At 35.6% G+C, this 288,358-nt stretch overlaps 6 protein-coding genes across 11 annotated transcripts in view; 5 read left to right on the top strand and 1 right to left on the bottom strand.

Annotated features, from left to right (window-relative positions):
* The first annotated feature begins 9,357 nt into the window (after nt 1-9,357).
* LOC136027035 (uncharacterized) lies at nt 9,358-52,953 on the top strand. 5 transcript variants are annotated; one of them, XM_065703955.1, is made up of 4 exons: nt 9,358-9,473; nt 16,469-16,694; nt 18,865-19,075; nt 51,943-52,953. In XM_065703955.1, the coding sequence occupies exons 2-4, from the start codon at nt 16,504-16,506 to the stop codon at nt 51,958-51,960; spliced, it is 420 nt and encodes a 139-aa protein (XP_065560027.1). In that variant the 5' UTR covers nt 9,358-9,473; nt 16,469-16,503; the 3' UTR covers nt 51,961-52,953. The 5 variants fall into 5 exon arrangements, 4 of the variants coding, with proteins under 4 accessions (XP_065560027.1, XP_065560024.1, XP_065560026.1 ...); XR_010617474.1 differs by lacking the exon at nt 51,943-52,953 and having other exon boundaries at nt 18,865-20,383; XM_065703952.1 differs by lacking the exon at nt 18,865-19,075.
* LOC136026791 (threonine--tRNA ligase 1, cytoplasmic-like) lies at nt 36,062-49,394 on the bottom strand. Its single transcript, XM_065703490.1, has 2 exons — nt 49,334-49,394; nt 36,062-38,184 (listed from the first exon to the last, which is right to left on the bottom strand). The coding sequence occupies exons 1-2, from the start codon at nt 49,392-49,394 to the stop codon at nt 36,185-36,187; spliced, it is 2,061 nt and encodes a 686-aa protein (XP_065559562.1). The 3' UTR covers nt 36,062-36,184.
* Nucleotides 52,954-57,305: 4,352 nt separating the features above from the next.
* LOC136027037 (protein SHQ1 homolog) lies at nt 57,306-94,330 on the top strand. Its single transcript, XM_065703956.1, has 7 exons — nt 57,306-57,486; nt 72,496-72,683; nt 75,872-76,023; nt 86,493-86,676; nt 89,824-90,035; nt 91,606-91,890; nt 94,005-94,330. The coding sequence occupies exons 1-7, from the start codon at nt 57,344-57,346 to the stop codon at nt 94,281-94,283; spliced, it is 1,443 nt and encodes a 480-aa protein (XP_065560028.1). The 5' UTR covers nt 57,306-57,343; the 3' UTR covers nt 94,284-94,330.
* A 6,151-nt stretch (nt 94,331-100,481) lies between these two features.
* On the top strand, nt 100,482-197,996 carry LOC136027038 (myeloid differentiation primary response protein MyD88-B-like). Of its 2 annotated transcripts, XM_065703957.1 has the most exons (8): nt 100,482-100,595; nt 131,689-131,857; nt 152,576-152,763; nt 181,639-181,719; nt 188,773-188,906; nt 191,755-191,923; nt 194,223-194,620; nt 197,778-197,996. In XM_065703957.1, the coding sequence occupies exons 2-8, from the start codon at nt 131,727-131,729 to the stop codon at nt 197,901-197,903; spliced, it is 1,227 nt and encodes a 408-aa protein (XP_065560029.1). In that variant the 5' UTR covers nt 100,482-100,595; nt 131,689-131,726; the 3' UTR covers nt 197,904-197,996. The 2 variants fall into 2 exon arrangements, with proteins under 2 accessions (XP_065560029.1, XP_065560030.1); XM_065703958.1 differs by lacking the exons at nt 100,482-100,595; nt 131,689-131,857; nt 152,576-152,763 and adding an exon at nt 171,247-171,355.
* LOC136027689 (putative transferase CAF17 homolog, mitochondrial) lies at nt 114,007-114,870 on the top strand. Its single transcript, XM_065705137.1, has one exon. It carries the CDS (start codon nt 114,007-114,009, stop codon nt 114,868-114,870), a length of 864 nt encoding a protein of 287 aa, XP_065561209.1.
* Nucleotides 197,997-207,173: 9,177 nt separating the features above from the next.
* Nucleotides 207,174-288,358, top strand: part of LOC136027039 (bumetanide-sensitive sodium-(potassium)-chloride cotransporter-like) — a 201,629-nt gene continuing 120,444 nt past the window's right edge. Inside the window, exons 1-6 of the mRNA XM_065703960.1 lie at nt 207,174-207,192; nt 231,505-231,631; nt 242,114-242,398; nt 266,695-266,848; nt 272,853-272,948; nt 285,866-286,119. Of these exons, the coding sequence (XP_065560032.1) occupies nt 231,587-231,631; nt 242,114-242,398; nt 266,695-266,848; nt 272,853-272,948; nt 285,866-286,119 (834 nt within the window). The 5' untranslated portion in view covers nt 207,174-207,192; nt 231,505-231,586. The remainder of the gene's footprint in view (nt 207,193-231,504; nt 231,632-242,113; nt 242,399-266,694; nt 266,849-272,852; nt 272,949-285,865; nt 286,120-288,358) is intronic.

Below are 288,358 nucleotides of genomic sequence, written 5' to 3' on the forward strand. Positions count from 1 at the left end.
TCCAAAGATGCATAAGCCAAATCTCCCATTACGACCAATTGTTGCGAGTAACAAGTCACCAACAAGTGCTCTGAGTAAGTGGCTAGTGTCATTGTGTAAACCACTCACGTCTACACAAATTTCTTACATTAAGAATTCGTCGGAACTTGTAAAAAAACTAAGAGAAGTTGAGATTTCTTCAAATTCTATAATTTCAAGTTTCGACATAGTGTCAATGTATACGAGTATTGATGTAAAAGCCGCGGAAATTCTTCTTGAGAGAAAGATACTAAGAAATTTGGGCTTTAACAGTAGAAGCTCTTACTAGGCTAACATCTTTAATTAAGATGGGGTTTCTATGTAAAGATGTTTCTATTGAAGAGATAATTTCTTCTACTTGGACTCTATTAGTTTTAAAACAAAATTTTGGACCTTTTTCTAATGCGGACTTTTCTTGTAACGTTAAGGTCCTTGATGAAAAATTAATTACACCTGGTCCAAGAGTTGACGAAGGTATTACGGCTTTATTTTCATATAATTTTGAAAACTTTTTAAGTAATCTTTCTCTGGAAAGGTGAAAGTCATGATTGAAATGATTTCTTGCTGTTTATTGAATAAAGCAAAAATCACTTGCACTCACCTTTTTTGATATAATATTTTCCTGGAAAAGTTTATCTTTCACTAATAAAGCTCTTTTTCTCCTTTTATCTTTAATCAGATGATTTAAAGTCTTGAATTGTAGAGGGAATTTTTGGGGAGGGGATTGAAAATTTACAATAGAATTAGAAGAGGATAATAAACTTCCTTTTCTGGATGTCCTTCTTTTAAAAAATGAAAATAGTCTGGATTTTAAGATTTACAGAAAACCTACTAACAATAACAGATTTTTGTCATTTTTCTCCGGTCATGCCCGCCAAGTAAAAATTGGTTTAATCATATCTTTAACTGACCGCATTTTTAGAATTTGTTCTCCAAAATTCATTGAGGAGGAATTATTATTGCTAAAAGACATTTTAATAAGTAACCATTATCCGGGTTGGTTAGTTGACCAGACTTTTTCGAAAAGAAGGAAAAAAATTTCTAGAATGTTCTGACGATATTCTGGAAACAACAGAAAAGAAAGATATCTTTTGTTCTCTACCATATGTTCCAGGTTTGAGTGAAAAACTTAAAGAATTTTACAAAATAATGGTTTAAAGGTAGCTTTAAGAGGTAGTAATACTTTGGTAAGTTTTTTAAATTATGGAAAGGATCGGACTTCCGTAGAGCAACAAAGTGGGGTTTATAAAATTCCATGTACTTGTGGAAGCTCTTATGTGGGACGTACTAACCAGAATTTAAGAACGAGATTGCTACAACATCATAATTCCATTTCATCGTCTTTAAAGCAAAATACCAAACCTGAAGATTTCACGTCGGCCCTCGCAGAGCATATCTTTAATTTTCCAAATCATTTTATTTTGTTTGAAAATGTTTCTTTGATTTCTAGGGACCAAGGTTTAAAGCAAACTTTCAGGGAAACAATCGAAATTAAAAAAAATCTATTCAAGAATAATTCCATAAACAGAGATACAGGTGAATTTGGATTGAACTCAATTTATGATAATTTACTGAGGTCAAATAAAGTAAATATCACTTCACCTAAGAGCTATGACCTCTGTCCACGTAATACGTCAGTTAAATCTACGTCGGTTTATACGTCAGTTATACGTGTAATACGTCAGTTAAATATACGTCGGTTTATTAGGTATAAATTCTGTTTAATTTTATTCATGTCTTTTAGTTTTACTGCTGATGATGAACACTGTATATGGGTGTGTTCCAGCTGATGGTTTTTCAGTAACTGCAGTTACTGCGCGGTAACTGCCCATTTCTAACTGCAGTAGAGCCAGTGGGAACGGCACAGTAATCTGACTAGCAGAAGCGTCATTTTCGAATTAAATGCACGTGTTTAAATTTTACGGACCGTTTAATGCTGATTAGTATAATTTTTTTATTCCTTCTGTTTCAGAGCATTTAGAGAGGTTCAAAGCCAACCATGGGCATTTGGCTCTCACAAATGATTTTGCTCAAATGAGCTGGTGAAAATTAAACAGAACATATACATTTTATCTTTTTTTAGTATTTCAAGACCAGAATATCACAAAACTAAGCATTCACATAGCTTGATTGTATCTTAAAGAAATACAATCCCTGATGGAGTTTTGTTGATTCCTGTCTTAAATTGATTTGTCTAAATAAAATGGGCCTATAGCATTTACAGGATAGTAGTGGGACAACTATAACAAGTTTTTTTTCAATTTTCTACTTTTTTTCAAACAATTATTGTTCTCTGTTCAAATTTGTGTTCCTTGCTAGGTGGTAGGCGCTCTGGGTTGGAATGCTTTGTCCAAGGGGTACAGGTTTAATTCCTGGCATTGTCAGTTTATTTGGTTTTGGATAGGGGTTGGTGATATGACTAACCTCAGCTAGAATTGGCCTAACTTTAAATGAGTACAGATGGAAATCTAGGGACAGTAAGAAGGAAGAGCATGCAAGAGCATAGGCTGGCTGGTCCCTAGCTTCCTATTGCACTACCTGGCTAAAGGACCACCAGGTCCTTTACTGGCCTACTGACTTAGCCATAGAAACTTTCTTTCAAACCCATTAAATATAAGTAGAAATGAAGAATACCAGTATGATAGTCCTTCTATTTCCCTGAAATGTGGATGTATTGACAAGAGTGTGGGCCATGAGAGATAGCTTGTGAATGTAATTGGGATGAATATTCTGCGAGATTTAAAAAATTTATGACTGTTACTCAGGTTGGCAACTGAACACAGAAGTATAATTTTGTTATTTGTTTTTCTTTGTGACTATCATGCTTATTTAATGTCCAGTATTTTAAAGTTAATCTTCTTTAATTTGTCTTTAATTACCATAGCCCTAGGGCTTAAATACAATAAAACCTACTCATATCTATTGATTTTCTTTAAATAGATAGTAGCTCTATGTTTCCTAGCTTCAGTAAATTTAAATGTAATTGTGAGACCAGGGATTACAAAGTATGTGAAAACTTGCAAATGAACCTCTGGTATAACTAAAAATTTGTAAGAAATGGATATCAATTTAAAGATTAAAAAACTGTTAGAAAACAAATAAGACAAATGAATAAACAAGAGTACCCCTTTACAACCATTTAATTAATTGTCACAAATATAGGTCACCCTTAAGATTGAAATGAACAAAGCTTCAATTATGAATCCATTTTCCTTTAAACACACTGAAGGGGCAAACCTCCAAGCTTTGACAAATTCAATCTCACTTTTGGGCATTCTCACCTTTCCTTTTTAAAGGAAACTTTCTTTGGATGTTTCCCATCCAACTAAAAACAACACGGACAGCATCAGGTTCAAGTGACCTACTACTTAGCCTAAATACCAAAGGGAAAAGCTTGCATCTCTATACTATAATTTACCTCCAACCTGCCTAATGTGCAAATATATAGCCAAAATTATGTAGTTCCAATGTATTCTGTCACCTGTTATTTTTTCCCCCATTCTTGCTTTGTTACAGTTGCTTCAATTAACAGGGAGTTAAAGGTTGAGGGATAGATTGGCAGAATCAATGGGAAACATGTAACTTCAACTATATATATTTTTGAAGGTCATCAAAGATCAGGGCCCTCTAGAGCAAGAATGAGTAGAGATGTGTACTTTGAAATACCTTCCCAGGACATACTTTAGCCTGTAGACCCATTCCTGAAAGTTTCATTTTCCTAACCTAACCCCTTTCAGTAATAGCAAGAAGTCAATCAACTAGAATTTTACTGGATAAAATTACCATCGTTTGGAATAGACTCTGAATAGTCTACCCTAGTCTACTTCTTCAATAGGATTAAAGACAGTCTCAGAATAATGATTTGGCAGCCCATAAATCCTCAACTTATCTGTAATATTTCACCTAGGCCTGTTTACAGAGCCCAAAAGGAGTTAATGCTTAAAATGCTACCATGTAGCAATTTAATGGAGCCTCAATGTTACCTGGAAGAAGTCAATCCTTAGAATGATTCCAAATGGCAATTTAAGGTAATAATTATGCCCGGATATGCCAGAAAACATGGAAATCTTTAAATTAGATAATATGTTTTTCATTGATTTAACCTACTTGCTAATAGATAGCCTACTACTCAGGGTGTCCTTTAATGTTGATCCCAAAATATGGATATTTACTAACCTGGCTCAGATCCCTCTTTCTTTTGCTTCATTCTTGTCCATATTTATTTTTTGTTGAATGAGACTTTTGTTGAGGAAGGTGAATTATGTACTTACTGCGCTAACCATTCTTTTGAGCACGGTAAGAAAATCACTTAATGCGGTTACTGCCGGCAGTAACTATTCTCGTTCCCAGCGGGTTGGGCAGTAACCATTTTCCCGCTAGGAACGGAAATAGTAACCATTCGGTTACTACAGTAAGTCCCTGGAACACACCCTATGGGTGCGTTTGTTTACTTGTCCAATGGGATTTTTACTAATCGAGGTTTAACCCCTAAAAGATAGCAACAAATACTTGTCTGGCCACGTGTCACTTAAAACGGCAAGATTAATTGCGAATAATAACAACATTGGTCACGTGTAATTATTGTTTTAATGCTATGTGAAGTTTTGACAAGGAAGAGGCTAGGACTTTGGGCCTGTTTCAAATTTTACAGGCAAATACAGCTTCAGCAATTATTTCAGAGCTGGGTAGCCTAATACAATTTGTGTGGCCAGAAGTTTAATTGTAAGATTTCAAATTGTGGTTGTCATTTGCCTTTTAAGTCATTCCATTCAAAATGCTTTGGATATTTTTTATTGTGATAAATTTTCTTAATGCTCTGAAAAGGGACAATTATTTCAATTGCATAGGATAGGAAAATTTTGGTAGGGTAATTAATTCAAAGTCCTAAATTAGCCAGGGAAGTGTTTTTTTTTTTTCACTAAAAAATCACCACGTTCTTTGAACTCCAATTATATAGCCCTGTTTTTGGCCCCCTTGATCCAGTTCCTGATTGTCATTTACACTAAATTTCACTTTTTCTGTTACCTATTTATGTTTGCACCAGTTTTACCATTGGGTAAAACTGGTACAAACAGTATTACTGGCTTTCATATAAAGTGAATATACCACTTGATGCCTTTTGTAATGCTGTTTACAAATATAATAATTGCTTCTACCGTAAGTTCAGATTTAAGCACTTTTTGACCTCTTAAAAATGACCTATATATGGGGTCATTACAAATCTGTAATAGTTTAGAAACAAATTTGGGCTATATATTTGTACATCAGGGGGTGGGGGTAAAGTGTAGCATATATTAAATATGTAAACTAACCATTGCTTGAATTTTTTATGTGTGTGCTGTTGCACTGGTGATTTCTCTTTTCATTAAAATTTGACATGCACAAACACATTAAAAAAAAAACAGCAATGGTTAGTTTACGTATATAATATATGCTATGCTTTACCCCCCCCCCCCCCCTGATGTGCAAATATATAGCCCAAATTTGTTTCTAAACTATTACAGATTTGTAATGACTCCATTTATAGGTCATTTTTAAGAGGTCAAGAGATGAAAAAGTGCTTAAATCTGAATTTGCTGTAGAAGAAATTATTATATTTGTAAAGAGCATATAAGAAGGCATCAAGCGGTATATTCACTTTATATGAAAGCCAGTAATACTGTTTGCACCAGTTTTACCCTTGTTTCTTGTTAATATTACTAAGGGGTCATAGTTAAGCACTAGAGAAGTTATTGTTAAATAACATGTGCTTATGTATATATAGCTTTTTGCTACTTATTCTTCTTTGGTTATATAATGCTTGATGTGGTATAAGCCAAGAGAAGGACCTGTAGACCTATAGAAGAAAACCTGTTAAAAAAAGATGATTCTTTGTAATTTACATAATAATTATAGCTTTTTACATGCAGCCCTGCTCTACTTTAGCCCCAACCCTCCTAATATGGAAATCTATAGCTGAAATTACATATTTTCTATTGATTCTGCCAATCTATCCCTCAACCCTTATACCTGTTAATTGAGGCAACTGTGGCAAAACAAGAACTGGAAAAACAAGTAACAGGTGGCAGAAAACATTGGAAACATATAATTTGGGCTATATGTTTGCAAATTAGGCATGTTAGAGGTGAATTTCTTGTTGTTCATATTTTGATTTACAAATAAAGTGAATATACCACTTGATGCCTTTTAGTATGTTCTTTACAAATATAATAATTGCTTATTTTGCTAGTTCAAGTTTAAGCACTTTTTGACCTTACTCAACCTAACAAATTTTGGCAGTGAAAAACATACATTATTTTGTCAAAAATGACCAAAAACACGTACCTTAATTGAAAATTTGGCATCAAAGAAGAAGAAATACAGCATAATATTGTAAAATTTATTAATCCAACTTAATTGTGGAAAATCAGTGCTCATAGATTATACAACATGTAAAAAATGGATTAATAATGAAACAGTAAGTTTGAGACCAATGTTTTAAGCTTTCTTATACCCAAAAACTATTTGAGTATACTTTGGTCATTTTCAAGAGCTCAAAAACTTGTACTCGAAGCACTTATTATGTTTGTAAAAAATAAAAAAGGGCATCAAGGAGTATGTTCACTTTATTTGTAAATCAAATATATGAACAACAAAAAATTTACCAATTATTAGTAAAGCTGCACAATTTTCCCCTGGGTATGTAGGCTTAGTGGAAGGTCACTTATACCTGATCACGTCCCTACTGTTTTTACTTGGTTGAAAAAAAAATCCAAAGAAAGTTCCTATTGAAAAGGAAAGAGATCAAAAGTGAGATTGAATTTGTCATAGCTCGGAGGTTTGTCCCTTCAGTCTGTTTAAAGAAAACAGATTCATAATTGAAGCTTTGTTCATTTCAATCTTAGGGATAATCTACATTTGTTACACTTAATTAAATGGTTGTGAAGGGATACTTTTATTTATTTGTCTTGTTTGTTTTCTACATAATTTTTTAATCTTTAAATTGATGTACATTTCTTACAAATTAATTAGTCATGTCATAGTTCCACTTGCAAGTTTTGACCTACTTTGTAACCCTGGTCTCAAAATTGCATATAAATTCATTGAAGCTAGGAAACATAGAACTCCTCTCGGTTCAAAAGAAAATGGATGGACATAGGTAGGTTTTAATACACTAAAGTCCTAGGGCCATGGAAATTAAAAAAAAAACAATGAAGATTAACTTGAAAATCCTGGACATGACATAAATATAACATTCACAAAGAAAAACCATTCACAAAATTTTACTTTTGTGCTCAGTTGCCAACCTGAGCAATTGCCCTAAATTTTTAAACCTTGCAAAACATTCACCAGCCAATTCTTATGACCTACACTGTTGTCTGTACATCAAAAAATCATTGAAAAGGAAGGACCACCTTACTGACATTTCTTCCTTTGTACTTATATTTAATGGGTTTAAAAGAAAGCTCCTATGGCTAAGTCAGAAGCCTAGTAAAGGACCAGGTAATCCTTTAAACAGGAAGTGCAATAGGAAGCTAGGGGCCAGTCATCCTATGCTTTTGCATGTCCTTCCTGCTTACTGACCCTAGATTTCTCTAGGTAACCTGTTAAGTTTGGGCCAATTCTGGCTGAACTTACAGTTACATCACTGACCTTCGTCCCAAACCAAATAAACTGCTAATGCCAGAAATTAAACATGTGCCCTTTGGATAAAGGATTCTCAACCTAGAGTGCCAGCCACTTAGGAAGGAACACAAATGTCACCAGAGAACAAAAATTATTTGGAAAAAAGAAAATATTGAAAAAAAAAAATAACTCAAGTCATAGTTGCTCATTGCTGTCCCACAAACAATATGTATTTCATTAAGACAAATAAATTTTTAAACAGGTAACAACAAAACTCCATCAGGGATTGTATTTACTTAAGGTACAATCAGCAATATTAATGCTTAGTTTTGTGATATTCTGGTTTTGAAATAATAAAAAAAGAGAAATTATATGTTCTACTTGTTTTCCACAAGCCCATTTGAGAAAAATCATTTGAAAAAAATCATTTGTAACAACAATATACCCATGGTTGGCTCAGAATCTCTCTAAAATTCTTTAAACAGAAGGAATTTAAAAAAAAATTATACTCATTAGCAAGAAAAATATTAACATAACTCTCTAAACTTGGCACTTTTTAAGACAATTTTTAGCAAAGCAAATGCAAAACTTTAATGGTGTCCTATGTCATTTAAAAAAAAAAAACATTAAAATGTGTCAAATGAATTTTGATGTAAGATGCCTCAAATACTTTCAGTTGAATCTGTGAAATGAAGGGCCAGGTATTCCTTTACATTTTATACAATATATAAAAAGAAAAACAGTTCAAATTTTTTCACAAAAGAAGAAGCTTGATGTAAAAAAATAAATGTATTTTTAACAGAAAGCAACTGACATCAATGAAATCAAATAAAACAAAAATTCATGGAGAATAAATAATATAAGCCATATATTTAACCTATAATGAGGTGGCATAAAAGATTATTTCTAGAATTAGAAAAAAGCAGTGTTATGGCTTAAAGTTCTGCTCAATCAACAGGAGTTGTCTAAGGCCAGAATAATTAAGAACTAAGGCCAGAGAAAAAGAAACTGATAACCAAAAAATAAGGCACCCAAAAATTTCAGGACCCTTTAGAGGGAAAAGAAGTAGAAGTAGGTACTTCAAAATACATTCCTGGGACATACTTTAGCCTGTAGACACATCCCTGAAAGTTTCATTTTCCTAGCCTAACCTCTTTCAAAGATAGCCAAAAGTAGCTAAAGTAAAATTTTACCCCTACTGTATCTTAAGAATCCAGCTTAAATAGCAATCTCAACAAATATAGACTGTATAAAAGGCTTGGCCTAATCAAAAAGGTATTGGCCTAATCATTCTAAATTTTTTCCAACTAATAATTATAGGCTGGTTTAGAAACTAGGCCTGTTTGATATAATAACATTTGACTAACTCACCAATGTGATAGCTGCCTCCCTAAGGATCAACCTTTTTAATAACAAAAAAACTTTTCTTCTGACTCCTTATGAAGCTTAGCCTATGCAAGACAGGCCTAGAACACCAAAAACCCTTTAGATACTAAGGAATATGCATAATATTACTTACAGGTCACTGAAAAGCTAAGATTATTTCTATTATTTACAGTTTCCTTGTCTTTTCTCTAGACTTAACGATTTCACATGTTTATCCATTTAAAAAAATATAGCATTGACGTCACAATCCTCAAATAATCTTTTTATTTGGGGGTTATAAAGTGCCAGCCCATGGACAAGTAATCCTGAGCGTTTGTGGGGATAATCCGACTAACCTCTGACGTCATATGTGTCTCAAAAAATGCTTGGATTAATCAGATTAGTAGTCGGACAAGTAAACAAACGCACCCTATGTGTTCGAAATATCCAGTTAAATAATTTTATATTTCACTGTCAATAAAAAGGTATCATCCCTATTTTGAACTGTTTTACTTTCGTCATGGAAAGGCAGTGTGGTCTTCGAAGTTATCTACCTGAGTAGTAGGCTATCTATTAGCAAGTAGGTTAAATCAATGAAAAACGTATTATTTAATTTCAAGATTTCCATGTTTTCTGGCATATCCAGGCATTATTATTACCTTAAATTGCCATTTGGAATCAGTTCAATGACTTCCATCAAGTCATTTCTCAGTGAGACCCAAAAACATATGACCCCTTCAAGTGTCCAAAGGTGCCCCTACCATGGGACAACTCCAGACACATGCAGGGCATTTCTGGACATCTATTAGCTTATGATTCAAACAGTTTATTCAGATAATATAAAAGTAGCAGAGTTAACTGGATTATCAAAAGAACTCTAAAGGTATTTTCATTATTTTATGGTATAGCAAGACAAGTCACACCCAAATAAAAGCCCTTTGACTGCTTGCTTTGTACCTCCTAAAGCAAAAAGAGTAGGCAGCTTCATAATTATATCATCAAAATCATTTTCTGCACAATCAGGATATTCTTGGAAGATGAACTTTCCACTAGATTTGTGGAGATAGTTTATTTTGGCTAATCTGTCACTCACTGTTAATCTAACCAACTTAGTAAACAGCAGAGTTTGGTCTCTTTCCCACCATAATATGAAAAAAACTTCGTTTTCTTAAAGAGTTAAAGAGGCTGCGTCCCAAAGTCGAACCTTAAAACGTACAGGAATTAGAAGAGGCAGTTGGGGGGCTGCCGCCCCCAAACCCCCAGCTTTTAAAGACTCTTTTGTACAGGTTTTTTTTGTGGGGGGACTTCATTGTTACTAATTACTAGTTTCGGCGCAATGGTTCTCCTGTCCTATTGTGTTTAACATTTTTCGAAGTTATTCCATTATTCATTCATTTCAATTTTTTGTTAATTAAAAGAGGGCCTTTCCGAAGCCAAGAGCTGGGGGTTAGCAAAAAAACAAAAAACCTGTACAAAAGAGTCTTTAAAAGCTGGGGGTTTGGGGGGCGGCAGCCCCCCAACTGCCTCTTCTAATTCCTGTACGTTTTAAGGTTCGACTTTGGGACGCAGCCTCTTTAACTCTTTAAGAAAACGAAGTTTTTTTCATATTATTTCTGTACGTTTTTCTACAATCCATGGTGGATGTAATTTAATAATTCCTGTACTCCTCGTACAGGAATTAGGAGAGGAACTTGGGTGGCTGCCGCCCCCCCCCGCTTTTAAATCATTGTATAAAATAGAAAAAAAATAGATAGAATGACCGAAATGTTTCTTTTGCTCATAAGAAGCTAATATTCTATTATCTCTCAAATGATAAGCTGTCCAGGTGTTATCAAAATTTTTTTGATGTTGTGAAAAAAAACCGCCCGTATTAGGACTATAAGAAGACTATTAGGAGAGGCAAACCCCCCGCTTTTAAAGACTCTTTTGTACAGGTTTAATTTTTTTTCCTATTAATTCTGTACGTTTTTTACAATCCATGGTGGATGTAATTTAATAATTCCTGTACTCCTCGTACAGGAATTAGGAGAGGACCCCCCCCCCCGCTTTTAAATCATTGTATAAAATAGAAAAAAAATTAGATAGAATGACCGAAATGTTTCTTTTGCTCATAAGAAGCTAATATTCTGTTATCTCTCAAATGATAAGCTGTCCAGGTGTTATAAAAATTTTTTTGATGTTGTGAAAAAAAACCGCCCGTAAGGGACTTGAACCCTTGACCCGAGGATTAAAAGTCTCACGCTCTACCAACTGAGCTAATAACTTGCATGTGTGTAAATATAACTTCTCAATAGCTTTTAAAAATTTCAAATTAACATGGGCTCTTATGGAGAGAAATCCGTTAATTAAATAGCTAATGGGTGGTTTCTGGAAAACAGGGAAGGAGTTATCGGATCAAGCTGAAATTTCGCGGATAAGCTTCTGGGCCCTAGGGGACCTTAACTTGTGAATTTCAGCCCGATCGGACAACGTTAAAGGGGGGCTTGGGTTGACAGGTCGAAACTTTCGGCCAGATTTTCCCCATGAAGAAAAAGTTGGAGGGGATGAAATTTTGCAGGTTTCTTAGTTGGAGCTCGGGCTACGAAATGCATCCCTCCCCATCCTTCTGCGACCACTGGAACCGAAGATCGCTTAACATTGTCGTGAGTCGCCTCTTTATAGAGGCACGAGTGTGCCTCCTTGATAAACCTCACTTCATCAGTCTCAAGTTCATTTACCCTTCCAATGTGTAAAGACTCATCATCTGAATCATCTTTGAGTTGCATATCTTTGTCTTAAATGATATCTTCAGCCTCCTCTTCAATGGATAAAACCTTAGACCTCTTCAATGACTCCAAGTTCAAGGACTTTGATCTTAGGGACTTAACTGTTTTACACTTAGGGGCCCAATTTTTAGTTTTCTTGTCAAGTTTTGCCTGAGCCTTTGCTTCAAGGAATTGTTTCTCAAGTATCTGTCAAAATCCCGATTGCATTCTTGCTTTAAGATATAGTCTTATGTTTTTGGGAGTTCTAGGCAGGTTTGGTGTTGCCTTTGGTTGATAACCCAAGACAGGAGCAGAAGCATGAACTGAACCAGGGTGAGGATCATCCATAGTAGAATCTGGGTGATTCTGCTCTGCTGGGTCAGAGGGGTTTATCCTCTTTGCTGGGTTTAACTTTTTTCTGAAAGTGCTGCATTGAACAAAGGAAATTCCCCAAGGTCATTCATCCACTGCAATGGGCTAAGCCAATGCATCTTGGTGGTCCATCTTGACACATTCTCTTGGGAGCCTTAACTCTTGGAAAAACAAACACTGGTGGAACAGTATGACCAGTTGCAGACACAAAGCACAGCATTGTGGTATTTTCCCTTTTCTGCAAACATGACCTGTGCCACCTGTTTAGTCCCCTTCAATCACCTTTGGAGCCCAAACAACTGTGGGCACTCCTGTTTTGTTGCAGTTCTAAATCCTACCAGGAGGAAAGTAGAACTTGCTATACAATCCCCGAAGATTACAAATGAAGGCACCAATTACAATGGCATTGAAACCAGCAGCACAAGCCCTACTTGTATTTTCAGGTTTTCTAATGGATGAACTGGCATTTTTGCTTCATAAATCATTTAATCCGGTTGACTTCTGCTCTTTCATTCAGCTCCCAACTTGGTGAGAATTTGAGCTTCAGAGTTTTGGCCCATTGGTAGGCTAACCTTCTTGTTGCATTTCGAGCTAATCTGTAGTTCAACATTTGGAGCAAATTGAGCACTTTTTGAGGTATATAGCAAGTTATTTCTCTTGTTTGGAAGTAAAAACAAACTTAGAACTCTCCTGAACACAATCATTATCATTGTTTGTATTTGAGGTACCCTGCTCAAGATCTTGTGTTTTACTTTTGTAGCATTTCATGGCATTCACATGGGTAAACTTCTTCAAAAAAAATTCTTCTGTGGTTGTTAGGAAAGATGAATTCTCATTACAACTTATCTCACAGCACACTTCAGTAATTCTTGATCTGGGGGACCACCCCCCTTTTGAATATAGGTGTAAACTATCTGTAAAAGAAAAAATATAAAACGTTAAGAATGGAGAGAAGCCTATATGTTGTTAATGATGAAATTGAAATACTTAGTAAATTTTTTACCACTAGCTACTTTCAATTCCAGGCTTGGGAATACTTCTATCAGCATGGGGTGAAACCGGACACCTCAAAATGTGTCCAGAGTTCCCCCCCAAAAAAATTTGTCTGGAGTCACCCTTATTGACACAATTTTGAAAATTTACCTTATTGTAGAAACAGCCAGACTTTTATTAATGAAAATTACCAGAAAAGTACTGCTTATGATCCTCCTAACTTACAACCCTATAGCTACAATAACTTGGAAAACATTTGACAAGGACTACAGCTGTCAAAATTTCCAGAGAGTATATAAAAACTTCTTTACCTCTTATCTCAATTGTCTTTGGCATCAGACATTCAAAACTTTTGCCAAATGTCCACTACATAAATAGCATCTAGTAGCGATTTTCTGAATGAATTAGTTCAAAGACTTTGGCCAATAGGTCCAATGTACAGTTTTGCTCCTGTGTGGTTCCCCCCCCCCTCTTTCTTAAGTCAGTTATATGAACTGTCATAAATTTACCAAGCTGTCGTTTCTAGACTTTTATCCCCCATATCTTTTCTAAACATGTAAAATACCCTTCATTCCTGATCTTGAAAATTATTTGGTAACATTTTTGCAGTTCATCTAATTGACTTACCAATAAAGCGAACATACCACTTGATGCCTTTTTCTATGTTCTTTATGAATATAATAATTGCTTCTACCACAAAGTCTAATTTAAATGCTGTTTGAGCTCTTAAAAATGATGAATTTTCAATGAAAGAATGAGTTGTTGATTGTTTTCAACAAAATAATACTACATTTTCTCAGCACTGTATTCTTGGTCCTTTTTGACAAAATAATACTACATTTTTTAGTGCCACAATTATTTAAAATAAGGTTAGGTTGGGTCAAAAATTGCTTCTTATTATATTTGTAAATAACAAAAAAAGGCATCAAGTGGTATGTTCACTTTATTAGTAAGTCAATCATATGAGCAGCAAAAAATACCAATTATTTGTATAGGTTTAGATTGTTGACACTGGCTGAAGTTAGACTACAATCTATTAACTCAAGTTATATACAAACTATTGGCAGACTATAAGCTTGGAAAACCTATGGTTTACAACGTTTAAGTTTGGACAAAAGTTTCCCTAGAGCTTAGTTTATTCACCTTAATCACTTTAATTAGCGCTACAGAATAAATTAAGATACATCTTGATCTTTGAATTACTCCATACTTGATGATGTGAATGATTCAACATCAAATGCATCCCACTGGTAATTCCAGGGAACAGTATCCCATTAAATTTCCAATAACTTCTGGAAAGCTTTATTATTGGATGCTGACAGTTTTATTTAAGAGACTATTCCAGTAGTTAACTACATAGCAGGAGAAAAGCTGTTGTCAGTTTTGAGTTTTGACAGATAGCTTGAACAGCTTCTTTGAATCCCCTCTCCTGTCAGTCCCAATACTTTGGGAATTTGACAAATGAATCAGTTGAGTTTCATGTGAAGTAAGCTTATATGCCATGAGTATATCAGCTCTTTGTTATCTGCAAACCAGTGTAGATAATTTCAACTCCTTCAAATACTAAGGCTTGTCTTTCATCTTTGTAGCTCTCCTTTGCATCCCTTTCAGAAGCTGTACATCACTCCTGTATCCTGGTGATGATATGTACATTCTAAAATGAAGCACTAGTCCAACAAGGGTCTTGTACAACCTCACAAAAATACATGCAGACTTACTGGATTTTTTTTTTTTTTTTAAGAGTATTAAGACAGGCTTCTTGCAATTTGAATAGATTTTACCCTGGTGGTCAATAATGATTCTAAGATCCCTTTGCTCATCCACACTTTTAGATACAATTATATTTTTTTTCAACACTTGTCTTTCCAGATCTGTCTAAAATTGACCCTGTTTAGGATTTTGCTACTTTGTTCTAACTTTAAGATCCTATATCCTTTGGGATATGGTAGACTGTATGGCTGTTACCCTTACTCACTGGCTGTTGACTGTCTGGCTGTTGCCCTTACTCACTGGCTGTTGACTGTCTGGCTGTTTCGTTGGTGATTTGGTTGATGGAGGAGGATTTGTTAGATATGTTCTAGAAGAGTTGTCTATGGACTCTTTTGGGTACCTGTCTGACGGATTGTATTTCAAACAGTAATTTTTACTAAAGATGTGGTTCTATTACGATTTTTAGGGCTATGATGAGAGAAAGGTTGAGATGGCTAGAGCACTTTCCAGATAAAGGATGAACATTGTTAAAGATCTTCTGTTTTGGCCATTGATTTGAACCTTGAATGGGTTGAGAGTAGATCGCAAGAAAGGATTTAGATGCATTTGGAACTTCCTGTAAGGCTTTAATGAGAGAATTTTTAAAAAGATTGGATTTGAGAATGAGCGTGTGCAGCTATGTTGGCCTTAAGTGGCTTGGTCCTGCAGTGAGTTATTAGTAATAGTAGTAGTGTAAGGTTTTCTAGCTAAAAGAAGAGCTAAAAAAAATAATAACGACTAAAATATTTAAACTTGAATTGGGAGTAGAATTTATTTTTAAGTGATTTAGCCTGTGATTAAATACTTAAAATAAATGATGTGTTTTATCATTCAATGCCAAACAGGCTAACTTTCCATTCCTGAATTGCAGTGCCAAGAGGATTAAAGTCAGATTAATTAGTATATGATACCAGGATTAAAAATGATTTTTTTTGTCTAAATTAGAATGAGTTGCTTCAATTCATAATTATGGAAATGAGATTTGAAAGCTAGAGTGAAGCCACCTTGAAAATAGAAGATGAGCAGAAAAGAATATAAAAGCTATTTAGATTAGAAATTTGATTTGAAGAGCAGAATTTTATGATCAATAGTTTGATGCAAGACATGAATTCTGCATTCCTTGCTTCTCATAGTAGTTTCTTAATTAAAAGTATTTTATGTTAGCAAATTCTTCACAAATTCATCCCTTAGAATAAGTTTATTATTGAAATCATTAATATTATTATTCAAAATTATGTATCACTAGTCAAGATGAATATTATAAAATTATTACTAACATTATTAAAATTGTAAAAAAAAATTATCTTATGATTGCAAATTCATCCTGTAGATTAATGTTATTATTAAAAATTGTTAATACTATTGCGTAAAATTATGTATTGTTACTTAAAATTAATATCATAAAATTATTATTAGCATTGTCTATTCTTTTTAGAAATCTTATCTTATGATGGTAATTTCTTCCCATAGAATAAACTTACTATTAAAATTATTATATAAAATTATATATTATTGATAGAAATTAATATTATAAATCTATTATCAATGTTATCAAATTGTAAAAGAAAATCTCATCTTGTGATGAAAAATTCCTCCAGTAGAATAATTTTTTTTTTTTGTAGACTGATGTAGCCAGTTCACATCAAAACTTGAAGGGATGTTTAAGGATATGTCCATATCAGGCACACTTCAAGATGATATCCGTTGCCATACAGTCAATGCAAGCCTATTCTTATCCGGAGTAGATTTACCAGTAAAAGTTCTTACTACAGGCTATTGGCTGACCACTCCTGGTGTGAAGGTTAACTTGCCAACTGTTGCAGTTCAAGCCTTTGAGGCTTATAAGCGGTAAGCAATCTGAATCTTGTTTTAGCTGTTAGCTAATTGAGTATAAATTAATTTATTAATCATTTAATTTATATAACATCCTTGATTAGTAATCAGCTATTCGAATTTTTGTACAGTGTCTAAATACGAATTACTTTCATATTCAAATTTTGTGACATTCCACTCCTATGCCTAGAAGTCAAGAAAATAACTTGGGTAATCAGTATTTTAGGCCATGGTCGCACATATTTCTTGTGTTGGTATTTTTTGGTCGTTTTCGAGTTATCTATGTTTTTCTTTTTTTGTTTTTTTGTTGTTGTCTTGGGGTCACGCAAGGGAGTGTATTGTTTATGTTTTTTTTGTTTTGTTTTTTTGTTGATTTTGGTATATAGTTTCATTCTCAATATTGTCTCTTTATTTTTTTGAATTTTCACAGCCTCGCAAGCTTCGCTTATGTTGTGCTATTGATTAACAAATGTTTATTTCTAATAAAATTGTTCTACTACTACTACTACTATCACAGAAATAGCCAAAAAGGGTTGATTTTCAGATTTTTGGCTATGCCTTTGTCGTATTGCCTCCTTTTACTTGGGTCTTTGACCTTCACACATCAGCTGTCATGATATCATATAAATATCGCTCAAACAATTTTTCCCCTTCGGACAGCAGGGTTTATAATAACTGAAAAAAAGAAATGTGTTTTGAAAAAAAACAAAAAAACTATTAGCTAATGAAAGGATTGCTGATCAGGTATTGTATTTAGTTTTTTTTTAGGAATGGTGTTTACTTTAGTTAAGGATTTTTTTTAGTTACAGGTCGACCGGAATGTCATAGTCAAAAAGTTCTTTGAGATTTTAATACTTAATTGGGATTTAGGAAAGCTACCAGACTCATAATGCTTTTCCTAGCTTTTTTGTGGTATGAATTATTTCTATGGTTTTACTTCTAAGGAGTTTCAGTTCTCTTCATAGATGGAATGGTGTATGTAGCCTAGTTAAGCAATCTTTAATCTTGTTCCAAAGAAATTCCTAGAGCATTTTTGAAAGATTTATTCATCTAGTACAATTATTGGTAAAATCATAGTCTAGCTACTTTTCACTATCTTGGAAAGGGGTTAGGTTAGGAAAAATGAAACTTTCAGGGATGAGTCTACAGACTAAAATATGTCCCAGGAAGGTATTTTGAAGTACCTACCTCTACTCCCTCTCCCTATAGAGGGCAGTGACCTTTGATGATCTTCAAAATCTTAGTGACATGAAAATGAAACTTTGCAAAACAAATCTTCTGTTTTAATGAAGTACAAGAAAATTGTCTTCAGCCTCACAACAAAATTCTACCCAAATAATAGGAATTGGATTTTCAGAACTAAAACCAGAGAAAAAGAAACTAATAACTGAATATTAAGGTAAAATGTTGTTCTGTCGAAATTTCAAAAGGTGTAGACCAGTCAAGAAGGCAAATCTCTAAGCCATAGAAATCAGAAGAGTGTTAATATAGTAGCTTGGCAATATCTTCCAAGAGTATGTTTTGACCCAGTATTCATTATTAAAACTCTTATTTTACTAACCTAACCCCTTTCCTAGATAGTGAAAAGTACTAAAATAGAATTTTAACTTGATTTTTTGGCAGGATTACAACAAGCTTCACTTATTTACATTCCTAGTAGAGTCAACAAGTAGACCCATAGATACTAGCCTAGCTGAACTTTCTGTCAAACTAGATCAAATTGCGTCTTTTATATTGCCATAACATTTCTTTGCTTCTTGAGAAAGTTTCTTCAGCTCTGTCTGCAAGCTTTCAAGTAGCTTAACGGCTACTTTTTAACTTGCATTTCATTGGTTTCACTTTAATTTATAAACAGTGGTTTAAATAAGGTGATTTCCAATTTTTTGTTCTATGGGTCAACAAACAATGCACAGTTGCTATGTATTTAAATTTATACTTTTACTTAGGTAATAGATTTGAGAATATTGTGGGAGTTGAATTTATCAAAAGGGAAAGGTTTTAGGATAAAAAGACAGCTAAGATTGGACAGAAGAAACTAATCTAAAATTAGACTTCAATCCTCCTGCTTTTTTTTAATAGCGAGTTCGAGCATTCCAAGATTACTTATCCAACAAGTTTCAGTCTTCATCTAGCATCCAACGTGTGAGGATCTAGTGTTGTTAACTGTTGAACCAATTTTTTTCAGCCGGACCATTAACCTCTTAAAAACAATGGTCAGACAAAGACTAGTTTGTCCCGAATGTAGGCTTAGAGTCTTTTCAAACTCTGTGAAGTGTGGAGGGTGCAATTGCTCGTTTCACGCAGGAGCGGAAAAATGTGCCAGAATTGATACAGCTAATTGGAGTGAGAGCTGGTGTTGTCCTGACTGCTCCTCTAAGAAAATGCCAATCAATAAGGTAAATTCTTTAAATTCACCTGTTTTACCTTCACCTCGCACCCCTCGTTCTCCAAATTCAAGAGCTAAGATGCTTAATATCTTAAAAGAGCTCAAATCGCCGGTGCTCCCCCCTTCGCAGAAGTCGACTCTAGCCTCTCCCTATTTACAACATGAAGTGACGCCCCCCTCTTGAAGTTTCTTGTCAGACGGAGTGCCAGACCTTTTCTTCCGTCGACCCATCCTGTACTCTGAACACCACCATTGGAAAATTACGAACCTGCTCACGTGAGGTATCAGTTCAGACCGATCCTTACTCATATGTTACCAGAGAAAATTTAACGTATCCAAATCCCTGTGTTAAAGATTTTGCTTGCCAGACAAATCTTGATACTCTTAAACCATTAAAAGACAGACTAGAAGAGTTATTAAGCTACATTTCGACCGTAATTTCGGAACCCCTATCTGTAACTCAAAACAGTGATATAACAAAGAATAATGAAGTCAATCAAGTGAAATTAAAAAATTCAGAAAATGCTATATTTCCCTTCGTAAATTCATTTGAGACGTCAAGGGCGTTTGAACCAGTGACAAACCAGGTGATTAGCAATGACATTGACCGGAACGGTCAAGTTAATAATGTTGAAATGAAATCAATTATTCATGAACGTAATCCCACTGTATCCGAATACAGGAATAACTTAACGGTTTCCGGTTGTATGCTGAATTTGAAAGAGGATAATGACACCTTTGTTTTAAAGACTAATAAGGCTACTACGAAATCCGATGCAGATATTGAAATTGTTTATGAGAAACTTGTGGCATATGAAAGTGAAGGAAACGGAAGAATTAGCTGGAAAAAAAATGGTGATCAGCGTGTAATTGAAAATAAAGAAAAAACGAAATCAGTTTGCAAGGATTTTTTACGTGCAAAATGTAACCACGGAAAAAGATGTAATCGGCTCCATATTTGCAAATATTTTCTGACGGGTTCTTGCAATAAAAGTTCGTGCTTGTTTGACCATGTTTCAATTTGTTCTGTTTTTATGTCGGGTCGTTGTTTCGGTTGTGACAAGTATCATGTTTTTATACCAAAGTCGTTTAGTAGGTTATTCTCTAAGCCACAAGCTATACCTTCGCATGTGCACGATGCTAGTTCTAAGAATTTGACAAAAAACGGAGATGGATTTCGGAGGGAGGCCCCGCCCTTTTTAGGCCAGCGTCGAAAGCACTCACGACCCCATCCTCCCCTTGGTCAGGTTCCTGTCGACACTCATTCTTATCCCCCTGCATTTTCAGCCCAACAATTAATAAACCCTTCCTGATTACATACTCCGTATACAGAAGTCCTATTTCCTTCCCCCTTCGACAGGGCCTGTTGCTGTCTGTCAAAAATTTTGACAAGGCTGCCGCAAGATATTCTAAAAAAATGAATCTCATAATAGAAGCCAATATCTACATTTGAATTCAGCTGAAAGAACATTTTAGTCCGTTTTGTATTCCACTACATCAGACTAGAATTTTCAACACATAGATCATAGTTTCATCAATATAATATTAGCTGCCATTTTAACTTAATTTTATCAAGAAATAACCAATATTGCTACATTTTAGAAAAGATCAGGTATACATTGATGCATTGGTGCTGATCACAGCTTTTTTTTGCCAAAAAATAACTAAGTAATGACTATTTGACCATTACATTGCTAAAAAATTGTTGGGAACTCATTTTGTATTGAAAATAGGAAACTGATTGAATCGAATATTCTTTTCTTATCTTGGTTCATTGGATATAGTACACATTTTGTGAATTGTCAAAATATAACAAAGGCCTCAATGGATGGTGTTCCAAGTCATAACTAAGCAGAGTTGTCCTGTTTTGAAGGAAAATTTTGACAGTGGTTCCAAAATTGCAGTGTTGAATCATTGGTGCCTTTACCCTGTACAACTTGGATCCGCCAAAAATCGGCCAGCCTTGTGTTACGGGGGGGGGGTTCTTATTATGTCTGGTTGAGGGGATGTGCAAATTTGAACATGGGAGCAGGGTAGTTAAGGGGTATAGATTTAGAGGGCTCTATAGACAAATCCTTATAACCATGGAGACAGAATCATTATCATGATGGTCAGGTCTCCCGAGTTGTGCAGATTCCCTTGGGAACGATCCAACAGACAATAGGAACTGTACCTGATACCTTGACTCATAGACAAATACAATTATTGACAATAACTTTATTTCTTACTTCATATACAACTTCAGACAAAATGACTTCAATATACGTTAGCTGTATGTTGTGCATCAAAGACAAAACTTTACTGAATACTCTCCTGCCTTCCAGGTCTACCTTATATATCCAGAATCAACCCGGATTTCTAAACTGGGTAGATTGACCTCAGAAATGTTGCAATACAACTGTTCTTTTTAATATCCAACATATGGTCTAACCTCCTTGCAAAAGATTTATTTTTACAACAAGGATTTTCACCTCTAGTTCGTTGACCAAACCAGTTATAGAAATCTGGTTTCTAATTGGCTTTATTCAAAAGTTACATTTTTGAATCTAATTTTGATAGTTTAAAAAGTATCAGTTTTTGCTTGCTGTAAAACCTGTGCCAAAAGCACGAATCCTTTGGGATGATGAATTTAAACTTTAAAATCTTTAGACGTTTAAAATATTCTTATTTTGAAACTTTCTAAAGTGAACAAATGAGGAATTTGGTTGTGAGTTTTGTAGGGGGGAGGGGGGTTGCTGGTCCATATGTTACAAATCCCCTTTCCCATTGTAGATTGACGCCCCCGTCAATCAGATCATCCCCTTTCCTTAAATTTTTCCTTTCTTAAAATTCTTTATTATCAAATAAATATTTTTATTTTAATTCTTTCACCTCAAAATGATTATTTAACGAAAATGTATATATTCCTACACTTTGTATTGATCCTACGCCTTACATTTGAATTACATTAATACATCACTTGACATGAACCAGGTTTACACGTGAATACCTGATTCCAATTGTTTGTTTTTATTTGAATTTTTATCTATTGTATTTAGTTTTCAATTGATCCCAGGTATTCTAACATTAAGGCATACAAATACATTAAAATTATATGATAAAGATTACACTGACACATTTACATAATTCAAATTTTACTATAATATTAGCATTTTCTTGTATTGTTCATCACTTATTGTTAGACTTAAATTTATTTTAATTTTAAATTTCACTTTAATATTGACATTTTCTTGTATTGTTCATCACCTATTGTTAGAAGGTTAGTTTTACGCATAATCACAATTTTTCTATTTGTGCCCATTTCACTAAATGAACTGATGTCTAAGGATAATGTCATTTTTCAGTCTTTCACCTCAAATCATATTTACTGCTTGAGACTTTAGCAATTGTTGAAGTTTATTTTAATTTTACTTTTTCTGACAAAATGGGAAGTGCGGGACCCGGGACACCTATCCCTTAGCAATTTAAGTACAATAGTACAGCTGGTACTACGGCTCTTCTGTTCCGTTCCCGCTCTCTTCTGCATTTGTATTGTTCTTAAAGCGTTTGTTGATTGTTTTATGAGTCAAGAGTTAAGGTAATTCTCAAGACCTTACTTGGCAGTTGTTGCACAAGTTATAAAATTAGGATAAGTTGTTTTCTTCCAAATCTTCATCTGTGTTTGTGATGTTGCTAAAGTTGGGTTTCAAGTTGGTGCAGGCTGTACGTCGTGATGTCTTCGGGAGCGTGTGGTGGGAGTACCTTCTCGGCTGGATATTGTGTCTGCTCAGGTCTCTATGATTCAGTTAGAGGGGTGAAGATGATTGCAGGACAGTAGCTGTAGCTTGTTGAAGCAGTCTTACTTTGGGTGATAGCTGTTCGGTTCAGTCAGATTTGTGATTTGGGCAATTTTTGGCGGTTGATAAAACATGATTAGGTGTTTCTTAATTTTGACCATGCCGTATCGTCGGCCAATGCCAGAGCATGCCAATTTCTATAATTTTCTAGGCAGAATCATATGGTTATTAAACACATAATTATAAAAGCATTGTTATAAAATATTTTTGAGTCACATGATCATCGATTAACATTAATTATTGTGACATTTAATTGCACTTGTTTCAAGGATGATTAAGCATATGATAAATGTGGCAACTTATTAATGTATTGTTATGTTAATAAGAAGCACTGTTCAAAAGCAACGGTTAAGCGCATGATTAATTTAGAGGTTTTATTTTCTTTCTTATATATTTATAATTCTTTATATTCCCAATGCATGACTTTGTAGAAAAGAAACGTCAATTTATAGCGTCATAGCCTTTCCACTGTTATGTATTAGGAATATTTCGTCTTAGGAAAAAAAGATCGAAAATTACAAGAGACAACCTCTATTCTCTTGTATATATTAAGAAATGGACAAGTGATTTGTACTTGTCAGAGGTCTGGACTTTACATAAAATTTGTCTGCCAAATATTTATTTATTTATGATGTAATTCCGCTAAAAAGAAATACAATACATTGCATCATAGCCTTTTAGCTAACTTACATCAACAATATTTCTTAAGGTAGGGACGGGATATATGAATATACAGGAAAAGACCTCGATTTTCCTGTACTGTTATATCCTCTCATCATAATGGCTTAAATATCATCAGGAGCCGTAGGGTTTAATAAATGCATTTCCTGTGCATCAATTATATAGTTTATTGTCCTTTTTCATCTCAAGAGCTTTCCATAGTTTACTGTGAGTAGCGCTCTTATTGTTAGAGATATAAGAAATACCATAAATATGGTGATTATGATATTGTACCACGAATTTGGTGAGAATAATCCGTATTGGCTTTCCACGTACTTTAATCTTTGATCTTCGGTCGTGAACAACGGTATTTGTAGATCTAATGCCTATTTTATTTTTGCTAACTGCATAGTACCCTTAATCTTTTCCACCTTGGGCCATATTGATATTTTTGATTCTTCGTTGTTCATGTTCGGTATTGTAAAAGACAAGTTTATTCCTTGGAAGTTTATTATTTTTGGGCTCATAACATTTGTGCTAGTTGTGCTCAAAGGTGTTTGTACAGTTATTTCCTTTGTCACGAGTCTGCAACCTTGTTTTATTGTTATCGTTCCGACGTCCTGTAACAGTATTTCAGTTTGATAACTGGGGTCAATCTTTTCTGTATTGTTGTAGCAGGATAGAGTTCCTACTGTCTTTTTAGGTACTGTAAATAGCCATAAGTCATTTCGTAAATTAATGAAGATTTCTCTTTTTGTGCTTCCTACTAAAGCAACCCATGAGTTAGGAATATCTTGTTGTTGTGATTCCTTTAGGAAGAGATCTAGCATGCATGATCCTATTTTTACATTATATATAGGTAGCGTTAGTTGGCAGACTAAATTTTTAAATGACACGCATTCTTTTAAATCCTGGGCATTAGCTAGTCCGTATTTTCTTCTATCTTGGTCAATCAGCATATATTCTGCTTCAGGCTTAATACTCATGAAGGAGTTTGTTTCTTTAATATTAATGGGAAAAGTAGATATTTTGTATAGATCATTTATGGACTGTTGATTAATTAGTGGGATTGTAACTACTGCAAAACGTTGTTCATTAATTTCGGTTATATGTACTTTTAGTTTAGTATAATATAAGAATAGATTAGCAATTTCTGGTTCTACTGGTAAATGGAGGCCAAATGTTAAGTGTGTTTTTATTTCGTTTAGGATGGTTTTTAGGTCTGAGAGGCCTACTAAGTCATAGGAAAGGGATTCTCCTGTTAATTCAAATAACGCGAACTCAAGTTTACTGACATCTGTGGCTAAATTCAATAATGTCATTATAATAATGTCAAGTGAAACTGTTGCTAAGCTAGAATCAGAAATTACTCTGCCGACCTCATTTTTTAAATAATTCATTGTGTTGACTGTTCTTGAGATTTTTTTGGATATGGTTTCAATTTTATCCTTTTGATAGTTGGCTATACGCACTTGTATTTATTGTACATGTAGTGTCGTATTTATTGCAGTATTTAATCTTTTAACATTATCTCTTAATATATTTAAATCTTCTTCAGTAGACAAACCGAATAAACGAGAAGCAAGTTCCCCAATTATTGGGATTAGGCTAGTTGATCTTTTATATTTTGTTTTACGGAAAAATACTTCAAATATTCGTGTCGTACTTGGTTTAAGTTTGTGTATTTCTGCCTTAAAAAGTTCGAATAGTGCTTCCAACCTTTGTCTGTATAATATCAGGAAGGTTTGATGAGTGGGCATTTTTTAAGCATTTTCTATAGTTAATTCTGGGAGGAGTTCCAACTCATTTGCTGTGGGCTCATCAGCCATTGCCAGTCGTGCACAAGTTTTTTTTTACCGTCTATAGTCCTACATTCTCTCCAGTGATTTTCATCTTGGCATTTTTTGTATCCATCCATACATTGTGTTCTACCATAGTCGACGTCAACAAAAGGAATTTGCCATCTAACTTGTGTTCTTCCTTTTTTTGTAGAAGTCCATATCCAACTATTGGACCTGGTTGTCCCACTGTTATCAAGATTTTGTCGTTGTTATCTGGTATTAATATGTTAGGGATATTTTCCGTTGTAATTTCTTTTATTGAGGGATCTAATTCCATTGGTTGCGGGTCAATAGTCGTGGTTATAGTTGTGGGGAATGTTTTTCCAATTTCCGTTCCTGTAGTATATTCAGTTTCGGATGTAGTTTCTTCGTTTTGAGTATTGGATTCCCAGAAGGTAGTAGTTTCATATTTTTTCGATGTTCATTTTGAGGTTTCTGCGACTTTGTTAGTAGTCGTCTCTATATTATTATCGTTTGTAATATTTGGAAGGCGGGAGGTTTCGTTGTTCCTTGTAGTTTCTGTTGTAACATTTATTATCCTGCAGAAGCACTGGCATTTAAATTTATATTTTGGTTTAGCTTTACTGTTGGTGGTATTAGACGTTACTTCTATGTCATCTATACCCTTTATTGTCTCTGGTATTTTTTTGTTTCGTGTTACAAGGTTGGACTCAATTACATCTGTTTGGACTTCTGTTGGAACGATTTCTTGTGTAATTTGTGGAATTCCTGCAATGGGTTCGGGTTGGACCTCAGTTGGTTTTATTTCAGACAAATTTATTTCTTTTTTTATTGATTGCTTGTCGATCGTATTAGATGACTTTGATCTGTTCCACAACTCTTTAAAGAAATTCCATACTGTGGGTAACTCATTTAAAAGTGCATATTGCCCATCATAAAATTTTCTTTCTCTTAATTTGGTTTTAATTGGGCTGTTTATGCCTGGGTTTTCTGTGTCGTTTGTATCTGGGTTTTGGTTTTCGTTAGTCGATCTTTTTCTCCTTTTTTCTATGGCTTTCCCAAGTCCTATGGCTTTATCAATTTTGGCCATTTTTACATCGAAATCATCTATTAATTTCTTTGTCTTGAGTTTTGGGTAAGTAGGGGTTGGCGAATCTTTCTTCTCCTTATGGATACTTTTGCTTGCATGTAGTCCCTTGTCCGATTTTAGGAATTGAAAAATTGATTCCTTTAGGTCATAGGTATTTTTCTCTAGTCTTATTACTTGTTGGAATAAAGTTTCGAATGGTTTAGGATCTAGTTTCAAAAATATTTTCCACGCGTTGTTACTGGTTAGAAGGGAATTTTCAGGTTTGAAAATTACTCCATGTTTTATGATGTCTTGTGTGTTGGAATGGGTACACAGGGTCATCAGTATTGTTATCAACTTCATTTTTTCTAGAAAAGTTATTTCAGTGATTTGTATAAATAAGATTTTTTTATGGGGGGGGGGGTTCAACTGTGTTGGAGCTACACCACTTTTTTTTCAATACTACCACCAAGATTAGATGTTAATAGCATTAGTATATAAAACAAACTGGTATAAAGTAAATTTAATTTCCTGTTCTCCAAAGAATCATGTTACTTTTTTTTTTAGTTAGAACTTAAAGTATAAGTTTTTCTACAGATTTCTTATTAGTTTTGTAATATTGATGATAGGTCCTTTCTCGTTAATTTTTTTAAATTCTGATTTTAAAGAATCACAATTTTTAAAGTTCATTTCTAATATTTGGTCGCTGTTTTCGATGTTAATATACATTAGATAATCTACCAGACATTTTAGTATTTTGAAACTTTCTAATGTATAGTTTATGTTCATTCTTTGCATGATCGTCCGTATTTTTTCTCTACATAGTCCTTTTAAATTCGATTGATCAGTTTTAGTGCGAATTATATTATATTTTAATAACTTATAATAATATATAGATGAAGGATTGACACACTCTACAATGGTTTCAGATACGATGATGTCTGTTTCCGGAAAAACCTCTGACCAAAAGTTTTGTTTATTTTCGTATAAGTTTACTGTTATTTTTTTTAGTGCATCGTAATCTTCCTTATGTAAAATGGGACATCCTTCTAAAATGTCATTTTCTTAATTATTACTAATATATTTGTCGTAAAGTGAGAGAATTAAGTTTGATTTTATTGACAATTTGAAGTCTTTTTCTGCTAGTATTAATATAAGATGTAGAGGCCAGATAATTGTAAAACCATCTACGTCACACGTAATACCTAGACTTTCGCTAATGAGGTCTGCTATCAGGGGGTAAGCCCTCTTGGTGACCTTATTAAGTAGTGCTTCAAAAGTGATTGATGAAAGTTTTCTTATATACTCAAAACCCTCCCTGATTACTTCTTGTGAAAATCGACAATATAATATTAATATATTCATTATCTCTCTTATTAAATTACTTTTAATAATGACGGGGATTCTCAAAAATTTGTAATCCAGATTTATTACTGCTTTTCTGATCAAGCTATCCATAATTATTTCATTAAATTCATAATTGAATCTCCACAAATTGGGTAAACTAAGGTATTCTTCAGCAGAACCCGGTTTTAAGCGGTCTAGGAGGTTGTATTCTGGTTCATCGTTTTTAAGATTTGGGTTATTGACCGTTTTCCTTACATGCATTTTGTTAGTTTTTTTTTATTCAAAGCAGGATATAATCTATATTTACCTGTTATCGTGGGATTAGCTTGAGGATTATCTAGAAATATTATTATATTAATTCTTTTAGGTTAAAAGAATTTAAGTTATTTTAGATTCAATGCGATGCATTATTATTATTATTGTTTTATCTGTATATACAGCGAATTAAGTATTTTTTATGCAGCACATTAAGTTTATCATGCGGCGGTAGGCTTGCTTAGCCAGTAAAAAAAAATACTTTAGTATATAATAGTAATTCATTAAAATTTGAAACAAGGATAGGTAAAAAGATGGCGTGTTTATTTCTTATTAGTACATTCTTTTTTTCTCTTTTTATGGCACTTGGTATTAACCAAGTGACATATAGCAGTCGCCAATTCTGTCGGTCTGTCGGTCTGTCTGTCTGTCGGTCCCGGTTTTGCTACTTTAGGCACTTCCAGGTAAGCTAGGACGATGAAATTGGGCAAGCGTATCAGGGACCGGACCAGATTAAATTAGAAATAGTCGTTTTCCCGATTTGACCATCTGGGGGGGAGTGGGGGCCCGGTTAATTCACAAAAAATAGAAAAAATGAAGTATTTTTAACTTATCAGCGGGTATTTGGATCTTAATGAAATTTGATGTTTGGAATGATATTGTGTCTTAGAGCTCTTATTTTAAATCCCGACCGGATCTGATGACATTGGGGGGAGTTGGAGGGGAAAAACCTAAAGTCCCGGTTTTGCTACTTTAGGCACTTCCAGGTAAGCTAGGGCGATGAAATTTGGCAAGCTTATCAGGGACTGGACCAGATTAAATTAGAAGAAGTCGTTTTCCTGATTTGACCATCTTGGGGGGGGGAGTAGGGGCCGGTTAATTCGGAAAAATAGAAAAAATGAAGTATTTTTAACTTATGAGCGGGTGATTGGATCTTAATGAAATTTGATGTTTGGAATGATATTGTGTCTCAGAGCTCTTATTTTAAATCCCGACTGGGTCTGATGACATTGGGGGAGTTGGAGGGGGGAAACCTAAAATCTTGGAAAACACTTAGAGTAGAGGGATCGGGATGAAACTTGATGGGAAAAATAAGCGCAAGTCCCAGATACATGATTGACACAATCGGAACTTATTTGCTCTCTTTGGGGTAGTTGGGGGGGGGGAGTAAGTCTTAAAAATTAGAAAAATGAGGTATTTTCAACTTACGAACGGGTGATCGGATCTCAATGAAATTTGATGTTTAGAAGGATATCGTGTCTTAGAGCTCTTATTTTAAATCCCGACCGGATCTGGTGATGGGGGCGGGGAGTTGGGAGGGGGAAACCTAAAACTTGGAAAACACTTAGAGTGGAGGGATCGGGATGAAACATGGTGGGAAAAACCGAGATCCGTTGATTTTTGAATTTAAAAAAGAGGGAATAGTTGTGGGAAAAGTGGAAGTCATGGCCAATTGTAGAAAAAAGCCAAGACAGATTGTTGAATTAAGTGGGCAGCCCAGTCAAGGGTTAATTTTATCCCTTTGATTGCCGTTGTTACTGTCTGCCATTTATGCTACACCTTTCCGTGCATGTGTGTCCCTTCACAAATGCCAAACTAGAGTCGTACCTGTTGGAGGTTCTCGCTGGGGAACACACGCAGGTTGACTACGGGTTAAATTACTTGAAAATTTTCCTCTCATGGCTATCAGTCGACCGCTGAACTAGAGTCAACCCTCTCATGCTAATTCACGGTGGGTTGGGTTCAACCTGTTGGAGGTTCTCTCTCAGGTTAATTCACGGTCGCAGAAAGGGGGAAGCAGCATATTGACAAATTTGGCAATCTATTTACATCCTTCCCTTCGTTCTGACCTTCTCACAAGTGCCAAATGAGCTCTTGGCTCTTGGCTCTTCCGACCTCGTACCATATGAGCTCTCGGCTTTTCCGACCTCGTCACAAGCGCCATATGAGCTCTTAGCTCTTGTTTTTTACAAGTTATTAACAAGTGTTTCTGATATTCAACATTTAAACACAAATATGTATACCAACATATAATAAGTCCTTATTTAATAATTTTTTTTATCGTAATTCCAACGAAATTTTGCTTCAAGGTGATAGTGGTCTGATCCATTTTGACTATTAGGCAATGGGCCTATTTTTAGGCAGTCCTTATTTGTTGGGAGACGAAGCCTTTCTAATAGTATTAGTTCTCGTTTTTCTTGTTTAGCTAATTTTTAGTCATTTTCACTGTGGAGAATATAGTCGAATTCAAGCGAGCTTTTGGAAATTTATCTGAATTATAAACACTTTGAAGGCAAATTTATGTGTTAATGTACCGGATGAAAAGATTGCTTTTTCAATGCAATTCCTTTGTTCTAGTGCTTCTAAGTGTTGACAAGAATCAGAAATATATAACTCCTTTGGAAGAAAGGTCTTCCCTATTTTCTTTGAACCATAATTAGTTAGTTTTTTTTATATCTAAATGTTCATATTTAAGCCTCCCTTGGCTTGGTATTGCTTGAAGTGGTCAAATTTAAATCACTACAAAGAATAACTGGAAAGTAGGTAGTATTTTTGTAAGCAACGCGATTAATATCTGCAAGAAGTATTTGGAGCTGGGCTAAACGTATATCCTCTCTTTTACGATTGTATAACAAATGCGTGTTTACAATACATATTTTTTTTTTTATCAGGGTTCTTAAATGGGGTGAGAATAGAAATAAGTGCAATGTTATCTCTATTAAGGATATTTATTCCATTTTTTTGCATTTCTAAGGAATGATCTTCTTTTAGGCTAAATTTACATTTCTTAAAAAAAGTAGCACATCTATCAACCTTTTCTTGGGTTTTTTGTTTAAAGACACCAGAATATCTCTGAGGTTGAAAGTAAGATAGATAAGTATTATAATAATAGTCGGCTTCCACTTCCTATTAGCTCAGAGTATCTGCGTTTGACACTTTAAATTGGTTTAAAAGCCTTTGTTTTTAACTGGCCATTTCAAATTTTCTTCGATACACTTATAGTACAAATAAAGCATTGTTTTAAGATATTTTTGAGCTAGCACATTATATGACATAATCTTAAAATCTAAAGATTGACTTTCTTGGTTTTCTTTTGGCCTTTGACAATTGCTTGCATTTTCCCACTTTCTGATTTCCGTCAGATTCATTTTCTTAAAATTTTTTATTTTTTTTTAATTTTGAAGTGTTAGTACCAATTTGTCTTCTGACTCACTTCTCCAGTAGTTAAACTGGATTGATCAAACAATGGTTCGAACAAAAAAAGGATAGCATTAATGCTCAGTATTGCCCGGCACAATCAAATCGTTCCTTGCAACACTGATTACCAATATTGAATTTTGTTTTTGAATTATTTTATTATTTTAATTTGGACCGCTTTATGTTCTCTATAAGGGCATGTTGTTAATCGGTGTTACTATCAAGCAGGATGTAAGTCTAAGATTACCTGTTTGGCTTGGGATTCGTTCGAGGATCATCTGGAAATATTATGGTATTAATTTTTTTAGGTCAAAAAGAATTTAAGTTATTTTATTTCCATGTGCATTGCTTTTCTTATCCAAGTACGGTAAGGAAGAAAAAATTTATTTTTATGCGGCGCAAAAATCCCCTTGAAAACGTCTCTACACTTCCCAATAACCATTACTATATGTAAAGACTGGTCAAAGTTTGTAACTTGCAGCCCCTCCTCCAGGGATTGTGGGGGAGCAATTCATCCCCAAAGACATAGTTATTATGGTTTTCGACTATGCTGAACAAAATGGCTATCTCAAAATTTTGATCCGTTGACTTTGGGAAAAAATGAGCGTGGGAGAGGGCCTAGATGCCCTCCAATTTTTTTGGTCACTTAAAAAGGGCACTAGAACTTTTCATTTCCGTTAGAATGAGCCCTCTTGCGACATTCTAGGACCAATTGGTCGATACGATGACCCCTGGAAAAAAAATAAAAAAAAATAAAACAACAACAAATGAACACGCACCCGTGATTTGTCAACCCTTTTTATACCAAAGAGTCTTAGAAAGAGATTATCAATATTAAAGGTCTAAAAAAGGCTCAAAACTGAATTCACAAGAAAAGCAATTATTATATTCAGAAAGGTTCACTCTATTTGTTGGTCAATAATATGAACTGCTCAGCACTATAGGCTCTGGCTCAAGGACAAGCAAAAACCATCCTTTTTGACCTAAGGCAAGAGTTGTACGAAGCTTTCCAAAATGCGAAGTCATATTCATCAATCCGGCCTAAGGTCAACACTTTCCGTAAAAACCTTAGAGGTTAGACCCTCGCCACTTTCTAGGAATAAGCAGAAATCGGTGTACTAGGAACAAAAAAAGACAGAAAACACAACAGAAACACGACGAAACCAAAGCGTTGCTCTCGCAACACGATAATACAAATGTTACTCCTTTCCGAGTTTTCCAATGATCTCGTTTAGCTGCTTCTGTTTTCTTTTCTTTTTTCATTCTTTAAGCTACTTAGAATCAGGAAAGGAAATTCTGTTGACTCTCTGAAGAGATTCTGCATCTCAATTTTCCTCAGGCCGGAAAATTGAATTGTTGGTAATAAAAGGCTGAATTGTTGGTAATATTAAAATGCTGTAATTTTTCTCGTGTGCCTCACACGGGGGCCTGTCCATAGATAGATGAGGGGGCCACATTCATTGACAGTTGTGGTTGAAGACTTGATTTTGTTGCGAGAGCAAAACTTTGGTTTTATCCCTTTTTTTTTTTTTTTTTTTTTTTTTTTTTTTTTTTTTTTTTTTTTTTCTTCCTATGCCGCCGATCTAGGCTTATTCCTGAAAACTGGTAAGGGTCTAACCAGTGCGGTTTTTACGGAAAGTGTGGACCTCAGGCCGGATTGATAAATAAGACATTACATTTTGGAAAGCTCCGCACAACTCTTGCCTGGGGCCAAAAAGAATGGTTTTTGCTTGTCCACGACCCAGAGCCTATTGTGTGCGAAGTGAAGTGGAGTTATATAACAAACGTCAGAGAGGAGTATCTGAAGTTGTGCAGCCAAGCTTTCGTTTCATCAAGCCATGTTTCTGCTTTCGAGTGGAAAGCCCTGTTCTAGCAGGCAAGCAGGCAGGCACTACTTTCAAATTGAAGATGGACTAGTATTAAATATATGCGGCAGTTACCCGGCGCCACAGCCAATATATCTTCTTTGAGTGATAAATATAAAAATTTACAGAAGCAAAAAAGCGGCATTTTCCCGGGGATCCGAAAGTGCTGCCATGATTTCGGCTGGGTTTATCATTTGTTTTTTCGGACATGGGATTGAGGTAGAGAAATGTTTCAGATGCATCTCTTAAATTTTAAAAGTTCTGTCATTGCTTAAAAAATTGGAGCTTATCGAGAGCAACATAATAAGAAAATGAATCAGAAAATGAATAAGACATTACATTTTGGAAAGCTCCGCACAACTCTTGCATGGGGCCAAAAAGGATGGTTTTTGCTTGTCCACGAGCCAGAGCCTATGGTGTGCAAAGTGAAGTGGAGTTATATAGCAAACCTCCGAGAGGAGTATCTGAAGTTGTGCAGCCAAGCTTTCGTTTCATCAAACCATGTTTCTGCTTTCGAGTGGAAAGCTCCGTTCTAGCAGGCAAGCAGGCAGGCACCAGTTTCAAATTGAAGATGGACTAAAATCTGTTAGTGTTAAATATATGCGGCAGTTACCCGGCGCCACAGCCAATATATCTTCTTTGAGTGATAAATAGAAAAATTTACAGAAGCAAAAAAGCGGCATTTTCCCGCGGATCCGAAAGTGCTGCCGTGATTTCGGCTTGGTTTATAATTTGTTTTTTCGGACTTGGGATTGAGGTAGAGAAATGTTTCAGATGCATCTCTTAAATTTTAAAAGTTCTGTCATTGCTTAAAAAATTTGAGCTTATCCTTTGCTAATTTCTAAGTGGTGACGTTAAAAAGTTGGCCTACGGCAAAAAAAAATTAACTTTTGAACTAAGACAGATAGAATTTTTTTTCGACGGCAATCGATAGCTCTTGATGAGCTGATCAAAGTATATGTCATCCATTTTTTGGCACAAAAATTCCTTCATGAGGTGCACTAGTTTGAAAGTTTCAAGGGGTTGACAATTTCAATAGTAGGGTACACACTGAAATCAAAAATAGGCCGATACCAATTGTGAGACAAGTAGAGGACTTGTAAGCATCAGTCGGCTGTTAGATCATAATCATCTTCGGCAATAAGGGGTTTGCAACTTTGGCTAGTTGGTGTACCTATTATTTGTTTCCCTTGTATTTGATGGTAAGACCAATTTGGTTCCAGTGGTAAGACATGCAGGGAACTTGTAAGTAATAATCGTCTGTTAAGGCTACAATGATCTTTACTGACTCTTGAACATGCAACATATAATTGTTCATGGGAAAAACAATCCGTATTCAGATCTATACCTCATTATTCTAATGATGTGTCCCTGTGTCCGGGAAGTCATTTATATTCCCTGTGTCCTGGTCGTCTTTTGTGTACCGGTGTCCCAGTTTGTAATTTCGCTTTGAGTGTCCCGGTCGTCATTTATATTCCCTGTGTCCCGGTCGTCATATGTGTCCTGGTGTCCCGGTCTGTAATATCTATTCGAACAATTCCTGTGTCCCGGTCGTCATTTATATTCCCTGTGTCCCGGTTGTGATTTGTGTCCGGGTGTCCCAGTCTGTAATTTCTCTTTGAGGTTCCCGTTCGTCATTTATATTCCCTGTGTCCCGGTCGTCATTTTTGTCCCGGTATGTAATCTCATCAGTTGACAAACATGACGTCAGTCGACAAACAACTTCATGACGCATACAGCTCAATCCTTATAATGACGTCAGTCGACAAACATGACGTCAGTCGACACACAAACATGACGTCACTCGACACACACACACAGACAACTTATATATATATATATAGATATATACTAGCTGTTGGGGTGGCGCTTCGCGCCACCCCAACACCTAGTTGGTGGGGCGCTTCGCGCCCCCCCCAAGCCCCCCCGCGCACGTAAGTCGTTACGCGCCATATTAGTTACGCGCCATTGTAGTTGTGTCCCTGTGTCCCACCTGTGAATAGAGATAGATATAAATATATGTTTTTAACTACGTAAAACATGCGAATATACAACATTCTTCGCTGTCCCATTGTCTGTGCATATAAATAGATTGTCAGGTTTACTGACTCTTGAAAATGCAACATATAATTGTCCATGGGAAAAACAATCCGTATTCAGATCTATACCTCATTATTCTAATGATGTGTCCCTGTGTCCCGGTCGTCATTTATATTCCCTGTGTCCCGGTCGTCATTTGTGTCCCGGTGTCCCAGTTTGTAATTTCTCTTTGAGTGTCCCGGTCGTCATTTATATTCCCTGTGTCCCGGTCGTCATTTGTGTCCCGGTGTCCCGGTCTGTAATTTCTATTCGAACAATCCCTGTGTCCCGGTCGTCATTTATATATCCCGCCTGTGCCCCCGGCGTCCCCGTTATAGTTGTGTCCCTGTGTCCCGGTCGTCATTTATATTCCCTGTGTCCCGGTCGTGATTTGTGTCCGGGTGTCCCAGTCTGTAATTTCTCTTTGAGGTTCCCGGTCGTCACTTATATTCCCTCTGTCTCGGTCTAATGACGTCACCGTCATAGCAAAAATGACGACAACTAATTTCATGACGTCAGTCAACACAGAAACATGACGTCACCTGATCCATCCACAGACAGACAGACAGACAACTTATTTTTATATATATATATAGAAGATATACTAGCTGTTCGGGTGGCGCTTCGCGCCACCCCAACACCTAGTTGGTGGGAGCGCTTCGCGCCCCCCCCCAAGCCCCCCCGCGCGCGTAAGTCGTTACGCGCCATATTAGTTACGCGCCATTGTAGTTGTGTCCCTGTGTCCCACCTGTGAATATAGATATATATATATATATATATATATATATATATATATATATATATATATATATATATATATATATATATATATATATATATATATATATATATATATGTGTGTGTTTTAACTACGTAAAACTTGCGAATATACAACATTCTTTGCTGTCCCATTGTCTTTGCATATAAATAGAATGTCAGGTTTAACGACTCTTGAACATGCAACATATAATGGTCCATGAGAAAACAATCCGTATTCAGATCTATACCTCATGATTCTAATGATTGCCCGAAGAGTCTGAAGAGAAAACACATTTTTTTCAGTGTGTAGGAAACAACGTCTCTAATTTTTTTACGACGATCAACTTTTTTTATGAGAATTTCGCTGTCGAGAAGTCTCTCTTGTGCTAATTTATGAAATAAACTTAGCACTTCATCGACAGACTGCTCACCATGAACAGTCGAGTCACGGGTACGAATGTTGACAGTCCCAAAAGACTTTTCCTTTTTTCCGACTACAAGTTGGAAGTTATGGTGTCGTGCTTGCCTCAATTTTTTTTTCATGTGATCGGTCCTGGTGTCCGGGTGACACCGAAAACCGGCACTTTTTATCTTTCTTGCAACGTCCACAGCGTAATCGTTAAAAATTGGGTCAACAGGTATAACGACACACTGTCTTGGAGAGAGCCAAAAGGGCCATTTGCCCGCATATGACTCAATTAACACAGCGATTATTCTTTCAACAGAACCAAGAATCGCTCTGTGAATAATCACTGGTGGCATTTCGTGACCATTTTTTGTAGTATATTTTAGGTCGAACCTAAGAGGCAGTTCGAAATCAAGCTGAATAGTGGCACACTGGTGTGGCCTTTCCAATGCATCCATAATCGTAATATCGATTTTTGGACCGTAGAAAGCACCATTACCTGAATCTTCCTCCCAAGATTCTCCAAACTCATCCAGACTTTCGGCAAGTTTTTTCTCAGCATAATTCCATGTCTCTATCGAGCCTAAAAACTTCTCTGGCCTAGTGGACAGACGGAGCTTATATGTGAAACCTAACGTAGAGTAGACATACTTAATGAATTCTAGAGCACCCTTAATCTCACTGTGAATCTGATCCATAGTGCAGAAAATGTGGGCATCATCCTGCTGGAATCGTCTAACACGTAAGAGACCTGTAAGGGCACCAGAAAGCTCATTTCTATGGAGCACGCCAAAATCTGCAAGGCGTAGGGGCAAATCACTCCAGCTTCTGACTGAGTTTTTAAAAATTAGAGTAGCTGCTGGACAGTTCATTGGTTTCAGGGCATAAGTTTCATTTTCTATATTAATTGGGAACATATTTTCAGAATAATGATTCCAATGCCCTGATTTTTTCCAAAGTTTGTTGCTGAAAATATTCGGGGTTATCACTTCTTCAAACCCTCGTTTTTCATACTCGCTTCTGATAAATTGAATCAGTTTACGGTAAATGTAAGCTCCGTTAGGCAGAAAAAAGCAAGAGCCTGGACTCAGATCATGAAAAAAGAACAAGTCTTGCTCTTGACCCAGTTTCCTGTGGTCGCGTGATGCTGCTTTTTCTTGTTTTTTTTCCCATTCTTTCAGCTGCTTGGAATCAGGAAAAGAAATTCCATACACTCTTTGAAGAGATTCTGCATTTCGATTTCCTCCCCAATAAGAGGCTGAATTTCTGGTCAGCTTAAAAAATTTTATTTCTCCCGTGTGCCTTACATGGGGTCCCATACATAGATCGATCAGGGGGCCACAACGATAGACAGTTGTGGTTGGGGACTTGATTTTTTCACTTATGATACGGACTTTGAACTGGTTGTGTTTAAATAGTTCTAAAAGATCTTCTTTTTTCATTTCAAGCCGCTCAAAAGGCTGATGGTCTTCAACTATTTTTGACATCACTCTTTCAATTTCAGTGAAATCATTTTTGGAAATTGAAGTCTTTGGTAGATAAATTTCATAGAAATATTCCCTACAATCAATTGCAGAACAATTACACAATTGTCCTCCATAGATTTGTTCAAGACTCTGTCCAAGGATGTGAGCGGTTGAGTGCCAAAACACTTTCTGGGCTTCCTCTTCGTCAAATTGAAGGAGTTTAAGGGAACAGTCAGTCTCTAAGGGACGATCCAAGTCCCATAGAGATCCATTGACCTTTGATACAATGGTTTTGTCAGCTAAGTCTTGGCTGATTGTACACCTGGCTCCTGGTGTGAAGGTTAACTTGCCAACTGTTGCAGTGCAAGCCTTTGAGGCTTATAAGCGGTAAGCAATCTGAATCTTGTTTTAGCTGTTAGCTAATTGAGTATAAATTAATTTATTAATCATTTAATTTATATAACATCCTTGATTAGTAATCAGCTATTCGAATTTTTGTACAGTGTCTAAATACGAATTACTTTCATATTCAAATTTTGTAACATTCCACTCCTATGCCTAGAAGTCAAGAAAATAACTTCAGGTAATCAGTATTTTAGGCCGTGATCGCACCTACTTCTTATGTTGGTATTTTTCGGTTGTTTTCGAGTTATCTATGTTTTTCTATCACAGAAATAGCCAAAAAGGGTTGATTTTCAGATTTTTGGCTATGCCTTTGTCGTATTACCTCCTTTTACTTGGGCCTTTGACCTTCACACATCAGCTGTCATAGTATCATATAAATATCGCTCAAACAACTTTATCCCTTCGGGCAGCAGAGTTTATAAAAACTGAAAAATAGAAATGTGTTTTGAAAAAAAAAAAACAAAAAAAAAACTATTAGCTAATGAAAGAATTGCTGATCAAGTATTGTATTTAGTTTTTTTAGGAATGGTGTTTAGTTTAGTTAAGGATTTTTTTTTTAGTAACAGTCCACCGGAATGTCATAGTCAAAAAGTTTTTTGAGATTTTAATACTTAATTGGGATTTAGGAAAGCTACCGGACTCATAATGCTTTCCCTAGTTTTGTTTGCGGTATGAATTAATTCTATGGTCTTACTTCTAAGGAGTTTCAGTTCTCTTTAAAGATGGAACGGTGACTGTAGCCTAGTTAGGCAATGTTTAGTCCAGTTACAAAGAAATCCCCAGAGCATTGGGCTCATTTAAGCTCAGGATCTATTCTTGAAAGATTTATTCATCTAGCACAGTTATTGGTAAAATCATAGTCAAGCTACTTTTCATTAACTTGGAAAGGGGTTAGGTTAGGAATAATGAAACTGTCAGGGATGGGTCTACAGACTAAAATAAGTCCCAGGAAGGTATTTTGAAGTACCTACCTCTACTCCCTCTCCCTATAGAGGGCAGTGACCTTTGATGATCTTCAAAATCTTAGTGACATGAAAATGAAACCTTGCAAAACAAATCTTCTGTTTTAATGAAGTACAAGAAAATTGTTTTCAGCCTCACAACTTTGCTCAATCCTAATTTATGAGGTTTCAAAGATCAGCAAATACATTTTCCAAATTTAGAAAAGAACTCTTTGATATGGTGTAAAATTCTACCCAAATAATAGGAATTGCATTTTCAGAACTAAAACCCGAGAAAAAGAAACTAATAACTGAATATTAAGGTAAAATGTTGTTTTGTCGAAATTTCAAAAGGTGTAGGCCAGTCAAGAAGGCAAATCTCTAAGACATAGAAATCAGAAGTGTTAATATAGTAGCTTGGCAATATCTTCCAAGAGTATGTTTTGACCCAGGATTCATTATTATAACTCTTATTTTACTAACCTAACCCCTTTCCTAGATAGTGAAAAGTACTAAACTAGAATTTTAACTTAATTATTTGGCAGAATTACAACAAGCTTCACTTATTTACATTCCTAGTAGAGTCAACAAGTAGACCTATAGATACTAGCCTAGCTGAACTTTCTGTCAAACTAGATCAAATTGCATCTTTTATATTGCCATAACGTTTCTTTGCTTCTTGAGAAAGGTTCTTCAGCTCTGTCTGCAAGCTTTCAAGTAGCTTAACTGCTACTATCATGCATATCAATGGTTTTACTTTAATTTATAAACAGTAGTTTAAATAAGGTGATTTCCATTTTTTTTTTTTTTTTTTATGCGTCAACAAACTATTCACAGTTGCCATGTATTTAAATTTATACTTTTACTCAGGTAATAGATTTGAGAATATGGTGGGTGTTGAATTTATCAAAAGGGAAAGGTTTTAGGATAAAAAGACAGCTTAGATTGGACAGAAGAAACTAATCTGAAATTAGACTTCAATCTTCCTACTTTTTTTAATAGCGAGTTCGAGCATCCCAAGATTACTTATCCAACAAGCCCGATTACGCGTCCTTAGTGTTTCATAAGACATAAATGATTGAACGGGTGTCCAACAATTTGATCCATAGACCACTATCTAAGACATGAAAACCACCTGGTCCCAAAGTTTGTTATTAAGGCACAGCCGCTTGGAAATTGAAACGTTGCCGTAGAGGCGAGAAGAAAAATCAGTGGTAGAAAATGACGTAGAGTCGCTTGGAGGCTTGCACCCCTTGGGTCGGCTCTCGGACAGATATTAGCTCTACCAATTCGAAGCCATTTCGCATGACCATGCCTCATGGAAGACCTCTTTTTTGTGAAATTATGGATACCAGCAGATGGGGCAACGTTTAGTTTCCTTCAAAAATATGTAAAGAAAGGATACCAAACCTTGGTAGGATTAATGCTTGAAACAATGGGATTTGTTGTTGGATAAACTGCAACTGTTAACCCTGCAAAAACACCGAACAGCTAAGAATAGATGACGTCATATGTAAGACAATCTTTTCAAAAATAGAAAAAATGTGTGAAATTATGTGCAAAAAACAAAGATCTGTTTTACATTCAGTTAAGTTTTGACAGAGTCACCTATATTTTCGACAAGGCCTGTTGCTGTCTGTCAAAAATTTTGACAAGGCTACCACAAGATATTCTAAAAAAAAATGAATCTCATAATAGAAGCCAATATCTACATTTGAATTCAGCTGAAGGAACATTTTAGTCAGTTTTGTATTCCACTACCTCAGACTAGAATTTTCAACACATAGAACATAGTTTCATCAATATAATATTAGCTGCCATTTTAACTTAATTTGATCAAGAAATAACCAAGATTGCTACATTTTAGAAAAGATCAGGTTTATATTGATGCATTGGTGCTGATCCCAGCTTTTTTTGCCAAAAAATAACCAAGTAATGACTGTTTGACCATTACATAGCTAAAACATTGTTGGGAACTCATTTTGTATTGAAAATAGGAAACTGATTGAATCGAATATTTTTTTTCTTATCTGGGTGCATTGGATATAGTACCCATTTTGTGGATTGTCAAAATATAACAAAGGCTTCAAGGGATGGTGTTCCAAGTCATAACTAAGCAGAGTTATCCTGTTTTGAAGTAAAAATTTTGACAGTGGTTCCAAAATTGCAGTGTTGAATATTTGGTGCCTTTACCCCGTACAACTTGGATCCGCCAAAAACCTGCCCGCCTTGATCAAATTATAGCTAAGACATAGTTACTTTTAGAATCAGAATTTCATCCTGAATCTGAACATAACATTTATTTATCTTGCAAATACTTTTGCCCATGGACCTGAATAAAATATAATTTTTTATTTTTTTCTATATCTTTCTTAACCCATAATAGTATTAATTACTTAATTTGCACTTTAGAATAATGAAGCTCCATGCTGGATCTTTTCATATTGATGATGATTAATATACAAATTATAATTGTCACTATGCCAAAGATCCAGTGACATGCAGATAAAATCCATCAGATATTAGTTGGGCTGGTTGGGAAATGTCACTATTATTTCCATGGTATTTTATTGTATTCAAAATCCAATGTTACTTTGAATAATGTTGCAGTTAGAAGTTACTGTATCTTCACTGGGTCTATTCCAATCATTAACTACTTATTCAGTAAAAAGGTTTTGTGTATGCTGGCATTTGCAGCATTTCTATAAAGCTTTTAGGATACTTTTCTGTTTGCTGGGTAGAAATACTTGCTTTAAAAAGATTATTACTTAGTTGGCTTATATATTGGTAGGTCAAACATTGCTTTTCAGTACCATAAAAATACTAAAGTCGGCATTTGTAAAGACTTTTGGCTAACAGTTTGAAATGAGGTATTTAAGTTGACCAACAGTAGAAAAGGCAGTTTATACCCCAAGCTACCAGTGCTGATGTAATTTTTATTGTTCATCAATGCAAAACTCATTGATCGGTTTCATCCAGACTGATTTCCAATAGATTTGTGAGTCTTACTGGAAGCTAAACATAGTGTATAAATGATAAGGATTACTATTACCAAAGCCAAGGACTGTATAGTTAAATTTCAGCTGCTGGTCTGCAGCCCACGTTTGAATTTTGGATAAATCTGATTGTATGGTAAGCAGTTACTAGGTCCAAAAATTTTAGAATTTTCAATATGACAACACTGGCTAAATTTGTTGGATGAGAGTTATTGAAAGAGATAATAATTTCCCAGTTTGAAAAAGCCTAGAGCTAGAAGAAATTCGGATACAAGACATACTGCATCTTGATGATAACGGGGGGTCATTTTAATACCCCCAGGCCTGTAAGTCTTCGTTTTTGACAATTTTGAGTATATATTCCATATAATAAATTTCATCACACTCCATTGGTGGAATAGCAGTGGCAAATTTAGACATATATTGAAAAAATAAATCGGAATATCCAGTAGCTTCGACTCCTGCTATTGTAAATAGTTCAAAGTCTATTACTATTATAAAGTGTTGTTATTGATGTAAGTTTATTTAGTTATTCATCTTGTGTCTCTCCGGCTGATAGTGGTGTGTTATCTGAATTAAGTTGCTCTTACCACGCTGCAGTATTCAGTGCGGCGAGGTAATAAGTAATCCAGGAAGAAATACAAGATTTTTGAAAGTAATGCATTCAAATATGGACTGTATTACAAATAAACTAACAGAGGTAAAGATGGTATTAGCTAATCAGCATATTGTTATTGTTTGTGCTACAGAAATTTGCCCCAATCACTGGTGAATCAATTAATTGTGTTGCTAGAACAACATTTTGGTTTTTTCTTTTTTTTTTCTATGCTGTCTATGTCGGCTTATTCCTGGAAACTGGTAAGGGTATAACCTCTGCGGTTTTTACGGAAAGTATTGACCTCAGGCCGGATTGATGAATAGATGGTTTTTGCTTGTCCATGAGCCAGAGTCTATGGTGTGCGAAGTGAAGTGGAGTTATGTAGCCTATGTCAGAGAGGAGTATCTGAAGTTGTGCAGCCGAGCTTTCGTTTCATCAAACCATTTTTCTGGTTTGGAGGGGAAAGCTCCGTTCAAGCAGGCAATCACGCAGGCACCACTTTCAAATTGAAGATGGACTAAAATCTACAAGTGTTAAATTTATGCGGCAGTTACCTGGCCCCACGGCCAATATATCTTCTTTGAGTGATAAATCGGAAAATTTACAGAAGCAAAAGTGGTATTTTCCCACGGGTCTATAAGTGCAGCCGTGATTTTCGCTGGGTTTATCATTTGTTTTTTCGGACTTGGGATGTCCGGATGTACCTCTGGAATGTACCTCTTAAACTTCAAAGGTTCTGTCATTGCTAAAAAAATTGGAACTTATCCTTTGCTCCTTTCTAAGTGGTGACGTTAGAAAGTTGGCCTACGGCAAAAAAAAGAATCAACTTTTGTACTAAGACAGATAGAATTTTTTTTTTCGAAGGCAATCGATAGCTCTTGATGAGCTGATCAAAGTATATGTCATCCAATTTTTTGATACAAAAATTCCTTCATGAGATATACTTGTTTGAAAGTTTCAAGGGGTTGACAACATCAGTAGTAGGGTACATACTGAAACCAAAAATAAGCCGATACCAATTGTGAGAAATGTAAGGGACTTGTAAGGAAAGGTCAGTTGTTAGCTCATAATCATCTTCGACAGTGAGGGGTTTTCAAATTTTCCTATTTGGTGTACCTATTCTGTGTTTCCAGTGTATTTGATGATAAGACCGAGTTGGTTCCAGTGGTAAGACACGTAGGGGACTTCTAAATAATAATCGTCTGTTAGGCTACAATCATCTTTAGTGAAGAGGGCTTTGTAACTTTTGCTAGTTGGTGTAGCCTACCCATACTCACTGTAACCTAGAATTAAGTGTTTACACAACGGGTACAAACGATAACGTAAAACAACGAGGCAGTTTCGTAATAATGTATAGTGTCATCTATGGTATTTTAATCCTGAAAACTTACGGATAGCATTATAATACCAACTAGATTATATAAGACATTGTTCCAAGTCCTGATCCGTCACGATGTCTACGATTGAAAAGGATAAAGTCATCTGGCTGCAAAGTTGATTTAGTCCCTTCTTTCGATATTCTTTTGTTATTGTTGTTTTTCAACGCTGAGGGATAGCCTTTGATCATGTGATTACTGATCGCGTTCTTCTTTGAACACAACGTTTTAAAAGCTTCGATAGGCTGACAAATTCAGCGTTTAAGCGATAGCAAAGAAACAAAACCAAAGTGTTGCTCTCGCAACACTTTATTTTGCGAAGCCGGACAAAGGTGGCCGCAACACTTCACGTTGCTCAGGCAACGTAGGTCTAGTTTCTAAACCCTGTATAACCCTGTAGGTCTAAAACCCTGTATACGGACCTTGTTGCAGCTACTTTTTGCTATAATAATTGAATAGCTACGTCGTTGTAATGTATTGATATGTATAATTGCTGCGGTCCCTAATGGAGACAAACTTTCTTACCCTCAGATATATCGGAAACAGGAAATGGATATAAATTTTTTTATTTGTCTTAGCCTAAAATGTATATCCAAGTTTCCTGATTATATGGCTATAGATAGACACTTGAAATGAAAGGAAGGTGCAGTAGTCAAGAGAAGTTAACTCTTTAATATCACTACTTAGAGAAGATCAAATGGAGAGCTCCATTTAAGTCCACATTTTATCTGTAACTTGGTCCTGTTTGGTAGTACAGAGCTTTCCAGTCGAAATCAGAAACATGGCTCGATGAAATGAAAGCTCGGCTGCATAAATTGAGATGGTCCTTTTTGACATAGACTTTGAAACTCCACATCAAATCACACAATTACTAGGCTCTGGCTCAAATACTAGCAAAAATCATCCGTTTTGAACACAGGCAAGAAGCACATGCAGCAATCTAAAAAGCAAAGTTATTTTGTCGAATCTGGCTCGAAGTACACACTTTCGATAAAAATCATGGAGCTTGAAATAAAAGAAAAGACGGAACTCCAGTGTTGCTCCCACAAAAAGTTATATAATAGCATTTAGTTTATTGAACCAGATGGATTGGACAGCTGTTGTTATGTTTACATAACAAACGCTAGAAAATTTGTTGCGTATTAGTCCGCGTATGAAGAGGCTGCCCGTCCTTAACCCCTCTCTATTTACGCTAAGGTTTAATTTTATGTCCTGATTCTTTAAAAACTGACTGCTGAAACACAAAGGCCGTTGAATTGGAATAACAAGATTTTTTAGAACGCAAAAAAACTTCGGTGTAAAGAGCGAAGGATTGATGAGGGGACACCCTCCCCTTCCCTCATTTAATGAATACTTTCTCTTATTTTCAAGTTTTAATGTTGCTCCTTATCTTCAGTTGAAAAAAGTATTAATTTATTTAATTTCTGATCGTTTTCCCAACCATGTCGAGAAATCGCCCCCCTCCCCTTCCCATCTCCTTGAAAAATTTTACATTCGAAAAAATTCGTCCTAAATAAGATTCCTCCCTGGAATTCTCCCATTGTTTTGGATGTGCTCCTTAGAAAAAAAGTCCATCAAAATGGCCACAAATGAGAATAGAAAGCAAATTCTACTCAACTCCTAATTTGATAAAGAAACAAAAAAAGCTACTAACCTCATTTCTTAACTTAATGAGAAACTGTCATAGAAGACAGGTGTAAATCTGTCCTTGCCTCAGAAAGATTGTGTTTCTCCTTAATTTTTTATTAGGTCTCCTTTTCTTTGAAAAAAAAAAATGGTTTCAGTTGAGGTTAAAGCTATACAACATTTTTCTTCCAACTTAATATGACATGGGCATTTCACTACGATTGGTTTTATGATAGGAAATGTTTACAAAAGTAAAATTGGTATTGTCTAATCCTTATTGCAAAATGACACCTTATTTATAATGTAAACATACCCTGGAATGGGTAACTTAAGAAAATGGAAAAATAGCAGTGATTTTCTTTAATTTGTTTGTTAAGTCTCCTTTTCTCAGAAGAAAATAATTGTTGTAGTTTGAGTTTAAGGTTATACAGTTTTTTTTGTTTTTTTTCAATTCAATATGACGTGCATTTGGCTAAAATTGGTTTTATAATAGGATATGTTGACAAAAATAAAATTGGTATTATCTATAGTATTTATTACAAAATGACACTTTATTTATAAAGCAAACATACCCTCAAACAGGTAACTTAAGGAAATGAAAATATACCACTGATAAGCTTTCATACCTTTAGATCATTAAGAAGATTTAAACCCGATGTATTTTCGATTTTTAGGAAGTGCTAGGATGAAAAAAATTATATTAAGTTTAGCTCTACAAACTAAGAATATGCATCTACCATCCTATGTAAATAAGTCAAGGTTAGCATATTCATGGTTTTTTGGTATTCTTGTGTTGCTTCTTTTTGGATGCAAAGATCTCATCAAATTCCTGAATTTATGAAATATATTACATAGCATTTTGCTTTAAATGCTGCTTGCATGATCTTCAGGGTAAGCAATGTCAAAGTCTGAGGCAGAACAGATCTTACAAATCCTGTAAAATCATGAAATTGAGCTTGTGATTGAAACACACTTTTGTCATATTATTTAGTTTCTAAGCCAAAAGGGGTCTTGAAGTGAGATCTTTTGTCTAAAATACAAGACTATCAAGACCCCTAGTTAGGGTTATTGTGTTGCGAGAGCAACACTTTGGTTTTGTCGTGTTTTTTTTTGTTCCTAGCACCCCGATTTCAGCTTATTCCTAGAAAGTGGTAAGGGTCTAACCTCTGCGGTTTTTACGGAAAGTGTGGACCTTAGGCCGGATTGATGAATATGACTTTACATTTTGGAAAGCTTCGTAGAACTCTTGCCTGGGGCCAAAAAGGATGGTTTTTGCTTGTCCTTGAGCCAGAGCCTATAGTGTGTGAAGTGAAGAGGAGTTGTATAGCCTATGTCAGAGAGGACTATCTGAAGTTATGCAGCCAAGCTTTCGTTTCATCAAACCATGTTTCTGCTTTCGAGTGGAAAGCTCCATTCTAGCAGGCAAGCAGGCAGGCACCAGTTTCAAATTGAAGATGGACTAAAATCTATAAGTGTTAAATATATGCGACAGTTACCCTGCCCCACAGCCAATATATCTTCTTTGAGTGATAAATAGAAAAATTTAGAGAAGCAAAAAAGCGGCATTTTCCCACGGGTCCGAAAGTGCTGCCATCTATTGTTTCAACCCATTTCTGTTCGTGATTTCAGCTGAGTTTATCATTCGGTTTTTCGCACTTGGGATTGCGGTAGAGAAATGGTATCAGATGTGCCTCTTAAACTTTAAAAGTTCTCTCATTGCTAAAGAAATTAGAGTTTATCCTTTGCTCCTTTCTAAGTGATGACGTTAGAAAGTTGGCCTACGGCAAAAAAGTCAACTTTTGAACTAAGACAGATAGATTTTTTTTCGACGGCAGTCGATAGCTTTTGATGAGCTGATCAAAGTATATGTCATCCATTTTTTTGTACAAAAATTCCTTCATGAGATATACCAGTTTGAAAGTTTAAAGGGGTTGACAACTTCAGTAGTAAGGTAGACATTGAAACCAAAAATAGGCCGATACCAATTGTGAGACATATAGGGGAGTTGTAAGCAACAGTCGGCTGTTAGCTCATAATCATCCTCGGCAATGAGGGGTTCGCAACTCTTACTAGTTGGTGTACCTATTTTTTGTTTCCGTTGTATTTGATGGTAAGACCAATTTGGTTCCAGTGGTAAGACATGTAGGGGACTTGTAAGTAATAATCGACTGTAAGGCTACAATCATCTTTAGCAATGAGGAGTTTGCAACTTTTGCGAGTTGGTGTACCTAGTATGTATTTTAGCATCCTTACAGATTAACAACTTCAGCGTTTAGTCGCAGCGAGGAAACAAAACCAAAGTGTTGCTCTGCCGCAACACCTCACGTTGCCCATGCAATGTAGATCTAGTTGAATTCACATTCTTCTCAATCCTTGTGAAACTTGGAATGTTATTTTTGAACCTACTGAAAACATGCTACCGTTGTTGCATGATTTTATACAATAAAATTGCAATATCTCCTTTCTTCTGTCCCCTTCATCTATGTTTAATAATTCCTTATTTATGCTACCTTTCTCATTGATAATATGAAGAAAACTTCGTTTTCTTAAAGAGTTAAAGAGGCTGCGTCCCAAAGTCGAACCTTAAAACGTACAGGAATTAGAAGAGGCAGTTGGGGGGCTGCCGCCCCCCAAACCCCCGCTTTTAAAGACTCTTTTGTACAGGTTTTTTGTTTTTTTTGCTAACCCCCCGCTCTTGGCTTCGGAAAGGCCCTCTTTTAATTAACAAAAAATTGAAATGAATGAATAATGGAATAACTTCAAAAAATGTTAAACACAAGAGGACAGGAGAACCATTGGCCGAAACTAGTAATTAGTAACAATGAAGTCCCCCCACAAAAAAAACCTGTACAAAAGAGTCTTTAAAAGCGGGGAGTTTGGGGGGCGGCAGCCCCCCAACTGCCTCTTCTAATTCCTGTACGTTTTAAGGTTCGACTTTGGGACGCAGCCTCTTTAACTCTTTAAGAAAACGAAGTTTTCTTCATATTATTTCTGTACGTTTCTCTACAATCCATGGTGGATGTAATTTAATAATTCCTGTACTCCTCGTAGAGGAATTAGGAGAGGAAGTTGGGTGGCTGCCACCCCCCAACCCCCCCGCTTTTAAATCATTGTATAAAATAGAAAAAAAAATAGATAGAATGACCGAAATGTTTCTTTTGGTCATAAGAAGCTAATATTCTGTTATCTCTCAAATGATAAGCAGTCCAGGTGTTAACAAAAGTATACACTTTTATTTTGATCGCTACGTCCAAAAGCCTATAATAAAGAATTTATTCTAAAAATGCCGTCTCATATAGGAAACATCTTTAGGTAATTATAGTAAATTATATATTATTTATCTTATTTAGCAACTATTTATGTAAAATAAGTAAATATCCACGTTTCATTAAATCGAGAAAAACTTAAACTTCTTCAAAACATTTGAAAATTCACCTAAAAATTGGTAATGAGCACTTAAAGGCTATAAAATATATACTTAAAGCACATTTATATCACACTTATTTCGGACATCGCTGAGGATTGCCCCAGTTGCAAAGTCCCCAACAGGGTCAAAAGTCAGTTCTTTTGGACATGTATCTTACAGCTCCAGTCAACTCGTGCATTTCTGGAATGGAGCTGGATTTTTATGATGCTTGCAGTCATTCTCGCCGCGCCGAGCTGATTATTTTGATGTACTTGAATGTTGATATTCGTAACTTTTAAGAATTTCAAAAATTAACATGGGACTATTAGACTATTAGGACTATAAGAAGACTATTAGGAGAGGCAAACCCCACGCTTTTAAAGACTCTTTTGTACAGGTTTAATTTTTTTTCATATTAATTCTGTACGTTTTTCTACAACCCATGGTGGATGTAATTTAATAATTCCTGTACTCCTCGTACAGGAATTAGGAGAGGAACCCCCCCCCCCGCTTTTAAATCACTGTATAAAATAGAAAAAAAAATAGATAGAATGACCGAAATGTTTCTTTTGCTCATAAGAAGCTAATATTCTGTTATCTCTCAAATGATAAGCTGTCCAGGTGTTATCAAAATTTTTTTGATGTTGTGAAAAAAAACCGCCCATAAGGGACTTGAACCCTTGACCCAAGGATTAAAAGTCCCACGCTCTACCGACTGAGCTAATCACTTGCATGTGTCTAAATATAACTTCTCAATAACTTTTAAAAATTTCAAATTAACATGGGCTCTTATGGAGAGAAATGCGTTAATTAAGTAGCTAATGCGTGGTTTCTGGAAAACAGGGAAGGAGTTATCGGATCGAGCTGAAATTTCGCGGATAAGCTCCTGGGCCGTAGGGGACCTTAACTTGTGAATTTCAGCCCGATCGGACAACGTTAAAAGGGCGGGGGTGGGGTTGGGGGGTCGAAACTTTCGGGGGGTTAAGATTTTCCTACGAAACTTTCCAGGAAAATTACTCGGAGAATTCCGCATCGAATGAGTCTTCGTACACCCAGATCCGATGTCGGATGTGACCTGTAGGCGTCTAGAAAAAAAAGAAAATGAATTTTAAGTGGCTATGGGTGGTTTCTGGAAAACAGGGAAGGAGTTATCGGATCGAGCTGAAATTTCGCGGATAAGCTCCTGGGCCCTAGGGGACCTTAACTTGTGAATTTCAGCCCGATCGGACAACTTTAAAAGGGGGCTGGGGTTGACGGGTCGAAACTTTCGGCCAGATTTTCCCCATGAAGGAAAAGTTGGAGGGGGATGAAATTTTGCAGGTTTCTTAGTTGGAGCTCGGGCTACGAAATGCATTCCTCCCCATCCCTCTGCGACCACTGGAACCGAAGATTGCTTAACATTGTCGTGGGTCGCCTCTTTATAGAGGCACAAGTGTGCCTCCTTGATTTTTTAGTGGAATGGTGTAAATCCACTTGGACCTACCTGCGGAATCAGTTTATGAAAAGACTGAATGCAAACAATTTCAAAAGAAGTGAAGATGGTGGGGACAATCTTGATTTTCAGAAATGGCCTCATTTCAGAGCAATGCTGTTTCTAAGAAAGTATCATAATCCTCGAAAGTAAGTTTTCCATTTTGTTGGTATTTTCGCAGCATATTTTGTCTTATTTATAATTTAATGTAACATCTTTATTCTTATTTTTTATTCTTTGCTATATGAATGATGGAAGGGATTCTAGTTTCCCTCTGGTGATTTTGTAATACCCCCTCAACATGTCCTGAAGGTTTCATCTTACCAACCTGAGTTGTTCTTAAGATATATTGGATATGCCTTTTAGTCTCAAGTCTCTTTCAACTTGTTTTTTTTTGGGGGGGGGATGTCAACCCCACAGGTATAGTTATTTGATGTTTGGACTATTTTTAATAAAAAGGTTATCTAAAATTTGATACATGTTTAATAAAGAAAGGGAATAAAAGGGGTACTGGTTGCCTTCCAATCATGTTTAAATCTTAAAAAGAGCACAACTATTTTTTTTGTATTTCCAAGTGAATGAACCCCCTCAAAAGTTTGTGATCACCTCTTCTGTATGAATTGACTATGAAATAAAAAATGGCTTAGGATTGCTTCTTATAAATGCATCACCTATTTAGTGTATGTATGATTTGTTCAACCCCAGTAAAATATTACCAGAATTAGACAGAATTTGGCTAATCCAATTCAAGAAGATCAAGAGGTAAAACTTAAGCTTAATGCTTCAAAGTTAGACATCATATTTTTCAACCAAGTTCTGGTTCTCAAAGTATTTTAGTTTAGTCTTGATGGCTTATAAGAAAAGAGCAATATGTAAAATTAGTGACGTAAAACAGCTAGAAAGCTCCTAGTATGTAAGTTTCAGTGTAATGTTTAATAGCTGTAGCAGTATAGTATCTAATAAACTTAATTTTCATCCCCAAATACTAGCTAAACTGTGCAATGCCAGGTCAATTCCAAGGTTTTCCTGCCACATTCTGGCATACTTTCTTGGTAAAAGGAAATAAGCAACTCCTAAAAATTGAATTCTAGATTACAGATTATCTTCTCAGTGAACAATTTTTGAGTCATAGCAGTCAGCTAATTATGAGTGCAAAAAAATTAATAATTCATTGCACTAGTAATACATTTCCTTGATAAAAAAGGGTATTTCTATAATGATGCAACATTCCTTAAACATATACTGTATGAACAAATTAAATGATCCTCATCCAGCTGTACATTCTTCACAAAGTTTTCACAAGTTTTACTTTGCAGGACATCAGAAAATTTTGACAATGAAGAAGATACTATTACCATTCAGCTATCTGATGGTGATTTTACTTCAAGCCAGCCTGATGTGAAGTTTGATGAAACTAATTTCGGATCATCTTCTACCTCCTCCTCTCTTATTGCATCAACAGCATCAAATACCTACTTTTTTCAGAACAATTTAACTACTTCAAACACTTTCACAGTATTTGAAGGCAACTTCACTGCTAACTTCCCTCATAAGAAAAATCATATACTTACACCAGATTCTGAATCTTCCACTTCCAACTTTCCTAGTGCTCTTACTACATCAAAGTCCAATTCTATCATTATTCAACCAAAAAATCCTTTTGCCAACACAATCTTACACAAAGTTCCTCAGCAACCATGCAATACCCTGTTGCACCATTAACTTTTGTGCAACCTGAGTCACCTCCAAATCCCTTGTGTTCTACATCCACTATACAAAACAAACATGCTTCTGGTAAATCTTCAAAATTGTCCAGCCATAACCTTTCACACCCTATCCGCTCCAGCCTCCACACACCAGTCACAACACCAGAACACTTCAAAACTTGATATTTTTGAACCCTCGAATTCACCATCAGTAGCTCCTACAACTCCTCTCTCTTCTGGTCCAAAAAAAAAAAATAAGAAAAGAGTGCACCCAGTTCCATCAACAGAGACACCAGTAGAGGATACCATAAAAGTATTCTTGGAGGATAGAATGAAGAGAAAGATTAATTTGGAGAATTCATGTAATTATGGGTTTTGCTGCACCTTAGCCCAAAATTTTGATCAATTACCTATTTTCAATCAAGTTCGTATTCAGAAAGAAATTTTAGAATTATTAGAAAAAGAATTTTCTTCTGTTGATACAACCCAGTGAATATACGTTTCTTTGATTCAAATGCATCAATATTGGATTTATTTTGATTCAATATTCATTATCAAACTTGTGCCTCATCTTTGGTTTACAATTTTGTCTAGTTTGTTTGTATTAAACATTTTATCTGATCTCTAGTCTCCAATTTTGTTTATTTTTATTACTTGAGGAGAATTGAAGGTGCAGATAATTTTCTTCCTGTGCTGTTTGGATTAAAAAGAATAGAAAATAGATAACCATATATATTAAACTGATACTGAATATAAATATGTTAATGCAAATTAATTGAAGTACCAAGGCCACTAAAGCCAAATGTAATTTTTTAAACTTGCAGAAAGTTACAAAACCATACACTTCTTAAAATATTAGCAAAAACCAGCAATTAAATTTTTGAAATCATACAAAATCCTGGTTTTAAGGAATGAATACACCTAAAATTGAGTCAGGTTGCAAAAATGTTTTTGTTTTGACGTTTTTGGTGCTTCAACAGTTTTCAAATGTTAAGGTTAAGAAAATTGATAGTTAAATACACTGTAACTTAAATTTTCATAGAGATAATAAACATTGTAGGACCTCTTAGAATGAAGAATATTTAATCATCTTTATTAGATGGATAATGTGATGTTTGATGTAGTAGCACAATTATTAACTAGAAGAAGATTAAAAAGTGTGTTAATCAAATTGAATACAGAAATAATCTTATTAAAGTTTTTAATAGTTAATATAATTATAAAATAAAACAGTCCTTTCAAAAAGCAGCTGAAAACTGGAGGATATTTAAAAAATATTTTCTGAAATACTTATGTGTGAAAAAGACTATCTTAATTCAAGAAAATAAAACAATTTAAATAAATGTCATTATTAACTTTACCATATAATTAAACTAAAGTTTAGGAACTGCTAAAAAATACACATCAAGTCAAAGTGTAAGCAGATATGATTTAAGTAAACTTGGAGCCAATTATTCTATTCTGATTGAGTCTATATTTAAAAATAAACTCCAATTTTAGTTTTAGATGAAGTTTTTAAGTATGCTGAAGGAAATTTAAAAATTCAAAGAAAAAGACTTGACAATATTAAATTCTCTTGCATCTAGTTTTGGTTCAGCTAAATTCTAAATTAGACCAATTATCCCAAAAGTGATCAAGATTAGTTAAAAAAAAAATTAAAAAAGAACGATTTTTATTTCATTTAACCATTTTTATTTCATTACTAAAAAAGACCATTTTGTACTGAAAGACTTTGCCATGGAACTGCTCCTGGACCAGAAAAATATTCCATGAACATATTACACACTTGGATAGCATTTGGGCTAGCAGCATTTCCTGATAAATTTCCTGATGGTTGTAAAGAAGAGCTGTTACGCCAAGTTCCAGGAATAATATTTCCATCTACTTCTCGGTCAACAACTATTGACAGAAAGTATCTGGATGAATTTGTAGTTATCAGAAAATTGTGCAACACAAGTAAAGCACTTTTTGACCTAGCCTAACCTTATTATCAATAATCTTAGCACTGAGAAAATGTAGCATTATTTTGTCAAAAATGACCAAGAAAACAGTACTATTTTGTCAAAAACAAGGAATTGCTCATACTTTAATTAAAAATTTGTCATTTTTAAGAGCTCAAAGTGCTTAAGTCTGAATTTGCAGTAGGCTAGTAGCAATTATTACATTCATAAAGAGCATAGAAAAAGCATTGAGTGGTATTTTCACTTTATTGGTAAGTCAGCTATATGAACTGTCATAATTTTACCCCAATACCTTCCCAGAATATGTTTTTGAAACTGGATTCAATACTGAATTTTATTTTCCTAGCCTAACCCCTTTCCAAGATAGAAAAATGTAGCTAACCAAAAATTTTTATCTATCATTCAATTATGTAATGAAGAAAGTAACATCTAAACACGGATGGTTTGTGATAGCCTAGGAACATCCTTTAAGTTAGGACTTGGTTACCTAATGATCTTACCGTAAAAAGTATGGACTAGCCACATCTAAAATCACTTTCATTTGAAAAGTATTCCACTTCTTTAAGGTTCGTGTAAGGAGCATGTATAAATAAATACACATGATCGTTATCTTGTGAGACTCTGAAATGCGGAGTTATCATTTTTAAATTTTTAAAAGTTCGCCTGAAAAATTTACCGGTGCCGGTAACTTCCTAAAATTTCGCAAATGATTTGACAGCTTACGCTGGCGGTATTTTCTGACGGCCAATTGTGAACAAACAAATTTTGCTAGAAAGGCGGAAAAAAAATTATTAGCTAACAAAACTGTTAGCTAAGAATTCACAGAAAGCATTAATTAGGTGTAAAACTCAAGAAAAACAAATTCGAAAACTGGACTTGCAAAAATTACAGGAGTTCTTATGGACTAAGACGACCTCAAGTCAGAAGAAATAATTGACAAACACATTGATCTTATCGGAATAATCACAAAATTTTGTTTTCAATAGCCCAAAATATTTTGCTTTCAATTTTTTGTACAAGTTCTTTCAATTTTTGCAAGAGTTATATAAAGAAATATTATTAGCAATCTTGAATTTCCTATTGATGTTATAAGCATAAAACAATTTATTATGCTTTGCTGAATAACAATTTTCGTTATTATGCAACTATTAAAAAGTATATTTCAAGTAACTTGAGCCAGAAAGCTAATTATCGTACAGTTCCAAATAAACCAGTTCAGCACATCTGGCCCGGTTAAAAACATTTGGGCTTGTAACGTTTCTCTCATAGGGCCTTCGTAACATTCCTTAGAATATGTTTGATCATATTAATTTTGTTAGAAGTTTAGGTTCCAGTCTTGAGGAAAAATATGCCTTCATATCTAAAACGACATCCTATAGTTAAAAATTAAGTTTCAAGTAATTTGAATCAGGAAACTGAATTATCTCTTATTTCCAAAAAACCGTTCAAGCACATTTGAACCAGTCACATTATTTTAGCTTGTATCAGCTCTCTCATAGGGCCGTCAAAACATCACTTAAAATATACTCAATTTTTAAATATTGTTGGAAGTCTAGGCTTCAGTCTGGAGAAAAAATCTTATCTTCCTATCTGAAACGACACCCTATAGTTAAAAAATACATTTTTCACGACGACTCTATGAGAGAGATGATGCTAGCCTAAACGTTTTTAACTGGTCCAAATGTACTGAATTGGTTTATTTAGAACTCTGAGACATCTATTTTAACTCTTACTTGTGCCAAACCGGTTTATTTTGAAATATGAGATAACTAGTTTCCCTATTCATGTTCCTTGAAATACGTTTTTTACTATAAAATGTTGTTTGAGCTGCGAAGGTGAATTTTTCTCAAAAATTAAACTCGAGCTTCAAACAAATTGGTAAATTGATTTTTTGACTAATGTTACGGCCCCTTCCTCCACCGCCATGAAACTGATGATACAAGCCTAAGAGTTTTTAACTCGTCCAATTGTGCTTATTTTGAATTGTGAAATTTTAACTGGTCCAATTGTGATTAACTAGGTTTATTTAAAGTGTAAGGTAAATAGTTTCCTTATTTAAATTATGTCAAATGTATTTTTTAACTATAGGTTGTCGTTTCAGATAGGAAGATAAGATTTTTTCTCCAGACTGAAGCTTAGACTTCCAACGATATTTATAAAACTGATTATATATTAAGTGATGTTTTGATGGCCCTATGAGAGAGCTGATACAAGCTAAAATAATTTGACTGGTTCAAATGTGCTTGAACGGTTTTTTGGAAATAAGAGATAATTCAGTTTCCTGATTCAAATTACTTGAAACTTAATTTTTAACTATAGGATGTCGTTTTAGATATGAAGGCATATTTTTTCTCAAGACTGGAACCTAAACTTCTAACAAAATTAATATGATCAAACATATTCTAAGGAATGTTACAAAGGCCCTATGAGAGAAACGTTACAAGCCCAAATGTTTTTAACCGGGCCAGATGTGCTGAACTGGTTTATTTGGAACTGTACGATAATTAGCTTTCTGGCTCAAGTTACTTGAAATATACTTTTTAATAGTTGCATAATAACGAAAATTGTTATTCAGCAAAGCATAATAAATTGTTTTATGCTTAAAACATCAATAGGAAATTCAAGATTGCTAATAATAGTTCTTTGTATAACTTTTGCTAAAATTGAAAGAACTTGTACAAAAAATTGAAAGCAAAATATTTTGGGCTATTGAAATCAAAATTTTGTGATTATTCCGATAAGATCAATGTGTTTGTCAATTATTTCTTCTGACTTGAGGTCGTCTTAGTCCATAAAAACTCCTCTAATTTTGCAAGTCCAGTTTTCGAATTTGTTTTTCTTGAGTTTTACACCTAATTAATGCTTTCTGTGAATTCTTAGGTAACAGTTTTGTTAGCTAATAATTTTTTTCCGCCTTTCTAGCAAAATTTGTTTGTTCACAATTGGCCGTCAGAAAATACCGCCAGCGTAAGCTGTCAAATCATGTGCGAAATTTTAGGAAGTTACCGGCACCGGTAAATTTTTCAGGCAGAACTTTTAAAAATTTAGAAATGATAACTCCGCATTTCAGAGTCTCACAAGATAACGATCATGTGTATTTATTTATACATGCTCCTTACACGAACCTTAAAGAAGTGGAATACTTTTCAAATGAAAGTGATTTTAGATTTGTGGCTAGTCCATACTTTTTACGGTAAGATCATTAGGTAACCAAGTCCTAACTGAAAGGATGTTCCTAGGCTATCACAAACCATCCATGTTTAGATGTTACTTTCTTCATTACATAATTGAATGATAGATAAAAATTTTTGGTTAGCTACATTTTTCTATCTTGGAAAGGGGTTAGGCTAGGAAAATGAAATTCAGTATTGAATCCAGTTTCAAAAACATATTCTGGGTAGGTATTGGGGTAAAATTATGACAGTTCGTATAGCTGACTTACCAATAAAGTGAAAATACCACTCAATGCTTTTTCTATGCTCTTTATGAATGTAATAATTGCTACTAGCCTACTGCAAATTCAGATTTAAGCACTTTGAGCTCTTAAAAATGACAAATGTTTAATTAAAGTATGAGCAATTTCTTGTTTTTGACAAAATAGTACTATTTTCTTGGTCATTTTTGACAAAATAATGCTACATTTTCTCAGTGCTAAGATTATTGATAATAAGGTTAGGTTAGGCTAGGTCAAAAAGTGCTTAAATTTGGATTTGTGGTAAAATTGACTATTATACTCATAAAGAACATAAAAAAGGGCATTGAGTGGTATGTTCACTTTATTGGTAAGTCAGTTAGCCTATTGGCTATGAACTGTCATAAATTTACCAGTATTGGCAAGCTTCCATATTAACACTCTTCTGACTTTTAAATTTGTAAATTTGACAGGTCTATCCCTATGCTATTAAAATTTTGACAAAACAAAAATCTACATTAATTTTCAATTAGCCTACTGTTTCTTTTTCTCTGGTTTTAGTTCTGAAAATGCAATTCCTGTTTTTAGAATAGAATTTTATGCCATATCAATAGGTTTTTTTTAGATTTGGGAAATTTATTTGTAGATTTTTGAAACCTTATTGTTTTTTAAGGTTTCACTTTTTTGATATCACAAAGATTTTGAAAGGTCATCAATGGTCACTGCCCTCTAGATAGAGCAGGAGCAAAGGTGGGTACTTGACAAATAGCTTCCTGGGACATAATTTAGTATGTAGACTATCTCTCAAAGTTTCATTTTCCTAACCTAACCCTTTTCCAAAATAGCAAAAGAAGCTAAACTACAATTTTACCAAATGGCAGATTTGGAATAGAAGGGTTTTCATTATCTTAACATGTGACTGAGTTGAGTGAATAAAACTCAAATGAATGAGTCAGGGCCAAAAAGGGGTTTTTCCACTGTCCAAAAAACAAACTTTAGCTAACACTTTTTCAAACAGTGTGTTTCTGCTGTTCAACTAAAAACTGTTTATTAACATTGTTAGAGAATATCTTAAACATGTCACATGCTTCTTAGAGAATTCATTTCTGTTAGAAAACAATTCTGTTTCCACTCTTCAAACAAATACCTGATAGCAAACATTGTTAGGAAACAATTGGGTGGTAGAAAAACCACTAAAATATACTAGGCTTGTGAGAAGGAGTTTTAAAACAGTGGATCTATTTCCCAGTGTTTTACTTTTGTAAAACCAAAGGTTATAAATGTTCATTTAAGGTCTGTGCCTTATTTTCTTTTTTTCTTGTTATCCTTTTATACTTTTTATTATCTTTTTTTGCTCAAGGTGGGGAGCGGGTATACCCTCCCTGGTTGCATCCATGTATCTTAATTAGTATATCCTAAAACATCACTCTTTAGACATGATTGAATTCTCAATACAATTGAATTTGTGTTTGAGGTAGAAGAATGATTATAAACTAGGCTAAATCAAAGATGTAAAATTTTATCTTCAACCAGACATTTTTTGTAATGCATCTGGTAAGGTGGTTGAATGTAAACTTCAAGATTGTACAGTTACCAGAAAACTGTGTTTCAAGTATTACACTAAAAATCTTTAATTTTTAAAATTAAAGGGCTGTATGTACATATATTCACTGTGTGTACATTCATGATTTGCACATTTTTGTACATACATGGTTTATTATTAGGAAAGAGAGAATATTTAGTCTGGAATGTGTCCAAAAAAGCTGAGGGTGACAAGTTGACACTTCAGGGAATCTGTGTGTGGGGAGGAATACTGAACTAAGCCTAAAGAAACTGCTTGTATTAAGGCTATCAAAAGATAAATCAGCAGCATCCTAAGAATGGCTAAGGGTATTGATTTTCAGGGCCACTTATGAATACAACAACTTGTGACTGAGATAACAACTACTTTGCAACTGTGATGGAAACTGCTTGGCACTTCAACTGCTTCTACTTGTAATTAGTTTCAGAAAACATTGAGCAGAATGTTGAACAAAATCTAAATGCATTATTTATATGCTGGTTGTCAAAAGAATATTGGACAAACAACTAAGAGTATTACATTGATACTTTATGGCAATGTTCAAAAGTACTTGGAAGTCAAATGTCCCCTTTTTCCTTTTTATATGCCCTCTGCCCCTCAACACTGATCCATACTTTTAAACTACTACTTTGTACAAAAAAATCAAAAGGTCTACTGACTATGCCTCCAGGGATACCATGCCACCCTCAGCCTCCAGGGAAAGGGTTGTGAATTATGCAACTGGCCAATTGTTTAAATACATTATTTATCATTGAGCTATGCTAAGGGTATTAATGTGAACTTCAGGGAATGGTGAGGGGGATATTAAACTCTATCAAAAGACAGTACTCATGTTATCAAAAGGCACCCATGTTATCAAAAGGGCATGTCTACAATAAGTTAGGAGTGGCCAATGGTATCAACATGAAACTTTCAGGACCACTACAGTACTACTACTGCAATTTTGTTCACTTGTGACTACTTAAAAGTTTAACTATTCATGACTGCAACCACTCCTGGCTGGACCTTTGACCACTTGTGACTGCAACTGTTTGAAATAGCTGCTGCAACTACTTGTGACCACTGGTGACTTTGACTACTTGTTACTGCAAATACTTTGTAACCACAACTATTAGTTTCTGTAAATGGTTGTGACTGTGACTGATTCTATTTGTGACTGCAACAACATGTAGTTCTGACTACTACTTGTGATCTATTAATAAGAAGTGCACAACCAACTTCACCAGGAAAACTAATATTAATTTCAGGACAAGTTTTTCAACTATTATATGATGGCTAACAAAATCAAATATTCTTTTTTGGAGATCAATAAAAATTAAGTTTAGCTAAGTATTATGTTTTCAAGAGTTTTTCCTATGGTGTTGAGATGAACAAGATATTGGGAAGTTGAAGTGGACTTAAGGTTCTAGATTGCCCCAGGACAGTTGGAGCTGTTCCTTTATCCAGTCTACAAGGAATCTGTCGAACAATTTTGAGAAAATAGGAGTGAGAGAAATAGGGAGCACTTTCAAAACTAGGCTTTCTATCACTCTTGTTTAAGGAGCTATGAAAGCCATTGTGTATATTTTTGTAAGTTGCCTGGACTTGGTAATCAGAGGCAATGCTATAGCATTGCCTATAGTAATGGCCATGTGGCTCCAATTTTTGTTGTTTTTTTTTCCCAGAGGCTCTTAATGTGGAAGGGGTTGTTTTACAAACTTCAGAGGAAGGTCATTCAATTGGAAATTGAAAGTTCTAGTGCCCTTTTTAAGAGTCAAAAGTAATCATAAGGTAACTAGCCCTCCCCTGTGTCCTTTTTTTCCCAAATGCATCTAATAAAAATTTTGAGATAGCCATTTTGTTAAAAATAGTTCAAAGATTGTATAACAAAAATTCTTTAGAAGCCATTTTTTTAGAAATGGTTCGAAGATCATATCACAAAAACTCCAGGGTCAGCACAGACCCCAAGGGCCTAGGAGCAGGCATTGTAAGTTGTGCCCTGGGTGTGTATATGATTCTCATGGAAGGGATGCTTGTATCAACTTCAGAGAGGGTTTATTTGATTGAAAATTGAAAGTTCTAGTTCAGTTTTTGAGAGTCAAAAGAGATTTGAGGCCAACTAGCCCCCTTCCCCCCTTTCCTTGCTCCTTTTCCCTAAACTGTATCAGATAAAAATTCTGAAACTTCAGAGAGGGCTTGTTTGATCAAAAATCGAAAGTTTTTGTTCACTTTTTAAGAGTCAAAAGAGATCCAAGGGCAACAAGCCATCCCCCATGCCTTTTTTCCCCAAACCCCTCCACTAAAAATTTTGAGATAGCCATTTTATTAAGAATAGTTCAAAGGTTAGATAAGAAAAACTCCAGTGTTAATACAACCCCCCAGGGCTCAGGGCAGGCATTCTAAGTTATGGCCTGGGGGGCATATATTGTTCCTATGGAAGGGATGCTTGTATAAACTTCAGAGAGGGTTCATTTGATTATAAAATAAAAGTTCTAGTTCATTTTTTAAAAAGTCACAATTGGAAGACACTGAGCCCCCAGGCTCTCTTTTCCCCAAACCCATCCAACACAAATTGTGGGATAACCATTTCTTAAAACTCTGGTATCAACACAACCTCCCAGGGCCTGGGGGCAGGCATTGCAGGTTGTGTTTTGGGGGTGTATATGATTCTTATGGAAGGGATGCTCATATAAACTTCAGATAGGGCTCATTTGATTAGAAATTGAAAGTTTTAGTTCACTTTTTAAGAGTCAAAAGAGATCTGGGAGCAACTATTCCCCCCCCCCACGCCTTTTATCCCTAAGCCCATTTGATAAAATGTTGAAATAGCCATTTTGTTACAAATAGTTCAAAGGTCAGATAAGAAAAACCCCTGTGTCAACACATCCCTCCAGGGCCAAGGGGCAGGCATTGTAAGTTGGCTCTGGGGTATATATGGTTCTTATGGAAGGGACACTCGTATAAACCTTGGAGATGGCTCACTTGATTGAAGATTGAAAGTTCTAGTCCAGTTTTTAAGGGTCAAAATAGAGATTGGAGGACAACTAGCCCTCATATCCTCCACACCCCACTGCCCTCAAACCCTTCTGATAAGAACTTTGAGATTGCCATTTTTTTAAAATAGTTTGAAGATCATATAACGAAAGTTCTGAGGTCAACACAATCCCTCAAGGCCCAGGGACAGACTCTTTTAAGTCATGCTGTTGGGAGATATATGGTTGTTGTTGAAGGGATGCTTGCATAAACTTGAGATAGGGCTCATTTGATGGGAAATTGGAAGTTCTAGTTCAGTTTTTAAGAGTCAAAAGACATCAGAGGGCAACTAGCCCCCTCCCCCATGCCATTTTCCCCAAATACATCCATAAAAAATTGGAGATAGCAGTTTTGTTAAAATAGTTCATAGGTCAGATAACAAAAACTCCAGTGTTGACACAGCCCCCCAGGGCCTTGGGACAGGCGTTGTAAGTTATGCCCTGGGGCATATATTGTCCTTATGGAAGGAATGCTCATATAGACTTCAGAAAGGGATTATTTGATTGGAAATTAAAGTTCTAGCTCACTCTTTAAGAGTCAGATGAGATCTGATGTCAACTTCCCCCCCATGCCCTATTTCCCTAACCCATTCAATAAAAGTTTTGAGTGTCTTCACTACAAACAAGAGTATGGCTACTGCTTGTTTCCCTAACGGTAAAAGTATCATTCTGTTACTTAAATAAACAATTTTCATCTTTAGATTTATCATTCTCTTCCTAAAGTGGCTATAAAGTTATGCAAGTTAGTTTACCTTCTTGTGATTATAATAATTGGGGGAGCAGAGTTCAAAGACAAGTGAGAATTGGACTAAGGATTGGTTGTTAGACCATGGTCATCTTCAGCGAGTAGGGTTATGCACTTCTAAAGAATGGTATCATCATTACAAACAAGAGTATGGGTACTGCCCATTTCCCTAATGGTAAAAGTATCATTTTCTTACTTAAATAAACAATTTTCATGCTTAGGATTATCATTCTCTTACTTAAGTGGCTACAAAGCTATGAAAAGTTAGTTTACCTTCTTGTGATTATAATAATTGGGGGAGCAGAGTTCAAAGACAAGTGAGAATTGGACTAAGGATTGGTTGTTAGACCATGGTCATCTTCAGGGAGTAGGGCTATGCACTTCTAAAGAATGGTGTTGTCATTACAAACAAGAGTATGGCTACTGCCCAATTCCCTATTGGTAAATATTCTCTTACTTAAATAAACAATTTTCATGCTTAGGATTATCATTCTCTTACTTAAGTGGCTACAAAGTTATGCAAAGTTAGTTTACCTTCTTGTGATTATAATAATTGGGGGAGCAGAGTTAAAAGACAAGTGAGAATTGGACTAAGGATTGGTGGTTAGACCATGGTCATTTCCAGGGAGTATGGTTATGCACTTCTAAAGAATGGTGTCATCATTACAAACAAGAGTAATAATAATAATAATAATAATAATAATAATCTTTATTCTTTCCCTTTATCACAATGCAATGACATGGGTATCATCAAACAAACAAAAAGAAAATAGAAAAACGCAAAAAGATGCAACATAAAGAACACACATGATGAGCTATAACTTCGATTTGAGGATATTGTCGTTGTAGTGAGATAGCCATTTTATTAAGAATAGTTCAAAGGTTAGATAAGAAAAACTCCAGTGTCAATACAACCCCCCAGTGCTCAGGGCAAGCATTCTAAGTTATGACCTGGGGGGCATATATTGTTCCTATGGAAGGGATCCTTGTATAAACTTCAGAGAGGGTTCATTTGATTATAAAATGAAAGTTCTAGTTCATTTTTTAAAAAGTCACAATTGGAAGACACTGAGCCCCCATGCTCTCTTTTCCCCAGACCCATCCAACACAAATTGTGGGATAACCATTTCTTAAAACTCTGGTATCAACACAACCTCCCAGGGCCTGGGGGCAGGCATTGCAGGTTGTGTTTTGGGGGTGTATATGGTTCTTATGGAAGGGATGCTCATATAAACTTCTGATAGGGCTCATTTGATTAGAAATTGAAAGTTTTTGTTCACTTTTTAAGAGTCAAAAGAGATCTGGGAGCAACTATTCCCCCCTCCACACCCCACTGCTCTCAAACTCTTCTGATAAGAACTTTGAGATTGCCATTTTTTAAAAATAGTTTGAAGATCATATAACGAAAGTTCTGAGGTCAACACAATCCCTCAAGGCCCAGGGACAGACTCTTTTAAGTCATGCTGTTGGGAGATATATGGTTGTTATTGAAGGGATGCTTGCATAAACTTGAGATAGGGCTCATTTGATGGGAAATTGGAAGTTCTAGTTCAGTTTTTAAGAGTCAAAAGACATCAGAGGGCAACTAGCCCCCTCCCCCATGCCATTTTCCCCAAATACATCCATAAAAAATTGGAGATAGCAGTTTTTTTAAAATAGTTCATAGGTCAGATAACAAAAACTCCAGTGTTGACACAGCCCCCCAGGGCCTTGGGACAGGCGTTTTTAAGTTATGCCCTGGGGCATATATTGTTCTTATAGAAGGAATGCTCATATAGACTTCAGAAAGGGATTATTTGATTGGAAATTAAAGTTCTAGCTCACTCTTTAAGAGTCAAATGAGATCTGATGTCAACTTGCCCCCCCCCCATGCCCTATTTCCCTAACCCATTCAATAAAAGTTTTGAGTGTCTTCACTACAAACAAGAGTATGGCTACTGCTTGTTTCCCTAACGGTAAAAGTATCATTCTGTTACTTAAATAAACAATTTTCATCCTTAGATTTATCATTCTCTTCCTTAAGTGGCTATAAAGTTATGCAAGTTAGTTTACCTTCTTGTGATTATAATAATTGGGAGAGCAGATATCAAAGACAAGTGAGAATTGGACTAAGGATTGGTTGTTAGACCATGGCCATCTTCAGGGAGTAGGGTTATGCACTTCTAAAGAATGGTGTCATCATTACAAACAAGAGTATGGGTACTGCCCATTTCCCTAATGGTAAAAGTATCATTTTCTTACTTAAATAAACAATTTTCATGCTTAGGATTATCATTCTCTTACTTAAGTGGCTACAAAGCTATGCAAAGTTAGTTTAACTTCTTGTGATTATAATAATTGGGGGAGCAGAGCTCAAAGACAAGTGAGAATTGGACTAAGGATTGGTTGTTAGACCTTGGTCATCTTCAGAGAGTAGGGCTATGCACTTCTAAAGAATGGTGTCATTACAAACAAGAGTATGGCTACTGCCCAATTCCCTAATGGTAAATATTCTCTTACTTAAATAAACAATTTTCATGCTTAGGATTATCATTCTCTTACTTAAGTGGCTACAAAGTTATGCAAAGTTAGTATACCTTCTTGTGATTATAATAATTGGGGGAGCAGAGTTAAAAGACAAGTGAGAATTGGACTAAGGATTGTTGGTTAGACCATGGTCATTTTCAGGGAGTATGGTTATGCACTTCTAAAGACTGGTGTCATCATTACAAACAAGAGTATGGCTTCTGCCCAATTCCCTAATGGTAAATATTCTCTTACTTAGATAAACAATTTTCATGCTTAGGATTATCATTCTCTTACTTAAGTGGCTACAAAGTTATGCAAAGTTAGTTTACCTTCTTGTGATTATAATAATTTGGGGAGCAGAGTTAAAAGACAAGTGAGAATTGGACTAAGGATTGGTGGTTAGACCATGGTCATTTTCAGGGAGTATGGTTATGCACTTCTAAAGAATGGTGTCATCATTACAAACAAGAGTAATAATAATAATAATAATAATAATCTTTATTCTTTCCCTTTATCACAATGCAATAACATGGGTATCGTCAAACAAACAAAAAGAAAATAGAAAAACGCAAAAAGACGCAACATAAAGAACACACATGATGAGCTATAACTTCGATTTGAGGATATTGTCGTTGTAGTGCTTCACGTAGTATGGAACGAAGGAGTTTAAAAATCTTGTCGTTGAGTGTGTAGGCGGGCAATCTAACAGTTCTTTTCCCTCTTTAAAAGTTGCCACCCTCGTCTTGTGTGCGTGAGTCACTGAAGTAAACTGAGGCAGGATATTTCGGTGCGTTGGGGACTTCAGGATGTCAGCTCCAAACTTCATCAGTGTTTCGTGCCTCCTTTCATCCAGGGTTGGGAGCCTGAGTTCGCTCAGGCTTTCTTCGTAGTTTCTTCGAGTATGGCTACTGCCCATTTCTCTAACGTTAAAAGTGTCATTCTCTTACTTAAATAAACAATTTTCATGCTTAGGATTATCATTCTCTTACTTAAGTGGCTACAAAGTTATGCAAAGTTAGTTTACCTTCTTGTGATTATGATAATTGGGGGAGCAAAGTTGAAAGACAAGTGAGAATTGGACTAAGGATTGGTTGTTAGACCATGGTCATCTTCAGGGAGTAGGGTTATGCACTTCTAAAGAATGATGTTGTCATTACAAACAAGAGTATGGCTACTGCCCTTTTCCCTACCGGTAAAAGTATCATTATCTTACTTAAATAAACAATTTTCATGCTTAGGATTATCATTCTCTTACTTTAGTGACTACAAAAATTAGCTTAACTTTTTTAGATTATAATAAGCTACAAAGTTATGCAAAGTTAGTGTAGCTTCTTGTGATTATAATAATTGGGGGAGCAGAGTTCAAAGACAAGTGAGAATTGGACTAAGGATTGGTTGTTAGACCGTGGTCATCTTCAGGAAGTAGGGCTATGTACTTCTAATGAATAGTGTCTTCACTAAAGACAAGAGTATGGTTACTCCCCAATTCCCTAACGGTAAAATTATCATTCTCTTACTTAATAACCAATTTCCATGCTTAGGATTATCATTCTCTTACTTTAGTGACTACAAAAATTAGCTTAACTTTTTTAGATTATAATAATTGGGGGAGCAGAATTCAAAGACAGGTGAGAATTGGACAAAGGATTGGTTGTTAGACAATGGTCATCTTTAGGGAGTAGGGTTATGTACTTCTAATGAATGGTGTCTTCACTACAAACAAGAGTATGGCTACTATGGCTAATAATCTGAGAAAGTTCCTGAAGAGAAAATTGAGAAAAGCAGCTTCTTAGTATTACAATAGTAAAGTTAAGTATATGTATTCTAACAAGCCCAAACAATGGGACAAGAAAATTAAAGAGATTTGTGGAAAAACCCTGTTGAAGTTATTTTTCATCTCCCTGAGCCCCCTTACAAGATAGCCAACGATTTGAACCTGCATCTTGCGTCCATAGTACAAAGTCTCCCTCTTTCACTGGCTCAACTATTCCTCCCTCCAGCTCTTTCCCCCAAATTTCTCCCTCTGTTGTTATAAATAAAATCCAAAAGCTCAAAAAATCAAGTACTTTCCCATTAGACATCCCAATTGACTTGATTAAAGCCTTTTCAGACACAATTGCTGGACCTTTATCTGATATTTTTAACCAAATTACAAAATCTGGTAAATTCCCAAGTTACTGGAAACTAGGTTTTATAACACCCATCAATCTTCCAGTCTGACTATAACCAACATGCGTCCTATTACTCTCACTCCAGTTTTTTCTAAGCTTTATGAAGGGTTCCTTTGTGACTGGCTTAAAATGAAAATTATACCACGCATTGACATCCGACAGTTTGGTAATTTAAGAAAAACCTCCACCACCCATTACCTTGTACACTTGATTCACACCATCCTAAGTGAATTAGAGAAACCAAATGTTTGGCTAAACCTGGTTTTAGTCGATTTCCAAAAAGTGTTTGACTTAGTTGACCATAATATCAAATCCGTTTACTACAGGTTTACTTTGAAATTGACTCACTATTAGTAAATATTGTTATATCATTCCTTTCAAACAGATCACAAGTTGTAAAATACAAAAATACTTATTCTAACCCCCTCCCTAGGTACTGTGGAATACCTCAAGGAACCTTATTGGGACCACTCTTTCTTGTCATGACTAACGAAATTGGCAAGGAATTCTCCCAAAGATGGAAATATGGGGATGGCTTGTTGATCCTTGAAGTATTGTCATAGGAATATTAAAAGTGACCCCATTGAAATCCTAACCTAATATTTGGATGAATCTAAGAATTTAAATATGACAGTAAATCCCACTAAATCACATATAATGACGGTCAACTTCTTGAAATCTACTCCTGATTTTTGCGACCTGATCCCACGCGAAATGCTAGTGAAACATGTTAAGATCCTTGGTGTCACAATTTCTAATGATCTTAAGTGGGACACGCATGATTCCAACATTGTTAAACAAGCAAATGTTTCACTATCCATGTTTAAGCTGCTAAACAAATTTAATTGTCCTAAGATGCATTCCCTCCATGTTTACTTATCCTTTGTCAGGCCGTTATTGGAATATGCATGTCTGGTCTGGCATTTGCAACTTTCAAATGAACTTAGTGACAAAATTGAGTCGGTCCAAAAGCGTTCGCTCAGGATCATTTACAAAAAAGGCGAAATTCCATACTCCTTCCTCCTTAAAGCTGCATGTATTACCACCTTAAAAGAAAGAAGGGAAAAAATGTGCCTGCTTTTCGCTAAACCAGTCATTTCCAATTCCCGTACTGAGGACTTACTCCCTGATTTTCACAATCCCATTAGACTCCAACTCCCCCGACCAGCCTCCTTAGCAATCCCAACTTACTCTCCGATCCATGATGTTACAGAAATGTTTCGTAAAAGTGTTATCCCCTTTATTCTGGAACACCATAATAATAATAATAATTCGTGATTATGTACTTGCCAAATTCCCCTTTTCCTCTATTACTGTTTTTATTTTTGATTTACTGTAATATTTTTGTAATTTAATTGTAAAGTTTACTGATTTGCCCTTTATCTTTGATGATTTTGCCTTTTTAATTTCTTTTTAATTTTAAGTGTTTGGCTTAATGTACTGATTTGAACTTTTTTTTTTTAACTTTTACTGACATATAAAGCAAATTCGGCTCTATAGAGCTTGTGCTAGTCTTTTGAAAATAAATAATATTTTATCTTTTCTTATTGCCAGTTTCCCTAACGGTAAAAGTATCATTCTATTACTTAAATAACCAATTTTCATGCTTAGGATTATCATTCTCTTGCTTATGTGGCTACAAAGTTATGTAAAAATTAGTTTACCTTTTTTTGATTATAATAATTGGGGAAGTAGAATTCAAAGACAAGTGAGAATCGGACTAAGAATTGGTTGTTAGACCGTGGTCATCTTCAGGGAGTAGGGCTATGTACTTTTAATGGATGGTGTCTTCACTACAAACAAGAGTGTGGTTACTCAAACGGTAAATTTATAAGGCCTACTGCGTATTTGGCGCTTTACTAAATTATAGTACAAATATTTTCTTTTGTTCATACTACAACATTGAAAATAAAAAGAAAATTATATGCTTTGTTTGTGATTTTGTTTAGCAAACGAAGATTCTTGGGGAACTGGAAGTATGGGGAAAATGATTTATTTATTCAAAAAGCGCTCTTCTTTCTAAACTACTCTATTTTAATGAAGAAACAATATTAAGTATAGTTGTCTTAGATAGAGCATGAGGTTACTACTTTGAAAATAAAAGGCACTAAAATATTATACTTGACATAACATGTTTGGTGCTTGTTTGTATTAAATAGAAAAAAAACAAGTTTTTTAACTGAAAGTGAAGAGCGATATAAAACGAACAGAAATTACTCCGTATATGAAAGGGACTGTTCCCTCCTCAACACCCAGCTCTTTACGCTAAAGTTTGACTCTTTGTCTCGACTCTACTTTTTAAAACAGTAAAATACTTTAGCGTAAAGAGCGGGGCGTTGAAGAGGGAACAGTCCCTTTCATATACAGAGTAATTTCTGTTCGTTTTAAGTTTTAATATCGTTCCTTACTTTCAGTTAAAAAAAAACTTGTTTGTTTTTTTATTTAATTTCTGAACGTTTTTGAATTAATTTATTTTTTATTTTGGCTCTCTGCACATGAATAACTAAAACGTAATTTACATATTAATTTTTTTTTTTTTGGCTAAATGGCTTCCTCATAGTTTTGATCGGACGATTTTTGGAAAAAAAGGAGTGGGGAGTAGGCCTAGTTGCCCTCCAATTTTTTGGTTATTTTAAAAGGCAACTAGAACTTTTAATTTTTTACGAACGTTTTTATTAGTAAAAATATACGTAACTTACAAATTAACTTACATAACGAACTTCTATATTCGTATGTTTTTATTACCTATATGAGGGGGTTAATCCCCTCGTCAATATCTCGCTCTTTACACTAAAGCTTAAATTTTGTCCCAATCCCTTAAGAATGACCGCTGAATCACAAAGGCCGTAGAATAAATAGTTGAAATTAATAAAATTACTTTAACGTAAAGAGCGAGATATTAGGAGGAGGGTAACTCCTCATATACATAATAATTTCTCTTCATTTTAATGTTTAATGCTGCTCCTTACTTTCAGTTGAAAAAACTTTTTCATATTCTATTTTTCATTGTTCTTAAAAAAAAATGCTACAAAATCCTGCGCCCCCTTCATGGAAATTTTTTTCACCCTTGACAAATTCCTCCATGGAAAGTTCCCCCCATGTAACCCCGTCCCCTCAATCCCTCCCCCAACCAAAAAAATTCCCCCTAAAAGCGTATGTACACTTCCCAATAACCATTACTATGTGGAAACACTGGTCAAAGTTTGTAACTTGTAGCCCCTTCCACGGGGACTGTCGGGGAGTAATTCGTCCCCAAAGAAATAGTTATTAGGTTTTTCGACTATGTTGAATAAAATGGCTATATCAGAATTTTGATCCGGTAACTTTGAGAAAAAGATGAGTGTGGGAGCTGGGAGGTGCCCTCCAGTTTTTTTGGTGACTTAAAAAGGGTACTAGAACTTTTAATTTCCGTTAGAATGAAACTTGTATATTTAAAATCAGCATTAAAATGCGATTCTTTTGATGTAGCTATTGTTATAAAAATTCCGTTTTTTAGAGTTTCGGTTACTATTGAGCCGGGTCGCTCCTTACTACAGTTAGTTGCCACAAACTGTTTGATTATAGTTTATTCATAAAAATATCATTTTAGCTAGTATTTCATAGAAGATAACAACAATGTTAGATGTAAGGTACCATATAATATTTCATTACAAATTAGTAGATTATTATTAAGTGAACAATTAAGTATAACTTCCGGAAAGAATTGAGTTGATTATTTGGTTTCCATAAAATGTTTTTTTTTATTGCTGAATCTTGATTTAAAGTACCAAGCATATTAAACATGAAATCTGATTCTTTAAATTGGTTAAGTGACAACTCACACTACTATATGCATCTTCAAAAATTGAGAATCTCGAAACTCAATTTTTAATGAAAAAACCTCCATATTCAGTTAGGTAGTTTTACACTTAGTGGGTGTCAAGTTTTAAAATAAGAAACGTATATGAAAAATCGGCTGAAAATTAACAAAATAAATATACCATGGATCTTAAGAAACTTTCCTGGTTATTGTTGTTTTATTAAATGAAAAACACTTCCATAAATTTAAACTGTGCATTAATATGAGTATTATTGCCATTATTCAAGATTAACCTCAGACTATTAGTGAATTGACTTGCATACAAAAATATCTTTTTAGAAAGAATAATTATGCTGTCTTATTCTGGTATACTTAGCCATTTATTTTAATATTGACATACCAATAGTCTTTATTTTCTTCTGATTTAAAAAGTACCACTTTTATTGCTTAGTTTGTAATATTACCCCTAGCCTTTATTTGTTCAATAGCCCAACTAAACATAACTTTTTGGCCGGCCTATTTGTTGTTGCATTGCTCCACGATCCACTGCAGATAAATTTAGTTATAGCTGTTTGATTGGGCTTTTTTTTAAGCAAGAATAAAGTTTCCGCTTGCTTCTTCTCACGATTCGAGTGTGGCAACATAGGAGAGTCTTTACGCAACGAAAAAATATCAAGTAATGTAACAACAATAATAACATAACAATAACATAACAACATAACAGCAACAATAATAACATGTAAAAACAATAATAACAAAAGAACGAACCTAGACAATCTTAGTTTGTAGGCATGAATAGATTGAAGATGGAGTTGGGGTAGGGGGCAAAATAATATTTTCATTTTGATGTTCTTGGCATGTAAAGAATAATCTAAAGCAATTTGTTTGCCCCATAAAATGATCAAGATAAACGTTCCTGAATCCACATGCTGTCAAGCTCAGATATATTATGCTTTTTTACTTGTCTATTGCAGATTGAACCTACCAGGACTTGTAGAAGAGTCAGAAGGAAGCGATGTACATTACGACTTAGAAAAAGGGGATTTCACTGTTAAACTTCAAAAGAAAATCCCTGGGGAGAATTTTAAAGACTTAGACCTTCTGTCAGTTCTCTTGGCACCCAATCCCCAAAAGACGTTGCAACCTAAAATAACTTTAGAAGGTAACTTAACTGCTAACTTTTTACTGTATGTCAAGGGAGATGGTGGTGATTTCGGAGACGTGATCTTGTTATATTAGGGCTTTTTTTCTGAAAGTTTCTCCAGAGAGTTTCTTTTTTCTTGGGTGGGGTTTCCCTATATTTTTTGTATTTTCACATAATTTGCTTATTTTTTGCATATGTTTCTAAGTTGGAAACTTGAATTTAAATTAGGCTTAGCATAAAGATTGGTACACAATAGAGTTGTTTGGCCATCTTAGAGAGAGAGAGAGAATCCAAAATAGAAAAGTGTCAATAAGAAAGTCCCCTTTTCAATGGTTTATTTTTGGTTTATTATATTCCCTTGTCTCACTATACTCCCTAGTCCAATAGTTTAAAATCTGTCAAAGAGACACAATTGTATCTATCCTGGCAATCCTGGACTTGTCAAAACAGGTTGCTGGAAACCTACTACGATTACAACTAACAACTCAGTCTGTAGTACCAAACCACCTAAGGTCAACACAACCAGGTGTCTGTTCCTCTTCTTTCCCAATCTGTTCAAAGCTTCACTCTTTAATCTATCCCTTGGATTCATGGTTTCCTTTAAATAAATGGCGTCCTCCTATCCTATTTAGGTACGACTATTATCTATGCTTATTCGTAGCATCAAAAATTCGTTAATTTCCAATTTGCTTTGTCAGAAGCGGCAAAAGCAAAAACTATTATCGTATGGGAAGTTACATATTCTAAAAAAGGATGCGATGTTGATGAGAATCATGCAATAAAATTCGAAATATTTGGGAACCCTTGAGTCATGCATGCATGATCTTTTTTTGGTGGTGCAGAGGGATAAAAACTGTTGTTACAAATTATCTACAGAGGGCTGCATTGAAAAAAAATATATATGTAAGATAACGTTTGCAAAAAAAAGAAGAAATATTATGCTGCGGTGAAGTGTCAAATTTTTCGGATGGGGGGGGGGGTCCCTCAAAAACAGAAATGGCTGTCCAAGTAAGGCCGACATGATACTGAGAATTTTTTTAAGTACTGTTTAAAAGAATCTATGTCCTCGTAGTAAGATGATAAAATAAGATATTTGTTTCAGAGAATTACTATCATAAGCTCTGAAAGGCTAAATTCAAATTCTGGAGGAAAATACCATAAAAAAAAGGGGTTCTGAAACCACATTGGTATGCAGTATAATTCTCCTAAGTAAACATACTAGCAGTCTGTACCAATTGAACATTTATTATAGACAGTTTATCTTATAATTACTGTGCCATTTAACCAGACACTTGGAAAACTATAGGTTCTATAACTATCTTAGTTCTATGACTATCTACCTTAGTTCTTCTGCCCTAGGAATGATGCATGGACGGATGGTAGATAGATTTATCTATTATCAAATGAACTAACATCATTTTTATACAATTCTAATCAGGTGCCTAATGCCAGATTTGCCTCTCACTCAGTCGGACTATATGTCTTCGCTTTTTCTACAATTAGCCATGGCTTGATGCCCGCAACTACTTGATTTTAATTCAACGAGGCCGATGCCAAAGGCCTCGACCGATTCCGTTGATTTTGAATTAAAATCAAGCAGTTGCGGGCATCAAGTCATGGTTAATTGTAGAAAAAGCCAAGATAGATAGTCCGATTGATTAAGAGGCAAACCTGGCATTAACCCCCTTATTAGCATTGTATAAAAATGATGTCAGTTCATTTGTTAATAGTTAAGTCTGTCAATCAAAAACCGTTGTATTATTTGAACTAGTCCAAAGAGTGTGGGTTACTTTTAAGAGTTGAAACTGGCGCTAATGTCGACAAAAAAAAACTGCCAATAGCGTCTGTGAACACTTGACATTTTTTTCAAGCTCTGTAATCATTTATATGTCAGGAACTGAGATCAGAAACTTATTGCTACCCTAATTTTTCCAATTACTCTTATTAAATCAATTAGTCTTATTATTACACTGAAAAATGCCAAGTGCCACTAAACGCTAGATGGCAGGTGGATGTCTAAAGATTCTTTTGATAGGGCAGGGAAGGTACCAAAAGAATTCAAAAACGTGTGTTGAAACTCACAGCTTCCAACTTTTCATGGGAGGTTCTACATATAGATTTGAGGGAGGTTTATATGAATTTGAATATAACATCTTGCTTCCCTTCGTTGAGACGAATAGATAATTATATATGTATGGATGAATACAGATCAAACCTGCAGTATTATTTTGAGGGGTGAAAGCTCCTCTCTTGTAGTCAGAACAAAGTTTATTTAGAAAAATTCCTTGTATATTCTAAAGCAAATACACTAAATAAGCCTTATTCCTCAAAGGGCTTTTCCGCAAAATTTAGGCCTTATTTTCCTCTGAATAATCCTCCCAGCTACTAAATACCGCCATGACTTCCACTCCCAATCATGCTTATCAGCCGTTCTTCAACATATCTCACATACCTAAAGGTATTGTTTTTTAAATCTTTCTTTGTCTCAAGATAACACATAAAATGAAACAAAGTTTAATACATACACATCTTTGTGTCCAATTACATTTTTTTTATTTTATTTTAGGTTATCATTTCCAAAATATTCTTTTTCTTTCTCAGAAAGACAAACAATCAACCCATGATAGAATAGCCTTAAATCGACCTTCTAGTCCTGGCTGATAGCCCACCTTAAAATCGTCCTTCTAAACTTGGGTTCAAATCAGTAGGTTCTTCACAATTCTCTTTGACGTGGTAACATACCTTCAATGATTCTGCTGCTCCCTTTTTGCTGGACAATATAGACAGAATCAGTTTGACTCCTTTAATAACAATAATTATAATTTATTTATACCCTCTATGCATACATGAATTTATAGAGAGGAGTATAGGAAATTAGTGAAAAGAAAACTGAAAATTACACTTCTGACGAAAAGGACGACACTAAATTGCTCATAATACTCGCAATAACTCATGAATATATAATAAATAGCTTATAATAGCTCGATAGTACATAACACTAAACACTTATAATACATAACACATAAACACTGATAATAAATAGTGCAGTTTTATTAAAGCTACGGCGACAAAACTATTAATCCTTTAAACAAGACAGTTAAAGGGACGATTGATTCTATTTTCTCTGGATCATCTGATAAATCGATTGTATTGCTGATCCATTTTGACAAGTGAATTGAGGATTTTTAACGAAAGACTTGTTGCAGGCGAAAGCACAGTGGCTGAATCTGAAGGGGAGGATTCAAGTGATGAATGGTTTCTTGAACAAACAGTCTCTGATAATAAGGCCAAAGAAGCAGTCTCGTGTTATGGCTATGGTTTCGCAAATAAAGCAACAGACTTGTTTAGGAGTCATGAGGTTTGTTTTCCTCCTTTTTTCTTTGACTGCTCAATCTTCGCTATAAGGGGACAAATGATTAATAACAGTGAATTGAGGTGTATATTTTGCCTGGGCCAAGGTGTTCATGGTAAAGTGAGGGGGGCATGGGTTGGCAAGCAATGGCTTGTGGAACAAATTTGACTGGCCAAGCCACATTATGTGGCACGTAGGTTTTTCTGGAACGTACGCAGGTTTTCTTATGGGGGGTGAATAGTGAGGGAGAAATAATTTTGTGATTTGAATATGAAGTGTCTAAAAATTAGCAACTTTTTAGGATATCGGTAAGGTGCCTGGAAGCCTCCCCCCTCCCCTCTATTGGCACACAATTTTATGTTTTCATATTATTCATATTTTGTTTTTAAGGTTTAATTGAAGTATATATAGTAAGTGCACAACCCGTTATCAATAAAGTTTACAATATGCCCTTTAAGGTAACTTTTGCTCACTCCCGGACTAATGAAATCCATTAATCTGTGTTCTTTCAGCTAATCAAGTCTAAAAAGTAATTATATGAGCCCTTTCTATTCATCATATGCTACTTTTTTATACCTTACTTTTTTTTAGTTTTTTGGCCCTCATGATTATGATACGGTTTGGAGAAGAGGTGTCAAAACTAATTTGACTTTATTAGATGTCAATAAAGTTTCAGGCATGGATCTATGGCTGTAGTTAGGGCTGCTAGTAATTTTTTCAGTATTCATAGAACGTCTCAAGTCTTAGATGTAGGGAAGGGATGAGGCCTGTGGCAACAATTCATGTAAAACAGCGGAGGGCGATTGTATTATGCGACGGAGGGCTGTTGTATTCCAATTTGTTCTATGAAAGTACACAAAAGAGCCATTTTCAATTAGAATACCGGAAAGTAGGGGGCATGTTGGGGGGTCAGGGCCACCCACCTCTGCCCCTCTTCCCAATTGCCGCCACCGGGTGGGGTTACTACTTTCCTCCTGTGTTATAGTTCAGTCCGTAGATCCATTTGTAAATGCTCTGACTTCATAAAAAATCACTACTCTGAATTGAATGAATTTATGAGATTTATAAACCTCCCTGTTTTTAACTCAGACAAAGGCCCATTCTTTAAAATTTCGATTACAAAATACGGCAATTTTCCCAGTTTGCTGGAGGTCACTCTGCTGGGATAAAGATGTTGGATCACAATCTCAAAATATTCTAATGGGATCTATTTTGAGTGGAAATCTGTCCCCAAAAGTTATTTTAGTCTTAAATAACCGGAATGTGACCTTTTTAGAACCCCCCCCCCCCCCCTCCCCGTCCTTAGTTTACTATTGTCCTGCTTTGTTTCTTAGCATAGTTGTTTGTATAACTATAGAGGTCAGGTGTTATTTGACTCTTATAGAGATTGAAACGATATTTTCGAGACCAGAGAATAACAATTTTACATCTCTTCTAGGTTTCCAGCAAATATTTCTAAAAAGGTCAACTATGGCATCCTATATTTCAATTTTTGGAATCTTCAATTTTCTTGTATTCAATTACGATTAAATTTCCTGAAGTTTTGCAGATATGCTAAACTTGGGTTCAAAAATAGACTGACACAACTTCAACTACGATCAGCCTCTAGATGAAAGGAAGGGAAAGGGTTTTCTGGAATCATTTTGTTTCTGTGTCTAATAGAACGAGTGTCAGATTTCTACCAAGCTACATGAAAAGTAAAAACTTGTGTTTTGGTTGTGCCCATGGAACACTGGACGCAATCTAATCTCTATGTGGGGACGAGTAAGGTATCCCAAAAATGATGTCAGTAGGGCATCTACCAGAACCCTATACGACATCGTTGGGGATAAGACAGGGTAGGACCCCTAAATTCTTTTCATCAGGACGTCTAATAGAAGATGCTATCTGGTCTCAACCAAAGTGGGCATAAAATAAAAGCTATTGTCCAAATTACGCTTTTTGGGGACCTCTACCCGATTTTCCTTCTTTGTGTATGAAAAGGGGGTCACGTCTTTAGAACACATATTAATAGCGGTTCCTATGTCTCAAGAAAACTTGGTGGGGGGTAAGAGTAAGTGACGTAGTTGTGTCCTTTGGTGTCCAGACACAACCAGACTTCAGTGAAGAGTGGAGAGGAAGGCTCCAAATTTCTTGTCATCAGGACTTGTATTAATGAATCTTTAGGATCGGAATAATATTTTGTGCTACTGTCCTAGTTATTCCTTTCGAGGATATGGGTTCTAACCAACTGTTTTGGAGATGAAGAAGGGGGGTTCCCAAGTTCCTTTCATCAGCACATCTAGCAGAATTGGCAAATGGATTTCAACCAAACTTGAACGAGAGCAAGAATAGATATTGCAACTGCGTTTTTGGGGCACTTAACCCTTCTGATCTCTGTGAGAGTAGTGGGTCTAAAAAAAAAAGTTTTCTGGATATTTGTTACAGCAGATTGTCGGATCTCAATCAAATTTTGTGAGAAGTAAGAGCAGGTATTCTAGTTATGTCTTTTGAAAGTTCATATCTGGTTTGACTTATGATTTTAATCTAAGTAGAAAGTGGATTGAAAGTAGAATTAAGTGCCCTAGTTGGGCTTTTTGGAGGTCTTTACTTTTTTTTCTGACCTCTGGTGGGGGTCTCTAAATTTTTGTTATCGCGACAACAAGCAGAAAGGACTTCTGGATTTGAATCGACGTTGGTCGGAAGTAAGGCTATTTATTACACTTTTCATTTTTTGGGAATCTGTATTAAATCTAATTTCTCAGGGGGAGGGGGGTTTTGAACTTCTTGTGATCGCTACATGTCCCAGAACAAATTGTTGCTTCGCAGCCAAACTTGGTTGCAAATAAGAATAAGGGGTCTAATAATACGTTTTGGGAGCTCTGTCTTGATCTGACCTATGGGATCCGGTTTTCAGCTAAACCTCGTTGGAATTAATAGTAAGTGTCCTAATTGTACGTTTTGGGATCTAACCCCAATCTAGGTAAGTGAATACATAAGTTTTGTCATCAGGTTACTTAGCAAAGCTGTTGTCAAATCTCAACCAAACTTGGTCGCACGGAAGAGTGTGTCATATGTATGCTTTTTGGAGATCCATGCTGATTTTGACCTTTGTGATCCGAAGTTTTTGCTATTGCGATATCTAACAGCACAGGTTGTCAAACATCAATCTAATTTAGCCAAAATAAGAGCTAACGCCTTAGTTCTAATGTATACGATCTTGGTCCGATCGTGCTTCTGTATGAAACAGGAGGAGGACCTAAACTTTTGAAATCAGAACCTCTCCAAAAACTGTCGGTCATTTCATTAATGCTTGATGAAAAGTGAGAACTAGTTATTCATATTGTACCCATGCATGCTCTGCACGAAGTAAGACTTCTATCAGAAGGGGGTGTTGGATCTCCGTAAAGCTTGATAATAAGTAGTAACTAAGGTCCTTCTTAGATCTAATCCAGGGTTGAAGACCAATCTTACCTCTGAGTGGAGAGGGCTCCCAAAGTAAAGGCTTTTCTGAACATCTCGTAATAGTGCAGTTGGTTCTCCATTAGACTTAGTGAGGAATAACAGTCGATATCCATGTTATGGCCTTTAGGAATCTGATCTTGATTTGACTTCTGTGAGGACAGAGGAATGTGGGCTCCCAAATCTTTGTCATAAGAATTTATACCAGAAGAGAATTTTGGATCCCGACTATACTTGGTGGGAAGTGAGAGCATGGCTTATCATTTTGCCTTTGTAAGATCTGTGACTGATCAGCCTCTGTTAGGTAAAGAGGTAGGGCTTTCAAAATCTCTTTTAGAGCTTTCATAGCTCTTCATATGTTGAAAAATATGCTTAGTTCTTCATATGCTAGAACATCGTATGAGCTATTAGATCTTGTTATTTTGTTAAGATGTTTCTTCACGTTCGTAAATCAGCCGGCTTATGGATGGCCCATAGCCGCAGTAGATCCTTCAAGTCTGTCACATAAATGATCAAAATAGGAGTTTTGCAAATAGAGAGGTCTTTAAAGGAATCTTCACTGCAACTCTTGGATCATTTCTTCTTGCATAGACAACACACAAGCTTATATCGGGAGACGTAGTTGCAAGTGTAACTCCGTAGCTGTGACCCATGGATCACAATCAATGCTACATTTCGCTTGGCATTGGTGCTGTACGTTCAGTTAATGCGTTATGTTACTACTGTGTTGTACTCTACAGTTTTTGTCCTTCAAATTGGGCTGAGGCAAAGCAATAACTAAGAAAAATCCGAAATTCAGATGCAACTGGAAAAGGAAAAATTTTGCTGTTTTGCATATATGGTGTCTTATGTTTAGAATCTCTGAATTATTTTCAATTAGTACAAACCACGACAGTCTACAGCATTGCTTCAGAATAGAAGTAGGTATGCATGTGGTATAATATAGATGTATTACCAAAATGAATACGTATAAATGAGAAATGTATTAAACATTTGCGGTTAAAGCCGTTAAGTTAACGAGCATAAACATGTATTAAATATGTGGTGCTGTCTTTTTTTATATCTGTCATCATAATTGTCAAAAGACAAATTAGCAAAATTCAAATTCATTCAAATTCATTTTATTTAAAAAACATTCGACAGACAGAGCCGATTATTAGTTTTTATTGTCATACACACACAAAAATTCGTCGACAAGTCAAAATTAACATTCACAAAATTATAATATATACAATTAACAATAATAATTGTCACATACACACGAAAATAAGTCAACAAGTATACACAAAATTATAATATATACAATTAACAACAATAATCCGGATTAAAAAGTCGACCCAGCATTAAACAACTTAACAAACGAGGGCACAAAACTAAGCTCATAACGAGCATGTGACACAGTCACAGGTTGAAGTTTTGGTACAGGCTCTGCAACGGCCCTGAGTGGCCTTACCCGTGCCGGTTGATGTTGGGGAGGAAGGATATTTCGGTGTATAGGGCTGGACAAAATTTTATTACCAAAGGATAGGGCTAGTTTTAAACGACGAGATTGAAGGGTTTGAAGTTGAAACTGATTAAGGAGGGATCTGTACGGTATTTTTGGGGCTTTTGAGATTACTAGGAGGGCACGGTATTGCACCCTCTCAACCCGGTCCGACTGTTCCCTAGTAAGCCCGAAATGCCATGCAGGGCAACAGTATTCAAGTGTGGAACGTATAAAAGAGAAATAGATGCGTAGGAGGTGTGGTGCAGGGATTCCATGGCGAGCCAACAACTTCAGAGACCTGGTGGCCAAATTAGCTCTTTTTAACATGCCATCAACATGTTTATTCCACTTCAGATCTGAAGTGATATGAACGCCGAGCAGTTTAATTTCGGTCACGTGACTGGCGCTGGGAATAGGTGGATTAAAAACTGGCGCAGATTTTAAAAAAGAAAATTTTAAAATTACAGATTTATCAAAGTTGACAGTCATTTTGTCCACCTTTGCCTCTTGACATATATCTTTCATTAATGAACCTGCTCTGCTTGGTAGGTTTTTTCGACAACATTCAATGAGCGACAGATCGTCGACATACTTCCAGCGATCATCCAGTGTTGTTGCCAAATCATTTATTATGACAAGAAACAAAAGTGGTCCCAAGAGGGTACCTTGGGGAACTCCACAAAAAATGGGCAGTGGGTCGGAGTAGGTGGACTTATATTTTGTCCGTTGACATCTACCAGAAAGAAAACTAGCAATTAAACGTACAAGGAATGAATCTACACCTAGTCCAAGAAGTTTTTTTTACAAGAATATTGTGGCAAATTAAATCAAAAGCTTTTCTTAGATCTATTGCAATAAGATTAATCCAAGAATCTGGTTCATCGAGTTTTTGCAAAATACTGTCAATTATACTTACTAAGTAATGAGATGTAGATGTGTTTGGCATATTTCCAAACTGCCTTGGATCAATTTTGTCAAGAATACGGTCTTTCAGCCATGCTGCAACAAAACTTTCATACACTTTGCTAAAAATGGGTGTCATAGTGATCGGTCGGACACCCGAAAAATCATTGGGCGCATCTTTTTTTGGTATTGGTGTAATGAACCCATTTTTCCAAATTGATGGATACTCACCTGTTTTTGTCACCTGATTAAAAAGGAGTGTTAGGGGGCCACTAAGATAATCTGGAAATGCTTTGATGAGATCAATGGGAATATCTACAGGGGTAATACTTGTTCTTTTAAGCCTTTTTAATTTGAAAAACACCTGGGACTCTGATATCAAAGGGAGATCAAAAGACTCAGGAGGAGGGGTGGGTATTCCCACGCTCCGCAAAGGCGGGAGGGATTGCACAATGTTACCCAGATGTTTATTAAGGGAGTTGGCTGTTAGACGTCATTTTCATCAATGCCAAAATCGACTCCTTTTTCCACCTTGCCCGTCATCCTTTTGATTCGGTTGTACCACTGGATTGGTTTGGACTCGAACAGATGATTAACTTTACGTTCTACATATTTGTTCGCGTGTTTTCGAGTGACTTTTCTTAGTTTGTTTTTCAACCTGTTAGCTTGTTGGGTATTACCATGACGGAAAAGCCATCTCTTTTCCATTACCATTTTCTTAACTTCTTATGTAATATATGGTCGATCTGACGAGAAACGTTTTGTTGACTTCTCAGGAAAACAGGCCTTGTAATTATGAAGCAAAGCTTCTTGGAAAATAGTAGCTTTCTCGTTGCTACTTTTAGCATCTTGGAATTTTTCCCATTTCTCGCAGCTTAACCATTGGCCAAAAGTCAGAAGTCCCTCACTTGTGATTGGTCGACTGATAGTTACAGTTGTAGTGTAATCGATTTTAATGGAACAGGTGGGGTTAAGTTCAAGAGAAAAGTGGTAACTTCCTCCAATTGGAGCCCCGGTCGTAGGTATGTTGTAAAATTCGTGCATATTTGTGGAAATTCGGTCAAGGGAGGTGCCACCTTTGGTTGTGGGAAAATTGACGAGCTGCTTCAGGCCGATTCCGGCGTCCAGGTGATGGAGCTTTAATTCATTGGCATCGCCCATCATGAAAATTCCTCATGATGGGTATTTGCCCAAAACAAAATCTGAACTGAGTTGTAGCTTTTCTACGAATGCTTGGCGGTATTCACTCGTCTGACCCGGCAAGTAATAATACACGCAGAGAGCAATACTAGTGAATTTCCGGGGGAGACGTCGTGGTTTCAGAATGACCCACATTATTTCGTCGTACTCAGTTAAAAAAGGGATATCAAGTCTAGCTGCTTTAAAAATTTCATGGGCATAAATAAGAACTCCGCCACCTTTTTTCCCCAGTGGATGGTCATCAGGTCGTATTTTTATAAACTCATCAAAACCACCTATTTTCAGGAGTTCTGGGTTTTGTCGATGAACTTCAGAAACCATTAGGACAGATGCCTTTGTTGCCTGAGCTAGACTTTCTAACTCAGCCACTTTATCAAAATTTAAACTTTCAGCATTTGCGTAAATAAACCTAGGGAAGGAAAAAACATCAGAATTATAATACTTTACCTTAGTGGTGTTTGATGTTCTTGTTGTAGGTCTTTGTAAGAATATGTTATTTCCCTGGTGGGCGGGGCTGTCATCAGGATTACCCACACCAACCAGGGGCTCAAATTTATTCAGTACTGGAATTTCGGCTGAAACGAAAGAAATTGTGTCCTCGCCATTGGGGGCTGTGAGGGTGGACAGGAGGGGGGAGGTACGGGAATTTGAAACACTGTCGGGGGGCTCGGGGACGTTATCTTTTGTGGGGGATAGAAAAGTTGATGTTGCTGAGGTAGCGGATCCGGGAAAAACATTCCGACCGACCGAGAAGGCGCAACACACGCTTGGTTGGGGGTATGTTGATGTACGGGAGGGATTGTTGGTAAGGGGGGCCACGCAGGTCCGCAAAAGGTGTAATCGCGATGTTTTTGAATTCGTAACCCCCGTCCAATTAAGTTTTTTGATGCCGGGTTTGGATCCAGAAAAGTATTTTCCTGTCGATTGGTGTGACTGGAGCTACGTCTTTTTGATGTACCGCAACACGCATGCGCGAAAACACATTCTTTTTCCGTACATGATAAAACACAACATAAATCAACGTGGTCAAAATTACACTCATTATTACTGCAAGTTTTCGAAATAAAACGCGGACATATATGTAAAAAACGACACTTTTTTCTGTGCTTACAGAAACCACTTTCATTAAAATACCGACATATCTTGTTAAATTTGGGAGCCTCTTTCACAAAAAACCTGCATATAATATTACATCCTTTACTGGTTAAGGGCTTGCGCTTAACTTTTTGTTGAACTATTTTCTCGAAAACAATTAACGGTTCATCTTCAGTCGGTTGAATGTTACGAAACTTATTCTCGTCAGTTAACCTTACGTCAGCTAATTTAACACTTTCCTGAATCTCGTTATCGAGGATCATTCTCACACTGCATGCACTTCTTACGTCACTTAATGAGTTACAAATCTGATTGCTCGGGCCTTGTATAGAATTATTCATTTCAGAGCTAAGGGGAGACGAACGTAATTTCACGGGTGGCATGGGTGAAAGGATTCCCAACTGATTTAACTGCATCATTAGGGTGTCAATAATTGTTGTTTTTTCGTCAGTTAAGTTCTGAAGGTTACGTAAATCAGATTGGAGTGATTCGTGGGCATTTCTTAAGGGTAATAGTTCATTTTGAATAGCTGAGAGTTGATTCTCAAGAACGGAACATCTGTTAGTTAAAGCTGAGACTTCATTAACGTATTCAGAACAATTCGTGCATGGGGTTTTATCCTCACTGCTGGGCCTAGTTACTGTCTTAGTTTTGGGATTAGAATTCCTTGGTGTGACTATGGGTGTGTTTTTGACAAAGGATCTAGGTCTAGGGCTCGCTTGTGGCGTAACTTTGCGCGGAATTTTCATACCGCTAGTAAATGAAGGTGAAGTGGGGAAGTCACAATTTAAGCACAACCATTCCAGTTGTTTCTCTCTTGCTCCAAGCGTGATCCTTGCACACTTAGGATGCCACCATTGACTGCATTTGGTGCACTGAACTATCCCACTAGTTGCTGGGTTTCTACACTCAGGGCAGTAATATTTAGTCATAATTAACTTGGAAAAAACTAGGTGCTGTGTACTAGGCTGATTGGGAGGAGGACTACCTCGAACCCGACCAACTCGTCTTCACCCGTGGTAAAAACCACAGAAATTCTCTACCTGCTTTGCGGAGATTCAATATCCAAAATAATCCTCAAGTTCATATTTTTAAAACGAAAATCATAGATTAGATACACAAATGAAAGTTACAGGAGTGTAACTAGAGATTTTTGTTGGGGGTGCCACCTTCCTCCCTTCCAAGAAGAAAAAATAGGGAGACATCGGTTAAATATGGATCTTTGATCATATGATGCTTTGCAGAAGCAAATCAACCTACTTTGACATGCTTCTCTCAAATCGTTAAGTTTCATGCAATCGTTAAGTTAGCGAGCATAAACATGTATTAAATATGTGGTGCTGTCTTTTTCTTATATCTGTCATCATAATTGTCAAAAGACAAATTAGCAAAATATTCTTTAAGGAGTGTAATTAGAAATTTATTTGGGATGCCACCTTCCTCCCTTCCAAGAAGAAAAAATAGGGTGACATCGGTTAAATATGGATCTTTGATCATATGATGTTTTGCAGAAACAAATCAACCTACTTTGACATGCTTCCCTCCCCAAATTGTTGCGGGTCTCATAGAAATGAGGTTCTGGTTATGTTTTTATATGAGGACCCATCGAATATCGTTTACTGTTTTTTATTTTTAAACAACTCCTCACAGGACTAGTCCCATGAGCTCAATATAGAAGCCCTTGTAAGAGATGCATACTGCTTTTTCACTGCCACAATGCCCATTTGTCTTTACGACATGATTTGAATGGCATAATGTAATAAGGACCATTACTAGAACCTTTCCGTATGCAGTGACCTTCTTGGACGCAATTTGGTTGAATCCCTCACCTTTTCGCCCAAATCAGCTGTACTGATTTCGGCTTCTTGTAATTTTCCCCAACGGTCAGGACTCTCTAATTGACCGCATCAAGATTCCTTACTCTTCCTTGTTTCTATTCATTTTAAAGAGGCATTTCTGAGATATTTAATACTTTCTTATCATGTTAAATGGATTTTGACTAAAACAACAGAAACCTATTTTAATCAGTTCCTTGCTTTTCCAGTTTGGACTTACAAGCCAAAGAGAGGAGGAGTCAAACAGAGCAGATATATTGTTAAATAGTGGCTTAAATGGTAAAATGGTGTCTATAGAGGCGGTATTAGTAAGGAAACCTTTTTAGATAGATCTTTTGATGACAAGAATTTAGGTTACTCCCTATTAGGTTGGATTGTACCTGGATATCGAAAGTACAACTATTAACAAATAGTAGGTTGAAGTTTAATTTATACCTAACAACGCTCAGGTAGATGTTTTGAAAAAAGAAGTTTGGGTGGAGGGATGCGTTATTTTTTATTATTTTTCTTATTAGGCTGAAATGATGGAAATTGTAGACATCAGAAATGCAGATCTAAAAGATCAAGAGCAAAGACGTCGTGAGCGGGAGGTGAAAGAATTGGAAGATTTTAATGAAGACCATTATCTAGCTGATTTGATGGACCCACTTTCTTTGTTGTTGAATGCTTTGAAGATGGCGCCACCTTATTTAGATTCAGGTAATATCTTTATTAGGATATTTTGATTTTTCAGAATTCCTAAATTATGAGCCAATAATTACAAGGATACTTGCATGCAGGTAAAGTGAATCACTTTTTAAAGTGATTTCTTGGTCAAGATTATCAATTTGTATTATTTCGGCGTAAGTGTCATCGGTTTCGAGATACTTAAGCACTTGATCAATTAATCAGATCATATAACATGCAATGCGATAGCGTCTAGACCCGGGATTCCCGACGTGTGGTGCAGGCCCCACCGGTAGGGCATAGCAATATTTTGACGGGCCATGGGCAGGACCTACCACCTTCTGCTGACTATGCTTTAGAGCCTTAATTTCAAAAAAACATTTTTATACATGTAGGTATTACAATCACGTTAAACTTTTTGTGAAAGGTGTTGTATTCAGACAGTATTTTTCATTAGAATAGAATGTGCTAGAGGACGACCAAAAAAAACTTCAAGTTAATGGCCTTTTAAGCTTCCTTCAGGTGAATACACGTAAAATTTGAATATTGCAAGGGGGAACAGGAATTTACAAATGTCTAGGTGGGGCAGGGCCCAAAATCGGTTGGGAACCACTGGTCTATCCGGAAACAGAACTGGCTCAATATTAGGCTCAACTAGACCTACGTTGCCTGGGCAATGTGAAGTGTTGCTGCAACCTTTGTCCGGCTTCGCCGACTAAAGTGTTGCGAGAGCAACACTTTGGTTTTGTTTCTTCGCTATCGATCAGTTATCACATGATCAAAGGCTACTCCTCAGCGTTGGAAAAACAAACTACAAAATAATATCGAAAGAAGGGACTAAATTGACTTTGCAGCCAGTTGAACTTTATCGTTTTCAATCGTAGACATCGTGACGGATGAAAACTTGGAATAATATCTTATATAATCTATTTGGCATTATAAAGATATCCGTAACTTTTCAGGATTAAAATACCATGGGTGACTCTAATTATTACGAAATTACCTCATCGTTTTACGTTATCGTTTGTACCCATTGCGTAAACACTTAATTCTGTCAGATTTAAAGAGATCGAATACAATGTGCACCAATTTGCACAAATTTCTAGCCCAAAGTGAACAGATTCTTGCTTACAAGTCCCTCTCCCGTGATAGACATCAAGTTCACCGGAAACAAATAAATGGGTACACCAACTAGCAAAAGTTACAAAACCCTCATCACTGAAGATCATTGTAGCCCAAAAGCCGATTATTACTTACAAGTCCCCTACATGTCTTACCACTGGAACCAAATTGGTTTAACCATCAAATACACCGGAAACAAATAATAGGTACACCAACTAGCAAAAGTGGCAAACCCCTCGTTGCCGAAGATGATTATGAGCTAACAGCCGTTTCTCGCCCAAAGTGAACCGATTCTTACTTATTAAGTCCCTCTCCCGTGATAGGCATCAAGTTCACCGGAAACAAATAAATGGGTACACCAACTAGCATAGTTGCAAATCTCTCATCGCTGAATTTGACTGTAGCCTAACAGCAGATTATTACTTACAATTCACCTACATGTTTTACCACTGGAACCAAATTGGTTTTACCATCAAATACACTGGAAACAAATAATAGATACACCAACTAGCAAAAGTTGCTAACCCCTCATTGCCGAAGGTGATTATTACCTAACAGCTGACTATTGCTTACAAGTCCTCTATATTTCTCACAATTTGTATCGGCCTAGATTTCGTTTCAGTGTGTACCTTACTACTGAAGTTGTCAACCCCTTGAAAATTTCAAACTGGTATACCTCATGAAGGAATTTTTGTACCAAAAAATGGATGTCATATACTTTGATCAGCTCATCAAGAGCTATTGATTGCCGTCGAAAAAAAAATTCTATCTGTCTTAGTTCAAAAGTTGAATTTTATTTTGGCTGTAGGTCAACTTTCCAACGTCATCACTTAGAAAGGAGCAAAGGATAAGCTCCAATTTCTTTAGCATTGAGAGAACTTTTAAAGTTTATTGGGCACATCTGATACCATTTCTCTACCGCAATTCCAAGTCCGAAAAACCGAATGATAAACTCAGCTGAAATCACAAACAGAAATGGGTAGAAACGATAGATGGCAGCACTTTCGGACCCGAGGGAAAATGCCACATTTTTGCTTGTGTAAATTTTTCTATTTATCACTCAAAGAAGATATACTGGCTGTGGGGCCGGGTAACTGCCGCATATATTTAACACTTATAGATTTTAGTCCATCTTCAATTTGAAAGTGGTGCCTGCCTGCTTGCCTGCTAGAACGGAGCTTTCCACTCGAAAGCAGAAACATGGTTTGATGAAACGAAAGCTTAGCTGCATAGCTTCAGATACTCTTCTCTGACATAGGCTATATAACTCCACTTCACTTCGCACACCATAGGCTCTGGCTCGTGGACAAGCAAAAACCATCCTTTTTGGCTCCAGGTAAGAGTTCTGCGGAGCTTTCCAAAATGTAATGTCATATTCATCAATCCGATCTGAGATCCACACTTTCCGTAAAAACCGCACAGGTTAGACCCTTACCAGTTTCCAGAAATAGGCTGAGATTGGCAGCATAGAAAAAAAAAACGGGACAAAACCAAAGTGTTGCTCTCGCAATACAATATTCACCAACGTAAACTCTAGTAAAACTTTCTAAAACTTTTGACAATATAGACGTTTTTGAAATTGGTTAGGCGCTATTGACCCGTACTTTTAACCAGATTCAAATATAAGACGGGCTTCTTAACAGATAAAATAAGCATGGTTTATTCCTATTTCAGCAAGTGAATTTGACTGATACTCTAGCAGTATTGCTTAAATTTTATTAGTTTTGTGTTTAAAAGTATGTAATTCCAAACAAAATTTAATTTTTACCTAAAAACCTTGTCAAAAACCTCTCTTTGCTATCATTTTCTCTTCAAATGACGTTTATTACATTCGATGAAATTCCAATGTTTTATACTGAATTTACAAAGTTAATTCAACTAGCTTACTGCTATTACTAGCATTATCCAGTTACAGCTGATTAAATTCTCTGAATAATTTTTATTTTAAAACCTTTAAATAATTTTGTGAAAATGAATTTACTATTTCTCCTCTTTGATTTCATTTCTTTCAAAACTTTTGAAAACGTCAGCTGGCAATTTTTAGTATATATTTTCCAGATATTAACCTGACAACTGAAGAAGAAGATTATATAATCAGTTTACCGAAGAAGTCCTATTTGGTTTCAAAGGTGCAAAAGAAGATCTTGTCGCTCACAGTTGTTGGACTTGTCTATTCCTGGGCTTATGATAGAAGGGTAACAGAAGGAGATCATTGCATCGAAAGTGGATGGGCAATAGCAAAAGTTTGCCCAGTTTTGTCATATTTTGAGGTATTTCCCAAAGAGTGTGGAAAACAGATAGAGAGAAAAGTCAAGTCTGTATATGAAATAATAAAAGAACGCAATCTAGTTTATCCAGTAAAATCCCAAAGCTAACTGTAAAGACGTGAATAAAGTGTTTTTTTCTATTTTAGTTAATGAGTCTTTTATTTTTGTTTTAAATTTGGCAAGAGATATGAGACTTTTTGAGAAATTTTTTACCTGTTTAATTTTTTATGTATATATATATATATATATATATATATATATATATATATATATATATATATACATTTTCTTCTTGGATTTTTGTATTTGGCTTTCTTTGGCTCTCCTCTTTGCCTTTGTTTTCTTGGATTTAAAACTTAAATTTTAATAAATCAAAATTAAACTCAATCGAAGTCTATTTTGAAGCTTTTTATATTCTTCTGGGTGGCAAAACATTGTCAGTTCCATTATAAATTTTCTCCTACTGTGTCCATGTCTAACCGAGAAATTCACTTTAATTTTATAAATTAGATTATTTTCTTTATAAAAAATGACTTGACAGCTTCTATATAAATGAATTTGAATTTTAAATTAAGTATTACAGAGGGCCAACTTGATTTTTTAGCGTATTCAAAGTACCGATACCCCAACATAGCTGAAAGTTAACATTTCAGAAGAGATAAAATGCATGATTAAAATTGTTTCTATTCTGTGTACTGGCTGACATACTTCTGTCCTTTTCAAAGTGCTCTTGAAATATCTTGTATCCTTTTGTAGCATTTGAATTATTTGATTATTAAAATACCACAGAAAGAACAATACTGCGGTTTCTACTAGATTAATATACTCAATTCTACATCTAGGCACAAGCAAATTTCATATGTTTGGTGTTTTAACGAATTGTACATTATTGCGCATATCCTAATTTTAATTAGATAGGGTGTGGGGGCTATAAAAGCTAAAATTTTAATCTCAATCTAAAGTATTGTTCTTTATCCTTTCTTGTGCGTAGGGACAAGAAGTATTTGTATTACTTAAGTTTAAAGAGTGCTTTTCAAACCAGTTATAGTAAACTTTCTGTTGGATTGGTATTAATGTTTTTGCATTATTATTAAACAAATATTTGCAACATATATAACATCTTAATGCTCTTCAGGAATGTCCAAGAGACTGAATCACGGCTGTCCAAATGCGGACTTTAGTAACTTTGAGAATCAAATATACCCTCATCCAAAATTCTTTTAAATCCAAATTTGACTAATCGACATATCAAGTAACAGTTATTACTATTTATTATTATTACTATACTATTATTTATTATGTTATTATTTATTATTATTGATTATATTATTATTATTGTATTACTATTAAATTTATAATTATATTTATTATTGTATATACTATTTATTATTACTACTATATACAGTTATTACTTTTTACTATACTATATTATTACTAACATATTATTAAATTTGTAATTATATTATCAGCATCAAAAGAGATAAAGGAACTTACGGTTATCAACCCGATTTGTTGCTTTTAAAATTATGTTAGTTTCTAAACAACTAATATCATTATTCTTATTTAAACGTAGGACTTCGAAGATCTCCGATTTCTCCTAGTTGCATGTGTTCGTCGATCTATAACATATCCCATGTTAAGGAGCTGGGATCTATCTTTATTGACTATCAAGGATACTTCGAGTATTTTCAGAAAAGGCAAGCTGGCCATTCTCAAATGTTTACTTAAGGTCAGAAAATTGTTTATGGAAAGTGATCCCAGGTATATCCTTAATCAGCTTTATTTAGATGACTTGTGTGTATGGATTCAGTTTGTCAAAGAAGAAAAGATTAAGCTGCTGGCTGACGCTATTGAAAAGGTACATAGTATTTCTATATTAACCAATTCAGTTGCTGTACCAGAGCATGGACAAATTTACATCGAGGGCAAAGGGGAGGGTTGATGCCCGAAATGCGGAGTGGCCTTGATACTATGTCTTTAGTTTCAACTTGATTTTTATTAGAAGAATTATAGAGGTAGGATATACTCGGACTTGAATGACTCATCCCTCTTTTTGTCCCTGTAGCCGAATAAGACCTTGATAATCATTATATAATGGCTTATAATAATAGAGTTGGAAAACTAATCCTCGTTCTATGACTCGTAGCAAAATTGCTTTCTCGTGGGAGGATCTTTCCATGGAGGAATTTATCATGAGGGAAGAGAATTTCCATCAAGGGGGCACAGGATTTTCTAGCATTATTAAAAAAAAACAATGAGAAAATAAATAAAAAAAAGTTTTTCTCAACTTGAACAAAGGAGCAGCATTAAAACTTAAAATGAACAGAAAATATTACGTATATAAAGGGGTTAAAAATTAATAATAATAAAAACAAAAGAGGGTAAAAAAATAATATGCAAATTTCCCACTCTTTACCCTAAAGTTTTTTATTGTTTTAAAAAGTAGAACTGTGACAAAGAGTCAAACGTTAGCGTAAAGAGAGAGGCATTGAGGAGGGAACAACCCCTTTCATATACGGAATCATTTCTGTTCGTTTTAAATTTTAATGTCGCTCCTTACTTGCAGTTAAAAAAACTTGTTTTATTTAATTTAAAGGAGGGGTCACTTTTCAGTCTTCCAGCTCTACGCTTAAGTTGTATAGGGTTTTAAAAATACTTATTATTTAATAATACTTAATAAATACTTTAATATTAATATTGAATACTTTAATAAATGCTTAATAATGCTTTAATAAATACTTATTATTTAAAAATACTTATTATAAATCCATGCTAAAGTTTTGAAATACTTATTATTTTAATTCAATGGCCCTTGCTTTTCAGTGGTCGTTCTTAAAGACTCGGGACAAAATGTCAAACTTTAGCGCAAAAAGGAGGGTTAAGGGGGCAGTCTTTCTCATATATGGAATAGTTTTTTTTTGTTTAAAGTTTTAATTTCAATCTTTACTTTCATATAAAAACTTGTTTTTATTTAATTTCTGACTGTTTTTAGTGTCATCCCAAGGGCTACCGTAAATGGGATATGGGCCATCGCTCCTTCAAACTCCACTGTTCAAATCAAGATTTAATTTTTCTACTGCTTCGAGAGCAAGAGCTCATTTAGTCTTTTTACTTTTCGAAACGAAGTATACCTATCCATAACGAACTCAAATCGCTTTAAATATATATATTATTATTGAAAAAAAAATCTGTGGTTCAAATATTCCGAACAATATCTAGCTTCTATTCTCAATACTGTCTGTATTTCCCTTAAAATGTTAAAAAAAAAGTTGATTAGAAAAGTCCTTTAGCTCTCTTCTGTTTTTATTCGTTTGCGAGTTACAATCCGCCTGGAAAAAGAATATGCCATTTAATGCAACCTGTTCTTTTAAATATGACGGTGACAGTAAGCCAAGAAGTGGCAAATCGCCAGTGGCAATTGACTGTATCCCCTTTTAATGCACGAGTTACCTTTTTTTCTAAAGATTTTTCCCTGAAATTCCTGTATCTACTTATCACTCTAACCCTTTCAGTGGCGAATTTTGCCTTGATTTTCACCTTTTTATTTGAAATTTGTATCTCTTTTTGAATAGTTAATTATAGTACTGTAGATAATGACTATCCAAATGCATAAAGTCAAAAAACGCGCTAGTGGCCTTGATATTGAAGAGAAAAGGAGTGAATGTAGCTACTGTCCACTGCACAAACTTGGTAACTAAGAGGGTTAAAATTGATAAATTTGCCTATTTAGTATCAGAGAATTCTACTGCTGTTTTTGATGGGTATTCCTAAGCTTCTTTTATTTGGTATTATGTTTTATTGTTTAATGTTTCAAGTTTTTTGTTTCGTTTCATTTTTTATTGTTTTTTATTTGTTAAAGCCTTAAAATAATCTTTGTGTTTTTGTGTTTTAAACTTTTATCATTTATTTAAAGTAAATGCTAGCAAACCAAAAGCAAATAATTTGTTACTTACATATAACTTTTGTTTTCAGTGCGAAATAAAAAAGTCAGACATGAACTTAAACCTTGATGAATTAGAATATGCCGCTAAGCTTGTTGCCGAAGAAGAAAGAGAAATCGGAGAGATGAGCAAAAATTTGATTAAGATAAAGATGGAAGACAGTGATGACATTGATCCAGAAGACATTTACTTAAACCTTGATGAATTAGAATATGCCGCTAATCTTGTTGCCGAAGGAGAAAAAAGAGAAATTGATCCAGAAGACTCTTCTTTAAGCTCATTTTATTCTACGGATTCTGAAAGTGATTGAACGATCTGTTACCCATCTGATATTGAATAAAGTGAAATAGAGTGCAATTTATATTATAAACACCAAAAAGTACGAAAAACTGATAAGAGAAGAACTCAAGTTCGTCTCTAAGAAAGCCAAATCATTAAGACGATTAGAACAGCCCGTTAAAATCTTATTTGCATTTAATGGGCTGAACAGACAAACAATGAACTTAACAACACCTAGCTTACATTGTGCAAACGGCAAACGGCAAAACGGCAAACGGCTATATTAGTTATCGTGGCTATATTAGTTCTTTGGACAGTGGCTCAGAGCCGTTTGCCGTTAGCCGTTTGCACAATGTAAGCTAGGTGTTGTTAAGTTCATTGTTTGTCTGTTCAGGCGATTCATCCAGAAGAAAATCAAGGCTCTTGCACAAACGACCCCCTATTTCTTTCACTTTGTTAAACCATTGCTGAGGTTTGCTCTGTTAATAAGCAATTTAATTTATTCTTACCATAACAAGAAGCTGCATGGCTTATTTCGTTTTTTATTTGTTTACGTAGGGTTAAATGTTTCTTTCCAAGGCGAAGAAGTTATATTTTTTTTTTTTTATTAATGTAAGGTTTATCTGAGGAACTTGCCTTCTTGGTAACCTCTGGGAAAAATATTTAGTAATTTGTCATTGATTCTGTTTGAAACAAACTAACCCTTGAATTAAGATTAACACAATCCACAACATCATCCCAACTCTCAGACGTAATCCAACATCCAAAATCAAAAATATTTTGAGTTGTTATTGGCCGGTACGAAAATTCAGAAACTGAGTAATTTGTTTTAAAAACTAGCTGTGGTTTCAATTGTAGCATAAAATGCTAGTTATGGGAGGGGGAGTCCGGTATTGTTAAAGGTTTGAGGTTGGTGCAAATAACATCCAAACCGGTTCCAAGTCCAAATTGAGTAAAATGATTTGGGGCGGTTGAGTTGACTGGAAACGCGTTAGTACCTGGAGCAGAGGACTTTTTCGAGGGATGGATTCCTGGGGTATGCTGCTCTTCATGGGGTAACAGGGGGATAAGGCTGAAAGTCGAATGGAACACGAGCTAGGGAAGTTAAACCTACCCACACCCCTGATGATACATGAGCAAAATTACACGACATATCAATAAAGATAAAAAAGAACAAAGGTCAACATGATCTAAAATACACTTGTCAGACACACATATCTCGAAATAAAATGACGACAAATATGTAAAAACTTGCATTGCTTGCGAAACTTGCAGAAACCATGATTAAAATGATTACGGATCATATTTTCTTTTCTGCTTATTCTTACATTTCTTTTCCTTTTATCGTTCTCTTTCATAATTTTCTGAAAATCAATAACGATATCATCGTCTGATAATGATTTATCGATAATCTTGCTATTCCTTGTATTTGTTTCATTATCACCTGGTAATTTCTGGATCATTCATGAACTCAAGAGCTTGAACTCTCGTGAGATATTTTACAGAGTAATGCTGGAGTTACTGAACTCTGATAGTTGATCCCCTAGAGTAGTAAAAATTTCCTCCTTGTTTTTAAGTCCTCTTCTAATTTGGTGATTTTTGATCTTAGGGTCACTTCTTTTCTTTTTCTTTTTTTTAGAGTTAAAAGATTATCTTCCATAACAAGGCGATGCAACTTATAGGAGTAGATATCTTCACTTAGTTTTTTAGTTTCCAGATCATGTTCGTGGAGTATATCGATACTATTTTTTTGGTCATTCATAAATACGTCAACTTGTTTTTTTTTTTTTTTTTTTTTTTTTTTTTTTTTTTTTTTTTTTTTTTTTTTTTCAAATCTTCAATGGCTACTTCATAGTTTAAATTCTTCTCAAATTGGGAATTGTATTTAACTCGGAGAGCTGCAAGTGTTTGATATGTTTAACAAAGCCAACGCAAGGGTGGACTTGGGAAGCTTAGTTCTTGAAACTGATTGTGGGGTTGTTAATTTTGTGACAGACTTGGGCGTACTGCGTGGTTTAGAGCCAGGGGGTAGAGAAAGTGGTGTTAAACATGGTTCAGGATCATCATTCAGAGAACGGGTGAACTTGCAGTTTAAACCCCACATATGAAGAGACTTTTCAAAAATGAAAGCGTAAAACGTCATGCTGATTTTCAAAGATAGATCTTGGAAATAAGCATTTATTTTTTGCCTTCTTCAAAGCTTTGCAGAACCTGGCTATTTTACCGATATAATGGCAGATAACATCATAAAATCTAATGTTCTAGGTCAAATAGCAGCATTTATTTACTGCCATTTAAGGAGGAAATCAGTAAGCCTAGTGGAAGGATGGACCCAAAATAAAGGTCTTTTGTTTGTATTTTGAAATCAAAATTTAGAGATACAATTCCTTAATCAGCTCTAAATGGCGAATCTTCCTCAATTGACAGTTTTTTCCCAAACATCTTTCGATTACTATGGGCTGGACCTCTTTCTTCGGCTGCTGCTGCAACCATAATTACTTTTTCCTATTTTATGCATTTTAAGCGATCTACTTTATTATAATATTAGAAATTTATTAATCCGATAGAAAAGAAGTTTTTTGGTATCCGTAAAAACATATAAAATTATAAAAAAAAAACAAAATCTGTGGTTAGTTTATACTCTGTTTAAGCCAGCAATTGTGTATGTATTTATCTATTGTTTTTTTTTTTTCTTGAAACTGCTCCGGGTTTTTTTTTTTTTTTTTTTTTTTTTTTTTTTTTTTTTTTTTTTTTTTTTTTTTTACAGGCGCACTGAAATTTTCTGATCTGAAAAACTATCTAGATAGATCACGATTTAGGTTAACTTCATTTATACTCTTATTATTTTTTTTTTACTTTTCTTATACATGACCTTACATTCATCTATCTTCATATTTCCAACTAGCTGTTGGTGTGGCGCTGCGCGCCACACCATATTATTATTATTATATAATTATTATTAGTATATTATTATTAACTTGATGAAGTTTGATATTTAGTAAGATATTGTGTCTCAGAGCTCTTATTTTAAATTCCAACCGGATCCGGTGACAATTGGGGATTTGGAAGAGGGACCTAAAATCTTGGAAAACGTTTAGAGTGGAGGGATCGGGATGAAACTTGGTGGAAAAAATAAGCACAGGTTCTCGATACGTAATTGACATAACCGGAACGGATTTGCTATCTTTGGGGGGGAGAGTTAATTCTGAAAAATTAGAAATAATGAGGTATTTTAAACTTACGAAGGAGTTATCAGATCTTTATAAAATTTCATATCCAGAAGGAAATCGTAACTCAGATCTCTTATTTTAAGTCCCGACCGGATTCAATGTCACTGGGTGGGGGGGGGGCGGAAATCTTGGAAAACGCTTAGAGTGTTGAGATGAGGATGAAACTTGGTGGGAAGAATAATTCCTCCACCAAGAAAATTGGTGGGAAGGAATAATGATTGACATAACTGGACTGAATCCACTCTCTTTGGTGGAGTTGGAGAAGGTGTTAATTCGAAAAAATTTAGGTTTTTTTGAACTTACGAACGGGTGATCGGATCTAAATGAAATTTGATATTCAGAAGGATATCGTGTCTCAGGACTCATATTTAAAATCCCAACCAGATCCGGTGACATTGGGGGGAGTTGGAGGGGGGAGCCTAAAATCTTGGAAAACGCTTGGAGTGAGGGATCTGGATGAAACTTGGTGGGAAAATGAGCACAAAGTCCTAGATACATGATTGACATAACCAGAAAGGGTTCGCTCTATTGGGGGGAGGTTTTATTCTGAAAAATTGGAAAAAATGAGGTATTTTCGACTTACGAAGGTGTGATCGGATCCTAATGAAATTTCATATTTATAAGGACCTCGTAACTCAGATCTCTTATTTAAAATCCTGACCGGATCCTGTGTCATTGGGGAAAGTTGGGGGGACATGAAATCTTGGAAAACGCTTAAAGTGGAGAGATCAGGATGAAAATTGGTAGGGAGAATAAGCACAAGTCCTAGATACGTGATTGACATAACTGGATTGAATTCATCCTCTTTGGAGGAGTATTAATTCGGAAAAATTGAGGTACTTTTAACTTAAGAATGGGTGACCAATCGTGAGGTATTTTTAAATTTGATATTTAGAAGGAACTCGTGTCTCAGAGCTCCTATTTTAAATCCCGACGAGATCTGAGGGGGACATTGGGGTGGAGTTGGAGGGGGAAACCAGAAATCTTGGAAAACGCTTAGAGTGGAGCGATCGGGATGACACTTGGTGGGGAAAATAAGCAATTGTCGTAAATACGTGATTGATGTAACCGGAATGGATCCACTCTCTCTGGGAGAGTTAGGAGGTCCAGGGCTTTGGCGAGTTCGGTTGTTCTGGACGTGCTAGGACGATGAAATTGGTAGGTGTGTCAGGGGCATATTGACTTGATAACTCGTTTTCTCCGATTCGACGATCGGAGGGGGGGCTGAAGGGAGAGGAAACATTAGAAAAAATGAGGCATTTTTAACTTACGAGTGGTTGATCGGATCTTAATGAATTTTGATATGTAGAAGGACCTCATTTCTCAGAGCTCTTATTTTAAATCCCGACCGGTATTAAGCCTCTGATTTTTCTTTTAAATTAATATATTGATTCTTAGAATTTTGTGTGTGTTAGAATTTTACGTGTGTGTGAACGCACGCACACATACATATTTTCCATATTTTTGAACAATCCTTTGAGAACGAGTATCACATCTTAAAAAGTACATCCCCCAATCGATTGTCAAAGGAAGGAGGGGAGTGGTGCTCTCAGATTCCCAACTAACACAATGCTAAAAGCAGTCGTGACGAGTGGTGGGAAATGCTGGTCTCAGACCTCCCTAAAATCACAAAAACTTTAGACTTCTGGAGAAAGATTTCCGATTAATGCTCCTACTGGAAGGCTAAGGTTTGCAAACGTCTTGATTATAATTAGGTATTTACTTTTGCTACCATTCTAAAACACCGTCGTTGAACATTCCTTTTGTGTCTAAAAACCACGAAAAATTGATTCTGGGAATCATTCCTCATCCATCTCACTAAAGACTGCGATGTAATCGAAGTTAGGGATGGGAAGGATTAACGTTCACTCCAAATCGATTATCCTGGACCGAAGGCTGATTAAAAGAAATTTGTTAGTCAAAGCAAATCGTGACGGTTGAAGAGTGTCAACGTGAAGCTCTTGTTTCTGGAGCTGATGCCGTCGCCGACATGTAGTGGTAGCTGATTTCCATTGTATCCCAGTACCCTAGAAAATGGTTGTTGGTTTTTTTTATACAGTATTATATATTATAGTTAATTGATATCCGTTCTAGTCACTAAGCGTGTAATTTCTCAAAATTTAGAGGCTTTCAAAGGAGCTAGCTTCCGAGTTATTGGCCTTCATGAGTTCTGATAGATCTACCGTGCATAAATATCAAATTCGTCGAGATCTATTAGCCCAAAGTAACTGCAGATTGTGGTCTATCACGATAAAAGGACAGTCTTAACTGAGTTGGCTTAGTTGCCTAATTATTCAGACAAAGGGTTAATTTTTTTACACCACTTAACAGAATATTGTATGTTTGAGCTGTACGATCAGATAGAAAGTCTAGTGTAGAGAATTAAAAACGAGTGTCTCGAGATATACTCTAGTCCAACTCAAGCAGAAGCGTCACTGACACACTTGGTTTCATGAAGTTGTATTCTTTTTCACAATGAGATAGTTGCGGAATTCATTTAGGAATTTACAGGTAACGAGATACTCGGCGACATTCTGGACTATATGAAAAATATCCATGAACTGTTAAATATCGGTCTTACAACTCTTTTGGTATCTTCTTGGGGGGGGGGTCATTAATTACATTAAAAATACAAAAAGGGAGAAACGAGACGTGAACTCGGAAGAGTTCTCATCTCTCTCGCTTACAAAACCTTTTTCAAGGGGTGAATAAATGAAATGTTTAGCTTTTTTTTTTCGTTTGACTGCCCACGGATCTAGCGGAATCTTTTTTGAGGGCAGCATTGAACTCCAGAAACTGCTTCAACAGAGCACACTGTTCTGCTTGTAGCAACTGCTTACCACAAGAGTTCTATTTGAACAGGTTTTGCTATGAATTTTTAGGATTTTTAACGGAAAATTTGACGGATTTTTCGTTCTTAGTCGTCCGAATTTAAGGATTTTCGGTCTATCAGAACGGAAATCTTGCCATTATGAAGCGGAAATACTGCTTTGGAAGAAGATCTGCCCCAATGACGAGATACCAGAAGAAGTAAGAGAAAATACCAGAAGAAATAAAAAAAAAAAAAAAGTTTTACATTAATCTCTTAAGATATTGGATTAGCTTGTTTGAAAGTAAGTTGACTTCTGATCTTTTTTTTTTAGAAAATCGACTCACAATTCTAACAATTGGGCTGTTATGTCTATTTTTCGCGCTTGGGGCTTCACTTTAGACTTGCCTGTCTTGTAAAGCTGTTGCAAATGGCCTAAGGGTATGGGTTAATCCTATTGAGATGGCAAAGTCTTATGCATTAACTCTTCGAAAAGAAACATATGGTAAAATTCTAGTTAATTGACTTCTTCCTATCTCAGAAAGGGTTTAGGTTAGGAAAATGAAACTTTCAGGGATGAATCTACAGGCTAAAGTATGTCCCGGGAAGGTATTTTGAAGCAACTACCTCCACTCCTTCTCCCTCTAGAGGGCCCTGACCTTTGAAAATATGTGTGTTATAAAAGTGAAACCTTGCAAAATAGATCTTCTGCTTATTTGAAGTACAACAAAATTGTTTTCAGCTTCATAACTTTGCTCAACTCCATTTTATAAGGTTTTAAAGATATGCAAATACATTTCCTAAATTTGGAAAAAAACATTGATATGGCTCAAAATTCTACTCAAATAACTGGAATTGCATTTTGAGAACTAAAGGCAGAGAAAAGGCAACTAGTCAGTGAAAATTAAGGTAAAATGTTGTTTTGTCAAAATTTCAATAGGTATAGACCTGTCATGTAGGCAAATTTCAGGGCCCTCTAGAGGGAGAAGGAGTGGAGGTGGGTACTTTAAATACCTTCTTGGGACATACTTTAGCCTGTAGACCCATCCCTGAAAGTTTCATTTTCCTAACCTAAACCCTTTTTGAGATAGCAAGAAGTCAATTAACTATAATTTTATCAAAACATACTAATGAAACCAAATGTAAATTTATAAATATTCACTTAATATAGCTAGGAAGGAAGTGAGTACATTAGCCTATTTGATGCCTTTGTTATGACTTTGGACTCCTGCTCTTGATATGTGCTGTTCAGAGATTGCTCCTCCAGGTTGACCAACCTGCTGCTATAAGGGAGGGTTGACAGTAGCAATATCAGTCATGTTGAAGAATTTCTGAAGGCTGTCCTTCAATTTTGTCAAAGGTCAACCCCTTGGGCATAACCAGCCATGAGATGCAGGGTAAAAGTTCTATATATTTCTAGCAGGAGTATAAGAGTAGGATTTTACCAGTAAATAAGGAAACATGTTGAGAAAACAATTCCTACTTCACAATATACAGAATAATCCTAGGCTAGTTAAGATATTTTTCATGGGGAGAACCCTTGTCTTCACTATTTTCCTTGTATTTCCAGTTTTTCTTACATGTTTTTAAATATTTGTGTCTATTCTTAAGTCTTAAAATTGTTTATAAACAAACATACAATTGCCATCTAACTAATCAAACCTAACTGAACCTAATTTACCAATATTTTATATTAAATCTTTTTTGAGAACTATTAGATGGCACTGTTGTTGTTTAATTACATATATAGAAAATTTGAAAACAGAAAAATACAGTTGATATCCATGTTTTCTTTCAGAATAAAAAAAAAATCTACAACAGTGAAAGAAGTGAAGAGGTTCTTCCCCCACAAATTGTGTTAACTACAATTCTACTGCTAAAGGAGTGTCTTAGCTCTACCTTGAGTTAAGATAAAATAGATATGTACAATTGCCTTGATTGAACAAAGCTACACCAGTTGATGTTTGTATTTGCTTTGATTGACACCAAATTAAATGATGAGTAATAGTGAGATAGTGATTAGATTATTGGACAGTTTAGTTGATGAAGATTATAATTAAGAGAGGTATGGAAGGCAATATAAAGTTCACTTGCATTTCAGAATACTCTTAAGTGAGGTTGATTATGATCAAAAAACAAATATTGGCTCTCAGAGCCCAAAGTTTTAAACTTGTACTCAGTATGGCTCTCAGAGCCCTGAAATTAGTTCTAGGGACAAAAAATCTAGCTCTCAGAGCCCACAAATAGGTTCTAGAACCATAAGAACTGGCTCTGTAAGCCCTATAAGAATCCATGACAGGCAACAGAAGGCTTCTCCAGAAAAGCACAAAGGTAAAATATTAAAAGAACACATTAAATGATGCTCTATTCAAAAAGATTCCTGAAGAATATTCTGGCACCAAAGAGGGTCCTAAGATCCATAAGAAACTTGCCAAAGTTGCAAATAAAGCTTTCTCTGCACCTTTGGAAATAGGGAGGCTAAAAAATTTATTTGAGCATCACCCTAGGCCTGCAAATACTGATAAAATCATTGTTCCCCAGATGAATAGTGAAATTTGGGCTATTCCATCATCCAGGGCTAAACAGAGGTATGCTAAGGCTCTTGAAATACAGTAGACAATTGTTCACTAAACCTTCAGTGTTTTAGAGGCAGTAAATAAGATTCTTGAGCTTAAAAATGAATATATCACAGAAAAGGCTGTTAAAACCTAACAAATACAGCTCACATGCTTGGCCTCGCCAATTATGAGTTAAGTCTAAAAAGACTTCATGCAATGAAATTTGAAGTGAGCCCAGATCCCATGGTAGCATTGGCTTTATGTGCTGCTAAAGTCAAAGTCATGGAGTTTCTTTTTGCAAAGGTGTTGCCAAAACAACATCTAAAGGTAAATCCATGGCAGCTTTGAAAAAATCTTTTGGAAGGCCAAGAAATGTTCAAAGGGGTAGCACCTACCATTATTGCTGAGCAAGGCCTCCATCCAAGTCATTGCAGAAGGCAGGGTCAGGACCATCAGGAGAAGACCAAATTCCAGAATTTTCAGAAAAGGGATTGCAAATAGCTGGTATATACTATTTAATGTATGGTACCTCACCCTTGATTTTTATGATTTTGTTATGAATTTCAATAGGCAGTCACAACATTTGGCTGATAATTTTAAAGTGGGGAGAATTGCTAATTGAAAATCTTGGCCTTCTAAAAATTCTAGGCTGTGAATAACAAGATTATTCCTTCTTGAGTAGAGTTCAGAGCAAAGAGCAGTTGTTTTCACTTCAACAAGCTTGGATTTAAGCAGCCTATTTTCCAACCTAAAAAGCTTGCTTTCCTGCTGGAGCTTTGCAATTGTCTGTAAGAGTTCATTCATATGGTCATTGAAATGTTGTTTTGTGAATGACATAATTATCAACTATAATGCTGCTATGCTATTAATTTATTCTTAAAAAATCATAGAATGAGACTTATTCATAGGAACATTTGTAGTCCATCCAAGAACAAGGGAAGCAGAGGAACCCACTCACATATTTCCTGTAATTAAGGATAACTAAACACTGACAGGATTTATCAATCACAAACTCATATTCTAATTGGCTTAAAAATAAGTCTGTTGTAAATGGACTGGCATTACCCCTCATAGGAACTCCAACAATTTCCTTATACAGATTACCATTAAGCTTTATAAAAGTATTAAATCCAGCAAAAGTTTAGTAAATCATTAGTCATGTCCATGCTATACCATCTTGAACTAGTAGTACTGTTAAAGAAGTTAGTCCATTGATCCTTCTTATTATAAGTGTCAATTTAAAAAAAATAGACAAAAGGAAAGCTTTCTTATTAATTTTTTTTTAATTTCCAAATACTAAATTAAGTGGTAAGTTTTTACCTTAAATACCTTAAATCACAGCTCGGAGTGAAATAAGGACTTTCAATCCTGTTGAATCACTCCTTGTGATGACAGTTGTATACATGGTTGATTAGATTCTGGTGGATCCCAGTCAAATCTCCATGGTTTGTCACTCCACTCAGCATCCAGACAGCATTTGAATACATCTGTTGATTCAGCAGAAACAGTGTTCTCCTTGAGGCTGTTCCAGAGTTTCACCATCCAATTCAAGAAGAAGCTGCTTCTTGCTCCAGTCCTTGCATGAAGTTTGTGGATTCATTTTGGGTGTCCTCGTGTTATGTGGGAGGGGTCAATCTCCAGGAGCTCATTTTCTTGATTGGTAGAGAGGAGTTTATGCGCCTGGATCATATCCCCACGTTTCCGCCTATAGACTAAAGAGGAGAGGTTGTGTTCCCTCAGCTCTTCACTGTAGGGCTTATTTTCCATACCAGCAATCATCTTAGTGGCCCTTTGTTGGATTTGCACAAGAACTACCTAGTCTTTTTTGAATCAAGGGGTGGCCAGGATGGTCCCCACCTCCAAACATTGTCTTACCAGTCCTTTGTAGAGCTTGATGATTACATGTCTACTTCTGCTGGTAATGCTGTGTTTAATGATGCCTGGGGTTCTGCTAGCATTGGCTGAGATCTTCTGTGAGTGGGAGCTGAATTTCAGCTGGGAGTCTACAACAACTCCAAGGTCTCTCTCTTCCTGAACATGCTCCAGTATGTGGTGACTCCCAGGGTTTTGGGTCATAAGTTACTGTTGGTTGGGGTTGTTGTGTCCAAAGTGTATGACCTTGCATTTTTTTAGTGTTGAATTCCAACAACCATCTTTTAACCCAGGAGCACATGTGATTGAGATCAGTTTGGAGGGATTGGAGGGCAGAAGGGGTATTGGCAGGACCTATGAGTTTTGAATCATCTGCATAAAGAGTGGATTTGTTTCTGGTGATAAGGGCTAACTCATTTACATATATATTGAACAGGGTAGGGCCCAGAACACTGCCCTAGGGGACCCCACTGGTGACTTTGACTTCATCAGAGAGTGCGTGACTGTTTGGTCCTGTGGTCACTTTTGCTTGCTGTGTTCTCTCCCTCAGAAAATCCTTGATCCAACTGATCACTCTTGGACTAAGAGACAGGGTGCATAGCCTGTGAATGAGATAGCTGTGACAAACTTTGTTGAAAGCTTTGGCTAAATCCAGCAGGATTATATCCACTGGTACTCCTTTCTCTAGTTGGTCACAAGACTGTAAGACTCAAGAAGGGTTTGTATCCACCAATCTCTTAGAACAAAACCATGCTGGCTGCTGCTGATGAGTGAGTTAGCCTCAAGATGGTTAATGATGCGTTTGTTGACAATTATCTCCATGACCTTGCATGCCACACAGGTAAGGCTGATAGGTCTATAATTTAGTAGGTTTTTTTTAGGGTTAGCCATGAAGCTTCCACATCATCTGAGATCAGAGTTTCCAGATTGGCATCTATCAGCTCTTCCACCATCATCTTGTAATTAGTAAAGGATTGCTTAGTATATTTTGATGGTTTGGAGTTGAGTTGTATAGATGAGAGGATGGCATGTGGTCACTTGAGCCACTCGGACTGAGAGTCTGTGTCCTGATCACCTTTTCTAGGTCATTGGTTATGACTAGGTTGGGTGTTGAAGGATTTTGTCCCGGACGCATTCTCGTGGGCACGGTTACTGTTTGGTACAGGAAATTATCAGCAAGGACTTGAACTAGTGGGTTTTGTTCAAGGCTTAACCTGGTCATACCTTGGCCATCTATCTAGAACACGCTTGGGAGGTCGAAGTCCCCTGTCATGAGCAAAGTTACGAAAATACAATGTATACAATGTAGTGAAATCAAATGAGTCCACTCTTTTGGATGAAACTTTAGCCAGAGAATCTGTAACTGGCAATGAGTTATTGACACTCCAATATGGATTAAAATTAGGAAATGTTTTGATTACCAAGCAATATGCCTTAAATTTGTTTCTAATTGCCCCCAAAATACACATCAGGTTAGTTGCTGCAATTCTGGTTGGGCATTTGGCAGCACCAGCAATAAAGCATGGTTTAGGGGGACTTATGAGATTTTGTCATCTAATCTGAGAAAGGAAAATTTTATCATTATCAATAACTTTAATATATAATTTTTTTTTTTTAGTGTATCTTTGTATTTTTTCCATTAAACTCTTGAATCTCTTCTCTTTCTTTTCTATTCTCTTCTTGAATCTTTTCATATGCATTTATTGTTCATAGCTCCTTTGATAAAACATCACAATAGAGTCTGTGACAAATTATTGCAAAATTATTATTAGCTTTATCAACAAGTACAATTACAAAATCATTCTGTATATTAGCAATTGCTTGTTTTATCTTAGCACTATAAAATGTTGCCTCATTATTAAGATTGTTTGCATTATTATATATCTTATTTCTAACTCTAGTTATAGTGAAATTTTTCCAATTCTCAAAAAAATATCTTTATTAATTTTCTCTTTTTGCACCACTTATCAATAACCAAATCAAAATCATTACCTAACCAACTAAGAACATTTGAAGGTTTTAGATGATTAGAAAGACAGAATTTAGCCCCATTTCCATTATGCTCTGAAGATCAAGTTGTTTTATTATTTCCAAATCACCTGTTATAATATGTTTGTAAGTTGAATTTACAAATGATAAAAATTGCTCACAATTGCAAACTGGTTTCCAATTACCATCCTTGTCAAATTTCTTAAGTATTAAGTTATAATTAAATTTCATTTGCCCTAACGTTTTTGAAAACTTATATGTTATAATTGGATTATTCTTATTATTCAAATTACCTGGAAGGGAATGTTTCAAATCCCACTGGTTTAATATTCCTGGTAAATTTTTATCAATAGCAGTTGTTCATAATGCCAAAAAAACAGCAAACTTTTGCTTATGACCTGAGATTATATGAAGCATTAGGTTTGAGAACACTGTAACTTGTAATATTTATTTGTTTTCTTAGCATCACTAGTGAAGTATCAGTGAATGAAAATGCTTGTATACTATACTTATCTGATCAAAATGATGCAAACTGTGCGTGTGTGTGTGTGACTTCATTTCTGAAGATGCTATGAAGTATCAGTGAATGAAAATGCTTGTATATTATACTTATCTGATCAAAATGATGCAAACTGTGTGTGTGTGACTTCATTTCTGAAGATGCTCTGAATATAAATGTATGATAAATTTACATCCTGGTGCTTAAATGACTGTTCATAAAACCTGAAAATTTGCTATCTCAGAGAGAAACAGATTGCTTATGAGCAAGTTGATTTTTAAATGTATAATTTGAAATAATATTACTTTTAACCAAAAGTACTAGAAGTAGTACTTCGGTATTACTTGTGATAATCTTGCACTGGTGGTAGTAGAAATTTTAATTTGGGTTTGACAACGCATTGACATTAAACAAAAAATTCGAATTTGTAGCAGAATTTTCTGGTGAATTGAGGTGAATATGAAATTTTGAATATGGAAACCTTGGAGAAAATTATTCCCTTGGAGAAAATTATGTGGGATTGTCTTTTCCTTTGTGCATGGTATTCTTGTTAATTGTAGCAAAACACTGGTATTGGATCTGTACCAGTTTAAGATTAGATTATCTTGTTTTAAAGCTTTCAAAGGTGGATATTCATACACCCTTTGCATCTGCAAATGGGACAGCAGGGGTTTGCAACTGTCACTAAGATCACTTTTTGTCATTTTCACCTGTCACTTTTTGTCACTTTTCTTTTTAAATCGTCACTTCAGTCACTTTTGCCATTTCAAAATTCGATTTAGTCAGTGCTCCTTTCAGTGGGCTAGAAAGGTAATGTAAAAACATATTGGACAACAAGCTGTTGCCTGTTGGAAATTAGTATTGGTAATATGACAAAGGAGTATGAAAAAAAGAAATAAATTTGAAACCCAAAATTTCCAGGTTTTTGTCCATGGGTCATAAGTTTTATTGTTTTTGAATTGGACCCATTTTCAAGGTATTTCAGGCTGTTTTTCGAAAAACCTGAAAGCTTATTTTAACTTCTAGACACTGTTTTTTTTAATGTGGCTAACAGTTTTGAATCAAGCACTCTTAAATTGGATTCTATTCTAAATAATATTTGATTTTACTCAGAAAAAAGAGTTTGTTTTTAGCAAATTTTTACTCTTGGTTATTATGGGCCAGGATTTGCCCTTTACCAGGTAACTATGACGTGGGAGGTTGTTGGTTCATAGAATGAATGATAAGAAGAAAACAACAATTGAATGAAATATTAGGATTTCACTCTCCTCATCCACCACCAAACTGGAGGAATCTTGGAGGTAAAATATAAGAAAAAAGTAGTGACTAGGACTTGAGCTGTCCCTGTGCGTCTGTTCTGCATTCCTCCAAACAGAAGCTTTTTGCCACTTTTTCTGAATGAAAAAGTGGCGCATATGTTGGAATATATTCCATGAATTTTGAAAATTACCTTTTTTGTGTCTTAATAAAAAAAACATTAAAATTGTTGCCTTCGTTCATTTTCGTGAATCGGTGCCCCTGGAAACTCTTAAAATTATCAACAGGGGGACTTACCTGTTATACCTACTCAGCTGGGCAACAAACAACCATCAAAGCCTCACCATGGCCATTATATTGCTCTATCACATCAATGATGTGATAGCTTCTTAAAGCTAAAATAAAAAAAAACAAGTTTTTTGAAATGAAAGTAAGGAGCAACATTAAAACTTAAAACGAGCAGAAATTACTCCGTATATGAAAGGGGCTTTTCCTCCTCGACACCCCGCTCTTTACGCTAAAGTTTTTTATTGTTTTAAAAAGTAGAGTTGCGAGAAAGAATCAAACTTTAGCGCAAGGAGCGGGGTGTCGAGGAGGAAAAGCCCCTTTCATATACGGAGTAATTTCTGTTCGTTTTAAGTTTTAATGTCGCTCCTTACTTTCATTTCAAAAAATTTGTTTGTTTTTTTATTTAATTTCTCAACTAATGCATGTCAAAAACTTTTTGAATTAATGCAAAAAGTTTTTGAATTAATGCATGTCTGATTTTGGCTCTCCGTACATAAATTATTAAAATGAAATTTGCATATTAATTCTTTTTTTGGCTAAATGGCTTTCTCTTAGTTTTGATCAGACGATTTTGAGAAATAAGGGGTGGGGAAGGAGGCCTAGTTGCCCTAACACGCACCCGTGATTTGTCTTATGGCAAAAAATACGAAATTCGTCATTTTTGTAGATTGGACCTTGAAATTTTTTCTATAGGGCTCTCTGATACGCTTAATGCGATGGTGTGATTTTCGTTAAGATCCTATGACTTTTAGGGGGTGTTACCCCCTATTTTTCAAAATATGGCAAATTTTCTCAGGCTCGTAACTTTTGATGACAAAGACTAAATTCGATGAAACTTATATACTTAAAATCAGCATAAAAATCCGATTCTTTTGATATATATTTTAGCATCGAAATTCCATTTTTTAGAGTTTTGTTTACTATTGAGCCGGGTCGCTCCTTACTACAGTTTGTTACCACGAACTGTTTGATCACAATTAAAAAATGAACCCTTAAACCAAAAAGGAGGAAAAGGCCAGAGGTTTCTAAAAAGTAAGTAACTGTGCTTGATAAAAACCCTCAGCAATTGAAACGCTGAATTAGTTCTTTTTCGGGAAGTTTTTCTTTGTAATTTCCCAGGGTTACTTGCCCTGTCTTGCCCCCCTCCTAGATCGGGCCCTGGAGTCAAAATGAACCGGCCTTGGTGCATACTTAAAAGTTTTGATCAAAACTTTGAGATAATGCTTTTGTTCAAAGTAGTCGGAAGGTCTAGTAAATATGCTTCTGGGGTTGACTTTACCCTTAAAAACTTTAGGATATGAGCCATAAATCATTGTTGCAGCAATAGCTATGATTTTTAAAAGAGCAAATCACGATTCATTGTAACCATAAGTTTAAACGCGTTTTAACAAAAAAACCTTGTCTTGTAAAAAAAAATATAAAGGAGAAACTATAAGACTAATTTATAAAGCTATGAAATTAAAATCTTTTAAAACTCAAGCAAGCTTAGTTTCAGTAAAAGCTTTTTTTTTTTAATTCAACAAACATAGGGGAATTTCATAAATCCACTAAAATATTTTCCCAATTACTTGTACTTTGTTACCCCATTGGATTAAAATAATTGATTATGCTGCTTAGTTGCACACTATACTACCTATATGCAGTTATCTATAATATGATAGCTTATGAATCATTCCTTTCGTAAATTAAATAAAAAAAACAAATTTTTTTAGCTGAAAGTAAGGAGCGACATTAAAACTTAAAACGAACAGAAATTACTCCGTATATGAAATCGGTTGTCCCCTCCGCAATCCCTCGCTCTTTACGCTAAAGCTTTTATTTGTTTTAAAAAGTAGAATTGTGGCAAAAAGTCAAACTTTAGCGTAAAGAGCGAGGGATTGCGGAGGGGACAACCGATTTCATATACGGAGTAATTTCTGTTCGTTTTAAGTTTTAATGTCGCTCCTTACTTTCAGCTAAAAAAATTTGTTTTTTTTATTTAATTTCTGAACGTTTTTGAATTAATGCATGTTTGGTTTTGGCTCTCCGCACATAAATTATTAAAATGAAATTTGTATATTAATTCTTTTTTTTTGGATAAATGGCTTTCTCTTAGTTTTGATCAGACGATTTTGAGAAATAAGGGGTGGAGAAGGAGGCCTAGTTGCCCTCCAATTTTTCGGTTACTTAAAAAGGCAACTAGAACTTTTAATTTTTAACGAACGTTTTTATTAGTAAAAAATATACGTAACTTAAGAATTAACTTTCAAACTTTCATAACCTTATTTTTTTATTATGTATACGAGGGGGTTTGTACCCTCGTTAATACCTCGCTCTTTTCATTAAATCGTAAGTTTTGTCCCAATTCTTTAAGAATGACCCCTGAATCAGAAAGGCCGTAGAATAAATAGTTGAAATTACTAAAAATACTTTAGCATAAAGAGCAAGGTATTTATCTTCTCCTAAATACCTCGCTCTTTATGCTAAAGTATTTTTAGAACCCCTCATATGCGTAATAATCTCTGTTCGTTTTAAGTTTCAATGCTACTTCTTCCTTTCATTTGAAAAAACGTTTTCATGTTTATTTTTCATTGTTTTCTTATAGTAATGCTAGAGAATCCTGCGCCCTTTTCATTGAATTTTTCTTCCCCCATGACAGATTCCTCCAAGGAAAGATCCTCCAACATAGCCCCCTCTCCTCAGCCCCACCCCCAAACAAAATAAAATCCCCCTGAAAACGTCTGTACACTTCCCAAGAACCATTACTATATGTAAACACTGGTCAAAGTTTGTAACTTGCAGCCCCTCCCCCAGGGATTGTGGGGGAGTAAGTCATCCCCAAAGACATAGTTATTATGATTTTCGACTATGCTGAACAAAATGGCTATCTCAAAATTTTGATCCGTTGAATTTGGGAAAAAATGAGCGTGGGAGGGGGCCTAGATGCCCTCCAATTTTTTTGGTCACTTAAAAAGGGCACTAGAACTTTTCATTTCCGTTAGAATGAGCCCTCTTGCGACATTCTAGGACCACTTGGTCGATACGATGACCCCTGGGAAAAACAAAAAAAAAACAAATAAACACGCACCCGTGATTTGTCTTCTGGCAAAAAACACAAAATTCCACATTTTTGTAGATAGGAGCTTGAAACTTCTACAGTAGGGTTCTCTGATACGCTGAATCTGATGGTGTCATTTTCGTTAAGATCCTACGACTTTTAGGGGGTGTTTCCCCCCATTTTCCTAAATAAGCCAAATTTTCTCAGGCTCGTAACTTTTGATGGGTAAGACTAAACTTGATGAAAATTATATATTTAAAATCAGCATCAAAATGCGATTCTTTTGATGTAGCTATTGATATCAAAATTCAATTTTTTAGAGTTTTGGTTACTATTGAGCCGGGTCGCTCCTTACTACAGTTCGTTAACACGAACTGTTTGATGAAATGAATAATAAGGCTAAAAGAAAAACCTCTGGCAGTCTTTACGCAGTTTCTAGAGCCCCAAATTAGTTTCCAAACTCATGGTTTGCGTTATATTTCAAGTAAATGCGGAGGGTAGGGAAAGCAGCTGTACATATGAGCTATTGTGCATTAGTGCTGGGGAGGACGTGGTAACACGTGACTTATGTTGTCATTAAAGTATGTAAGTAGTCAAGTATGCAATCTTGGTAACATTTAAGCATTGCTGCTAGTTCCAAATTAAGTTTTGGTTCATTCTGGCTTTTTTACATAGTTGATATTGATAATTTTTGGCTTGGAACATTTTATCCTTCAGTTTGTTGTGCAAAACTGGTATCCATGGTTTGTAGAATCAAGGCACATAAAACAGGTTCTTTCAAAATGTTCCTTGCACAGCTTATGGATAAAAATAGAAGCTCCTATCTCATAAACTATAAAAGGCAAGCCAGTTGTGATTGATCTTCAACCTTTTGGAGGAAACTTTAAGAAACTCTCTTGCCAACAGATTTTTGACTTGCCAAGTAATCTTGAGCATGTTCTAGAACTTAAATGCAACAACTTTAACAATCATCCTGGTTCACTGCATTAGCACAGGTCCCCTGTAGCTTCTGAAACCTGATGCAAAGTTTGTAAATTTCAAAGGCTTTATTAGCATCAGTTTTATTGGCCCCTAGACTAGCAAACGATATGTTTCAGGAATAAGCTATAAAGATTTTAAAATGGTGTAGTGAGAAATGAGGCATAAGTAGTTTATTTAGTGAGCAAAGCATCATATTGCAGTGCAAAATGATATTATAATCCTGGTCAAAGTAAACTTTGTCATCAAAAGTATAAAGCTGGTTACTTTTAACTTTTAAGTGCCCCTATAATTTTTCAAATTTCAAGAATATATTTGAGTCAGTCCTTAATTTGTGTCACTGGTTTGTCATTATTCTTAGCAATTGTAAGATCGTATATTGAAATTAGCTGCTCGAATGAATGAAATAAAAAACAACACAAAAATCAGTGCAGCTTATGTGTATTCTATTATATTCATCCAGTTCTTGTATGATTTTGGCTTAGAAAGGCAAAAAAGAAAGATGAAAAATCTTTCAAAAGTCTTTTGATGCCAAACTGCATCTTACCCACACGGAAGGTGTGGAAAATTTAGCACGTCAAGTTTGGCCTGAGGAAAACTGGTAAAAATTTGAGTCTAAAAGAGTAGTTTTGTGATAATGACTAAAATACATTTATCATTCATAGATTTAACTGTATACTCCTATGAGTGGCAGCATATGGAGGGCTCTTTATACAAGTTTAAAAAAAATAACTTTTGAGCTACATGTTTCAAAAGTTATATGTTTAAAATTGAACTGATTTTCTTATTAAAGACAAGGTAACAGTCACCCAACTGTTTGCTATGAAAAGTGACTCAATTCGTGTCTATGTTAAAAGAGGGACTAACATGTCTGTTTTTATATTATTCGTATTAGTTTTTATAGCAAAAATTACTTTTAATTGTTTGAATTAAATTTTGTAAACTAACCGCGTGATTAATCTGTGTAACCGCTGCAAAACGCAAGCCGAATCTATTGGTTGGGTGATTTCTGTAACATACTTCAAAGTATTGCATTCAATGTCAAGCAAAATACACTTTAAATATTAAGAATATTTTGTCTCGACATTCGTCATTGAGTATTCGTCTCACTTATTTTGCTTTTTTCAATATTTCTAAATGGAAGTGCAAGGCTTTTGTCTTGTAGGTGATGATGCTCCGAAAGATCTCCAAACTGTGGCACTCTCAAATAAAACCAATAACATTTAAACATTGCCACATGCACACGTGGACTGAGACACCGCCAAACCGAGGTCTTGTAAGAGTTTCAGGCGTGGATAGTGCTCCCTTTCTTCAAGGCTTAATAACAAATGATATTAACCACTTAGAGAAGCAGCCAAGTATGTATACAATGTTTTTGAATCGACAAGGACGTGTTCTTTTTGATGTTGTAGTCTTCCGTGAAAATAACCACGATTATCTTCTCGATTGTGATTCACGATGCATTAACTCTTTGGTAAAACATATGAAAATGTTCAGGCTTAGGAAAAAAATAGAAGTAAATCCTGTTGATAATCTTGCCATTGTTGTCACGTCCGATTTGAATTTCTTTAGAGGTCTTTTTTGGCATGACCCGCGTACAGAAATGCTTGGTACCAGGGCTGTTATTGATGCAAACCTTGTCGAAAAACTTGTTTCTAAAACTACTTTTTATTCTCTGCAGAGATTTGAACTTGGTATCCCTGAAGGTATTGAAGATCTACCACCTGGAGAATGTTTTCCACTTGAATCCAATTGTGACTACTTGCATGGAGTGAGCTTCACCAAAGGCTGTTATATTGGACAAGAACTGACAGCTAGGACTTACCACACAGGAGTTACTAGAAAGCGTTTGATGCCTTTAGTTTTTGAGAAAGAGGTTTCAGAAAGCCTAGCTGGCAGTGATATATTAAATGACAAAAAAGCAAAACTAGGAAAGCTACGGTCTGTTTTTCAAAATCTTGGTATTGGGTTGATTCGAGTAGAAAATGCATTGAAAGCAAATCAAGTATTGATTGAGAAAGTGAAAGTTACAATCAAAAGACCAAAATGGTGGCCTGTTGAGCTGCCTAAAGATATTCCCCATGGAAGAGAAAGTGTTTAAGTGTTTTCTTTGTGGATTAGAAGAAAAATTTGAGTTTTATGGCAAAAGGGTGGAATTTGCGAAAAATGTTGGATTTAAGGAAGATACTTATGTGATGAGAGATCCGTTTTCTCCGCGGCATGAAGGGTTGTTTCTTTCCCTGGGTTCCAATTGTAGTAAGTGTGAAAAGACTGTCTGCAATGACTTGTCCTGTAGTGTCTTCTGGAAGAAACGATATTGCAAAGATTGTGCTAAATCCTATGCAAGAGAACTACCAGATGATTTATCACGTAGACTAAGTGCTTCAAATGTGAAATAACTGGATTTTTATATTAAAATCCTGAAGTAAAATTTCAGTTTCTGGTCTTTTGACTAGGGTATGAGGGAGACTTAATAGGAGGCTATCTGAAATAATAATAGAGAGCATTTAGACCATTATTCTGTAGATCCGGTGGTATAGGGAAATCTTATGGACCAAAGTTTGGGGGAGGAGAGAATTACGCCTGTGTGCAATTAGGATTATATGCATTATTGATGCCAAAAGATTAAAGAATGCTAATCATTCTTTGATATTCCATGTCATACATGTTGATAATGTTTTTTAGTGGTAAACATTTTTCAAAGTTACTTAGGTACTTGCTAATTAAACGAAACACACCCGAGAAGTGAAGGTAGCTTAGTCCTAATGAAATATAACCTTCATATAACCTTTAGTTTATATAATTATATAATTTGGGTTATATATTTGCATATTACGGGTTGGGGGTAAATTATGTGGACAGCGCCCCTAACCTTACCTCAAACACTCCCCCTAATGTGCAAATATATAGCCCAAATTTTATTAAGTCTAATGCTTTGTATCACCCGGCACTTGTCCTAGTGGCTATGAAAATGGTTTTCTGAGATACCTAAGCGTAATTTTTGAATTTTTTTTGTCTAATTTACAAATGCTGTTAAGTAAGTTGAATCTGTTTGTTTAAAACTTTCTAGGGAATTTCTTCTCATTTAATTTTTATTGATTGTAACTTACTAATACCTGTAGGTCACTGGCTGTTTTGCTCGCAGAAGTTACTAGAACATCTTCTGTCATTGACTTCAATCTTCAATTTGCTTTGGAGAATAATTTTCTTGTTCGTGTAGAAGGTTCTGTCTTAGAGGACGAAATAAGGCTTTCAGCCGAACTGTGGACTTTTGAAACTTCAACTTACATTCAAATTCAGCAAAAAAAAAGTACTCAAATGGCATATTTTAACTCTTCAATTTGAAATTGGTCGGGTGCTGTGTAAGGTTGTAGCTACCTTTTAGCATTACCCAGTGCGTGTGTGAATGTATGTATTTATACTCTGAATAGGCAGTTAGAATATTCCATCTAGAAATGTAAAACTTTAAGACAAAAAATAATCTTGGAACCATGGAAGCAGATATGAGTTGGCTCTATAAACTCAAAAACAATTTTTTTTTAAAGAATAAGAAAAACCTGAAAAGAACGTCATGCGAGGGCCTAAGCTGGAATTGCCTAATGGAGTAATAATAATAATAAATAAAGGATACGGCATTAGACTTTACAGTCCGTACCGGCGGTGCTGATCTCCGTTTCTTGGCTCTTCAGCCAGGAAGTGCAATGGGGGGTTGGGGGCCAGCCATCCTGTGCTTTCGCACACCCTTCCTGTTTACCTTCCCCAGATTTCTCCAGGTACCCATTTAGAGCTGGGTCAACTCTGGCTAAGCTTACAGAGTCACGCCACTGACCCCCGTCCCAAACTGAAGAATTGGGTACACTGGGATTCGAACCCGCGTCCTCTCAGACAAGGGATCCCGAATCCAGCGCACCAACTCAATAATACGCCTAATGGAGTAAGGAACAAAAAGCCTGTGAATTAGTTTTTTTGGATGACAAAAGAAATGGTGAATCCTGCTAAACTTTTATTGTCTCACGGCGAGCAAAAAGTTGGCCCCTGAGCCAGTGCAAATTACTTACTTCTTCCGACTCATATAATTTCGATCCTCGTCTTATTATTTCGAATTTGTGTCAAATAGAACAACATTTCTACGAAGAAGCCAAAAAAAACTTTTTGAGGGAGGAGCGCTTTTTCAAACAAAACTGAAAATACAAATTGTTCGGAAGATATTAGAAACTGTTGGAAAAATCGTAATGTTCTTGAGATTCTAGAGTACAGCACAGACTCGAAACCCCCTTTCTCTGTCTATGGGCCTGATAGCCACAGGTGTCTGAATAAGATTTAGTGATTATCATTAAAGCATACAAGCGAAAAAGACTCGTCCCGGAATCAAAACTGGCTTTCTTGAAGAATAAATTAAGAATAGGAGTAACATGAAAAGAAATATCTACTGTGATAGGAGCAGGAATAAATCCAAACACTAAATTGTTCCCGGCAATGTAAGTCATAAGACTATCAAATATTCAGAAAAAAGCCTATCTCTTTGTTGAAAACGCTGGATTTTGAAGAGGCACAGTAATATATATTAATAAATAACTCCATTGCCTAAATTTCTTATGATAAAAATAATTGAAAAAAACGAATTATGTGCGAATGGGGGAATATAAAGGTTTGAACGAAAATCCTGAGATTGTTGGGGGTATGGGCCCGAAGCCTCGTAGTTTTGTAGGCATTCTAAAGCAAGCTAGATTTTTTCGAGTAAGTGCCATACGTTTTTCTTCTGTAGACGCTTGATTAAAGCAGTAATAGGTAGAGGCGTGGTGAGAATAAGGACGTTCGTACAGGATTTATGAGAAAACTGAAGTCCCGTCATAGTTGGTGTAAAAAGGGTCATAGAGACTACGCCATCGGAAGCTTGTAAACAAATTTGCTCTGGGTAGCTTTCGTCTGGTCTTATCTCATGTACATGACGAGATGATTAAGGAGATCTCGCCTTCTTTTGCTGGTCTAGTCTGGTCATCAGTGGGTATTCACTTACCTGGATAGTACTAATAGTTAAAAATGTGAATGTATTGAAGATGTAAAAAGCTACAATAGCCGAATCGTATGGTGGTGTTTTGCATTGGAAAAAAGTGTGGAGGAATAGGGAGGTAATTCTTCATACTAAGATTGAAGCCACGGTAATACGGGAGTCAAAAATGGCTTTGAAACACGAGGGCTTTGAAAACTGAGAAGAATATATTAGAAAGTATCTTGAAGAATTGTTTAAGGAGAATTTTAAGTGCTTGTTCGACCGATTGTATTTCAATCCATAAATGTACGAAAAATTTAGTTGAAGGATTATATTGCATGGATGAAGGATTATATATTGTCAAGGATAGAGCTTTTTGGTCATCCATTGGGTAAAACGAAAAGCAGGTCACCCTCGATTGGGGTAAGAATAGTTTTGAGGAAAGATTTAAAGAAAACTGTAACTCATAGGATGGGTAAGGAGTGAACAGATTAGAGGAGCCTGTGCAAATATGATAACCTTTTGTTGACTTGGTGCTGTAATAATTTGTTAGTTGCAGTGGCAGAAGATGATTAGAAGAACCATGTTTTTTTCGGAACTAGTAGTCATTCTGGACCTGCTTATCTGGCACTGCTTCAATATCAAAAGGAACCGAAAAATATGATTATATTCTACTCTAGCGCTATTCGTCTTATCCACACTATTGCCCAAAAATGAAGAATCATTATTGCTGTTATTTGCCACTTGAGCCAAGTCACTATGTTTATTGAGACAAGGCTTAATGTGCATATAAAGTAAAATGTTTACAATATTCAGATCAATTGTGACAACATTTCGCTGAGCGATATCTTTATACCCCTCGAAACATTTCCGTGAGTACATTTGGTAGAACATATTGCAAGAAAAAGGGAGGGAAAAAAAGTGATGATTTCAAACAACTCGAGGAATTCCTGATTATTGTTTTTGGTTGGTTTCTCCCATTATGCAATACCTATCATTTAAATTATTTTCGGCAAACAAAGATATGAATGAGACAGGAGCTGCATAACTAAGAAACTATAGATAGAAATTTAATTTCGGGATTACTTTCAAGATAGACAGAGAAGTGGCCCATTGAAGGATAAATTCTTTGTGAATGTGATTAACAAAGTGTCCAAAATTGTTTTCCGAGTTATTTTAATAAATCAAAACCTCAATTAGAGTAATTACAACACTGTGAATTCACAAGGAAAGCATGGAAGAACCTTCAAGCCATTATGTTTAGTTTTAAAGGGTTAATCTTTAGATTGGAGAGAGGGTCATTGAAAGGTAAATGCTCATTGAGTTGCTTTTAAAATGCCTTCGTAGGTTTCTAGCATCGTCAGCATGCTCATGTCTGGTAAATTATTGGCATATGTGGAAGCTATGGCTTAGTTTGACACGAGCAATATTATTTCCTTATATACATAGAGATTCGACTTTTGTTTGGATTCTCCTAAGAAGCCACCATTTAACACGGAACACAAAAAGATCATTTTATGTGATGTCTAAGGTCAAAATGCAAAATGGGATAAAATTTTCCTATAATAAATGCTAAATCACCTCCTTCTGTATGCTTATACTAAATCCTGTGATGGTATACGATCTAATAAAGAATATAGTTTGCTAAGATGGAATGAAAACATCTTTTTCAATTGCGCTTGAAATTTTGAAAGCTAGTTGAACTGATGATTTTAGGTGACAGCCAACGTCAAAGAGCAAATTTTAGCAAATTTCTCATGCTGACAAACTCGAATTTATTGGTGAACAGTTCCGGAAAAGATTATTTGCATGCAGAAAAACGGCCAGGATTGAACAGTAAACACTTAAAAACGGATCTAGGAAAAAATTAGCAAAATGAGAGGAAACAATTTAAATAGAATTATATGGTTAAAGTAGCTATTTGTGTCTTACTCAGGACATTTAAAAACGGTATTTGTATTGCTTATCAGATGGTCCAATGATTCAGAATTCAAACAAAAGTTACTTTAAGTGACTATACTAGCCATATTATGAGTATAAACTCCAGGCAATGTGGGATCTTTTTTGGGGGTTTGGGGTGGGAATGATAAAACCTCTTCTGCTTGATGATTTAAATAGGTAATGCCCTGATATTCGGAAACAGTTGGGATAGCTAAGGGGAGCAAGCCCCGAGGCTCTCGTCCCCCCACGTGTTTCTTTGATCGTCTAAGTTCATTTAGTATGCATGTTCTAAACCAATTGACGAAATTCAATCAAATAAAGGTATAGTTCCCTATTATGGAATTTGACTTGATTTTGGGTGACAGTTTGCGTTAAAATACAAATTTTGACAAAATCCAGCCAATACAAGAAATCAAATTACCTCATTTTGTTTACCTAGCTTCAATCCTCTGATAAAATTCGATCAAGTAAAATGTATAGCTTCCTAAGATGGAATGAAACTATCCTGTCTCTTGGTAGTGTTCGGTTGAAACTATCTGACTTCTAGACGCACTACCTTTCAGTTGAGTCATTGGTATTTCTAAAAAAAACAGTGTTTAACATATTTAAAAAAAACAACAATTATTTTGTATAACATCTATATTCGAAGTGCAAGTTAAAAAAAAATCTAACCGTATTATAAAGGCCAACTCACCTCCTCCTATGAGTCCTCTATCAATTTTCCTATGAAATTTGATCAAACAGTTCGTGGTAACGAACTGTAGTAAGGAGCGACCCGGCTCAATAGTAACCAAAACTCTAAAAAATGGAATTTTGATACCAATACCCATGTCTAAAGAATCGCATTTTAATATAGATTTTAAATATATAAGTTTCATCAAGTTTAGTCTTACCCATCAAAAGTTACGAGCCTGAGAAAATTTCCGTTATTTTAGAAAATAGGGGGAAACGCCCCCTAGAAGTTATAGAATCTTAACGAAAATCACACCATCAGATTCAGAGTATCAGAGAACCATGCTGTAGAAGTTTCAAGCTCCTATCTACAAAAATGTGGAATTTTATATTTTTTGACAGAAGGCAGATCACGGATGCGTGTTTATTTGTTTATTTGTTTTTTCGTTTTTTTTTCCCAGGGGTGATCGTATCGACCCAGTTGTCCTAGAACGTTGCAAGAGGGCTCATTCTAACGGAAATGAGAAGTTCTAGTGCCCTTTTTAAGTGACCAAAAAATTGGAGGGCACCTAGGCCCCCTCCCACGCTAATTATTTTACCAAAGTCAACGGATCAAAATTCTGAGATAGCCATTTTATTCAGCGTAGTCGAAAAACCTTATAACTATGTCTTTGGGGACGAATTACTCCCCCACAGTCCCCGTGGGAGGGGCAACAAGTTACAAACTTTGACCTGTGCTTACATATAGTAATGGTTATTGGGAAGTGTACAGGTGTTTTCAGGAAGATTTTTTGGGTTGGGGGGAGGGGTTTAGAAGAGGGGGATATGCTGGGGGAACTTTCCATCGATTATTTGTCATGGGGGAAGAAAATCTCCATGAAGGGAGCGCAGGATTTACTAGCATTATTTAAAAAAAAACAATGAAAAAATAAATATGAAAAAGTTCTTTCAGCTGGAAGTAAGGAACAGCATTAAAACTTGAAACAAACAGAAATTATTACCCATATGAGGGGCTCAACTCCTCCTAATACCTCGCTCTTTACGCTAAAGTATTTTTAGTAATTTCAACTATTTATTCTACGGCTTTTGTGATTCTGGGGTCATTCTTAATGAATTGGGACAAAATTTATGCTTTAGTGTAAAGAGCGAGGATCTGACAAAGGGGCGAACCCCCTCATATATGTAATAAAAATATGAGAATACAAAAGTTCTTTACGTAAGCTAATTTATAAGTTACGTAAATCTTTTACTAGTAAAAATATTCGTAAAAAATTAAAAGTTCTAGTTGCCTTTTTAATTAACCAAACAATCGGAGGGCAACTAGGCTTCCTATCCCGCTCTTTTTTTCTCAAAATCATTCGATCAAAATTATGAGAAAGCCATTTAGCCAAAAAAATAAAAAAATGCAAATTTCGTTTTAATTATTCCTCTGCGGAGAGCCAAAATCAAAACATGCATTGATTCAAAAACGTTCAGAAATTAAATAAAAAAAACAAGTTTTTTTAACTGAAAGTAAGGAGCGATATTAAAACTTAAAACGAACAGAAATTACTTCGTATATAAAAGAGGCTGCTTCCTCATCAACGCCCCGCTCTTTACGCTAAAGCTTTTTTACTGTTTTAAAAAGAAGAATTGAGAGAAAGAGTCAAACTTTAGCGTAAAGAGCGGGGCGTTGATGAGGAAGCAGCCTCTTTCATATACGAAGTAATTTCTGTTCGTTTTAAGTTTTAATGTCGCTCCTTACTTTCAGTTAAAAAAACTTGTTTTTTTTTATTTAGTCTAATAAAGGGTTTAGTTTGCTAAGATAAGAATGCACCATCACTTTCAGCTGAGTCATTGAAATTTTCGGAAAATCCAGTAGCTTACATAGAGTAAAAAGAACTAGTATTTTAAGTGACATAAATTGTCAGAGTGTAAATTGTAATAAAACTTAGTCGTATTATAAGTTTTATCTCATCTTGCTTTGTGCACTTGGCTTAAATCCTCGAACGGAATTCGATCAAGTAAATGATATTGTTTCCTAAGATGGAGTGAAACCATCCTGTTTCTAGATGGGGTTCGATTGAAACTCTCTGACTTCCAGAACTACTACTTTTCAATTGAGACATTGATATTTTCGAAGAACCCAGCGTCTAAGATATGGTAGAAAATGGGCCAACATAGGGCAAAATCTAACGTCAAAATGCAAATTTTAATAAAATCCAAACTATTATAAATGTTAAACCACCTCCTCTTGTACACTGAGACTAAATCTTGAAATAAAATTCGATCCAGTAAAGGATATAGTTTGATAAGATGGAATGAAACAACTATTTATCAATTAAGTCATTTGAAATTTTCAAAAGCTAATTGAGCTGAATATTTTAGGTGATAGCATACGTCAAAGTGCTAATTTTAGTTGAATCTAGCCCCCTTTTTTTAATATTAACTCAAACTCACCTCGTTTTCTGTACCTAGCATAAATCCTCTAGCGAAATTTGGTTACTTTTCAAGCGAGCGATTACAAGTTCTGGAAAAAGTAGTGTCTAACAAAGGGTGGTTTTGATTGACATCTAGTGTCGATGTGCCATCTCTAGCAGAATTTGTTTGAGCACAAGATTTTACACACCCGATAGCCCATAATCTTGTTTTGCCACTTATTGTTCTCGTAGTTTTGATCCGGAGTTAAAAATTCTTCTGGTACAAAATACGGAATTTCACATTGTTTTAGGCAAAACATTGAAACCTCAGAGGTATGGTTCTCTGTATGCTGAAACTGATGATGTGACTTTTATTCAGATTGCTTCACTTTTTAATGGTGTTCCCCTCTACTTCAAAATTCCAGCAAATTTTTCAGGCACTTAGCTTTTGTAGGGTAATATTAAACTTGATTAATTTTATCTATTTTGTTTATGTATTTATTGTTATCGAAGTTTTTTTTATTAGAGTTTCGGTTACTATTGGGCCGAGTTGTTTTATACTTACAATTTGTGAGCACAAACTAATTAATAGTTTCATTCCAATATGCCTAGTGGATCTATTTTTCGTGACAGCATTTGCCCTAGATGCACCTATTAAACTGGTGTTCACCTTGAAGTTCGTGCTATGTTGTTTTTTTTTGTTCATGCTTCATGGTAGTTCATATGGCGCTACCACTTCTTCAGAACTATTCAGCATCTTGGGATTTCAATCTCGAGACTGGGACTTTGAGAAAAGTATGTTAAAGATTAGACATTATTATTTAATGTCTAATTTATTGTATTATTTAATATTTTAAATAAGATATTGGGAAATAAGAAAAAATCATTTTCTCACTAATAATCATATAAACAAGAATGTTTTGACTCCACTTCCCGAAGCCTTTATCAACTGAAAAAAAAACTAGACTAAATCATGCAAAGCATATAAAGAAAAAAAAACACAAATGTTAAAAACTGACATTTAATAATGTTGAATACGATAATGACCATCATGCAATAGCAAGAAATCAAACAAAATTGGATAAATTAGATAGTAGTTATCCTATATTTTCGTTCCGTTTTATTTGCAAATAGTAAGGTAGTGTGAACATGTAAATTATTTCAAACCTCAGGATTTTTCAGGTGTATTTGGGGTTATTGTTAAACTCTGAGCGGCAACCCTTGTTGCATAATAATACAAAAAGAAGCATTAATATTTGGTTTGTTATAACTGTGCTTGAAAAGTGAATCCCAGTAGAAATCTTAGAATAAAAAGGGAATCTATATGAAAGACTTGGTGCTCCTTTCTCTGTTTGATGCATGACTCCAAAAATAAAAGTTAATATTCGTGTCTCTTTTATGAACAAGTTCTAAACTAGGTGAATTGCGTTTCTCTTCCTCCTTGATACCCTTTTATTTTAGTTCTCACTTCATTCTTACAAACCAAAAATATAGTAAAGAACAAACCAATTATATTGTAAAGAACAAACCAAGGACACTTGGGGCTAGTTTTTCTATTTGAGATGTGACTGCAAAAGTAAAAGTTAATATTTGTGTCTCTTTAATGCACAAGTTCCAAACTAGGTAAATTGCGTTTCTCTTCCTCCTTGATACCCTTTTATTTTAGTTCTCGCTTCATTCTTACAAACCAAAAATATAGTAAAGAACAAACCAAGAATATTGTAAAGAACAAACCAAGGACACTTGGGGCTAGTTTTTCTATTTGAGATGTGACTGCAAAAGTAAAAGTTAATATTTGTGTCTCTTTTATGCACAAGTTCCAAACTAGGTGAATTGTGTTTCTCTTCCTCCTTGATACCCTTTTATTTTAGTTCTCGCTTCATTCTTATAAACCAAAAATATAGTAAAGAAGAAACCAAGAATAATGTAAAGAACAAACCAAGGACACTTGGGGCTAGTTTTTCTATTTGAGATGTGACTGCAAAAGTAAAAGTTAATATTTGTGTCTCTTTTATGCACAAGTTCCAAACTAGGTGAATTGCGTTTCTCTTCCTCCTTGATACCTTTTTATTTTAGTTCTCGCTTCATTCTTACAAACCAAAAATATAGTAAAGAAGAAACCAAGAATATTGTAAAGAACAAACCAAGGACACTTGGGGCTAGTTTTTCTATTTGAGATGTGACTGCAAAAGTAAAAGTTAATATTTGTGTCTCTTTTATGCAGATGTTCCAAACTAGGTGAATTGCGTTTCTCTTCCTCCTTGATACCCTTTTATTTTAGTTCTCGCTTCATTCTTACAAACCAAAAATATAGTAAAGAAGAAACCAAGAATATTGTAAAGAACAAACCAAGGACACTTGGGGCTAGTTTTTCTATTTGAGATGTGACTGCAAAAGTAAAAGTTAATATTTGTGTATTTTATGCACAAGTTCCAAACTAGGTGAATTGCGTTTCTCTTCCTCCTTGATACCCTTTTATTTTAGTTCTCACTTCATTCTTACAAACCAAAAATATAGTAAAGAACTAACCAAGAATATTGTAAAGAACAAACCAAGGACACTAGGGGCTAGTTTTTCTATTTGAGATGTGACTGCAAAAGTAAAAGTTAATATTTGTGTCTTTTTTACGCACAAGTTCCAACTAGGTGAATTGCGTTTCTCTTCCTCCTTGATACCCTTTTATTTTAGTTCTCGCTTCATTCTTACAAACCAAAAATATAGTAAAGAACAAACCAAGAATATTGTAAAGAACAAACCAAGGACACTTGGGGCTAGTTTTTCTATTTGAGGTGTGACTGCAAAAGTAAAAGTTAATATTTGTGTCTCTTTAATGCACAAGTTCCAAACTAGGTGAATTGCGTTTCTCTTCTTCCTTGATACCCTTTTATTTTAGTTCTCGCTTCATTCTTACAAACCAAAAATATAGTAAAAAAGAAACCAAGAATATTGTAAAGAACAAACCAAGGACACTTGGGCTAGTTTTTCTATTTAAGATGTGACTGCAAAAGTAAAAGTTAATATTTATGTCTCTTTAATGCACAAGTTCCAAACTCTAGGTTAATTGCGTTTCTCCTCATTCTTGATACCCTTTTTTTAGTTCTCGCTTCATTCTTACAAAACAAAAATATCGTAAAGAAGAAACCAAGAATATTGTAAAGAACAAACCAAGGACACTTGGTGCTACTTTTTCTATTTGAGACGTGACTGCAAAAGTAAAAGTTAATATTTGTGTCTCTTTAATGCACAAGTTCCAAACTCTAGGTGAATTGCGTTTCTCCTCATTCTTGATACCCTTTTATTTTAGTTCTCACTTCATTCTTACAAACCAAAAATATAGTAAAGAACAAACCAAGAATATTGTAAAGAACAAACCAAGGACACTTGGGGCTAGTTTTTCTATTTGAGATGTGACTGCAAAAGTAAAAGTTAATGTTTGTGTCTCTTTAATGCACAAGTTCCAAACTCTAGGTTAATTGCGTTTCTCCTCATTCTCGATACCTTTTTTTAGTACTCGCTTCATTCTTACAAACCAAAAATATAGTAAAGAAGAAACCAAGAATATTGTAAAGAACAAACCAAGGACACTTGGGGCTAGTTTTTCTATTTGAGATGTGACTGCAGAAGTAAAAGTTAATATTTGTGTCTCTTTAATGCACAAGTTCCAAACTAGGTAAATTGCGTTTCTATTCCTCCTTGATACCCTTTTATTTTAGTTCTCGCTTCATTCTTACAAAACAAAAATATAGTAAAGAAGAAACCAAGAATATTGTAAAGAACAAACCAAGGACACTTGGGGCTAGTTTTTCTATTTGAGATGTGACTGCAAAAGTAAAAGTTAATATTTGTGTATTTTATGCACAAGTTCCAAACTAGGTGAATTGCGTTTCTCTTCCTCCTTGATACCCTTTTATTTTAGTTCTCGCTTCATTCTTACAAATCAAAAATATAGTAAAGAACAAACCAAGAATATTGTAAAGAACAAACCAAGGACACTTGGTGCTACTTTTTCTATTTGAGACGTGACTGCAAAAGTAAAAGTTAATATTTGTGTCTCTTTAATGCACAAGTTCCAAACTCTAGGTTAATTGCGTTTCTCCTCATTCTTGATACCCTTTTTTTAGTTCTCGCGTCATTCTTACAAACCAAAAATATAGTAAAGAAGAAACCAAGAATATTGTAAAGAACAAACCAAGGACACTTGGGGCTAGTTTTTCTATTTGAGATGTGACTGCAAAAGTAAAAGTTAATATATGTGTCACTTTTATGCACAAGTTCCAAACTAGGTGAATTGTGTTTCTCTTCCTCCTTGATACCCTTTTATTTTAGTTCTCGCTTCATTCTTACAAAACAAAAATATAGTAAAGAAGAAACCAAGAATATTGTAAAGAACAAACCAAGGACACTTGGGGCTAGTTTTTCTATTTGAGATGTGACTGCAAAAGCAAAAGTTAATATTTGTGTCTCTTTTATGCACAAGTTCCAAACTAGGTGAATTGCGTTTCTCTTCCTCCTTGATACCCTTTTATTTTAGTTCTCGCTTCATTCTCACAAACCAAAAATATAGTAAAGAAGAAACCAAGAATATTGTAAAGAACAAACCAAGGACACTTGGGGCTAGTTTTTCTATGTGAGATGTGACTGCAAAAGTAAAAGTTAATATTTGTGTATTTTATGCACAAGTTCCATTCTTACAAACCAAAAATATAGTAAAGAAGAAACCAAGAATATTGTAAAGAACAAACCAAGGACACTTGGGGCTAGTTTTTCTAATTGAGATGTGACTGCAAAAGTAAAAGTTAATATTTGTGTCTCTTTAATGCACAAGTTCCAAACTCTAGGTTAATTGCGTTTCTCCTCATTCTTGATACCCTTTTTTTAGTTCTCGCTTCATTCTTACAAACCAAAAATATAGTAAAGAAGAAACCAAGAATATTGTAAAGAACAAACCAAGGACACTTGGTGCTGCTTTTTCTATTTGAGACATGACTGCAAAAGTAAAAGTTAATATTTGTGTCTCTTTAATGCACAAGTTCCAAACTCTAGGTGAATTGCGTTTCTCCTCATTCTTGATACCCTTTTATTTTAGTTCTCACCATTCTTACAAACCAAAAATATAGTAAAGAACAAACCAAGAATACTGTAAAGAACAAACCAAGTGTCTCTTTAATGCACAAGTTCCAAACTAGGTGAATTGCGTTTCTCTTCCTCCTTGATACCCTTTTATTTTAGTTCTCGCTTCATTCTTACAAACCAAAAATATAGTAAAAAAGAAACCAAGAATATTGTAAAGAACAAACCAAGGACACTTGGGCTAGTTTTTCTATTTGAGATGTGACTGCAAAAGTAAAAGTTAATATTTGTGTCTCTTTAATGCACAAGTTCCAAACTCTAGGTTAATTGCGTTTCTCCTTATTCTTGATACCCTTTTTTTAGTTCTCGCTTCATTCTTACAAACCAAAAATATCGTAAAGAAGAAACCAAGAATATTGTAAAGAACAAACCAAGGACACTTGGTGCTACTTTTTCTATTTGAGACGTGACTGCAAAAGTAAAAGTTAATATTTGTGTCTCTTTAATGCACAAGTTCCAAACTCTAGGTGAATTGCGTTTCTCCTCATTCTTGATACCCTTTTATTTTAGTTCTCACTTCATTCTTACAAACCAAAAATATAGTAAAGAACAAACCAAGAATATTGTAAAGAACAAACCAAGGACACTTGGGGCTAGTTTTTCTATTTGAGATGTGACTGCAAAAGTAAAAGTTAATATTTGTGTCTCTTTAATGCACAAGTTCCAAACTCTAGGTTAATTGCGTTTCTCCTCATTCTTGATACCCTTTTTTTAGTTCTCGCTTCATTCTTACAAACCAAAAATATAGTAAAGAAGAAACCAAGAATATTGTAAAGAACAAACCAAGGACACTTGGGGCTAGTTTTTCTATTTGAGATGTGACTGCAAAAGTAAAAGTTAATATTTGTGTCTCTTTAATGCACAAGTTCCAAACTAGGTAAATTGCGTTTCTCTTCCTCCTTGATACCCTTTTATTTTAGTTCTCGCTTCATTCTTACAAACCAAAAATATAGTAAAGAACAAACCAAGAATATTGTAAAGAACAAACCAAGGACACTTGGGGCTAGTTTTTCTATTTGAGATGTGACTGCAAAAGTAAAAGTTAATATTTGTGTCTCTTTTATGCACAAGTTCCAAACTAGGTGAATTGTGTTTCTCTTCTTCCTTGATACCCTTTTATTTTAGTTCTCGCTTCATTCTTACAAACCAAAAATATAGTAAAGAAGAAGCCAAGAATGTTGTAAAGAACAAACCAAGGACACTTGGGGCTAGTTTTTCTATTTGAGATGTGACTGCAAAAGTAAAAGTTAATATTTGTGTCTCTTTTATGCACAAGTTCCAAACTAGGTGAATTGCGTTTCTCTTCCTCCTTGATACCCTTTTATTTTAGTTCTCGCTTCATTCTTACAAACCAAAAATATAGTAAAGAAGAAACCAAGAATATTGTAAAGAACAAACCAAGGACACTTGGGGCTAGTTTTTCTATTTGAGATGTGACTGCAAAAGTAAAAGTTAATATTTGTGTCTCTTTTATGCACAAGTTCCAAACTAGGTGAATTGCGTTTCTCTTCCTCCTTGATACCCTTTTATTTTAGTTCTCGCTTCATTCTTACAAACCAAAAATATAGTAAAGAAGAAACCAAGAATATTGTAAAGAACAAACCAAGGACACTTGGGGCTAGTTTTTCTATTTGAGATGTGACTGCAAAAGTAAAAGTTAATATTTGTGTCTCTTTTATGCACAAGTTCCAAACTAGGTGAATTGCGTTTCTCTTCCTCCTTGATACCCTTTTATTTTAGTTCTCGCTTCATTCTTACAAACCAAAAATATAGTAAAGAAGAAACCAAGAATATTGTAAAGAACAAACCAAGGACACTTGGGGCTAGTTTTTCTATTTGAGATGTGACTGCAAAAGTAAAAGTTAATATTTGTGTATTTTATGCACAAGTTCCAAACTAGGTGAATTGCGTTTCTCTTCCTCCTTGATACCCTTTTATTTTAGTTCTCACTTCATTCTTACAAACCAAAAATATAGTAAAGAACTAACCAAGAATATTGTAAAGAACAATCCAAGGACACTTGGGGCTAGTTTTTCTATTTGAGATGTGACTGCAAAAGTAAAAGTTAATATTTGTGTCTTTTTTACGCACAAGTTCCAAACTAGGTGAATTGCGTTTCTCTTCCTCCTTGATACACTTTTATTTTAGTTCTCGCTTCATTCTTAAAAACCAAAAATATAGTAAAGAACAAACCAAGAATATTGTAAAGAACAAACCAAGGACACTTGGGGCTAGTTTTTCTATTTGAGGTGTGACTGCAAAAGTAAAAGTTAATATTTGTGTCTCTTTAATGCACAAGTTCCAAACTAGGTGAATTGCGTTTCTCTTCCTCCTTGATACCCTTTTATTTTAGTTCTCGCTTCATTCTTACAAACCAAAAATATAGTAAAAAAGAAACCAAGAATATTGTAAAGAACAAACCAAGGACACTTGGGGCTAGTTTTTCTATTTGAGATGTGACTGCAAAAGTAAAAGTTAATATTTGTGTCTCTTTAATGCACAAGTTCCAAACTCTAGGTTAATTGCGTTTCTCCTCATTCTTGATACCCTTTTTTTAGTTCTCGCTTCATTCTTACAAACCAAAAATATAGTAAAGAAGAAACCAAGAATATTGTAAAGAACAAACCAAGGACACTTGGGGCTAGTTTTTCTATTTGAGACGTGACTGCAAAAGTAAAAGTTAATATTTGTGTATTTTATGCACAAGTTCCAAACTAGGTGAATTGCGTTTCTCTTCCTCCTTGATACCCTTTTATTTTAGTTCTCACTTCATTCTCACAAACCAAAAATATAGTAAAGAAGAAACCAAGAATATTGTAAAGAACAAACCAAGGACACTTGGGGCTAGTTTTTCTATTTGAGATGTGACTGCAAAAGTAAAAGTTAATATTTGTGTCTTTTTTACGCACAAGTTCCAAACTAGGTGAATTGCGTTTCTCTTCCTCCTTGATACCCTTTTATTTTAGTTCTCGCTTCATTCTTACAAACCAAAAATATAGTAAAGAACAAACCAAGAATATTGTAAAGAACAAACCAAGGACACTTGGGACTAGTTTTTCTATTTGAGGTGTGACTGCAAAAGTAAAAGTTAATATTTGTGTCTCTTTAATGCACAAGTTCCAAACTAGGTGAATTGCGTTTCTCTTCCTCCTTGATACCCTTTTGTTTTAGTTCTCGCTTCATTCTTACAAACCAAAAATATAGTAAAAAAGAAACCAAGAATATTGTAAAGAACAAACCAAGGACACTTGGGGCTAGTTTTTCTATTTGAGATGTGACTGCAAATGTAAAAGTTAATATTTGTGTCTCTTTAATGCACAAGTTCCAAACTCTAGGCTAATTGCGTTTCTCCTCATTCTTGATACCCTTTTTTTAGTTCTCGCTTCATTCTTACAAACCAAAAATATAGTAAAGAAGAAACCAAGAATATTGTAAAGAACAAACCAAGGACACTTGGTGCTACTTTTTCTATTTGAGACGTGACTGCAAAAGTAAAAGTTAATATTTGTGTCTCTTTAATGCACAAGTTCCAAACTCTAGGTGAATTGCGTTTCTCCTCATTCTTGATACCCTTTTATTTTAGTTCTCACTTCATTCTTACAAACCAAAAATATAGTAAAGAAGAAACCAAGAATATTGTAAAGAACAAACCAAGGACACTTGGGGCTAGTTTTTCTATTTGAGATGTGACTGCAAAAGTAAAGGTTAATATTTGTGTCTCTTTTATGCACAAGTTCCAAACTCTAGGTGAATTGCGTTTCTCTTCATTATTGATACCTTTTTTTAGTTCTCGCTTCATTTTCATAAAAAGATGTTATTTAGACGATGACCGAGACCCATATTGAGGAAAAGGTTTTCGAAACAAAAATTGCAATACTCTCAACAGATTGTCTTTCACAACTAGCAAACGGACTTAACCCTAAAAAAATCATACCAACCGAATCAGGACACTTAAGGTAACTTCTCTTAAATTTTTCTATATTAAGTTTAATGGCTCTCTATCTCACTTCTTTTTTATGAGTGAGTGAACAGGAATGAACTAATTAAGAAAAGAAAAAAAATACTTGTTTCATCTTTACATACTTCGAATTGCGATTGGTAGCGAAATCAATGTATCTCGTAAAATAGAAGTAGCTTTGTTCTATTAAATTTGTTACCGTGTGCTGGTTAAATTTTTCTGTATGTTAAACATTATATGTAGCATCATGATAATTCAGATTAGAAACTCTAGAAAGTTACACTACCTGGCGTAAATCTGTTCTTCAATAGTAATTACTAAAGCAAATACCTAAATTTATTTGTGTAGAAAGTGGAAACACCGGTAAATAATGCTATTTACTAACCTTTACTTCTGCTTCGTTTATGAATAACCATTTGTAGATGTATTAATCAAAAATATGCAATTTATTTTGAGACTGTTTTGGAGGAAACAACTCCTGAAATTCAAGGAATCTTAGTGAAAATTACGCCATCATATTCAGGGTACCAGAGAATCATACTGTAGAAGTTTCAAGCTCATATGTGCAAAAATGTGGAATTTTGCTGTTTTTGACAGAAGACAGATCACGGATGTGGGTTTATTTATTTATTTTTTGTTTTCAGGGGTGATAGTAATGAAATAATAGTCCTAGAATATCGCGAGAGGATGCATTCGACTGGAAATTAAAAGTTTTAGTGCTCTATTTAAGTGACCATTTTTGACAACTGGGCCTTCTCCCACGCCCATTTTTATCCAAAGTTATCTGATCAAAATTTTGAGATAGCCATTTTTGTCAGTGTAGTTGAAATATCAAATAACTACGTCTTTAGGTGTGAAATGACCCCTCCCCCTCCCTAGTCTGAGGGGAGAGGCCTGTAAGTTATGAAATTAGCCCATTGTTTACGCATAGTATATGTTATTGGGAAGTATGCATGGGTTTAGGCAGCATCTTGTCTAGAGGAGGCAGTCGATTCTGTGATGGAGGACTGCTTATAAATGCTTCCCGAGGTCCTTTGAATATAGGTCTTTAGAAACTCCATTCTATATTTCGCTAAAACTCGGCCTTTAGCATTTTTCATGTTCTACTTTTCCTGCAATACTATAGTATAATAGACCCACTATCCTACTTCCAGTTTCCACAAAAAAAAAACATAAACACCATAAAAGCGATTTGACACAAATAACATTACGGTTAGATAACAGCTTCTTGTTCCAAGGATTCAATTCAAAAGTTTACAGTTGGGTAAAATTAAATATCAAGATTGTTATAGGGGAAACCGTCCCACGTTTAGCCAAAGCAAATAATCCCAATATAAAAACCTATGGGGACTTCTAGTGGATTACAATAGCTGTGCCAGATGGCAGTTTATATTTTTATAATGTCTGGCCTTGATTAATACTTTTACCAAAAATATTAGATAGGATCATGTTTTATAGTGGTTAAACCTGGAATTTTGTTCAATTTTTGTCTGAAGCCTTGCGCCTAATTACGATTACTAGAAAAGCCGTAAACTACTGTTGTATTCTCTTAGTATTTGCCTGCCTTTTGGCTTCTTCCGAGACGCGCCATCTTTACCGGGTTGCTGTTACTATTTTCTCCCGGCGAACTCCCACGTTCGGGCACAATACCCGGGGTAGGTTCGGCATGCCGTACCAAGGTGTCCGAAAGTGGGTTATGCTTGTAAAAGCTGTGCAAACAGGATATTTAAAGACTGAAAGCAAGCTAAAAACCCAAAACTTGATTAATTCTGGCGTTGTTTAATCCTGTCAGACCAGTAGGTGAACTGATGTTTTTTTCCTGTTAAATTTCATTCAAGATAAAATACTTAAAAGTAAAACAGATGAGTAAAGAAAGAAAGGCGGCTGGAATCCAGAAGAAGAAGAAAACAGCAGTTTTTTTTATCTTAATCGACAAAAAGTCAGTCAGATTCTCTGCAAGTGCCATGGGTGTCCCCAGAGGAACACTTGTAGTGCACTTGTCGCTCTTTATCCTAACGCCTTGCTCTTTATGCTAAAGTTTGGCTCTTGGTCACAACTCTACTTTTTAAAACAGTAAAAAATTTAGTGTAAAGAGCGAGGCGTTGAGGAGGGGACAGCCCTTTCATATACGGAATAATTCCTTTTCGTTTTAAGTTTTAATGTCGCTCCTTACTTTCAGTTAAAAAAAAAACTTGTTTTTGTTCTATTTAATCAAATAGGTCTCAGTTTTATGTTCGTATATATTTCCGCTATTTAACAATGGCCACAACGTGACGTACATTTACATTCTGAATTTGTTTTATTTCAGGCACTTTAATTTTACAGTTCATTTTATTCAAATTTCTTTTCCAATTTATTTTGGATTGTTCAAAATAAGCGACTAGGAAAACATAACCTTGAAATTGTAAAAGAGACTTTATCTATCACAACCATGGAATTTAATGCGATAGCACGTTCGTCAAGGTTCGCAAGCGTTTGATTTGATTCCACATTCAGGTTTCCTCTTCTTTCATATAGGAATTTCAAGCGAAAATGGCTTTTCTCAATTTTTCTAAGAGTAATTTGCTTGTTTATCGAAAAATAAAAATTATTCTTTCTCCCTTTTTTTCGTTTTTCTTTGGGTTTCTTCTTTTTTCTGCTTTTCATTCTGCCTCTTCTTTTTTCTTTTTTTTTCGATACTCTTCTTTAAACTACCAGTACTAGTTCAGGCATTATTTGTGATTGATACTCACTTAAAAAAGTCTTTTGTAATCAACCTTGTATTTGGGACTTTTGGGTACCCCCTCCCCCTAAACGATGATTTTTATAATTAGGAAAATAAACTTTCGATAGTAAAGTGGTTTAAAACTTAAATTTTTTAACATATTTGAACTTTAAATAATATCTTTTTATATTAATTTTACCTGTTTCATGGTAAATTTCAAAACTAGCGTTATACCAGCATTATTAATGGCGCTGCAAAGAGGTTTATAATTCAATTTCAGTTAAATATTTATAAAATAAAATGGTAGAATGTAGCAGATATTTCATATAGTTAATCTTTATTAATAAATTTTCCCTATGAAAAACTTAATTGTTTATAATTGGTCTGTTTTTATTTTATATATTTCATATGAATTTTTCTTAGACAACAATAATAAAAATAATTAGGCTGCTGTAACGAGAATAAAGTTTCTAATAAATGCAAATTGTTCCTACCATTTTAATCCTAAAGTAAGAAGCTACATTTTCCTTTTCGCTTTGGGTCAGGCTATTTAGTTAGGGGGGAAAATGAAGCAATTTTTCATTTAATTCTGACAGTTGATAATTGAAAAAAATTTGGGCCGAATTATATTGTTAAACGTATTGCGCTGAGCTGACACAACTATATCTCCGTGCAACAATGGAGGTTTTTGGGAGTTCAGGAGTAGCGTGGAATTAAATGGGAAGGTTAAACTTTCCTAGACATAGATTTTGCAGATGAATTTAGTGTCCTAGGTAAAAGTGTTAGCAAAATGAATGAATTTTTGGAGGTTTTCAGAGTTCAGGGGGTAAGAATAGGTTTGGAAATTTAATGATCAGGAGACCTAGTCGCTTAGACTAGGAATAAATGAAGCTGAAGAGCTGATGTTGGATAACGAGAAGATAGACGAAATGCATAGCTTCACTTACCTGGGTAGTATTATTGATAAAGATATTGGATGTAATGGAGAAGTCAAAAGTAGAATAGCCAAAGCCAATGGTGTTTTTCACAATAGATTAATTTAAAAACTTTTCCCACAAGACAAGTTTTTCAAAGAAAAGTAAAGAACTCTATTGAGCCAAGAATGAGCAAAAATTAAGTCAAACTATCTTCCAAGCTTGAAACCACCACATATCACTATCAATAGATAATTTAAACTCAAAACGAACAGGAATTACAATAAATAGCCAAGTCAGAATTAAAACGAGCAAAAATTAGCATGAGTAAGACTGATAACCCCTATGCCTTCCCAAGACCATAACACAATTTGCGCTTTACTGAAAAAACAACAATATAAATGACCTTGGAATGTCATATAAATTGACATTTCAAACGTATTTTGTTTTCAGCAAAGCGCAAATTGTGTTCTGGTCTTGAGAAGGTATAGAAGTTATCATCCTTACTTATGCTAATTTTTGCTCGTTCTAAGTTTGACTCGGATATTTATTGTAATTTCTGTTTGTGATAGTGACTTGTGGTAGTTTTACGCTTGGAAGATTATTTGACTTTATTTTTGCTCATTCTTGGCTTAAAGTAGCTCTTTACTTTTCTTTGAAAAACTTGTCTTGTGGAAACAGTTTTTCTAATTAATTTCTGTTCGTTTTTTATTGACATAGTCTTTTTAATGGAAAAAAGAGTATTGTATATCTTTTCAGTTTTCTTCTATAAGGATCCATAGTATGGTTGCTATTCGTATATTGGAGAAACTTTTTCAATAATTTTTAATCCTGACACAAACAGTATTTTTTAATTTAATTTAATATTAAATCGACCTGAAGTTGACCTGAAAAATAAAACTTAATATAATTCCCAAAAGATTCTATTTATGCTCTTTGACAACCTGGTTACGCTTACACTTTATTTATTTAAATTGTAAGAGCAGAAGTAATAGTAGTTACCCCCAGTCGTTCTCGATATATTGCTGAGGTGTCTTATTGACAACCATGTCTCCTGCCGGGCTTGGATCAGCGTAGAGAGTGATGACAGCTTCCTCCAACTGGTTTGATCAGTATCTAACGCTGGTACATCGTGGACATCGATGTTTGCCAACCTCAAGTATTTTGAAAGACTATTGGTCCATCGATGTTTCGGTCTGCCATGGGGTCGTTTCCAGCCGGCTTATGCGGGGTTACCACGATTTTCCCAGGTAGGTGTGATACCATTCTAAGGAGATGACCGTACCATCGTAGAGTGCGCTCCGCAGTTTGGATGGAAAACAGTGTTTGCTGCATTTTCTGTAGTCTGTAGTAACTTCTCGTTGTTGGTGAAGTTGAGCCATCTCAGGCCTTCTATCCTCCTTAGGCTTTTCGTCTGGAACACGTCTATGGTCTTGAGAGCTGTGATTGTGGCCGGCCAGGTTTCTGTTCGATAAAGAATTATAAACCCGACCAGGGCGTTGAAGATTCGCAGCTTTGTCTTTCAACTAATACTTGGTTTCCGCCATAGTTGGTGATTTAACCTTCCCACGGCAGCAGATGCCTTGGCTATTCTTGCTTGTAGTTCACGGAGAAGCGAGCCGTCAGCAGCAATGACAGAGCCCAAGTAAGTGAATTGGTGAACCATGTCGACAGTAGTTCTTTGGTCCAGGGCCACAGGGGGGTTGATGATGCTAGAAGATGGATCAACGACCATAATCTTGGTTTTGTCCCAGTTGTCCTCTAGTCCTACTTTCGCAGCTTCTTCTTGTAGGATGTGAAGTGCTTCCGCCAGTTGGTTCATGGATTCCGCCATGAGTGCCAGGTCGTCGGCAAAGTCAGCGACCGAGAAGATGCGATCGCCAAAGTTAAGTCCAAATCCCAAGCCTTGAGGTCGTCTTCACCATGACGTGGTCTTAGATGACGTTGAACAGTTCGGGCGCAACGCCACAACCTTGCCGAACCCCTGTACAAATTCGGAAGAACGGGCTTCAGCTGCTGTCGACTTGGACGTAGATCTCTGTTTCGTGATGGAAAAGCAAAATGGGCCAAATACATAATTGTTGGAGGGAGACATGCCTAATATCCATAAAGACATAGTTGCTGGACTGTTCTACTATGCTGAACAAAATGGTTGCTTGTCTTCGAATCTCTTGTTACTCTTAAAAAGGGCACCAGACACTCGTGCTATAACTTGACTGCAAGGGGAAGGACTTCCCCCTTGATATATTTAGTAAAAACATTTTAAACAAGTAAAAACAAAGTGAAAACATTTTAAATATATTTTGTTTTCAGTAAAGTGCAAATTATGTTCTAGTCTTGAGGAGGCATGGGGGTTATCAGCCCTAATGTTAATTTTTGCTGATTTTGAATTTGACTCGGTTATTTATTGTATGATTTAAATAAATAAAATACGTTTAAATTTTTTAACTTTAATAAATAAAAAATTATTAAAACTTTAAGGAATATATATCAGTGTATGTATACTAAACTGACAATCCAAAGCCTTTTTTTCAGTAAAGTGCAAATTATGTTCTGGTTTTGAAAAGGTATGGGGGTTGTCAAAGGCATAGACCTTTCCAGACCTTTCAACTACACTGAACAAAATCGCTAGCTCAAAATTTTGATTAGATGTGTTTTGTGAATTGATGGGTTTGTGGGGGGGGGGGTTGCCCTCTGATCGCTTTTGACTAATAAAAAGGGCACTATCCCTTTCAATTTTCAATCAAATGAGCCTTTTTCAGTTTCTGCGACAACAAATGGCCATCTCGAAACTTCTTTCATATGCATTATGGGAAAATACGAGGTTTGGAGGGATGGGGGTTATCCACCCTCCGGTCACTCCAAATCTTAAAAAGGGCGCTATAACTTCTGATTACCAATCAAACAAGACCCCTCCAAAGTTTATACGATCACCCTTTCTTTGTATACCTTATATGCCCCCAGGGCAGAACTTACCTTGCCCTGAGGGCTCTGAGGGGATTGTCATCCTCAAACACATAATTTTTGGTTGTTTTAATTACGTTGAAAGTAGTGGTTCCTCTCTGTTTTATGGAAGCCTCAAAAAGGGTGTATAAAGGGGGCTACTAGTCCCTCGAGACGTTATTACTCGCACCTGGGCCTTACGCAATACTATAGCGCACGTATAACGGTATAGTACACCTGTATGTTACGTAATAGGGAATGTTTTCTAAGAGACGCAGATGTTAATTACGTGCACCTGGGTCTTACGCAACACTATAGCGCACGTGTAACGGTATAGTACACCTGTATGTTACGTAATAGAGAATGTTTTCTAAGAGATGCAGATGTTAATTACTTAAAAACCTAAGGGTATGGAAAAACCTTCAGGGCCCCGCTAAATCAGGGTTTCTTTGGTTGTTACGTCATAGGGTTTGGGATGTTACATAATAAAGAGTGTTTTTTCTCTTAAAACCTACGATTGCCTGGAAAAATCTTTCAGGGCCTGCTAGTGGGGACCCTTAAGACGCAGGGCCCTACCGAGTAATTCCACTGGGCTCCTAGCAACCTTTTTCACCGGGGGCCCTAACCTAACCCAGCAACCTTTTCTAATTGGACCTCTAGGAGTCAATTTAAGCGGGGGAGGGCTAGCATCCAATTTTAACGGGCGCCCTTGCAACCAATTCCAACGGAGGACCCTAGTATTCAATTCCAACGGGGCTCTAGCATCCAATTCCATCGGGGCCCTCCTAGCAACCAATTTCACCGACAAGACATTTTTCAAGTTGTTTTAAGACATTTCAAGACGTATTTTTTCTAAGACATTTTTGAAAAATTCTTCGGTTGCTATGTAATAAGGGAATGTTCACTTATCTTAAGTTTGACACAATCTCGCGTGACATGCTAGACTTCAGGGGCCTGTGGGGGATCTCTGCTTGTACTTGAAGAGGGCGCACACATGGGTTGTTACTTAATGACAATACTCACGACGTGTGTATTAAGTGTGTTTCTACTTAATACTTTTAGGGTTTTCACTTTCTTTCAAGACGTTTTTTTCTGGGAACCTGTATAATCTAAAGATTTTGTCCGATTTAGGATTCAAAAGAGATTTCCCCTCATTGGAAAGGAGTACTAGACAGGTGGTCTATGAAAGCTTTTCTAATATTATTATTCTTGGAATGTGTGATAACCTATTGCACGCTAGGAGAATCTCCTATCCCGCTTACTAGAACCATTAAATGGTTCGCTTGCTTCCATCACTTTCCACATGAGAGCGCAAGCATCCTAATACTATTAATTTTTGCTCTATTAGATGCATCTGCCTGTTACAGCGTTATTAATTTTCTAACGGGACCTAGACAGGTTAAGTAAGCTAATGAATCAGTTACATCGCATTGGCCATGTATATTTTATTTTGCTAATGATTACGTATTGAAGATTCATTTTGGAATAAGAAATCTAAGGACGCAGACTTTTGTACATACAAATTTATTAATAAGAATATGTTATAAATTCTTGAAATCACAGAAAAAGAAATTGAAACTCAACAAACGGAAAAACGAAACGTCGTAAAACCTGATATAGGATAAAATATAAGCAAAAAGAACCATGAATTCAAGAAAGGTGTGAACCCTAGCAAGCAATTTCAAGGGGCAGAGGTTTGTTATAAGGGTAAATTTCAGCCATATTAAGAGATATTTTTGAGAGGTCTTAATGAAAATGCATCGTTTCTGTTGCTTTGTTAGACGAACCTGAATGAAAAAAGAGACACATTTTTGGAGTTATTTATTTCTGGGGGAGGTTTTCATGAAAATTCCACGTTGATTTGTGCCAAGACTATGCATATTCATGCCACTGTGACAACATGTGGTTAGCCCACCCTAGCAACCAAGTCCAAGGAGGCTGTTATTAGAGGTAAATTTAAGCCATATTAAAAGATATTTCTGAGAGGTCTTAATAAAGAATGCATCGTTTCTATTACTCTATTAGACGCATCTGCAAGAAAAAAAAGACATTTTGCAGTTGGTCATTTCTGGGAGGTTTTCATGAAAATGTCATGTTGCTTTGAGCCAAGACTATTCATATTCACGCCACTGTGACAATATGTGGAGGGCCAACCCTAGCAACCAATTCCAGGGGGTTGTTATGAGGGGTAAATTTAAGCCATATTAAGAGATATATCTGAGAGAGGTCTTAATAAAAATGCATCGTTTCTATTGCTCTATTAGACGCATCTGCAACAAAAAAAGAGCCTTTTTTGCATCTGGTTATTTCTGACAGGTTATAATGGAAATGCCGCGTTTCTTTGAGCCAAGACTATGCATAATAACGCCATCGTGACACTATGTGGCTCGCCCACCCCATCAAGAAATTCCAGAGGGAGGGGGAGGGTTGTTATTAGAGGCAAATTTAAGCTATATTAAGAGGTATTTATGAGAGGTCTTAATGAAAATGCCTTGTTTCTATTGTTCTGTCAGATGCGCCTGCCTCTTAAAATCCATTAGTTTAAATCTTGATATTATCATAATCATTTTTTGAAAAATGAAACACGCAAACGAAGAAAGAAGGGACACATTTTAACATTCGTTTATTTTTTAGAGCTTTCAATGAAAATGCCCCTCCCCCCGTTTCTTTGACAGTGTTATATTTCAGTCAGTCATTAAAAATATCTGTTTATACTAGAGTCAATCCTTTAAACTTAATGAAAAATACTCAATAACGCTTCTTCTGATGACTACTGGCAATCAAGGTCGGTGTGGCACTATCAACCAACTCGATGACACCCTCTGGTGCACATTATCACACCTAAAGGTTTTTCAACCTTTTTCCCACAAAAAAATAACGTTGTAAACTAAAAATGACTATTTTTTATTTGAATAGCCGAAACTTGTGATTTCATTGTTAGATTGCGATGATCCATGATAATTCCTGGCCTGTGATATTCAATGCCTGACAGACGGTTCCCTCTGGCAAGCATTAATACACATATGGAATTCATCGAGCATTTCCTGAAAAATATCCGTTTACACTAGAATCGATCCTTTAAACTTAATGAAAAATTTCCTATAACGTTTGTTCTGATGACCTCTGGCAATTGAGGTCAGTGCGGCACAATCTTCCAACGCGATGACGCCCTCTGGTACACATTATCATACCTAAGGGTTCTTCAACGTTTTTCCCCTAAAAACAAATAACTTTATAAAGTAAAAATAACCATTGTTTATATTTGAATAGCGGAAACTCGTCATTTCAACATTAGATTTCAATGCTCCATGTCAATTCCCAGGCTCTGACACTCAATGGCTGACACAAGGCACCCTCTGGCAAGTATTTTGACACATGTGTAATTTTTTGGGTATTTCCCTGCAAAATATGCGTTTACTCTAGAATCGATTGTTTAAACTTAAAGGCAAATCCCCAGTAGCGTTTTTTTATAACATTTGGCAAATGAGATCAGCGTTGCATACAATAGGCTGACATCTGGCACCCTCTGATGTGCATTGTCACACCTAAAGCATTTTCAGATACATTATATATGTATATGTATTATATATATGTATCTATATATATATATATGTATATATATATATATATATATATATATATATTTATTTATTTATATATATGTACATATATATACATATATATTTATTTATTTATATATATGGACATATATATATATATATATATATATATATATATATATATATATATATATATATATATATATATATATATATATATTTATATATATATAATGAAAAAAGAAATCACCAATGCAACAGCACAACACATAAAAAAAAAGACAGAAGGAAAAAAGGAAGACTGTTTTCTTACATTAGTGATTAATATAGATCAGCACTTTAATGAGGCCTTAACCCTACTCATCCATACAATCACATAGGTCAAATAGCATAGCCATACACAATCAACCATAAAGAATAGTCCTTGGACAGGCAGTCGTGTCGTCAGTAAGTATAAGTCGTCATTTACCAATCATTAGAAAAAACTCGTTGTATGTTGTTTTTTCATTGTATCTTGATTTTTTGTCGTAAAACATGTTAAATGTTTTTTGCTCATTAAACTTGTTGCATGCTGTGTTTTTGCTTATGAAGCATAATGTATCTTTATTTTTAATGTATGTTGATAATAATGTAAAATAATTTATACGACATAATGTATGTTGATTTTTTTCATGAAATGTAATGTATTTGGGCTCAGCAAGTGTGCCTGCACGTTTTCTTAACCCAAATGAACCTAGCTTAAAACCAGTTGACAAATGTTTTTTTTATATTTTGTGATAATGATTTTGTGTTTGTTTCGAATTGTTTTGGATTATATTTTCGAAAAAGAGAGGAAACAACCCACTAAAACTCATTGAATACTAATGAAAATTACTCAATCAGATTCAACATGTCAGAGAACCCTACTTTAGATGTTTCAAGCTCCCATCTACAAAACTCTGGAATTTTGTTGCTTTTTTCGATGAAAACACATACAGACTGTAGAAATTCAAGCTTTGTAGATTGATGAAAGTGAGAGAAAGAGGGGGTGAAATGACATTCCCCATCCGACCTAGTGTAATCCAACCTACCATCATTCGCTATTGTTTATAGCGCGATTTCGAAAATAAATGTCTGATTTTTCAAAAAGAGAGGAAACAGCCCAGAAAATCTAAGAATCTCAATGGAAATTACATCATCACATTCAGCGTGTCAGAGAATTCTACTGTAGATGTTTCAAGCTGTTATCTAAAAAATGTGGACTTTTGTTGCTTTGTTTTCGGTAAAAATACATAAGAAATGAAGAAATGCAACTGGGAAAGATTGATGAAAATGAGAGAAAGAGTGGGTGTAAAGACATGCCATGCCTAACCTAGTGTAATCTAACCCATAATCAATCCCTAAGGTTGATAAGGCAATTTCTAAAAATTGCCTGATTGTCGAAAAAGAGAGGAGAGATCCCCTAAAAGTAAAAGAATAACAATGAAAATTACATCATCAGATTCACCGTATCAGAGAACCCTACTGTAGATGATCCAGGCTACTATCTACACAAATGTGGAATTGTGTTGCTTGTTTCAATGAAAATACATAAGAAATGAAGAAATTAAACCTGGGAACGGGGTGAAAGGGGTGAAAGACACACTCCACCTAACCTAGTGTAACCTAATCTATCATCAGTCCCTAATGTTGATATGGTAATTTTGAAAAATTGCCTGATTTTCGTAAAAGAGAGTAAACATCCCCCTAAAAGTCAAAGAACCTTAATGAAAATTACATCATCAGATTCAACGTACAAGAGAATCCTACTGTTGATATTCCAAGCTCCTATCTACAAAAATCTGGATTTTTTTTACTTTCTTCGGTAAGAATACTTAAGAAATGAAGAAATTCATTGAAGAAAATTCTGTGAAGAGTGTTAAATATGAGAGGAGAGTGTGAAGACATGCCCCACCCAACCCTATGTAGCCTAACCAATCATCAATCCCTACTGTTGATATAGTAATTTCGAACAATTGTCTGATTTTCGAAAAGAGAGGAAATGCCCCCTGGAAGTCAAAGAATCTCAATGAAATTTACATCATTAGATTCACTGTATCAGAAAACCCTACTGAAGATGTTTTAACCTCCTATCTACAAAAATGTGGAATTTTTGTAGCTTTTCTCGATGAAACTTCGTGATAAAAAATCAGCGCGTAACAAGTTCCATGAACAAAACTGCTGAAGAGGAGGGAAAATCAACCTACAAGTTTTATGAAGTAGAAAATCGAAATACAACAAGTTTCATGAAGAAATTAAAATATAAGATCTTAAATTATATACGATCGAAGACATAATTCAACATAGGTTACATTTCTTGCCGAAATAATCCAGATGCAAAATGTTTTACGAATAAAAATTCAACATGCAACATGTTTCACGAAGAAAAGAACAACTTACAAGTTTCACGAGCAAAAAAATCAACATAAAACCTGTTTCGCGAAGAAAAAGAAAATCAACATGCAGCAAGGTTCATGAAGAAAAAATTAAGGTACAATAATTTTTATAATGATAAAACCAACGTACAAGAAACTTCACGAAGAAAACAAAATTAACATACAAGAAATTTCATGAGAAAAAAAAAATCAATATAAAACAAGTTTCATCAAGAAAAATACAACAGGTTTTTCCAATAATAAAATTAGAATACAACAAGTTTCACGAAAAAAAATGAACCTACAGTAAGTTTGACGAAGAAAAAATCAATATACAATATGTATATTATCAGCATGCGATAAGTTTCCCGTACAAAAAAAAACGTACATGAAACATGTCTCACAAAGAAAAATATCACCATATTTCACAAAGAAATATAACAAAGGAAAAACCGACGTACAACTAGTTTCAAAAAGAAAAAAGCTGAAAATACGATAAATTTCGCGAGGAAAAAATTAACATGCAATATGTTTCACGAATAAAGGATTAGCATGCAACCAAGTTTCACGAACCAAAAAAAAGCAACAGGCGTCATTTTTCACCAACCAAAAAAATTAAACTAGATTATATTTCACGAAAAAAAATCACTTAGAGTGTACTCCTAGAATAATAACATTAGAAAATTTTTTATAGTCCGCCTGTCTAGTGCTCCATTCCATTGAGGGGAAGTCTTTTTCGAATCCTAATGAGGACAAGAATCTTTAGATTATAAAGGTTCTCTGAAAAAAGTCTTGAAAGAAAGTGAAATCTCTTAAAGTGTTATGTAACAACCCACGTGTGCATTGTCATTAAGTAACACCCCATGTATGCGCCCTCCTCAGTTACAAGCGGGCAGTCGCCACGGGCCCAGTATAGCATGTCAAGTGAGAGTGCGTCATCCTTAACATAAGTGAACATTCCCCTATTACATAACACCCAAAACCGTCTTGAAATGTCCTGAAACGTTTTGAAAAATGTCTTGTCGGTGAAATTAGTTCCTAGGTGAGCCCCCGATGAAATTGGATCCTAGTGCTCCTTTGGGATTGGTTGCCCTGGCCCCCGTCGGAATTGCCTGCTAGGGTCCCTAGCGAAATTGGCTGCTAAGGTCCCCCGTTGGAATTGGTTGCTAGGGTCCCCCTTTTGAATTGGTTGGTAGTGCTCTTTTTGGAATTGGATGCTATTCTCCCCCTTGCTTGAATTGACTGCTAGGACCCCCTATGGAAACTGTTGCTTAGTCTGGGCTAGGGCCCCCCAGATAGGTTAGTCTTCCTTTAGAAAAGGTTGCTAGGGGCCCATTGGAATTGCTCACTAGGGCCTGACGTCTTGAAGGTCCCCCAATAGCAGGCCCTGAAGGTTTTTTCCTGGCCCTCGTAAGTTTTTAAAGAAAAAAAAACACTCTCTATTGTGTAACACCCCGAACCCTATTATGTAACAATGAAAGAAAACCTGATTTCGTGGGGCCCCTGAAGGTTTTTTCGTACACCCTTAGGTTTTCAAGTAATTAACATCTGGATCTCTTAGAAAATATTCCCTACTACGTAACATAGAGGTGTACTATACCATTACAGGTTCGCTATAGCATTGTGTAAGACCCAGTTGTGCGTAATTACGTCTTGGGGGACTAGTAGCTTCATTTTTACTCCCCCTAGGAGGCTTCCAGAAAGCAGAGAGGCATCACTACGGTTGAACAAATTTGCTATCACGAAATATTGATTAGATGTGTTTGGGGAAATGGTGGGCGAGGGGGGGTAGTTGCCCTCCAATCATTTTCGACTATTAGAAAAGGGCACTGGCCCTTTTAATTTCCAATCAAATGAGCTCTTCTCGAAGTTTCTACGACAACAAATAGCCATCTCAAAATTTCTATCTGATACATTTCGGGAAAATACGAGGTATGGTGGGAGTGGGTATCCACCCTCTGATCACTCTGAGTCTTAAAAGGGCACAAGAACTTCTGATTACAAATCCAATGAGCGCCTTACGAAGTTTATACTATCCCCCTTTCTATGTATACCTTATATTCCCCTAAGAGCTAGCTTACAACTCTTGCCCTGAAGGCTGTGGGGGTTTCGCCATACTCAAATACATAATTTCCGGACCTTTCAATTACGTTCAACAAAATGCCTATCTCAAAATTTTTATTGAAGGTGTTCTGGGAAATAGTGGTTGAGGGGTGGGGGCCAGGTTTAGTTGCCCTCCAATCACTTTCGACTATTAAAAAGAGCTCTGGCCCTTTCAATTTCCTATCGAATGAGCCCTTTTTGAAGTTTCTAGGACAATAAATGGCCATCTCCAAATTGAAATCAGACACATTTTGGGAAAATCCGAGGTGTGTGTGTGTGGGGGGGTAGTATACCTTATAGCCCCCCAGAGCATAACTTACATCCCTTGCCCTGAGGGTTGTGGGGGGTGGTCGTCCTCAAAGACATAATTTCTGGACCTTTCAATTACGTTGAACAAAATGGCTATCAAAAAAATTGGATTGGATGCGTTCGGAGAAATGGTGGGCGAGGGAGGGGGGATTAGTTGCCCTCCAATCACTTTTGACTTTTAGAAAGAGCACTAGCCTTTTCAATTTCCAGTCGAATGAGCTCTTTTTGAAGTTTCTATGCCAACAAATGCCAATCTCAGAATTTTTATTAGACGCATTTCTGGGAAATACGAGGTGTGTGTGTGTGAGGAGGGGGTCACCCTCTGATCTCTCTGAATCTTAAAAAAGGCACTTGAACATCTGATTAACAATAAAATGACCCCATTCCGGAGTATTTACGATCACCCTTTCTATATATATATATATATATATATATATATATATATATATATATATATATATATATATATATATATATATATATATATATATATATATATATATTATTTTACTTCATTCAGGTTTTTCGCAAAGAGTTAATATTTGTGATTTGGTAAAATTTATCACATTTAGTTTACCTACTGCTGCTAAACAGAGGAATATATTAACAGGGTAAGCTTGTTTTGGTGATACTTGGTTGTTCTACATTTGTTAGTTTCTTTTTATAGGCATATAATTTTGGGGGGATACCTGACACGGGGATACCATAGGTATTCTGTGGTAGGCACAACACTTGACTGGGTAGAGAATTTAAAGTGCCGAAATCCTATAGGCAAGTGTATTCTCCTGATGAGCCCTTGTGTTGGGTTTTTGCCTCTGAATTATTTGTCTTTACTGTTTAATTGTTTGGTAAATGACGACTTATGCTTATTGACGACATGACTGCCTGTCCATGGATTATTCTGTATGGTTGATTGTGTATGGCTATGCTGTTTGACCTATGTGATTGTATGGATGAGTAGGGTTAAGGCCTCATTCAAGTGCTGGTCTATATTAATCACTAATTTAGGAAAACAGTCTTCCTTTTCTCCTTCTGTCTCCTTTTTTTTATTTATAACGTGTTTGTGCTGTCCTGTCCCCTGTCTGTGCTGCCCTGTGCTGTCTGTGCTGTCCCCAGTGCATAGTTTGTGATGTTTGTCCTGACGGCTTTGGGGGGGGGATGTCATCCTAATAATATACGAACCTTTCAATTACATCAAACAAAATAGATACCTTAGAGTTTTGATTGGTTATTTTTGGGGAAATGGTTGGTGTGGGTGAGGGGGTTAGTTGCCCTCCAATTACCCTTGACTATTAAAATGGCAGTAACTTTCAATTTTCAATCGAATGAGCTCTTTTCGACGTTTCTATGACAACAAATGGTCATGTCAAGATTTCTACCAGATGCATTTCGGGTAAATACGGGATGTTTGTGTGTGGGGGGGTATCCACCCTGCGATCACTCTGAATCTCAAAAAACGGCACTAAAACTTCTGATAGTAATCTAATAACCCCCTCTGAAGTTTACACGATCACCCTTTCTATATAAAACTTAAATGCCCCCAGGGCTTAACTTACAACCCTTCCCCTAAGGGCTTTTGGGGCGTTATCATCCTCAAAGACATACTTTCTGGGTCTTTCAACTACGTTAAACAAAATGGCTATCTGAAAATTTTGATTGAATGTTTCTTGGGAAATGGTGGGCATGAGAGGGGCTACTTGCCCTCCAAGTACTTTCGACTATTAAAAAGGGCTCTAGTCCTTTCAGTTTCCAACCGAATGATCGCCCACATCCCTCTTTACTTAGATAGCGCTATTGTGCTGCTTGTAAAAAAAATTTTACATCCATCTAAAATTTAAAATTTTATCTTTGGAAGCACAATAGCGCTATCTAAGTAAAGAGGGATGTGGGCACATATTCTCAACGAAAAAATGCCAACGAAAAAAGATCAAAATATCGAAAGCTACAGTGATTAAATATGGCTGTGGAGCTTGGGCGCTGCGGAAGACGGAGGAGGATTCTTTAAATGTTTTCCAAAGGAATAAGCTCAACGAAAACTTTGGCTCCACCCCAATTTGCAGGGCTAATGAGAAGAAGGTCGAGATGACGAAGTACATATTTTGCCGATGAAGGATGATAAATTGCCAGATATCGTCCTTTTCAGCCGTCCATCTAGGGTAAGATTCTTAAAGGTAAATAATACATTTTAGCAGTAACAATCAAACAGTTCGTGGTAACGAACTGTAGTAAGGAGCGACCCGGCACAATAGTAACGGAAACTCTAAAAAACAGAATATTTATACCAATAGTTACATGATACAAGCATATAAGTTTTATTAAGTTTATTCTTACCTATCAAAAGTTACGCGCTTGAGAAAATTTGTCTTATTTTAGAAAATAGAGGGAAACATCCTCGAAAAGTCATAGAATATTAACGAAAATCACACCATCAGATTCACCGTATCAGAAAACACTATTATAGAAGTTTCAAGCTGCTATCAACAAAATGTGGAATTTTGTATTTTTTGCCAGAAGACAGATCACGGATGCGTGTTTTTTTTTTTTTTTTTTTTTTTTCTCTTTCAGGGCTGTATCGACCCAGTTGTCTTCGAATGTCGCAAGAGGACTCATTCTAACGGAATTAAAAGTTCTAGTGCCCTTTTTAAATGACCCAAGAAATTGGAGGGTACCTAGGCCCCCTCCCATGCACATTTTTTACCAAAGTCACCGGAGTAAAATTTTGAGATAGCTATTCTGTCCAGCTTAGTCAAAAAAGCTAATCACTATGTCTTTGAGGACGACTTAATCCCCCATAGTCCTCGGGGGAGGGGCTGCAAGTTACAAACTTTGACCATTGTTTATATATAATAATGGTTATTATGAAGTGTACAGACGTTTTCAGGGGGACTTTTTCGCGTTAGGGTCGGGGGAAAGGGGTTACGTGGGAGGATCTTTCGACGGAGGAATTTATCACGAGGGAAGAGAATATCCATGAAGGGGGTGCAGGATTTTCTAGCGTTATTTAAAAAAAAATGAGATAATAAATTAATTTTTTTCAACTGGAAGTAATGAGAATTATTAAAACTTAAAACAAACAGCAAATATTACGTATATAAGGGGCTTTGTCTCCTCCACAATACCTTGCTCTTTAAGCTGAATTAATTTTAATAATTTCAACTATTTATTCTACGGCCTTTTTGATTCAGGGGTCATTCTCAAAGAATTGGGACAAAATTCAAGCTTTAGTTTAAAGAGCGGGGTATTGACGAAGGGTAAATCCTCTCATATACATGGTAAAATACACAAATATGGAAGTTTGTTACGTAAGTTAATTCGTAAGTTACGTATATTTATTACTAACAAAAACTTTCGTAAAAAAATAAAAAAATCTATTTGCATTTTTAAGTAACCAAAAATTGGAGAGCAACTAGGCGTCCTCTCCCACCCCTTTTTTATCAGAATAGTCTGATCAAAACTATGTGGAAGCCATTTAGCAAACAAAAAATAATATGCAAATTTCGTTTTAATTATTCATGTGCGGTGAGTTAAAATCAAAACATGCATTAATTCAAAAACGTTCAGAAATTAAATTAAAAGAAAAAATAAGTTTTTTTAACTGCAAGTAAGGAGTGACATTAAAACTTAAAACAAACGGAAATTATTCCGTATATGAAAGGGGTTGTCCCTTCCTCAACACCTTGCTCTTTACGCTAAGTTTTTTTTATTGTTTTAAACAGTAGAGTTGTGACAAAGAGTCAAACTTTAGCTTAAAGAGCGAGGTGTTGAGGAGGGGATAACCCCTTTCATATACGGAATAATTTCTATTTGTTTTCAGTTTTAATGTCGCTCTTTACTTACAGTTAAAATAAACTTGTTTTTTTATTTAATAACTAACATAGACGTCGAACATCTTGATATAAGTCTATTGCTTCCAACTGTGCATCATTATATAACCATGTGTCACTTTCCATATGTACATTCGTTATATTTCATTTTGCCAATTTTTTGAATAGATGGCGTAAGCTGCAGAAACACGCATTGACATCGCTAAATATATTGTCTTAAGGACTTTCGTCTGCTGCATAGATTGTGCAGAAAAGCACATTGCTTTAAAAAATTTAGAGTTAAAAAATCTGGAATTTTTTCTTGTCAGTGTTCCATTTTGACATGTACAAGGCACAATTTGATGCCTACAACTCTGCACTAGCGTCAGTCCAGCAACAGCAACAATTTTAGTGCTGTTTTGCATCAGATAACAGATGAAGTATTTTCCAGGGTAATGGGAAAACTTAAAATTAGAATAATAGTGATCCCCTAAATATTGGAAAAATTGACTTAGCATAATCTGTAAAGAATAAGTGGGATAGAAAAAAATTGGTACAAAAAAAAACTGAATAAGAGTGGATCTTTGAAGCTTACAACATGTCTAAGGAAGATTGAAACTTCTAGTTACTGCCGCTTATTACAGAGTACCAATACTTAATAGAGCAAGTAAAACTCAAACCAAGCTTAAATGAACTTTAGTTGAATTTTTTGACATTTTTATTTATTGTTCTAAATTGTTATGATTCAGATCGTGAGCAATATTTCTGGGACGGCTAAAGGTGTTAAGTTGAAACTTTAAGTAAATACTTAATTGAATACTGCTGCTCCCTAACCCAAATGTAAAAGTCTAAAACGTACTGCGTCATTTGTGCTTTACTGGAAACTATATGTGTCTTAAACAGTCCTTGGAAATACTTAATAAATGAAACTGATGTTAGATCTATGGTGATATTAATTGCTGAAAGCTCAGCGGTTCAAGATTTTATTTCATTGTAATTTGTATTTTTATTTTAAATGTTGTAACTAGTACAAAAGAAAATATTTATAATATAATTCGTTTTCAGTAAAATGTAAATGATGCAGTAGGCTTTAGAGTTTTAAAGTTAGAGAAGGGGGCAGTAGCCAAACTCTTGTTTGTAATTAATTTTGTTCGTTTTGAACTTGATTTGCATATTCAATTTAAGTTTTATTCGCTTTAAGATTTATTTATTCATTTATAATAGGACCTGTAGCATGTTTGTTTGCTATGATTGTTATTTGATTTCTGTTCGTTTTAGGTTTCATTTATCATGAAATAGTAATTTCTTGGCATTTTAAATTTGAATTATTATAGGAATTCATTTCTGCTGATCTTAAGTTCTGCTGATCTTTACTTTTCTTTGAAAACTTCTTTACGGAATTTTTTTTTCAAATTAATATCTAGAAGGAAGTGCTTAATTTGAGAGACTGATTTACTCCTGATATCCTTTTTATGACAGTGCGGATAAGTTAATTCTAAATTTGTGAATGCATAGTAGAGTAAACAATCCATTTTTGAACGAGTCTAGATAGGGTAGGCAATCACTTTTCTGACGCACATTTGTTATTATCCCAGAAGAAAGAATTTGTTTATAGAGATAAGAAAAAATTTACGGGGTTTCAGGAGCTCAAACTTGAGTTGACTTTTTGACTATTGTCTTTTAAATAATAAGGAAAATTCGTGTGAAGGCAGTTGTTTACCCTAGACTACTGTGTAATTTCCCACTAAAATTATGAAATAATTAATTAAATCTGGATAGTCCAAATTCCAAAAATGGGCCATATTTGGCACTCTGTATTTTGAGGAAAGGTATAAGGCTGTTCAGTTTTTTTTCTTCTTCGTCTTCTGTTGATGATGACCAGCGTCTTGAAAAATTTTTTTCAAAAAGGTTTCCTTCCTTACCAGTAAATCTATAAAAACCCGAAAAGAAATGAGAAAAATGACCATAATTGAGCTTCTTATTCCAGAGATTGGCGTGGGCTAGCTGATATATGTGGTCTTCGAGGTTGTGAAATCGAACAATTCGACCAAAGGACAAATCCGGCGTGGCAACTGTTGCAGAGACTTCTCTATGATTTAAGTATATCGAAGTTGTTGTATCATTTGGAAGAATTGGATCGATATGATATCATTGAGGACTCGTGGGAAAAAATTGGTAAGTAAATTGTCCAATCTTTCGTCGAATTCTTATGAAAAGATTGGGACTACAATAAAGAATTACTTTTATTTTCTGGCATGGAATATCAGTAGAAATTCTAATGGGATAGTCAATCGATGGTTTGCTCTAAATAGGTAATTTAAGCTTTTCCAGTAGTTTGAAAGGTTGAAATCGAAAGGAAAAGGCCGGGGGGGGGGTCTTTATTTTTATTTAGGTCATGTGTCCTCAATTAATATTGCAGTTTATAACATTTCATCAGAGTCATTTGAAAAATGAGGGCTTAGAAATCTGATATTGAGGCATCAGAAGCCATGAAAATAATTTTTTGATCTGCCGCCACCCTGGCCCCAAATCGGGGACGGATCTAGATGTATTGATGCCAGGGGTAAGAATGGTGGCTCCTGCCCCTTGGTCAACAAACCCATTGTAGATATCAAATTATGGGCATTCTACTTCTGTAAAAAATATATTTATTTATTGTGTATTTTTTTACCCCTTTACCATTACTAATAAAATTAAATAAATGAAAAGATAGAAAAATTGGTATAATATTTTAAACAATACGGTGGACAAAAATATAAAAGCAAACTTTAAATACTAAAAAATCTGTATATGTCGGGAATGTGTCTTGAAACCTATATCGATGGAAAAAAATAAACGATAAAAACAGGAGACACAACTGGAAGACAAAAGAAGAAAACGGAGAAAAACATATAAAGAAAAGGGAAAAACAAATAAGAACGATAACCAAACTCACATATTAATAGCGTCTAATATAATAATATTCACCATGCAATAGCAATGAAACGAACAAAAGTATAGCAAATCCATTTTTCAAATGTAATGTCAGTGGGGTCTAAGAAATTATTTACTATTTTTAATATATTTTTTATGTAAATCCTAATATACACAATGTACAATAAGCTTCAAGAAAAACTCCAAGATTCCATGTAATAACATTTTATTAATGCCACAGCACACACACAGTTTAAACAATAAACTATCAATCTTATTGTGTACACTAAAACTTAACTTTGTGGGGTTTACTTGAAGTTAATGTCTGTAATATCTTCATCTGAAAGCTTCGATATCATTTCATGTTCTGTGTGGATTGTACTCAAGTTTGTCAACCGTGGTTTGGCCGTCCTGTTCTTAAGTTAGTTTTTAACCAACTATGATTTGCTAAAAATTCTTTCTTTAGAAGCTTTTTTTTATTTAATCAAAATCAGATCAAAAAATACCTTACGAGCCCCCCGATGAGCCAGAGCCCGGAGAGGATGCCCCCTAGATTTGTCTCTGTCCGTTTTGCAAGGACTCATTAGAATCCTTCAGTTAATCGAAGGATTATTTCGATTAATCTTAATAGTAAAATGTTGCTGCGAAAACAAAACAAAAGGAATTCCAAAAAGTGCCTGAAACCCTTCGAAAATGGCGTCCGGCCGGAATAAAAAGTGAGCCATTGGAATCACGATTGTCGAAAACTCCATAAATCTGAATTACAACCCCCCACCTTGAACAAATGGGAAATCACTTTTTGTTTCTAAAACACTGATATCTCCTTTTTTTTTTCTTCTTTTTTTCTCCGTCACGAGTGAGGCACTTGAACATCTTAAAAATCCGTTTAAAGACTATTTTGAAAACTAATTTTACGTAATTTGACGTGACTATGCTATTTGGGTCAATTTACAATAATCTGGGGGGGGGTGTATTTCTTATACCTAGAGGTCGAGAAAATTTGTAGTTTTCTTCAGTTTTGCCAATGAATATCATAAAAAGCGGTAATTTTCGATGAAAATACTCTCAAAAAAGATGTTTTTTTAAAATCTAGACAGGGGCAAAACTAGAGAGGCACATGCCTTCATCTCTAATGACCATTTCTCCTACAATGTTAAAGCCCAAGAATGAAAAAAAAATGAAACCGTACTCTCTTATAAAAAGTTTCAGATTTCTTTGCAATATTGCGGTAGAAAAATTGCTCTAATAATAACCTGATTGGTCGCAAATTATTATAAGTACAAATCTTACATTTTTTTAATGGTCTTTAGTTTTCTAAAATCTACATATATTTCGTGTAGGATCATATTTCATAAATGATTCAGTTTTTATCTGCAAATCCACAGAGGTGCTAAGGATAATAAACCCCATGGACTCTTTATACGACAAAACTGAAATTTTTTTTAGCGAAAATTAAGAATGCGCCGAATTAAGACGTATATTTAATGCCTTAAATGTATTAAATAAAGATAGCTTTTATTTAAACTTGTTTTGGCTAAAATCATTCAACTCGTGTAGAACTCCTTAGTATCTACACCTTAGGACTAAGGTTGACAAAAATCTTTTTATAAGGCTACTGTAGTGTATATCTGTGTGTCTATTTTGAGGTCACACATTTCTGTCTGTGCAATGGTGCAAAAATGTTTCTCCTAGCCACCTTTTCGTGCAATTCTCATGGCGATTTGGTATGAAAAACCACCTTATACGAAGCCAATTCATTGAGTTTAGTAGTAATTTCATCTTCCTTCGTCCGTCTGGGCTTATTCGGACTTCTTCAAAAGCCACTAACGGATTCAGTGTGTATGGTGCGCATGAATAAACGTAGAGGGTGAGGAAAAAGAGGGAAACGACGATGCTAGCGATTTGATATTCCTATATTGGTGTCGGAAAGGAAATTGAAACCCCTAAGAAGTGCAAAACAAAAAAACTAACTCAAATACATTGTCAGGCTCCGTACGAAATGCCACCAGTGCTGAGACCGTGGTATTGTGACCCACTGTTAATAACAGAGATAAGCCCTCCTTCCCATGAACCAGTCTTTTTCTCAGCAAAGACCACGTTCCCAATTGCTTACTGTGCAATCCTCAGTCAGAAAACAACAAGGTGGATGAACTGGAGATCCTTGTTATACTGAGCTCTAGCCCAATCGTAGCAATAATCGAGTGTTGGGACATAACAGACGAAACTGGGCTTATCAAAGGTTACATATGTTTTTTTAACCTGGAGGTGTCAGCCTATGCTTTCAAGATGATTTACTTTGCAAATTACTAAGTGAGCCCACTGATTCCTGCCATGAAGGGATCTGGGCTAAGTGAAAACCGAGTTTCCTTTTTAGGCAATTCTCCTGCATGCTAATAGTCGTTGTTTCCTGCCCTAAAAGAGCTAAGAACAGGAAGGAAAGAATGCAATATCTTCACACAAGTATCAACAATTTTCGCCGACAATGCACTGAGCTTGTGTTCATAATAGCTGGTAATTTCAATCAAAGTAATAAGCAATAAGTAACATCTATGCTTTACTTAAGTCAAACACTAATATTCCCGCCCACCAAAGCGGCGGTACACAGTATCTGATTTTCACCAGTCTGGCAGATCGTTACAAAACACCGTGGTCACTCCAAAACTCAGACCACTTCGTTATTCAATGGGAAGCTACAGCTAATTTTTCTAAACCAAAAAAGACTCGAATTACCACCAAAGAATACCTTTCCAAAGAATCTGTCTAAGAATCTGTGTGAAGAAATTTGTTCAGTGACAGACCTAAACATGAAAGTGGACACTCTCGATTCTCTACTTCCAAACAAGTATAATGAACACTTCCCCACAAAAATCCATGATAGTCAGCGATAGCGACAAACCATGGGTGACGCAAGAAATTAACGAGATGATTATGACCCGCTGCCAGCTTCATTTTAAGGGTCTGTTAAATGCTGCAAAGTCACTGAGGAATCATGTAGTTAATTTAACAGAAATGCGGAGAAACATTAAGTCCATAAGAAAGTGTCACTACTTTTGAAGACGGATCCTCAGAAATGGCATGCTAAGGTCAAACGTTTAACCGTAATGAAAATAACCAGTGACAATAAGATGCATAAAGATAAGGAGTTACTAGTAATATCTAACTGAACGCGCTTTTCTCAAGAATCTGCACCACTTACCCTTCCATCAACGATTGTGAAATATAAACACTCATAAGAGATTCTTCTGAAGAATTGATTGTAGAAGTGACATGATATTCTGTCTTCAAGGAGATCAAAAAGCTGAAAAAACTGTTATTCGTATCCTGGAGAACTATCAGTAAAGTTACTGATTGAATAAGGAATTTTCCTGGCCAAACCCCTTACTTCAGTTATTAGCCAGCGTTTTAAGGAACAAATATTTCCTCAGGCATGGAAGAAGGCATGCGTACGAGTCTTACCTAAAGTCAAAAAATATTGTGACAAGCTGCGGCCGATCTAAATTATTTGTAAACTAGCCAAAGCGACTGAATCGTTCGTTTACCGCGAGCTTCTTTCTCAAATTAACCCTTCCAATTGACCCATTTTAGTATGGTTGTCTGGAAGGAAGCAGCACTACTCACTACTTGGTAAGACTATTCTACCTAGTAACCGAATGGCTAGATCAAAGAAATACTATTATGGACTTGTTTTTAGCTGATTATCGAAAAGCGTTTGACCTAATCCGCCATATTACTGCCGTTGAAAACTTAATAATGATACGTGCAAAAACTGTATTCTTCTGCTTGTTATTGATTTTCTTCGTGGCTATTATCAGTGTGTTTATGCACTTTTCCAGGAAATCTCAACTGAATGGGCAGAAATAACATACGGTGCACCTCAAGGCACAAAACTTGCAGCCCTGCTGTTTCTATCTGTGATAAATTACGTGCTTTCTGGGTTGAGGATCGTTTTAAATACTGAATTGAGTTATCCAATGCTGTTAAAATGCCTAGTGGGCATGCATCAAGGTGTTCCGCAGTTCAGTAGTGACCTCAAACTGACTTTTGTTGGTCAGTCTGACACATAAGGGCTGCAAATCAATGAGAATAAAACAATGATATAAAAATGAATAAGTGAATAAAAAGTGATGAAGTTTTACCCTCTGAAACCTGTCTCTTCTATCCTGAACCATGATACCTACTTATCTCAACAGCAATTATGCGTGGTGTCACTTTTAGCTCAGAATGCTCCTTTAGCCCACTTGTTACAAATCTAGTAAAGAAAGGTAATTATGCCTCAAGATCGTTGGTTACTTTGGGCCGCCTGAGTTTCTCTATTGCAACTCGAACTTGCCTATCGTTTATGTGCGGTCATTACTTAAGCACACAGGCCCGTGTTTTTTTTAGGGTTTTAAAACAAAGCTTATTATTCTAATTAAACGGCCATTGTGTTTCAAAGTAAAACAGTTCAAAATAGGGATGAAACCTTTTAATTGACAGTGAACAGATATAAAAATTTTTAACTGGATATTTCGAACACATATACAGTGTTCATCATCAGCAGTAAAACTGTTTGAAATGTTTTACTTTCGTCATGGAAAGGCTGTGTGGTCTTCGAAGTTATCTACATTGTGTTTCAGGAATCGTTTTTAAAGAATTGGGACAAAAAGTCAAAGCTTTAGCGTAAAAATTAAGGTCTTTTTAAGGGCAACTCCTTTCATATACGTAATAATTTCTTTTTGTTTTAAGTTTCAATTTAGGTCCTTACTTTCAGTTGAGAAAATTTATTTCAATTTAATTTCTGATCGTTTTTAAATAATACCAGGAAATCTGGCTTCCTTTCCATGAAAAATTCCGGTATTTGTATACGCCACTCACTCAAGTTTCCGATGCGTAAAACTCGAGATCAGGCTTCTTCGTTAGTTTCTTCGTTACTTTAGAAACCAATTTCTGCTATATATTTGCAAATTAGGGGGGAGGGAGATAAAGTATAACGGGTCTTCATACAAAATGTGTTATGTACAATTTTTCTGTATATTATGAAGTAAGAATTGTTTTCTGACTTCAAACTGTCCAAATACTTTACCCCTCCCACTTATGAGCAAATTTATAGCCCAAATTATATATTTCCCATCTATTCTTTCACCTGTCTTTGTCTCGTCTCACGCTAAGCTGAAAGGAACGAACGAAGAAACCGGTTCGTTCTCGAGTTTTGCACGGCGCAAACTTGAGTGAGTGGCGTATGATAAACAAGTACCAAAATTCCTTCCCCCTACAGAAAATGAAAAACAAAACTCAAATAAAATTCTCAAATTTGGAAAGCCTTATTTCCCCCAGGGGGTGGTATATACGGGGAAGGTTTTTTCACGGGGGTATTTTACATGGGGGATGGGGGGTATTTTACCCGGGGTATTTTACACGGGGGGGGGGGGTAAATACCCAGAACCTCTTTTTCTACAAAAACCGAAAATGAGAGAGAACGTAGATTCTTATCTATCAGGAAGATCATCGCGCATGTTTTGCGTTAAGTCAATAAACAAAAATCTCTTTCCGAATTGGGTTTTTCTTGTCAGTGATAAGGTTTTTGAATACTTGGAAGTGTGGATTTTCAGAAGATAGTAATAATTACTAAAAAAAAAAAATAGTGACTGTTTGCATTAAATAATGACCCCAAAAGATAGAGAATAAATTGAAGTCATATAATGTAAATACTGTGCTGTTCTGGATTATGTCTTATTTGTTGACTCAGTGATAGTAAGGGGAAAAAGCTAATTATTAATTTTGAAAATCCCGAGATTTTGTAGTATAAATCTCATTGAAAAATTAAAGAATTTGAGCGAAGAACAATAGGAAGGAAACGTGTTGGATCGATGAATAGATATGAGCTGTTCAAAAACAAAGCTGCATAGATTTTCTTTCACATTTCTTTCAAATTCTTACAAGGGAAGTTCCCCCGACGTATCCCCTTCTTCTCACCCCCCCCCCCCCAACCAAAAAAAAACTGAAAACGTCTATACACTTCCAAATAACCATTACTATTTGTAAGCACTGGTCAAAGTTTGTAACTTATAGCCCCTCCCACGGGGACTGTGGGGGAGTGAGTCGTCCCCAAAGACATAGTTATAATTTTTTTTGACCACGCTGAATAAAATGGCTATCTCAGAATATTGATCCGGTGACTTTGGGAAAATTATTAGTGTGGGAGGGGGTCTAGGTGCCCTCCAATTATTTTGGTCACTTAAAAGGGCACTAGAACTTTTCATTTCCGTTTGAATGAGCCCTGTCACAAGACTCTAGGACCACTGGGTCGATACGATCACCCCTGGGAAAAAAAACAAAAAATCCGTGATCTGTGCCTTCTGGCAAAAAATACAAAATTCCACACTTTTGTAGATAGGAGCTTGAAACTTCTACAATAGGGTTCTCTGATACGCTGAATTTCATGGTGTGATTTTTGTTAAGATTATATGACTTTTATGGATTGTTTCCCCCTATTTTCTAAAATAAGGCAAATTTTCTCAGGCTCTTAACTTTTGATGGGTAAGACTGAACTTGATGAGACTTATATATTTAAAATCAGCATTAAAATTCGATCCTTTTGATGTAGCTATTTGTATCAAAATTCCATTTTTCAGAGTTTTGGTTACTATTGAGCCGGTTCGCTCCTTACTACAGTTCGTTACCACGAACTATTTGAATGGTTTTAACCATTGAGACAAAGGAAACCACCGAATAGGCAGACAAAGACATTCGTACGAAGAATATGGGATATTTAGTATTTAAGTACTTAATTTGGTAGATTTTATTTCTCCACAGGGGCTATTTACATCAATACGAATAATTTAATCCATCGTTTTAGCAGGTAGGTTACTTAGTAGGGTTAATTCTCGAACAATCCCACGTGTGGTAGACAATCATTTTCCGAGCTAAATTTTTTTAGTATTTAAGAAGAAAAAAAATACTTGTCTTAAGTGAATAGAACTTTCAGAGATTTTTCAGGATGTGATATTTGAGTTAATTCCTAAAATTTTAATTGACATAGCTCAATTACAACGGAAACATGCCTTTCCTTGTTTATCATTAAAATGACTTAGATACGCCTATGCCTGTCAATTCGGTGGCCGGTGTTTGCCCCTCGGGAAATATCCCCAGCGACCATGAGGTGAAGGTGTGGATGAGGAAGGGGCAGTGCCCCTCCCATAAAAAATAAATTCTATTTATTTCGGGGTTTAATGTTACTCTTTACTTTCATAATCACAGCATAGACGATGAATATTCCCAGAAATTATAAGAAAGTAGATATTAATTTCATATTTTTTATGGGTTTTTAAAAATTTCTTTTGTACCCCCTCCCCCGAAAAAACACCCTCTCTCCCCGAACGATCTTGGTTATGCCCTTTGGGATTATACATCAATTTCTACCTCCACCCTCCCCTCGTCTGTCCGTTAGAACTAATTATTTATTTATCTGATAGCTCAATGAAAGCTGGGATGTTGCGGTATTAAAGTGCATCCTTTGAGGTACCTCCCTCTCTAACTGCAAAATAATCTGAGAATCCCATTGTAGAAATTTAAGTGCCCTTTTAAGTTTTGCGATTTGTCAATTGCTTACAGATAATATTTGTTATTGGGAAACATACGGGCATTTTTGGCGGTAAGTTTTCTGCAGGAGGAGATTGTCTGGGGGAATTTTCAGTGGGAAGAAAATGTTAGGGAATGATTTCTCTCAGCAGGTATCTATGAACAGCATTTAAGAGTATTTAGTTTGTCTCCAGTCTTTATGTGGTTCCGTAACTTCGACTCCTTATTTTGACTCCTTATAACTTTGACTTACATTATTTCTGTTACTCCGACTCCATTCAGCAAAAAATTAATAAAACTCCAACTTCAAAGCCTTGGAATTAGAATATCTTAAAAAAAACATCTTTTCATTTTATTTAGAAAAGGATTCCGCATTGACACGCAAGGTTTTTTTTAGCAAACTTCTAGCAAAAAAATATTTTTGCTACAACTCCCACCCACCCCCAAAATAAGGGTTTGCGGTTCAGATTTGACCATGGGTCCATTTTGTTGAACTTGTGGCTTTGGTACTATGTTTTTTGTATTCTTTCTTCAAAACGGCGAGACTGGTGAACCATGTTTGCCACCCTGAGCATGCTCTTTATTTTATTTCAAGTTGAGGTACATAGAAGAGGCCTTTTTTTTTTTTTTTTTTTAATATGTTGTTTCTTCTTTTGGTACTCAAGAAAAATAGTTCAAAATAGAGCCTTTGCTGTCAAGTTTGCTTTAAGTGCATTTGATTTTTTGTTGCAAACGGATCTTGTTAATAACAGATAAAAAAAAAATAAGATGAAATTTTTTCTGGTCTTCTGTAAAACCTGATTTTATAAATTGTGTTTTTTTATCAGTTCGGCTGAATCAAATCTATTTTATGTGTTCATAATGAAAGCCCCTAATCAAAATTAAATTTAACTAAAAGTAAGGAGCGACATTAAAACTTAAAGCGAACAGAAGTTACTCCGTATATGAAAGAGGCTGTTCCCTCCTCAATGCCCCGCTCTTTACGCTAAAGTTTGACTCTTTCTCTGTTTTTACTTTCAAACAGTCAAAACCGTTAGCGTAAAGGGCAGGGCATTGAGGAGGGAACAGCCCCTTTCATGTACGGATTAATTTCTGTTCATTTTAAGTTTTAAAGTCGCTCCTTACTTTCCGTTAAAAAAAAACTTGTTTTTTTTTATTTAACTTCTGAACGTTTTAATGAAACTTAGATATTAATTTTTTTTTTGGATAAATGGCTTTCTCTTAGTTTTGACCGGACGATTTTGATAAAAAGAGGCGGGGGAGGAGGTCTAGTTGCCCTCTAATCTTTTGGTTGCTTAAAAAGACAACTAGGACTTTTATTTTTTTTAAAACGATTATATTAGTAAAAAATATACGTAACTAACGAATTAACTTACGTAACGAACTTCTATATTCGTATATTTTTATTACGTATATGAGGGGGTTTACCCCCTCGTTAATACCTTGCTCTTTACACTAAAGCATAAATTTTGTCCCAATTCCTTAAGAATGGCCCCGGAATCACAAAGGCCGTAGAATAAATTGTTGAAATTACTAAAAATACTTAGTGTAAAGAGCAGGTATTTAGGAGAAGATGAACCCCTCATGTGCGTAATAATTTCTGTTCGTTTCAAGTTTTAATGCCGCTCCTTACTTTCAGTTGAAAAACTTTTTCATATTTATTTTTTCATTGTGTTTTGTTTTAAATAATACTAGAAAATACTGCACCCCCTTCAAGGAAATTTTCTTCTCCCATGACAAATTCCTCCATGGAAAGATCCTTCCACATAACCTCCTCCCCTCAACCCCCTCCCCAACCAAGAAAAAAATGCCCCTGAAAGCGTCTGTACACTTTCCAATAACCATTACTATATGTAAACACTGGTCAAAGTCATAGCAACATAGCTATTAGGTTTTTCGATTATGCTGAACAAAATGGCTATCTCAAAATTTTGATTCTTTGACTTTGGGAAAAAACTGAGCGTGGGAGGAGGCCTAAGTGCCCTCCAATGTTTTTGGTCACTTAAAAAGGGGACTAGATACGATCGCCCTGGAAAAAAAATAAAAAATAAAAAAACAGACACGCATCCGTTATCTGTCTTCTGGCAAAAATACAAAATTCCGCATTTTTTTTTTAGATAGGAGCTTGAAATTTCTACAGAAGGGTTTTCTAATACGCTGAATGCGATGGTGTGATTTTCGTTAAGTTTCTATGACTTGTAGGAGGTGTTTCTCCCTATTTTCCAAAATAAGGAAAATTTTCTCTGGCTCTTAACTTTTGATATGTAAGACTAAATTTGATGAAACTTATATATTTAAAATCATCATTAAAATCCAATTCTTTTGATGTGTCTAAAGTATCAAAATTCCATTTTTATTGTCTGTCGATCCCAATTTTGCTAGTTTAGTCACTTCCAGATAAGCTAGGACGTTGAAATATAGCAGGTGTATCAGGGAACAGACCAGATTAAAATAGAAATAGTCGTTTCCCCGATTCGACCATCTGGAGGAGAGTGGCGGGACGGTTAATTTGGAAAAATAGAAAAACTGAGGTATTTTTAACTTAGGAACAGGTGATTGGAGTATCGTGTGTCAGAGCTCTTATTTTAAATCCTGACCGGATCCGGTGACGTTGGGGGGAGTTGGAGGGGGAAACCTAAATCTTGGAAAACGCTTAGAGTGGAGGGATCGGGATGAAACTTGGTGAAAAAAGTAAGCATAAGTCCTAGATTCGTGATTGACATAATCGTAACGGATCCGGGCTCTTTGGGGAGTTGGGGGGAGGGTTAGTTCTGAAAAATAGAAAAAAATGAGGTATTTTTAACTTACGAAGGAGTGATCGGATCTTAATGAAATTTCATATTTAGAAGGATCTCGTAACTCAGATCTCTTATTCAAAATGCCGACTGGATCCAGTGTCATTGAGAGGAATTGGAGGGGAACCGGAAATATAGGAAAAGGCTTAGAGTGGAAAGATCAGGTTGAAACTTGGTGGGAAGAATAAGAACAAGTCCAAGATACGTGACTGACATAACCAGACCGGATCCGCTCTCTTTGGGGTAGTTGGGGGATAATTTGGAAAAATTCGAAAAAATGAAGGATTTGTGACTTACGAACGGGTAATCATATCTTAATGAAATTTGACTTAAGAACGGGTGACCGGATCTTGATGAAATTTGATATTTAGAGGGAACTCTTGTCTCAGAGCTCTTGCTTCAAATCCTGATTTGATCTGGTGACATTGAGGGGAGTTGAAGGGCGAAACCGGAAATCTTGGGAAGCGCTTAGAGTGGAGAGATCGGGATGAAACTTGGTGGGTAGAATAAGCAAATGTCGTAGATACGTGATTGACGTAACCAGACTGGATCCGCTCTCTTTGAGGGAGCTAGGGGGGTCCAGTGCTTTGGCGAGTTTTGTGCTTCTGGATGTGCTAGGACGATGAAAATTGGTAAGCATGTCAGGGACTTGCACAAATTGACTTGATGAGCTTGTTTTTATAACTTACGAGCGGGTGATTGGATCTTAATGAGTTTTGATATTTACAAGAACCTTGTGTCTCAGAGCTCTTATTTTTGATCCCAACCAGCATTAAGCTTCTGATTTTTTCCTTTTAAATCAATCTATTGATTCATAGAATTTTGCTAGAGCTCATTCGATATGAACTCTTAGCTCTTGTTTAGCGTCTCGTTTACCATTGAGCTGGGTTGCTCCTTACTTACAGCTCGTTACCACAAATTGTTTGACAAATAGTGGCCAATTCTCAACTGAAAGTAAAGAGTGGCCTTAAAACTTAAAACGAACAAAAATTGTTACGCAAATGAGGGGTTAACCTCCTCCTAATACCTCGCTCTTTACTCTAAAGTATTTTTAGTAATTTTAACTTTTTATTCTACGGCCTTTGTGATTCAGGGGTCATTCTTAAGGAATTGGGACAAAATTTAAGCTTTAGTGTAAAGAGCGAGGTGTTGACGAGGGGGCTAAGCGTCTCATATACGTAATAAAAACATACGAATATAGAAGTTTGCTATGTAAATTAATTCGTAAGTTACGTATATTTTTTACTAATAAGAACGTTCGTAAAAATTAAAGGCTCTAGTTGCCTTTTTAAGTAACCAAAATTGGAGGGCAACTAGGCCTCCTCTCCTCCGCTCCTTTTTTCTAAAAATCATCCGGTCAAAACTATGAGAAAGCCATCTAGCCAAAAAAAAATTAATATGCTAATTTCGTTTTAATTATTCATGTACAGAGAGCCAAAGTCAAAACATGCATTAATTCAGAAACGTTAAGAAATTAAACTGAAAGTAAGGAGTGACATTAAAACTTAAAATGAACAGAAATTACTCCGTTCATGAATGGCGCTACTCCCTCCTCAGCGCCCTGCTCTTTACGCTAAAGTTTTTTACTGTTTTAAAAAGTAGAGTTGAGAGAAAGAGTCAAACTTTAGTGTTAAGAGCAGGGCGCTGAGGAGGGAGTAGCCATCTTTCATCTAGGGAGTAATTTCTGTTCGTTTTAAGCTTTAATGTCGCTCCTTACTTTCAGTTAAAAACTTGTTTTTTATTTAATTTTGTCATAGATCCGTGCACTATATGTGTCTGAATCGAACAACTTGCGTATAAATGAGCTATAGGTCATTTGTACGAATCTCCGCTGACTCGTTTGTCATTTATGTAGTCCGACCCGATAAGTGATAATATGTCAAACAGTTACTGGTAACGAACTACTAAGGAGCGACTCGGCTCAATAGTATCCGAAACTCTAAAAAATGGAATTTTGATACCAATAGTTACATCAAAAGAATCGCATTTTATTGATGATTTTAAATATATAAGTTTCATCAAGTTTAGCGTTACCCATCAGCAGTTACGAGCCTGAGCAAATTTGCCTTATTTTAGAAAATAGGGGGAAACACCCCCTAAAAGAAATACAATCTTAACGAAAATCGCACCATCAGATTCAGCGTATCAAAAAACCTACTGTAGAAGTTTCTAGCTCCGATCTACAAAAATACGGAATTTCGCTTTTTTTGCCAGAAGATAGATTACGGATTCGTGTTTTTTTTTCTAGTGCCCTTTTAAAGTGAAAAAAAATTGGAGGGTACCTAGGCCCCCTCCCACGCTCATTTTTTCCCCGAAGTCACCGGATCAAAATTATGAGATAGGCATTCTATTCATCATAGTCGAAAAAGCTAATAACTATATCTTTGGGGACGTCTTACTCCCCCACATTCCCCGTGGGAGGGGCTGCAAGTTACAAACTTTGACCGTTGTTTACATATACTAATGGTTATTGGGAAGTGTACAGACGTGTTCAGGGGGATTTTTTTGGTTTGAGGGGGGGGGGGTTACATGGAAGGATCTTTCTATGGAGGAATTTGTCATGGGGGAAGAGAATTTCAATAAAGGGGGCACAGGATTTTCTAACATTATTTAAAAAACAATGCAAAAATAAATAAAAAAAGTTTTTCAACTGAAAGTAAGGTGCAGCATTAAAACTTAAAACAAACAGAAACTATTACGCATTTGAGGGGTTCACCTCCTCGTAATACCTCGCTCTTTACGCTAATGTATTTTTAGTAATTTCAACTATTTATTCTTCAGTCTTTGTGATTCAGGGGCCATTCATGAATGAATTTGTGATTCAGGGGAATTGGGACAAAATTCAAGTTTTAGTGTAAAGAGCGAGGTATTGACGAAGGGGCGAACCCCCTCATATACGTAATAAAAACATACAAATATAGAAGTTCGTTACGTAACTTAATTCGTAAGTTACGTACATTTTTTACTAATGAAAACGTTCGTAAAAAATTAAAAGTTCTAGTTGCCTTTTTAAGTAATCAAAAAATTGGAGGGCAACTAGGCCTCCTCCCCGCTCCTTTTTTCTCAAAATCTTCCGATTAAAACTATGAGAAAGCCATTCAACCAAAAAAAAATTAACATACAAATTTCGTTTTAATTATTTATGTGCGGAGAGCAAAAAATCAAAACATGCATTAATTCAAAAACGTTCAGAAATTAGATGAAAAAACAAGTTTTTTTAATTGAATGTAAGGAGTGACATTAGAACTTAAAACGAACAGAAATTACTCCGTGTATGAAAGTGTCTTCTCCTCCTCAACGCCCCGCTCTTTACGCTAAAATTTTTCACTGTTTTAAAAAGTAAGAGTTAAGAGAAAGAGTCAAACTCTAGCTTAAAGAGCCAGGCGTTGAGGAGGAGAAGCCCCTTTCATATACGGAGTACTTTCTGTTCGTTATAAGTTTTAATATCGCTCCTTACTTTCGGTAAAAAAAAAATTGTTTTTTTATTTAATATTTATTAGAAGCGTGCTTTGTTTCCTTACCTTTGTTTGTTCGTTTATTAGTGTTTTTTTTTTCAATTAGGGTTTTTTAATTATTAGTGTGTTTTTTTTCTTTATTTTGTTTTTTTCATTACTCGACTTGTGATTTTGTATCTTTAAACTCGGCAATAAGACGCATTTATTCATTTATTATTCGAAAAACCGTCACAATTCATTTTTTTTAACTGGAAATTGAACATTTAAAACTTAAACAAACAAAAATCATTCTATGTGAAATCATTTTAGGGCTTCTGTCCCCTCCCCTACTGAAAAAATAAAAACCATCTTTACAGTTTTACTTCAACATTAAATGGGTTTATATTTTTCGTACGCAGAGGGCGAAAGCCGAGCATCTTCCAACACGGTTTTGTGTTGGGAAATCTACGGATATTTTTAGGCTGGGTTTTTCCGCAGGAAGAGTTTCCTGTGGAAAGGAAAGTTTCTGGTGGAACTTCCCAGGCGGAGTTTTACACGGGGAAGAGGGATTGCCTGGCATTATCTATTTATAAGATGGCACAACTTCGGAAGTATTTTCGTTACACCATGAAGTCTAACCCATTAGCCATTTGCAAATGTCATTTTGTTATCATCCATTGATCACAGTACATACTCAAGAAAATGTCTACCCAAATATAAAGTATTCTGTATATTATGTATTGCGATCACCATATACAAAAACAATGTTAATATTAAAATTGTATACAACCATATAGAAACTAAGTTTTTTAGAGGAAAGTAAAAAGCTAAGTTGAAACTTGAAAAACACAGAAATTGTTGCTTCAGACCCTATCTATGTACAACATAAACGTACAAAAAGTCAAACTTAAGTGGAAAGAGAGAGGAGAGCCCCATTCATATTCGGAATAATTTCTGTTCGTTTTAAGTTTTAATGTTGCTCCCTACTATCAGTTGAAAATACATGTTTTTATTTTTATTTAATACGCTATTTGATCGGTAACTCTCTGATGTACCTAGCCTATCATTTGAGATTATGTCAAGGGTAGCAGAATCCACCGTATCTTTGAAGTCTTTTCAAACAGTTCATGGTAACGAACTGCAAGTAAGGAGCGACCCGGGTCAACAGTAACCGAAACTATAAAAAACTGAATCTTGATACCAATAGATACATCAAAAGAATCGGATTTTAATACCAGTTTAGTTTGCCCATCAAAAGTTACAAGCCTGAGAAAATTTGCCATATTTTCAAAATAGGGGAAACACCCCCTAAAAGTCCTAGAATCGTAATAAAAATCACACCATTAGATTCAGCGTATCAGAAAACTGTAGTGGTTTCAAGCTCCTATCTGCAAAAATGTGGAATTTGTTTTTTTTTTTTGCCAAAAGAAAGATTACGGAGTTTTTATTTAAGTTTTTATTTTATTTTTTTTCCAGAGGTGATCGTATCGACCCAATGGTCCTAGAATGTCGTGAGAGGGCTCATTCGAACACAAATTAAAAGTTCTAGCGCCCTTTTTAAGCGACTAATGGAATTCGACGGCAATTAGGCCCCTATACGCTCATTTTTTCCCGAAGTCACTGGATCAAAATTTTGAGAAAGCCATTTTGTTCAGCATGGTCGAAAAATCTAATAACTATGTCTTTGAGGAAGACTTAATCTCCTGCAGTCCCTGGGGGAAGGGCTGCAAGTTATGAACTTTGTCCATTGTTTACATATAGTATTGGTTATTGGGAAGCATACAGACGTTTTGAGGGGGATTTTTTCTGGTTGGGGGGTCTGTGGGGGGGGTTTACGTGGAAGGATCTTTCCATGGAGGAATTTTTCATGGAGGAGGAGAATTTCCGTGAAGGGGGTGCTGGATTTCCCAGCATTATTTAAAAAAAACAATCAGAAATTAAATAAAAGAAGAACGATTTTCCAACTGAAAGTAAGGAGCAACATCAAAACTTAAAACGAACAGAAATTATTACATATATGAGGGGGGTTTGTCCCCTCCTCAATACCTCGCCCTTTACGCTAAAGTGTTTTTATAGTAGCTTCTAAAGAGCTATTCATTCTAATTTAACGGACTTTGTGATTCAGGGGTCATTCTTAAGGAATTCGAACCAAATTCGAACTTTAGCATAAAGAATGAGGTATTGACGAGAGGGTGAACCCCCTCATATACGTAATAAATACGAATATAGAAGTTCGTTACGTAAGTTATTTCGAAAGTTACGTGTACTTGTTACTAATAAAAACCTTCGTAAATAAAATTAAAAGTTTTAGTGCCCTTTTAAGTAACTAAAAAAATGTAGGGCAACTAGGCCTCCTCCCTTACGAGGCCAACTAGGCTTCCTTACTTTCTCAAAATCGTCTGCTCAAAATTTTGAGAAAACCATTTAGCCAAAAAAAGCATAATTAATGTGCAAATTTTACCTGAATTATTCATGGATTGGGAGCCAAAATCAAAACCTGCATTAATTCAAAAATGTTCAAAAATTAAATATAAGAAAAACAGTTTTTTCTAATTGCAAGTAAGGAGCGACATTAAAACTTACAACGAACAGAAATTATTCTGCACATAAGAGGGGTTGTCCCCTCCTCAACGCCCCGGTCTTCACACTAAAGTTTTTTATTGCTTATAAAGTAGAGTTGTGAGAAAGAGTCAAACTTTAGAGGAAAGAGTGAGGGACTGAGGAGGGGACAGCCCCTTTCATATACAGAATGATTTTAATTCGTTTTAAGTTTTAATGTCACTCCTTACCTTCAGTTAAAAAGATGTTTTTTTATTTAGTTACAATCAGAGTCGAGTTACTTTCCTATCTTCACAGGAGGGTTTATCCCTTTTCGTCTCACGGCTGGGGGATCCAGTTGGAACTTGCCGGGAATTTTTAGGGGATGTGGGGACTTACCGCTTTCCGGTCCTCGTCTTCGCAGACAACATATGTACTTCGGTTTCTTTTCTTTTTTTATGCCTGATGTCTGACAGGCTCTTTGACAAGTTAGGCTATAGTTCTTTTTTACCATGAAAACCGTTATTCGTGTAAGTCAATTGCTGTTTTTGCTCGTCCCACAAAAAGGAAGGGCAAATTGGAAATGGGGACATGTGCCTCTAACAAGGACATGCTAATATTTTTGGACGTGATAACAAGCGAAAGCTTCCGGTGGAACTCCTGTTAATTGAGTTGTTTTTCAATAAATCAGATCAGATAACTTATCTTTTAAAAGTTATTTTCTCCCTTTGGCAGATAAACATTGAAACGAAAGATTGTTTTACATTTTTTTATTCTTTTTATGCTCATGTATTGACTCGTGATACTATATGGTACAATCTGCGTATGTAAGGCCGTGGCGAGGATTTTTGATGAGAGAGAGGGGGAGGGGGGGTAGGCTTAAAAAATACTTTATAAAATGAATCAAAATTTGTTTATATTCATTTTTGTTACGTTTTTATGAGTCGGGCAAAAATTTAAATGGGGGGATCTAAGCTTCTACACCCTCCTGGATACGTCTTACTTGTATACTTACATTACAAGAGGTATGGCAGTGAATCAATTAAGCTTTGTATTTAGTCCCGGGGGTGCTCACTATCCGTCACTTAGTGACCTCTGTTAGCGCCACTTCTACTGCGAACGTGACATACGTCCGCCACGCTCTGCACCACTTGGTATACTTTCCACAGCAGGCGGCGCACTTCCACCACGCCTGACGCGTTTGACTTGGTGTATACAGTTTTCGAAATTGTGCCACCCCTCTATTTAGCCAAAAACTTTGAAGTGTCATTTGTCTTCGATTCAGAGAGCATAACAGCTTTGTCCTTTTCAAGCAATTTAGGTGCAATATTCCTTTTTTGTCTTAGTGAACTACTCGAAAACTTGGCGGGAAATTCCAATTTCAAATAGCTTATCTTTACGCAAATTCTGGGTTTTCCCCTCGCAATTAGGAACTTTGCGTGCTGGCATTTTGTTTTAGATTCTTGACGGTTGTTTCATTCTTTTTCGGTAGATACACGGTGAAGGTGAAAATGGTGAAATTAGCGATAAGTATGTATTAGGAATAATTCTTGCAGAATATATACGGTAGATTAATCCATTATGATTATTTAATGTGTTATTATTAGATTAATTGTTCTATGCTGGTAGACTTATTCTCTCGCATTTTCAGTTTGTTTAATTTTTCGATCGGTTGCCAAATAATTCTAACAGCTAGATCAAATTTTTGTTATTCTTGTCCCCTCCTTTATTAGCTTCTTCATTTGCTAATGTTAGATGATTTCCCCTCTTCGCATCAAAATAGACATAGAGATGGTACTTCAGTTCTTTCAAAGTGGAGGGGGGGGGTCCAAAACTTAAGAACTTTTTAGGAGGTTATATCTTGACTAAGAAAACTTTACTTTTGTGCGTTTTTCACGGAATTTCTCATTATGCACGAATTTAACATCGTTTAGGCCTATAGCTTTTCCTGTAGGCCTGCAATTCGACTTTTAAAAATCCAAATACACTCGGTGGAATTTTTTTTAGTGATTTCAGTGTGAATTTGTTAAGGTAGCTAGGACGTACACTGGAATGTATATCTTGGGGGATCCTAGAATTTTAGGGAGGTAAGTTCATTAAAAAGCCAAAAAATTGAATTGTAAAAAAATAGGCAATGGGATAGTTGTGCCTGACGTTCTTCTCCTCTTTTCAAATAATGAAAAAATTGTGTATTGCAACCAAAACCATACCCGTGTCAGTGGATATTATCTACTGACACTTTTTTATCGTAAATAACCCCTTTGTTCGTTAAATAAAGCAGCAGTTATTTTAGGGCACAAACCCAGAACGACAATCTGGGTGCACGTTACCTTTAATTTCATATTAAAAAAGCCGTATCATGACAGGCGTTATACTATTTTGAAAAAAAAATGCATAATAGGGTGCTGCATTGATTAATAAGTGAAAAACTAAAGGATATGAAAGTCAGTTTAATTATTCGTGAATAGATGCGACACTAGTTTTCGATGACAAATTATTATTGTTGGATGTGTTTTGCCGCTGGATATTATTTAATTAACGCATAGTCACGAATGTTCTGAGTAAATCGGAAGTTTGGCATTTGAGTTTAAACTGGGGAAACACAAAATAAGATTGCATCAATAAACCCATTTGTATCAATTTCTTGTAGGGGTTTGTGGGCCATGGCAATATTTTGGTAGGTGGGTCGTGCACCAGGACGTGCACCCTAAGCTGACTGTGCTTTAGAAGCTCAGTTTTGGAAAAAAAAAAAAAAACAGTTTTCATGTTAATGACGTCTTATTCAAATGCATTAAAGAGCACAAATAATACATTGTGTAAGGTGCTGTATTGAGACAATATTTTCATTAGCATAAAATATGCTTAGAGGAAGAACCAAAAAAATACCAAGTGAATGGCGTTTCAAGCTGCCTTCAGGTGAGTACACCTAAACTTTTGAATAACAAAAACTTAAATATCACAAGGGGGGCATCAGTATTTTGAAGTTGGGAACCACTACTCTAGTGTGCTCGATTACACTAGATTCAGTTGTTTGGCTGTAATTTTGTAGCAGAGGTAGATTTTGTAATTTTTTCTGGGCAAATTTTTCATTTGCTTAAAATATGGCTAATGGACGACCTGAAAAAAATTCCAAATAAATAGCCTTTTGAGCTTTTTTCAGGTGAATACATGTATAATTTTAAACAAAAAATTTAAATATCCCTAGGGGTATCAGGATTTTGAAATGTCTAGGTTGGGTATGGCCCGAAATCGGTTAACAACCACTGTTCTAGAGACAGACTCAGGGTTTCCAAAACTTTTTGGGACTAAAGTGTCAAATTCAGCAAAAAAGGGACACTTTTAGTGTCCTAGAAAATTAGCCAATATACTTTAAAAGTTGACAAAAAAAGGCTTTAAATGGTTTTCTCGCAACTCCAGGGCCAGATTTACGTTCTTCTTTTTCAAGTAAAAGCAAAGCGGTTCTTCAAATAAGTAAAATCCCATGTAAAAGAAGAAGAAAAAGAATTCAGTACAATTTCTCGGGTTCTCTCGAACCTTCGGTTGTGCTAGTTATTCTTCTTCTGAAAACTCAGCAAAGTCCTGTTTTATAATGGCGTTTTCCGGTACCAGAGCCGGCTTTGCCGCTTTTTGGACGACCGTTTTCATTTTCGTCGTTTTTGGCAAAAAATTCGAAAGTGCAGTCTTATTTCAGGAACTGCAGAAGATTCTGAATCATTTGTGCTGCGTTTGCGATGTTACAAGAACGTAAACAAAAGTTGGAGTACAACTAAGATGAATCAAAAAATGTGTTGTTTAGTTTTTACGTTTTCAGCCAAAATGTCTACTCTGTACAGCGAGAAAACGAAAACGGTGATAAAACCTGTCTTCACTATGAGCCTCCCCAGCCGTCTCGGCCGGAAAACGCCATAATGAAGACAGGGCTTAAAAGATTTGCGCCAGCACACCACAGATACGATGTCTGTCGCTGCCGACACGGCTTAATTGCCCTCGCTCCCTCTTTTCCTTGAGTAGCATATCAGATCTTCTGCAAAATTTTGTCGACCATTTCCCGCAGACTGATCGAAAAGCGAGTGAACCGCGCTTGGCTTGGAACGTGCTTCACATCCTTTTCACCTGGCTTTCGCCAACACGTTTGGTAACGCTGCTCTCGCAAGAATACACAACCACATCGTTATTTCATCCAAACATTAATGTATTAATGAGATCAATTGACTAAGAGATCAAACTTGATAAGGAGAGAAATAATGACAAGACAAATATCACTTGTTCTGTATAAAGCTAATTTATTCTTCAATAAACAAAGAAATGTCAAATTCTTTGCAAATAGTGACGAGACAAATATTACATCTGCTTAATCAAATGTTGAAAAAGAAGAAAAAGCACAGAAAACCAAAGAAAAAGGCTTTTTGGTGTCAAGAATAGCTATGGTTTTTCGAGGGCCGTTTCTCTGCCTACTCTCTTTCTTCTGAGAAGAGGTCGACGGCGTCTGTAAAAGACAATGGAAAGGCTTATTTAACCACAATCCTTTTCACCAAAAGCAGAATGGTGCACAACAAATGTCTAAGCAAATCCGAAATATTTTGAGCTAGGCCTTTGCCATCTTCGCGGCTCAAGATGGACCGAATCAAAAAACTTAGACAGCATGAAAAGACCTTTATAAGGGAAAGACTGTGCTGGATTTCACATACGGTGCATTTCATGTTATGAAGGCTTACGAAAAGTGAACAGATACAGAATGAATCGGATTCCAATTCAGAAGCGTTATACAGAGGTCCAGCTTGGTTGGTTTCAATAATAGTCTTCTGTTTCTTCTCTAAACAGTCCACCCGGTTACAGCATGTAAAACAAAACATTTTTCACTGCCGTTCTTGCATCCTTTCATCACTTTAGGCAAAAAGCACATTTTGTTAATTAGCGCTTAGTACACTGGATGTGATGTTCAGTCTATGACAGTATTATATGATCTTGACAGTTACCAGAGAATTTTCTAGTGGGTTAGACTGTACCCGTATGGGACAAGGTCTACCCTCTCAAATGCATGTGAACCTAAACTGCATATTTACAAAAAGCCTAATGTCTTAATTCAGAAAATCAGCTGAGGTTCACCCTCGTCCAAAAAATGATTAAGCAGCAGCAAATCAGATCAGGATCAGATCAGGATCAGATTGCTACTAACTACTATCCAGGTCGCACCTCTGCATACTCCTGTAGACTACAAGTCATAACATACCTTAAGCTTTTACTTACCAGCAGTTATGTGCTTGCTTCAGTTTTTTTTTTTTTTTATCAAAATTTTTTTTTCTAACCTCTCTTGAGCAAGTCACATGTTTCACCTCGTTTGAATTTTCGCGCTTTTGAAAAAGAAAGTAGTAGTCAGGGAGCCACACGAGAGAAATGTTGATATTTAAGGATTGAGGTGATCAGCAAGCAGCAGAAGGTTTGAGTGTGCAATCTAATGCAATCGACCTTGCTGAAAACGAAAATCGGCGTTATATAGTCGACAAATGGGTGTGACATCCACATTTCTTCAAATTCCCTAAAAATCCATCTTAACTGGCAAAAATTATATTAAAATCGATAAAAAATTACAGGTTACTCCAAAATTGTTCAGCTTTACCTCAGATCGAAGGTAATTAAATAAAGAATCATATTCTCTTTTCAAAACATTTATATCTTTTGCCGTTCAGTTGTAATCACAAAATTTCGACGAAAAAGTTAACACAATTTATCTCTCTTTTTGATTAATCTTAATCCATCTTGAAAATTTGCCTGACTGAGGTGTATTTTTTTTTAATGGCTTCTGTAGGAAATTTATTGTCCTCCAAAATGACTGATCCAGAAATTCTCTAACTCTTCTCGTTTTTGAACTATTGACAGAAAAGCGGATTGACCCAATTTTTAGCTCGGATAAGCAGCGGCATCTATCCAGTGTGAATGCGTCAGGGTTCACCCGGCCAGATAGATTTTCCAAGGTAAGCTGAATAGAAAAAGTCAAGCAAAGGAGTCTAAACACAAAATTATGGAGGACCTGCTATTATAGCTGCTGACAGTCTGACTAAAAATCTGAACAATTTCTCCCGATCTAAAATTTTTTTCTTATTTTGAATTTTTAAATCGTGTGACCTCGCTCTTTTATCAATTATAATAGGTATAGGATCGTATAGAACCTCCAACAGATTGCCTCTAGTTCAGCTTTGGGGTAAAATTAACCTTGACTTGATGCCCATTTAACTGGACAAACTGTCTTGGCTTCTTCTACAATCGACCGTAACTTGACGTTTCCGACAACTATTCCCTTTTCAATTCAAAAATCAACAGACTTGGTCGTGGCCTTTGGCCTCGATCTCACTATCCCCTTTTCAATTCAAATATCAACGGATAGGAATAGCTGCTGACAGTCTGACTAAAAATCTGAACAATTTCTCCCGATCTAAAAATTTTGTCTTATTTTGAATTTTCACATCGTGTGACCTCGCTCTTTTATCAATTATAATAGGTATAGGATCGTATAGAACCTCCAACAGATTGCCTCTAGTTCAGCTTTGGGGCAAAATTAACCTTGACTTGATGCCCATTTAACTGGACAAACTGTCTTGGCTTTTTCTACAATTTACCGTAACTTGACTTTTCCCACAACTATTCCCTTTTCAATTCAAAAATCAACAGACTTGGTCAAGGCCTTTGGCCTCGACCTCACTATCCCCTTTTCAATTCAAATGTCAAAGGATCTCGACCTCGATTCGGCCCTGTGTGCGCGAAGCGCACACATACAAAACCTAACCTGACTTATACAAAACTAAACCTAACCTAACCTTTGGCTTCGACCTCACTATCCCCTTTTCAATTCAAATATCAAGGGAATAGGTGTGAGAAAATGACAAGAGGCAATCTGTCAGCAGCTAATAATGAGAAGGCGAAACAGAAAAAAGCAACCAATACTTCTAGTGCTGTAAATAGCCTTACCAATGTTGAACTTCAAACTGTCAAAAGGGTATTGGTGAGTGTTGACTTTACAGGCGAAAGAGGACTTCACCATCTAAAGAATTTGCTTTCCCATGAGCTTCTTCCATATGCACCTTCTATATTCCAGAGAAGTGCCATATCTGGAATGGTTGTGCTTCGGACAGGAACAAAGTCAGCTCTTCTGGAGTATTTGAAAACAAAAATCAGCTTGAGCGAGTGGCCCGTTAACCTCGAGATTAGCAGTGAGTCGACTCACTCAAGGGTGGTAGACTTGATGCCCTACCTCAGAAGCCATCCACCAAATCCATCGGAAACCGTTGAGAGCTATGGAAAACGGACATTTTCTACACTTGTGTCGTTCAACAGCAACGTTAAGGAGCTGCACGTCCTTGCAGATAGATATGATGGGATTTTTGGATATTCCGACGAAGAAGGCAAGGTGATCTGCCTAAAGGACTGCGGTGGTTGCCATGAGCAGCGAGGATGTTCAAACAGGTCTCCGGTAGCTCTAGGTAGACACTCAAACCTAGATGACTGGAACTCGTTGCTCTCAAATTCCAAGACAAAGGCAAGACTGATTGAGCTTCTATTTGGTGAGTTTGAAAACTCAGTTCACCTGCTGCAAGCAGGGTTCACTGTGTACCTCTCAGGAGGCTTTCGAGACCGGATGAGAGTGGTGATGCTCAACAGAAGTGGAAATGCTGATACAAACTTTGAAGATGAGCTGTACCCATGAAGAGGCCGATACAAGAGTTGTGTTACACATGTTGGACTGTTTGGAGAGGGGTTTCGATGTCGTTTTGGTCGATGCGAATGACACAGATATAGTTGTCGTCTTGCTATATCACTACAAGTTATTCCTTGGGAACCACCCAAATTCTGAAAAGCGGAAAGTTTATGTCAGGTTTCACAGCTATTTAGTGCCTATATATCGGCTTTGCAGCAATTTACCGAACGATTTTGTTCACTCCATCTGCCTTCTTCATACGCTTTCAGGGTGTGATACCGTGGGTTTCATGTTTTCTAAAGGAAAACGAGTGGTGGCCAAGGCTGTCGAGAAATGGGGATTGGAGAAACCGATTGCTTTGCTTGTCCAAGAGATACAGAAGTCAAAGCTCGACCCTGCGGTTCTAGAAAAATTCAGTGTGATTTGCAATAAGGTCGTTGTTGCCTCATACGGAAAAGACCCAGACCACTTTACCTCTCTTAATGAATTAAGAGTGCATTTGTACCCTCGAAAGCGGGAGCTTAAGTATTTGTCACCATCTAACGCTGCCTTTGAGTGTCATGCTAAGCGCGTGTACCTGCAGTTGGACATTTTTTTGCAAGCAAATCGAGCAAAGCCACAGTTTCTGGATCCCCTGCAATTTGGCTGGATTTTTCAAGACGGTGGGGTTAGGCCAGTTGTGTCTACCCTTCAGGCATTTCCAGAAGGTGTGGTTCCCCAGTACTGCTCGTGCAAGCGCTGTACAAAAAAATGTTCATGTGCTGGAAATAGACCTTGCGATTTACTTTGTGGCTGTGGTGGGAAGTGTTTTATGGACGAGTTTGATATGCTTGATGGATAATTTGATATGCTGAGCTACTTTTTAACTTTTGTAGTAACAAGTGCCGTTCACGAAATCCGTAGCAGGTGTTAGTATAGTAATCTTTTTTTTGTTTATTCAAGCTTATTGAATAATAATCTTGTCAAGTTTACTAATAATTCTGATTAGGAATGAAAGAGAGTTGTAATCAAGGTCATTGTTGAGTATAGTGGCAATCTTCCTGTCTGAGATAATAAAACTATCCGCTACCAGCTGAATCTAGGCGTGAAATCTTTTCCAGCGCGAATAAAGAAAATTAAAATTGCAAGTTTCAAGGTCATTCGCGATGGTCCCTACTGTACTCGTCACTTCTGGCATCAGTTACGAAAGATTTGGCGATCATTGTGGAAATTTTTCCGAAACGTGATTTAATAGTTAAAAAAAACGCGAAATTTTCAATTTTCGGGGTCAAGCACCCTCCGGCCGAGTATATAACGCCCATTTTCGTGATCAGCGCTATCGATTACCCCATATTCCGTTGTCAAACCTTCTGCTGCTCACTGATCACCTACCCGACACATTTTCGTTGAGTGGCTCCCTGACTATAGTGCGGATACAACAAAAAAAGATTCCTAAGACGAAAACGAGCCTGAAAAGCACAAAGCACAAATTAAAAGCAGTTGCAGTTAAGAAAAACTGAAAATGAATACATATGGTATTGATTTTGAAAAAATGGCAAAAAGTGTCCTTTTTTTCAAAAAGTTGCCTTTTTTCACCCAATAGTGGCACGGTGTCACCCAGAGTGAAAAAGTGTCAAAAAAGCACTAAAAGTGTCCCTTCGGCAACCCTGGACTGACTATTGTCTGGAGTAGTGGTTCTCAAACTGTGGTACGCGTACCCCTTGGGGGTACGCGGTCAACTAACAAAACAAATAAAACACCCCTTTAACTCTAGGACTGGCAATTTTATTTGTATTTTAGCTATAGTTTACTTAGTACCGGTAACTGAGAAGGGTTACCTAAAATGCTTTATGGGTAAAAAGGGGTACACTGTCTAAACAAGTTTCAGAACCAGTGGTCTTGAGGTTTAGACTTCTAGACTATTCTATTATAAAATAAAGATAATAGCAGCTGATCATTAATATTAATTGAGTTCTGGAGCACCCTGTATTAGAAAAACCAAAGAAACAAATCTCACTCTATACCTTATTATTGTTGAATCATCGATTCAAGTTTTTTTCTGGACAGCAATAAATTACTGTAATCATAATTTACACTTTGCCTTGTTTATTTACCTGCATTGTAATAATTGTGATTTCCCCAAATGATGAATTGTAAGTTCATTTCTACGAAGTGAAAATTAAAATTTCCTTTGGGTAAACCAGAAAAACTTCTATCCGTGCATTTACTTGAAGCAGAAATCAGCTGTTTTCTTTTAATATTATAATAATAATAGTAATAATAATAATAATAGTAACAGTAAATAATAATAGTAATAGTAATAGTAAATAATAATAATAGTATAATATATAATAGTATAATATAATATAGGAATAATATAGAAATAATAATAGTATAAATAGTGTAAAAATAAATAATAATGATAATAGTAATAAAAATAATAGTAATATTATATATATTCCGTGTTGGACATCCAATTATAAAATTGATGGTTTTATTATTGTATTTCATTTGCATTGTTTATTTTTCGTTGCGAGGAATAGAAATTGCCCTGAATACGGTGGAGGGGGCTTCAAAAATTTAGAATAATCTCGTGTTATAATCTAGTCTGTTTCATTTAACTACTTCGGTTATAATAAGCTTTAAGATAAGGTATATTCAATAAGATGTATTCTCAAGAAGGGGGAGGGGCTATTTAAATATTAACTCATAAACGGTAAATAAATAAAAATCAAATTAAGACAATTTGAGCTTTAACATTAAGCTTAGATAAACAAAGCAAGCTAAGCGTTTTGATGTTGCTCTTTGCGTCCTTTACCGTCATCTTCTTTTATTTTAATAGTTAAACAAAATTTATTTATATTTTTAAATTATTTATTTGATATAGTATTCATCAGACATGCAACCATTTCTATATTTATCGGAAGGCTCTGGTAGTGTTTGACAGTTTAGGGATCAAAATGTGCTCAGGACTGAATCTGCTACCCTTTGGCACTGTTTCCTCTACAACTGGGAAGCTCAATATATAATTTTTTTGACACTCAAATCGATTAAGTGTCTTAGAATCATCAATCGATTGCAATTTGGACCTCTTTGGGTAAAATCGTAGTTTGGTACTGAAGAACGGAATAAAACGTGACTTTCCCGAGGAAAAATTTCTCTTCTCATTTGAAAAGGGTACTAGAACTTTTAATTTCTGCATTCGAATACGCCCTCTCACACTCTTCAAGGCACATTGGTTTGAACAATCAATCTTGAAAAGAAAGAAACAAAAAAGATGCAGAGTTTGCTCATATAAATATGAGCTTGAAATCTCTAGTTAGGTTTTCTGATACGCTGAATCAATAGGGTGATTTTCATTAAGATCGCTTACATTTGGGATGTTTCTTCCCTTTTTTGAAAATCAGGCAAATTTTCCCAGGCTTGGAGCTTTTGATAGACAAAATTAAAGTGAAAGAATTTTATATTTTTGAATTTGCATTAAAATTCGATTCCTTTGATGTATCGGTTGCTATCAAAACTTTTTTAGTTTTGGTTACTATTTGGTCGCCTTGCTCTTTACTTACATGTTGTTACCACTAACTGTTTGATTAGGTTCAAAAAGCAAAGACTTTGCGTAAGAACTAAAGAACTTGCATAGAAATTAGAATGAGCAGAATCCAATTTATAAGATCTGTTCAAATTAAGAACGAAAAAAGTTTGACCTAAAGGGAGCAGAAATTACCATTGGCTGTTATGTTATACTATAAATGTAAATATATGTTAGAAAAGTGGCTTATGTTATTAATTTAAAAGTAACTTCTATTTAAAAGTGATAGTAATTTGTATTGAAAGTAACTAATATATTAGAAAACATAGAATTAGACAAGTATAAAAATAGATATATATTAAAAAAGAAGCTTATATTATTTATATAAAAGTAACTTATTTGTAAAAGTAATATTAACTTATATTAAAAATGGCTAATATATTAGAAAAGTAAAATTTTACTAGCTGTTAGAAATGTACTAACTAAAAAAAATCTGAAAACTTTAGTAATTTTTAATAATGACTGTCTATTCTTAATAACGCTCTAAACCGAGAATAAATATAGTCAATCATAAAGGCCTGATATTTTGCTTTTGTTATTAATTTTCTATTTTAGAAAGATGTTTACAATCGTATCAGAGGAGACTTGAAGATCAGAAAAAATATCCCAAGGGTGAATATCAGCCTGTGACGTCCAGTAAGTCATCTTGAAATGTAGTTGTATTACAGTTATTTTAATAGGAGGAACACCTATCTTGATGTTATTCTACCCCCTCTGCCTTGTTCCCATAGGGTAGGAATTATCACCTATCCCTCCCTTTGTCCCTCGCTTCAAACTTTAAGCATTCTTTCTCAATAACCTATGTCTCTTGTCCCCCTCTACTCAATCTTCGTCTTCTTTCTTTTGGAACGTGGCCAGGGCTGCCACCTGTAGCTTGAAAACGCTATTTTAGCTACTATTTTAGTATGTGCAGTACTGTAGCACATGGTTAGGGCTGCTAAAAAAAAAGTGCTAAAATAGCACGAAAATGCTGCTTTTTATTTTATTTTATTTTTATTATTATTTAATATATTTATTATTATTATATTTTTATATTATTATTATTATATATTATTATATTTTATATATTATTTTATTATTATTATTTTTATTTTTATTTATTTATTATTTTATTTTATTTTATTTATTTTTATTTTAGTCATGTTTTTTTTTTTTTACTATAGCACCAGAAATTGCTGTATAGCCTGTAAATTGGGGCAATTGTAGCACTTTAGGAACTGACCGTGGTGGCAACCCTATAAGTGGCTGATTATTGAAATCCTTGCCCATTTTCCGGTACTTGTATGATATCCCGACGACACTCAAGAAGCGAAGTTAGGTTAATCATTATAAAATATACCGAAATATGATGTAACAAAATGTAACAAAAAAGAACTTTAGTAACAAAATTTTGGATACTATAGAGGAGAATTAGTGAAAGCGTGCCGCCCAGAACGTATAATATTAAATATCTAATGTACCCACCTGTAATATTTAATTTATATATGCCAGCATAGTATTTTATCTCGCTCAGGCTAAGCTGAATGTCCCCGAGTGCACACATAGATACAAAGAAGAACCGGTTTTATTATAGAGAGAAAGCAGATTGTGGTCCGAATATCATATAAATACCCATTTTGGTGCTTGTGTATCATACACCACTCAAGTTTACGTTGTGTAAAACTCGAGGACAAACCGGTTTCTTTGCTAGTTTCTTTCAGCTTAGCGTGAGAAAAGTGACAGAATAGATGGAAAATATATAATTTGGGCTATATATTTGCATATTAGGGGAGGTAGAATATTTGGACAGTTTGAAGTTACAAAACAATTCTTATTTCATAATATGCAAAATAACTGTACGTAACACTTTTTGTATGCAGACCCGCTATACTTTACCCACCCCCACCCCCCTTATGTGCAAATATATAGCCCAAATTCCTTTTCAAAATATTATATTTTCATCATGTTTTGTGATATTTCATTAGAAGTGAGCGTCAAAGAAACAGGTCCTAATTAAATGAAGCACATCAGTGGCGTATAATACACAAGGACACCCAGTTTTCTTAATCCGCTTAAAATTTATGCGTCCTTCTTTTAATTTCTTGGCGTCATAATTGTTTCTAATTTAAAGCGGGATATCCATATTAGAAGTATAATCCATACAGCTAATGTATCTATATTTCTTTAAGCTCCTAAGTAAATTTGGCGCCCCTTCTCATTATTTAAAGATTTATACTTCCTTTTTCCGCCCGTATCTCGAATATGCTTATCCAGTTTTGCACCCTGTTATCCCTCCGGAAGACCCGGACAGAATTGATAACACCCAAACAAGAGCCCTGTGGCAAATTTTCACACAAGGTAACTTTCTTTACTTTCTCTTTCCAAATAAGTTAAGAGTGAAGGAGTTATTTCGTGCCTCCGTTAAAAAAAAAAAAAAAGAACCTCGCACAGAGAGTATTTTCCCCAAAAGACAAATTCCCAAACAAATTCCGCCTGCCTAGGGTTGTTTTCTGAACCCGTTCCTTTCTTGGAATCCGTTGGCTGATTTACTTCCAGATATGCCAAACTCTTGTGTCTCTACATTACGGAAAAAAAATTAACAAACAACCCGATAGTTTCTCTTTTTTAATTATTTATGCAGTTGTTGCTTTATGAAGAGTTACCACCCCTAATGATTTACCGCTATTTCTAGCGATTTTTTACATTGCCTAAACAAACAAGAGCTAAGAGCTCATATGGCACTTGTGACGAGGCAAGAAGAGCTAAGAGCCAAGAGATCATATGGTATGAGCTCTAACAAAATTCTATGAATCAATAGATTGATTTAAAAAGGAAAATAAGAGGCTTAATGCCGGTCAGGATTTAAAATAAGAGCTCTGAGTCACGATGTCCTTCTAAATATCAAAATTCATTAAGATCCGATCAATAAATACCAATTTTCTTCTAATTTTTCCTCTCCCTTTAGCCTCCCAGATGGTTGAATCTGGGAAAACGACTTTATCAAGTCAAATTGTGCAGCTCCCTGACACGCCTACCAATTTTCATCGTCCTAGCACGTCCAGAAGCACCAAACTCTCCAAATCACTGAACCCCTCCCCCAACTCCTCCAAAGAGAGCGAATCCAGTACGATTCTGTTAATCACATATCAAGCACATTTGTTTATTTTTTTCACCAAGCTTCATCCCGATTCCTCCACCCCAAGTGTTTTTCAAGATTTCCCTCTCCAACTCCCCCCAATGTCAAAGATCTAGTCGGGATCTGAAATAAGACCTCTGAGACATGAATTCCTTCTAAAAATCAAATTTCATCAAGATCCGATCATCTATTCGTAAGATAAAAATACCCCAATTTTCACGTTTTCCAAGAATTCCAGTTTTCCCCCTCCAACTCCCCCCAATGTCACAGAATCTGGTCGGAATTTAAAATTAGAACTTTAAAGGACAAGATCCTTCTAAATATCAAATTTCATTAAGATCTGGTCACCCTTTCGTAAGTTAAAAATACCTCAATTTTCAAAATTACCCCCCCCCCCCAATGCCACCAAAGAGAGCAGATCTGGTCCGGTTATGTCAGTCACGTATCTTAGACAGGTTTCTATTCTTCCCATCCAGTTTCATCCTGATCTCACCGCTTTAAGTATTTTTTAAGATTTCCGGTCCCCCCCCAACTGACCCCCCCCCCAATTACGCTTGATCCGGTTGAGATTTAAAATAAGAAATCTGAGTTACGAGGTCCTTCTAAATATGAAGTTTCACGAAGATCCGATCACTCCTTCGTAAGTTAAAAATATGTAATTTTTTCTTATTTTTCAGAATTACCCCCCTCCCCCATAGAGGGGATCTGTTCAAATTATTTAAATCATGTATATAAGACTTCTGCTTATTTTTCTCACCAAGTTTCATCCCGATCCCCCCAATCTAAGTGTTTTCCATGATTTTAGGTTCCCCCACCCCAAACTTCCCCCAATGTCACCAGATCCGGTCAGGATTTAAAATAAGAGCTTTGATACACGATATCCTTCTAAATATCAAATTTCATTGAGATCCGATCACCCGTTCTTAAGTTAAAAATACCTCATTTTTTTCAATTTTTCAGAATTAACCCCTCTTCCAACTACCCCAAAGAGAGCAGATCCGTTCCGGTTATGTCAATCATGTATCTAGGACTTGTGATTATTTCTCCCACCAAGTTTCATCCCGATCCCTCCACTCTAAGTGTTTTCCAAGTTTTCGGTTTCCCCCTCCCAACTCTCCCCCCCAATGTCACCAGATCCGGTCGGGATTTAAAATAAGAGCTTTGAGACACGATATCCTTCTAAATATCAAATTTCATTTAGATCCTATCACACGTTCGTAGGTTAAAAATTCTTCATTTTTTTCTAATTTTTCAGAAATACCCCCCCCCCCCCAACTATCCCTAAGAGAGGTGATCCGTTCCGTTTATGTCAATCATGTATCTAGGACTTGCTTTTATTTTTCCCACCAAGTTTCATCCCGATCCCTCCACTCTGTTTTCCAAGTTTTAGGTTTCCCCCCTCCCAAATCCCCCCAATGCCACCAGATCCTGTCGGGATTTAAAATAAGAGCTCTAAGACACTATATCCTTCTAAGCATCAAATTTCATTGAGGTCCGATCACCCGTTCGTATACCTCATTTTTTCTAATTTTTCAGAAGTACCCCTCCCCCCCCCCCCAACTACCCCAAAGAGAGCGGATCCGTTTTGATTATGTCAATCATGTATCTGGGACTTGTGCTTATTTTTCCCATCAAGTTTCATCCCGATCCCTCCACTCTAAGTGTTATCCAAGATTTTAGGTTTCCCCCCTCCAACTCCCCCCCCCCAATATCATCAGATCCGGTCGGGATTTAAAATGAGAGCTCTGAGACACAATATCATTCCAAACATCATATTTCATTAAGATCCCATCACCCGCTCATAAGTTAAAAATACTTCATTTTTTCTATTTTTTCCGAATTAACCGGCCCCCCACTCACCCCCCAGATGGTAAAATCGGGAAAACGACTATTTCTAATTTAATCTGGTCCGGTCCCTGATACGCTTGCCAAATTTCATCGTCCTAGCTTACCTGGAAGTGCCTAAAGTAGCAAAACCGGGACCGACAGACAGACCGACAGAATTTGCGATTGCTATATGTCACTTGGTTAATACCAAGTGCCATAAAAATCACTAAATTTGCACATAAGTCTCTAGTTTATTGAAAAATCACTAAATCAACCAGAAAATCATTAAAATCTAGTTTATTTTTTGTCACCATGTGGCAACACTGCATGTATGTTTTGTATGCATTCACTCGTTTTTTTTATGAACTTATTGACCCGTTTAAGTTTAAAATTCATGTTTTTAATGTATTTTAACTAATTTTACCTGTTTTCTACATTTTTACCTATTTCGATTGTTTGTTTTCCTGTTCGCGGTTTTTGACCCCGAAATTCAAATGCGATTTTCTGGGGTTTGTGATAGAAATTTTGTAGAATAAACATTTTATCTTATCTGCAGCTAAACAGAGATTATTGAATTGATAGAGGTAGGCTTCTCTTCAGAGGCTTCCGGCTGCTTGAGGTGCTGTTCTGACGCGAGAACTATTAACCAGCCATTAGTCACTGATGTTTACTTTGGGTGGATTCATAGAATCTACACAGAATCCAAAGGATAGAGAATATCATCCAGGGTTGCCGGCCAGTGAAAAAAAAATGCTAGATTTTTTTTTATTTTGGGTTGATTTGGTTTCAGTAAGATAGCGATTTATATGCTGATTTAATGATTTTTACTTTACGCAATATAAAAATCTCTGGAAACACTTATAAATCACTAGGGATGGCAACCCTGCTCTCGCCAGATTATCTCTATCTATCCTATCTTAAAAATTAGTGTGGCAAAATTTACGGTGGAAACACTGCTGCAAGATTTTGCAAGATCTAGCTCAGGGCTACCATCCGATGAAGAAAAATCACTAAATTTTAGTGGTTTTTTGGATAATTTAGTGATATTCTTCGATAATCTAGTGATTTATGTGCTGATTTAGTGATTTATTTTCTTTTAAGCAATATAAAATAAATACGAATGTGATAAATCACTAGGGGTGGCAACCCTGATCTAGCTCTTTTTTCATCAATTGGCGAAGCAATAATTATTTTTGCAATAGGCTGCGAACCGTTCCGGAAGCACGCCGGTAGTCTTATAATTGAGTCACTGGTTTGTCAATACTTCTTTGGTCATGCATGAAACTTTATAGCATGTGAAATCGTAAAACAGGGAATTCCAGCTTTTATTAACTGTAAAAAAAAAGCTTCCTCGCCTATGTTTCAGTCTATGTTTTTGCTGCAAGAAAACTATTTTGATGAGAGACGATTGGCACGATTCCACCACGCGCAGCTCTTGTCACCTGGTTTAAGTGATTTCTGGGAGTTATCACCCCGTTGATTGCAACCATTCTTTTTAACGCTAACATAATCCGCGTCGACTTAACTGGCAACCCAGGAATGATATGCAGTGTTAGCATGGTCTTTTAGAACAATTGTGTTTTTTGCTATTTGAAGCTCCAAACCGAAAATCTGAAACTCAAATCAATTTTTAAATGCACTGTTTCTCTCTCCAAAAATATAATTCTTTTTTAACTGTTTCGACGCTGAAACCGCAGATATAAGTAAAAGGATGGCAGTCTCATCACGACAGGACCAATAGAAATGATTTCAGCTTTATATCAGCTGGTTGGGGGTAAACTGGGGCCTGGGTGGGAAGCTGCAATTTAGAATAATTCTATTTTTGTGGCGCTTTTGTTCTCCTGAGTCTCCAAAATGCTTGACAATGTTAACCCTTAAAAAGGATGCCTATGTTATACTTTTAACAATATCAGGTAATTGTACAACGCCAATAATTCTTCGAAGTTTACAGTAAAAACGGGATGTGAGATTCTAGCAATAAAAAGGCGATAAGATACTTTTTATACAGTATTATTACTAATATTCTTGCTTTCATAATAATCTATCTCGATTGAGCATTTTCAAACCATGCAAAGGCACTGACGCAATTCTTACAATAGAGTAAGAAAACATAATAAAATAGAATAAACTCAGGATAAAAGCATGGATCAGTCGTCATCAGGGGTGGATACAGAAAGAATGTGTGGGGGAGCAGCGACATTATTTGGGCCCCTTCATAAGTGTTTCAATCCCTTGACTCCTGTAATTACGGTAACCTTTGATTTTCTGCAGGGGGTGAACATGCCCCTGAAAACACCCCTTGGATCAGCCACTGGCCAAGATTTGCAAAACAAAAAGAAGCTAAAAGGGATAGAAAAGGGAGACGCTAACAGGAACTTGCTCCTTTTGGTGGTATAAAGATTTCTGTTTAAAATTATATCTAATATTATTTGGGTACCCAATATTTAGGAGACATCATTGTCCTCCAGGATACGCGGTCTTGAGCAGCCGTGGGTGCATAAGCTATACTATATATAAATATCATTTAACCCAGTATATTTAATAATAAAGAATTTATAAACATTGTGAAGAAAATATATAGTTTTTTTAATGAGAAATTGTCCACTTGGTTTGTAATAGCTCTCACCTAGTTAACAATGTTATTCTAGCACCTAAAGGTGTTATCCTAAACGCAGTGAAATATTTAGACATTACTTTTTTTTCTTTACCATTCTCCTTTTTTCTCCTATTAATTTTTAATCTTATAGAGGACATAGCTGCTTTCGAAGCTGGTTTACCATTGGTCACATATGATGCTTTTGTTCTTTATGCAGACAACTCTCCTGTTGATTCGGAATTTGCATTGAATTTGCGAAAACGACTAGAAAATGATGCTTTGCAAGTAAGTAGCTTATTTTTTTTATATATTTAAGTTCCTACCATATCTTCTTACAGGATGAAAAGTTCCTACCATAACTTCTTACTTAAGAAGTGTCTACCATAAATTCTTATTTTAGAATTTCTTACTTAATAACTTCTTACTTAAGAAGTTCGTACCATAACTTCTTGCTTAAGAACTTCTTAAGAAGTTCCTACCATAACTTCTTACAGGATGGGAAGTGGGTGATAGGGGATCAGTATCCGTCCCTCTAAACAGAAATATTAAGTCCTGGAAAAATTCTGCCAGCCCTCTTTGAAAGACAATGTTAGAAAACCATTCACAAGTCCACTAGCTTAGGTGGTGCCCTAAACCAGGGGCGTAGCTCCAGGATTTTATTGGGAGGGGGGCAAGAGGGATCCACATTTGGGGAGTCAAGGGATATGGGCTATACAATACTTTTTCTATAGATTTTTTTGATGCAACTACCTCCTTGCCCCCTCCCCAAACGACGCCACTGCCCGAAACCTATTTAGAGGGGGGGGTGGTAAGATTCGTCGAAACCGCAGACGAAATGTGTTTCTCATGGACATTTTGTTATGAATCTTTAGAAGCAAGTGGCTTTATAAGTTACCTTTATGAAGTAATTTGATAGTATGTTCCTAAATTCTAAGAAAGAAAAGTCATGGGACAACTCTTCGAGTCCTTATTGAAAGATTTCTCAGACGGTCTCCTAAAATCTTGATGTATCTATTTCACTACTTTTATTACTATCAGTATCATTATCATTACTTTCTATTGGCAGTAAGTGTAAAATATCATACCCCTTTCAAATATACTCTTGAGTTTTAAAATACAGAGAATTGATTACGTATACTAATCACGCTCGTTTTTCCTTTTCTTTTCTTATTTTGTATCTAGTGTGAATGCATATATGTATTATATGTATACAGTAAAAACATATAATACATATATGTATATATATGTTAAATATATAATTAAATATATGTTAAATATATGTATATATATGTTAAATATGTTAAACATATAATACATATATGTATTATATATGTAATGGTAGCATAGCTTTATTGAATGGGATTTATTTACCCATGCGTTACAAATGTCCGAATTTTTTTTCTCACTTACTGTCATATTCTTTTCCATTCTCTCATTTAAGATTCGACAGTTAACCCACCGACCTATTTACTTATAAGATTAATATAATTTTTGGCTTCTAAGAAACCTTTTTTTTTTAAGCATTGGCATTGCAAGGACATGCAGGGAGCTAATCCCCCACCAGAGATGTCAATATTTTCAAAACTAAAGAAAAACGGAATAATAATTTCAAAATCAATAAAAATTATTTTTCCCCCAATTATTGGCTTTGCCCAAGATTTAAGTCGTCCGGTGTAAGTTGTTTTTGCTTGAATTTATCTTATTATATTACTAAAAACGAGAGGAAAAAAAAATGTAAATGGAAGTATAAGAAACGAGTATTCCAAGGAGGTGCAGGGAGCAAATCCCCCCCCCCCGAAAAAAGCTCAATGTTTTGAAAACTAAAATAAAGAAAAAGGAATAGTTATTTTAAAACCGGCAAAAAATTATTTTTCTCCAAATCTTGGCTGCGTCCAAGGTCCAAATCGTCCGATATAAGCTGTTTTTTTTTAGTTGAATTTATCTTATTTTATTATTAGAAACCAGAGAAAAAATCTGTAAATGGAAGCATAAGAAATGAGTATTGCAAGGAAGTGCAGGAAGGCAATCCCCTTCTTCCCTATAGCCCAATATTTTTGAAAACTAAAGTAAAAACGGAATATAATTTGAAAACAGACAAAAAATCTCCAAATCTTGACTTTGCCTAAGATTTAATTCGTCCGATATGAACCAATTTTTTTGGTTAAATTTGTCTTATTATATTATAATAACGAGAGACAAAAAAATTCAAATGGAAGTATGATAAATTAGTACTGCTCAATATTTTGAAAACTAAAGAAAAAAACTAATGATAATATAAAAATTGATAAAAAATTGTTTTTTCTTAATCTTATCTTTCCCAAGATTTAAATCGCTCAACATAAAATGTTTTTGGTTAAGTTTTTCTCATTATATTACTAAAAACGAGAAAAAAAAATGCAAATGGAAGTATAAGAAATGAGTACCAAAACTATAAAAATCTCGAAGTTTTGTGGAGGATGGCCCACCCTGAATTTAAGAAGTCGCACCCGGAATGTATCCTTCACTGACTGCTGGCCGAAAATTGAGACAATCAAGAAAGGATCTGCGTCGTCTTCTAGGCTGTGTTGTTCTAGGCCATTGCACCAACTTGAGACAGCTCTTATTCGGTTCTCTATTTATGGGAAATTTAAGCTTTAAATACATGAATGATGGGAAAATTGCACCGAACCATAAAAATAGTGTTTTTATAAAAGTGGTACTTACGTGTTATAGCGACTACACCAAAGAAGTAAAGTTGGGATCAATCCTAATGAAATATGCCAATATTTCAGATAAAAATATTCAGATGAAAATATAATACTTTAGTAACAAATTGTGGTAACTACAACAAAGAACTATGAAAAGCTGGCCGCTCAGAACGCATTATAATAAATACCTAACCTCCTCTATATATCAAATATTTAATTAAAGCACACCTGGAAATATACCGTTTATCTCGCTTAGGTTAAGCTGATAATCTCCATGTGGACACAGAAAACCGGTTTCATTACAGATCAAGAACAAATTATGGTCGCTATAACATTTAAGTATCTAAAAAGTAATGAAAACAATATTCTGATTATGAAATTGCAGCGTGTGCGCCCTCTCTTTATCTTTATTGTTTTCTTTAATTTATATTGTGTTCTGTTTTAAGATTTGCTCAAGAGATGACCTGCTACCTGGAATGCACTCAGAAATCAATGCTCTTACTGGCTTAATCAAAAACCGTTGCAAAACTGTGATAATTATAGCCACTAATGATCTATTTCATAATAGCAGTGTTAACACCTGGTTAGTCAATGTGACAATCACAATTGGATTTGGTAAATATTTATTTTTGCACTCTATAGAACTGTTACCGTGAATGTCCGAAATCTGGTTAATGTCGACATTTACCGATGAATGTCCGAAATTTCCTTTTCTCTGCTTGGATTCAATTAGCTATGCGAGTCATCTTTTTCAGTCTTATGCAAGCTATGATGGTAAAAGTTAGGTTAGTTAGATTATGTTACTTTAGGTTAGGTTAGATTTGGCTAGGTTAAATTTGGTTATATATATCAGAAAACCTAAACTATCCAAACGTAATCTAACCTAATGCGTCATCATCAAAGCTTGCATTAAATTGAAAAAGTTGACTGGCAGTGCTGACTAAGTCCGAGGAGAAAAAAAACGTATTTCGGACATTCACTGGCGAATTTCGACATTCACGAATGCCGAATATTCACGGTAAGTGAACCATATTCTTAAAAAGTTTTCATAAAATGTGTCAGTTATTCCTCAAATTTAGGGACTACTTTTCTCTTCTTTTTTCTCTTTTTCCCCCTTTTATAAGTCTATCTTATTTATACACTTTAAAGGAAATTAGGGATGTAGGACTGCTAAAGTATGTTTTTAATGCTAGGGTTAGATCGGCTTTGCATTACGGGCGGAGCTTTGGGGGTGTATTAAGGGGTTGAATTTAGAGAGAATGCAGTTGAGGTTTTTTAAGCGTATGTTAGGCCTTGATAATAAGTTTAATGGGTTAGTACTAAGAGGGGATATAGGAATAAAGTGCATGAGACAGAATAGGTCAATTAGTACGGTTAAATATTGGGAAAGGGTGTCATCGATAGAAGATAATAGGCTAGTTAAACAAGCATTTTTAATGATGCTTCAAGATAGGAGGAAGGATTAGTGGCCAAATCAGGTGAAGAATATATTAGACCGTGCAAAGCTGGGTAATTACTGGAATGAGGGAAAGGGGATAGGAGAGATGGTAGGGACTGTATCTAGGTTAGTTGCTACTAGGCTAGAATCTCAGGAAGTTCAGGTTCAGCTAGCTGAGAAGGCCACCTCGCCGTCCCTTGGGATAAATGCGGAGGTCAAGGAGAAATGGGGCGAAGAAATTTACCTAAAAATGGGATTGGCTCCGGATGATTTGAAATGGGTAATGTATGTAAGGGGAAATTTTATGCCTCTTGGAGAACGTAGGAAATATTTAGGGAGAAATAGATTGAGGGATGGTCCTTACAGTTGCCCTATGTGTGGAGAGATGGATGAGTCTTTGCAACATTTTTTAGGGGATTGTAGGGAGTTGAGGGAGTTGCGCTTGAAAATATTTGGTAGGGAGGTTGGGGGGAGAGATTGGATTTTGGAAATTCTGAGAAGTAGATGTTACTTAACTATAAATAATATTGGAAAATTCGTCCGGATAGGTATGAGGTATCGTGATGTTTTCTTAAATAATTAGTTTAATGTCCTTTCAGTCAATGTTTGTTGCTGTATTTTTTTTTCACTTGTTTTGTGTATGTCACCATGGCCCAATTGGGCTTTTCGTGTGAATAAATCTATCTATCTGTCTATCTATCTATCTATCTGTCTATCTATAAACTATAGCTTCGTAATAAAACAATTTTCTAGGGAAAATGTCTTCAGTCAGTTGTCTTTTCTCAAAAACGACTCGGAATATTTTTCAGAGGCAAGACTATAGCGTTGCCTATAGCAAAGGCCATACAAGGTCTATTTCAGTTTTTAAGAATCAAAGTTGATCGGAGGACAACTAGCCCCCCCCCCCTTTCTAAGCCCTTCTTTCCCTAAATAAATCTGATTTAAATTTCAGATAGCCATTTTGTTAAATATAGTTCAAAGGTCATATAACAAAAACTCCAGTGGCAACACAAGTCATCAGGGTCCGGGGGCAGGTTTTGTAAGTTATACCCTGTGGATATGTAAGGTTCCTATGGAAGGGATGCTCGTATAAACTTCAGAGAGTGCTCAATTGGTTAGGAATTGAAAGTTCTAGTTCACTTTTTCAGTGTCATAAATACATTTTATGACTTTTTATACGTTTGACTTTTTCAGAGTCAAAAGTGATCGGAAGGTAACTAGCCCAGATAAAATTTTGGGATAGACATTTTGTTAGAAATAATTCAAAGGTCATACAAAAAAAATTTCGGTGTCAAAAAAGGTCCCAGGGCCCGGGGGCAGGCGTTGTAAGTTAGGCCCTGGGGGCAGCTCTATTCCTCCTTCTTCCTTTTTTTATTTAATACTGCTCTTCAGTTGTTCCTAATTAACTATTTTCTATTTTGATACCTCTTCTCTTATCTTGCTTTACATTTCTCTCTAGTTGGTTATTTTTTTCAGAACAGCCAAAGAAAATCATTCCATGTCGGATTGATAGAGAAGTTCGAATTCCAGAATCGTTAGCACCCATATCAAAGCTGGATTTCTGTAATAAAAACGTCGATAGCTATGCTCGCCTTATCAATAGCATTCATCTACTTTCGAAGCAAGCAGAGAAGTTGAAAGCAAGGGAGCAAATTCAAGAGCTGTCACCAAAGTCGAAGACCGGCCGAGGATCTTCGCGTTGGCTCAAGGAGCTGTTTTTATCTCGTAATAGTAGTAGTCGACTAAGTCTTTCGTCGAAGGATTTTGGCTGTGAAGAAGAGAATCTGATTAAAGATGAAAAGAATAAAGGAACGACTAGTAGGAATCTTGAAAAAGAAAATGAGATATTCTCAAGGGAACTGAAAGAGAGTAAGGTGAGCAGTTTAATTAGAGAATGAAAGAAAGAAAAAGAAATGAAACAAAGATAGGTGAATAGTTGAATTGGGGTATTTAACTTCGTGAAATTGTGTTGATTTTAGAATTGGGACGTTTAGCTTTGTAAAATTGTGTCAAGACGTTAGCTTTGTAAAAAAGTGAGTCAAGTAGTGTAATTAGAGAATGAAAGAAAGTAACGAAGCGGAAAAGGAAATGAAAGAGAGTAAGATGAGCAGTTTAATTAGAGAATGAAGTAAAGAAAATAAAATGAAAGAGAGATAGATGAACAGTTGAATTGCGGTACTTAGCTTAATGAATTACGTTGATTTTCAAACTCGGACGTTTAGCTTTGTAAAATTGTGCTGATTTAGTTTTTTGAAAGAAAGCGAGAAAATGAAAGAAAGTGAGTCAAGTAGTGTAATTAGAGAATGAAATAAAGTAACCAAACGGAAAATTAAATGAAAGAGAGTAAGGTGTGCAGTTTAATTAGAGAATGAAGTAAAGAGAATAAAATGAAAGAGATATAGATGAACAGTTGAATTGCGGTATTTAGCTTAATGGAATTATGTCGATTTTCAAACTCAGACGTTTACCTCTGTAAAATTATGTTGATTTAGTTTTTTAAAAGAAAGCGAGAAAATGAAAGAAAGTGAGTCAAGTAGTGTAATTAGAGAATGAAAGAAAGTAGAGAAACGGAAAAGGAAAGAAAGCGAGTTAGGTGAGCAGTTTAATTAGATAATGAAAGAAAGAAAAGAAAATGAAAGAGAGATAGATGAACAGTTGAATTGGGTATTTAGCTGAATGAAATTTTGTTCGTTTCTGAATTTGGGTGCTTAGCTTTGTAAAAGCGTATTGGTTTAGTTTCTTGAAAGAAAGCGAGAAAAATGAAAGAAAGTGAGTCAAGTAGTGTAATTGGAGAATGAAAGCAAGTAAGGAAACGGAAATGAAAGGGAGTAAGGTAAGCAGTTTGATTAGAGAATGAAAGAAAGAAAAGAAAATGAAAGAGAGATAGATGAACATTGAACTAGGGTATTTAGCTAAATGAAATTGTGATGGTTTTTGAATTGGGGGGTTTAGCTTTGTAAATGTGTGTTGACTTTGTTTCTTGAAAGAAAGCGAGAAAATGAAAGAAGGTGGATCAATTAATGTAATTAGAGAATGAAAACAAATAAAGAAACGGAAAGGAAATGAAAGAGAGTAAAGTGAGCAGTTTGATTAGAGAATGTAATAAAGAAAAGAAAATGAAAGAGAGATAGATGAACAGTTGGATTGGGGTATAATTCAATGAAATTGTGAGGATTTTTGAATTTGGGCGTTTAGCTCTGTAAAAGTGTGTTGATTTATTTTCTTGGAAGAAAGCGAGAAAAATTAAAGGAAGGGAGCGAAGTAGTGTAATTAGAGAATGAAAAAAAAAATAGGAAACATAAAACGAAATAAAAGAGAGTAAGGTAAGTACTGTAATTAAAGAATGAAAGAAAGAAGAGAAAATGAAAGAGAGATAAATGAACAGATGTATAGGGGTATATAGCTTAATGAAATTGTGTTGGTTTTTGAATTGGGGTCGGGGGGGGGCAACTGAGGTCAATGGTAGGTGTATCTCTGTCCCATAGCAAATTGTACCCCTGGGGGGGGGTAAGTTTTAAATAGAATAAGGTAAATGTGTTTGTCAAGTATCAATTGTTGTCGACTTGTTACGCATTTGAGCCGTCCGTAATTGATTGGGTGATGCGAACAGCTCCTGGCCATGTTACATGCAACTTTGGCTCTTGCAGTAAAATTTGTATGCGACAAAGTTTTTAAAATTAAACTCGGTTAAAAATAGGGGTGTTCTTAACCAAAACTTGGGTACAAAGGGATGTTTTTGGGTGCAAATAAGGCTCTACATCTCCCCCTGTCTTTATCATCCTTTCTAATTTAAATAATAAAAAAACAAGTCTTTCAACTGGAAGTAAGGAGCAACATTAAAACTTAAAACGAACATAAATTATTGCATGTATGAGAGGGTTCGCCCCCTCGTCAACCCCTCGCTCTTTATGCTAAAGTTCGAATTGGGCTCCAATTCTTTAAGAATGATCCCTGAATCACAAAAACTGTTTAATTAGAATGAATAGCTCTTTTGAAAGTACTAAAAGAAAAACTTCAGCGTAAAGAGTGAAGTATTGACGAGGGAGCTAACCCCCTCATATACATAATAATTTCTTTTCGTTTTAAGTATTAATGTTGTTCCTTACTTTCAGTTGAAAAAACTTTCCTTTAATTTTGTTTCTGATCGTTTTTTAAATATTACTGGGAAAAACCGGCACCCCTTCATTAGACAGTTGCTTCTCTACGGACAATTCCTTCTCGGACAGATCCTCCCACGTAACCCTGACCCCCCCCCCCCACTAGAAAAATTCCCCCTAAAAACGTCTGTATACTTCCCAATAACTAATACTGTATATAAATAATGGGCAAAGTTCATAACTTTCAGCCCTTCCTCCGGAGACTGTGGGGGATTAAGTCATCCTTAAAGACATAGGTATTAGATTTTTCCGACTATACTAAATAAAATGGCTATCCCCAAATTTTAATCTAGTGACACTGGAAAAATGAGCGTGGGAGGGGGCCTAGTTGACCTCCAATTTCTTTGTTGGTCACTTAAAAAGGGCTCTAGAACTTTTAATTTCCGTTTGAATGAACCCTCTGGCGATATTCTAGAACCACTGGTCGATACGATCATTCCTGGAAAAAAAAATAAACACGCATCCGTGATATTTCTTCTGGCCAAAAATACAAACTTCCACATTTTTGCAGATATGAGCTTGAAACCTCTACAGTAGGGTTCTCTTATATGCTGAATCTGACGGTGTGATTTTCATTAAGACTCTGAAACTTTCAGGGGATGTTTCCTCCTTTTTCGAAAATAAAGCAAATTTTCTCAGGCTCGCAACCTTTGATGAGCAAGACTAAATTTGATAAAACTTGTATATTTGAAATCACCATACAAATTCAATTCTTTTAATTTATCTATTAGTACCAAAATTCCGTTTTTAGAGTTTCGGTACTATTGAGCCGGGTCGCTCCTTACTTACAGTTTGTTACCTCGAACTGTTTGAAAAAATAAAGGAAGATAGAGTTACAATTTTTCGTCATAATAAATGTTTACTTTTTTTATAGGACTCCTCTCGAAGTTTATTGTCATTACAGCCCCCAGAATCTGCGAAGCCACCTAAAAAACATGGAATTTTGAAAGTGCCAAAGATGGTTACGAAGTTAAAACGAAAAAAAGCCATGAGCTCTTAGCTTTATTCTTTACTCATATTTTTACAGCCATTAATCAACGATGTAAAGCGCATATCGCATTATTTTTGCTTTAATAAAATGATTAGATTTTTAGTTGTATGTTTGGATCAAGGAGTATGGTTAACTTATAAGAGCGGGAACGTGCGCTAGTGTCGATAAAAAAAAATATCAATGCCATCTAGTATTTGGCGATACTTGGCACTTTTTGACTTATAAGAGTGGAAATGGCGCTTGTCAATAAAAAATTTCAATTCCATCTAGCGTTTGGCGACACTTGGCATTTTTTCAGTGTAATAATAAGACTAACTAGCTTAAATTAGCGTAATTGGTAAAAATAGGTAGTAATAAGTCTCTGATCTCAGTTTCTGACAGAAAAACGATTACAAAGCTTGAACAAATGCTAAGTGTCGCCAAACGGTAGATGGCGTGGATATGTTATTTTAAACTAGCGCTAGTTTCCACTACTAGTTACGTATACTCTTTGGTTTGAATATGTTATTATTACATTTTTCTCATTTTGGCATGCAAATTTTGCCTTGAAGATACTGAAACATTCATTACAATGATCACAGCCCCCCCCCCCCCCCCAAAAAGGTAGATGTTGGAAAATGTGAGTTGGGTGCTATAAACTTACATCTATAAACACATTCCATTAATTACCAAGATTCAATTTCAAGGTCCAATCTAGTTGTCGGTCGGGAATATTAGCTATGGTAGCTTCTCTGCTAGTAACGAATAGTAGTGGAAATCAAAAGTTGTCTTATCAATGAGCTTGTGAATATCGCCTATATATTACTATAACTAATTGAGATAACTTAATACTTCATCGTCTAAATAATTAATAAGTAAAATAACCAATTGACAGGGTAAGCTTTTTATTTTGGGAAGGCTGTTGGGCTGGGGAACTACTGCTACTAACAGATCACTGCAGCACCAAGCTGCCTGAGACCAACACAGCTACGCATGCTCCTTCTCCATCCCAATCTATCCAAAGCGTCCCTCCTTACACCCTCCCAGAAAGTTCATATAGGGAGGAGACTTGGCATTCTTCTGTGTTAAAAAAATTCGTCTGTGTTTTAAAAAAAATAGGAATTTTTTTCCTGGGATTGAGTAATGTTTCGAGGAATTGCCAGCATGACAGAAAGCTTGTTATGGGGGAGAGGGTTTACCAAGATAATTTTTGGGATGAGTTAGTTTTCTAGTGGAAGTAGGCTTTACCTGCATTTTTAAGATGAATTTGCGAGTCAGAGAAACAAAAGAACCAAACAGTGTATACTCTTTTGTGAGGGGAGGAAATCGGCTAGCAGCAGGCCTCTATATATCGATTCTCATTGTCGCTTGTCTTCTAACCGCAGACAATTTGAGACAATTTGCTGTCTTTTCGTATTGCAGTCTTTAGGTACTATTAAAGCAAGTCCAATTTCTAACAACGATATCTGCTATGCTTCAAACTTTTGGTTTTCTTTTTTAAGGTTTTAACTATTGTAATCCTTTGTCAAAATATATAGAATTTGCTCTTTACGTAATTTAAATGTCTATTAGTACTGTATATTTTCAAAGATATTTGATTACTGAAGCAAATCTAATTTCTAACAACGATTTATACTAAGCTTCAACATTTTGATTTTCTTTTTTAAGCTTTTTGAATTGTTGCAATACCTTGTCAAAATATTGAATCATCATTTGTAATAACTGCAAATTTTCGTTTTTGGGCCTTACTACTGACGTTATATAACTGGTTGCGTTCAAACCTGTAAGCTTAATCATGTAGCGAGTGGATTTTATCTAACAAAAAAAAAAACTAATTTTAAAATTTTCAGGTATTTTTCTAGTTTGAATAAAAATCATAAAACTATTGCTCCGGCACCTCAAATATTTTTGCAGTTTACATTTATTATTTAAGAATTAACGACGCTTCTTGACTACTAAGGTCCCTGCGTCGGCCCTGCAGTGCATTCCTGCAGCGTAATTCGATCTCTGGGTCCCGTATTACCAAGCTAAGGTCAAATCCACTGCGACACCACAGGACTTGCAGTTTACATAAAAACTTTAGCGATTTTGAACTAAACTTACAAAAATTTTCAAGCTTCAAACTTTTGGTTTTCTTGTTTAAGGTTTTATTCAAAGATATATGATAATTACCGCAAACCCGATTTCGAACAACGATTTCTACCAAGCTTCCAACTTTTTGTTTCCTTTTTTAAGGTTTTTTAATTGATGTAATCCCTTGTAAAAATATATGCAAATATTTATGCAATTATCATTTTTTGCTCTAAGCAATTTAATATAAACTTCTCCATACATGAAAATCTTTAATTTTCCAAAATAAGTGTGACAACGTCATTGCAATACTGATGTATATAAAAATGACGTCACTTACTTTTTTTCAAAAATCAAAGCTCTCAAAAAATTTTCTCAAACTTTTGACCTATCTAGATCGTTTTTTTAGGCCAGAGTATTCCAGGATTCCAATTTTCCCGAAACATATGGAGCCATTTTCGAGAAAAAAAATAAATGTATATATAAGTAAATATACAATTATTCCTCGTTTATAAAGATAGTGTATGAGTAAATCCATTGGCCAAATTTAGCATAAAATTGTATATGTGTAGCCAAAACACTCCACCAAACTTTCACTGTGTCCGTCGAGATAGAAGAACCTTAACTAAAGGTACTTTTGGAGCTTCGTTGTATTACCTTTAGAAATGTCTCCCCCTTCCCAAGAAGTTTTTTTATTCGTAATTGTACTTTCCACTGTAACTATGGCTGAATATAGCACCGTCAAGGGCATATCTTAGGTTTGTGTTTGAGGAGGAGGGAGAGGGCTTACAAAAAACTTTTAAAAACGGATCAAAATTTCTTTATATGCATTTTTTTCGCTTTTACGAGTCGGACAAAATTTTGGGGGCTGGTAGGGATTCAAATTCCCCCCCCCCCGCCCAATACGGCCATGGGTATCGTCAATTTTCTGTTGTAAGTAGAAATCAAAGAACAAAATTCTCAAATATTAAATGTAAATTGAAAGTTGTCCCCCAGTAAAGGATTTTTATTTTTGCTCATTGACAGAAGAATTTTTTTGCGTAAAAAATGTTATCTGGTATCCATAAGAGACTTGTTTGTTTTATGTACCCTGTTTACAGAACAGTGTCATTTTTTCATTTTCTTTTTTTTTTCTCTTCTACTTTTTCACATTTTTTCGCTCCCACAAAACATCATGAAATTGGAATATGACTCTAGTGTCTGCCATCTCAGACTGATTTTTTCAATTTTAGTTTCGTCGTCTCGCAGCTTTTTCTGTCTTTTACTTCTCTTTGTTTTTACAGAAGAAAAACATAAATCGTCATTAAATGGGAGCTTATTTCCCATGTTAGGTTTTTTTTATTTTATACTAAATTTCTAGAAGTTTTCGAGGAAATGCACGGATTGTAAATTTATTGTCAGCCTTGTCTAGCACACAGAGAGCTCTATTTTGAAATAAGTTTACCATTTTCTAAAAATCATGTATTTCAGAATTATTTTTATCCGGAATAATAATGTAACGTGTTTCATTTTCTACACAAGATGGCCTGGCCATTTCCATCTTCCTCACTCCCCTACGTAATGCCAAGCCTCCCCCCTCTTATCGAATAGCCAAGTGTCTTCTTCTTTAGACAGGATAGCCTGGCTATTTCTGTCTGCCAAACTATTTTACGGAATGCCACTCTCATCTTAGCTGTCATATCACTTTAGAATTTTAGGTTTTAGGCATCTCAACGCTATTAATCTTTTGAGGTGAAGAATGAGGAGTAATTATTCTTCCCGGAGTAACCGCCAAACTCGATGGTATTTCTTATGACACGAGGGTCTTTCTCTCTCTCTCTCTCTACCTTCGGGTACTAAGGCGGAAAGAATTGCTGTCAAGGAATATGAAAACGTTTTTAAAAAAAGAATCAAACTTAAAGAAAGGGCAGGTTTTGTCACTACACCACTTAGAAAATATTCTGAAGCATCATAAATACCCTAGTGACACTGAAGCTTATGCTAATAAGGCTTTTAAAGAGGTAGTTAAGAAAGTTGACACATTTCAGTGGAACTTATTGGTAAGCTATGTTCACTGATAGAAAAAGCCTCTAGACCAAGACAAGTCAACAACTCTACCTTATACATTTATTGAATAATTATAGACTCATGACAACCAAATCTTTTATAGCTAGGATCCTTGCACAGTGTTGTTAGAAAATTTATATTGCTAGGTATCCTAGAAATTAGATATTTTAGACCATTATAACCAAAGCTTGAGCACTGTTTAATAAGGTTATCCATATGAATCCATTAATTGAGCATTTTTCCGCTTATTAGGCATTATCTCCGTCAATTAATATACTTATCATCTCCTTTAAATCTAAAAGTACGTACTATCCATGCCGTAATGTAACTTTTTAATCAAATAATTTATAATGGCGAAGTCAATATTCGCCACATAATAAAGCGGGTATATTCAATATATCGTTGAAGACAAATAGTGACACAAAATTCAACTATTCAACTTTTCTCTCTTGAAGCACCCTTCTTAATCAGATAAAAACATCCTGCGTAAGGAAATTGGGGATAACGCCTCGCTGCGAAAACCTTCTACCATTCAGCTTGAGCATCCCACTTTACAAGTCTTGCATCAGACCCATTACCGAGTATTGATACCCGCTGTATGTTGTTGCTTCGAAAACGGTGCTAACAACACTTAAAAAGATCCAAAATAGGGTAGATTTAGTTGTTCCTCATGATTCTCTCCAGTCTGTTAGTGAGAGGATTGATGTAGTGTCGATGGTTGTTTTCTACAAGTGCTCAAATTCTCATAATTCTAGAGCTTTCTCGTATTGTGCCTTCAATTGTCCAACCAACAAGACAGACACGAAGGCGCACAGCTCAATCGAATTATCTTGAGGCTTGCAAGCCGAGAAAAGAGTTCTTGAGGAAAAGCTTTATCCAACATTTCACTTCCATCTGAAGTGGTCCTCCTGAGCAAGTTATTCCCAAAAGTTTCTCTACTGACTCTTTCAAAAGAAGATTCAATAGCCATCTAAAAATCTTAATAAAAGAATAGCGGAAATAAAATTTTTAATTACATCTGCTTCTACGAATTTAGGAATAAAAAGAAAAAAATCGTGCTGTGAATTTCTACAAATCTCGATAGTGACGTAATGAACCTTAGCATAAATCGCCTGAAACAAATCCCTTAAATATGATTTTATCTTTGAAATTTAAATGCGTTTGGTTTATAAGGGAAAAGCAGGCATAAACTTACTAGGAAACACGAGAGTCTTTACACTGAACTAGTAGGACTACAAAATACCCAGGATAATACCACCATTTTTCAAAATTTCAATATCTGCACCACTGGTTAATTCTTCAAAAGCAGAATTTTGCTAAACGTCCAAACTTATAACTTCCGAACTGGCAGGCTTCCCCTAAGTGACAAGATCCTTACCTTCTCTCACTGTTCACAACTAATTCCGGAAAACTTGCCAACAGTAATCTTCTACTTTAAAAATTATATCTCGAAAGGTCTCACTTGCTTTCTCGCGTCTATTCATCCTATTCCTGGGGAAGGGATCTTTATAGGCTTTTCTTAAAAATTCTTCTATATTTGTAGGAGATACATTAAAGCATATATAGTGCCTTTTTTAGCACTATAATTGCTTTAATGCCTTGGTTCTATATTCTGACTTGGCCCCGGATATTTTAAATCAATTAACTTTTTTTTTAATTTGTTGGGTATTTTTACTCCAAATTAGCCCATGTCATAAGAAACTCAGATTTGAATCACTGCCATTGGGTAAGGAAACCACAGCAAGACTGAAGCTTAGACTTCACTTTCTATGTAAAACAACTTGTACAGATTATGACTTGTGTGGTTATATCCTTAAAGCCTACGAAAAACCTCCTCAGAAAAGAAGAAACCTTTCGTTCGAACTCTCCCTGAGACGCTATTGCTCAATCGTCACTTTAGGGTACCACGGAAGGCGCTTGGCTGGGGATAGGTGTCCCAGAGATACAACCGAATCGGTTACTTTTATCTATGCTCAAAAATGACGCAAATGTCTTGTCTCATGAGATCCTCTCGTCAAAATTGGAGACGAACCAACCTAGAGCAAAAGATTGTGTCAAAATGCTCTGAAATCTGGACCTATGAAAAATTGAGGTATAGTTATAAGAAAATAAATACTTCACCTACTTGAAATAAAAGGTAAAAACGAAAAATGTAGCCTGTACAGCCTTTTTCCCTTTGATATTCTGACCAATAGTGACAACACACAACTACAAATGTTTCATAATTAATGGCTGGTTAATTAAAACTGGAAGAAAACCTGGCAAATCTGGTTATATAGATCTGAATTTGCGGGTGAGTCACTGTTTAGCTGACATTTTATGTCCGTCTTAATACGCTGGATTATTAATTCAGAGACGTAAAATATTATCGCAGGCAAGTAAAAAGAAAGAAATAAGCTTATAGGTACTAATAAGAAAAAGAAAAAAATGGCATTCATCTGATAATCAGCACCCGTGGCCCATCACTTCCGATATTTTAAACTGAAGACTAGCAGGATCAATAGAAGATAATGGGGCGTATATGAGTACTATTACTAATGTTAGAAGTAATATCAACATTTAATAGTGTCTAGAATAAATCTAAAGCTGAAATTTAAGAAGGATAACTACATTCCAGGAAGAAGTTTCGCTGGTAGACACCAGCATGAGAATCTGAGAGAAACTTTCCTGGAGGGCTTAGTATGAAACTGGAGATTCTAAAATCTGACAATGTAGAAAATGGAAGGAATGATTTACGGGAAGCCTTAGGGAAGAGAGTTAGGGAATTTCCGTTTGTCTTAGGGAAGAAAGCTAGAAAAACAACTAGAAGAATTAGTAAAAACGCTTCAAGTCTTACAGAAAATAGGAGGGGTTGTACAGAAGGTATTTAAGTAACAGATATAATGGGAATAGGAAAAATATAGGGAAGGTATTAAAATATGAACTGGCAAGATGCGAAGTGAAGCCAATGGATAAAATTGCAAAAGATCTAGAAAGTCCAGGCAGATGGTATAATAGGAAAATAATGCATTATTATGTTAAAAAATTACGAAATTTATGAGGAAACAGTCAATCTTATTTTGTACAAGCTAAAGATAGGAACGGGTCCCAATTATTAATAAGGAAAGCATTAAAGAGAGATAGACAGAGCATGTTGGCAACGTGTGAAGCCGTGATGGAACTATGGAAAATCATATCATGAAGAATGAAAAACTTTGTGACATTTTGGAAGCTGATAAACAATTATTTTGTAAAGATGAGTTAGAGACAGTACTAAAAGAATTAAAAAAAATAATGAGGCCTCAGGTGATGATGTTATATTTTAAAATTCGGAGGTTGTGAAGTTGGAAATAAATTGCAGAAGGATATGAATATGGTTTTTAAAAAAGAAAGAGAATAGAGCGATTTTAAGAAAATTTAATTCAACCATTTTACAAGAATGGTCATAAAAGTGAGTGTGGTAATTACAGTGGCAGATCAAAATGATAATTGCCGTTTATGCGAACAATATTATCTTGGTTTAGGTAGGATGTGAAACTAGTAGCTGGTTTGTGTAGAATCACGATTTAATCAAGGTTACATATTATCATCACTTATATGGTCTGTTCTGATATTTTTTTTTGTCCTATAGAGTGCAGCAAAGGGTATGGGAAAACAAGGAATGATAAACATTCCTATACTTGGGTTATGCGGATAATTTGAGCGTCCTTGATGAAAATATCAGAAAAATAAATGATCTTTTGGAAGTCTTGAATGTTGATGGTGTAATGACAGATTTGAAAACCAGTTGAAAACACGAATGAAAACACGAATTTGCTCTAGAACCGAGAGTAAATAATGGTGAAGAGACGATGTTGGGTAACAAAAAGATCGGTCCTGAAAATTTTGAAAAGCAGAAAAGCCAAGGGTCTTTTTCTACAGCTGAAAAAGCTATAGAAAACACCCTTCCAATAGGGTCATTTTTCAGTAGGGTCGTTTCACCTTGCAATAGTCTATCCGTTGAAGTCGTGGAAGCTGGGATTGTGCAGATATTTAAACGTTCTTTAGTGGAGACACCTTTCTATTTGGGAGTTTTTGATATTTAGTTATTAGTTATAAGTTGATATTCTGCTTATGAGTTTTTGTTTCAGTTTATGAGTTATGAGTTTTGGATAAGAGTTGCTTTTTTTTTCTTCTAACATTTATAAGTGCTGCTAGTGTTGCTAATTAGCTTATTTCTTGTTTTGTGTCTATAGCAACAATTATTATTGGTCACCATTTGATGTATTAATAGATAAATAAATAAATATAAAATATTTTAGGAAGAACTGTAAGATAAGGTTGTGAGCAAAGATTAGAACATTAGAAGTGAAGACGGGAGTCAATTGTGATTAATAAGCTTGGGTGCATCAGCAGATTAAAGAAAATTTTGTTATCTCTTTTCCCAAGGAATTGTATAGGGTTTGATTTTGCTACCCGCTGGAACGACCGTATATCAAACAGTAAGTTGCCAGGAAAATATTCTACTATATTGCTTCCTAGAGTCATAATGAGAGACAGGTTGAGATATCTGGGACATACTTGGCAGATAAAGGATGACAGATTGCCAAAAATCGTCCTGATTGGCTCTCTTTCAACAAAAATCAGATTGTGTCAAAGTGAAGTGGATAGAGGTCGTAAAAAAGCATTTAATAAAAACTAAAACATATTTTAAGGATATAACGAGGAAACTTTTAAATAGATTGGGATGGATAGGGAGCTTGCACGGCTGTGTTGAATTTGGTTGGTTTGATGCATCAGCAAGTTGATAGTAGCAGTAGTAGCTGGAACAGTCCAATGCTTCATTTGGCTTCCACGTAGACTCAAATGGCTGCAAAAGAGTAAAAAAGTTGTATTTTCAGTGCTAAATGCTTTAATCTGGGTACCAGGAGCTAAAATCTATGACTAAATGAGCCTGGTCTCACTTTTTACGACCATAATTTCTCCTTGAAGAGAGGGAAATTATAAAGTTGTGTTTTTATGGATAATTGCAGTATACTCATAGAGACTCTGTGAAAAATATTTTTCTTACTCTGACTTAAATAACAGTTTTTTTTTCATTTTTTGATTTTGTAGCAATAGCAAATGTCCGAAAAGCACAACTAAAAACTATGCGTGAGCATCGCCATCTTTATCAATTTATTTATTTGTTTTAGCCGAGCCTGCCAAAATTTAAATTAAAAGTTAATGAAATTCATCTGAATAGGTTTGAATGATCAGAATTGGATAGTCTGGACTGAATAATAAACCTTTCTCTCGTGTAATTAAAATCTTTATCATTCTTTTTTTTCTTTATTGCTCTTTTCCACTTTCAGGTACTTTATCCTCTAGTTCAAGGGTGGAGCTGAATTGGCTACCTAGTTAAAATAGGCCTAAGTATGGTAAAATTCTAGTTAATTGACTTCTTGCTATCTCAGAGGGGGCTTAGGTTAGGAAAATGAAACTTTCAGGGATGGGTCTACAGGCTAAAGTATGTCCTGGGAAGGTATTTTAAAGTTTCCACATCCACTCCTTCTCCCTCTAGAGGGCCCTGAAATTTTCTTATATGACAGGTCTATACCTATTGAAATTTTGACTAAACAACATTTAACTTAATTTTCAGTTACTAGTTGCTTTTTCTTGGCCTTCAGTTCTGAAAATGCAATTCCTGTTATTTGAGTAGAATTTTGAGTCATATCAATGTTTTGTTTTTTTACAAAATTTAGGAAATTCAGGTTATTTGCATATTTTTAAAACCTTATAGGTTAAAATGGAATTGAGCAAAATTATGAAGCTGAAAACAATTTTTTTGTAGGCTACTTCAATTAAGCAGAAGATCTATTTTGCAAGGTTTCACTTTTATAACACACATATTTTTAAAAGGTCAGGGCCCTCTAGAGGGAGAAGGAGTGGAGGTAGAAGATAGAGACAACGTGAACATACTAGGTTAATTAATTAAACCTAATAATTAATAGGTTAATTTAATTATTCTGGTAAAATTTTAGTTTAGCTACTTTTCTCTATTTTGGAAATAGGCTTGTTTAGGGAAATGAACCTTTCAGTAATATATCCAGGGCCAAAAACATCCTATGGGAAGGTATGGCCAAGCTTCCATCTTAACCCTCTTCTGATTTTCATTTATCAGATCTTTTTCTCTGGTTTTAGTTCTGAAAATGTAATTCCTGTTATTTGAGTAAAATTTTAAGCTGTAGCAATTGTTTTTTTCTTTGAAATTTAGGAACTAGGCTATTTGTAGATTTTTGAAACCCCATAGGCATAAATTAAGATTGAGCAAAGTTGTAAAGCTGAGAAAAGTTTTCTTGTACTTCATTAAGCTGAAGATTTCACTTTCATAACACAACATTTTTTAAATGTCATCCAAGGTCACTGTCCTCTAAAGAGAGAAGGTGTAGAGGTAGATAATTCAGAATTCCTACCCAGGACATACTTTAGTATATAGATCCAGTTTTGAAATCTAACCTAACCCCTTTCCAAAATAGTTAAAAATAGATAAACCAGAATTTTACTATAGTCTCTCTTGCAAAAGCACCTCCTCCACTGATGGTCTATATGTAGTTTAGGCTATAGATTTGAGTTAGTATATACAAGATTCTATAATTGATATTAGGACAAGGTGAGTATAACCTACTAGCCTAGGTCTGTTTGATTTGGTAAATTTTCCAACTAACTCACTAATGAGAAAGCTAAGAGGTAGACATACATCTAGAATCAGAATTTCATTCTGACTCCAAACATAAATTTTATATGCATTGTAAATAAACTTCACCCCATCCCTCTTATTGTATAATTTTATTTCCTGAATTGTTTATATACAGTGAATTTTCCATGGTTTTGACAAACTGTTAAATCTGCTTGAAAAAAATTGCTCACAGAGAATTCAGTGCATACATACAACTCAGGGTACATACCATATTTTCACATTAGTGGTTAGGGGGTGTTTCTAAACTTCATTTCTGACTCAAATGAATATTGTATTTAGATAGCATGAAATTTTGATTCTAGAATTATATCTATTTCTTAGAAATCTCATTAGTGAGCTGATTGAAAATATATCCTTCATTCCTTTTTGGGTAAACTTATAGCTGACAAAACAATTTAGCTAGAATGAAAGTAAATACATCACTGGATGCCTTTTTTATGTTTTTTCACAATTTAATAATTCTTTTTGATGGCAGTTATATTCTGAGCTCTTAAGGGGTCCAAATAGTCCATACTAAGTAAAAGTCAAAAATGTGTTTTTAAGTAAATAAATAAGCAAATAACTGCCTCCCACTGATGGTTCCATTTATAGCTCAAACAATGCCCAAAAACTAAAAAGTGGAATTCTTACTTTATAATATCCAGTATGTTTCTACAAATCAGAGTATCATATCTCCTTTCATTACAATACACTTCAAATGAAAACTTCGGAAATGAAGCACTCATTTGCACATGGAGATAAATTTCAAATTGAAAAGTTAAGTGGTTTAATATAGGATCTACACAGTGATGTAACATTGACATAAAGAAATTCTTTCTTTATAATATACTGATTTTCTATTAGCCTAAATTTAGACTCTAAATCAAATTTTGCTGCAATGCTAACTGATTGCACAAATTATGATTTTGGTTCTCTTGGGTAACTTTAATCTTCCTGGAATTATTTGAATTGATGTATCTTGCTTTTGTACCTTGCTTATGAATTTTCTTGTTCTGTATACTCTGTCTGAGCATTCTTTTTACCAAATACTATGTGAACCAACTTGTTTTAGAGGAAGTAAGCTTCTAACATTCTTGATCTGGTCATGCTCAGTATTCTAGACCTGTGTTCTAAGAAAAAGTTCAAAACAGGTTATAAACAATGACTATGTTGCAATTATTCCAGAGCTGTGTTTGCCTAATACTAAACCTTTTCCTAAATAACAAAATATACTGGTTACAAACTAGTCTTGGAGAAACTTGCCAAAGTGAGTTGGCATCAACTTATTGCTCTGAATGTTGAAAATAATTCCTCAAGTAATAAAGCTGAACTTTTGCATGCTCAAAAGTCTTTTACCAGAATTTTTTGTGCCTGTCAGGCTAGAAGATTACCATTTCTCCCATCTAGAATTTGTAGGCTAAATAATAGAAATCTTCAAGCATGGAAATGTTATGGGAAAAAATTATTAAGTCTACAAATCTTTTTTAACCAGGCAACAAACCTAACCAAGGAGTTGATGAGAAGTTTTTTTGGGCAAATTTGGACAAGGATAAACCCAAAAACTTTCTGGCTTTATGTTTCTCAAAAATCTCACAGTGGATGTTCAATCCTGGACATACTGCACAATAGTCAGCTTTTTGTTGATCTTGAGCTGAAAGTTGGATATCTCAACCAAATGTTCCTCCTTTTTTTGTCTCTTCTGATTCTGGTACTGTTTACCTCTCCTCCTTTGTATGATGTATCACTCAAGGTGGAACCAATTTTAATTACTGATTCGATGGTCCTAAAGGAACTTTCATCCCCTAAAACTAATGTATCTTCTTGTTCTGACTGCAATCCTCCTTGTATCCTGCATGAATGTCAAACACTCTTATTTTAGGTACTTTACCTGCTATTCTACTTATCATTGAGTCTTTCCAGATTACCACAGGACTAGGAAACTGCCTATTTTAAAAGAGTAGAAAGGATTTGGCTGAAAATGATCATCCTATAAGTACAACATCAGTGGTTGTTAAACTTCTTGAAAAAATAGTCAATTCTTTTGATATTCAGTATCTTAAAGCAAATAATATCATGCATAGCTCACAGTATGGTTTTTGTTCTGGAAGATCAATTGACACTTATCTCCTAAAATTGTATGACTACATCACTAGGTTACTTGATGCAGAGGTGCCTACTGATATTATTGTGTTGGACTTCTGTAAAGCTTTTGACAAAGCTTGTTGCAAGAGACTTACAATTAAGCTGTGTATAGTCGAAATTGGAGAGAAATGCTCTGGATTCTTGTTTTTCTGTGCCAATAATCTCGGTGTATTGACTGTTTGATGACTGTGGTAACATAATTCTTTCTTCCTCTCTGCATGTTTTGGGTGGAGTTCTCCAGGGAAGTGTATTGAGCCCTACTCTGTTTGACATCTCAATGATGCTCCTTCTACTATCAGATATAAGCTAGTTTAAGCTGACAGCTTAATATATCTCTGACCAGCCTTTTCATATGAAAATCATGCCCCTTTACAGAATAATCTTAGTCTTCTTTGTCATTAATGTTTGATTTTATGTTGTTGTGTTTTTTTTCTTCTTGTTTTTACATATTTATTTTGTTATATTATTAAGCTCATTTAAAATCAGTTGTTTTGCTTTGATTGTTGAAGCTTGTTTTGATGTTTGATGTTTCTTTTTTTTTTTATTTTTTTACATATTCATTCAGTTTATTATTAAGCTCAGTTAAAATAAGTTGTTTTGCTTTTATGGCACTTGCTATTAACCAAGTGACATATAGTGATTGCAAATTCTGTTGGTCTGTTGGTCTCTCCAAGTTTTGCTACTTTAGGCACTTCCAGGTAAGCTAGGACAATGAAATTTGGCATGCATATCAGGGACTAGACCAGATTAAATTAGAAATAGTCGTTTTCCTGATTTGATCATCTGGGGAGGGGGAGTGGAGGGCCTGTTAATTTGAAAAAAATAGAAAAAATGAAGTGTTTTTTAACTTACAAAGGAGTGATTGGATCTTAGTGAAATTTGAAGTTTGGAAGGATATCGTGTCTCAGAGCTCTTATTTTAATTCCCGACAGGATCCGGTGGCATCGGGGGGAATTGAGGGGGGGAACCTAAAATATTGGAGAATGCTTAGAGTGGAGGGACCGGGATGAAACTTGGTGGGAAAAATAAGCACGAGTCCTAGATATGTGATTGACATAACCGGAACGGATATGCTCTCTTTGGGGGAGCTGGGAAGGGGGGGGGAGGATTAATTCTGAAAAATTAGAAAAAATGAGGTATTTTTAACTTACAAAGGAGTGATTGGATCTTAATAAAATTTTATGTTTGGAAGGATTTCGTGTCTCAGAGCTCTTATTTTAAATCCTAGCGGGATCTGGTGACATTGGGGGGAGTTTGGGGGCGGACCTAAAATCTTGGAAAATCATTAACATTATATTCATGTGATGGTAAGAAAGCAAACCTTATTGCTTATGTTATTGTAAACTGAAGACTGGCAGGATCAATACAAGATACTAGGGTATATAGGAGTGCTATTATTGATGTTAAAAGTTAAGATCACCATCTGATAGTGTCTAGGGTTAAGTTAAAACGGAAGCTTTCAAGGAACAATGAAACAATAAACTGAAGAGTTTAAAATTTGACATTGTGGAAGATGGATGAAATATCTTTAGGGAAACGATTCGTGAAGTTGCTGATGATGTCTTAGGGAAAAGGGTTAAGACCACAGCTAGAATATTAGTGAAAAAGCTTTATGTTTAATAGAAAGGAAAAGGGGCTTGTACAAGAATTATCTGAGTGACAGATCACATGGAAACAAAAGGAGTGTAGAGAAAGTGGAGAAAGCATGACAATATGAACTAAGGAGGTGTGAAGCGGAGGCCATGGATAAAATTGCCAAGGATCTGGAAGGTGCAGGTTGAGAATGTGCTACACCAAGAAAGAGTTGCGGGAAAAGATGAAGAGGAAAATGAAAAAGTTTGCGATACCTTGGACGTGAAGGAAGATTTGTTTTGTGAGGAAGAGTAAAAAATAATAAGGCTCCTGGTGCTGATTGTGTGGTAAAGGAGTTTCTTAAATATGACGGCTCTGAGGTTAGAAATATGTTACTGAAGATTATGAATATTGTTTTTGAAAAGGGGAAATTACCTAGCGATTTTTTAAATATTAATTAAACCATTGTGTAGGAAAGGTGATAAAATTGAGTGCAATAATTATAGAGGCATTAGTCTTGTCTCTCTAGGTAGCAAATTCCTTAGTAATATGGTACTTTTTAGACTGAGAGATCCTGTAGACAAAGTTTTAAGAGAAAAACAGTTAGGTTTTAGAAAAGGCAGATGGTGTGTCGACCAAATTTTCACTCTTAGGTTAAAAATAAAAAGTGCCCAAGTTCATCAAACATCTTTGGTCCTCAGTTTTATAGATTATAAGCAAGTTTTCGATCCTGTTGATACAAGAGTTTTAGTAAAGGTTTTATCCTTGTATGATGTACCCGACAAATACATTGAAGTGGTTAGTTTTATGTACAAGAATAACACTGCTGGGTTTAAGGCAGGAAATGAGGTTAGCAGCTGGTTTTGTATTAAAACAGGAGTTAATCAGGGTTGTGTTCTATCCCCCCTTTATATGAATCATTTTGATGGATTTTTTCTTAAGAAGCACAGGAAAGGTATTGGGAGACCATAGAACCAAATGCGGAGGAAAAACTCTCCCGGACTTAGATTGTGCTGATGGTATAAGCATCCTAGATGAAAGTGTGAGCAAAATGAGTGAACTTTTAGAGGTTTTGTGATTTAGGGTGCTAGAATAGGTTTGAAAATAAATGTTAAGAATACTAAGTCACTAAGACTAGGAATAAGTGAGGAATAAAAGGTGACGCTGGGTAGCGAAAAGATTGATCAGATGGACAGCTTCACTTACCTTGGTAGTATTATTAGTAAAGACAGTGGGAGCATTGAAGATGTTAAAAGTTGAACAGCCAACGCTCAGGGTGTTTCTTTGCAGTTATAAAAAGTTTGGAAGAAAAGGAAGATAAGTCAGCAAACCAAGATTAGAATATTGGAAGCTACAGTGATGACAGTGGTCAAATATGGCCCTGAGGCATAGGCGCTCTGAAAAGTGGATGAAGATTTGGTAGATATATTCCAGAGAAATTGCCTGTGTACTGTTTCTGGTAGCTGACTTACTGACCTTATTTCAAACGATAGGCTGTACGGAAAGTGTGTACTGTTTCGGGTAGCCGACTTACTGACCGTATTCCAAACGATAGGCTGTACGGAAAGGTCTATAATGAGAGAAGGGTTGAGATGGCTAGGGCACATTCTGCAGATGAAGATGAGAGATTGCTAAAGATTTGCCTTTTTGGCCAACCATCTATTGCTAAATGGAAAGCAGGTCGTCTGTGGTTGGGGTGGGAGGAAGTCACAAAGAAATATTTAAAGGAAATGGGAACTTCCTTGGAGGAAGAGGGAGGCTTTGAATAGATTGGGATAGGAGAGGAGCATGTGTAGCTATGTTGGCCTCAGGTGGCTTGAGGCTGCGTGAATTGTTAGTAGTAGTAGCAGTAATAGTATCGAATCTCTTCTGTAAATGATGAGAGAGATATTAGTATCATCATTGACAATGGATTGAAATTCAATACCCTTGCAGAGAAGTCTACTGCTGGTGCTAATTCAGCTCTAGGGCTGATCAAGTGCACCCTTTCCACTTTGTCCCCCAAGGTCTTTGGCCTTCTGTATAAAATACTACCATAACCCAAGTGCTAAGCTGGAGTGTGTCTAACCCCCATCCCCAACCCCTGTATTTAAAAAAAGCATTAACGTTCTGGAAGATGTGCCACTAAAATGGTATTTGACAAGCAGGAACTTTCTTACCCTGCAAGACTAGCTAAGCTGAAGTTCCCAACACTTGTGGATTGGAGAAGAAGAGATGATGCCATTCTAACTTACAAGCTAATGAAGACAGCACTCTCCCAGCATTATTCTGTTGTTGGTCCTAATTCAAGAAACAGAGATCACAGACTGAAACTTATGAAACAGTCTGCCATAACCAGGGTCTACACTCAATTCTATTCCTCAAGGATTGCCACTTATTGGAACAAGCTTCCTGATGATAAAGTTACTACTGACTGACATTTTCATACAAAGGTTGGATGCTGAGAAATTCTACAGAGAGTGGTAAATTAACTAGGAATTTACTGATCTTTTAACAACAAATAATCACTAAACAACACTTTAAAAAAAATTATTAATCATCAATCTGGGGCTTCACAAAGAAAAATCCTTAGATAGCTCCAAGCTGCAATTCTAGGTAATCACATTATCATGTGTATTTTCATTGTCATCTTCTGTTATAACGTAGGTTTTGTTTTTTAATATGGTTTTGAAAGGCCAAAAAAACCTGTTCACCAAGAAAACAAAGTTTTTTCAAATATCAATTAAAATGGCAGTATGCTACCAAAAGATTTATTAATTGTTAAGTTTATTTAATCTAATTGCTTTTATTCAATGCTTGTTGAATTTATGAGTTGGAAAGAGTCACATGCTATGTTCTTAACCCATTTTTTGCCTAAAATAAGGATTTGAGTGTCACCTTAGGGTCTGTGAAAGGTTATAAACAGGATTTACAAGTGAAATAATTATTTTATGTGGAAAGAGCAAAAAAGGGCATCAAATAGTGCCCTCATATAGTCCGTCTCAAACGGTTTATGGTAACAAACTGCATGTGAGGAGCAATTCAGCACAACCAAAACTGTAAACATGGAAGTGTGATATCAATAGATACATAAACAGAATTTTCTTTTTATGCTGTTTCCAAATATATATGGTTCAATAAGTTTAGGCTACCCATCAAAAGCTACAAGCCTGAGAAAATTTGCCTCATTATCTTAAAAGATGGAAACAAAATTGTTCAGTATATCAGAGAGCCCTACTGTAGAGGCTTAGCTCCCATCAGCAAAAATGAAGAATTTTGAATTTTTGCCAGAAGAAAGATCATGAATGTGTGTTTATTTGTTTTTTTTTCTTTCTTCTTCCGAGGGGTAATTGGGAGGGAAGTTTCAAGGGCAAACTTTCCAGGGGACATTTTAAGTGGAGAAATTTGCCAGAACTCATTTACGAAATTTGTTTTGTTTGTATTACTTTCTTGTTAGCGACTCCATGTAAAGTGTAGAGATTTTCTGGGAAGTTTGAATTCTCAAGGGAATTTTTGCGTGAAGTGGGATTTTCCTCGGGAGAAGTTGTCCATAGGGCAAGTATCACCAGGGGAAATTCTCGATGGTGGAATTTTCCGCCACGAGGAAGGATTTCCGAGAAAAAGTTTTCACAGAGGGGGATTCCGCCATAACATTTGAAAACGATCTGAAATTAATTAAAAACAATCCTCTTTTCGAATGAAAGTATGCTAAGAAGAATTTTTTAGGCAAAAGCATCCTTAAGAAACTTTCTGGGGGGAAATTTCCAGCTATGATGAAACTGATCGGGTGTAATCTCCGGAAGGGTTTTTTGTGGGAGGGACTTTCCTTTGAGGAATCTTTCGTGAGGGGAACTTCCATGGAGGGGAGGTGGATTTCCTGGGGTTATTTGAAAAACTATCAGAAATTATACAAAAAACAGTTTTTCCACTGAAAGTAAGAAGTATCAATACAACTTAAAACGAACAGAAATCATTCCGCATATAGCCTTGTGGGGTGTCCCCTCCTTAATATCCCTTTTTTATACGCTTAAGTTCGACCTTTTGTCCTATTTCTTTTAGAACAACTCCTGTAACACAAGGGCCGTTCAATTAGAATCAGAAGCTTTTTTTAAAGTGCTAAAAAACTATAGCCTGAAGAGAGGGGCATTGAGGAGGGGGCGGCCTCCCTCAAATACAGAATAATTTCTATTTCTTTAAGTTTTAATGCTGCTGCTTACTTTCAGCTTATATTTCTTTTTAATTTAATTTCAGTACTAGAATTTCATATATATATATATATATATATATATATATATATATATATATATATATATATATATATATATATATATATATATATATATTGTTTTATTATGTATGAATTATTTATGTAAGTTTTTTTTCTCGGTACACGGTTTCACCCTTCTCCTTATTATATATTAAATTGTTTTTTTTATTGTTGTTTGTTTTTTTTTGTTCTTTGTTTTTATTACTTTTTTTTCTCTTCTGTTTTTCATTCTTTTTTGTTAGTAGCACATCCTCGCAAGGGACGCTGTTGATGTGCTACCGATTGATTTTGTCTCTGTTATTTCTTTTGGATAATAAATTAATTCTTCTACTACTCATGAGAAAACAAAGACCAGGGGGGGAGTCTATTAGTCGGACACAGAATTTCGCGGTGAATCAAGGGAATTCATAAAATAAGACACCCATGCTCAATTTTGGGCCTAATATAGAGTTTTTGAATGCAAAAAACCCGATTTTTGAAGTGGAACCCTCACCCATCTCAGTCATCCAACTTTTCAGTGGAATAATTCTCTTAAAAGTTCTCATTCTTAATTAGGAGATATGTTTATGTGTTTCCCTTTTCATTCTAGAGTAAGTTCAAGAAATTTTTACAGAGTTGACTAGAGACCGAACTTCGAACCTCGCCAGAGAAATAAAATTAATGATTGGACTTAAGTTTCATAAAAAAAATGATTTGTTTTCTCTGTTAAATAATATTAAAATTTAGAATAAATATCTTTTTATTACTCGTGTCATAATTACAGCCAAATAATTTTTAGAAGGTGAGAAATAGATCAAAAGCTGTAAAAATCATTTTCAATACATAATCCAGCTGTTGAGTTTCTGGCTAATGAAGTAATGAAATTTTATTAGCAATACGTGCACTCTTAGTTGTCAATAAACTTTAAGACTATAGCTATGGCCCAGGTAAAATTTCCTCCAAAAAATGCATTGTTTGTCTCAGCAAGTCAAACACTCGATTAACTAAGATTACGGAAGACACATATTATATACAATCTTCCAAGGCGCCGAATTGGGTTAAGCATTGCTTATTATAATATTGCTTATTATATATGCTTGGACGCATATATGATATATATATATTTATTATATATATATGCATTGTATATTTATATTTATTATATATATATTATTATATATATGCATATATATTTATTATATATGCATTGCTTATTATATGCTTGGACGCTAACAGTGCTATTAATTTAAACAAGAGCTAAGAGCTCATATGGCATTTGTGACGATATCGGAAGAGCCAAGAGCTCATATGGCATGAGCTCTAGCAAAATTATAATCAACAGATCGATTTAAAAGGAAAATCAGAGGCTTAATGCCGGTCGGGATTTAAAATATGAGCTCTGAGACAAGATGACTTTCTAAATATTAAAATTCATTAAGATCCAATCACCCACTCGTAAGTTAAAATATCTCATTTTTTCTAATTTTTTCTCTCCCTTCAGCCCCCCAGATGGTCAAATCGGGAAACAACTTTATCAAGTCAATTTGTGCCGGTCCCTGGCACGCCTACCAATTGACATAGTCCTAGCACGTCCAGAAGCACCGAACTCACCAGAGCATTGGACCCCCCTAACTCCCCCAAAGATAGCAGACCCAGTCCGGTTACGTCAATCTAATATATACGTCATTTGCTTATTCTACCCACCAAGTTTAATCCCGATCTCTCCACTCTAAGCGTTTTCCAAGATTTCCGTTTTTCCTCTCCGACTCCCCCCAATGTCACCAGATTTGGTCGTGATTCAAAGTAAGACCTCTGAGACATGAGTTTCTTCTAATATCAAATTTCATTAAGATCCGGTCACCCGTTCTTCCCTCAGAGAAAGCGGACTCAGTCCGATTACGTCAATCACGTATCTAGGACTTGTGGTTATTCTTCCCACTAAGTTCCATCCCGATCTCTCCACTCTAAGTGTTTTCCAAGATTTCCCGTTTCCCCCTCCAACTCCCCCAATATCACCGGATACGGTCGAGATTCAAAATAAGAGCTCTGAGACACGAGGTCCCTCTAAATATCAAATTTCATTAAGATCCGATCACCCATTCATAAGTTAAAAATACCTCTAATTAAAAAAATTCCTCTCCCTCCAGCCCCCCAGATGGTCGAATTGGGGAAACGACTGTTATCAAGTCAATTTGTGCAGGTGTCTGACACGCCTACCAATTTTCATCGCCCTAGGACGTCCAGAAGCACCGAACCCGCCAAAGAACTGGAAATCCCCCCCCCCATCTCCCTCAAAGAGAGCGGAACCGTTTCAATTATGTCAATCAGGTATCTAGAACTTGTGCTAATTCTTCCCATCAAGTTTCATCCCGATCTCTCCACTCTCAACGTTTTGCAAGATTTCCGGTTTCCAAGATTTTTGTTTCCACCCTCCAACCCCCAATGTCCCCGGATCCGATTCAAATTGAAAATGGATCATCTGAGACGTAAGATCTTTCTATATATCAAGTTTCATTAAGGTCTGATCACCCATTCGTAAGATAAAGATACCTCAATTTTCATGTTTTCCAAGATTTTCGGTTTCCCCCTTCAACTCCCCCCAATGTCGCTGGATCTGGTTGGGTTTTAAAACGAAAGCTCAAAAGCACAAGATCCTTCTAAATATCAAATTTCACTAAGATCTCCGTTCGTAAGTTGAAAATGCCTCATTTTTTCTAATTTTTCCGAGTTACTCCCCCCCACTCCCCCAAAGAGAGCAGATCCGGTCCGGTTATGTCAGTTATGTATCTTGGACTTCTGCTTATTCTTCCCACCAAGTTTCATCCTGATCATTCCGCTTTAAGCGCTTTCCAAGATTTCCTTCCCAAACCAGGACAGACAGACCGACCGACAGAATTTGCGATCGCTATATGTCACTTGGTTAATACCAAGTGACATAAAAACTGTTTTTCTGAGGGATGTAAAGAGCGAAGTTGAAACTTACAACGAATTAAAACCATTGTTTCACAGTTCACTTAACATATTTCAGTAAAACTAGTACAAATAAACAAAATAATTATGCTATATGACTAGTGCTTTGCTGAAAATACAACAATATAGGAATTTTGGTTCAGTAAAAGCAAACTGATTAAGGAAACTTTTTACAATATGAAAATAAAGCATTTTGGGATTGTTGCTTTTTTCGCTTAATTTGGTATCACTTCTGCACAATGGATCAGTCAGTTGATTGGATCTCGTTAGTAGTGACGCTATAATGACTTTAACAACACATATTGCCGCTGCTCTTTTTCCTCAATGGTTTAAGATTCAGAAAAACCTTCAGGGCCCGTCAAATCAAAATTTCTTTGGTTTTTGTGTAATAGGAGTTTGTTTGTTTACTCATGCAAATATTTTCTTCAAAACGTTTTTTGAGACATTTTTCTTCAAGACTTTTGTTAAAACTTTCTTGTTCAAGACGTATTTCTTCAAGAATTTCTTCAAAACCTGTTTCCTTAGGGCCCTTGGGGAACCCTCACTTGTACCTTAGGAGTGTGCACACAGGGGTGTGACTTAATGACGTTGCACCCTTGAGTGTTCCGTAATGGTGGCACACGCGTAAGTATTACGCAATGGTGGAGCACAGTGGGATGTTACGTAATAACGGTGCACACGTGGGATGCTACGTAATGACGATGGGATGTTACATAATACTTTTAAGAGATTCTTCAATTTTTTTTTCTGTGAGATTTCATTTTCTTCAAGATTTGTTTTTCTTCGTCGAGACATTTTCATATTTTGGTATATCTCATTAAGACTAACATAACTTAGCTTCTTTTGGTGTGGTTGTTATAAAATATAAGTACTTTTTTTTAATAACCGTATATTCGAATAGCATGCATAAATATCGGATTGATTTTACATATAACATTTTGGTTTCACCAGCTATAATACCAATAGTGAGTAATATGCAATTTTAGATCAAATAAGCCATAGTATTAAATCTGGAAACCCGATTATTTTTCTCTTTGCACCGGGGAATTTCAAGATATTTTACAAATTCTAAAGCTAGTCTTTAGTCGTATTACTATCAAGACATTTTCATATTTTGGTATATTTCATTAAGACTAACCTAACTTAGCTTCTTTAGTGTGGTTGCTATAAAATGTAAGTACTTTTTTTTAATAACCGCATATTCGAATAGCACGCATAAATAACGGATTGATTTTACATATAACATTTTGGTTTCGCCAGCTATAATACCAATAGTGAGTAATATGCAATTTTAAATCGTAAGAAATACGTTTTAGTATTACTCGAAATGAACATCAAATAAGCTATAGTATTAAATCTGGAAACCCGATTATTTTTCTCTTTGCAACAGGAAATTTAAGATATTTTACAAATTCTAAAGCTAGTCTTTAGTCGTATTACTATCAAGATGGCTTAACTTCGGACTTTTCTACTAACTAATCATGAAATATCCTTTTCATAACCAAAACGAAAGTAGTGACGCTATAATAAATTTAACAGCACACATAGCCGCCACTCTTTTCTTCGATGTGTGTCTTTTTTCAAATGAGTTTTTCAAATTAGTCTTTTTCACTTGCTCAAACATAGGAAAATAGTCCTTCTTAAAGAATGTTTAGAGATGTTGTCTTAGAGACTGATCTAAGCTTGCTTAAAGCATAGGAAAATAGTCCTTCTCAGAGAAATTCTTAAAATATTTTCTTAGAGAAGGATATAAACTTGCTTAAAACATTTAAAATAGTGATTCTTTGAGAATTCTTTTAAATTTGACGTGCATCTGCATGTTACTAATTTTCTAACGTGGTCTAGACAATGCTTTGTAAGACACAGACTTTTTATTGTCCATTTAAGTTTTATTGATAAAAAACATTACAAAATCATGAAATCACAGAAAAAAGCAGTTAAAAATCAACAAACGCAAGTTAAAACATGAATAAAGCTGATAAAGGATAAAATATAAGCCAAAAAGAAAGGATTAAAGAAAGGCGGTAACCGTACAAACCATTTCCAGGAGGGAGGGGGTTGTTATCAGAGGTGAATTTAAGCCATGTTAAGAGATATTTTTGAGAGCTTTTAATGACTCGTTTCTTTGAGCCAAGACTATGCATTCTAGATTGCTAAGTGCCACAAGCTTTATAAAATCATAAAAACGCAAAAAAGCAGTTAAAACTCAGCAAACGGAAACAGAAATGTGAAAAAACTGGTTTAGGATAAACTATAAGTGAAAAAGCGTGAATTAAAGAAAGGCGAGACCCCTAGCAAGTAATTCCAGGGGGAGGGAGAGGGTTGTTCTTAGAGGTAAATTTAAGTCATATTAAGAGATCAGTTACAGTCAGAACATAATTTATCAACATGCTAAAAAACCAGATTGGAATCTTATTTCATCGATTATATTCAGCTTGTTGTCTGCCAGAACCGCCCCCACGCGCGTTGGCGTAGTGGGGTAAACTTTCTGTGCCAATAGGCATCTGAATGTAATATTTTTATAGTACAAGGAGAAACAATTAGTTGCCACAAGGTATTGAACGCATTTAATATGCATTTAGGGTTTAATGAGCTATAAGGAGGCTAAAGATTTAATTCTAATTGAACAAATAAAACTGAAAATTTGATAAGTAAAGTTTGAAGCACGCTCCGAAGTTTCTTTGACCTTGAGGTGGAGGTTTGGATTAGGAAGACGCAATCCCCCTCCCGTACGGATTTTGGGGTTTCATGTTGTTCTTACTTTCAGAATAACAGCGTAGACCTGAAATATTCCCAGGAATTATAAGGGAGTAGATATCAATTTCATACTTTAGATGCGTTTTTAGGTTTCTTTTGTACAGCCCCCCCCCTCCAAAAAAACTTGCTAGAAAATATCCTTTTGCTGTCCTTATGTTGGGAATCTTTTCACAGAGGGAATTACCGGTATGATTTTAAGAACAATCAGAAATCAGTTTTTTTTTCAAATGAAAGTGTGCAAGAAACATTTTTCACCTGAAATCGTCCGCAATAAAGCTTCTGGGTGGAATTTTCAGCTAGAATGAAATTGTGTTGGAGGAATTTCCTGGTGGGGTTTAGCTTTACGTGAAAAGAGCTTCTACGGTGAAATGTTTCTGTAGGGGATGGAATTTTATATGGAGGAGAGCCAGGTTTTTCGGTATAATTTGGGAACTATTAGAAATTAATTTCTTAGAAAAATGGTTATTTTAACTAAAAGTAAGGAGCAAATCTTGAAATGGCCGGAAAATATTATGCATACTTTAGTATAGTTTAGTATATAGTATACGTATATTGTTTAGAATAGTTTAGTATATAGTATACGTATACTTTAGAATAATGAAGTAATGCCAAAGAGAATTTTTCAGGCTGAATCGTCCACAAGCAATATTACAGGGAGGCGGGATTCTCAGTGAGGATGGAACTGTCTGGAGGGAATTGGACGGGAGGAAGGTTTATTTTACATTGGATGAAATTTCACCGAAGGAGATATCCTGTGTGGGGGAGATTTGCCCCCTCCACATGAGAAAGGTGTCCCCCTCCTTAATACCTTGCTCTTTACGCTAAAGTTTGATTGCTTATCCTAATTTTTAAGAGCGTTTAGTGAAAAATCGGGTCTTTTTGATTTGAATAGGAAGTTTTTTAAAAGGGCTAACAGCTTTGGCCCCCTACTCATTACCAGTTTTCATTCAGAGTTCAAGGAGTTAACAACAAAACCAGATTTCATTTCTTTCGGATAACATCCATGCTTACATTTAGACAAATTGTGTAACTAACTAGTTTAAACCAAGATTGAAATAACGTTTCTCTCCCGCGTGGCTTTGAGCCAATATTGTGATTTTTTTCGAATGGTGAAAAAAAGTCTTATTGCTAATTAACGATACTGGATCAAATCAAGGAGTGATAAAGGTTTTACACTTTGCACTTTGATAAGTTTATAAGGGTGTAAATGGCAGTCCAAACACGAGAGGTCGAGAAAATGCAAAGTGCCCAGTTCTTGCAAGAAATTAATTTTAAACTGGATTTATTACCAGTGCTTTCGCAGAAAGTTAATACGATTCCTGAACTTTCGGATAGCATTGATGCCATACAAGTACAGTTAAGTAACATTATTACGCAGTTATCTAACAATGCTAAGACAAATGATGAAATTAAAAAAGAGCTGGAAAATGTGAAATCTAACCTAGCAGTCTCTTATGAACGAGCCAACAAGCTCGAAGCAGAGCAGAAAAGAACGAATTTAATCTTCTATAATTACACCCCTCAACAACTCGGCGATTATACTCTGAAGCAAGAAATAACGGGGTTATTAAATCGTACTATGCCGTCTCTCGGGATAAATCGAAGTGATATACGTGACATTTTTAGATTGAAATCAGGGCCGATAGTAGTAAAGCTAAACTCGGTTGAAATCAGAGACTATATTTTAAGAAACAGCTCCGTATTAAGAAGGTTTGGTTTATCGGTGGCTCCGGATTACACAGCTATACAAAGGGAGGCCCGTAAACATTTAAAGGAAATGTTAACTACTGCGCAAAATGATGGCCGTGATGCAAAATTACGAGGTGACAAACTATTCATCGAAGGAAATATTCAGGTATGATGGAAATTCAATAGTCGAGATTAAGCGTAATTTGAAGCCAGTACAAAATTCTGGTCCACCCTTTAGTGCTAGGCTCCCAAATGATCCCAATAATATTCCGATGAGGCTAGTTAGTGATGCCAGTGATAGTGATACTGAGACATTAGTACCATCGACCACCACTCCTCAGGCAGTATCGACAGCTAAAAGACCTTCTAGTGCTATTATCAGCCCAAATGACTTGTTTCGACCAGGTACTCGTAATGTAGCACCCAAAGGAAGCCATTCGCCAAGAAAGAAGTTTAATGATAGACATCGTGGTGGTTTTTCACGTGATTTTTATTACAATAAACACCGAAGTGAGTTAGCGGATAGAAATAACCGCACTCGTGAGTATTATCATGTTGCCTTTCCCCCGACTAAGACTAGTAACGAGCAATCTCAACCAAAGGCTAGTGATGTTAACGTGCTAACAGAAGGCGTAGAAACATAGGATATAGAGGGCCATATACTGAGTCTAGTGTCATGGAACATACAAGGATTACGTGATAAGTTGACCTATTTATATGACGATTTATTTTCGTTTGATGTGATTTCGCTGATTGAAACATGGAACGATTGTTCTCCTATATCACCTCTCCCCGGGTATTTCGTTGAACAGACCGTGCGTAATGTAGCAAGAAATAATAGACATTATGGTGGCATTTTGGTTTTGGTTAAAGCATCTGCTATTGACGGCTATGAGAGAATTAGTAGTAGATCTGAAAACTTGCTTTGGCTGTCTATTTATTTGAAATGTGGGAAGCAATTAATTTTGGGTGTAGTGTATATACCTCCACAGAATAGTTCGTACAATCGAGAAAATACTTGGGAAATTTTAGGGGAAGAATTTTCGTTAATACAAGAAAGTTATAAAGATCTGGATTGTGTGTTAATGGGGGATTTCAATGCTTATACCGGCCTGGAGGCTGAGATCCCAGATGTGTTGATCCCAGATTTAGGTGATTTTGTCCCAATTTGTTGTAGAATACCACGAAGCAACAAGGATGAAAAAAGAAAAATAAATGTATGGGGAAGAAAGCTCCTGGCGTTTTGTGGGGAACATGGTCTGATGATTGCGAATGGTAGGTTTGGGAAGGATAAGGGTAGGGGCGAGTTCACTTGCCTTTCGGGTCCAACTCCAAGTGTTGTAGATTATGTGCTAATTAATACGCAACTTGTACCTGAATCAATAAATATGGGAGTATTAGATTTAGTTGGATCTGATCATAGAGCTATTATGCTTGAGGTGAAGATTGGGCAGTTTGCGAAACACGGTTCACGACTAAGAAATTTCTATAATGCGGATTATAGAAAAATAGGTTTAGGAAAACGAATTAGAAATGATTTAACAGATAAAGATATTGAGGCATTTAGAAGGGAGCTATTGGACTCGCATGTAAAAAATAATTTGAAAGCGTTAGAAGACAATGAAAAAGATGCACATAGTGTAATTATGCTGTTAAATGAAATAATGGGCAGTTGTGCAGAATCATGTGGCCTAACTAAAAAATTAAAAAAGAATGAGGGATATTTTGACTTGGATTGCAAGTTAATGAAAGAAGAAGCAAAATATTTATTAAATTGTTTGAATGAATTTGATAGCGCGGAAGATCAAAGTCTAAAATTGGCTAATTATAAAGATAAAAGAAGAGAATATAAAAGTTTAATAAAAAAAAAAAAAAAGAGTACGAGCATAAGAAGAAACTGGATATCGCTGATGATTTTAGAAATAAAGATTTTAAAAAGTTTTGGGGCTATATAAAGAATTATAGTGGAAGGAGAAATGTTAATACCCAGGCTGTTCCGGAAGCTGATTCATTGCCTGATTACCTAAATAATTTAGAAGGTGTTTGTGCAGATCTTCAGGAGGTAGCGCATACCCCAGAGATGGTTATTTATCCCATGAGAGAACATGATTACGATTTAGTGGGTGATGTGAATGGCCAAGAGATTAAGTCAATATTTAAGAAGTTAAAAGGTGGTACTGCTGCGGGTGTTGATGGTATACCAATATTGTTATTTAAGAATTTTCTTTCCATTTTGATACCGATAATTGTTCTTCTTTGTAATAAGGTGTTAAGGTCAGGGCAATGGCCAAGCGCTTGGAAGACATCATTGTTTATACCACTTTTTAAGAGAGGAAACCCGAAGGCTCATGAAAATTATCGTTTAATAGCACTTGTCCCTGCTTTAAGTAAGCAGGGACTATCTTTGTTTGTTTGTATGTCTGACTTTGTGTTTGTGTGTTTTTGTCTCTCTCTCACCGTGTCTGTGTGTTTGACTGTATTTACCTGTCTCTGTGTCTATGTTTGTGTGTCTCACTTTGTGCGTTTGTTTGTGTGTTTTTGTCTCTCTCTCACCGTGGCTGTGTGTTTGACTTTGTGTTTGTCTCTCTGTGTCTTGTCTTTTTGTGTCTGTGTGTCTGAATTTGTGTGTTTGTGATATTGCGGGCCAAAGGGTGCCACTCGGCAGGCACATACTGCCACTCTGGCGTCATTCGCCATGATTCATCAGAAGAAACGCTATAGGGAATTTTCCTCAAAGTTTAAACACTTAGTTCTATTGTAAACGGACACTTCTACGTAAAATGCCTGAAAAATATCTTATGTGTGATAATGCGCGCCAGAGAGTTCCGTGTACAAGGCTTTGAGTTTTCCAGGGATACCACGAGTCAGCTATAGTGTGCCACGGTGGGGTGAATTGCCATGGGGGGTATCACGTTGGGTTTGCTTGAGAAAACACGAACCCACGGATTTCATAAAAAATATCATGAAAATATCTGGAAAATGCCTTAGAAATGATTATGGTTCCATATGCCATCCATAGTTGTCCACGGTGGTTGTGAATTACCATGGGGGAATCATGTTGGGGATGAATAAAAAAACACGAATCAATGGATTTAAAGCATATTTTTATCATGAAAATATCTGAGAATACCTTAGGTGTTATGAGGGGTGCCAGAGGGTGACAATTGTCAGCCATAATGTGGCACGGTGTAGTAAATTACCATTTACTCACGTAGGTATGTGGCTTGCAAAAACACGAATCAATAAATTTAAAGCATATTTTATCATGAGAATATCTGAGAATGTCATAGGATTGGTAATATGTACCAAAGGGTGCCATGTGTCAGCCATAGTGTGCCACGGGTTGGGAATTGAGAGAAAATAACACCAACAATGAACGAACAAAAATATGGAATTAAGTCACTTGTCTTGTGCCCCCCTTGAATTTACCTCCAATAAGTCATCCATTTGGTGTTCCCATTAAAAATCTCTCAAAATATCTCTTAATGTGGCTTAGATTTACCTCTAACGGGATTTTGCAAAACACGAAGAAAAATATTATTAAAATATGTGATCGTCAACCAGGAAGACCTAGTCTTGGCTCAAAGAAACGATGTATTTTCATTAAAACCTCTCAGAATTATCCCTTAATATGGCATGAATTTACCTCTAATAACAACCTTCCCCCTCCCCCTAGCATGGTTTGCTCTTTTTATCCTATATCAGCTTTTTCATGTTTTTTCCGTTTGTTGATTTTAACTGCTTTTTTTCTGTGATTTTATTATTTTGTAATGCTTTGATGCTTAGCAATCAGGAATGCTTAGTCTTGGCTCAAAGAAACGAGGTATTTTCATTAAAACCTCTCAGAATTATCCCTTAATATGGCATGAATTTACCTCTAAAAACAACCTTCCCTCTCAACCTTCCCTTCCCTTAGGCTATTTTGTTTGCGTGATAATTTACCTGTTGTTTACATAGCCCTGGTAACGCGGAAAGCAATAGGGATATTATTGATCCAAGCAACTACATGACTATGATGTAACATCAGGTGGTTTGTTTTTGGAAACAATGGATGTGTAACGCATAATACATAGCTTATAGATCTGAACAAGAATCCAATAAATTCCCTGATTGGGAAACAGTTTATAATGTAGAAAGTATTACCCGAATCCAAGTATGAGGAAGGCTTTCTTGGTACATCTTTCTAGCGCGCAGTTCCATTGGGGGGAAATCTCTTTCGATTCCTAAAGCGGACAATAATCTTCCAATGTTAAGGTTCCCTGAGGAAAAAATCTTGAAAAAAATGTCTCGAAGTAGAAAGAAAAATCTTGAAGAAAATGAAATTTCGAAGAAGAGAAAAAGCCTTGAAAGAAAAACGAGATCCCGAAGAAAAAACTTCTTAAAGTATTATGTAATATCCCACGTATGCACCGTCACTATGTAACATCCCACGTGTTTGCCACCATTACGTAATACTCAAGTGTGCGCCGTCAGTACATAACACCCACGTTTGAACCCTACTCAGTTAAAATCAGGGATTCCCAACGGGCCTTGAAGAAACATGTCCAATTCTTGAAGAAAGATGTCGTGAAGAACAATGTATTAAAAAACGTCTTGAAATGTCTTGAAACGTATCATATCGTATCGTATAGTATCAATCAAAGAAATCTTGGTTTAGCGGGCCCTGACTGTTTTTTTACCCTTATTGTTTTTTCCAGGCCCTCGCGAGTTTTTTAAACAACCACAACAAAAAAAAAATCCTGAAGTAAACATTACCTATCATGTGACAAGCACCTGCTTCTCGAAGAAAATCAATAAAACCGGGGTCATGCTTAGTAGAGAAGTTCGAAGTGAAGCCGTCTTGATAGTAATAGGAATATAGACTAGCTATAGAACTTGTAAAATTACTTGAAATTCTCTGTTATATAGAGAGAAATAATCGGATATCCAGAGTTCATATTATGGCTTATTTGATCTTCATTTGGAGTAATACTAAAACGTATTTTCTACAATTTAAAATTGGATATTACTCACTATTGGTATTATAGCTGGTAAACCCAAAATGTTTCTGGTAAAATCGATCCGTTATTTATGTATGCTGTTCAATGACTTTGCGGCTATTAAAAAAAAAATATGCTTACGTATTATGGCGACCACACCAAAGAAGTGAAGTTAAGTTAATCTTAATCAAATGTACTAAAATATAATGAAAGTATAATACTTTAGTAGCAAAATTATCGGAACTACAGAGAATTATGGAAAGTAGGCCACCCAGAACGCATTATATTAAATAGCTAACCTGACACTAGCACTAGTAGCAGCAGAAGCATCAACATGTTGCCTTTTCGTCAGTTGACCATCCTCCTCATCAAGCTCTGGAAGTTTGAACTTACTACAATTACCCATTGCTATTATATTGTCGATATGCCCTTTTGATGACCTGTATATCCATAGTGTGTTTTAATTTAGTGAAACTTTCCCCTCAACACTTCCTGAAATTTTCTTCTTAATACTATTAGCGTTAGTAGTAGTTTCAATACAAGTAGTAGGTGAAGTAGTTGTATAAGTAGTAGTAGTAGCTGTTTAAGTAGTATTAGTAGTAGCGGCTACATATTGCCTTTCGGTCAACTGATATCCCCCTTTTAGCATTCCCTGAAAGCTTCAATGCCCATATAAATGTTTGTGATATGCCCTTTCGACAGTCAGCATGCACACAGTGTGTTTTGATTTAGTTCAATTTCCCTTTCTATATTCTCTCAAATTTTGTCTTCGTATCCTTAGTATTAATAATACTAGTGCCATCGTATTTGTGGTAGTAGACTACTACCGGTAGTAGGAGCAATAGAAGCAGTAGTAGTATGCATAAGTTACATTTTGGACAGTTGAGCATTTCCTCGTGATACTCGGAAGTTTCAGCTTGATAGAGTGAGCCATTCCAAAGATATCGCTGATTCGCCCTTTTGACAATTTGCATGCACGTTGTATGTTTGGATTTATTTCAACATTTCCTCCAATTTTAATTGCAGTACCTTCAGCCTTGGTAGCACTTGCTACAGAAGCAGCAGTTGTAGTAGTGGTAGTAGTTGCAATAGTAGTAGCAATAGTTGTAGTAGTAGTAGTAGCAGTAGTACTAGTTGTAGCGCTCAAATATTGCCTTTTTGTTCCATTCATCACCACCCCCCTCATCATTTACAGGAAGTTCCAAATTAATACACTCGGTCATTCCTTAGTTACGCCTTTTTCATGACTCATATGCACATGACGTGTTTTGATTTAGTTCAACGCTCCCCTCAACATTCTCCGAGAGCTTCACCTGAATGCCCTTCGTCTTTTTGGACACTAAAGATTAAACATGACCACCCTTCACAATAATATATACTATATAGAAACAATGCGCGAATTTCATAACTTACAACCCTTGCCCTGAGGGCTGTGGGGGGGGGGGGGTACCAATAAACCTAGATACTGAACCTTTTAGCTCTGCTTAACAAAATGGCTGTCTCAGAATTTGATTTGATGTAGCCTACTTGGGGAATTGATGGGTATGGGAGGGGGGCTGGTGGCCTTTAAATAACTTTTCACTCTTAAAAAGAGCACTTGAACTTTCAGTATCGAATGAACTCCTAATGAAGTTTCTACGACAATTCATTCTATACTTACTGCCTTGGTGAAAAACAAAATAAATAAATGCATTTTTATTATGTACGTAAGTAAGTACAGTATTTATGATTGTTTTAAAGTAGTTTTCAGGAGTTTTGGTAAGAGCTTTCTGCTAACAAATTGTAAGGAGCATGGTGTTACTTTAAGGGTCCCTTTAAGCATTGCCGTAATTTTCTCCAAAATCCTAGGGGGGGGGGGGGAATTTGGAGTCAATTTTCCCAAATCAAGTGAAAATGACATTGAAACTGAAAAATGAGCCATATAGTACCATAAAGGCAAAGATTGGCCGAGAAAAACTGACTCATTTCTGTATACGCTTGAATTTATGTAGATTATCTTAGTTTTGACAATTTTTTGAACAAACGAAATTTCAGCTCGGAGGAAACTGGGATCTGGGGGGAGTGGCCCCCTCTGCCACGTAGTAAATTACGTCCCTGTCTTTTAGGAATCCAAATGAAATTAGTGAAGGAATCAATTGGTATATTTGGAAAGACCCTGAAAAGCTGCATCGAATGGTGTGTTCACTTTCTACTAAGCTAAGTAATGGAAAAACAACAAAGTAATTTATACTAATAAATAAATTTAAGCCAAGCAATAGAAAACTAATAAATTCAATTAAATTTCTTTGATGCTAAAATTTCTGCCGCTAGCACCTGGGCGTTTAAAAATTGGGGCTTGTCCTAGTCTTATTTAATTTTCGCGGGAATTGACAGATGACGCATTATATAAGTGTTTCCAAATGCCCTCTGGATGCATACCGCATTTGCCGGCATTAAATGCTCCAAACATTTTTTTTGGCAATCGCTAAGAGCTAAGTTTCGGTAACTTACAATTTTCCCTTTTAGTGTCCAAATTGCGGCTGCCGTATCCGAAGCTTCTGATTTTTGTGGAGGAAATATTTAGCGGCGAATAGCTAGCCTGGTTTTAATGGATAACGAAGGGAAACACCGATTTAAAGTTGACGCAGTTCAGGTATCGTTTTTTCTTCTTCTTTTTTTAAGTTTAGCTCAGCTTAATTGTTCGTATTTTTATGTTTACTCATCATAAAGATGACATTTGTTTGCGACTCGTCGGCTCTGCAGCCAGATTGACTACAAAAGGGAGATAGACAGAAAAAATGAAAGTTCTTAAGCCGAACTGGCCAGACATGACAATAAACAATCAAGAGAGATAAAACTCTACAAAAAGAAAACTTCAAAACGAGACGACGACCAGTAGAATTGAAAGACTAAAAACAACGCGGATATTTCGCCTGTATCCAAACAAGGCGTCTTCAGCACAAGATAGAAAATTAAAAGAAAACTAATCTAAAAACAAATAAATTTTGTTTTTATTGGTTGTGGTTTTTATTTGTTTTTAGATTAGTTTTCTTTTAATTTTCTATCTCGTGCTGAAGACGCCTTGTTTGGATACAGGCGAAATATCCGCGTTGTTTTTGGTCTTTCAATTCTACTGGCCGTCGTCTCGTTTTGAAGTTTTCTTTTTGTAGAGTTTTATCTCTCTTGATTGTTTATAGACAGAAAAAGGGGAAAAACAGGAATATGCCACAGCGAATACACCAGATAAATGTTGCATAAATCGGACTAAAATAAATTTCATATTAGAGTATGTGTAAATAAGATGGATATTTATCAAATTAATTCTCCTTGTGGGAAGAGTCAAAACTAAAACACACAAAATCGAAATATTTAATATGAAAGATTATAAGACCCCAAACCACCTCTCATGTGTCCCTGCTCCCTCCTTCAGGGAGATGAATCCGTTCGTTGTATGTGAAAACAGTAGTTTTACATTCGCCCTGTTTGATGAAAATAACATAGGTACATCTTCAAAACAATACATGGAAATTATTTGAATGATTTATAGTGTTTGCTATGAAAAAACATCTTAAATGCCATTGTTTGTCATTGAGATTGAGATCATTTTCACTGACTTTCTGAAGAACTATCCTATATCATCATATCACTACAAATATATTCAAAGCTTTTCCTCGACTTAAATTCTGTATTTCAAAATACGAAAGCAAATCGGCAGGTTTTGATTCAACTTCCTCCGATCCATAAAGATTTGAAGAGATTGTATTTTAGCTGATGGGGCTATTCTTGTGCTTACGATAAGCTTTTTCATTACTTCCTCCAGTTGTCGTGTAGATGCATTAGCAAGTAAATTTTCTTCATGTAGGATACAACAACTATACAAAAGTATAAGCGTGTGTGCGACCCAGTTCATTTCCCATTATTGTTATTACCCATTTTTTAAGTTTGTAAACTTTTATACTCAAGGACATATCAGGGGGAGGGAGTACCAGGTTTGAACCCCCCCTCACTGAAATTTTTTTCCGACTCTTAAAAAAATTACAAAATGCTATAAATAAATTTGATGTATTTTGAAAAGTATTATTTTATGCTCCAACTTTCCCCCTAAAAAAAATGTTACTTGTGTATTAGCCAGTACACGCTCGAGAATTTGGATCTATAAGATCAGACAATAACCGATTTGTAGCTGTCAGTATTCGAAGATAATTAGCTTAGGCTCAGTTGAAATGTACGTTTTAGGTTTAGAGTTGTATTAGAGTTGGTATTTTGATTGGTTTATGTTTGGTATATTATCTGGGTGGTCCCCCTTCCATAATTCTTTGTTGTAGTTTTCATAATTTTGTTACTAAAGTATTTTATTTTCATCATATTTTTGCACATTTCAATATGGTTAACCTAACTTCACTTCTCGAGTTTGTACTGGCTAATACACAGTACCAAAAAATAACCCCCTAAAAAAATCCTGAATACGCCCTGGCTTGTACCTGGGTGAAAAACATCTGTGACTTTAACCATGCGACCGTGCTTTGGCAGAACGCCCGAAGTTGCGATAGGAATCTTAGGCAAGAATGGCTGCATTTACCGATAAATGGCTGCTCTAATGCTTTCTGCTGAAACTATTGAGCCCATTTTAAATGGCAAAACTGTCGTGTGGCAGAATCACCCTGACCCTTTAAGGATACTAGAGTGATCAGGACAACACGCCCTATTTCAACTAAGATCATTCCACATAGTGAATAATCATGCTCTGTTTGCTGCCCCAAGTTAAGATTAGCAGGACCGGATTGAATAGGTGCGGGGCTCGATTACCTTTTTTTGCGGGGCCCTCAGTATATATTGAATATTTAATTAAGAAATGTCTGCATATTAGTTAATTGATAGAATAAGTTAATTGATGGAAAAAATTCTTTTAATTCCGAAATGTATTTTTGTTTATTTTGACGGTAACACGGGACCCTTTCAATTGTGGAGCCTGATTGGGCCCAGTTGCTCCTATCGTCCATTATTTGGCCCTGAAGATAAGGCTTTTGCCATGAATTTTAAAGCTCAAGGACCCTATTTCAACTTGGGTCTGTTTACTCATCTTTGGAATGATTTTCTTCTAAACTACGGTTTTCGTGATTGGGCGTTTTGCCTAGACTCAGTTGCCTGTCACTCATTGCAGTAAGAATGTAGCGTTTTTCTTTGACGTTCGAAGTATTTATTGGACCAAATCTATTAATAATTGTGAAAGGCACTGATTTTTCTGCCACCTGGTGTACATCTCGGAACGATGCATGTGCCGCAGGATTCTGCCACGCTTGGCACACTTCTAAAAACACTTGGCACAGTTCCACCACGATGGGCACGTGCCACCTAGTGTACATGATTTTGGTGAGAAAAAATGGACCCTCGAATAGTTGCAGACATAGTGATGCTATTTACGTCGGTACCTTCATCAGCTGCCATTTAATTATGCCACTAGATAACAAATTATTTTCACCCGTTCGTCAGCACTTTTGGCCATGCCTTCATTGCGACTCAGAACAGTTTTACCTTAAAATGACTTTACTTTCTATTTTCAAAGCCATTGTATCAGTATATGGAACGATTCAATAAGTTTGTATAACATATTTGTCTGTAAAGGGTTTTTCGTTTGTACTAATGCTAAGAGCTGCAACAAAGCTGACAGGTGCATTGTATCATCCATCATTTGTTTATTAGCTATGAAACCGGTTTTCTGAGATGTAAGAAAAGCGTAATTCTTGAATGTGTTTCCAAAAACCGACAAGTACCTTTTCCCTCCAAAATTGAATAGAAGGAGTATTGTGTTCAAATCTATCTTCATTTCCTACTTCACCCTAATCTTTTTAATTTGAGAAAAGTGACTTTGAAAAAAAAAACCCATCAATGGTGAATGAATATAAAAAAAAGAAATCATTAAAAATAGTGTCACTCATTATTGCAAGTCTTGGCGGTAATTACACCTGCGCAAATCATTTTGTCACCATCTTAGGGTTCTAGACATTTACCCTCAGAAATTACCCGCCTGCACCGTGGAAATTACCCCCTCGTGGGATATACCCAGGAAGTTATTAAAAAAATTTCCTCCCCACTGAAAATTCCCTCGGATGATTCAGCCCCACCGCAGAAACTCAGAGGATTGCCCATTTCTTATTCACACCTCTACCTCATAGTCGCTGAAACTTCGGAGGGTGCTCGTTAGATCAGAAATTGAGACTTCAAGTCCTTTTTTTATAGGTCGAAAGTGATTGGAGACCAACCAGTCACGGGGAAGGGGTATTTTCCAGGAAGGTATTTTCGGAGGGAGGATTTTCTGGGGGTGGATTTTAGCGTGGGGGGGGGGGATAAACGCTGGACTTGGATATATCCATATTTTTTTTGTCCACACTTATTGAAATTACCTCTTTTTGCTGTCTGTGGTATACATACACTACAATAATACTGTCGGTGGTAACGTATAATTTTATAAATAATTAATTATTTCATTTGGGTAACTGAGTAACAATTATTTCGCTCGGTAACTAACTGCGTTGCTATCCTTGTGCCACTAAAAATGATCTCTAATCAAAAGAACAACAATAATAGCCTAATAGCGGTAAAACACATTTTGAGAATCATTATTACTTTAGTTTAATCATCAAACTTAAAATGTTGCTCTTAGTATCTACTTTCAATTTTTCTTATTTTCGAAATATTTGTCTGATTATTATGTTTTATAATGTGGTTTTAAATATAATACTATTTTTTAACTGAAGTGGGTCTCTTGAAATTAATAAATGCGTCGCTCAGTAACCTGCAGATCATAGGTTGCCAACTCGTGGAAAATATCATTGATCTCCTGAGAGAATTAACCAATTGATCCACATTAGTAGTTTCCCAAAGTTCGTTCGGCCGAACCCCTTGGGTCCCAGGTAATTTCCTCTGGAATTATACAAAATGAATTTTTCTCAAAGGAAGCTTACTTCGATTAGTAATACTAGTTCAATGGTGATGTAGCCCAGATAATTTTGAAGTGCGAGAATTCCATACAGGCAAATAGGAACAGGTTTGGAGAAGGTGATGGAGCATGATTTTTGAAACCAGCAAAAGCAGGTCAACCATGTAAAAAAATTGCAAAATGTATGGGTAATCTGGGCATTTAGTAGGGTGGGGGAGGGTCCGATATGAAAATGTCCTTCCTTTCCTGTAGATCTACAATGTTGATAATGCATAGGAATTTTACGCTGATCCCCTGATCCTGATTCGTCGTCAAGAATGTTCGATGTCTGTGTAATCAAACAGTTAGCGGTAACGAACTGCAAGTAAGGAGCGACCCGGCTCGATAGTTGCTGAAATTATAAAACATGGAGTTTTGATACCAGTAGATATATACAAAAAAATGGAATTTTTATGCTAAGTTCAAATATGTAAGTTTCGTTAAGTTTAATTTTTACCCATCAAAAGTTACGAGCATGAAAAAATTTGCCTGATTTTCGAAAAAAGGGGGAAACCCCCCTAAAAGTCATAGGATCTTAACGAAAGTCACACCATCAGATTCAGCGTATCCGAGAACCCTGTTGTAGAGGTTTTAAGCTCCTATCAGAAAAAAAGGGAAATTTTGTATTTTTTCCCAGAAGAAAGATCACGGATGCGTGTTTATTTGTTTTCCCCCCTTTACTGGCTACGAAACACAAAAATTTGAATAACATCCCAAATACTATTTATAGAATACAAAAAGTTCAAATATAATCCAAATAGTTTCTGCAAAACAGATATAATTCTTACAAAATACATAAAAACTTTACACAATTCTAAAAAAGTTCTAGAAGAATGAAAAATTGTGGGTGTAGAACAAAAAAAAAATTGATATAAAACACAAAAATACTAACAACATCCCAAGCACTTTTTATAGAATACAAGAAGTTTGAACCTAATCTAATATAATTTTGACAAAATAAAAAAATTATTCGCACAAAATGCAAAAATACTTTGCACAATTTTAAAATAGTTCTAACAGAATGGAAAATAGCTGATGCAGAAAACAAAATACTTGCTAAAAAATACAAAAACTCTAACAACATCCCAAATACTTCTTGTAGAAGGCAAAAAGTTCATACATAATCAAATATAATTCCTACACAACAGAGATAATTCTTACAAAACACAAAAATACTTCGTACAATACTAAAATAGTTCTAACAGAATGAAAAATGATTGTGCAGAACACAAAATACTTGCTACAAAACACAATAATTCTAACTGATGAAAAATTTTAACTGATTTTAAACTAAGTTCGTTTGGGCTCAGCACGCGTGCACGCACGTTTGCTTAACAGAAATGGAGCTAGCTTAAAATCAGTTGCATAATATAAAATAGGTAAAAAAAAATGGTGGTAGGTTTTTGTAGGTCCCCGGGGGCAGCTGAAGGTTGGCTGTAGGTATCCGGGGGAGCCTTTGGTTGGATTCAGGTACTTGGGGGGCAGCTGTAAGCTGATTTCAGATACCCGGCGTGTAGTGGGCTGGCTGGAGGTACCCGGGGTTGGTATTATGAAAGTATGTTTTATTCTGTTAGAAGTATATGGATTTGTGCAAAGTATTTTTGGTTTATTTTGTGAGAATAATTTTTGTTTTCTAAGAACTATTTCGGATTTTTTTAGAACTTATTTTGTTTTCTACAAATTATTTCTGTTTTGTAGGAATTATTTTGGACTACGTTTGAACTTTTTTGTATTCTATAAAAAGTGTTTGGGATGTTGTTAGAATCTTTTGTGTTTTGTTGCAAGTTTTTTTATTTCCGCACCAATTATATTTGATTCTATTACAACTATTTGAAAATTGTGCTAAGTATTTTGTATTTTGTAAGAATTATTTCTGTTTTGTAGGAACTACTTTGGATTATGTTTCAACTTTTTTGTATTCTATAAGAAGTATTTGTCTTGTTGTTAGAATTTTTGTGTTTTATAGCATGCATTTTTGTTTTGCGCAATTTTTTTTTTCATTTGGTTAGAACTATTTTAGAATCGTGCAAAGCATCTTTATATTTTGTAAGAATTATTTCTGTTTTGTTAGAATTATTCTTGATTATCTTTGAACAGTACAAATGTTCTATTAGAAGTATTTGGGATGCTTTTAGAATTTTTGTGTTTGTAGCAAGCATTTTGTGTTCTGCACCGACCATTTTCATTCTGTTAGAACTATTTTAGAATTGTGCAAAGTATTTTTACATTTCTGTTTTTGGGCAGTTTTTTGTGTTATGTTTGAACTTTAGTGTTCTATAAGAAGTATTATGGGTGCTGTTGGAATTTTTGTGTTTTATAGCAGGTATAATGTGCTATATCAACTATTTTTTTTATTCCGTTAGAACTTTTTTAGGATTGCGTAAAGTATTTTGTATCTTGTAAGAATAATGTTTTGTTTTGTAGGAATTATTTGGATTGTATTTGAACTTTTTTGTATTACATAAAAAGTATTTGGGATGTTATTAGAATTTTTGTGCTTTCTAGCAAGTATTTTGTGTTCTGCACCAACTATTTTCATTATGTTAGAAGTTTTTAGAATTGTGCAAGATTTTTTTTTTATTTCGTCAGAATGATTTTTTGTTTTATAGGAATTATTGAGAATATGTTTGAATTTTTTTATTCTGTAAGAAGTATTTGGGGTGTTGTTAGAATTTGTGTGTTGCACCGACTATTTTTCATTTGGGAGAGATGCCACAGACAAAGTTTTAAAAGAAGAACAGTGCGGTTTTAGAAAACTTGGAGGATGTGTCGACCAAATTTTCACTCTTAGGTTAATAATTGAAAACTGCCTTAGTTGTCAAACACCTTGGTCCTCAGTTTTATATATTATGAGCAAGCGTTCGATTCTGTTGATAGGAGTGCTTTTACAAAGTCTTATCCTTATATGGTATACCAGACAAATGCATTAAAGAGAGTAGTGCTATGTACGAGAATAATACTGCTGCGGTTTAGGCAGGAAATGAGGTTAGCAGCTGGTTTGGTATTAAATCAGGAGTTAAGCAGTGTTGTTTTATACCCTTTTATATGGATCATTTTGATGAACTTGGTCTTAAAGGGCACAGGAAAGGCAATGGGAGACCACAGAATCAAATGGGGAGGAAAAACTCTCCTTGACCTAGGTTATGCTGATGAGCTAATCATACTAGATGAAATGTGAGCAAAATTGAATGAATTTTTAGAGGTTTTGTGAGTTGAGGTTGGTAGAATAGGTTTGAGAATTAATGTTAAGAAGACTAAGTCACTAAGGCTAAGGGAAAGTGAAGACGAAAAGGTAACGTTGGGTAACGAAAAGATTGATCAGGTGGGCAGCATCACGTACCTTTGCACTATCTATCTATCTATATATATAAAAATAAGTTGTCTGTCTGTCTGTGGATCAGGTGACGTCATGTTTCTGTGTCGGCTGACGTCATGTTTTCAAAATCACAGACCGGGACATCGGGACACAAATGACGACCGGGACACCGGCACATAGGGAATATAAATGACGACACTCAAAGAGAAAGCGACCGGGACAAAAGGAATGTTCGATTAGCAATCACCATCAACAAAGCACCGGGACACAAATGACGGCCGGGACACAGGGAGTATAAATGACGACCAGGACATAAGTAAAAAAAAACTAAAAAAACTAAAAAAAGGTAAAAACTACAAAAAAACTAAAAAGAAAAAAAAAAACTAAAAACTAATAAAAAAACTAAAAAAGCTAAAAAACTGAAAAAACTAAAAAAGAAAAAAATAAAAAAGGAAAAAAAATGAAAAATAAAGGAGAAAAACAAAACTAAAAAACGAATGTATATACAGACCGGGACACCGGGATACAAATGACGACCGGGACACAGGGAATATAAATGACGACCAGGACACAGGGGCACAACTACAACGGGGACGCCGGGGGGCACAGGGGGATATAAATGACGGCCGGGACACCGGGACACAAGGAATATAAATGACTCCCGGGACACTCAAAGAGAAATCACAGACTGGGACACCGGGACACAAATGACGACCGTGACACAGGGAATATAAATGACGACCGGGACACAGGGACAAAACTACAAAGGAGACGCCGGGGGGCACAGGGGGATATATAAATGACGATGGAGACACAGGGAATGGTCGATTAGCAATCACCATCAACAAAGCTCAAGGGCAATCATTAGAATCATGAGGTATAGATCTTAATACGGATTGTTTTCCCATGGACCATTATATGTTGCATGTTCCAAGAGTTGGTAAACCTGACAATCTATTTATATGCACAGACAATGGGACAGCAAAGAATGTTGTATATTCGCAAGTTTTACGTAGTTAAAAACATATATATATATATATATATATATATATATATATATATATATATATATATATATATATATATATTCACAGGTGGGACATAGGGACACAACTACAATGGCGCGTAACTAATATGGTGCGTAACGACTTACGCGCGCGGGGGGGCTTGGGGGGGGCGCCAAGCGCCCCCACCAACTAGGTGTTGGGGTGGCGCGAAGCGCCACCCCAACAGCTAGTTATTAATAAAGACAGTATGATCAGTGAAGATGTTAAAGTAGAATAGCCAAGGCTCAGGGTGTGATTTCACAGTTAAAACAAGTTTGGAAGAACAAGAAAATAAGTCTGCCAACCAAGATTAGAATATTGGAAGGTATAATGATAACAGTGGTCAAATATGGCTCTGAAGCATGGGCGCTCCGAAAAGTGGATGAAGATTTACTAGATGTTTTCTAGAGAAATTGCCTACGGATTGTTCCGTGTACCCGTCTGTATAACCTTATTTCAAACTGTAGTTTGTACGAAAAATATGGTTCAATCCTGCTCTCAAGGGCTATAATGAAAGAAAGGTTGAGATGGCTAGGCCACGTTCTGCGGATGAAGGATGACAGATTGCCGAAATTTGTCCTTTTCAGCGAACCGCCTAGAGCTAAACGGAAATCAGTACGCCCTCGTCTGGGGTGGGAAGATGTCATAAATAAAGATTTATAGGAAATGGGATCTTCATGCGAGGGTGTGAAGAGGGAGGCTTTGAATAGATTGGGATGGGATTAGGATAGGAATTGTTTTGGAATATGTTTGAACTTTTTGTATTCTATAATGAAGTATTTGGGATGTTAGAATTTTTTTGTAGCATTTATTTTGTGTTCTGCACTAGCTATTTTACATTCTATTAGAATTATTAAAAAATTTTGAAAAATACTTGTATATTCTGTAAGAATTATTTCTGTTTGGAGGAATTATTTTGGATTATGTATGAGCTTTTGAGCTTTTCGTCTTCTATAAGAAGTATATTGATGTCGTTAGAATCTTTGTGTTTTGTAGCAAGTATTTTGTATTATGCATTAGTTATGTGTTCTCTACTCGCAAAAAAGTAAAAAAAAAATTAAAAACTAATTTCGATTCATTTTCAAAGTTTTTGTTATCCTCCCCCCTGAAAGAAATCCTGGTTAGACATGTTTTTGCCTTTTAACCATTGGCTAATACACAGACTAGGTTCAATCCCATTGTCTATATCATGACTTCCCATGATGTTACTTTTTATTGGAATGATTTCTTTCTTTCATAGGTTTGTCTCGAGTGTGTGTCTAATTTCTTATCAACCTAAGTGCCTATTCTGTTTGTAACCAGTCGGAAGAAGCGGCTTCAAAATTGTTTTAGAACTTCCTTAGGAAACACCATGCATTCACATGGGTGAAAGGCGTATTGCCGTTTGATTGGTCAGATGCAATCCCAATCTAAAAATATTGAAAAGTTAGAGCCTAAACATATTTTTTGTTACCAATCCCTGGAAATATTGTCTGTGCTTCCCCTCCACCTTCAAAGACTGCGATCTTATACAACTATGACTAAGACCATATGTACGCCGAAGCTGAGAGAACTGGTGTTGAATAGCCACCTAAAAAAGCCATCAGGCTACCCTCCCTGAGCAAAATTAAAACCATTTTTATATCAAGTCTAACACCTCAACTTCTCCTTCAACTGAAACGAATACCCTGGTTTGCTCCAAAGGTTTTGATTCTGTGGATCTGTATCTTCCATTTTTGTTTAAATCCTCTCACTTTTGATCCCCCTGTGTGTAAAACAGTTGCCTTAAATATATAAATACTTCTATGGAAATTTCAGGGTGGCAAACATGACCATGATGTCGAGCTGGGTAAGATCCGAGTTAATGATGCATTGCCAAATGACTCGGAACGAGCTGGATCCCCTGCGGCCCTGTTGACACATCATAATCCTTACACTAACACCGTCCAAGGAGTTGGCACCATGCACCAGAAATCTTGGAGACATTTCACCAGAGAAGCACTGCCAAATATCGATAACTATCGCAACCTTTTTTCTCTTAGAGTCGGACAGAGGCCGACTTTAGATGAGCTTCATAATCCGTCATTAGGCAACCGAAGACAGGTATCAATTTTAAGTTCAGGCAATTTTTTCTTCCCTCTCCCATTCTTTCTTCGCCTCTCTTATTCTAACCTTTATCTCTCGTAAACTGGATAATGAAAAGTGTTGAAACAAATCTTTGAAGAGGTACGCGAAATTGTGATGTTTTAACTCTTAGCCATGTAAAAAACATTGTAAAACATTTAAAACATTTATATTTTTTGTAAAAAATTTTCCATTTGTTATGGACTAAGCTATGTGTTGATAATTCTTAAATTTTCTGAATCTTGGCATTGCTTTTGCGTTTTCCTTTTTATTTCGCTTCTACCAAGCCCGAGAATGTGCGTTATTTTTTTAGAGGAGGGGAGGGGCAAATTGTGACCTCGGAAAATTACCAAAAGTAGAAGAAGTGTTCAGAAATTACAAGGAAAGTGTAAAAATCTTGTACTTTTTTTTGGGGGGGGGGGTAATGCTACTCTTAATTGTTTTGGTGTGACACGACCAACTTTGTTAAGAAATGAAAGGTGAATCGCTGATTGAAGCTTTTTTTTTATCTTAACTAGATAAAAAACATTGACTGGTCACATTGTGGTTGACGAGTCAGAGCTGGTCAAGCACAAGCGGGAGAAAACAAAACCTTGAGGTTCGTAATGCACTTCTTCAAGTCTAAGACGTTTTTCAAGGAAGAAAAAACTGATTTTCTTCACTTCCTTTTGGTTTTCATCAATCACTGTCTACATTTCATAAAGACATATTGCATAATATTATTTAATACTATTCAAGTATCTTGGATTTTTTATGGCACTTGGTATTTACCAAGTGACATATATTGACCGCAAATTCTGTCAGTCTGTTGGTCTTTCTGGCGGTCTGTCTGTCGGTCCCGGTTTTGCTAGTTTAGGCACTCCTAGATAAGCCAAGACTATGAAATTTGGCAGGCGTATCAGGAACCAGACCACATTAAATTAAAAATAATCTTTTCCCCAATTTGACCATCTGGGGGGGGGGGTTAATTGGGAAAAATTAGAACAAATGAGTTATTTTCAACTTACGTACGGGTGATCGTATCATAATGGAATTTGACATTTAGAGGAATATTGTGTCTCTGAGCTCTTATTTTAAATCCCGACCGGATCCAGTGAGATTGCGGGGGGGGGGGGGGGAGTTGAAGGTGGAAACCCAGAGTCTTGGAAAACGCTTAGAGTGGAGGGATCGGGATGAAACCTGGTAGGAAAAATAAGCACAAATCTGAGATGAGTGATTGACGTAACTGAACATATCCGCTCTCTTTGGGGGAGCTGGGGGGAGGGTTAATTCTGAAAATTAGAAAAATAAGGTATTTTTAACTTACGAAGGAATGATTGGATCTTAATGAAATTCCATATTCAGAAGGACCCCGTAACTCAGATATCTTATTTTAAATCCCGACTGGATCTAGTGCCATGGGGGGAGTTTGGGGGAACCGAAAATCTTGGAAAACGCTTAGAGTTGAAAGATCTGGACGAAACTTGGTGGGAAGAATAAGCACAAGTCCAATATATGTGACTTACATAACCGGACCGGATCCACGCTCTTTAGGGGAGTTGGGTGGGGGTAATTCGGAAGAATTAGAAAAATTAGGTATTTGTAACTTACGAACGGGTGATCAGATCTTAATGAAATTTGGTATTTAGAAGTACCTTGTGCTTCAGCGCTATTATTTTAAATCCCAACCAGATCCGGTGACAGTGGGGGGAGTTGGAGAGGGAAACCGGAAATCTTGGAAAACGTGAATATTGAAGTATCTTTAACTTACGAGTGGGTGGTCAGATCTTAATGAAACTTGATATATGGAAATATCTTATGTCTCAGATGCTCCGTTTTCCATCCAAATGGGATCCGAGAACACGGAGGGTTGGATGGGGGAAGCAGAAATTTTGGAAACTGGAAATCTTGAAAAACGCCTAGAGTGGATAGATCGGGACGAAGCTTGATGGGAAGAATAAGCACAAGTAATACTGACAAGTAACTAGTAAGACTGACGTAACCGGACTGGATCTGTTCTCTTTGGGGGAGTTAGGGGGGTCCAGTGCTTTGGCGAGCTCTGTGCTTCTGGACATGCTAGTCAGGGAACTGCGCAATTCTTCGATTTTTTTTTTCCTCGATTTGACCATCTGGGGGGCAGAGGAAAAATTAGAAAAAATGAGGTATTTTTAAATTACGAGTGGGTGATCGGACTTTAATGAATTTCGATATTTAGAAGGACCTCGTGTCTCAGAACTCTTATTTCACAGAATGTGACTTATTTGAAATCCCAACCGGCATTAAGCTTCTGATTTTGCTTTTAAATCAGTCTATTGATTCTTCGAGTTTTGCTAGAGCTCATACCATTGAGCTCTTATCTCTTCCGACCTCACCACAAGTGCCATGCGAGCTGTTAGCTCTTATTGGTTAGGGGTATGACTATTGTGGGACAGTGACGTAACAAGGAAAAATTTGATGGTTCATTGCTATTTCCAAGGAGTATACACTTCTTCTTTTCCCTTTGAAGATAATAATGATCTAGTGGTGCACAATTAAAATTTTTCAATATAAAAAGTAAGTTCGTCGAAAAAAATTTCGCTTATAATCGCTAAGGTTCATGTTCACTTAGCGTGGCGGGCCACGCTAAGTGAACCTAAAATTTATTCATAGAATTGTTTTGGAATTACAGAATATTAAGTACATATATTACTATATAAAACTGACACATTAAGTTTTTATTTATGACTGAGTTAACCGGTTATGCAAATCAGGCGCAGGTGGATATGGTTGCTAGACCGTAATAGGAATATGTCAATGAGGTTCTGATGTTAAAATATAAATTATGTCCTGTAATGAATATGCAAATGAGGTTTAGGGTGTATGCAAATGAGGTTTAGGGTATATGCAAATTTTGCTCCATGCGCCTCTGTTGATGCTATACTACTCACACATTGATCTTCCTCATCTACATTGTTCTGTTGATCTTCTTTTGAGAACAGGTTACCTATCGGTGTTGACAATTAACGAGTATGAAAATGTCACATATGATATGACCTTTACGCGTGGCATTGACAAACCACGAATTAAACTTTTGCTGCTTGATCACAGTTCATTACCACAAACCATTAATAAGGGGAAACTCGGCCCAATAGTAACAAAATCTCTAAAAAACGGAATTTTGATAACAAAAGATACATCAAAAGAATTGGTTTTTTATTTAGATCCCAGATATGTAAAGTTTGTTAAGTTTAATGTTAGTCACCAAGAGCTAGGAGCCATAGAAAATTAGGGAATTATGTTTATTAGAGGCAATAATATGGCGTTACCTATAGTTAAGAGTCATAAGCCTTCAATGTGTTATTATTCATTTGATTTTATTGAAAAACACTTCTATGGATGTTTATTCATTTTTCCAGAGATGATAGTATCAAACTTGTGGTCCCAGAATACTGTCAGCGTGTTTGTTCAAATTGAAAAAAAAAAAAAAATGTGGTGAAGTTTCACCACACAGCGCACACATCGCTGTGTGGAGCGATGTTTGAGAAGTTTTAGGTATCGATATTTATTTCTAGAAGTCTTAGGTACCCAATATAATACTTCTGAAAAGTGTCGATACCTGTATACTCTTGAGGAATATGAAGTTCTTCACCCTTAAAGTTGATACTGATACTGTTGATACCGTTTTTTCCAGTCATTTTTCTTCATTGGCTACGTAGACAAGGAGGCTCGATCCAAGGAAGCTTGGACTTAGTTTGTACCTCCAATCATGCATACTTAAATTCTTGGCAAAGTTCTGATTTTAACAAGTTATAATATACTTGTTAAGTAATATACTGTTAGTTTAGTACCTTCTGTACTAAACGCGTATGTAAAGAATTGGTCAGATGCGTAATTCGTGGTCCTTCTCGCTGGGGCTGCGTGGATCATGTCCCCACTGGAGGCACTTTTTTGGACCTTTTGATGGTTTTGAGTAAAATATGAGGAATATGAAGGTAGTGTTGTCGGCCATTGTTGCCAAATTAGTAACTTTGGGTTAAACAAGGCCATAATAGGCTACTATCAACCAGGAATTTTGAAATAGCCAATTCGTTTAAAACTATTGAACACCTCCTAAAGACCCAAAATCATGTTTCCGCGGGATGGTGCATTCCTTTCATATATATATATATATATATATATATATATATATATATATATATATATATATATATATATATATATATATATATATACATATAACTAACTATCTTACTAAGCGACCTGAGGCTGACATAGCTCCACTCATTGCTCCCTCCCATGTACTTAATACTTATTTAAGGTATTTTTTCATGGCCTTTTCCACCTTATTCGAGGACGAACTGCTTTTCCTTTCGCCACAACTGGACTGCAAAAAGCACTATTTTTGGGAAGCTATCAGTTTTTGTCCGCAAATTTTACCTAAACATCTTCCAAACCAGGTCTGTAATAAAATCCTTTTTCTGCCTCCCTATCCCAAGAAGGGAGACCTTACATGCACTTTCTCATAGTGGTCTCGGGTTAGACCTTTCATGAGTTCGCTTAATCATAACCCTGACAACAAGCAGCGTTGTATGTGATTTTAAGAAGGGGCGCTTCTCGTGAAAGTAACAGCCAAGTAAACAACTTAAAAGTAAACTGAATTCATGTAAACTCTGGGAGAATCATGGCCCGGATTCCAGAATGAAACCAGCAATGCTGGCAACTCGAACTCAAAATCCTATATTGACGCTTAGTCTCTAGCAATAACCTATTAGTTCCTTTCCCTCTTTCAAACTTGGACTTTTTTCGTCTGCTATATATTAGTGGTCTCTCGGTCAGGATTGATTAAATTACTGAAATATTTGTTAGAGGATACACACTTACGTAGTAACGTTTATGGTGTTATTTGGTAACCAAGGGGGGAGAAGCCCAAAGAGTCCTATGCTTTATAGGAAACCAAGAAAAAAGGACATTACTTATAATTTAGCTAAAGACGTTAAAGATCCCGCGATATATTTCAGATGGTTTTGCCAACGAAGTACTTCACATACTCATAAGTCGATATTCACAAGTGAGATAAAAGATATTCAAAGCTCAAAGTATCACTCATTATAGGATCGGAGGAAATTTTGGAATATATATATATATATATATATATATATATATATATATATATATATATATATATATATATATATATATATATATAGAAATGTTGTCGCAGCGCCATTTATTTTGAATTGTGTTTCTAATTGAGCGGATTTGCTTAAAAATTAGCCACATGGTAAATATGAATTCTATAATTGATTAGTTCATTCAGGTTTTTTTGCAATGTGTTAATATTTGTGATTTGGTAAAATTTATAATATTTAGTTTACCTATTGTTGCTAAAGGGAGGGATATATTAACAGGATAAGGTTGTTTTGGTTTTACTTGGTTGTTTTACATTTACTGTTTTTTTTCTTTCATAGGCATATATTTTGGGGGTGATACCTGACGCGGGGATGCCATGGATATTCTGTGGTAGCCACAACACTGTGCTGGGTAGAGAATTTAGAGTGGCGAAGCCCTATATAGGCCAGTGTATTCTCCTGATGAGCCCTTATGTTGGGTGTTGCCTCTGAATTATTTGTCTATATTATTTTTTCTATTGTTTGGTAAATGACGACTTATACTTATTGACGACATGACTGCCTGTCCATGATAATTGACGTGATATTCGTCAATTGACATGATATTGACGACATGATATTCTTTATGGTTGATTGTGTGTGGCTATGCTGTTTGACCTATGTGATTGTATGGATGAGTTGGGTTAAGGCCCTCATTCAAGTGCTGGTCTATATTAATCACTAATTTAGGAAAACAGTCTTCCTTTGTTTTTTTTTTTTTTTTTTTTTTTTTTTTTTTTTTTTTTGTGTTTGTGCTGTTGCATTGGTGGTTTCTCTTTTCATGATATATATATATATATATATATATATATATATATATATATATATATATATATATATATATATATATATATATATGGGAAATCCCATAATTTGGAAGTTTCGTCGGAATGACTTGGTTCATTCTTTTATGTACAATATTGGAAATTTAAACGTTGACTCTTTGAAAGGAAAGATTTCCCCAAGCTCAAATGCGTGTCCAGAATTTTTGATGAGGGTATCTTTGAGGGGGACGGGGTACCAAGCATTTTTCACCATAAATGTTTTTACATACACTTATGTTACTCTTTAAGAGTAGGACAGAAATTTTGTACTTTTCCAGACTAAGCTGGTGTTTTTAGTTTTAACGCAGCTTTTCACCTTCATGTCAAAGTTTTTTTTTAATAGTATGAAGTACTTGTATCTAGTATCACTGACAAGTTTTGTTTTGTCTTTTCTTTGTAATAAAAAACCAATTACTTCCGCTATAAGCTCGAAAAAAAGTGAAAGCTACTTAAGATCAACGACCACTCGTAATTGTTTATTAATGGAAGCATGAGTTCTCGCACTGGAGTGGCTGGAATTGAGAATTTTCACCTAAGCTGGAGTCTCAAAAATTCACCTGTAATTGTATCAGCTCTTATATTTTTTGAGTTTTTGCAGTGTAAGCAATCTCAAGACTAGTCCTATACAAGGGCTCCAGCAAAAAATCCCTGGAGGGAGCAAACGCAATATCAGTGATGGTTGAGTGATAGAGAATATATTTCAGGAAATTGTTTTCGTAGGAATCAGTTTATTTTTAAATATGTTTAGGAAAAAACTCTCAAATGAAAAGACCAGTTAAACATCATGCAAAAAAAAAAAAAACAGTAAATTTTAATCGGAGAAGATTCCTGGCAAAGGGATCAATTTATTTAATCAATAATATATTTAATTATTATGCATTTAATCTTAAATGAAAATCAAATTCGAACCAAAATTACAGAGATTTATTGCTTTCATACATTATAACAGATGTAGAGTTGTCTTTATGCAATTTCCTATGCCTTAGAATAGTTTGTAGAAGGAGCAGAGATGCTCAAAGTCATCCTGCCTGCATATATACCACGTTTTGTTTTTATAATGGACATGTAAAATGTGCCTCTTTCAAAACTTAACAATTCTCCCCCTCGGACTTAAATCTCTTACATACTCAGACATTAAAAAAAAAATAGAATAACGAAAGAAAAAACTTACTATCCAGCTGTCAAATTAACCATCTTTCTTTTTATTATCCTATTCAACAAAATGAAATGAACAGGTTAAAAAAAAAAAATTCACAAGAGAATCTAATCAAATAGTTTGCTATAAGAAAATCAAACAGTTCGTGGCAATGAACTGTAGTAAGGAGCGACCCGAAACTCTAAATAGTAATAGTAATAGTAATCGAAACTCTAAAAAACTGAATTTTGATACCAATATATCCATCAAAAGAATTGGATTCTTATGCTGTTTTTAAATATGTAAGTTTAATCAAGATTAGTCTTACCCATCAAAATTTACGATCCTGAGAAAGTTTGCCTTATTTTCGAAAAAAGGGGGAACATCCCCTAAAAGTCGTAGAATCTTATTGAAAATCACACCATCAGATTCAGGATATCAAAGAACCCTACTGCAGAGGTTTCAAGCTCATATCTGCAAAAATGTGGAATTTTGATATTTTGCCAGAAGAAAGATCACGAATGAGTGTGTATTTGTTGTGTTTTTTTTTTCTTTTCCCCCGGAGTGATCGTATTGACCCAGTTGGTCTAGAATGCAGGGAGAAGGCTCGTTCCAATGAAATGAAAAGTTCTAGTGCCCTTTTTAAGTGACCGAAAAATGGGAGGGCAACTAGACCCCCTCCCACGTCACTTTCCCAGAATTGTCCTATTAAAATTTTAGGATAGCTATTTTCTTCAGCATAGTTGAAAGGTCCAATAACTATGTCTTCGGAGATAAAATATATAAGTTCTATTATAAATGTGGAATTACTTAATTTTTTCTTTGCCAGACGGAAGATCACGGACGCGTGTTATGTTTTTTTTTTGTTGATGTTTTTTCCAGGTGTGATCGTATCGACCCAGTGGGCCTAAAGCATCGAGAGAGGGCTCATTCTATCGGAAACGAAAAGTACTATTGCCCTTTTTAAGGGATTAAATAAAAAAAAAATAATTTTTTTAGCTGAAAGTAAGGAGCGACATTAAAACTTAAAACGAACAGAAATTACTCCGTATATGAAATGGGCTGTCCCCTCCGCAATCCATCGCTCTTTACGCTAAAGCTTTTAATTGTTTGAAAAAGTAGAATTGTGGCAAAGAGTCAAACTTCAGCGTAAAGAGCGAGGGATTGCGGAGGGGACAACCCATTTCATATACGGAGTAATTTCTGTTCGTTTTAAGTTTTAATGTCGCTCCTTACTTTCAGCTAAAAAATTTTTTTTTTTTTTATTTAATTTCTGAACGTTTTTGAATTAATGCATGTTTGGTTTTGGCTCTCCGCACATAAATTATTAAAATGAAACTTGTATATTAATTCTTTTTTTGGCTAAATGGCTTTCTCTTAGTTTTGATCAGACGATTTTGAGAAATAAGGGGTGGAGAAGGAGGCCTAGTTGCCCTCCAATTTTTCGGTTACTTAAAAAGGCAACTAGAACTTTTAATTTTTAATGAACGTTTTTATTAGTAAAAAATACACGTAACTTAAGAATTAACTTACGTAACAAACTTTCATACCTTATATTTTTATTATGTATACGAGGGGGTTTGTACCCTCGTTAATACCTCGCTCTTTACACTAAATCGTAAGTTTTGTCCCAATTCTTTAAGAATGACCCCTGAATCAGAAAGGCCGTAGAATAAATAGTTGAAATTATTAAAAATACTTTAGCATAAAGAGCAAGGTATTTATCTCCTCCTAAATACCTCGCTCTTTATGCTAAAGTATTTTTAGAACCCCTCATATGCGTAATTATCTCTGTTCGTTTTAATTTTCAATGCTACTTCTTCCTTTCATTTGAAAAAACGTTTTCATGTTTATTTTTCATTGTTTTCTTATAGTATTAAATAAAAAAAACTAGTTTTTTTAACTGAAAGTAAGGAGCGACATTAAAACTTAAAACGAACAGAAATTACTCCGTATATGAAATGGGTTGTCCCCTCCGCAGTCCCTCGCTCTTTACGCTAAAGTTTTTAATTGTTTTAAAAAGTAGAATTGTGGCAAAGAGTCAAACTTTAGCGTAAAGAGCGAGGGACTGCGGAGGGGACAACCCATTTCATATACGGAGTAATTTCTGTTCGTTTTAAGTTTTAATGTCGCTCCTTACTTTCAGTTAAAAAAACTAGTTTTTTTTATTTAATTTCTGAACGTTTTTGAATTAATGCATGTTTGATTTTGGCTCTCCGCACATAAATTATTGAAATGAAATTAGTATATTAATTTTTTTTTGGCTAAAACGTCTGTACACTTCCCAATAACCATTACTATATGTAAACACTGGTCAAAGTTTGTAACTTGCAGCCCCTCCCCCAGGAATTGTGGGGGAGTAAGTCATTCCCAAAGACATAGTTATTATGGTTTTCGACTATGCGGAACAAAATGGCTATCTTAAAATTTTAATCTGTTGACTTTTGGAAAAAAAATAGCGTGGGAGGGGGCCTATTTGCCCTCCAATTTTTTTATCACTTAAAAAGGGCACTAGAACTTTTCATTTCCGTAAGAATGAGCCCTCTTGCGACACTCTAAGACCACCTGGTCGATACGATGACCCCTGGGGAAAAGAAAAAAACAACAACAAACAAACAAATAAACACGCACCCGTGATTTGTCTTCTGGCAAAAAATATGAAATTCCACATTTTTTTAGATAGGAGCTTGAAATTTTTGCTATAGAGTTCTCTGATATACCGAATGCGATAGTGTGATTTTCGTTAAGATTCTATGACTTTTAGGGGATGTTTCCCCCTTTTTTCCAAAATAGGGCAAATTTTCTCAGGCTCGCAACTTTTGATGACAAAGACTAAATTAATTGGAACTTATATATTTAGAATCAGCATAAAAATCAGATTCTTTTGATGTATCTTTTAGCATCAAAATTCCGTTTTTTAGAGTTCCGTTTACTATTGAGCCGGGTCGCCCCTTACTACAGTTCTTTACCACGAACTGTTTGAAAAGAAAATAATTCGGTATTTCGGGGCTTCTCACATTATTACTCCTTTGCGGAAGTTAGGCTCAAAATTGAAAAATGATTATATTTTTTCTCTGGGCCCCTTCCACCTCTTAGTTCGTTTATTTTCCCGTTAGTTTTCACCTGTTTTCGCTTTATAGTTGTGTTATCTCTTAGCAGTTCTTTCGTTAGTTGAGTTATGGTTGTGGTATATATGTTTTATCGCTCGTATAGTTGTGTTATTTTCAAATTATACTCCATAATAGAGAGGCTCCGAACACCCAGCATTGTATATTAAGCTCTGAATTTGACGTTTTTTTCTAACGTGACCAGATTCGTCCTGCGCCCTTTTCATTGAATTTTTTCCCCCATGGCATATTTCTCCAAGGAAAGATCCTCCCACATAGCCCCCTCCCTCAACCCTACCCCCAAAACCAAAAAAATCCCCCTGAAAACGTCTGTACACTTCCCAATAACCATTATTATATGTAAAAACTGGTTGAAGTTTGTAACTTGCAGCCCCTCCCCCAGGAACTGTGGGGGAGTAAGTCACCCCCAAATACATAGTTATTATGATTTTCGACTATGCTGAACAAAATGGCTATCTCAAAATTTTGATCCGTTGACTTTGGGAAAAAATGAGCGTGGGAGGGGGCCTAGATCCCCTCCAATTTTTTTGGTCACTTAAAAAGGGCACTAGAACTTTTCATTTCCGTTAGAATGAGCCCTCTTGCGACATTCTAGGACCACTTGGTCGATACGATGACCCCTGGAAAAAAAAACAAAAAACAAACAAACAAATAAACACGCACCCGTGATTTGTCTTCTGGCAAAAAATGCAAAATTCCACATTTTTGTAGATAGGAGCTTGAAACTTCTAAAGTAGGGTTCTCTGATACGCTGAATCTGATGGTGTCATTTTCGTTAAGATCCTACGACTTTTAGGGGGTGTTTCCCCCTATTTTCCTAAATAAGGCAAATTTTCCCAGGCTCGTAACTTTTGATGGGTAAGACTAAACTTGATGAAACTTATATATTTAAAATCAGCATTAAAATGCGATTCTTTTGATGTAGCTATTAATATAAAAATTAATTTTTTTAGAGTTTTGGTTACTATTGAGCCGGATCGCTCCTTACTACAGTTCGTTACCACGAACTGTTTGATGCTAGAGAACCCTGCGCCCTTTTCATTGAATTCTTCTTCCCCCATGACAGATTCCTCCAAGGAAAGATCCTCCAACATAGCCCCCTCTTCTCATCCCCACCCCCAAACAAAATAAAATCCCCCTGAAAACGTCTGTAAACTTCCCAATAACCATTACTATATGTAAACACTGGTCAAAGTTTGTAACTTGCAGCCCCTCCCCCAGGGATTGTGGGGGAGTAAGTCATCCCCAAAGACATAGTTGTTATGGTTTTCGACTATGCTGAACAAAATGGCTATCTCAAAATTTTGATCCGTTGACTTTGGGAAAAAAATGCTCTTGCGACATTCTAGGACCACTTGATCCATACGATGACCCCTGGGGAAAAGAAAAAAAAAACAAAAAAAAAACAAACAAATAAACACGCACCCGTGATTTGTCTTCTGGCAAAAAATACAAAATTCCACATTTTTGTAGATAGAAGCTTGAAACTTCTATAGTAGGGTTCTCTGATACGCTGAATCTGATGGTGTCATTTTCGTTAAGATCCTACGACTTTTAGGGGGTGTTTCTCCCTATTTTCTTAAATAAGGCAAATTTTCTCAGGCTCGTAACTTTTGATGGGTAAGACTAAACTTGATGAAACTTATATATTTAAAATCAGCATTAAAATGCGATTCTTTTGATGTAGCTATTGATATCAAAATTCATTTTTTTAGAGTTTTGATTACTATTGAGCCGGGTCGCTCCTTACTACAGTTCGTTACCACGAACTGTTTGATCAAAAAAATTGGAGGGCAACTTGACCTCTTCCCACGCCACTTTTTTACCAAAATCGTACGATCAAAATATTGAAATAACTTGTTTCTTCAGCACAGTCGAAAGGCGCAATAACTATGTCTATAGAGATAAAATGACCCCTACAGCACCTGGGGAAGGTTTTTAAGTTATAAAATCTACCCATTGTTTAATTTGTTATTGGGAAGTATGCATGCATTTTTCGGATTGGGAGGACGAATTTTCTGCTGGGAGGATTTTGCGCGGGGAAAATTTTCCATGGAGAGGGAAGTTTCCAGGGAGGTGAACTTTTCAATTCACCCCCCTGGATGAGGGAACTCCGGGATCTTGTCTTATTACTTAATTATTTCAGTGAAGCATTAGACTATATTATATTACAATTAATAACTTTTAAGTAGCAGTTCATGATTTATTTGGCATTTAATCTTTTGTGGGATCTAGACCACTGGTTTCAAGGTTTCAATATGGAGAGGGCTCTTCCCCCTCCCACCTAATTGACCGCATACTGACTAGTTGTCCAACTGATTATGTGCACTGGAAAGGCATGAACCAGAAATAAACAAAAAGGCATTTTATTTCATATTTGACCCGAAATAAAAAAAAATTTTATTAGGATTTCAGGGGGGGGGGTCTGAGGTCTCATTGTTGAGGCCTCCATTTAGTCATTTAGCACAACATTTGCTTGAAAATCAACAAAGCATGGATTAATTACCTTTCTGTACTGCCTTGATAAAAACTGTTCTTTAATTTGATTAGTTTGCGCCCCCGACCCATTTTTGGAAGCCGATCGTAATATTTCTTAAGTGCATACCAGAAAGAGAAATCACAAACCCCACTTTTTTAAAGCCGGAATGGTTCTTTTATCCTCCCCTATGAAAATTGGATCCAGCAAAATGAACAAAATTTTAAACTCCCTCATATTGGTTATTCTGCGTGAAACTTTAAGCCATTAAAAAGAACGAAAAGTTGTCGAGTCGCAAGATTTTTTTTTTTTTACGAGTTACTGTACTGGTGTTGAATGGGGGGGATATGTACGTAACTTGTGATTTTTTTGTTCCCCTAGACTCTGAAAGGTGCCTTTTTCGGGGCGTTTTCATTGGTAAATGCCCTTTTCGGGCACTTTATTAATAACAAAATATACTTTCCCCTCAAAGCCCGTGAATCGATGGCATTGATTATTTGCTACGTAAAAGGCCTTATTCTATCAAACCTATAGTCAAAAAGTACTTCTTTATCTAATTTTTCATGCATTGCTGTCCCTCTCCTCTCGGCCGATGCTTTCTTGCTACCCTGCCATTTTTAGGGGTTTTCCTTTAAACTAAGTAAGTCATAAGAAAGCTAATAAACTAATTAGTAATTAATGGTATAATTATGATTTATAATAATAATGAATGATGTGCTGGGTGTTCATTAAATAGGAGGTTTGGGGCTTTCACATTTTAAAGATGACCTGATCTACATTTGCAAAAATTGTAATCCCGTGGGGAGGGTTGCACTGTCGGACGACAAGTTGAGTGAGCCAAATTAGAAATTGCTTTCGTCCTAAAATACTAACCTAAAACTGATCTGGTCTAAATAAATCTTGATCGGTGAAATGTGTCAAGGAATATATCGGCTGTTCAAATCAAAATGCACAAAGGGCAAAAAAAAATTAAAAGATTGAATAATGGAAGCACATAAGAATTGTAGATAAGAATGTACATAAGAAGTAACTTTAGAGTGGGAGACACAATCATACATCTGGAAAACGTAGTAATAATAAGAAAAATAGAAATCGTTATAGCCTACTACTTGTTAATTATATCGATCACGCTCAAGAAGTGAAGTTGGGTTAATCATAGTGAAATGTATCAAAATCTACCGAAAATGTAATACTTTAGTAACAAAATTATGGAAACTTACGATAAAGAATTACGGAAAGCAGACCGCCCAGAAGGCATTATATTAAATACCTAACCTAACCAACTCTACATATTAAATATTTAATTAAAATATGCCTGTATAGTAGTTTATCTCACTGAAACTAACTAATAGTCCCCGAATGCAGACGGAAAAACTGGTTTTACTCAGATCAAACTTCTTGAGTGTGGTCGATATAATTGACAAGTACCAACGTTGCAAGACAAATCATTAAGATCTTGACATTAATCGGTCATGGCTTTGGCCCGAAGCCCACAAACCCTGCATGTGTGTCTAGTTTGAAGTTATTATGTTATAGACTTTGGGAATCGATGTGATTTTTTTTTTTTTTTTTTTTTTTTTTTTTTTTTTTTTTTTAATGACAAATAAAAAGGAGGTGTGAGTTACGAATTATAGTGAATTATCAGACACCAATAATCCATACATTAGGGTCGTTTATTTGTTCAAACACTTACTAAAAATATGGCAAATGTATAAAAAATATCTATTCATACACATAGTTTAAAAACAAAGTCAATTCTCGCCAACGGACGGCAGAGCTTGATGTGTTAGCTCAATTGTTACGTAACTAAAGACAAACACAACGAGTATCTTAAGGCAAAAAAAGCAAGTACTCACAAGAGCTAAGAGCTTATATGGCAATTGTGACGAGGCAAGAAGAGCCAACAGCTCATATGGTATGAGCTCTAACAAAATTCTAAGAACCAATAGATTGATTTAAAAGGAAAATCAGAGGCTTAATGCCGGTCGGGATTTAAAATAAGAGCTCTGAGTCACGATGTCCTTCTAAATATCAAAATTCATTAAGATCCGATCACCCACTCGTAAGTTATAAATACCTCATTTTTTTCTAATTTTTCCTCTCCCTTTAGCCCCCCAGATGGTCTAATCTGGGAAAACGACTTTATCAAGTCAATTTGCGCAGCTCCCTGACACGCGTGCCAATTTTCATCGTCTTAGCGCGTCCAGAAGCACCAAACTCGCCAAAGCACTGAGCCCCTCCCCCCAACTCCCCCAAAGAGAGCGAATCCAGTACGGTTACGGCAATCACGTATCTACGACATATGCTTATTCTATCCATCAAGCTTCATCCCGATTTCTCCACTGTAAGCGTTTTCCAAGATTTCCGATTTCCCCCTCCAACTCCCCCCAACGTCAACAGATCTGTTTGGGATTTGAAATAAGAGCTCTGAGACATGGATTCCTTCTAAATATCAAATTTCATTAAGATCCGGTCACCCGTTCTTAAGTTAAAAATGCTTCAATTTTTCTAATTCTTCCAAATTAACCCCCCCCCCAGCTCCTCCAAAGAGAACGGATCCGTTCCAATTATGTCAATCACGTATCTAAGACTTCTGCTTATTTTTTCCAACAAGCTTCATCCCGATCCCTCCACTCTAAGCGTTTTCCATGATTTTAGGTTCTCCCCCCAAACTTCCCCCCAATGACACCAGATCCGGTCGGGATTTAAAATAAGAGCTTTGAGACACGATATCCTTCTAAATATCAAATTTCATTGAGATCCGATCACCTGTTCGTAAGTTAAAAATACCTCATTTTTTTATTTTTCAGAATTAACCCCCCCCCCCCCAACTACCCCAAAGAGAGCGGATTCGTTCCGGTTATGTCAACCATGTATCTAGGACTTGTGCTTATTTTTCCCACCAAGTTTCATCCCGATTTCTCCACTCTAAGTGTTTTCCAAGATTTTAGGTTCCCCCTCCCAACCCCCAATGTCACCAGATCCGGTCGGGATTTAAATAAGAGATCTGAGACACGATATCCTTCCAAACATCAAACGTCATTAAGATCTGATCAACTGTTCGTAAGTTAAAAATACTCCATTTTTTCTATTTTTTCAAAATTAATTGGCCTCCCACCCCCCCCCCAGATGGTAAAATCGGGAAAATGACTATTTCTAATTTAATCTGGTCCGGTCCCTGATACGCCTGCCAAATTTCATCGTCCTAGCTTACCTGGAAGTGCCTAAAGTAGCAAAACCGGGACCGACAGACAGACAGACCGACAGAATTTGCGATTGCTATATATCACTTGGTTAATACCAAGTGCCATAAAAAGACCAAAAACCGAGGAGAGGAAAGATGGCAGAGGACATCCCAGTCTGAGCGTAAATCAAACCAAAAATTAAAACTAAATTTATTATCCATAATATTTCTGATCCATAATTTTGATCTGGACAGGTGTGTGTTCTCAGGCTATTCCTGTGCTCATTTTTTATGATAATGTTACGCATCAGACATGTACAAAGAATTTATTGGGGGGGATATCACGGATTCCAGAGAAAGGTTAAGAATAGGTTATTTTTATGGAAAATAAAAGACTTGTTTGGAAAGTTTAAAAAGCTTGAAATTTTCAGGGGAAACATTGATCCCAAGCTGACCCCTAGCAAGGCGGGGGGTCGCTTTGGGCGTGGCTCCTTCCGAAATCTTGAAAATTTTACGGTTCTGTGACTGTCTATTTTGCCTATTTTTGTATTTTTCTTTAGGTTGACCCCCTCCCCCACTCACTAAATTTGTGTACACGTACCTAAAATATGTGTTTGTGTATATCTTCCTGTAATTTTGATGTCCAGTTAGAAGTCTATGATATACCAAACTTACAACAAATTCTGTATATATATATATATATATATATATATATATATATATATATATATATATATATATATATATATATATATATAATTATTAACTATCAATTCCGCATATTGTGGCTGACCCAAGATTGATATTCAACATCAATCCATTGTGACATATTTATAAATTTGACGAGTTCCAGAAAACGTTTCTACCGTGAATTTCTGACAATTTTTTAAACAAAACAAGTCGAATCAAGCGATTGTGGAAAATAAAGCTAAAGCCATCGTTTGACTGTTTTGACTCAAAATTAGAAACAAATAAATAAGCTTACTTTTGGTCATAACAACAATACGATTTTATTTTCTTCTTTTCTTCATTTATATTTAACATTGAATTTCCGGTGCAAATAAATGCACAGTTTGCATGATCAATAACCACACCAAACATTCTCAAGTTTTGTTGATTTTTATATTAAGTTTATTTATACAGCTTAAATATGCTTCGAAGGCACAAAATCCAGTGTGATGTGGTTGCTAAGTGGACTTATGCATCATTGCCTCCTCCCATACTTGTCGATTTTTAATTTGTCAATTATTAGGTTTGGCATCTGAATAGGATTTCGGGACATAATACTTGTCAAAGTTGATAAATTTTCTGTTTATATTTTTGATGCAATTTTTCGACATATTTTCGTAACACAGTAGAGTCTAGGACATAAAAACAGAATACATGGCACATCTGCTTACAAAATTTGATGGAAAAGTTTTCGACAGATTTTGTAATTTAGTAGTTTTCGGATTTTTTTCTGCAAAAGCACGTTTTAATGCGTGCTTACATAATGGGAGCTCTTTTTCTTCCGCCACGTGTCTTTAAATTTTGTTGTCTCAAATCAAATTAATTAATCATGTATGACCATTAATTAAATAAAATGGATATTTTAAAAATGGAAATACTAATATAGTTTATTGAGGTTTTTATTATAGATGTAAGCAACATAAATTTCTGAAACTATTTGACATGGATTATGGTCGAGCACATAAACGTTCAGATGAAGATACGCCCATTTTTTCGACTGTGAAAACACACACGAAAGTATTTTTTCACTGTCTATTAAATGGACTTATCCTCATTTGAACGTTTATTTGTTTGTCATAGAAAGACAGTGTGGTTTTGAAAAAGCATTACTTAATTTAAGGTTTACGTCGAAAATGTGGTGCTCGAGAAAATTTAAAAGTATGAAGTAGTAGACTATATGTAGGAAACATACGTGTATGCAGGATTTTATTTTAGGGAGGGGTCACTTAAAAAATAGAGAAAAACAAGAGCTTGATGAGAAAAAACGCGAAGTCTATTAAACTTTGATAAAGCACCGGAGTTTAATTGACCCATATTATTTTTGCGGATGGGTTTCTCCTCTTTTTGCACTTGTGGGAAAAAGAGTTGGCAAATATCCAGATTTTATTGACAAAATCAAGCCCCAGCTTTAACAAACCTCATAGGACAAGCCTGACAATTGGACTAGCTGTGTTTTCAGCATATGTTCCTGCTTGAACTCTACAGAATTCGCGTTGATTTCGTACTCGGTACACGTGTATCTTTATGCACAGTTTGTATACAACATGTGATGACTGTGACTGTAAAAACAGAACTAGGGGTGCTAAACCCTCAGCAACATTGTAGCTTCAAAAAGCAAGTCATGAGAATGCGTTCTTGATTCATTTGCGTTGGATGAGGGATTCGTCGTCCACGAATAATTTTGTCAAGTCTGGAGCAGCTCGAGAAAATATTCTATCAGCCACCTTTCCTCCATGTGAGCTTTCACTTAAAGGTATCAAGAATAGACCACAGGGGCCATGGCTGATGAGTATGAAGGATGATTTAAGAGTGTCAGGAGTTGTTTGGCTTCTAAATTGTGAGCCAGATCCAGTTGGGCCTGGAGACATATTTCATCTCTTAATTCATATTCCAATGGTAGATAACCAGTAGGAAAACGAATAAAATCACAAAAAAAAAAAACAACCGAAAGATAAGCATATGGTAAAACATACTTATCCTACTGTTGAACTGTTTGATAAGTCAAGCGCAAAGGTAGTACCAAGAAGAGTTGGTGTTTAAACATGAGCTACTTGCTAAAACCAACTGAAAACTGGATATCTATTTATTAAGATTTCTCGTTAGAAGCTGCCATGCTGTTCACAAGAAAGGTTGGTATTAAAAACATGAGTTACTTGCAAAAACCAACTGGAAACTGGATATCTATTTATTAAGACTTCTCTTTAAAAGCTACCATGCTGTTCACAAGGTGTTAGGAGCTGCCATGCTGTTCACAAGAAAGGTTGGTATTAAAAACATGAGTTACTTGCAAAAACCAACTGGAAACTGGATATCTATTTATTAAGACTTCTCTTTAGAAGCTGCCATGCTGTTCACAAGGTGTTAAAAGCTATCATGCTGTTCTCAAGAAAGGTTGGTATTAAAAACATGAGCTACTTGCAAAAACAAAACTGAAAACTGGATATCTATTTATTAAGACTTCTCTTTTGAAGCTACCATGCTGTTCACAAGGTGTTAGAAGCTATCATGCTGTTCACAAGAAAGGTTGGTATTAAAAACATGAGCTACTTGCAAAAACCAACTGGAAACTGGATATCTATTTATTAAGGCTTCTATTTAGAAGCTACCATACTGTTTACAAGGTGTTAGAAGCTATCATGCTGTTCTCAAGAAAGATTGGTATTAAAAACATGAGCTTCTTGCAAAAACCAACTGGAAACTGGATATCTATTTATTAAGACTTCTCCTTAGAAGCTACCATGCTGTTCACAAGGTGTTAGAAGCTGCCATGCTGTTCACAAGAAAGGTTGGTATTAAAAACATGAGTTACTTGCAAAAACCTACTGGAAACTGGATATCTATTTATTAAGACTTCTCTTTAGAAGCTATCATGCTGTTCACAAGGTGTTAGAAGCTATCATGCTGTTCACAAGAAAGGTTGGTATTAAAAACATGAGCTACTTTCTAAAACAAACCGAAAACTGAATATCTATTTATTAAGACTTCTCCTTAGAAGCTACCATGCTGTTCAGAAGGTGTTAGAAGCTGCCATGCTGTTCACAAGAAAGGTTGGTATTAAAAACATGAGCTACTTGCAAAAACCAACTGGAAACTGGATATCTTTTTATTAAGACTTCTCTTTAGAAGCTACCATGCTGTTCACAAGGTGTTAGAAGCTATCATGCTGTTCTCAAGAAAGGTTGGTGTTAAACATGAGCTACTTGCAAAAATCAACTGAAAATTGGATATCTATCTATTAAGACTTCTCCTTAGAAGTTACCATGCTGTTCACAAGGTGTTAGAAGCTATCATGCTGTTCACAAGAAAGGTTGGTATTAAAAACATGAGTTACTTGCAAAAACCAACTGGAAACTGGATATCTATTTATTAAGACTTCTCTTTAGAAGCTACCATGCTGTTCACAAGGTGTTAGAAGCTATCATGCTGTTCACAAGAAAGCTTGGTATTAAAAACATGAGTTACTTGCAAAAACCAACTGAAAACTGGATATCTATTTATTAAGACTTCTCTTTAGAAGCTACCATGCTGTTCACAAGGTGTTAGAAGCTGCGATGCTGTTCACAGGAAAGGTTGGTATTAAAAATATGAGTTACTTGCAAAAACCAACTGGAAACTGGATATCTATTTATTAAGACTTCTCTTTAGAAGCTACCATGCTGTTCACAAGGTGTTAGAAGCTATCATGTTGTTATCAAGAAAGGTTGGTATTAAAAACGTGAGCTACTTGCCAAAACCAACTGGAAACTTGATATCTATTTATTAAGACTTCTCTTTAGAAGCTACCATGCTGTTCACAAGGTTTTAGAAGCTATCATGCTATTCTCAAGAAAGGTTGGTGTTAAACATGAGCTACTTGCAAAAATCAACTGAAAATTGGATATCTATCTATTAAGACTTCTCCTTAGAAGCTACCATGCTGTTCATAAGGTGTTAGAAGCTATCATGCTGTTCACAAGAAAGGTTGGTATTAAAAACATAAGCTACTTGCAAAAACCAACTGGAAACTGGATATCTATTTATTAAGACTTCTCTTTAGAAGCTACCATGCTGTTCACAAGATGTTAGAAGCTATCATGCTGTTCACAAGAAAGGTTGGTATTAAAAACATGAGCTACTTGCAAAAACCAACTGGAAACTGGATATCTATTCATTAAGATTCTCTTTAGAAGCTACCATGCTGTTTGCAAGGTGTTAGAAGCTATCATGCTCTTCTCAAGAAAGGTTGGTGTTAAACATGAGCTACTTGCAAAAATCAACTGAAAATTGGATATCTATCTATTAAGACTTCTCCTTAGAAGCTACCATGCTGTTCACAAGGTGTTAGAAGCTATCATGCTGTTCACAAGAAAGGTTGGTATTAAAAACATGAATTACTTGTAAAAACCAACTGGAAACTGGATATCTATTTATTAAGACTTCTCTTTAGAAGCTACCATGCTGTTCACAAGGTGTTAGAAGCTATCATGCTGTTCACAAGAAAGCTTGGTATTAAAAACATGAGTTACTTGCAAAAACCAACTGGAAACTGGATATCTATTTATTAAGACTTCTCTTTAGAAGCTGCCATGCTGTTCACAAGAAAGGTTGGTATTAAAAACATGAGCTACTTGCAAAAACACAACTGAAAACTGGATATCTATTTATTAAGACTTCTCTTTAGAAGCTGCCATGCTGTTCACAAGAAAGGTTGGTATTAAAAACATGAGCTACTTGCAAAAACACAACTGAAAACTGGATATCTATTTATTAAGACTTCTCTTTAGAAGCTGCCATGCTGTTCACAAGGTGTTAGAAGCTATCATGCTGTTCTCAAGAAAGGTTGGTGTTAAACATGAGCTACTTTGAAAAATCAACTGAAAATTGGATATCTATCTATTAAGACTTCTCCTTAGAAGTTATCATGCTGTTCACAAGGTGTTAGAAGCTATCATGCTGTTCACAAGAAAGGTTGGTATTAAAACCATGAGCTACTTGCAAAAACCAACTGGAAACTGGATATCTATTTATTAAGACTTATCTTTAGAAGCTACCATGCTGTTCACAAGGTGTTAGAAGCTATCATGCTGTTCTCAAGAAAGGTTGGTGTTGAACATGAGCTACTTGTAAAAATCAACTGAAAATTGGATATCTATCTATTAAGACTTCTCCTTAGAAGCTACCATGCTGTTCACAAGGTGTTAGAAGCTATCATGCTGTTCACAAGAAAGGTTGGTATTAAAAATATGAGGTACTTGCAAAAACCAACTGGAAACTGGATATCTATTTATTAAGACTTCTCTTTAGAAGTTACCATGCTGTTCACAAGTTGTTAGAAGCTGCCATGCTGTTCACAAGAAAGGTTGGTGTTAAACATGAGCTACTTGCAAAAACCAACTGGAAACTGGATATCTATCTATTAAGACTTCTCTTTAGAAGCTACCATGCTGTTCACAAGGTGTTAGAAGCTATCATGCTGTTCACAAGAAAGGTTGGTATTAAAACCATGAGCTACTTGCAAAAACCAACTGGAAACTGGATATCTATTTATTAAGACTTCTCTTTAGAAGCTTCCATGCTGTTCACAAGGTGTTAGAAGCTATCATGCTGTTCTCAAGAAAGGTTGGTGTTAAACATGAGCTACTTGCAAAAATCAACTGAAAATTGGATATCTATCTATTAAGACTTCTCCTTAGAAGCTACCATGCTGTTCACAAGGTGTTAGAAGCTATCATGCTGTTCACAAGAAAGGTTGGTATTAAAAACATGAGCTACTTGCAAAAACCAACTGGAAACTGGATATCTATTTATTAAGACTTCTCTTTAGAAGTTACCATGCTGTTCACAAGTTGTTAGAAGCTGCCATGCTGTTCACAAGAAAGGTTGGTGTTAAACATGAGCTACTTGCAAAAACCAACTGGAAACTGGATATCTATTTATTAAGACTTCTCTTTAGAAGCTACCATGCTGTTCACAAGGTGTTAGAAGCTATCATGCTGTTTTCAAGAAAGGTTGGTGTTAAACATGAGCTACTTGCAAAAATCAACTGAAAATTAGATATCTATCTATTAAGACTTTTCCTTAGAAGCTACCATGCTGTTCACAAGGTGTTAGAAGCTATCATGCTGTTCACAAGAAAGGTTGGTATTAAAAACATGAGCTACTTGCAAAAAGCAACTGGAAACTGGATATCTATTTATTAAGACTTCTCTTTAGAAGCTACCATGCTGGTCACAAGGTGTTAGAAGCTATCATGGTGTTCACAAGAAAGGTTTGTATTAAAAACATGAGCTACTTGCAAAAACCAACTGGAAACTGGATATCTATTTATTAAGACTTCTCTTTAGAAGCTACCATGCTGTTCACAAGGTGTTAGAAGCTGCCATGCTGTTCACAAGAAAGGTTGGTATTAAAAACATGAGTTATTTGCAAAAACCAACTGGAAACTGGATATCTATTTATTAAGACTTCTCTTTAGAAGCTACCATGCTGTTCACAAGGTGTTAGAAGCTATCATGCTGTTCTCAAGAAAGGTTGGTGTTAAACATGAGCTACTTGCAAAAATCAACTGAAAATTGGATATCTATCTATTAAGACTTCTCCTTAGAAGCTACCATGCTGTTCACAAGGTGTTAGAAGCTATCTTGCTGTTCACAAGAAAGGTTGGTATTAAAAACATGAGCTACTTGCAAAAACCAACTGGAAACTGGATATCTATTTATTAAGACTTCTGTTTAGAAGCTACCATGCTGTTCACAAGGTGTTAGAAGCTATCAAGCTGTTCTCAAGAAAGGTTGATGTTAAACATGAGCTACTTGCAAAAATCAACTGAAAATTGGATATCTATCCATTAAGACCTCTCCTTAGAAGCTACCATGGTGTTCACAAGAAAGGTTCATGTTAAACGTGAGCTACTTGCGAAAATCAACTGGAAACTGAATATCTATTTATTAATTACTTCTCCCTAGAAGCCACCTTGCTACCTTTTTTCCATAGTAGAGCTTTTAGCACATCACTTATATTCCTAATGTAATCAAATTACTATAACACCAAGGGCTTAATCTAGTGGCCTGTCAGAGGAAAGGACGGAGAGCACTTGCTTCGATATTCCTAGTATAAGGGCTCAGTTTTTGATGCATAGATGTCGAAAAGGACCTCATTTTGTGAATTCTATATTTTACCAATTTGTCAGGTACGTAAAAAAGAACTTGCGCAGATGAGAAATTAAGATAATACTGAAAATGTCCCTAAGTGATAATCGACTTGTAATAAAACTGTCATAATAAGTCATAATCGACTTGTTAATAAGGCTCGAGAATACCTGGCTTCAGTGCTTTTTGTGATTAATGCCACCAGTAAATGTGGAAAGAGTAAGGCTGTCAGTTTACTACGAGGGATTACTGCCTGTTGAAAACACCTTTTTGCTATACTAACTAATTACTATGAGCTTCCCTGTACCAACTTAGTACTAGGGTCTAGTATTTCCATTTTTATAATGACGTGAAACACTAGATGGCAGGGAAATTTCCTAAATTAGAGCTCGTCCAAGTTCTATATACTGTGTATTGTGTTGATTTGTCATAGTATATGTAAACTACTGGCTTTTAGCCAAGATGTTCCCTATGTTCAACTGCGAAAGGGTTTTATGTTGAATCATATTCTCTTCCCCCTCTTATAATGATCCATTTCATTTTTAGGGCACCAATGGCAAAGTAAATCAAGATGGATTAGTTGAACCAACTTTACTCAAATTTGGCTGGATTAAAGGCGTTCTCGTCAGATGTCTCCTGTGTATCTGGGGTGTTATGCTCTTTCTCCGCCTTTCTTGGGTAGTTGGGCAAGCTGGCGTTAGTAAGTTCATCCTTTATCGAATAAAATTCCAAGAATCTCCATATGCTAATATGTTCTAGACTGATTTTGATTGTTGGCGGAGGGAGAAGGTTCTAGCTGACTTCTTAAGGAAGGGTTCAAGAATGAAAAACTCAAAATAAAAAAATCCTTGGATGAAAGGGGTGGGGAGGGGTGTGCACCAACATAGAAGAGTCCTTTATTATTCTTTGAGCAGTTACGTAGCGTCTTTCCTCTCGTAGGCTTTTAAATCTTGACTCGCAATTCTATTGTGGTGTGATAGAGAAACATGGAGTTGGATTGTAAAAATCTCGTCAACCAAAACTGTTAATTCATTTTATTACGCTAAAATTTCACACAGGTCACCAATCAGGTGGGGCTTAACTTTTATTCTTTTTACTGGCTTGTTTTCACACAGGAGAACTAATCAAATTTTTGAATGTGGGTTATCTCTCTCCAGGGAAATTGCAATAATGAAGCAATAATTTGATTGACTTGCGAAAATGCATCGCAAACGTGATAACCAATGAATGAAAGCACACTTTATCATATATTTAATAGAAAGCAATCTCTCTTTTTATGTGTGTTAATACTGCAGTTGAAGAGTAAAGACTTAACGAACTTTCTTATCAACCTTCTTATCTTTCTTATCTAACTTAGGTTGAATTTGTCCAAGTCCTCATTCCTCAATTATGGCTTTCTCTGTAATACGGGTTGCTCTTTACTCGGTGCATTCTAATGACGTAATGTTATATATTCAGCACTAGAACTGCAGGGGTCATGCGCTTAACAAAGATAACAAAATGAAAAAAAAAAAGATCACAAAAACACCGAAACAGCAACTCCACTTGCATTATAAAGGTACTTGTATTTTTTTAAAAATATCTTCCCCAATCCTGCCAATCCTCCGTTATCTGAAAGTTCTTTCGGTGATACATCCGTATACTGACATAGTTCCTCAATTTTCTAATGTCCAGTTGACAATTGCTCTTCAAAATTTCAAACATCCATTCTTTCCCTCTCACTCCAGTCCCAAAACCCCCTCCCTCTAATCCTCCTTGTCTTTACAATGTCTATAATTTGATAGAATGCTTACGAAGAAAATGGAAAATAAATCACAAACTGGACTTCTGGCCAGTAAAACCAAGATACAAATGTAGACCACTGCTCTTTCGTCTCTTTACTCGAGTAAGTATGTTCACCAGAAAAGAAAAAAAAACTTATAATATCGTTATCCTGAAAATAACATAAAACTAAAAAATCATGTATAAAATAATCGAAACGAAATAGTAAAGAACTGAAAGAAGAAATAGTAAAACATGAAGGGAAGCCAAACTATGACAAAAAAAAATTCAATTCATAATGGTTAATGATTATATTATATAACTTGATTATAGAAAAACTAACTTGATTATAAAATTTATAAAGCTATGTCATCCCACAGCTACTGCTGTATTTTGAAGAATAATTCTATTTCTGTTGACTATGATTATCTTACAACGAAGCTCTCATATGTTAATTTAACTATATTTACATATATATTAATAAAACTTGGTCAGTGTATTTATATAAAACAGTCGCAATAATAGGCATAAATGTAAAAAAAAATCACATTCAGCCATAGTTGGAATGTTTAAGGGCCATTATTTCTTTTTTTACGGTTGTGTGGTTCGCTTACGGTGTTGCTCTCGTATTTAAGCCTAGTTTGTGTGTCTTAATCCTATCATTTATTCCAAGTCACGCAAAGTAAGTGTATTATCAACGAAACTGCACGTGTCTGGAATGCCCTCCTCCCCTCTTGTTGGTGCCTACGTGTATGTTATGCCGCCAAGGGATATCATTATGTGTTTAAGACCTTTTATCGCTGGCATATTAATTGCTGAAAAACGTTCGAGCAGCGACAATAAATGTGCTCCTTTATCACTTCTGTGATGCTATAACCAAAAAGGGTGACCGGGGTTTACCCTCCCACCCCCTCGACGATTCCCCCCAGAAAATACACCCCCCTGGGGCAAATACCCCATGCGGGAAATACCCCCCCGTAAAATACCCCCCATGGAAAATACCTCCACTAAAAATTCCCCGCCCCCCATGGAAAATCCCTCCCCCTACGGAAATTATCCCCCCCCTCCCCGTGGAAAATAAGGCTTTCCAAATTTGAGAATTTTATTTGAGTTTTGTTTTCTTTAATATCCGTAGGGGGAAGAAATTTCGGTACTTGTGTATTATGCGCCACTCACTCAAGTTTACGCTATGTAAAACTCGAACAAACCGGTTTCTTAGTTAGTTTCTTCGTTACTTTAGAAACAGACTTGGGCTATTGGTTTGCACATTAGGGGGGGAGGGGGTTAAGTATAGCGGGTCTGCATGCAAAATGTGTTATATACAATTATTCTGCATATTATTAAGTAAGAATTGTTTTCTGGCTTCAACCTCTCCAAATACTTTACCCCCTCCCCTATGGGCAAATATATAGCCTAAATTATGTATTTTCCATATATTCTGTCACTTGTCTTGTCTCGCGCCAAGCTTAAAGAAAAAAAAACAAAGAAATTGATTTGTTCTCGAGTTTTACACGGCGTAAACTTGAGTGAGTGGCGCTCAATACACAAGTATCAATAATTCATTCCCCTACGGAAATAAAAAAAAAAAAACAAAACAAATTAAATTCTCAAATTTGGAAAACCTTATTTTCCACGAGAGGGTGTTTTACGGGGGGGGGGGGGTATTTACCGGGGGTTATTTTCCACGGTGGATATTTTCCGGGGGATATTTTCCACGGGGGTATTTTCCTCGGGAGGTATTTTCCTGAGGGTATTCTCCGGGGGGTATTTTCCGGGGGGGAATCGCCGGGGGGGGGTTAAACGCCTAAAACCATCAAAAATTATTGTTCCATGCGAAGTCCATATAAATTCCCAAGAGCTTTTGTCGAAAGTTAGCACTGTTTGTCCCATCTACAAAGTTTTGAAAATAAACTGCTCAAACTGAAGACAGTTTTTGTTTGTTCGACACCGAATAGATAATTGTCATCTCATGTTTCTCCTTCAGAATACAATAAGCTCTTTGTCGTAAATGGCATATGGGTCTTTTGTAATTTGATTTACGTAATGTTAAGACGAATAACATATGCATTCCTTTGAAATGAAAGATCTGCCAATTTTAGAAATATTCACTAAATTGGTTGTACTTTTCCAGTATTTATACTTTTCTTCATTTTATGAAAACGAGGTTTCTGAATGATTCTGGAAGATAGATGTTGAATTCAAATTGCTACGAACTACAATCCATGAATAGCTGAAATACGGAGAAATTCAAGTGAATCTTTAATCAGTAAAATGTCATATTTTTTTTTTCAAAATTGATATTGGAATCACTTTTGCTGAGAAGTCAATTTAGAATTAATTTGGTGAGAGATCAGGTTGGCGTTCATACCAGAATTTTGTTTAATTTGGCGTGAAAGGGTTCTTAGTTTTTTTTTTTTTTGTATATCTCTCAACCTATATATCCAGTGGCGTACCATAACCTAGGAGAAATATTTTTAATTCTGTCTTTTCTTTGGACCGGATTTTTGTCTTTTACGATTTTAATGAAAAATATTTTTATTAAAAAATGAGACCTTGATTGGAACATCAAAATGTTTCAACAGGGCTGCTAAACTGTAATATAATATTATCCTGTAACTTTAATATAAAGGTTATATAATATTATACAATATTTGTTTTATATTGTACAGTGTAAAACAAAAGGGTATACCTGAGATTGTCATATTCTAGCAAGGTACTTTAAACAAGATGTTTTGACACCTTAAAAAATAAGTCTAAAAATTACGGAAATAGACACTTGGAAAATTTAGTAATTACGTCGCAATTGTTCATCGTATTGCTAACGATGTTTTCGACAGCATATTGGGTCCCTGCCAAACCTTACGTTTGGTCTGATTTCGATCTGTAGTGGCATTTCAAGAATATGAATTTCACTTCACGGGGCCACAATTCCTTTAGCACCTTCAAACGTCTGTTGATTGAAATTTTTAAGGATTGTATCTATAAACAGTCGATGATAATTTTATGTATTATTTATTATTAATGTCGTTATGTGAGGGATCCCTCTTACCACTTTCCTCTGTGTGCTGGTGTGGTTGTAGATCTGTATCCTGGGCATATTTGTTTTCTCGTCGATTTTTATTCTACTGGGTATTTTGTAAAAAATTATGTTAAAAAGGAATCGAAGCTACATCAACTGGTCGAAGGATATTTGTCTTGGTCGTTCTGCGTAATGACCTATTATATGTGTTTTCCAAACAGACAATCAAATTTCTACGATTTCTTAATCTCCTCCTTAATCTCCTGTTGTAATTGTCTGAACGCCCCTCCACTTTCTTTATAACTATCATCTTCTAACGTGTATGCTTGTGTGAAACTACATTCTTAGAAGACCACCAAGATTTAACAATAAGAGACTAAAAATAGGCTTTTTACATTGTAGTTACTTGTCAGTGTTTTAACATTTTTAATTTAACTGAGCATACCGTACTACTTTGTGTGTCAGTGGGTTTAAATCCATTGCGATATTTATTTGTTTGATTTTTTTTTTCTCGTTTGAACAGTATTTCTTAGGACAGAGAATGTGTTTAAATACAGTTTGGTATGGATATGATCAAGGGGCTTCAAAAAAAATGTTTAGTACAGAAATATCTATGCAATTTCGTCTATTTTCTTGGAGACGAACGAAGTCGAGATTTATTCAAGTGACTTGACATTGAAATAAAAAAAAGAGGGGGAGGGGGGAGAAGAAGAAAAAAATCCTAAAGAGGAATTAAAGACCGTATCAAGAGGGAAGAGTGTTTGCCCCTCCCCCAAAATTTTTGTCGGACACATAAAAACATAAAAAAATTCATTTAGACAAAATTTCGATGCGTTTTACAAGCTTATTTTTGTTTTCTTCCCCCCTAAAAATATCCTGAATGCGGCCCTAGTGGAGTTAATTGTTTTGGTTTCTAAATGAATTCTCAGGATCCTCTCAGCTTCTCAATCCGGAATTCTCACAAAGTGTTGAGCAACATAAGAAATAGAACTTTCAATATTGTAGTGTCAAAACTAAAATAGCTGATTTGAGCGCCTCTTGTGGTCACTTGAATCAGTAGATAGGGAAAATGAACGGTTTTAAGTAGTATTCCAGAAATTGATATTTATTAGGGGTATTTTTTGTGGTGTACGAAGTTCACATTGTCAAGTTCGCTGCATCAACTTAATACTACAGCCTAGCATGATATAAATTTGCTTCCCGATTACATGTTACCTATTCAATTTCGTGAAACATAATTGCATTCGGTAATGCAATTTCGTGAAACATAATTTACTAAAACTTCATGTCTTAAAATTGGGCAATGACCTTTATTATTTGTCATTTTAGTACATTTTTCTATTTATTGTTGTTGAAAAGATAAAATTAAAAAAAGAAAAACAGAAAAAGGGTCAAATCTATTTTCGTTTATGTGTTGGTTGTCATTTTGCCCGCTAAAAGCGTGACCATTCTCACGTCTTCATGTTTAAGATAAATTTTTGATTGTGTAATAATTGAGTTATGCTGATTGTGCTTCGTTGTGCAACAAAATACAGCCGAACCAAGAAGAATCCGAAAATATGTTTTTTTCTATTTCTATTCCAGTGGGTACCTCTACTCTATCGGGCCCACTTTCGTAAGACTTGGGCCCACTTCGACGGGTTAAAGGAGATTAAAAGAGTAAAAATGACTATTTTCTATAGAATAAGGGGCAACATGTTAAGATGCAACATGCACAGTCAAATGTGTATACTACTGAAGAAAAACGAAAAAACAAAACAAATTATCACGTGAAATATTGTAATTTTTTTGGTTTCATATCTCAACATTATTTATATAGTTATGGTAGTTTTTTAAAACTAATTTGCCCCCCTCCTCCCCTAAAATTTTATTGTAACCCCGAAATGAGTTTGATTAATCTTGACTAATTGTACATTTATTTTAGTACAAGGAATAGTTGTCATTTTGCTGGCCACAAGCGTAACCATTATCACATCAATATCTATGTCTGCTATCAGCACCAATGGAAGCATTAAAGGCGGTAAGTTTACTGAATTCAGTTGAACTTTGAAAAAAGGGCAACAGAGGTTTAGTTATTAGTCTTAATTTTCTGTGAATAAGGCCTTATGAGAAGTTCGACCTCTTCCCTTAATAGGGAACGATTAAGGGGAAAACTTATTTTTTGGCAGCAGTCTGTCAAGAGATAGAGTAGAGGGCTCAAGCCCCATCTCTTCCTCCTATGAAATTGTATTTCCGATGAAGCCCGTATTCTCCTTTCCTCTTTTCTTTTTGTGCTTCTCTTTTCTTTAGCTTTTCACTTTCCTTTTGATTTATTTGACCGTTCTAAACAGTTGGAATACTTGTGCAAGAAGGGACTGTTCATTCATCCAGAGGTTGATAATGATTCCTTCATGTCTTAAAAAAAGATTATTAAAAGAGCCGTTTCATCTTTCTTGTTTCTTTAGACTTGGGCTATTTACGCATGCACTCATGTACGCATAGACTTAACATATTATACTTATTGCACATAAGATTATTAACACATGTGTTATATTACACATGCCATATTACGGTCAAGACTGGTCTTCCAAAAAAAAAAACACACACACGCATATATATATATATATATATATATATATATATATATATCTATATATATAAAAATAAGTTGTCTGTCTGTCTGTCAGGTGACGTCATGTTTCTGTGTTGACTGACGTCATGAAATTAGTTGTCGTCATTTTTGCTTTGACGGTGACGTCATTAATGGTATTTAAGACATTTGTTCACGGAAAAATGTTTAATTGTAAAATGACTGAAGAACCTACAATGGCAACAGCCGAGGAAGCTGCTCAAAGAGTTTATGCCAAAAAACTTGCTGCTGATAGAGAAAGTAAGAAAAGAAAGCGTTCCAAGGAATCACAAGAACAGCAAGAAAACAGGCTTGCAGCTGATAGAGAAAGTAAGAAAAGAAAGCGTGCCGGGGAATCACAAGAACAGCAAGAAAACAGGCTTGCGGCTAAAGAACTTAAAACCGCGCAGTTAGATGAAAATCCACCTGGACAGCGAGAGTCAAAACATATCAAAACTGAAAATGATAGCGATGATGATTGGGTTTGGGATTTTGACTTGGATAAGGTCATCAATGCCTACCAGATTTAAGTTAAAAAAACAAAGGTTCGTCATAGTGACGCTGAAAAATAAAGAAGAAAAAGAAAACTGAAAAAAGAAAAAAGGTAAAAAACTAAAAAAAAACTAAAAAGAAAAAACACTCAAAGAGAAATTACAGACCGGGACACAAATGACGACCGAGACAGAGGAAATATAAGTGACGACCGGGAACCTCAAAGAGAAATTACAGACTGGGACACCCGGACACAAATCACGACCGGGACACAGGGAATATAAATGACGACCGGGACACAGGGACACAACTACAACGGGGACGCCGGGGGCACAGGCGGGATATATAAATGACGACCGGGACACAGGGATTGTTCGAATAGAAATTACAGACCGGGACACCGGGACACAAATGAAGACCGGGACACCGGGACACAGGGAATATAAATGACGACCGGGACACTCAAAGAGAAATTACAAACTGGGACACCGGGACACAAATGACGACCGGGACACAGGGAATATAAATGACGACCGGGACACAGGGACACATCATTAGAATAATGAGGTATAGATCTGAATACGGATTGTTTTTCCCATGGACAATTATATGTTGCATGTTCAAGAGTCAGTAAACCTGACAATCTATTTATATGCACAGACAATGGGACAGCGAAGAATGTTGTATATTCGCATGTTTTACGTAGTTATAAACATATATTTATATCTATCTCTATTCACAGGTGGGACACAGGGACACAACTACAATGGCGCGTAACTAATATGGCGCGTAACGACTTACGCGCGCGGGGGCGCTTGGGGGGGCGCGAAGCGCCCCACCAACTAGGTGTTGGGGTGGCGCGAAGCGCCACCCCAACAGCTAGTATATATATACATATATATATATATATATACATGTATATATATATATATATATATATATATATATATATATATATATATATATATATATGTATATATATATATATATTTATATATATATATATACATATATATATATATATATATATATATATATATATATATATATATATATATATATATATATATATATATATATATATATATATATATATATATATATATATATATATATATATATATATATATATATATATATATATATATATATATATATATATATATATATATATATATATACTAGCTGTTGGGGTGGCCCCCCCAAGCCCCTCCGCGCGCATAAGTCGTTACGCGCCATATTAGTTACGTGCCATTGTAGTTGTGTCCCTGTGTCCCACCTGTGTATATAGATAGATTTATATATGTGTTTCAAACTACGTAAAAATTGCGAATATACAACATTCTTGGCTTTCCCATTGTCTGTCCATATACAAAGCCGTATGTACTAATAATGACGTCATATGCAAACGCTCTTTTTACAAACAAACAAACATGCATACACACAACTCGTTTTTATATAGATAGATAGATAGATAGATACAATACTAATTAACTGCGTAAAACTTGCGAATATACAACATTCTTCGCTGTCCAATTGTCGCTGCATATAAATAAATTGTCAGGTATACCGACCCTCGAACATGCAACGTACAATTGTCCACGGGAAAAACAATCAGTATTGAGATCTATACCACATTTTTCTAATGATTGACCTTGAGCTTTGTTAATGGTGACTGCAAATGCTAATCGAATTGGGAATTGCAATCTTTTAAATTGAAAAGGCAGATCCGTTGGAATCATGGGAATGCGAGGAATAAGAACAGCCTCACCCTCAAAAGGCCCTGTCAAGATTGTGGCCTCTATTAGGTTTTCCATTGTTTTTTTTACGGCAAGTCGCGTGCCATTGCAAAGCTTTGGTGGGTTGATATTTCTTAAAAGTATTATTGGTATGCCTATTTTTAGTTGTAGCACGTGTGGTGGAAACCCTGAAAGATCTATGGAATTTAAAAATTCAGATGGATAATTAACCGCTTCATTTGGTTCCAAAACTGTGTCGACTGACTTGTAAAGGACTGCCTGGTCTCGAATCTTGGTCAAAACAATATTGTTGATTTCGTGGACGTCTATGTTTTTGGTTGCGAGAATCGCTCTTTCACTTAGCCATTTATTATTTTTATAATTTTTTAGAATATTCGGAAATACTTTTTCAATCAATTCATCTTTGGACGTCACTAAATTACAGAAATCAGCAGGTAGTTGTATACGTCCTGAAATTGAGTCTATCGTATCATAAATGTTTTTTTGTTCCGACGTTAACTTGGAAATATTATTTTGTACATACGACAATAGATCACTCGTACTGTAACTTTGTTCACGATCCAATTCTACACATGTCGAAACAGCAGCGATACGGTTAGGTGAAGGCATTCCCAAATCCTGAAGAGGTTTGTTTGCCATACGTACGCACAAATCTTCTATAATAACTAAAGTGTAGTTATAAATTTCTGATGTAAAATCAAAAGTCATATCTGACGTCTCTAACTGTTTTCGATGGAGTATATCTTCGGACATTTTTGACTTATATTTTTCCCATAACTCTGTAGGAGCTGATGGAGAGTAAGTTGTTAAAATGATGCCAAACAATGCACGAATTTGACTTGGGGTTGACGTTTCGCACGCGTCATTGATGCAGTTATCCCAGTGTTGGTCATTCTCCAATAAATTCAGAGCTTGGCATGCACTACGGTAAGTGTCATGTATAGTACCGTTTACAGTTCTCAAATACTCAAAGGATGTCGGACTGGGTACATTCACCAAAAACAGGCGTAGAAAGAAGCATTCATGTTGATTGGGGTGAACGGTGTAGAGTCTTCCTATCGTGGTATCTTTGAAGATGGTAGGTTGGCCGTCGACTGACTTACCCTGTTTTCGACGTTCAAATACTTTATATTTAGTATTCAACGTGTAATACGAAGGCACTTCAGTATTCAGCATTTTTTTGCAAAAGAATCATTTTTGCAAAGCGAAAAAAAGCTGTTAATTTTGTATCCGGTGGATTCAGGGCTCTTTGTTGCACGTTGGTTTCCGAGAAATAAACACGTTGACCATTCTGTAAATGTACCGCTAAGTGAACAACAACTGGACTACGTTCATGTATCGGAAATGAAAGAATTCGCCAAACAGCTTCATTACTGCTTATGTATCTTCCAGCCTGATATTGTACGATTTCGTCGAAATCTTTGATTTCGGGCTGCAAGCCAAAAACTGCCATGTCACTGCCTTTGTTGACGTATTTACAAAAGTATTTGATTGCCTTTACGGAGTTACAGTATTCAACGTTTATGTGTGCATTAAATGTTTTTGATAATAATGGGGAATATGGAACAACCCACTGGTTATCTACTTCGATGGTAGTACCGTTGCCATTGTAGGTTCTTCAGTCATTTTACAATTAGAAATTTCTCTGTCAACGGTCTTCTTACAATTAAAAATTTGTCTTTGAACGATCTTAAATACCTGTGTCCTGGTCGTCATTTATATTCCCTGTGTCTCGGTCGTCATTTGTGTCCCGGTATCCCAGTCTGTAATTTATCTTTGAGTGTCCCGGTCGTTATTTATATTCCCTCTGTCCCGGTCGTCATTTGTGTCCCGGTCTGTAATTTCTCTTTGAGTGTTTTTTCTTTTTAGTATTTTTTAGTTTTTTACATTTTTTCTTTTTTCAGTTTTCTTTTTCTTCTTTATTTTTCAGCTTCACTATGAAATACATATCGCCGAACCTTTGTTTTTTTAACTAAAATCTGGTAGGCATTGATGACCTTATCCAAGTCAAAATCCCAAACCCGATCATCATCGCTATCATTTTCAGTTTTGATATGTTTTGACTCTTGCTGTCCAGGTGGATCTTCATCTAACTGCGCGGTTTTGCGTTCTTTAGCCTCAAGCCTGTTTCCTTGCTGTTCTTTTGATTCCTCGGCACGCTTTCTTTTCTGACTTTCTCTATCAGCAGCAAGTTTTTTGGCATAGACTCTTTGAGCATCTTCATCGGCTTTTGCCATTGTAAGTTCATCAGTCATTTTAAACTTAAACATTAATAGATTTCTACGTGAACATATGTCTTAAATATCTTGAATGACGTCACCGTCAAAGCAAAAATGACGACAACTAATTTCATGACGTCAGTCAATACAGAAACATAACGTCACCTGACAGACAGACAGACACACAGACAGACAACTTATTTTTATATATATAGATATATATATATATATATATATATATATATATATATATATATATATATATATATATATATATACATATATATACATATATATATATATATTAAATCACTGTGACTTTCCATACACTTTCACAAAATAGGGGACGAACGAGTTTCGATACCGAATTATTTTTCATTTCACGGAATCTAATTTCAGCTTCTACCTTGCTCAGGCATTCACTTTAGCATCTGATGGTAAGATGCTAGTGATAGTATGGTGAGACAAGCAATGTTTTCCAAAAGACATTATTAAGTGATCATGCCTATCTCAAAATGATTTAAGCATTTTCTATTTTTTTTTGCTTTTTTTTGGCCTTTTAAAAAGACAAATATTACCGTTATGGTATAAAGGCATAACGGCAGGAAAGTTAAGCTTTGATGCTCAGAAAATGTCGTTATCCAATTGAAATTCGTAATTACTGCAAAAACTGCTTAAAAATTTATCATAACAGATTAAACTTGAAAAAAGAAATGTCACACGTAGGCTACACCAGTGTCATCTATCTTTGACTGCATTTAGTACTAAGAAATGCACTTCCATCACAAATTACATTTAACGAATATAATCATGAAAAACAAATTTTCGAAGTACTTTTTTCTAATTCAGGGGCTTGCTGTAGAATCAGAGATTTATATATGTATATATATATATATACATATATATACATATATATATATACATATATATATACATATATATACATATATATACATATATATATATACATATATATATATATACATATATATACATATATATACATATATATATATACATATATATATACATATATATACATATATATATATTGTTTAAGCTATACTTCTTATTGCTTAAAGGTGCTATTAGAAACTTGTAAGGTTTATTTTTGAGTTAATTTTCTATTGTAATTTCTTTATTTTCAATAGAACTCCATGGGGGGGGGGGCACTTAAATGATGAATACTCAAACAAACAGAAAAACAAACTGACGAAAGAGAAAAGGAACAAAAAGAAAAGAAAGAGAACGAGAAAAAATATTTTTAGTGGATAAAACAGAGATTTATATTTATACATAAATATAAATATTTATGTTTTATATAAAATAATACATAATATAATTTTATTTTCTATAGTATTTTCTTTGTTTTCTATGGAACTCCATGGGGGGCGGGCACCAGCATCCCGGAAGGCACGTTCACGAAAAGTTTTTAAATATTTAAATATACTACAAAAGGGTAGCTATTGTGATTAAAAGATTCCTTCGAAGTCTCGGGCGATTTGTCACTTTTTCTGTCAGGTATAATACTTATTAGATTCATTGGAGGTAGCTGTATTTGTCTGTTGTTAACTGAATGACTCGTAGTCAGGAAGCAGTATGTTCTCTTTCTCTCGCTGTTTGTCCTTTTTTTGTAGGTCATTTTTTTTGGCTGCGTGCTTCGACTTTCTTTCTCTCTCATCGAGTTTTTTCTCATCAAGTGTCTAACATCTTTGCCTATTCTAGGGAATTTCGAAAAGACTGGTTTAAACACGAAGTTTAGATTTTTTGTCCCCCAGGGGAGCACTTAATCGTTCAATCGGGTTTAATTAAAAAAAGGAAATAACTAAACTAAAAGTACACTGCTCTGTGACAAAACTCACGTTGAGACCCATAAACATAAAAGATTCTTCACTAACACGCAGTACGGCTCCCACTTCACTCTTCGACACAACCACACGCCTCCTCATTATATAATCTTAACCATAAGGCTCCTCCCTCCCTCCCCGGACGTACAACCACCTCACCTAAATATACAAAAAAAAAATCTAAACTTCATCTAACTTAATTTATTTGAACTATTTTTGAAAGATCCGAGGGTGCTCCTACATCTCAGCTCTTTTGGAAGCATGTTCCACACTTTAGCACATGCTACATGAGGGGAAAAATCTGAACGTACTGTTGGAGTTCGTCTCACTTGAAGGCAAAAGGCAGAGCGTGTGTTTCGATTATGTTGTTCAGATATCAACCGAAACAGATTGTGGAAGAGAGATGGAAGTAAACTGGATACAAATTTAGAAACAAAAACTGAGCACGACAGACGGTAAAGGGAACCAAGGGACAGATAGTCGCATACATTTCCAATGATTTTCAATGCATGCTTGTGGATTGAGTCAAGTCTCTTCGGGTGTGATTTGAAGGTTGGCTGCCAAATTATGGCACAATACTGCAGGTGACGTTTCAGAAGGCCGTTGTAAAGTAGACGAAGGGTTTTTTGAGGAAATACGTGCTTCAGTTTCCTGATGATGCCAAGATTGCGAGAGAGTTTCAGCTCCACAGCCTGGATGTGGTTCAGAAAGGAGAGGTTTTCGTCCAGGAGTACACCTAGATACCTCGCAAACCCGTTTCTGGCCGCCTGATCGTTCCTTTAGAAGTCATAATTCCAGTTATTTCTGGATGAATAGTTCCAATCCTTGAAAAGAATAGCACACACAATTTGTCGACATTTATTACAAATCGATTTGTATCCATCCAGACGTAAGTTTCTTCTAAGACAATCTCTAGTTTTCTCTGGAGTGACGTCATGCCAGAGTCACAGGAGGCCATTGTAGTATCGTCGGCGAATGCCAGCAGCTCACTAGAGTCGTTGTCATTATTTGAAGTGTCTTCACCGCACAAGAGTTTGCAGCACCGTTAGGTCCTGAAATTTGGGTTCAGAACACGACTTTGGTCATTCACGTGAATCAGAAATAACACTGGACCTAGGATCGATCCCTGTGGCAAACCGAAATTTACCACGGTATCGTTCAACGGATCTTCTCCTATGTACATGCGCCGATTGCTAAGGTAGGACTGGAACCATTTCAGTGCCTCTCCTCTAACGCCGATGTATTCTAATTTACCTAGTAGAATTCCATGATCCAAGCTGTCGAATGCTTTTTTGATATCAAGTAAAATAGCAGCTGGCAAAAGTCCCAGGTCAAGTGCTTTGTTGATAAATAAGCTCAGTGACGTCTGCGTGTCTTCAGTTGAATTTCCTAGTCTGAATCCAAATTGTCGTTGGTTGAGGAATCCCTTTGCTTCGAGAAACGAGTAAAGTTGATTCTTCATAGGTTTTTCGAAGACTTTGGGAAATACCACGAGAATTGAGATGGGTCGAAAGTTAGATGGGTAATCTTGAGGGCCACCTTTATGGAGAGGTACTATTCGTGGTTTTTGAGGAGTGATGGAAATACCCCCTTCCGCCATGAGAGGTTTATCAAATGTGTTAACGGTTGTAATACAGACGGCAACACTGATTTCAACACTTTCGTGTGAACGCGGTCGAATCCGGACGCAGATGTACCTCTCAAGTTTTTGACAATCATTGAGACGTCGAGGGAAGTTACGGGAATGACTGCCGTTGACTGAACACACGCTGGACCTAGAAAATCCTTGTAGGATTTTGCTTGGGGTGTTACTGTGTTCGCCGTTTTCTCTCCAATGCTGGCGAAGAAAGTGCAAAGTGCTTTCGCAACTTCGGTTTGCTCAGTAAAGGTTTTCCCATCAACAGTAATTTTGGAGGGTAGTTCAGGTTTTTGGTCGTTGGGTCGTAACAGTGAATTAATTGTCTTCCAAACTTTCCTTCCATCCTTACCACTTTCTGCTAGTTTTGTATTAAATATTCTCTTTTGGCCTTTCTGAGAATTGATTGGAGGCATTTCTTATAAGATTCATAGATTTCTAGGCTAGCTATACTTGGTCGGTTACGGTATTCAGCCCAAAGCTTGTTCTTCTTATTAATACATCTGAGTAAACTCTCAGTAACCCACGGATAAATTGGTGTATTTTTTCTCCCATGTTTAGTTGCTTTTTCTTTAAAACAATGTGCTTTGTATAAAGTTGTAAACGTATTTTGGAATACTTCGAAACCTTCGTTCAAATCTTCTTTTTCCAGAACACTATCCCATGTAATTTTCTCCAGTTCATCATTTAATGACCTTAATTTTTCTTCACGTAGGTCAGTAATCGGTACGTTTTCTCTTATTCTCGAAAATGATGTTGCTACTTTTGATGTCTCGAAGATGGTGAATAGGGGGAAATGATCCGACATATCACTGACGATGACTGAAGCTGAGAGTGGAGATAAAGTCGAGAAAATATTGTCAATTAGAGAATGAGTATTTTCCGTAACTCTTGTCGGGATAGTGATTGACGGATAGAGGGTAGATCCAGACGTGTGCGTGAGGAGGTCTTTGGAGCTACTTGTAAGGGGATGGGCCAGGTTGATATTGAAGTTGCCCATAAAGACCACATCATGATTCTGTTTCTCTAGCAGCTGGAGTGTTTCCGATAATATATCCATAAAAAAAGAAACAGGGCCTGATGGGGATCGGTAAATTTCTCCAATGATTGCCTTTCTTCATGAAGGAAACGACGTTTCGAGGAAAAGTGATTCAAATACACCCTCCACGTTCCGAGTCAGTTGGTTATTTATATAAACTGGGTATTCACTCTTTGTGTAGATTGCCAATCCTCCTCGTCTCGTATCTTTTCTATGTATAAAATTCGATGTGTACCCGGGGATATCTAACAGGCTATCATTCTGTCTCGTCAGGAATATTTCGCAAAGTCCAAGAACATCAGGCTGTACTTGCCGACACATAGTCATTACACATGTCAGTGACGAACATAATCCTTGACAGTTCAGTTGAATTACATTGAGCTGAGATTTGGAGTATCCTTGGGCCATATTTATTATTTGAGTATATTTAGTTCGAGGAAACTTACTACTACTAAAGAAAGAATAATCCGTTTCATTACTTATTACTCGATCAAAATCTCTTCCAAATTCAAAAACGATTTTTCTAACTGTTCTAACCTAGTCTGAGCTATCGGCAAGGCATTGCAACCCGGGGACAAAGAGTGGGAACTCAAAACTTACCTAAATCTTTCGGAGGAGTGCGGTCATATCTTGAAGCGGTCGTATCGTGGTCGTGTCGTGACTTCCAACCAAAGAAAAACTCAGTTTTCAGGAGAAATTAATCATATAACCTATAAAAAAAAGTACCACAAATGACACGTTAATGGTATGAATGGCAACCCTGATCGCATCGATGGCCTTTTAGTTTTTGCAATAAATATCTACTTTTCTGATGTCCCTTTACGTTCTAAATAGCTTCATGTAATGTTTTCTGTTTTTTCTTTTTTTTTCTTTTTAAGTTGTGCTAGGGGTTTGCAAATCCCTTTTTTCTCGTGGAGAGACAATATATAGCAGGCAATTCATGTTTTTTTTTTTTTTTTTCTTGATTTTTTTTCTATTGATTGTCCCATCAGTGTTGTATTTTTACATTTATGATGGTCAATAAATCTATACATACACATAGCCTGTAACGTTGACTAGATGGCATTGCTGCATTTTTTTTAAATAAAGCCAAATGCTGTATTTGAATCCGTCATCGTCTACAAGGATGACATATTACTCCGAGCGTGCAATTAGCTTTATATGACGTAACGTAAATTTTATAGTTGGTTGGAAAACTTAAAATATGTTTTCAGTTCTTTTGAGTTTTGAAGTTGTTTTTCAACGTTTTGATTGCCAATTGTTTCGAAAAGTATAAAGGAGGTACATTATAAATTTAGGACACTGAGACACTCAAACTTAGAGGCTTATAAGTATATTGGGAACCAAGGAGTATTTTGGTAAGGAGACTCGTTAGCTGATTGAGCTAGCTGCATTGAAGGTGGTGAATCATCTATCTAACTCTGAAAAAAAAACGTGGAATAACGTCTTTTGAGTTACTGAAGACAATTTTTTTCCACCTTTGAGAACGGGCACGGCTTATTTGTTTAGACACAATGGTTTGTATGCTTGTCAAATATGTGCATTGAGTGAGGGGTTTAGGTATCCGTGAAAAAAAAAATTGTTGCAGTAATTGGATAAATGAAGAGTTTTGTTTTTCTTTAATTGGAGAGCTGGGGGATAACGCAGATCAGCGTAATTTTATAGGCCAGGAACTAATTACTATAATGAGGGGTTTCTTGGGAGCTAAATTTAACTATACTACGAGTTTATTTTTTACTCGCTATTTTTTTTTTTACCCGGTATATGTCTTAAAAGTGATACTCTACCCTACTGCCCTAGGACTACTCGACTTTGTACACAAGTTGGATGACAGGTCTCTTGCGCTAGGACCTAGACGACAGTCGTTTTCCCCTGGTTTTTGTCATGTGTCAAAGGAGCAATGCTTGTGGTCATTTAAAATTTCCTTGTGTTTCATCATTACCAATCCCCTGAAGGGTTTAATTCTCCTTGGTCAATTGCCCCCCCCCCTCAGGCGTCCCCTTCCTCTTTCCGCTACAACAAAATCCTCGTAGATTTTCCACACAATGTCACGGAAAAAACTTTCCTAGATAATTGATATGTTAAATTAGTAATTATCTCCCTCCTCATTCCCCCTATACCCTTTTTACTAATTTTGAAGGTACTTATATAATCCTCGTTTTTTATAATTATGTGTGTTTTGTGTTTCTTAATAACGAAGACTAAATTGTCTGCTTTTTTTTACCAGTTTAGTTTCTGTATAAATTTTGCTAGATTTAATTATTTTGATGTTTTTATTAACCAAGCCAAGGTGCAGAGTGTTTTTTAACAGTTGGAGAAAGTTTGATAGAATAGATAAGTATACAAACCAAAAATAAAACATTGGAAGCTACGTAATGACAGTATTAAAGTATGGTTCTGAAAGTGGATATTTCAAAAGACAGAGGAAAATTTATTAAATGTTTCGAGAAGGTTTCTTTACTGATATTTTTAAGCAACCGCTTGACTGACCGTATGTCAAACAACAAGCTGCACGAAAAATGGAGTTTTATCCCACTTTCTAGGGGTATAATGAAGGAAAAGTTGAGAAGCCTAGGACACGTTTTACGGATGAAAGATGGCAAATTGCCTAAGATTGCTCTTTATGGCCATCCATGTGATGCCAAAGGAGGTTGTTCCAAAAGAGGCCAAATGAGGTTGTTCCAAAGGAGGCTAAAGTGAGGCCAAAGGAAGTTGTTCCAAAGGAGGCCAAAGAAGGTGATCCAAAGGTGGTCAAAGTGAGGCTAAAGGAGGTTCTTCCAAAGGAGACCGAAGTGAGGCCAAAAGAAGTTGTTTCTGAATGGTGTGTGAAAAGATCATAAAGGAGAATTTAAAGGAAATTGGAATTTCATGACAAGAGGTAAAGAGTAAAGCTTTGAAAATACTTGGGCAGAGAAGGAGCGTCTGTACCTGAGTTGGTCTAAGGTGTCTTAGTGCTGTAGTGAGCAGTTAATAGTAGCAGTAGTAGTAATCTTTTTGATACATTGATCTTTCTTTGACCTTGTCGTGTTTATCCTACCTTGTCATATTTGTTTTTTGCTATGTTTTCACGTTTGGTTTAGAAGTGCTAATTAAGCCTATCGGGACTTGTGATAGTCCATTTTTCGGAGATAAATCTTTTACTAAGAGGATAGTATCTGTTTGATTAATAAATTTTTACAAATATAATAATTCTTACTATTTTATATTTTTTTTTGTGTTCAAACTCTGACGTGTGAATTTGACATACGGCGGGGGGAGGTGATAATCAGCTTTTCAGAAATAATTCTGATCTTAATTGGATGATATCTTTATGATTAATAAATTATATATTTTTAGGTGGTACCTATTTCATGATATCAAGATCCTTGGGTCCTGAATTTGGTGCATCCATTGGTGTCATCTTTAGTATAGCAAATGCAGTGGCAGTAGCTATGTACATTATAGGCTTTTGTGAGTCTCTGAATGATCTCTTGAAAACTTATGGTCTGAGCATTATTGATAACGATATTAATGATACAAGAATCATTGGCACAATCTCTATCATTTTCATTACTGGTATTGTCGTTATTGGAATGGAATGGGAAGCCAAGGTAAATTGATTAGTGAAATGAAATGAAACTAAGTATACCAGATTTCCTATTCTAGGTTTCCAGATTTCCAGATTCCTATTATTTATATAATTTTACGCTTTGGCACATTTGAAGAAAACAATATAAATTGAGTAACACCGCGATATTTTTAAGTATACCATGATTTTGTCTTCAACAATTCTAGAAAGCCAAAAATAACATTTGTAAGGCAAAAAAACAATCAAAACATGCATATGTCAGTTTTGATGTATTTTAACTTTTAATTAAGTACTTGTTCTATTGATACAATCCTTAAATAGTCAAAAAATAAAGCCACAGTAATAGATTAGGTATATTGATTAGTAAAGTGAAATGAAATTAAGGCTCTAGAAATACACAGGCTCACCTTGTTAGGCGTATGAGAGGAAACGACTGACAGTTAGATTAGTTATAGCTAGTATTAGAGGCAAATAGTATAACAAAATGCAAAAAAAAAAATTGTTCAAGTCAACACGCTCAATAGCGAAGCAGTTTTTTCACGTTCCAAAAAATGGTATCTACGAAATATTATAAAAAAAACAGGTTTTTTCAACTGAAAGTAAAGAGTAATATAAAAACTCAAAACGAACAGAAATTATTCCGTATATGAGAGGGTTGCTCCCCTCCTCAATACCTTGTTCTTTACGCTAAAGTCTTAAGCACTTTTAGAAAAGCTTCTATTCTAATTAAACGGCCTTTGTGTTTCAGGAATTATACTTAAAAAATTCGACAAACAGTCAAACTATAGCGTCAAGGTATTGAGGAGGGGAAAACCCCTTCATCGGAGACTCAAGGGGCATGGGCTATATTATATATTTTTTTTATTACTCTGGGGAACAACTGCCCCCACTCTTGCCCCCCCCCCCCTCGACGACGCCACTGGTGCCTGTCGATTGAGAATTCATTGTTTTTACCACCTTTAGAAGTTGTCCACTGGTTCGAGTTTCGCGTCAAAGACGTTTCTACAATGATCGACAAATTTCTGGCGCAAAAAAATGTCAATTAAAATTAATGTGTTATCTTTTGCGGGATGATGTCCCTTTTCTAGTGACCCATCCCAATCATCGGTCTTTTTTGACGTACCTGTGCTGGTACGCAGGTTGAGAACATTTCCAAACTCTTATGGAGGCTCTGCTAGGAAAATTAGTTAATGCAAATGAAAAGAATAAGATGTTGTAATATTGCGCAATAAAGTAATTACGAAAATGTCAACTCATGGATGTGTGACAAAAATTTAATCTTTTTGGGAAGATGACCAAAACCACGTTGAATTTCCATAATATTAGAAAGAGAAATATTATATAATAGGGACATTTATTAGTTCACGTCATAGATTTTGAAAATCTACCCAAAATTGAATATTTTTTCATTATCAGGGGGTTTCCAGTTTTTTTTTTTTCATGTAGAATAAATACCAATGGTATAAAAATAATTTTTTCTTTTGCCTCTGTTGTTCTCGGTTAGAGTGAGAGGATATCGTAAAGAATGATTTAAAGGAAATGAGTGTAAAGAGGGAGGATTTGAATAGATTGAGATGGTGGAGGAGTGTCTGTAGCTTTATTGGCCTCAGGCGGCTTGGTGCTGCGGTCAGTTGTTTGTAGTGGCTCTTTGGTAGTAGTTGGTAGATGGTCAGTATTTTTTTTTGCATCTGACACTCACCTTAGGTCTATTCATGCCTGAAAAAGCGCATTTTTCTGATATTTTGTATATATATATATATATATATATATATATATATATATATATATATATATATATATATATATATATATATATATATATATATATATATATATATATATATATATATATATATATATATATATATATATATATATATATATATATATATATATAATATATATATATATATATATATATATATATATATATATATATATATATATATATATATATATATATATACTCTTTTACATCGTCCCATCACGAGGTTGTAAATGACTGCTAAATCTTCTTTAGAAGTAGTCGATCTTTTTCAATCTAAGTGCAACATGGAACGAAGCTGTTCTTCAAGTTGGCTACTCTGTCCTCGGTTTGTCAAGCTTAAGATAACCGAGCTGTGTATCTTCGTGTCTGCCTCGTCAGTTGGACAATCGGGGTGGAGCACAATTCGAGATAGCTCGATAGAAGGTCTTTGATGAAGCTTTACTTCATTAAAGCTTTTACTAACAGACTGAAGAGAGTCATTGATAACGACTGA

The sequence above is a fragment of the Artemia franciscana genome, chromosome 5 (genome assembly GCF_032884065.1).
Source record: "Artemia franciscana chromosome 5, ASM3288406v1, whole genome shotgun sequence".
Classification (NCBI taxonomy): domain Eukaryota; kingdom Metazoa; phylum Arthropoda; class Branchiopoda; order Anostraca; family Artemiidae; genus Artemia; species Artemia franciscana.

What these genes read in the sequence shown, in the direction of transcription:
- LOC136027035 (XM_065703952.1), top strand. Translation starts at nt 16,504, where the DNA reads ATGTTTAAGGATATGTCCATATCAGGCACACTTCAAGATGATATCCGT. An exon ending in GCCTTTGAGGCTTATAAGCG is followed by an intron (nt 16,695 to 51,942) that starts GTAAGCAATCTG and finishes TTTACTTTGCAG; the next exon opens with GACATCAGAAAATTTTGACA.
- LOC136027689 (XM_065705137.1), top strand. Translation starts at nt 114,007, where the DNA reads ATGCACACGTGGACTGAGACACCGCCAAACCGAGGTCTTGTAAGAGTT.
- LOC136026791 (XM_065703490.1), bottom strand. Translation starts at nt 49,394, where the DNA reads ATGACTGCAAGCATCATAAAAATCCAGCTCCATTCCAGAAATGCACGA. An exon ending in TGCACGAGTTGACTGGAGCT is followed by an intron (nt 38,185 to 49,333) that starts GTAAGATACATG and finishes ACCGCTTATAAG; the next exon opens with CCTCAAAGGCTTGCACTGCA.
- LOC136027037 (XM_065703956.1), top strand. Translation starts at nt 57,344, where the DNA reads ATGATAACTCCGCATTTCAGAGTCTCACAAGATAACGATCATGTGTAT. An exon ending in GCTAGTCCATACTTTTTACG is followed by an intron (nt 57,487 to 72,495) that starts GTAAGATCATTA and finishes TGTCTATTGCAG; the next exon opens with ATTGAACCTACCAGGACTTG. An exon ending in TGGCTGACGCTATTGAAAAG is followed by an intron (nt 91,891 to 94,004) that starts GTACATAGTATT and finishes TTTTGTTTTCAG; the next exon opens with TGCGAAATAAAAAAGTCAGA.
- LOC136027038 (XM_065703957.1), top strand. Translation starts at nt 131,727, where the DNA reads ATGACCGAGACCCATATTGAGGAAAAGGTTTTCGAAACAAAAATTGCA. An exon ending in ACCGAATCAGGACACTTAAG is followed by an intron (nt 131,858 to 152,575) that starts GTAACTTCTCTT and finishes TTCTTATTCCAG; the next exon opens with AGATTGGCGTGGGCTAGCTG. An exon ending in TAGAAAATGATGCTTTGCAA is followed by an intron (nt 188,907 to 191,754) that starts GTAAGTAGCTTA and finishes TTCTGTTTTAAG; the next exon opens with ATTTGCTCAAGAGATGACCT.